The sequence below is a fragment of the Schistocerca piceifrons genome, chromosome 1 (genome assembly GCF_021461385.2).
Source record: "Schistocerca piceifrons isolate TAMUIC-IGC-003096 chromosome 1, iqSchPice1.1, whole genome shotgun sequence".
Taxonomy (NCBI): domain Eukaryota; kingdom Metazoa; phylum Arthropoda; class Insecta; order Orthoptera; family Acrididae; genus Schistocerca; species Schistocerca piceifrons.
The window spans coordinates 107,799,134-108,087,491 of NC_060138.1; the positions used below are offsets into that span (position 1 = coordinate 107,799,134).

The following is a 288,358-nucleotide window of genomic DNA, read 5'->3' on the forward strand; positions in this document are numbered from 1 at the left end:
ACTTTTCCTCCTGTGTTATTCTGCTATGTTTTTGTGTACTCTTGTGTATTTGTGTTTTTCCTGTCTTTGTGTGTGTAGCTGATGAGAGTTATGGTGTATAATTTTTCTAATACTATGTTATTTACTTTGTAAAGATGTTTAGACATTATTTATCTGTTCTTTTTTGTTGCTCATGTGTGAAGTTGATGTTTCAAAAGTTATTCTGATCTTTTATGTATGTACTTATGTCATAATTCCTCTAACGCTGATGTGTATGTTTTTTCGATTCTTTTGTAAAGCCCGTATTACTACAAATGTTATCTGTATTTTTATGTTCTTTAATGATGTATTTTGCATTTTTGTTATTGTGTTCTCATGTTATAAAATTGTAATTGACACTAGTTCATCAAATTAAGTAACTTGTAAGCATTCATTTCACTGCACATATTTCTGTTGGTGATATTATATGCACAATATGTGAAAAAAAAGAGTAATGTTAATGTATCGATGTGTGTTAATAAATCAGCAAGGGACTGGTTAACAGCATTGCTGGTTCTAAGGACAACTCCAAAAACTTTGTGAGTGCACGAGTGATGGTTTTTGGACGTGCTATATTCTCCGCAAGACTCTTCGATGGTGATTGTGCACCTGCACAGTCGCAACAGATGACTGCTAGCCATCTCTACAAGGACTACAGTGGGTCTGCATCTTTGATGGCCCACCAATACCATTATTTCTACAATGACTCCACTGGGTCTGCACCTCTGGTGGCCCACCAATACCGTAATCTCTACCAGGACTACAATGGGTCTACTCTGTGATGACCTACCTACCAGTATTCTTCAAAACTTCGACTGACTCTGCGGTGGGTTTGCTCTGTTGTGGCCCATTACCTGTCTGCATGCCAAGAGTCAGCACTGCCTTTCCGTTGGAAAGGACAACACTACTACTTCAAGACTGCATGGAAATCCACTACTTCCATGTGCATTTTCCTTTACTGCTCAGACTTTGAGAAAAACACTGCAATTTTTCTGTGATGAACGATCAGGACTGTCTTTATGGACTGTGAGAAAATTTTAGCTTTTGACCAACATTGTATCAATAAGTGTGTGCATTTGATTTCTATGTTATTGTAATTGTGAAAAAATTTTAACAAATATGTATTGGCCAGTTCCCAAAACAATTTGTAAAATTTTTTGTGGGGAGCATGGGGGCTATGTAGGTAGGCTGTTTAGGTTCTTGTATTGGTGACGCCACCACCACGTAGCGCTCTGTATGAAAATCACTGGCTGTGCTGTGTGAAGTCTGTGGCTAGTTTGCATTGTTGTCTGCCATTGTAGTGTTGGGCAGCTGGCTGTTAACAGCGCGTAGCGTTGCGCAGTTGGAGGTGAGCCGCCAGCAGTGGTGGATGTGGGGAAGTGAGATGGCGGATTTTTGAGAGCGGATGATCTGGACGTGTGTCCATCAGAAACAGTACATTCGTAAGAATGGATGTCATGCACTGATATATATATATATATATATTATGACTTTTGAACACTATTAAGGTAAATACCTTGTTTGTTCTTCATCAAAATCTTTCATTTGCCAACTATGCCTATCAGTAGTTAGTGCCTTCAGTAGTTTGAATCTTTTATTTAGCTGGCAGTAGTGGCGCTCGCTGTATTGCAGTAGTTCGAGTAACGAAGATTTTTGTGAGGTAAGTGAATTGTGAAAGGTATAGGTTAATGTTAGTCAGGGCCATTCTTTTGTAGGGATTATTGAAAGTCAGACTGCGTGGCGCTAAAAATATTGTGTGTCAGTTTAAACACAGTCATGTATAATTTTTCTAAGGGGACGTTTCAAATATATCGGAAACTGTACAGTTTTCGCCATTTTTCCACCAAGTTAACAAACTTTTCTGGATGTTTCGCCCACGAATTGTGCTTGTCATTACATGACGCTATTTGATCGTAAGCACCATTTTGTCAGCCGTTCAGCACGTCTACTCGTCTTCCTCACAAAAACATAATGACACAGCGAAGTACTAGGTCGGAACAAACCAGGAAGTAATCAGATTGGTTGTTGTTGAAGTTACTGATTCCTAGGCTTTCTGATTACTTATCAATTAACTATTCACCATAATAGCAACAAATAGTTTCTTAATAACTCGTTAGTAAATAATGTTAGTACAGAACAGAAACACCTCATTAGTAGATAGGTATATTGAAAAATGACGGAAAGAAATGGGTTGCACGCGGAAAACGAACTGGGACACCTTCCTAATACTGCCCCCACGAACACGCTGAAGTGCCACAACACTACGTGGCATGGACTCGACTAATCTCTGAAGTGGTGCTGGAGAGAACTGACACCATGTATTCTGCAGGGGGTGCAGATCTCCTCTGAACAACATATTGCAAGGCATCCCAGATATGCTCAATAGTGTTCATGTCTGGGGAGTTTGGTGGCTAGCAAAGTATTTAAAACCTGGAGCCACTCTGTAATAGTTCTGGATATGTGGGGTGTCGCATTCTCCTGCTGGAATTGCCCAAGTCCGTCGGAATGCAAAATGGACGTAAATGGATGCAGGTGATCAGACAGAATGCTTACTTACGAGTCACCTGTCAGAGTCGCATCTATACATACCAGGAGTCCCATATCACTCCAATTGCACACGCTCCACACGACTACAGAGCCTCCACCAGCTTGAACAGTCCCCTGTAGACATGCAGGGTCCATGGATTCATGAGGTTGTCTCCATTCCCGTACACGTCCATTCGCTCTATTCAATTTCAAACGGGATTCCTCCGACTGGGCAACATGTTTCCATATCATCAACAGTCCAATGTCGGTGTTGAAGGGTCCAGGCAAGGTGTGAAACTTTGTGTCCAGCAGTTATCAAAGGTACAAGAGTGGGCCTTCGGCTCCGAAAGCACATGTCGATGATGTTTCACTGAATGGTTCGCACGCTGACACTTGTTGATAATCCAGCATTTAAATCTGCAGCAGTTTGCGGAAGAGCTGCACTTCCGTCACGTTGAACGATTCTCTTTAGTCGTCATTGGTCCCGTTGTTTTAGCGATGTTGTAGACTTGATATTTTAGCGGATTCCTGGTATTCACGCTACACTAGTCAAAAGATCATATGGGGAAACCCCCACTTCAGCGCTACCTTGGAGATGCTGTATCCCATTGCTCACTGAAATCTTGAGAACCCGCCATTGTAGCAGCAGCAACCGATCTAACAACTGCGCCAGACACCAGTTGTCTTATAAAGGCGTTGCCGACCGCAGCACCGTATTCTGCCTGTTTACGTGTCTCTGTATTTGATTACGCATCCGTATACAATTTTCTTTTTGCGCTTCAGTATAGTTCTGTGACTCATTGATTGTTGCTGGAAGAATCTTCAAGGGTCCTTCTTCAAATGGAGAATGAAACACAATTATCTGAATCGTTGCGTCATTATCAGAGCTGTTTCAGTATATTAAGAGGTTCATGACATACCAGATCAATTTCCTACATGGAAGAATGAGATTGTTACACACACTTGATTATACCTGCAGTGTGGATGGTGTCTGACACGAAACGCAGTCGCTACCTGGAACTTTCCTGGTGGATGCTATGTGAGAGATAAGACCGTGCTTGAGAAAGTTAGGAACAAGTGTGCGATACGATCGGGCTGAGGCCGCAAGCGTGACGTCGGAGCAGGCGGCGGGCGAGAAGATGAGGTTATCTACGAGGCCGCTCAGGACGCCATCGACCTCGGCGGCGGACTCCGTGGCCACCTGGACTACTGGAAGCGGAACTGAGGGATTGGTTCCCTGTGAAAGCTCACACATCTTTCTCCTCGCTGTACTAAGTCTGCTCTTAACGAGTTCCATCTTTCCTCGTTCCCTCGGAACCTACTCTTTGCAGTGAATCGATTCGGGATATTCAACTCTATCGACGATATTATTTTCCCTCTTACTGATTGGTTCACTAAAATGTAGAATCAGAGGTCAAATGTGTGTGCTACTGGTTGTGACACGTCGATATTTAGGGAGGTTACAGTAAGGTAATTTAATAATATGCACTGTTTAGAAAGTTCTCGAAGATTATTGATATAATCAGTACAGATTTATTGCATTTTTGCACAGTTGTAACGTTAATCTCCAGTTGCAGTCGTGAGTGTCTTATATTAAACATTTGAAACTGATTACTTGATTTATAATTTCATCAAATATAAATATTTTAGCACTGAAATATCACCAGTACTAGACAACGAAGATGCTTGCGTTGATAAATGTTGGATATATCTGCAGCAGAAGTAAAAAAGAATGGATTCAAAGAAAAAATTTAAAAATGAAAACAGATGATAAAATAATACATGAAGCATGCAGTCTCAGTTAGGGTCCATTATATTTTACTGCCAGGAATGAAGATTAAAAACGAAAGAAACATGCTCCGAAGAGTGTGTGGTGCAATTAACAGGACTTATGGGTTAAGGTTCAAAAATTAGGCTTCGTTAGGTGATGCAGATATCAGTGTTTTCAAATGGCAGCAACAACTGGAGAATATACACAATGAAATCAGACTGTAGGTAGAAGCAGCAAACATGAGATATTCAATGACTGTGGCAGAGAAAAAGGAAGGAACTGGCCATTCTGAATATTAATAACACTGTACATGGCAATCAATTAAACCGGAAATAAAATTTTGAAAGAAGGGACAGACCGATAATACCAAAGATCTTGTTTGAGTATATGAGTTGTTTGGAATGACGACATCAGAATGTAGGGAACTCTTTGCAACATGTGTGTGTATGTGTGTGTGTGTGTGTGTGTGTGTGTGTGTGTGTGTGTGTGTATGTGCGTGCGTGCGAACCACATCTATTCCTGTAACTCCAGTCGTAACACATTTTACAGAGAATATCCCGCTGAATGTATCTACGACATTATATCTTTCAATGAGACACAGCCCAGAAGATGCATAAAAACTGAGATGGCTGGCTTCGCTGATGTATAAGACACGTTGGACAGTGAAATCATAGATGCAGCCATCTTGCACCACCATTGGGTCTGGACAAACCTGTAAGACAATTTATGGACGTAACCATCTTGGTTTAAGAAGTCTTCTTCCCTGGAGGTGTGGACAAGGACAACTTCCGCCTGCCTGGACTGTCATCCCCCACGGCACAATTAAGAATAATTGTGAATGGGGCGGGTAGAAACAGGTTTCATAAATCCTTCTTCTGTTCCTCCTTGTATTCCAACCAATAGGACAGTTGGTCCAGAGGGTTAGAGGAGGGTTCTGGAAATCATTCTGTTGTGGGAGGGGGGGGGGGGGGGGATTGAGTCGTTGCAAATGTTTCTCTTGCACCCCAGAGCGCAGTAAGGATGAATTTGGTTTGGAGGATGGACATGGGGATCACAAATGATTCTTTTGTGCTCATATCCCAAATCAACTTGGCCTTTAGTGCTGGAGGTAGATGGACACATATTCTGACATGTTGTGGAGGTGCTTAATAAATTTAAATGATCAAACCATCCTATTTCCAATTTCTGTACCATTTTTAGCTTATCCTTCTACTGCTCCCTCTATTAGCATGGACTTATGCCTTGATATCTTAAAACATGTTCTATCATCCTGTCTCTTCGTCTTGTCAACGTTTTTCTCACTCACTCACTAATTCTGTGGGGAACCTCGTCATTTATTGTCATGTCAGTCTACCTATTTTTACCATCTTTCTACAGCACCATGTCTCCGTTCCGTACAATGCTGTGTACCAATGGTACATTCTCGGATTTTTTTAAGAATTAAGGCCAATGTTTGACACTAGCATACTTCTGTAGGCCAGGGACGTCCTCTTTGCCAGCACTGTCTGCTTTTTGTGTTCTCCTTGCTTCGTCCATCAAGCCTTACTTCCTTCCAAGGGTCCCTCACTTCATATACCTCGTGATCCTCAATTTTAATGTTATGTTTATCGCTAATCTCCTTTCAACTACCTCTCATTACCTTCATTTTTCTTCGGTTTACCCTCTGCGCACAGTGTGTGCTCATTAGACCATTCAATTCACCAGATACTGTAATTCCTCCTACCTTTCACTGAGACCAGTGTAATTAGCGAATCTTGTCACCGACATTCTTTCATCTTAATTATATTCTCACACCTCAACCATTCTTCTCTTTCCTTTGTCGCTTCTTCCATCTAAGACTGAACAGCAAGGTCGAAAGACCTCGGCTCCATCTCATACCATTTCTAATCTGAGAACTTTGTCCTTGGTCTTCGAACGACTGCCGACTCGGGTGACCGAGCGGTTCTAAGCGCTTCAGTCCGGAACCGCGAGACTGCTACGGTCGCAGATTCGAATCCTGCCTCGGGCATGGATGTGTGTGATGTCCTTAGGTTGGTTAGGTTTAAGGAGTTCTAAGTTCTAGAGGACTGATGACCTCCGAAGTTAAGTCCCATAGTGCTCAGAGCCATTTGTTTGGGACGACTATATAAATGAAGTAAACGACTCGCTTAAGTATTGACAGAAGCCGCCTGAAGTTGCAAAACAGGCGTGATAGTATTTTCATGTAATTTATAGAGAGAATGAAATTATCAACAATTGATTTTATCAATTGTAAGTATTTCATAAGAAGCTCTGAATAAATACAGCATTAATTTCCGAACACATTTGTAATTTCAGAGCTTGTTGGGTTGTTTGCTTTGCAGAATATATACACATATAAATGGAGATAGTGCAAGCACTGTTCTACCTTACATTTATGCTTAATGCTACACTAGAAACAAAGCAGTGGTTCTACTGTAACTAGCAACCTACAAGACAAAGAAGAGGAGACATGTTGCTCCATATTGTGTGCTGCAGTTCAAAAGGGTTGCAAGTAAAGTGTATTTCTCTGTCATTGCTTGATAAAACAAAATTCTTAATTATAAATGAGGACCACAGAAGTGTTGATGTTCTACTGTGTTTTAGCATAAATTAATACTCAGAGCTTCCAAAAGCTTGTAATTTTGACTTATAAGGCCAAGGAGTAGTAACTGCACTGTCATTTGGATGAAGTATATGCACTTGTAAGGCCACAATACCCAAACTATAAATAGCGTGTGACTGGACTGTTGCCCTGACTGTAAGCAGAGTAAGTGATTAGGTAGGGGAGAGTGGAGGGCCCAGCGCCCTGGCTGCCTTTTCCCACTGCTATAGATCTCCAGTACTACACAGTAGCTGGCTGCCTGTATTTGGGATCATTCTCCCCTTGTCCATATATATGTTAGACTCACAGAAAAAAAAAATTACATGAGCTTTTTGCAAGAAATTTAATACAGTTAAATCTTGTACTGAGCTGCTTTTCCCCTGGAGGCCACAATTTTCGAATTATTTAAGAAAAAGCAAACAGAAGTAACTTTCAATTGTTCTCCAACCACACATTCATCCCTCACCAACCGGCATTTCCAGTATGTTGTTCATCGCACTCCTACATAACACTACAAAAATTTCCAACTACACGAGTTATTTCCGATCTTCGACTTTTTTTTACCTCTGTTGATTGAGCCACTACTCCTCCAGCACCGTTGAATATTATTTCGACAACAATATTAATTTAAACGTGCCTGTGAGAGTAATCAAAGAAAAACAACTTTTGTCAACGTTACACTAAAACTAGTTACGTTGACAATTCGATCCACACTTAACCCTTACAAGCACAGTAATTTCTTAATAAGAAGACCATGGGAAAAAGTGGTTTAATTATTTATATTATGTTGTTAAATTTCACAAAAAGTTAGGTAAAAATTTACACAAAAGTCATTGTCCAATTTGTAAGTGCTCGAATAAGCTGGTGAAAATGACTGACAAAATGTAATTTCTTTCATCAAAATTTTGAGACAGCAGATGTTTGTGCGAAATTATAACGTGTTAACTGAAAAAGTGCAAGAAACTGCAACTGATTGGATTGGGGTGTTACAGTCTCATGTTAAAATTTATACAGTTTTGAATTACATCGTATAAAAAGGATGAAATTCACACATAATTTTTAGATGACGATAGGTGAATATTTCAATAGGAATTAAATTGGAAGCGGGGTGAACAGTAGAAAAAGCATGTTAGTGGTTAAAGAGATGATGACCCGTGGTCTAGGGGTAGCGTCTTTCATTCATAATCAAAAACGTCATCGGTCCCGGGTTCGATCCCCACCACGGCCTAAATTTTGATAAATAATCAGCATTGGCGCCCGAAGACTTCCGGCATAAGAAATCAGCCTCAATCTGCCAGCGGCCTTGTCAAATAGGGCGGAGGAGCGGATAGAGGTTCAGGGCACTCTCTTGTCCTAGGGTGGGGAAATTGCCACTAAAGGCGGAAGAAACAGCAATGAGCAACGACATACGGATGCAGAAGGCAATGGAAACCACTGCATTAAAGGCACGTAACGTGTATCCACAGGACATGTGGCCTGTAATTGAAGAAGTGTCATGATGATCTCTCCATTGGCAAAAGATTCCGGAATAGTCCCCCATTCGGATCTCCGGGAGGGGACTGCCAAGGGGGAGGTTACCATGAGAAAAAGATTGAATAATCAACGAAAGGATAACGTTCTACGAGTCGGGGCGTGGAATGTCAGAACTTGGTAGGGAAACTAGAAAATCTGAAAAGGGAAATGCAAAGGCTCAACCTAGATATAGTAGGGGTCAGTGAAGTGAAGTGGAAGGAAGACAAGGATTTCTGCTCAGATGAGTATCGGATAATATCAACAGCAGCAGAAAATGGTAGGTGTAGGATTCGTTATGAATAGGAAGGTAGGACAGAGGGTGTGTTACTGTGAACAGTTCAGTGACCGGGTTGTTCTAATCAGAATCGACAGCAGACCAACACCGACAACGATAGTTCAGGTATACAGGCCGACGTCGCAAGCTGAAGATGAACAGATAGAGAAAGTGTATGAGGATATTGAAAGGGTAATGCAGTATGTAAAGGGGGACGAAAATCTAATAGTCATGGGCGACTGGAATGCAGTTGTAGGGGAAGGAGCAGAAGAAAAGGTTACAGGAGAATATGGGTTTGGGACATGGAATGAAAGAGGAGAAAGACTAATTGTGTTCTGTAACAAGTTTCAGCTAGTAATAGCGAATACCCTGTTCAAGAATCACAAGAGGAGGAGGTATACTTGGAAAAGGCCGGGAGATACGGGAAGATTTCAATTAGATTACATCATGGTCAGACAGAGATTCCGAAATCAGATACTGGATTGTAAGGCGTACCCAGGAGCAGATATAGACTCAGATCACAATATAGTAGTGATGAAGAGTAGGCTGAAGTTCAAGACATTAGTCAGGAAGAATCAATACGCAAAGAAGTGGGATACGGAAGTACTAAGGAATGACGAGATACGTTTGAAGTTCTCTAACGCTATAGATACAGCAATAAGAAATAGCGCAGTAGGCAGTACAGTTGAAGAGGAATGGACATATCTAAAAAGGGCCATCATAGAAGTTGGGAAGGAAAGCATAGGTACAAAGAAGGTAGCTGCGAAGAAACCATGGGTAACAGAAGAAATACTTCAGTTGATTGATGAGAGGAGGAAGTACAAACATGTTCCGGGAAAATCAGGAATACAGGAATACAAGTCGCTGAGGAATGAAATAAATAGGAAGTGCAGGGAAGCTAAGACGAAATGGGTGCAGGAAAAATGTGAAGACATCGAAAATGATATGATTGTCGGAAGGACAGACTCAGCATACAGGAAAGTCAAAACAACCTTTGGTGACATTAAAAGCAACGGTGGTAACATTAAGAGTGCAACGGGAATTCCACTGTTAAATGCAGAGGAGAGAGCAGATAGGTGGAAAGAATACACTGAAAGCCTCTATGAGGGTGAAGATTTGTCTGATGTGATATAAGAAGAAACAGGAGTCGATTTAGAAGAGATAGGGGATCCAGTATTAGAATCGGAATTTAAAAGAGCTTTGGAGGACTTACGGTCAAATAAGGCAGAAGGGATGGATAACATTCCATCAGAATTTCTAAAATCATTGGGGGAAGTGGCAATAAAACGACTATTCATGTTGGTGTGTAGAATATATAAGCCTGGCGATATACCATCTGACTTTCGGAAAAGCATCATCCACACAATTCCGAAGACGGCAAGAGCTGACAAGTGCGAGAATTATCGCACAATCAGCTTAACAGCTCATGCATCGAAGCTGCTTACAAGAATAATATACAGAAGAATGGAAAAGAAAATTGAGAATGAGCTAGGTGACGATCAGTTTGGCTTTAGGAAAAGTAAAGGGACGAGAGAGGAAATTCTGACGTTACGGCTAATAATGGAAGCAAGGCTGAAGAAAAATCAAGACACTTTCATAGGATTTGTCGACCTGGAAAAAGCGTTCGACAATATAAAATGGTGCAAGCTGTTCGAGATTCTGAAAAAAGTAGGGGTAAGCTTTAGGGAGAGGGGGGTCATATACAATATGTACAGCAACCAACAGGGCATAATAAGAGTGGACGATCAAGAACGAAGTGCTCGTATTAAGAAGGATGTAAGACAAGGCTGTAGCCTTTCGCCCCTACTCTTCAATCTGTACATCGAGGAAGCAATGATGGAAATAAAAGAAAGGTTCAGGAGTGGAATTAAAATACAAGGTGAAAGGATATCAATGATACGATTCGCTGATGACATTGCTATCCTGAGTGAAAGTAAAGAAGAATTAAATGATCTGCTGAACGGAATGAACAGTCTAATGAGTACACAGTATGGTTTGAGAGTAAATCGGAGAAAGACGAAGGTAATGAGAAGTAGTAGATTTGAGAACAGCGAGAAACTTAACACCAGGATTGATGGTCACGAAGTCAATGAAGTTAAGGAATTCTGCTACCTAGGCAGTATAATAAGCAATGACGGACGGAGCAAGGAGGACATCAAAAGCAGACTCGCTATGGCAAAAAAGGCATTTCTGGCCAAGAGAAGTCTACTAATATCAAATACCGGCCTTAATTTGAGGAAGAAATTTCTAAGGATGTACGTCTGGAGTACAGCATTGTACGGTAGTGAAACATGGACTGTGGGAAAACCGGAACGGAAGAGAATCGAAGCATTCGAGATGTGATGCTATAGGCGAATGTTGAAAATTAGGTGGACTGACAAGATGATGAATGAGAAGGTTCTACGCAGAATCGGAGAGGAAAGGAATATGTGGAAAACACTGATAAGGAGAAGGGACAGGATGATAGGACATCTGCTAAGACATGAGGGAATGACTTCCATGGTACTAGAGGGAGCTGTAGAGGGCAAAAACTGTAGAGGAAGACAGAGATTGGAATACGTCAAGCAAATAATTGAGGACGTAGGTTGCAAGTGCTACTCTGAGATGAAGAGGATAGCACAGGAAGGGAATTCGTGGCGGGCCGCGTCAAACCAGTTAGTAGACTGATGACCAAGAAAAAAAATTGGTTAACAACAAATGGAATCTCTTTTTTTAAGTAGGCACGGATTAAGAAAATGAATTAACGTAGGAGAAGTGGAGGATGACGTCCTAATTTTAATCAGGCTGAATCGTAGAAGGTTTACAGGAATTTTTGATTTTCATTAATATTTCAAGTTTGAAATAGTTTAATAAACTTCAGGTTTTCGTTGTTATGAGATAAATGGCTGCTTCCTACAGTTAATAAAGTCTAAGAAGTAGTGTTACTGCAAATATTTTTAAAAATGGTTGTTCCCTGTATTGCCGTAATGCGATCTCAGTTCAGGCGATTGGTAACACTATATTGTCGTAATGCGATCTCAGAAAAGGTGATTATTAACGGGAACTGATTCATTAAAATGGGTTCAATAAGCGTAGAAACAACACTTACGGAAAATGAACGAATGCTTGTCACTGCGATACATATCTGTATCATTGCCCACTGATTGAAGTATGTGGCAGTAATAGCTTATAGGCATCGGTAGTTAATTACTACTCAGACTACACACGTCTTCGACAATGGAACGCTGTCTTTGCAAATAATGGCCACATTGTCTGAACCATCTGGCTGATAGCTCCATACTTAATTGTACTGATCAGTGAGTTACAGATTTTAGTCCTCGTCCGACACTCAGCTGCCATCAATAGGGATGTGGTTATATCCTTCCTGGTCGGAAAATAGATACCTTCATTCTTAAGAATATTAGTTGTAACATTTGTGGAACGTTGGGAGTAGAAGCATTCTGGGATATCGAATTCAAGGTCATGCTTTTGGTGTGTCCAGCTGGAAAACATCAAAATCAGGCTAAGACATTCAATACTGTTTTTCCTTGTATTGTTTGAGAAATACAAAAGAGAAGACAGTACATTGTACTATTTAATTTTTTATTTTTTAAAATACACTACTGGCCGTTAAAATTGCTACACCACGAATATGACGTGCTACAGACGCGAAATTTAACCGACAGTAAGAAGATGCTGTGATATGCAAATGATTAGTTTTTCAGAGCATTCACACAAGATTGGTGCCGGTGGCGACACCTACAACGTGCCGACATGAGGAAAGTTGCCAACTGAGCAGTTGACCGGTTTGCCTGGTGAAATGATGTTGTGATGCCTCGTGTAAGGAGGAGAAATGCGTACCATTACATTTCCGACTTTGATAAAGGTCGGATTGTAGCCTATCGCGATTGCGGTTTATCGTATCGCGACATTGCTGCTCGCGTTGGTCGAGATCCAATGACTGATAGCAGAATATGGAATCGGTGGGTTCAGGAGGGTGATAGAGAACGCCGTGCAGGATCCCAACGGCCTCGTATCACTAGCAGTCGAGATGACAGGCATCTTATCCGCATGGCTGTAACGGATCGTGCAGCCACGTCTCGATCCCACGTCTCGATCCCTGAGTCGACAGATGGGGACGTTTGCAAGACAACAACCACCTGCACGAACAGTTCGACGACATTTACAGTAGCATGGACTATCAGCTCGGAGACCATGGCTGCGGTTACCCTTAACGCTGCATCACAGACAGGAACGCCTGCGATGGTGTACTCAACAACGACCCAGGATGCACGAATGGCTAAACGTCATATTTTCGGATGAATCCAGGTTCTGTTTACAGCATCATGATGGTTGCATCCGTGTTTGGCGACATCGCGGTGAACGCACATTGGAAGCATGTATTCGTCATCGCCATACTGGCGTATCATCCGGTGTGATGGTATGGGGTGCCATTGGTTACACGTCTCGGTCACCTCTTGTTCGCATTGACGGCACTTTGAACAGTGGACGTTACATTTCAGATGTGTTACGGCCCGTGGCTCTACCCTTCATTCGATCCCTGCGAAACCCTACATTTCAGCAGGATAATGCACGACCGTATGTTGCAGGTCCTGTACGAGCCTTTCTTGATACAGAAAATGTTCGACTGCTGCCCTGACCAGCTCATTCTCCAGATCTCTCACCAATTGAAAACGTCTGGTCAATGGTGGCCGAGCAACTGGCTCGTGACAATACGCCAGTCAATACTGTTGATGAACTGTGGTATCGTGTTGAAGCTGCATGGACAGCTGTACCTGTACACGCCATCCAAGCTCTGTTTGACTCCATGCCCAGGCATATCAAGGCCGTTATTACGGTCAGAGGTGGTTGTTCTCGGTACTGATTTCACAGGATCTATGCACCCAAATTGCCTGGAAATGTAATCACATGTCATTTCTAGTATAATATATTTGTCCAATGAATACCCGTTTATCATCTGCATATCTTCTTGGTGTAGCAATTTTAATGGCCAGTAGTGTATTTTGGGTGTTCAAATTTGGCTGTTGTCTCCTATCTCAGAGAAAACTGCCTTGAACGATATTGAGGGAAGAATGCCTCCCGGAGGGAGAAAAACGAGTATTTAAATTAGTGAATAAGTAATTGAATAAGTAATAAATATTTCTTTTTGTGGACCAACTTATATTCAAGTATGTTTTCTGTTATGTTTTCTTAACGCTTTCATTACGTTGCGCTGTTTTTAACTGCGAAAGGTGTATTATCCGGCTAACTTCCCTGCAAATCTACCTTTGTAGCTCTCTCTAATGTCGTCTGCAGTGGCACAGCTGACTTCATTAACATGGAGAGCGATGCGAAGAGGTAATTCAGAGATAGCACCGCGGCGGGCGTCAGAGGGGACGCGCGAGCAAAGCCGCTTTGGAAGTGCGGCAGCAGGATGTCAGCAGGTCAACCCAGTTCGCCTGATGTAATAAAGACGTCTGCTAGGGCAAGTTTCGCACACACCGCCTAGCTCAGATTCCTTGGTTAAGCAAAGCACCCTTGGTCCCTATTACTGGAAATGGAACTGAGTCCTCGGTTAGAACTAGAAATTTCGACGAGTTAAATCATCTCCAGTTTGTAAATGAAACAAAATTTCCATGTCATCGTGCGTCCTAGAGGCAACCATAAAAGAAAGGTACTTAACGTTTCACGAGAAGATGGAATTACACTGCGTGAGCAAAGGTGACGGAATCATTATTTATACTAGGTCTACAACTTTGCTTCCACCATTTTTTCTCGAAGTCGGGGTTTCCTGCGAAAAACTTACAAAAAAATTTATGATTCATGGTATTTCCCATCACTAGCCACTACATTCTCCCATCTTTCGGATAGCATACGAATACCGTGGCGGAAGAACTGGGCATCTTTTGTGGGGATCCATGAATCGATTCAATTTTGCACTTGTTCATACGATCGGAAGTGCTGGTCAGCCAGACTGTATGCCACTGATCGAAAGAGGTGGTAGTCAGAGAGAGCAACATATGGGGAATACGGCGGGAGGGATAGGACTTCTCATTTCAACGTTTCCATGTATATATTGATGGGTTTTGTGACATGGGGTCGAGCACTGACCTGCTGCAAAATTACCTTTACGTGTCTATCGCTGTATTGTGGCCGTTTGTGTTTCAGTGCTGGGCTTTCGATAATGATGTCCTGTGACTGTCTTCGTCTGTTTCAGTAGCTACGAAAACGTTCTGTCTTCCACCGCCATTCCGGTCTTCGACATCAAAGTCACCGTTCTTAAGGCGTTGGAAACATTCTTCGACTAATAGTTCCCTCACCATTGGTCTTACCCAGCATTTTAAGAGACACAGCCGTAGAATTCTTCATGTTAAAGCAGAAAATTAAAACTTCCCGCAAATGGCGAGAAATGGATACGTAAGTTGTATATCATCGAGAAAATCCTTATTATGAAATCACAAATCGACTAGTATTTTTATGGTATTAGGTTTACAGATGCCTAAGCTTATTGTATTACACGTATGACCAACCACCTAAACCCTAATTGCCGCTACTGCCGTCTATTGCAAAACGGCGGAAGCAAAGTTGTAGACTTAATACTTAAACTGACGGCGTTCCAAGTGCTGCACTGCAGGCTCTATACATCTCAGGACGCTGAAACATAGTGGGTATATTCATTAATTGCTGCACTTGCAGTGTGTGCTGTAAAAAGAAATAGTTCCACTTTCTGGCACCGGGTGAAAATATATCGCTGTAAGAAGTCAGAGCCGTCCGGGGGGCCGAGCGGTTCTAGACGCTACAGTCTAACACTGTGAATGTTAGTACGCGTGAAATTTATTTTTTACTTCCAAAGTTTCTTTGTACACAGTGTCTGAAGCAGTGTGATTGAGAACATGACGAAGAGCTTGTTTGTTTCACCTAAGCCGGCTACGGTCGCAGGTTCGAATCCTTCCTCGGGCATGGGTGCGTGTGATGTCCTTAGGTTGGTTAGGTTTAAGTAGTTCTAAGTTCTAAGGGACTGATGGCCTCAGAATTTAAGTCCCATAGTGCTCAGAGCCATTTGAACCCTTTTTAAAGCAGTCAGAATGTGGCGTTGGTGCAGGACAAGTGGAGAAGCGATGAAATATGTAATAGTGGTGGTTCTGACACTTTTATTAGGATATGGTCACAAGTTATAGCATGTTTTCAGTATGTTCTCCCCACCAAGCGTGGCTCTGAGCACTATGAGACCTAACTTCTGAGGTCATCAGTCCCCTAGAACTTAGAACTACGTAAACCTAACATCACACACAGCCATGCCCGAGGCAGGATTCGCACCTGCACCCGTAGTGGTCGCGCGGTTCCAGACTGTAGCGCCTAGAACCACTCGGCCAACCCGGCCGGCCCACTCAGCATCATGCTATATCCAATCACGGCATCTTAGATAGTTGCTCTTGGCATATCCAGTGCGATAAGAGAAATAATTCGCTGTATGGTATCCTCCGTATCAGGAAGAGTCCGAAAAGAACCCTAGTTGACACGTCCTTTCAGATATCGCCACAAAGAAATCACATGGATTTCTGCTGGGGGATATGGAAGGCCACACATCTTGCCTAGAAATGATGGGGTCGTTACCCAGCGCTTCTCGAAGCAAATCTTTCACCTGGCAATCGACGTGTGAAGTCGCCCTATTGTGCACGAAAGTGCATGGTGCATGGTGCGCGTACAGCTGCGTTCATGTAAAGTTGTATCATGTGTTGCACAAGGAGGTCCTTATAACGTGTAAATGTAACTGTAGACCTAACAGGCGTGCGAGGTGACTTCTCCAGGAAGAAGGACGGCCCGAGAATGAGGGAGCTCATGGAACCGTACCCCACGGTCACGTAAGCACAGTGCGTTGAATGTTCCTGCACATGTGGCGGAGCATATGTGCGACACGGCGTCGCGCAGAGTAAAATATTTCTCATCTGCCCTAAGTACGTTCCCTTGCCACACGTTATCCTTTACCGAGAGTTCTAGAAAGAGGACATAGTCAAGGCGTTGTATCCAGTCTTGGGGCTTCATTTGAGGCATATTCTGAATGTTGTGCTGATACCAGCGTAAAATGAGTCGCAAAATATTTTTAACTCTCAGACATTTCCTGTGACACAGCTCGAGCACTGGCTGCATACTTTGAGGCATGTGCTGCACGGTCCACTGTAGCTACAGCAACTTCATCAACAACTGCCTTGGGACTGGGTCGACTCCTTCTTCCTACTGCACCACCTGATTGACCCCTTTCTACAAATTATTTGATCATGTTCTTTAGCCCACTTACTGATATAGGGCCTCTTTGCAGCTGTTTATATCGGCGACATTCTCGCAGTGCAGTGCTGCTACTGCTGCCGTTCTAGTAAAAAAACTATACAAGCAATACACGGCCTTCCTCCTGAACAGCTGTTGCGTGTCGTGCAGAATACGTCAACCTCCTTAAATCTGCACGCCACCAGTCACATCACAAAACAAATCAACGCGTTTCGCCAGGCGACAAACAGAGGAAACATTTCACATTCTGACTGCTTACAGCCCCATTATTTTACCTACTGGAAGGAGGTGGAGCTTTTTCTTCAGCACACTACGATAGGGCACTGATTAATGAACATACCTACAGTGCTTCAGCGCCCTGCGATGTGAAGAACCCGCATTGATACGACTAAAACGCCGTCAATTTAGCTATACCCACCCGCCACATTCGTTACTGTGTCACAGGCTCGTAAAGCCTTCATACAGCTTTCAAGTTCACATTGGGCAGTGGTCATAATGTGACTAACAAGTGCATTAACGAATGTACATTATGCAACACACTTCGGTTATTTCCATGGAGAGAGTGAGAGAAATGGGATAATCAATTGATATAACCAAGTTCGTCAATGAGCAGATTGCTAAGGTCTGGACCCTCGGAACGAGCATCTCGCAAACGCCGAGACGGGGCGGCTGTTCGGGTACTGCCTCTCCAGAATATGTGAAAGCGCCTGATGGTCGGTGAAAAAAACCTGTCCTCTCGTCGGATGAATCACGTTTGTCATTATATCAGATCAATGGCCATGTCAGGATACGCCGTCATTCTGACGAACGGCTGGCGAGGTGGGGTAGTGGTTAGCAAAGATTTGGAAATTGTGGTAAGGTCTTGTGGGACCAAACTACTGCCGTCATCGGTCCCTAAGTTTACACACAACTTAATCTACCTTAAACTAACTTATGCTAAGGACGACACACACACACACACACACACACACACACACACACACACACACACAGGCCCGATGGAGAACTTGAACCTTCGACGGGGGGAGCCACGCGGACCGTGATAAGTCGTCCTAGACCACGCGGCTACCCAGGGCGACCGTGGTTACTACATTGGACTCGCAGTCGGGAGGACGACGGTTCAAACACGCGTCCGGCCAGCCTGATTTAGGTTTCCCGGAATTTCCCTGAATCGTTTCAGACAAATGCTGGAATGGTTCCATTGAAAAGACACGGCTGACTTTCTTCCTTTCCTAATACGATGGGACTGGTGACCTCGCTGTTTGGTTCCTTTCCCCCTCACCCCCAAATGAACCAACCAGCCAATCTAGCGAACAGCTGAATGAAACATGCACTGGACCACGGATGCACGCTCACTATGAGGGGACATTCACCTGGGATTTCATAAGACTTCTAGTAGTAATCGTAGGTACGATGACAGCTGTGTACTACTGCACTATTAGAGTCCATGAGCAGCACTATTTGACCACTTAATTCATATGGTTTGGTATTATCCCTTTGATCATGTACACCATCTACACTGTAGGCATACCAGGGTGTTCCATCCTTAAGAACCGTCGTAATAAAGTGGGTCCCTTTTGACGCTTTTCGAAATGCTCGGATGAGAGTTTTGCTGTGAAATTCTGCCAGCTAGTAATTTGCTGTTCAAAGGTACATAAAGCAATGTCTCGCTAAGGTATTAATCATATATATACCTCCCAGTATAAAGCATTTGAGTGATATTTGCTTCGCGAAAGTATCCAGTTATGGCTTTCATAAAAGTATCGATGTATGAGGAATCATCCTGGAAGAAAAATGTTACGTTAGATACCAGCAGTTAACTTTCGGGTACTTTATAGTCAACGCTATATTATTGTGAGTGTAGATGGTTATAACCACAGCACCCTATCTGTGTGGGGTAACAGTGTTACTGACGAGCCCTGTTAGCACAGATTTTGGGAGAGGAAACATTCATGAACTTGTTTAGTAAAAAATGTATTGCACAATTTAACAGTGATATAACCATGTAAATTTTCCCTACTGCATTACTTATAAGGATGGAGATTATGAACAACTTTGTAAAATTCAAAGGTTTCATGGTTTACACGTAAATGGCTCGCCATTCGGTTACTTACAATTGAAGTAACCCTGGGCAGTATCGAAAATTGAAAGCAGATGTATCTTTCGGTTCACAGATTAGAGAAAATTTTAAACACACCAGTTTGAAAAAAGAGCTGAAGGACAAGGGGAAAACTGCATGATTCCCCTTTAGGAACGTTTGGAATAGTTTTGCCGAAAAAAATTCAAAACAGAAAATATCTTAGAACAACTGTCAATAATTTTACGCTCTCGTATTAACAGCTGGAACACCGTACTTACTTAGAATACATTTTTCCAATCCTATTTCCTTACGTCAAATTGTAGTGACATGGATGTACAAGGAAGTGAGCGATTCCACCAATAAATTTCACCGATTCAGTAAAGGTAATGCCATGACAAGTGACCATTGCTGGTTACTAAAATATGACACTGCTACGGTATAGTAGCAGAAGTAAGACAGAAACCGTCGGTCTTCAGATAATATTTGGACTTTTTTTTTTTTTTACTTTTTTTAACTTTTCCTCTTAGATACATCCAACAAACATCGTTACTTCAAATATGAGAACTAAGAAATGAATTATTCATTTTCTCGTCTTTGTGCCAATTACGTGTACTGGATACAAGCGACATCCATCGGCAAAATTTCGGTGGTTGTTTAAGGAAATTTTCCGAGTCTTTTCATATCAGGTACCCGTGATCTCCGGGGGCGTATTACAAAGCAATTGCGTCTCGTTTGATTGCCCACCTAAGTTTATCTTTTTTATCCGTATTACAGTGAAAATATCTGCAAAACGCTATAAATGTTGACGCTAAGCACTGCGTGTCTTGTTTTTGAATAAACTTGTCACACTTATTCGATGTACTTGTTGTTGACAACACTAATGCCCGCCTTACTCTTGGCACTATTAGCTTGCTTTCATTATTACTGTGACATGTCTCGTGCCTTGTTCTTCCGACAATGTTAGTTATACACTCCTGGAAATGGAAAACAGAAGACATTGACACCGGTGTGTCAGGCCCACCATACTTGCTCCGGACACTGCGAGAGGGCTGTACAAGCAATGATCACACGCACGGCACAGCGGACACACCAGGAATCGCGGTGTTGGCCGTCGAATGGCGCTAGCTGCGCAGCATTTGTGCACCGCCGCCGTCAGTGTCAGCCAGTTTGCCGTGGCATACGGAGCTCCATCGCAGTCTTTAACGCTGGTAGCATGCCGCGACAACGTGGACGTGAACCGTATGTGCAGTTGACGGACTTTGAGCGAGGGCGTATAGTGGGCATGCGGGAGGCCGGGTGGACGTACCGCCGAATTGCTCAACACGTGGGGCGTGAGGTCTCCACAGTACATCGATGTTGCGCCAGTGGTCGGCGGAAGGTGCACGTGCCCGTCGACCTGGGACCGGACCGCAGCGACGCACGGATGCACGCCAAGACCGTAGGATCCAACGCAGTGCAGTAGGGGACCGCACCGCCACTTCCCAGCAAATTAGGGACACTGTTGCTCCTCGGGTATCGGCGAGGACCATTCGCAACCGTCTCCATGAAGCTGGGCTACGGTCCCGCACACCGTTAGGCCGTCTTCCGCTCACGCCCCAACATCGTGCAGCCCGCCTCCAGTGGTGTCGCGACAGGCGTGAATGGAGGGACGAATGGAGACGTGTCGTCTTCAGCGATGAGAGTCGCTTCTGCCTTGGTGCCAATGATGGTCGTATGCGTGTTTGGCGCCGTGCAGGTGAGCGCCACAATCAGGACTGCATACGACCGAGGCACACAGGGCCAACACCCGGCATCATGGTGTGGGGAGCGATCTCCTACACTGGCCGTACACCACTGGTGATCGTCGAGGGGACACTGAATAGTGCACGGTACATCCAAACCGTCATCGAACCCATCGTTCTACCATTCCTAGACCGGCAAGGGAACTTGCTGTTCCAACAGGACAATGCACGTCCGCATGTATCCCGTGCCACCCAACGTGCTCTAGAAGGTGTAAGTCAACTACCCTGGCCAGCAAGATCTCCGGATCTGTCCCCCATTGAGCATGTTTGGGACTGGATGAAGCGTCGTCTCACGCGGTCTGCACGTCCAGCACGAACGCTGGTCCAACTGAGGCGCCAGGTGGAAATGGCATGGCAAGCCGTTCCACAGGACTACATCCAGCATCTCTACGATCGTCTCCATGGGAGAATAGCAGCCTGCATTGCTGCGAAAGGTGGATATACACTGTACTAGTGCCGACATTGTGCATGCTCTGTTGCCTGTGTCTATGTGCCTGTGGTTCTGTCAGTGTGATCATGTGATGTATCTGACCCCAGGAATGTGTCAATAAAGTTTCCCCTTCCTGGGACAATGAATTCACGGTGTTCTTATTTCAATTTCCAGGAGTGTATATCCACAGACTCTTGAGTATCTTCCTTGCCCATATGGGTCAACCGGCATAGAGGTCTGTCCCAAAATCTCCAGGAATGATTTTGGGTAGTTCGCAAGGCTGGCTGGGAGAGAGGGGTGAGGAACCTCGGGCGGAGAAGTTGGTGAGGGACCTAAGCTTAGAAACGAGACCAATACCAGGCGCTTGCGGGCAGCTGTAGAGGCAGGGTCATACTCTGCACAGAGGAATCTAATGCAACCTTGTCGAGAAAAAAATGGACCAGTTTTTGGAGTAGCATTATGCAATCAAGTTCTGTGTGAAACTGGAGGAAAAGGGGGCGGAGAGGATGAAAAGGCTAAAGAAGGCCTATGGTGGTGTGACGATGAAACAAAACTGTCTTGAGGCGCATGGGATTCCAGGAAGGACAAGAGGAAAACTGTCAAGGGAAAACTATCAAGGGCGACGACCACTCAGGACATCACAAACTAACGATCCGGTGCAACAAGTGCGACAAGTTGTCAACAAGAACTGGCGGTTAAATGGTCGGATGATTTCAGAGGAGTGTGGAACATCCAAAAACCCATTCACCATACTTTAACTAAGGATTTGCAAATGAAGAAATTCTGTGCAGAAAATGGTGCCAAAAGTCCTGACGAGTGAGAGGAGCAGCATTTGTTGCAGTGCCAGGAATTGCTTGACCGATACGAAATGGATCCAGAATTTATGGACAGAGTGAATACAGGTGACGAGTATAATCCCGAAAATCCCGAAACAAAACTTTAGAGTAGCGAGTGGCCTGAAAAAAGCAAGATGAGCAAATAGCAAACCGAAATGGTGCAGTTCACAGTGAATTCGTGCCACAAGGACAAACAGTCAACAAGGAGGTTTTTACTGTGAAGTGAAGTGAAGTGAAGTGAAGTGAAGTGAAGTTGTAGGACAGTGTTCGACGCATCCGAAAAGAAATCGCGACAATTGGATCGTGCTCCATGACAGCGCGTCAAGCTACATCGCGCTCATCGTTTCCGGTTTGCCACCGAAAATGGGTGTGGCAATGCTGCCCCAGTCGACGTACAGTCCCAATCAGGCATCAGCGGAGTTCTTTTTGTAACCAAAGATCAAAAGGAGCCCTAAAAGGAAATCGTTATGAGAAGGTGGAAACGGTAAAAGCAGCTTCGACGACCACAATGAAAGAGATTGCCATTGACTACTTCCAGAGTGCCTCCAATGACTGGATGAAGCTTTGGCAATAGTGCATCGAAGCAGGGGGAGAATACTCATAATTTGATAATTTCTGGAATTATTGTAAACTGATATTGATTCAATAAACGATTTAAAACTAAGCATTCTGGGAAACTTTGGGACAGACCCTGTGTGCATACCCAGGCTGAGCGGTTAATCTCGCCGAGACAGTCGTGTACTGGACAAAGTGCGCACAGTACCTCCGCTCCCGTGCTGGATGTGCCACTTGGTCGTGTCGCTCCCTGTCGCGGTCAAGAAGGTACCTTCTACTTGGGCCTTTTATTTTTGGCGCGTTTCCTGCAGTCTTTGCCGGAATGTTAACTTCGAGAAGCGCCTTAAGAAAAAGGTGAGGCTGACTGTATTAACGCTCGCACACGATACCGACGGCTATGAAATCATTACTCTACGATGGTCACAGAGGAAAATTATTGCGAGATGCTTTTCCACTTTCATTCTTTGGTTTTTAAGAAGAAATATAACATGCATTGGAGGAATATTTTTTGCTTGTGGGTGGTAGATGTCGCAGGAAATGTTTCTATGTCAGTCAGCGCACTGGTCCTCTTTGGTTATTTGCAGGTAATGAAATCACTTAACAGCAATGCGACAGCCTGTGTCGTCCAAATCATCTTCACTATCTAGAGCATCCACAATGTCTCTAAAATTCAGCAAATCGTGGTATCAGAGCTGTTTTCCCTTCGCCGTTTGTTTGTGGCGTAAATGAAGTACATGCCTTTAAAAAGAATGAGCATGACAGGCGAGAAAGAATTCTTAATATTTATTGTGTGATATACAATACCACAGACTGCTATGGATGGCCCGGCCATTGTGGCCGAGCGGTTCTAGGCACATCAGTTTGGAACCGCACTGCTGCTACGGCCGCAGGTTCATATCCTGCCTCGGGGATGGATGTGTGTGATGTCCTTAGGTTAATTAGGTTTAAGTTGCTCTAAATCTAGGGGGACTGATGACCTCAGATATCAAGTCCCATAGTGCTCAGAGTCGCTTGAGCCATTTTTTGCTATGGATGGGCATTACAGACCCATGCATGAAGAATTTAAAGATTTAGCGAATGATGAAAGTGCAAACACTACAGTGATCGAGAGATGGGATTAATAGTTCTGTACATGAAGAAGCAGTTTGTGCTAAATTTACAGGTATGAGCAAGAGATGATATCGACGTTACGAAATTTTCTGAAGTTGCAACCATTATTTCACTGTCAGTAGCAAGAGTTTTTGACGGAACTGAGGGATGAGTATGGTAGCTTTGTATATTAATGCAAAGTACATTGGTTACTCAGGGGGACTCCTGGAACCGACACTGGATTTAAAATCAGTTATTATTGAATTTGTAAAGGAAAAAGGAGAACAGGTACGAAAGTTAGACCTGGAATGGACTGCAGAAATCTCATTTGAAGTGCAATCGACTGTACCCTGTACTCAGTCAGATATTGTAAGTTGAGAAACAATTTATTTATGATTTAAATGTAATTTGAAGGTGGAGAGGGGAGAGAGAAAAGGGAGGAGAAGGGACTGCTGATGTCAGCTGCATCGGTACATTAAACGCAATCAGCGGCGACGTGTGAAAATTTGTGCCGGACCGTAATTCGAACCCGGCATCTCCGAGGCAGATGCTCTAACCACTGTGCCACCGGGGCACAGTGGAAATCGCGATTGCGTGTACTATCTCGTTACGCCTCACGGACGACCCACATTCCCTCCGAGCGCCACATATCTGCAGACCCTGTCCATTTCGGCCACGTTCGCTACTCTGAGATTCCTGCAGGAGATCTGAAGAAGGTGGATCAATTACCCACGTCCGCGAATGAATTATATAAATGCGTGGTGTCTGTCCTTTACGATTTGTTGGGGATGCATTAAAAAGTACATTGTATTCTGAAAGCGATAAATACTGACAAAAAAAAGCTTTCTATTTCCTTAATCTCACTGGTGCCAAAGAAAACATGAGATCTGAAGAATCCATTGTGGCCTTGTAATAATTACAAGGATAGTCATCTATACTTTTTCAGGCACTGTCAATCTTACTTGTATTTTCGAGCTGTTTTCGAGAGCGTTTCCCGCTTCAGTTGATAGCTCCCATGTGCAATGGAACTATCTCCAGCGAAATTCCCGTTTAATGGACAATTTTTTTTACTTTAAAACTTTCCAAGATTTCTACGTTGTGATAAGATATTCTGATCAATATGTGTGTGTGAAAGGCTGTTTTCGATATTGTTGTTGTCGTCTTCAGTCCTGAGACTGGTTTGATTCAACTCTCCATGCTATCCCATCCTGAGCAAGCTTTTTCATCTCCCAGTACCTACTGCAACCTACGTCCCTCTGAATCTGCTTAGGGTATTCAACTCTTGGTCTACCTCTACCATTTTTACCTTCCACGGTGCCCTCCAATACTAAATTGGTGATACCTTGATGCCTCAAAACAAGTCCTACCAACCGATCCCGTCTTCTAGTCGTGCCACAAACTCCTCCCCAATTCTATTCAATACCTCCTCACTAGTTATGTGATCCACCAATCTAATCTTCATCATTCTTCTGTATCACCACATTTCGAAAGTTTCTATCCTCTTCTTGTCTAAACTATTTATCGTCCACGTTTCACATCCATACGTGGCTACACTCCTTACAAGTACTCTCAAAAACGACTTCCTGACACTTAAAACTATACTCGATATTAACAAATTTCTCTTCTTCACAAACGCTTTCCTTGTCATTGCCAGTCTACATTTTACATCTTCTCTACTTCGACCATCAACAGTTATTTTTCTCCCCAAATAGAAAAACTGCTTTACTACTTTAAGTGTCTCATTTCCTAATCTAATTACCCTCAGCATCACCCGACTTAATTCGCCTATATTCCATTATTCTCGTTTTGCTTTTGTTGTGTACATCTTATACCCTTCCTTCAAGACACTATCCATTCCGTTCAACTGCTCTTACAAGTCTTTTGGTGTCTCTGACAGAATTACAATGTCACCAGCGAACTTCAAAGTTTTTATTTCTTCTCCATGGATTTTAATACCTACTCTGAATTTTTCTATTGTTTCCTTTACTGCTTGTTCAATATACAGATTGAATAACATCGGGGAAAGGCTACAACCCTGTCTCACTCCCTTCCGAACCACTGCTTTCCTTTCATCTCCCTCGACTCTTATAACTGCCATCTGGTTTCTGTACAAATTGTAAATAGCCTTTCGCTCCCTGTACTTTACCCCTGCCACATTCAGAATTTGAAAGAGAGTGTTCCTGTCAACATTGTCAAAAGCTTTCTCTCAGTCTACAAATGCTAGAAACGTAGGTTTGCGTTCCCTTAATCCATTTTCTAAGATAAGTGGTAGGGTCAGTATTGTCTCACGTGTTCCAACATTTCTACAGAATCCATACTGATCTTCCCCGAGGTCGGCTTATACGAGTTTTTCCATTCGTGTGTAAAGAATTCGCGTTAGTATTTTGCAGCCGTGGATTATTAAACTGATAGTTCGGAAATTTAAACATCTGTCAATCCCTGCTTTCTTCGCGATTGGAATTATTATATTTTTCTTGAAGTCTGAGGGTATTTCACCTGTCTCATACATCTTGCTCACCAGGTGGTGGAGTTTTGTCAGGGCTGGCTCTCCCAAGGCTATCAGTAGTTTTAATGGAATGTTGCTTACTCAGAGGGCCTTGTTTCGACTCAGGTCTTTCAGTGCTCTGTCAAACTCTTCACGCAGTATCATATCTCCCATTTCATCTTCATCTACACCCTCTTCCATTTCCATAATATTGTCCTCAAGAACATCGCCTTTGTATAGACCCTCTATATACTCCTTCCACCTTTCTGCTTTCCCTTCTTTGCTCATAGCTGGGTTTCCATCTGAGCTCTTGATATTCATGCAAGTGGTTCTCTTTTCTCCAAAGGTCTTTTTAATTTTCCTGTAGGCAGTATCTATCCTACCACTAGTTTTCGATAGTGTAACTAAATAAGTCATGATTACCTAGCAACATGACAGTGATAATCTGTGAAGTTGTCCGCATCTCTTCGTATGGTGACAGTATGTACCATAAATAAATTATGAAACAATACTAAAATTCGTTTTGTTTGTGATATTGAGAAATGTGAATTTTAAAAGTGAGTTGTATTCAATGACCTGAGGGTGAAGCCCGATCAACAGGGACTTACATGCACTGAGCGAAAGTAATAGTGTGTTGAGAATGGCTAGCTTCTATCCGAAATCTAGATATGCATAATAAAAATTTAAAAGGACGACTGATTGCTGCAATCTATAATTTACGAAATAAAAGTAAGTCTTATGCCATTTAAATGCAGCACTTTCACAGTCTTCCGCCTCATCCTCCTCCTCACTTTCAGACAGCATGCCATAGCGGTGGGAGAAGTGTGTAGTCAGGCTGAGTGCTTTGGATCTCATGCTAGACCAGACACGTGTGACGAGACTTTGGCCGTCCTTGGTTACTGACCGGATTGTTTTAACACGTACAATGAAGGTACAGAATTCCGACCATTTTGTGCTTCGTAAATGTCAATTCCCTAGGATACTAGTAGTAGCTTTGTAAATAGCAATAACTACGTGGTATGGCATTGTAGTTCGGCCAGTAGCTGCTCACTGGTACCTCACGTACAGCATCTCACTACGACGCCAGTTCATGAGCGGAAGCTTCAAGTCGCAGCGGAGCGAAGGGATGATTAATGGTCTGCAATGTGTGTTGCAGTTGACAAGGGTGGAAGACGAGGGCCTATGATCCAATCCGATTTATTTCATAAACCCTGCAAATGCATTGTTATTATTGTAGTGTTTCAGCTGGATGAACTGACTGTCGGCAACGTGATTATGAGCACGTTGTCCTCTGGAATGCATTATTGTATTGTCTGATATCCATTTAAAATGTGTTTAAATGCTACATACGAGTAAGGCAACACCTTTTTTCCTAAACCAATGTCGGTTGAAAAAATGCAGAATTTGTTGTGGGACATCGTGGAATATTCTCGTTTCAGCCCCTATAGTTTCATGTAGTTCCGATAGGTAGTGGCGCCTTTAAAATGGCGTCTCAACGGAGGTGCGTTCGAAGCCGAGAACTGCGATGGAGTTTCATTTTTTTTTTTTTTTTTTTTTTTTTGCGGAAAACTATAACACTGCAGACATTCATTGCCTCTTACAAAATGTCTACAGAGACGTGAACAAAAGCACGGTGAGTTGTTCGGCGAGGCGTCTGACACCATCGGTAAAGACCTGCGCAGACTTGTCCGATCTTCCGTGTGCCGACTAGCCGGACACAGCTGTGACTCGTGCAACCTGCATTGTTGGGAAGTACAGACACTCTTACTTGAGGCGATAGTAGGATCACAACCAGATACCTCGCTGCTCGACTCGACATTTTTGTTGGTGGTGCTGACTCGTCCACCACTTGGCTTACTCAGACGTGGATGGCTGCTGGGTTCCTCGCCGCCTAACCGAAGACCATAAGGAGATCAATCCGTTTAGTATGTACTCTGCGGGAAGCAGTATGTGGATGACGGGGAGTTTATTGATGCAACAACACATTGGCTCCGACGTCGACAAATAGGGTGGCACCATATGGGTATAGAGGCTCTCCCAGTAAGGTGGTGTAAGGCCGTCGCACTGAAGGGAGATTAGACTGAAAAATAGGATTTTAAAAGGACGGGGATAAATATGGTGTATTGAAATCCTGAGTAAAACCAACCTGCTTGAAGACAAAAAAGTGTTGCGAACTTACTGAATTCGCCAATGAGGTGTATCCTTTCTCGGTGTAGCAAGCTCCTCAAATGGCGGTGTTTGAGTGAAACTACCTGCTGTACGGTTCTGCCAATCACAGGCTGTGTTCCGATACTGCTGGCGGGGTGGAGATTGTCAGACACAGCGTTCCTGATAGGCGGTTCTCAGCGCAGCGCTGCACGGCAGAACCCAGCTGTGGGCGGCCAGAAACATGGCTGCCTCATTAGAGCGCTACCCCCTCCCCTACCCCCATCCCGCCCTTCTCCACCACCAGCTGGCGCCGGTAACGGGGGTTTTAATGAGGCGGTTTTGTCTACCGCGGCGGCGCCGGTCCGGGCCGCGTACTCGGCGCCTGTCGTCTTCTCCAGCCGTGGTTCGCTGCCTCTCGTGATCACCTCCCTGCGGAAGCAGTAACAGCCACTCGGCCACGTCGAATTACTACTACCTTGTCTCAACGACATTCAGCCGTCGTTACACCACGAAAGCGTAAGATTGCATTTAATAAAAGGTACCTCAGCTTAATGATCGTTTCTAAAATTGCACTTAGAAACACGAAAATGGAAGTAGGGGCACAGAACTATTTAATTGGAAATACAGAGAGTATGTAGATGCATAGCCACAATTTATAAATATACTACTACATGTAGTTTTAGTGTACAAATCGCCACTTCCTACTATACTCATTGCACGACAATGCAGAACGTTAAAAAGACAGTAACATTGCATTTAATAAAAGGTACATCAGCTTAATGATCATTTCTAAAATTGCACTTAGAGACACGGAAATGGGAAGTATCGGCGCAGAACTACTTAATTGGAAATACAGAGAGTATGTAGTGCAGAGCGACAATTTAGAAATATATTGCTACACATAGTTTTATTGTACAAATCGCCACATCCTACTATACTAATTGCATGACAATGTAGAACGTTAAAAAGAGGGTCACAGACCATACAGAATGTTAAAAAGAGGGTCACAGATTCCTAAAGGAAGCAAAACTGGTTAAAACTGCAAGAAAAGGGGCCAATGACAGAGAGGGGGGGGGGAGGAGGGGATTTGGAGGAGGACAGCGAGAGGGGGTGGAGTGGATAGGGAGAGGGGGAGGAGGATGACATGGATAGACTATGTGTGGAAGAACAGGAGGTGGACACAGAGAGGAGGCAAAGGAGGTGTATGGAGGAGGGGTGAGGAGGTGATGTACTGAGAGAAGGAAAGAGATGGCCATAGAAAAAAGATGGGAGGGAGATACAAGAGGCCAGTGGAAGCTGTAGGGGGAGAGAGGAAACATCAAGATGAAGGAGATGAAGAAATTTGAGGAACAAATGTCTGAAGGAAGGTAGAGTATTAGGACAAAGAAAGGGGAAGGAGAAAATGAAAGACACAGTGAGGAGGAAGTGACAGACAGATATGGGTGGAAGGTGGACTAAGAGTCAGAGGGAGAATGAGGTAGACACAAAGGAGGGACAGGAGTAAGTGTGTGCAATATATGTGTTGAACAATTTGTGGGCAGGTTTGGATATATGCATGTCCAGCATATTTTCCTAAACGAGTGAATCACTTCCCACCATAGGTGGTACACACCATTATAAAAATGGAGCATCATTGTTTTGGATGTCAAAACCTCTTAGTCCCCATAGGAGTGGAGACGCCAGCAGAAAACATGCTTACTCAGTTGATGGCATGTATGCTGTCCTGGACAGTAGGTGAGTTGTATTGGGCTAGTGTAGGCCTGTTTTAACGATACACTGTGCAGGTTGGATTACAAATCATGGGCGAGGAAGTGTTATCCAGGCTTCAATAAATAGCCTGACGTGCACTACAGGTGTGTTGGAGTAGTAGCATTATCAGATTGCTTTGCATGGCAGCCTATACTTAAGGGGCAAGCCTTTGGTGTACAGGCTTCCCTGCAAAACATGCACATTGTTACAGACGTAATGGCCTGCTTTATCGATTTGCTTTGCAGAGGAAACACATATCATTGGAGGAAGATTGAGACTAGTAGAGAAAGGGTCGAACAGGGAGAGAAGGTGAGAGGGAGTGGACAGAGAGATTGGGGAGGAGGGGGACAGACAGAAAGATTGGTAGGGGAGATGGATAGGGAGAGGGGTGCAGGAGGAGATGAATGAGAGGTAGAATGCAGGAGGTTGATTGAGGAAAGGAGGAGGGAGTAAGTGGAAAGGTAGTGGGGGAGGAGAAGTTCGATAGAGAATGGGGACTGGAGGGGTAGGAGGAAATGCAAATGGACGGAGATGGGGGAGAATGACAGACGGGAAGGAGGAGATGGACAGAGAGAGAGTATGTAGGAGGAGATGTATGGAGTGAGAGGGGGAGAAGGAGATGGATAGGAAGATGGTGGAATGATCACATGAAGATGGATGAATAGTAGATAGACAGAGAAGGGAGGAGAAGACATTAACAGAGATGGAGTAAAGAGGAGATGGGTGGAGAGAGGGGAGAACTAATGAGCAGAAGAGGGCAGGGGGATGCATGGACAGGTGGAAGATATAGAGAAGAGGGCAGGTGGAAAAGGAGGAGTTGGAGGGGGAGGAAGAGGTGGACACAGAGAGGAAAAGAGGAAATGTGTTTAATATATGTCTCAAACATATGTCTCAGCAAGTACTGGTTTCCGTATCTCATCACAGGAACTTTTGTTCCAGGTTTCACCAATATTACCACCTGTGGCAATGTGTGGTGAAGCATATTTTGTATAGCAGTATCGTTTCCCCCCTGTACAGTCCCATTCAGAAATGGCGCTTGAGGAAGAGCAACTGTAGTAAAGCCACCGTATCCGCAGAGTTCCATTTCCTTTCATGGCCAAGATAAACAGCTAGATGTATGTGAGAAGAAGTAATATTTTACTTGGTCATTCTTGGAATGTGCATTTTCGGAAATTTATCAGTAAACCTCGCGAGAACGTACGACTCCTATCACTTAGAGTCTCTCGTTTGTAGTTGCCTAGCATCTCATTTCTACCAGGCAAAGGCTACAAACAAACTCCATGCGACAAAGTTATTGATGTTAATATGTACGCTCCCTCATCTGATTGCAGTTGTGTGAGATGGGGCAACACTACACTCAGAATCATCTTAATAATACTGATGTTTCCATGAATTCATATTGTTCACTAATCTATCAATAAAAATGCATATGGACAATCTATGTGACGTCCAAATACAAAAATTTCTCTTTTTTAATAATGTAATAAGGAGAGCGTCCTGTTGTCGAGTAATTTCTTTACGTTTAAGGTTATCAGCCAACAAGCAATCTTTAAATAATGGAAAATGGGCTATACAACGAATATATTAGGGAATATTAGGAAAGTACCCTTGCTAAAATATTCCAAATGTTTTCCCATTCAGTAATAGTACTGTATAGAATGAAAAAGTGTAATTTTTACCTTCAGCAAATATAGTTCCTAATTTCATTTTTTTTAATTACAGACTGGAAATAAGCCCTAAAATTTAACAATTAGTCACGTTGCCTTTATTTGCACCATGTGTTTGTTGCAGAAGTAAAGAGTGCTACATAACTGATCGTTATTTTACAGACGTTTTAGTCATAACACGAAAAATGTTTAGTCTTTGAGTATTTTGACATACATGTCACATTTTCTGTACAAGTATCATCGACGATGCATACATAAGGCACAAGTCACCACCGACAGCAATCGACGCAATAGCGTCAGAATACTTCATTCTACTTAGAATGTGATATGATGATTAACTCACAAGAAATATACTAACACCAACAGTTCTGTCATCAAAATTGAGGTGACGTATTTCCCGAAATTATCTCATAAACGGTTCTCGATTTCCCAAACATGCCTGTACACGAACTTAATAAATTGCTACTCCAGGAATATTTTGTCAGTACAAGATGAAAAATAAATAAGGAAAATCTGAATTTTGCCATGTAGTCAGGTGCCGACTAAACACTCACAAGCGTTATTGTAGCTGTGCATGGACTTCACGTTTTGGTTGGCCTGCTGGAAACCGATGAATTACAACAGTTGAGGCACAGATGTATCTAGGAGCGGTTCTGCTGGCACTTTCTTGCAGATTTCTAGGGAAGTGTAGCGCACCTGCAAAGGAGACCGCTTACAGAATACTAGTACGATCCATTCTTGAGTACTGTTTCAGTGTTTGAGATCCCCACCAGGTTGAATTAAATGAAAACATCAAAACAATTCAGAGCCGTGTTGCTAAATTTGTTACCGGTATGTTCCATCAACAATTGACTATTATCAAAATACTTAAATGGGAAACCCCTCAGGGATTTCACGAAATACCGCTGACAAAACTTTCATTTGTGTGGCCATAGTGTCCATAGTTGCTTTATCATTCTTGAGGGTATTTTTGTTCCGTCGTTGCAACTACAAAAATGCGTGATTCTTTCACCAGACGCATTTCGCTTAATTGAGGTAAAGCATGATCAGTGGTCTGTTATTAAGTTATTTATATTTTGATTTGCTTTTAGATCGAAAAACAGTTCGGTAAGAATACCTAGATTTGTGCTTCTGATTTTTCACTTACATCAGGAAATGCCGTCTGCTAGCACGTGGTTGCTCTTTCTGTGTTAGACACCGATAATTTTTCTCTAATTTTTAGATGTTCTGCAGCATTATGCGTTTCATATGTTTTTCACGACATATTTTCATGTAAACCACTGTTTTCTGTTTGTTTTTGTACTTCGAATAAGTGTTTTTGTTTGTGTTTTGTAGTGTTGCCAACATAACCTTTACACTACTTTGTCTTTGACCTACAACATTTGTTTTTTAAAATTAGATTCCTGTGTACCTGTAATTCTATCTCACTACGTTTCTGTATATGTATGTACTGTGTAAGAGTAGAGATGGAAAAGCGATGTCACAAAAAGTGACATTATCTCAAATGCAAATTCAAACCACCCACACAACCACAAACAAGCAGCAATCAAATACATGTTAAAGAGGCTAAACAGGATCCATCTGAACACTTCTAATAACCAGAAAGAGTTAGGCGTTATAACACAAATAGCATCAAAAATGGACACTAGGAAACAGTGGTAGACAAACCTAACAAAAAAAAAAAAAAAGAAATTATGAAAAAACCTAACCAAACCACACTAACTCATACAACTTGCACTACAACAAAAAATGGGATACAATGACCTAGCCGGCCGCGGTGGTCTCGCGGTTCTAGGCGTGCAGTCCGGAACCGTGCGACTGCTATAGTCGCAGGTTCGAATCCTGCCTCGGGCATGGATGTGTGTGATGTCCTTAGGTTAGTCAGGTTTAAGTAGTTCTAAGTTCTAGGGGACTGATGACCACAGCAGTTGAGTCCCATAGTGCTCAGAGCCATTTTACAATGACCTACCACAACAAATTCACTTATAAAATAGGTAGTATATTTAAAAAACAAGGCATAATCATTGCTTACTAAACAAGCAATTCCATACAAAAGTACATCCCAAAACTGAAATCAAAACCAAACAAATACCAACAATGTGGAATCTATCAGCTCAGTTGCAGAGATTGTGAGAAGGTATATATTGGAATGAATAGCAGGTCGTTCGACACAAGATATAAAGAACACATCAGAGCATTTACATACGGTACAAATCATTCAACATTTGCGGATCGTCTGAAAGTATAACACCGTAGACCAAGCAATATTGAAAATGACATGAATATCATTAAAATCAGTGAAGACAGACACCTCCTCCCTTGCCAAGAAAATCTGCGCATACAAAAGCGTTAACATAAAATAAACAGTTGTTCAATGACCAGATAAATATTGGAAACCAGACTGTATATAGGATAATTGATGAAATTGCATGAAAAAGGAAAGGTCCTTTTCCATCCTTCATCCCTTCCACTCTCCCACAGCCCCCGCCCCCCCCCCCCCCAATCACTGTCCCCACTCACGGTTTCATAGTTTCATTTCACTTCTCGCTCCTCACCTTCTCCTCAAACTATGACACCATCGCACTGCTATATAGTTACGCCCACTCATCATGGTTTCCCCCTCCCTCCCCCCCAAAAAAGTCTCTAAAAAAAATGGCTCTGAACACTATGGGACTTAACATCTATGGTGATCACTCCCCTACAACTTAGAACTACTTAAACCTAACTAACCTAAGGACATCACACAACACCCAGCCATCACGAGGCAGAGAAAATCCCTGACCCCGCCGGGAATCGAACCCGGGAACCCGGGCGTGGGAAGCGAGAACGCTACCGCACGACCACAAGATGCGGGCAAAAAAAAAAAAAAAAAAAAAAAAAAAAAAAAAAAAAAAAAAAAAAAAAGTCTCTCCATGCCTATTCCATCTCTACTCTTACACAGTACATAAATACGCAGAAACATAATTAAATGGAATTGCACAAACACATCAATCTAGTTAAAAAAAAAATGTTGTAGTCAAAGACAAATTAGGTGAAAGGTTATGTTGGCAACACTACAAAACATAAAAAACAACACATATTTGAAGTACAAAAGCGAGCAGAATACAGTGGTGTGCATAAAAGTGTGTTGTGAGAAACATAAGAAATTCACAGTGCTGTAAAACATCTAAAAATTGGACAAAAATTTTCAGTTCTCACACATAAAAGCAGAGGGCACTTCCCAATGTAAGCGAAAAATCAGAAGTACAAATCAACCTAATTCTAAAGCAAATCAAAATGTAAAAAAGTTAATTGCAAACCACTGATGATGCTTTACCTCAATCAAGCGAAACCCGACAGAACAAAAATACCCTCAAGTACCGTTGACAAAGTTTAAAGAGCAGCTATTTGTGACAGACTTCAGAATGATCCCACTGCCACCATCATATTTCGTCCTACATGAATGGGAATATTCAGGTTACCCTCCACCATGCATATTACGGTGGCTTGCAGAATGTGTACGCAGATGTAGTTCAATAGTGCATTGGTAAATCATCGGAATGTATTGGTAAACCAATCATCACTTTTAAAGGCGACATTTTTATCAATTGTGTACTAAATGTGGACACTACTAAAGTGCAGTGAAATCTAACAAGAAATCATTTGTCTGGCAGAACAAAATATAACTTGGCCAATCAAAACAATGCCATGAAAAACGTTGGTCAAAAACGCAGGAAGACAAAAAGTTGAAATATACTCATCCGGCAAGAAAATGAAAGGCTATATCGGGTGTTAGACACCAGTTTCTGCTTGGATATCGCTCAGAGTTTTGCTTGTGAGCGTAAGTGATTATAAGACAGCTACCCAGCCAGATGCAGTTAACCACTACAAGCCATGAATGCTGCAAACAGCATACAACATTAATGCCACGTGTCCATATCAACACACTAGGTTGCACGATATAAGAATGAAATACACTGAGGAGCCCGAGGTAAATGCTGTCTAGCAATGTACTGTTTCCTCAAACTCAATAGTAACTGATAGCCAGGAGAGAGACCGTAACATTATCATCAATACAATGGAGATAGCATTGCCTTTAAAAGAGTTTACCTTTCCTGAGGAGAGACGTTAGCTGTTTTGGTTTAAATATTTCAGAACCAAGTGTTAAGCAGTTCTATGAGTGGTAACTAATATCATTTTGTGGTGTCACCGCCAGACACCACACTTGCTAGGTGGTAGCCTTTAAATCGGCCGCGGTCCGTTAGTATACGTCGGACCCGCGTGTCGTCACTATCAGTGATTGCAGACCGAGCGCCGCCACACGGCAGGTCTAGAGAGACTTCCTGGCACTCGCCGCAGTTGTACAGCCGACTTTGCTAGCTATGGTTCACTGACAAATTACGCTCTCATTTGCCGAGACGATAGTTAGCATAGCCTTCAGCTACGTCATTTGCTACGACCTAGCAAAGCGCCATTACCAGTTACTATTGATGCTGTAAAACATGTACCGTCAAGAGCGATGTTCACCATTTACGGATTAAAGTTAAGCATTCCAACAGCTACGTCCTTTTTTGCTAAAGTCTAACTTCCTTGTCCTGTTCCAGACCTCACGCCAGCCTGCGTGAGCTAAAACGCGTGCCATTCGACTTCCTCTCATAGTGGGTTGGCTCTCTTGCCAATCCACAACGCATTTGATCCTAGGTCGCAGTGCAATTCAATGTGGTTTTGTTACATTCTTGAAGCTGAGAAACCAAACCCATTAATCCTATTGACTGCAATTCTCACATTTAAGCACATTACCCATTATAGCTAAAATAATTACTCTCAGATTTATAGATGTTAGTGGCAAGTATTGGCGTTTCTCGACAGAAAACAGTACGCAACAAACAAAAAATTAATCATATATTTTTATTTTTGAAGGCGTTAAAACTTTATGACTACCCAGGCTCAAAACGTGGTATTTTTCGTCATAGAGAAAATCGTATAAAACTGTTACAGAGATATTACTGGTAATAGCATGTGATCTTCCATTTTACTGTCTGCAGTTTTTCGTAAGTCGATCGTTTTCTGAAAAGGTTGCAGTGTATTTACATGGCTTTACGATAACATTGATGCACTAACTGCACACCAAATTCCCGTTGTAACATAAGGCAAAGAATCTTGACATAAATAATGAGGTTTTTCAGAAGAACAAAGTGTTTGTGCACCAAGCATATAGTAAAACCTCCACTTGTGCGCCTCCCGTCTGAGAAACAAGTAATGTGCCCCCTGTAACATTCTGCCTCATCCAACAACACTGATCGGGAAATAGCGGCAGCCACGCTACTGAATTACCGTCCAACACGTACGCTGCAGTTAACGTGGCCACACAGATGGCTGCGTTAGGATTGGTGCCGTGACTGTAAAGCGTGGACTGCTAGTGAACCTCATTGTTTTGTTTTCAGAGACGAATTTCGTCATCCACTACCCTGGGTGACCTTTGCTGATGGGTACAGTGGCGACCTGAAGTGAGGTCCTTTTCTTAAAAAACAAAAAAATGGTTGAAATGGCTCTAAGCACTACACGACTTAATATCTGAGGTCATCAGTCACCTAGATTTAGAAATACTTAATCCTAACCAACCTAGGGATGTCACACACATCCACGCCCGAGGCAGGATTCGAACCTGCGACCGTAGCAGCAGCGCGGTTCCGGGCTGAAGCGCCTAGAACGGCTAGGCCAAACCGGCCGGCCCTATTCTTCACATGTGTTTTACAGCCATATTATTCCTAGCATCATGACTTGAGGAACCATGACTTAGAGTCATGGATGATCGTGACTGAAGGGGCTCCGATGGCACGACGGGACGTCCCAAACATCCTGTGTCATCATGTGTCACTTCTCATGCAACAGTATCGTGGTGTCGTATTTCAGTTGGGCTATGCTCGTCCATACATTGCATGTGTGAGAATGAACTGTTTGCATGGCTTGATGTGCTCCAGGGCCAACAAAATCCCCAGATCAGTCCCCGATAGAAATGTTTGAAAAGAACTCGGCCGTTAACTCGGTTATGGTATCATTACCTAGGATGTCAACGTCCTGTTAGAGGAGTTTATTTGTTTATATATTTGTCTTTAGAAGGTTAGATCCTCCAGGCCCTCTCTTACATCTGACCAGGAAAAGAATGATATACTATAGAATAGCCACATATTTAGTATTAACAGATGTGGAACAAGTAAAGGACGCTAAAGAAGGCTTGTCAGCATTTGACAGAGTGAAAGTGGCTGCATTGTGGGTCTCCATTTGATTGAAATGATAGTGACAGTGGCCGCTCGGGATTAGCCGAGCGGTTTTAGACGCTGCAGTCATGGACTGTGCGGCTGGACCCGGAGGAGGCTCGAGTCCTCCCTCGGGCATGGGTGTGTGTGTTTGTTCTTAGGATAATTTAGGTTAAGTAGTGTGTAAGTGTAGGGACTGACGACCTTAGCAGTTAAGTCCTATAAGATTTCACATACATTTGAACATTTTTTTTTATATAGTGACAGTGGGTGTTAGGGAAGAACAAAGAATAAAATGACCATTCTGCCGACAAGGAACAGGGAAAAGTTGTGGGGGAAGGGAACTGACGGGAGTGAGCTGCACAGAATGTGGGAGAGGCGGCTGTTGTGACAGAAGGTGGCCATTAGGTGTCGTTTGAAGTTTGAAAGGAATTCAATTTCTCTAATATTTTGAGGAAGATTGTTCCAAGTTCGGTATCCTCAAATAGAAAATTATATGGAGAACATGACAGTGCTATGTGATGGTACAAAGAGAAATTTACTTCGTTACTCTGCTGTTTGGATAACAGAGTAAGAAGTGCAGACAAATACTGCAGTGATTGAGGAGACGATAAAGCAAAGGTAGAGTACGGTAGTGTCTACACTTATCGACACGTAGCCATGATAACTGTTCACAGAGAGGCGTGATACGGTCGGAAAAGCGTACGTCACAAGTGTATCGTAGACAACCATTCATCATCAGTTCCAAACTGCGTGAGCTATCGTACGAAAGTCCTAGGACAATTGCATCACCATAAAAATACATTTTTTATATATATCTCTAGTAAGTCAAGTGATGCACACACCTTCTCATACATTTCAGTTTTGTGTTCAGTCCAGTTCAAGTGATGGACCAGAATTGTCCCCAGCGTCTTGCAAAAGAAGAAAAAGGCTATTTCTGTACCATTTATCTGAGGAGTAATAAGTTATTTATGAGCGAGTAAAGGTTGCATGTTTTTTCAGGGTTTCAAACCTGTGCTCTGTGCACAACCTGGTAGGATAAGTAAATCAGCATTCACAGATTGCCTCAGGGCAGCATACGATGGTTTCATGACGCCCTTTCCAGTCGAATTACTGCACGCATTCAGGCAGAGAGAATTCGACTTCATACTGTCGAGTTTTTTCGTAAACTTGTCTAGATGTTGTTATCACTGAATTAGCAGCTCATAGGCTCGGAAGTATGACTTCAATTTCTCCTCCTCTTCCAGATGCTCCACAATTTTTTGTCATGCAGAGCAGACTAAAAACGTCACATTTTGGTTTTGTAAACAAAAACCGCCTTTTCTTGCTGCACTGTATTTTATTTCTCGCAGATGCGTTTCGCCTTTTCTTTTAGTTTCGGGCGTCTTCAGTGAGATCTAGAACGATACAGTTTTGTTTTGATATGTCTTATTTTTAGATTATAAAACAGTTCACGTTTCTTTTTATATGTAAGTACGTGATTACTTACGATTCTTCGCGTCTTTGGTTGGCATCTGTTTTTCCTCTCATCTGGTCACCTGCTAGAGGTTACGTTACCACTTCGTTTACGAAACACAAGCATACTTTATATTTCGAAATTTTTTCTTCACACTGTTCATCTTGTTTATCCTTATTGCTGTGGTGCCTCTGCCACTAGTTATAGATTTTTGTTGGAAAACTGTGCTTTTAAAGAAGTAAACACTGTGATATCACTATGTGTCTCAACCTGTTAGGTTTGTTTATCATCTTGTTGCCAACCTAACGAAGTACATCCTGAAAATTAACGTCTATTAATGTTTGTAATGTTTATATCAGTGTGCGTGAAAGTCACAAAAATGAGTAGACATTAGTTTTCAGCGCTGGCACCAAGTAGGTAAACAAACCAAACAGGATGAGACACATAGTGAGCTCACAGAGATTATGTCTTTAGAAACACAGTTTTCAAACAAACATCTGTAACTAGTGGCAAGAGTTATAATGCAACACAAAAATAAAGATAAACAAGATGAACAGTGTGAAGAAAAAAGTTCGGAATATAAATACGTGCTCATGTTTCATAAAAGAAGTGGTAGTGCAACAACCAGAACGTGACAAGCTGAGGTGAGTTACAATAGATTTTTGTCTATAGCGGATTTAATAGTGAAATACTGTTAATAAAGGTGGGTATGACAGAAATTATTTAATTTAACTGATATTGGCTCTGAGTGGATGAAACGCAGATGCCACGCAAAAACGCGAAAAACTATAAGTAATCGCTTACTTATATAAAAACGATAGGTGAACTGTTTTACAATCCAAAAATAGCACATATCAAATCAAAACTGTGTCGTTCTAGGAACAACTGAAAATGGCTTAAAATAAAAAAGGGTAAACGAGTCTGGAAGAAATAAAATACAGTGCAGCAGAAAAATGCGGTTTCTATCTACAAAACGAATATTTCTGTGCTAGCTGCTGAGTACGTCCACGCAAACAAACTTGTTAAAGTCAAACTTAACTGCTTAGTAGAAACTAAAAACGTTTTACGTGAACGTCTTACAAGTAGTAAGCTGTCTGGCATTTGGAACGCTAATAACGAAGCACATATTGACGGACACATTTTTAATAAATAAGACTGTCAAGATACGACCAGAGAAATAGAAGAACAAAGATAGTGAATTTATATAGTAGAAGGATAAGAAGAGAGAAACCATCAGATCATCTACCCAATGTACAAACATCAGAAAGAACGAAGGAATGGTATGTTTTAGACCATTTTGCAGCAGTGATGTGTGATTGCTTCAACAAACAGGTGCACAAAATTACCATCCAGTTTCATGTTGATTCTACTAAGAATCCTAATGACGACACATGGCGTCGTATGAAATATTCCATGTGTAGTCTTTGTCGCCGTTAATGCCATTTAAATTCAAGGAAACAAAACCGATGACATCCCTAGAAACACCAGAGAGAAGAACACGCTGTATACTTCAAAATGCGAAGCAGTTGGAATTCGCCAAAACGCTTCGCTGTGCTTCCCCTTAACGACTCCGGCGAAAATATGACCGCCTTTTTCTAAAGACATTCACGGCTGCTGTTGGCAGATTTCTTGCGACACAAAACTTGGCCGTTTCACCAGACGCCTCGCTTGCCCAGTAGGGCCGTGCTGTGAATGCCGCCGGGTGCGCTGTATAGGTCTGGGTGCAGGCCACATCAGCGCTGAGGGCTGTCAACGGAGCAGCGCCGAGCTCACGAAATGCGTTTTAAAAGCGATTAGACAAAACAGTTTACCAAAAAGAAAAAAAGAGAGTAGGCAGCTCCGGCGTTCCGCTGAAAGAGTTCACCGGAATGCATTAAAGTCGCTTTTTGGGAGCGACCACGCTCGAGTGGATGATTATAGCGGTGCCTTGCTCGCATCTCCGGCCGCTTCAACAGCCGGCAAGCCACTACGTCCTCGCCGGCTGGCGCGCGAGTATTATGCACGGCCCTGCTCGCCGGCGTTAATGTGTCAGGTTGCCGCCTCTTCCTGACAAGGTTTCGTCCGTGTACACAAGCTCGGGTCGTCTTTTTTCTGTATACACGGTGCAGGCACTTCAGCGAGACGGTTTCGTTTCGCGTTTGCTCGTCCTGTATTCTTGACGCCACACCTCGCGAATGTGTTCTTTAATCTAGAAAAATACAGTATCCACAGAACTAATGTGTGGATTTTGTCGGCATCTGTCGCTGTTATTGGGATTTAATATTCAATTAATGGCTTTGATTCTGTTCGTTGCTATGGTTCAGCAGCTGAAAAACATTTCAACAGAGGTAAAGAGTCAGTTGTCAGCCGCACAAGAAAACTTTTATTTGGTTCACTTTACGCGTTCCGGCAGTTTAACCTCTGATCTTCAGAAGTAAAATAGGTTCAGGACACTCGTACGCCAACGTTAAAGTAGGAATTGGACGATAGTGACCTACAAAGGATTGGCTAAAAGTCTCCTGATGTGGACTGGGTGACAGTTATTGAAGTGAATGAAATAAAATCGTCATAACTTTTGAATGGTTTGCGTTATGACGTTCCCTGCACGGCTAGCCGCGGGGCGTGATGGGAAATAGCTTAGCGACGAAGCCCAATTTCATTTGGATGTGCTCGTGCATAAGCAAAATTGGTGCATTTGGGGGACTGAGAATCCACATTTCACGATAAAGAGGTCTCTCCACCTTCAACGGATGACTGTGTGGTACGCAGTGTCCAATCACAGAATAATCGGTGCAATATTCCTTGATAGCATAGTGACTACCGAACGGTACGTGAAGGATTTGGAAGACGATTTGATCCCCGTTATCCCACGTGACCCTAATTTCGACAAGATGTCGTTCATGGATGCCTGACTGTCTTAGTGAATCATCGTACAGAATTCTGTCTACCAGTTTCGCCGAGAAGCTATAGAAGTTTATGCCTCTCACAGAAACAGTATCAGTGGGAGTCGGGTTCTCTGTAAAGTACAAATCTACCTCCTCTGATTCTAAGTGATGAAGCGGGTGCTATATTATTCATAATGAGGCCCAAAAGGGATGCCTTTACGATGTATTTATCTACTAAACACCATAAACCGATAATATTGATTTAATGAAAACTAACAATTTCTGTAGAGCAAGATCTTACAACAGATCTCGATCGGAAGGCATCCTATGGGCGACTGGCGACTATGGCGCGCAGCCCATACCCCGTACTTACACTCGTGACATTTCGTAAACGTTTGTACATGTTCGCTACCTTAAACATCACTCATTCATTTATTTTTTCTTACGACTTGTAGTCTTCTCTCAAAATCTGTATTGGAAAAAGAGACATTAAATATTATTAAGCAACTTTACTTGATTCTCGCCAGAGCAAGTGTACTTTTCCTACGTAGCCTACGTAGCTGCTGACGTAACGGTAGTTCCCGTGTCGATCCACAGCGCCTCACATCACCTTCCACTGGCAACACCATGTTGTTCACCGGCTCCTTCAGACAGCGTGGGAAATCTTCGTACCAACTCTTTGCGTTCTGCGGTACTTCTTTACCTCATTGAATTTTGCCGGCCGAAGTGGCCGTGCGGTTAAAGGCGCTGCAGTCTGGAACCGCAAGACCGCTACGGTCGCAGGTTCGAATCCTGCCTCGGGCATGGATGTTTGTGATGTCCTTAGGTTAGTTAGGTTTAACTAGTTCTATGCTCTAGGGGACTAATGACCTCAGCAGTTGAGTCCCATAGTGCTCAGAGCCATTTGAACCATTTTTTTGAATTTTACACGACACCTGCAGACGTCATAACTTGTAAAACTGAAAAATAAGGGTACAGAATATGCAAAATTGTTAAGGCTTTCTTGGCCACTTGTTGACAAACTGTCTATTAGCTTGTGTCTCGGGTTCTCCGGCCGACGTTCATCTGATGATTTTACTGACGTTTCGCCAGCACAAGTGGCTGGCATTTTCCAAGCTTCACCCTCCAGTTCACCACCGGCCATGGAAGGTGAAGCTTTGACAATGCCAGCGACCTGTGCTGGCAAAACGTCAGTAAAATCATCAGCTGAACGTTGGCCGCAGAACCCGAGACACAAGCCAGTAGGAAGTTTGTTATAAAATGCGGCTTGAACAGAAGGAGTACCTTACAAACTGTCAACAGATAACCATGTCCGTAAACGCCATCAAACAACGCAACAAAGGATGAAATTTCGTGTCGAGGGAGTTAACGCTCGTCGCAAGATTGCTCACTCGCCGTGAAACATATTGTCAGAGGAAGGACTGTTCAGCGATAGGGGTAGGTCCCTATGTCTTTGATACTTTGTGCCTTCACTAGATAAAAATCTTATTAGTACGCCTGGTATTTTTGTAGCTTTGCCGTTTACGACTGATGTACGATCTTTTATTCGTTTGCTTCTTTTTTTGTCTTGTTATTATTGTTAATTCAGTCTCTTCTGTGTCTGGTGTTTGCAGGGCTTTCATCTCTATTCAAGTAATAAAACACATTCACCCAAAACTTTAACAAGTTGATTACAGTCTGTCTAGCACAAATGAGATGTAAAGGTACTACATCTTCCTCTTTGGAGGAATAGAAACACAGTGAATACATGCAGCTTTTATATTACAGTTACGATATAATAAGTAATTTTTTTAGCACCTTAGAAAATAGATAGAGATAAATACATGTAACTGCTTTGTTAGTGTGATGTTTAAGACGTCTTCATATCATTGAAACGTCCCCTTTGAACAATTATACATGACTGTCCTTTAACTGACACACAATATTTTGTTAGCGCAACGCAATCTGACTTTCAAAATTCCCTACAAAAGAATGGCCCTGACTAACATTAAACTATACCTTTCACAAATCACTTACCTCACAAAAATCTTCGCTGCTCAAGCTACTGCAATACAGCGAGCGCCACTACTGCCAGCTAAATAAAAGATTCAAACTACTGAAGGCACTAACTACTGATAGGGATAGTTAGCAAATGAAAGATATTAATAGAGAACAAACAATGTATTTACCTTGATATCATCATATATAAATATAGCAGTTCATGAAAAATTACAAAACTCCGCCATCTCTCTCCCCACATCCACCACTGCTGGCGGCTCACCTCCAACTGCGCAACGCTACTCGCTGTTCACAGCCAGCTGCCTAACACTACAATGGCGAGTATTACAACAATGCAAAGCAGCCACAGACTGCACACAGCACAGCCAGTGATTTTCATACAGAGGTGGCGTTACCAATAAAAAACCTAAACAGCCTACTTACATAGCCCCCATGCTCCCCACAAAAAATTTTACAAATTAGTTTGGGCAGTGGCCAATACAGATTTGAAAAAATTTTTCATAATTACAATAACAAAGATATCAAATGCACACACTTATTGATACAATGTTGGTCAAAAGCTCAAATTTTCTCACAGTCCATAAAGACAGTCCTGATCGTTCATTACGGTAAAATAGTAGTGTTTTTCTCAAAGTCTGAGCAGTAGAAGCAAATGCACACGGAAGTAGTGGATTTCCATGCAGTCTTGAAGAAGTAGTGTTGTCCTTCCAACGGAAAGACAGTGCTGACTCTTGACATGCATACAGGTAATGGGCCATAACAGAGCAAACCCACAGCAGAGTCAGTCGAAATTTTGAAGAGTATTGGTAGGTAGGTCATCACAGAGCAGACCCACTGTAGTCCTGGTAGAAATTACGGTATTGGTGGGTCATCAAAGGAGCAGACCCACTGCAGTCCTTGTAGAAATAATGGTATTGATGGATCATCAAAGATGTAGACCCACTGTAGTCCTTGAAGAGATTGCCAGCAGCCATCTGGTGTGACTGTGCAGGTGCATAATCACCACTGAAGAGTCTTGCGGACAATATAGCAAACCCATAAACCACCACTTGTGCACTCACAAAGTTTTTGAAATTGTCCTTAGAACCAGCAATGCTGTTATCCAGTCCCTTGCTGAATCATTAACACACGTGCAAACACTATCAGTCCCTACTTCTCACATATTGTCCATATACTATGACCAACAGAAACATGTGCAGTGAAATGTAACTTAATTTGAAGAACTGGTGTCAATTACAATTTTATAACATAAGAATACAATAACAAAGGTACAAAACACATCATTAAAAACATAATAATACAGATAACATTTGTAGTAATAGGGGCTTTACAAAAGAATAAAAATAAACATATACATCAGTGTTACAGGAATTATGACATAAGTAAATACATAAAAGATCAGAATAACTTTTGAAACATCAACTTTACACATGAGCATTAAAACAAAACAGAAATTAATAATGTCTAACATCTTTACAAAGTAAATAACATATTATTAATGCAAATTATATTTGAGGATAATAGTATTCCTCATCATAGTGAATGTAGCTTAATATTAAAAGAAGAAAAAATTTCTATGAAATTACACAGAGACAGGAAGAAAACAAATACACAAGGGTACACAAACACATAGTGGGATAACACCAATAGGGACAGGGTTCGTTTTCAGTGTAACATGTGGTACTGCAGTCCAACCCAAAACTTCATTCATCTTTCCTCTTATTTCATCCTTTGTTTCCACCAGAAAAAATTCTATCTAAGCATGCTTTCTGTATTTATATGTTCACACATTTCTTACCTCAACATTTATTTCCAAGAAAATCCTACCTAAACCTGTTTTCTGTACCTTTTTTTCATATAACTTCTCAATGCATTTCTTCCAATTCATCGAAACTCATTCTCTTAGAGGCTACCCCCTCTTAAGCTAACTTAAATCTACTGAGCTCAGATGCTAAACTAAGGAACGAGGCAATGCAGCAGCATAAAGTAAGTAACACAAACAACAATGACCAAAAAAATGGAAAATTGCAAAGCAAGCTACAGTAAATCTAAATTACCAAGCAATGCAACATTACAACTAATATGAGCCAATGTGCAGCAACACGAAAAATAAATGAGTAGTAAAATTGGCTTAGCAGAGTAACACAAAGTCAAATTCAGTAACACTACGCCTGGCAAACAGCAGTAACTTATACCTAAACATGACATAGCTCAAGCTGAAAAAATATTACAGTAAAAACAACAATGCAGATAAGGGAAATGTATATTCACATCTTAATATCTATGTAAATAAAGTGGTGCACCACAACAACTGATTGTAAAAAGAAATATTACCATGTACTTGAAAAGAAAATTGTGTTACTGTTACTAGTTCCTTCTTATTGTTCTTTCCTTTCCAAGTGCTCCTTTTTTAAAGAATGTGGGTCATAAAATAATTATTTAATAGATCTGTTGACAGAAAGTGTTCACATTAGCAAATGCATTTCATTTTATGAAAGCAATGCTGCAACACAGCTGGAAACCAGATATCAAATGAAATAAGCAATTATGAAAAGCAAAGCATAAAAATATCATTCAGTAGTCATGTGACATTTCATAAGTTAGTAGAAATTCTCTCAACTCTCATAGAAAGACGCTTGTCGTAATCAGGTGTGCAGATGTAAAAATATTTCTTGTCATTTTATTAGGCATTTCAGTAAATATAAATTACGAGCTCCACAGTATGCTTTCAACAAGGAAATGTCAGTAGCACGGACAATGGCCTCCCCTTTTTTTTTTCTACCTGTGCCGCTGAAAGGCTAATGGCTTTTTTTTCGGGCAGCTGTCACCCAGGTGGGTGCCCGCGACGCATTAGGTGCAGGTGGTCACTTAACTTTCTTACGGAAATATTTACGACAGCAGTTTCCGCTACAGTGACAGTCTCACATAAAAATATTTCACAGGTCAAGAATTAGCGTTGCAAATCTGTAGAAAGAAAATCCTATAAATATAAGTGTCCAAATAAAATATTCGTCAGCATTGTGATACAGTCATGCATTTACGCACATTTCATAACTCTTAAAGTACGATTCTTGGTTTCCAACATCCTGTTTCACAAGTCAAGAGTTCCTACCCACTATTCATTACTCCTTACCTTATTACACATATACGTATCCATCGACACTCGTCAATATTTTGTCATTATAAATATGAAGCATAATCAGATAACTCATATAGCGTCAGCCTATTAATCATAAACATAACTCAGCAGCATAATACACATCGTCGTCGTAAAAATAACATCATAACACCTCAGTCAAATCTCAAAATCGTTGTAGCTTCCTCCAATAATTAAAAAAATTCTCTGCTCATGTCAAAAGTGTCATCTGCCTCAAACGTACTTTAAAAATCATGAATCCATACCAAATATATCATTCAAAGCTCTCATAGTATCACAATGATTCCGAAAAAATATCAACAGTTTACAAAGTACAGACAAAATACAGTTTCATAAGTGTGAAGTTACCCAACTGTGTATTGCGTAAATATGTGTCACTGATGTAGTAAAAAAATGTTTATCTCTTAGTTAAATGATAAGATAGCTGTGTAATTTGTGTGTTAGAGAAATATGGTACCGATGTGTAAAGTTGTATAAGCAAATACCATATTAGCTAGGGCTCTTTGTGCTTGCCAAACACATGGTACACAAAGTAAGCGTGTACCCCCCTGAGGATTATTGTAATTATACCCTCAGGTGTTACAGATTACAGCAATGGAATGAAATGTATCACGGGAAACTTTCTTTGTAATTCAAAAATCTTTAAAAATAAATGTTTTAAGTACAAAATTAATCACTCAAATACGTGTCCTGTAGCGCTAAATGTGCGTCTTGCTGGAAGATAATCTCTGTGGAAGTGTCGTAGTGATCGTCCTCCGAAAACTAAGTTCTGCAGAAGCCAATGTACTTACCTCATGATACACCAAATTTCAAGTAAACCAAAATGTTGCATTAAAATCTCACTAGCAGTACTGGTAAATGTTGTAAGTATGTGAGCCTTATAGTCGTTACGTAATCGTGCAACTAACAATCAAGAATGCACAAATAACAACACTGCATCATCTGTTCACTATAACAATGCATTCTTAATTTCTGTTTAAATAAGTTCTCTTGGTTCTTGACTGGATATTTAACTTCAAACATTGTTGCATATTAACAGATTCTAAGTCTGACAAAGCATACTAGTAATGTAAAGTGAAAAGTTATATGGCAAAGACAAAGTTAAAAAGCAGATTATCTTTCAATAAACGGTTTCACATGTGAAATGTGGTGTAAACCTTTACTCTTCCTAGTGCACAGAGTTTCAACTTCAAAGCAATTATCATGTTGTATACATCGGTAAAGAATGCTAAAATTTTTCTCCAGGCTAGCGTCTTATGTTATTTATCTCGGAGCCAGCGGGCGCACGCGGCGGCCTGATGTGCGAGTCATTGTCTGTCTCTCTGTTGGCGCGCGCCGTTATTGGGATTAGGAGACCTAACTTCTACAAATTCACTCTGACGAGAAGGCCCTGCCCTGTTTGAATCCCGCCAGTTCTGATGCAATTCAGGTCTGTCGTTACGATCACATCATCTGTCGTCATGTCGGTAGTTCCTGTAATTTCTTTCTTGTCGGTTCAGTGGAGGAGAACTTCTCCCTGAATCGTAACTGCGCGCTGGACCGTTGCTTCTAAAGTTATTCTGTCTCCCGTAATAATAATTATTTTGGTTCCCATATTGTCTGTTTCTCTGATTGTCTCTGTGATAGTCACTACCGCGGAGAGGTGATCTTTCCCTGTAATTGTTACTACTCTGCCAACGGTTGTCGTACGGGTGGTGTCTATTTTGGTCACGATTTGCGTTGTAAGAATAGACCTGTCGTGTCCAGTTATTGTTTCTGTCGTCACGGAATTGTGACGGAAGTGACCTGTAGTGATTGTTTTACTGTTTTCGCATCCCGCGACTGTCTGTGTCAATTTCCAGTTCTTGTAACAGTCCCTGAAAAGCCTCAACGTCTTCTTTGCAACGTCCTGCTAAAATAATATGTCGTAAATGTTCAGGCAATTTGAGTAAGCAAATGCGGATGAGTTCTGAGGGGCTGTATGGGTTTGAAAGATACTGATTCTTATGCAACATGTTTTCAAAATATTTGACAAGACTGGAAAATTTACATTGTTCAAAGTGTTTCATCATTATGATACCATGTTTTACTCGGTCTTGTGTGGCTTGAGACCAATATGCTGAGAGGAAGGCATGGTAAAATTCTCCTTCACTGTGGCAATCGTGAATGACCGATCGCATTCTTACAGCCGGTTCATTCTCTAAGTAGCCACACATAAATTCTAATCTGTGTTCTAACGACCAGTTGGGAGGAAAACAATGAGAGAATTGATGGAGCCATGCTTGTGGATGAATGTCGTTGCCAGAATTCTTAAATCTTTTGAATTTACGTGTAGTAATGAACAGCTTATAGTCAAAATCGTCATGTCGGCGAGTCGCATGTCGGTCATTGTTACTTCGTTTCGGCGGTTCCATCTCAAAATCCAATGCGTCTTGCCAATTTCTTTCATAATTTCCGAAGTGTCCTGTGTTATTATTTTGTGTTTGTTCCGTATTTCTATGTCCCTCTTTCCGTATTGGAGCGCGAGTGTCCTCTGAAATACGTAATTCTTGTATTACCTGCGTCAACTGATCTTGTACTTCCCGGATTTCTCTTTTGTACTGTGTATTGATTTGATTTTGATTTTGTTTGAATTTTCTTATTTGTTCATACTCTTATGTGTCAGTGAAGGCTACGGGTCTTGTGTCATTCAGATCATCATCTACCTTTGTAGATAAGTTAGTGACCTGATCCGAAAGTTCGGCTACTTTCTCCAATAGTGTACTTATTTCCTCCATGTGTCTTTCTGAACCAATTTTCAGGGTATCTACTGTGTCCTTTAAGTTTTCCTGAGTTCTTGCAAGTTGCGTAACCGAATCGGTAGATGCAACTGAGTCAATTTTAGCTTGCAAGGTCTCATGATTTTCATGAACAATAGTTTGCAGTTCTTTTATGACTGTTTCGTGATTCTGTAATACACTTTCATTACGCGAAAAAATCGGTTGGAAATGCTCACAAAATTGTGTTTTTACGTCATTACAGACCTTTTGACATTTCGATTCGATGTTATGTAACTCAGTGGTTAAATCTTCACGTGTTTGTTCAAGTGTAGTGTCTAACTTTGAAGATTTTGTTCCATTGTGTCTAACTTTTTGAGATTTTGTTCCACTGTGTCTAACTGTTGCTGTGTTTGTCTCTGGTGTTGTTCCATTGTGTCTAACTTTTCAAGCTTTTGTCCCATTTGTTGCATTAATTGTAATAACAATGCACTGGTGTCTGAAACATGTTTCTCAGTGCTTTTCGGCAGTGAAGTTGCACCGGCAACATTCACATTTTGACAAGCAGAAAATGTGTCTTGACTCATTTGAGAAAACGGTGAGAACCCAAAACCTGAGTCTACAGTATTTGCAAAATTGTGTCCTGTCATTCCCGATTCCTGAGGCGAGCTGTTGCCGATCGATCGATCGATAATGCTACCTTGTTCACTAATTGTTTCACTGCCTACGCCATTGTTTGCCGCCCGCTCAATTTCCCTATGCACAATTACCAAATTACTACTTTGAACATTAGTTAATTCATTACTCTGCGGCGCTAACACACTGCATTCGTCTTCACTGTCATTTCTCAGTTTACTTTGGAGCCTAGTATTACGTTTTTCACACGCCATTATTGTCACAATATTTCACACGACAACACAGAAAAGCACAATTTGAAGAGCAAAAATAAGAGAACACATTAACATAGCACTGAAAATAATATTTAGTTAATTGCAAGCGCAGCTGCGAAAAACTTGCTGCAAATCTACATGCATGCCACAACTGTTTTACTGTACAACAATGAAAAACTACAACTACAAAGGAAATTCTCTCTATAATTACGCGCTAGCAATAAACAAAATCTACACTAATTACACAAACTACAAGAAAAAATCAGAAGATTCCAGTGAGGTATCCTCGGCTAAGGGTCGACATATGAAACGTCCCCTTTGAACAATTATACATGACTGTCCTTTAACTGACACACAATATTTTGTTAGCGCAACGCAATCTGACTTTCAAAATTCCCTACAAAAGAATGGCCCTGACTAACATTAACCTTTCACAAATCACTTACCTCACAAAAATATTCGCTGCTCAAGCTACTGCAATACAGCGAGCACCACTACTGCCAGCTAAATAAAAGATTCAAACTACTGAAGGCACTAACTACTGATAGGGATAGTTAGCAAATGAAAGATATTAATAGAGAACAAACAACGTATTTACCTTGATATCATCATATATAAATATAGCAGTTCATGAAAAATTACAAAACTCCGCCATCTCTCTCCCCACATCCGCAACGTTACGCGCTGTTCACAGCCAGCTGCCTAACACTACAATGGCGAGTATTACAACAATGCAAAGCAGCCACAGACTGCACACAGCACAGCCAGTGATTTTCATACAGAGGTGTCGTTACCAATAAAAAACCTAAACAGCCTACTTACATCATACTGATGTAACAACTCTAGTGGCTGAACTTTCAACAGACAACTAAGAAAATACCTGTAATTTATAGAAATACTTATTAGTGCTTACAGCTAAAGTAAGACAATTTATTCTTAAGAAATGTTCTAGGCACGCTTGTTGCTTACTTAATTACTTAGTTTGAATATGAAAGGAACCACACAGAAGGACAAAGAAAATTTCAAAAGTAACTGGAAACGAAGGTATATATACACCTTCAGTTTTCATATATATATATATATATATATATATATATATATATATATATATATATATATATCCCATCTCCCCAAAACTGTTCTCTGCTGTGTATATATATATATATATCTCCCATCTCCCCAAAACCTCTGCAGTATTGGAAATGGCTATGTCAAAGCTGAGCTGGGAAGGTAAGGGAATTAGAATTAATGGAAGAAGGCTTACCAACTTGAGATTTGCTGATGATATTGCCTTACTGGCCAAAAGAATTCACTGAGCTCCAAAACTTAGTTACGAATCTTGCATTGGAACGTCAGCTGGTTGGCTTGAACATGAACCTTTCCAAAACAAAAGTAATGTCCAACAAATGGGTCCCAGCTGGAGATGTGAAAGTCAAGGACAGTCTATTAGAAGAGGTCAGTGAATATGTCTACCTTCACCAGATTATAAATATGAAGGGAGACATAAGGCCAGAAATCTATCGACGCATCAAGCTTGGCTGGCAAGCATTTGGGAAGAATTCAACAATATTCAGATCAAAAATGCCAGTAAATCTGAAGAAAACAGTATTTGATCAATGTATTCATGCTGTGATGACGTATGGCTGCGAGACATGGACACTGAACTCATTTACAGAAGGGAAACTTAGGACAGCACAGAGAGCCATGGAGAGATCAATGCTGGGCTATACAAGAAAGGATAGGAAAAGGGCAGATGAAATCCAGTCTGTGACGAAGGTTAATGCTATCTTAGAGACAGTAGGTTCCTTGAAATGGCAGTGGGCTGGCCACATCGCAAGAAAAAAAGACAACAGATGGACGAAGCTAGTACCGGAGTGGAGTCCGAGAGAGCACCAGAGGCCTAGAGGAAGACCACCAGACAGATGGGACAAAGACATCAAGAAGATCACTGGTAACACCTGGCAGAGAACTGCCCAAGCCGTCACCCTTGGAGAAGACTACTGAAAGCCTACCTGATTCCACGACTCGAACAGGCCACATGACTGAACGTTCACAGATGGCATTGTTCTACCGGCAGAAATAAATGAAGAGGGGCGAAGTTGACCTAGTGATTGAAACTAACATTGCGTTACATATCAAAGGGGTTAAATTTGAGGAAATGTAGGTAGGAAACAGTGATGGGTGGTAGAAAGCAGAACAATTATTGAAGTTGCTTCAGAGCTAGAAAAGTCACAATGGTAGGCAAGAAGAAGAAGAATTGACATCTCACAATTAGGAAACAAGTTTCCGCACGACAGAAGAGTGGTGACATAAGAAATTGGCACAGAGGTGAACTCTGACAAACACTCCGATAAGACTGTTAACTAGAAAATAAAGGTCTATATTTCACTTATAAGATAAGCCCCGTGGTGTTTTGAGACATGTATTGTATTGTTTGAGGAGAGAGTGCATTTCGTTTGCAAAGAACATTGTCGACTGGTGTTGAAAGAATCCTTAACCTTAATCATTACTTCTTTTGACACTTTACTAGTTCCATCAAGCTTGATTTACCCCCATCAACAACAACGCCGAGTTTTGTGAGACAGGCGGATAAGCAACAATCAGATAAAACCCACGTAGTACATTCGTTTCAGTTTCTTACTTACACTAGCTTTAAACATAGAAAATGTACACATGAACAACTAAAGTACGACTACGTACGGAACAAAGTTTGCACGATGCACACAGTGTTGAGATTCGGTGAACGAGTGAAGTTGAATGTTTGCTTAGTTAAATGTACATTGATTGCCTCTGTAAGCAGATTCCACCTTGCCATATCCAGTTAACGACATAGGTGGCTCTTGCACAAAAAAGAAACAAAATAATCCGTCTCTGTACCAGTTTGCCTTTAACTTCTTCACTATCTACAACTGAAATTATTGCGTTTACTCAAGTGAAATTGCATAAATTCTTCGATTTTGTCTATTCACCTTTCTCCTAAGAAAATTAAACTGCATTAAAGGCAAGTTTTTATTTACTTGAAGCATACATAAATTTAAAGAAGTCTCTTACAGCCGTTATAGCACAAAAACAAGAATTAGCATATTAATGCTGAATTAATTACCACCCCTCTTACTCCCAAAGGAAAATGTTAATGCCATTAGAAAATCATGCTCAACAAAAAAATCGAAAGCTTTTAGGGCTAAATTCGTACCGTTCACTTGCCACGCTGTGCAGATAGTGTTACTGTCCTGTCTAAGATAGTGAGGCATAAAGTGCATATAGCGTTAACATAGTTGTTTTCGTAAAACGTCAACGTTTTACACTCAAAATAAAATTGCCCTGTACTCTAAATCAGTATCGCAGAATACTGTCACAGCCTCTTCTAAGATTTTAAAGGGGGGGCGCAATCGATTTTACCTGTACCCGGCAAAAGTTCATACTGAATGAGTTTGCGCATTTTGGAGTGCTGGTATGTGAAAGAACGATGGAATAACACAGTGGTACAGCAATTAGTATTAATCTCCGAATAGAGGATGTACGTTCAAACTAAATTCAAATTAAATATTTTCTACGCGTTGCAGCCTGTCAGTGACCATTTTTCTTATAATTCGACGGTGTACTTTCCACTGATATATTGTTGGAAGCTTCTTCCCTCCATGAAAGTTTCAATAATTCTTTCGTAAATTGATTCATCGATGCCACGTTAAACCAGAGACGATATAGTATTGTATGTTATCGTAATAGCTGCCTTTCATTTCTTAAACACACCTACCGATGAGTTTCCTTCCAGAAGACAAATTGCAACAAAACTTCGTTCAAATCTTTTACCGTAATACAAACGTGTTTCTTTATCTTCGGCACGTAAGATCAGTCTATTGCCCATGAAAATATACATCTCATTGCTTTTGTAACGGAAAATACTTTCAGCTGGTATAGTAACCCTTTTGCGATGTTTAAGAATAATGCGTGTGAATTGTGTATAAAAATATTGAATAAGACCAAAAAGACCAAACTGAAAGCCAATTGTGGAAAAAAATAAAATTATTTACAAAAAATATAACGTCGGTACTGCGGTTGGGAAAGACAATAACGGTGATAAACAATATCGCAGTAGAGAATAGGGTGAAAGAAAACATTTATATCTTTGTATACCAATAGAAGTTGGAAAAGATAAGGTATTACTCGCTCTTCTGCTGTTTCAGATTCTCATGTGTCTATTGTTAGATAGAGATTGTGTGTAGCGTTGAACGCTAGCAGATGTTCTTTTTGTTCTTTCGATTAGACGATAAAAAGGCGTATATCAGGTTACTGATGGAAATATATGTGTAAAGGTGAGTCCATTGTGTTATTCCAAGAACGTGCCAGCCACTAATCGCAATGTTTTAACTGAAAAGACACAATAATTAGTATTTTTCAGCTATCAACAATTGGCCCCCATTACGTGGCAGACTTAATATTAACTTTTCTTACAGCTTTCCACAAGAGCAGAAGCGATAATATCATTTCAAAACATTGTTTTATTTAATTCTGAAGAGTTCCATGAGTTAATTTTGCGAGAGTTCAAATACTTTCAGAGATACCTTTTGTCTTAGATCTGTGGACTTTGGCCTTGACTCTTATTTAGATGAAAATCAGTTATGATAATCTCGTAGGGAGCGTGGCACTCATTTAAATTGAAAACAAACATTTATTTTGACCTCCTGTAAGATACTACGGTTCCAGCAGTCTCACCTACATAAAGAAAATAATTAATGCTAACCTCTTATCTTACGTAGTATCAAAAAGTATAAAACCAATATAGAATATTTAAAGAGAACCGTTAGACTGGTTATTAAAACGCATACTTGTGAAAGCCATCGCGGTTAAATGAGAACCGTTTGTAAGTTAACGAAAACCTTTTTTTTTAAGTCAATAACAGATAACAGCATTATTGAAAAAACTTCAGGTATTTTTCTGCGGGCAACAGGCGCCGGCTGGGAGATAATGCACTGCTGCCACTCAAGAAAGTCGTACCGCGCACACAGAACCAACCGCTTACGCCAAGTCATCATGTCTAGCAAGCAGCAAATAGGAAACATATACAAACATTTAGTAATCTTGCGTACAGTATATAACAATCAATATCACAAAATTCATTATCATCGATAAAAGTTATTTATATAACATACTTCACGTAAATCGTGAGGGCAACAAAACGCATAGTGGTATAATTTCAGAGCCTTATCACTCTAACAGATCGTAAATGGCACAGCGGTACATTACGGCAAAGCGGAGTAATAGTTCCTTTAGTGGAACGCTAAAAACCTTGTGTCTTCTATCAGACTGTAGTTCTGAAATATCGTATTTCCCATCAAAAATATTCATAATTGATATGATCGTATCCCAGGACACAGTAAGTGAGACAGTCCGTATTTACATGACGCTATCGTCAGTGAAAAAAAAAAAAATAGCGAATCCTATAAACACGACTCCTAGAAGTAGCTCAAACTCCAATTATGCGCGAGTATTCTGTCGTTACACTCGGCCAGGAAATAATTCTCACGTGTAGCGAACTGTACCGAGGTGGGACCTCCAGTGACAATTAAGCCGCGTACAAACTTGCATAACGTGTTTTCTTTACAGCTTTGACCAGCCGGATCGCTACAGGGTTCAGCATTTGAAACAGGTGTCCGTTTCTTACTTTTGAAGACTACCTCTCACGAACACTGCAGCCAGCCATGTAATACAAGCGTGTATTTTTAACTGGTTTCTAATATGCCAGCTTCTATATGATTTACTATTCTCTTACATCCTTCTCGTCCCAGACCTGCCGAGAGGGGAAATATTCAGCTCTTCAGTTTAACGTTTATAAAAATTATAATTTAAAAAGATTTAAAATGAGAAAATACACCATTGTTTTAGACTAACATTGATGATTTTCAAAATAGCCTCCACTTTTTTTCCTCCTCAGATAAAAAGCCGTTAAGAGAAGGGGAAATATCTTCAAATGAAGAACTAAGAACTATATATACAACCACGCACACACACACACACACACACACACACACACACACACACACACGCACACACACATACACTTATAAAGAGATGTGGAGGCGAATCAGGATGCTGTTTATATATAAACGGAGGCTTCCGCGGCCATTGTCACAGCCGATAAAATTTTTCTGCTTTTGTGACTGCATTCTCAATATGAAAAACTACCGACGTTTCGGTCACTGTTGCAAATGACCTTCATCATGGTGTTTTTGTTTACGAGGCTGTTGTTATGTGATGAGAGTAAGTATAGCAGTGGACATCAGGCAACATGGATGACGTAGGGAGCTGGGGTAGGCGCAGAGCCTTTATATTAACAGGTGAAACAAGGGAAGAACTAGTGGCGATCCGATGGATTTCCACCTGCAGCTCCACACTGACATCTACAGATTCGAAGTATCAATAGCTAAAATAAATTTCATAAACCAACCTGACATAAATGTGAATTTTTGTGAATAAAGCCGATTATATCGCTATATAGACTTTTATATCTTACATTTCGGCTACTTCTAGCATCAGATTAAAACTTAAAAATTATAAACCCAAGTTTGGTGTCGTTGAAACTTTTCTCTGCGAGTTATAACTTTTGATTTTATGATGGCAGGTGCTGAAACGTCGTAATACATAAAAAATGGAAATATGTTCAGGTCTACACACTGCTTTATTCACAACAAGTCGAAGCAGTTTTTCAAGAGATATCCTGTCTTTTCTTGCAGAAGTGTGTCGTCTCCAAACTCAAACTGTCCTAACACAACTTTTTCGAAACACCTAAAATAATACTTATACAAAAAAAAATTCACTTACTGTACGCAATTCCCGTCACTACAGTTCCACAGTCATGTTGCTAAACATTGGCATACCACTCTCTCCTGTTACCATGTATCGATGGCATACGTGTGACCAATGAAACTGCTTATTTATCAGCCTTGCACCTGTTAAAGACGGACAAGCTTATGAATCAACTTTTTCATTTCCTTGAAGCAGTTCGAGAAAAGTTCAGTTTTTATGTAATTCCTTCTCAACCATAGAGCCTATCCAAAATAACAAAAATTTTTATTTGTGGGACTTACACAATTGTTCTGCAGCATGTTCATGATAAAAAAAATTCGTCACAGATGTAAAATACTTTATTGATCGAAGTACTGCACGACAGAAGGCGTTATGCGCTACAAGTTTCGGGTCTTGGAACTATCATCAAGTGTATCTGAAATTAGAAATAAACAACGGATGTAAAGTGCTCCATTAGGTAATTATGAAATTAAAAAAAAAGAGATTGACATATAGAAACTGAAAAACTGATAGAATGTTTGAATAACTGCCGACCCAGCAGTAGCAGGAACTCATGTCCAACCCCTAACGACTAATAGGCGGCGCGCGGATTAGCCGAGCGGTCTTAGGTGCTGTAGTCATGGACTGTGCGGCTGGCCCCGGTGGAGGTTCGAGTCCTCCCTCGGGCATGGGTGCGTGTGTTTGTCCTTAGGATAATTTAGGTTAAGTAGTGTGTAAGCTTAGGGACTGATGACCTTAGCAGTTAAGTCCCATAACATTTCACACACATTTGAATTTGAACTAATAGGCAAACATCTACCTTTGGTGGACCGTCAAATAACATTCCAAATTATGGCTGCAAAGAAATCCAGCTTTCAGTTGCGACCTGGGTAAATTCCTCTTCTACAAAAAATACCACCGGAAATGCACGCGGTCTATAACAATAAAGACACCGTAGGACATCAGGTACTAGTCAGACGCTGTACCAAACTTAAACTAAATAACGACTTTGTGCCGCAGAAAGTGCACGTCAACTTACAACCTAATATGACGAACCACGTGAAAACGTCTACATTCGAGGCCAACGATTACCAAACATTGGTACAGGGGACCTGTGTGATCCCTGCGCCTACGGCAACGCTGCGGGCTGCGTCTGTGGTAAACATCTTGATGGAGGCGCATGACACGACGTGGAGAGGAAATGAGGTACAAGCACGTACGAATGCTGAAAAAAATGCAGAAACAATACAGGTAATAACTAAACGTAATAGCGGTCTATTACGAGAGATGTTCGCCTTATCACATAGCCCCACGGGTCTCACAGGCGCGCGGTGTTCGCCATATCTATTGTACGCTAACTTGTACGTTCTGCAGCGCATGGTCTTTATTTAGTTTGTTTTAGGACGTGACTTACACCTAATGTCCAACAGTAGCTTTACTGTTACGCAGTGTATTCATTCGCAGTGGATATTCTGGAACAAGAGGGGTCTCCGACAGGCCGCGATCGAAAGTTGTAGGTTGTTTACAGCCACAATTTGGGATGATGTTTGAAGGTCCACCTACGGTGATGTTTGCTTATTAGTTGTTAGAGCATGGAGATGACCTCCTATTACTGCTAGGGAGACTATTATTCAGTCACTTTAATTGTTTTTCGTTTTCTAACTGTCAATCGCTAATTTCTTTTAAAAATTTTTAACTGCTTAGTGGAACTGGTTACGTATGTTGTTTTACTTCATATTTCAGGTACACCTGATGAGGGTCTAAGACGCCCGAAACCGTGGTAGTGTAAGCGACTTCTGTCATGCTATACCTCAGCCAATAAAGTATTTTACAACTGTGACGTATTGTTTTACCAAGAACCTATACAAAATGGTTCAATGAAACGTTATTTCCTAGTTATAGTTCACAAAGAGACGAAATTTCAACTTACTCCTTCCTATTTCTTGCCGCGCTAAACATTCTCGTAGGGCGTAAAAAATATAGGAAACAGCTTATCGTTGTTCTACATCTACATGGCGGCTGTGAAGTGCACGATAGAAGGTATTTTCCGTCATGCCATTTATTAAGGCTTCATTCCGTTCACATACGGAGTCCAGTCACACTAATATGAAACTACCTGTCAAAAACTAGTTTTTGCAGCACTGTCGTCCAGGATGGCAATCGCTGAGGTTCCTGAAGGTACCGAAACGGGTTTGGAGCCATACTGACTCCAGTGAAGTGGCCAGTTGCTCCATGTTTCTCTGGTGAGGATCCATGGCGTGCACATCACGATCGAGATAGCCCCACAGATTCTGGACTGAATTTAAATCTGGGGAGTTTGGTGGCCAGAGGGTATAGTCATCTCACCCTGGTGCTCTTAGAACACGCACTTTCACTGTGAGCTGTGTGAAACGTTGCATTGTCCAGCTGGAAGATTCCATCATGCCGAGGGAAATGCTGATTGCATGTTGGGGTAGATATGCTAGCGAACAATGGATTCATAGTTGCGTTGGTCCATTGTGCCTTCCACAATGACGAGGTTACCCAGGGAATGCGATGAAAAGATTCTCCAGATCATACTGCTCCTTTCTCTGACGAAGACCCTGCGGACGTTGAACACGCCAAAGGCCATCTGTCTGATGGAGAATAACGCGCGATTCGTGTGTAAAGGCCACCTGTCGTACTCATTGGACGTTCACTTGCGGTATTGGCGTGCAAACTCTACTATTTGTCGCTGACGAACAACAGTCAGCATGTGTGCATAAACTAGGCGCTGGCTGCAAAGGTACATACGCAACAACGTTCAGTGAATGGTCTTTGAGGAGACCCTGTTGGTAGTTCGTCGGTATGGTCAGTTGTATAACTGCTGGACCCATACATATCTGCACAGCCGTCATTCGTCCTTGTCTATGGCCCATGGAGCATCACACTTTCTTTCGCGTCAGTTTTTGATAGCGCCATTTTGCCATGTGTGGTATACTTGAGCCATGCGCTGCTCGTGTTCATCCCATTAATTGTTTGTCATCCTCTACTAGGGTAGTGCCGCCTGATTTTCTTATTTCATTTATTGGCATCACTAACTTCCTGCCTTACTAGCCCATGAGTGGCAGCAGCAGCACGTATCGATAAACGCACTGTCGTGCCGCCTCTTTCTAGGCGCTACAGTCTGGAGCCGCGCGACCGCTACGGTCGCAAGTTCGAATCCAGCCTGTGCTCGCAGACCGCTGGCGACACACATGACCTGTCCAACGGACGGAGATTGGAGTGGGACGACCGTTGGTTGGAAGATCGGATGGTCGTTTCATCGGCCGACGTATATTTGGTCCTTTCACCGATTCTGGGGCTGTGTAGTCGGTCGGTTGGCGTGGAGCAGAAAGAAAGTCTCCGTCGTGCGTACTCTAGGTGGGGCTGCTGGCGGTGTCCACGTGCGGCTTGAGTGTGAGGTGCTTCTTGCTAGAATTACGAAGTTCGTCGCCACCGATCTTGGACATGAAAGTTGAGTCCCCACTTAACTCACTATCGAGCCTCAACTGTTTACATTTCTTCGTTTGATCCTGGTTGTCGCTTTTGTGACATTCCTGCGAGCAGCAATGTCTGTGTATTGAAGTCGGCTAAGATTCTAGCGGTCTTCCTGTGAAATTTAACTTAATATATTCCCTGTTACGGAAGTGTACCAGCGGTATCTTCTGCCTTGTGGCCGTTGACGTTCCGGTTGCCTGCCCTGGTCGTTGTAATCTTAGGCAGTGTATTTTCCTGGTCGTGTTACTATACAGCGTGGCGTGAAGTTCGACAGCTGAGGTGTTGTTGGTCGTTGTGGGTGGCAATATTCTGTGTGTCGTGTGTTGAAATCATTTGGTCGTTTTGCTGGTTGCGTGGAGCGGAACTGATTTGTTGATTGGTCGGTCGGGTGTCTGTCGGTTGGATAGTCTCCAGATTAAGAAGACATTGGACAGGCTGCCCGTCTCACCTAAACGGGCGTTAGTGTTACAATCCCAAGCTGACCCTTGGAAACTTCTGAGCGCCATTCCTTGTGTGTTATGTAGTAATTTCCCTGTTTGGATTTTAGTTATTTGGTTGATGTGTTGCTTTCAGCTGAGTTTCAATATCTCTCAAATTAATGTTCTTTTCTTGCCCTTAAGGCATGAAATTGTTATGTTTTTATATGGGGCCTTGAGCCGAACTTTACTGGAGAGGTTTTAAGAAAAGTTCTTCTGCCTTTTCGATTGAAACTCTTTCTAGGCCTTAAGCCGTTAAACATATTTTGTTGATATGCGGTCTTCAGCCGAGTATTAATATCTCTTAAGTTAATCTTGATCTCTTGCCCTTGAGTCATCAGATTGTTATGCTTTTGAATGGGGCCTTCAGCCCAGTTTGCATGAAATGTTTTAAGATAAATCCTTCTACCTTTTGACTGAATCTCCTCTTATTGCTTAGTATGCGACCTCCAGCTTAGTTTCATTAAAATTAAATTGCTAAGGCCTTCAGGCGATTCTATTGAAGATTTAGGAATACTCTTCTGCGAAACCTCCAGCAGAACCTTGTATTTCAGTTTTGCTTGAGGCTTGTGTTTTGGATTTTAATATGGCCTTCAGCCGACCTCAAGTTAATCAAAGGAATTCGATTAAAGTTTTGAGTGTTTTGCATCCTTGTTGTAATATTGTGGGTTGACAAATAAAGTTTGTATGTTGAGTGCAACTGACTGAAACTCGTTTTGGCCCCTTTCCACAACCTAATCCGCTCTGTCCTGTTAGCCCAAGCATTTCAGTACTTTAAATATGACGACATGCAATCAATTTACGAACTTAGCTGTTTTTTAGGAAATGCTTCTACGCTTCGCGAGAAAACCAACGATCACACAATATTAGACCTCAGATAAATCGTTAGTTTTCCGCATTTCGATAAGGACTACGTCATTTCCTGCGTATCCCGAGAAGCTGTATACACTCTCCTTTGATAGTGCTACTACCTGCCGTCTAAAAGTGATTTTGCACTATGACGTCGAACATATGTGGTGATCGCATTAAGCTGGCTGGACCGCATATGTTGTGCAGGAAAAGTAATTGTTAAAACACTTCTATGTGCGTGGCAATTAGTCTAATGTTGTCTTCGCGTTCCATAGGGGACGATACGTAGTGTGTTGCAATATATTCCCACACTCGACCGATGCTTGTAACTGTGCGAATAGGCTTTCACGGGATAATTTGCTTCTTCCTATCTGCACGTGTCAATTCACTTTTTACAGCATCTCTGCTGCGTTCGACGGTCAAACAATCCTGTAATCATTCCTACTGGCCTTATTTTTAAGTAATCTCCTCTGTAGATTGATGACATTTCCCTAATATTCTGCCAATGAACCGGAATCTGCCACCTGCCTTTCCTACGAAAATTTAAAGCAATTTCCCGATCTTTGCACCAATATGAAATCTTGTCTGGATTCGACTAGTTGTTAGAACGGCATTTTTTCAGAAAGTACTTCATTATGGAAAAATGCGTTATGGGCGAAAAATCACAGGTCCTCACACATTTCTCTGCACAACTCATTAAGTTGCTGCTACAACTGCAGATGTCACTCTAGCCATATTAATGTGCAGCGTCCTCATTCCCACGAAATCCTAGACCCTCTCAGATATTTCACATGGTATCCAATGCGGTGATACCTACGACAATAAGGGTGGGTTTGGTACTAAGTCAAATGATTTTCTGAAAGCTAAATGGTACTTTATCTACTTGACGGATCTCAGAGCGTCATGTGAGAAAAGTACAGGTTTAACATCATTTATGATTCCAAAATCCATGCCGGTTGGCTCGGAGGAAATCATTCTTTCCAAAATATTGCAATACATATCAATTCAGAATTAGAACAGCTAGGTCGCTTACAGGCCACAGTGTAAACTGCAGTCAGTCGTCGCTGCTTTAGCAGATCCAAGATGGCGGTAGTCAGAATATTTAAAAATTCAAGATGGTGGATGACGGATAATCGAAATGGCGGATAGTGGGAAATGTAAAAATCCAAGATGCTGAGTGGTAGGAAATTTAAAATATAAATATGGCACATGGTGTGAAATTTGAAAATTAAAGCTGGCAGATGGTAGCAAATTTAAAAATCAAACATGTCAATGGCAGGAAATTTAAAATTTGAGGATGGCACTGGGAGGAAATTTTAAAATATGCAGGAAGATGGGAAATTTTTTAGCATGCATTAAAACCGAAGCAACCAGTCAAGCACCTACAGCGCTTAAAAATGTGAGGCAGCACTGGCAGGAAATATTTTATTAGTTTCTATTATCGAAGAAATATCTACAGTTTTTCCAACATTAAAAAGGCCTACAATTCTGTCGTGTCAGTAAATATCATTTTCCTCTTTGTAATATCTCACAGAAATTGGAAATGTGGAATAAATCATAGAAAAATACTTTTTCTATAAAGTTTATTATAAATAGATTACATCGCAAAGGAAAGTTTCTAGCTATAACAAGGGATATTTAGAGTTAAAATTTTGCAGTGTTTTTACTTTCAATGCTTTACGATTTGCACACATTTAATGTTTTTGTTATAAAAAAGACTAATCCCAAAGAAAATCAGATGCACACATAGTTGACTGCACAAAATATTAGCCAAACCAAATCATGCCCATCTATGTGCGTTGTTCAGCAAATACTATTACATACATTTTAGCAACTATGAGGGATATTCAGATTTTAAATTGTATGATATTTTTAATTTCGACGTTTTTACATTTAATATTTTTACATATTTTCATCATGTGTGACAACTAGTTTGTAATATTGCACTATAGTTCTGCCTCTAGCTTCAATTATCCTCTCAAATCGAATACGATCTTTCGCCATCTTTTCCCAAGGCCCAGAACAAGACATGCAGTATGTGAATTCCATTGCAATAATTAAGTGGTTTGTTCCCAAATATTTCGAATTTGCAAAGTACCCATTTTGTAGATATTCTCCAAATGTCTTATACGGAGCTTCTCATTCTACAAGTGAGTCTTTCAATTTATTATTTTCGACAGTAGTCCGAATCTTCAAGCAACCTCCTTCACGTTCCTCTTCAGTAGATATTATTCCATTGCAATATGGATTATTGAGTACTGCTTTTAATTGCCTTACTGATTTATGGGGTAATTTGGCTAGACATAGGTAATACTTGTTGACAATTTGTTGTACAGTGTCTTTCAATCAGGAACTACACCCTCCTCACCAATGTCATATTATTCTTTTCCTTCTCCATTAATATCTACAGTTTCTAGTATCATAAATAAATTGTTGTCTTTGGCTTTAACGAGTTCGTCTACTTCATCTTTGTCTGACCACTTCTCTTTTCAGAATAGGTACTTCTTGAACGAATTTATGTTGCAGCTGAGAGATAGGTCTGATAGAAAGTTGAAGTGCATGCTTCTTGAGTCACATCTTCTTAGTGGTAGGGTAGTGGGGGCATCAGGATACTTCTGATACCAAATTAATTAAATTGATCAATTAACACACCACCACCCCAAAACCTGCCCACCCTGCTTCAAAAAAGGCCATCCCCACCCCCAGATAACTTTATTTGTTTTTCTCTTCCTGCATATGGGTCCCAGTCCCCTCCTCCCTCTCCACCCATCCACACACCATCCCACAACCCTACATATCGCATTGGCAGGTATTTCGACTTTAGGCGGCAATTTCAAATTTTGGTGAAAATTTCTTTGTCTCAGGACTGTGCTGTCGTCCTAACTCCAAACCCCCCGGAATTGTCGGCAAAATTAAAAATGGCGGTACCGTTCCTGGGACTCAAACCAATGTCCTCTAAGACAGAATGCCAAAGTGCACCACCTAACACAATTGCACCACCAGAGGAGCTTGGAATTGACGGGAAATTAAAGATGGTGGTGCCCTTTCTGGGACTTGAATCATGGTTCTACTGGATGGAAAGCACAAGTGCACCCCCTAACACATGGAAACTGTCCAGATGCAGGAGAGAAAGGTTAGTTCAGTGTACTGTGTTTGTTTTGGTCGTGAAAATGAAATAAAATCATAAAAAATGGTTCAAATGGCTCTGAGCACTATGGGACTCAACTGCTGAGGTCATTAGTCCCCAAGAACTTACAACTAGTTAAACCTAACAAACCTAAGGACATCACAAACATCCATGCCCGAGGCAGGATTCGAACCTGCGACCGTAGCGGTTTTGCGGTTCCAGACTGCAGCGCCTTTAACCGCACGGCCACTTCGGCCGGCAATAAAATCATAAATATTAGATGTAATTACGCAACTATAAGCACAGTGCTACACAAGGACGGCCTAAAATCGCAATACAGCTCAAAAGCTGATGATACCATAAACTGGTGTTAACCTGCCAGGAAAAAATTTCCCAATACCACTCAAAACTAGCGGCAGACACACTCAAATGTTACCCTTTACCTACAAACTGGCAGCAGAAAGGCAGCGGTGCACGATTCTATCTTTATGCATTTTGGCTGGAAATATGTTCAAATGAAGAGATGCTGTTGTTGGAGAGAGAGGAGTTTGAAAAGTGTATTACCTGTAAGCTCACAGCTGATGACAATACCTATAATTGTTCGGCTGGCCACTGGGGCCAAGTGGTTCTAGGCCCTTCAGTCTGGAACTGGGATGCTGCTACAGTCCCAAGTTCAAATTCTGCCTTGGGCATGGATGTGTGTGATGTCCTTAGGTCAGTTAGGTTTAAGTAGTTCTAAGTCTAGGGGACTGATGACCTCAGATATAAAGTCCCATAGTACTTAGAGCCATTTGAACATTTTGAACCATTGTTTGACATCAGAGTTCACTACAGATGTCTGCTCAAAAACCACTCTGCAGCCCAGGTAACTGAAGCCAACACATGGTACCATGCTACCACGCAACCACGGAAAAATTCATCACACTTCAAAATTGTCATGTAATAACCAGCACTCATAATGAACAGGTCATAATGCAACACATGCGCTGGGGAAAATCGTCGTCCCAAAAGACTGCAGAGGGACTGTAGTTGAACATGCATTCTCCTCGAGAGGTGTCTACGAAGTGCCGAAAATCGAGGCCTTCTTACCTCCCCTCATCCCTCCCCTCCCGCCCTCCCTCCATCCATCCACCTGTGGGGAGGAGAAACTCTTCTTCAAATGTCCAGCTACTCTGCCATGCTTTGTGCTCTACTGACCTCCTGTCTTTAATATGGTCACTAACCACCTTGAGGCGAGGCTCCTTTGGCTACACAATAACATGTATAGTCACCTAAACAATAGGAGATAAAAGGACGGGTGCCCCTAGTGAAACTTGTTTGCCTAAGATATAGCGACACAGCCCCCCACACGCTACTTCTCTGGTCAAAGGGGGGGGGGGGGGGTGGCGGGGACCACCCACCGACTGGGCACACTCCCAATGCCTCCTGTAGGCTGGTAGTTCTGCGATGGAGAACACTATATTTGATGTCAACATAACTCTTTCATGCAATCTGTTAAACATATTTCTCAGAAAGACTAGACTCCTATGAAACAACAACGAAACTCTGGAGAACACTCCAGATCACTTTTTCAAATGGCTAGTTGCTCCGAAAACCCACTTTGCTGCTTTTCAGCGGCCCCACTGCCACCCCTCCATGGTCACTGGTCTCACCAGGCCTTCTGCTATCCTCCATGGTCGCTCATGTTACGTGGCCTACACTGAGTCGACGGCCCTTCACCAACACAAAAGGGAAATTTAGCAGCACCGCCTCGCCCCTAGATGGAGCACGGAAGTGTCTTGCGACCACCCACAGTAGACTCGCCCCACGCGCCCGCCGTTGTGCGATGGAGAGCAACTGATTTTGACATACATGCGTCTCCTATAATCAAGCATCAGTTTATAAAGGAAAACACAACTGCGATGATAATAAGTGTCCTTTTTTTCTTGAACATTGGCTCACTCCATTTTATTTTAGGGTTATGAGCAAAATCGGTATAGCTTTTATGTTCAAGTGCAGGATAGAATCCGCATCTCATTAATTATCAACATCCAGCAAATTGTATCATCGCCGATTACAGGTGATAAGCAGAGATATGTTCATCCTGCATAAAATCAGGAAAAATATCTTCGACTATTTTGCTGTGAAAACTACTGATCACAGCAGAATGTCTTCGTTATTTCGATGGACAAATTACATGACCTGAGTGCATCTCTCGCATTCAGTGCCTGTAAACAAAGTGTAATGTACATGTGTATTACAAACATTTCAGACACAACAAGTAGCATTACAGAATTCAATCGTTCATGCCATTGGCTCATATGTCGGAAAATAACAATAATTTTACACTCCATAACAACAAGCTTTAATTGAAGAGGATGAAGCTGTTTTGTTCACTGTGGCAGGTCCCATATTACCATTTCGATGCTACATCGTACTAGCGTTCACGAAACAAATCGAGAGAGCGTGTCTCGCCCTGTGTAGGTGGGAGATTGCATTTTGTTAAAAGATATCACCACACCAAAAAAAAAAGGAACGCCTATCATGAAACATTCTGTGGTGTCCTAGCCATCTCTTCTAGCCACCAGGTGGCATGTCATTGTTACCAAATTGATAGGGTATTTAATTAAATTGATCATGAGTAGCACTTTTCAAGGTGAGCATTTTTTCAGCAGCCAGATTACGCTCACTAGATATTGAAGACGATGTTGTTTTCAAGGGTCCAGTACTGAGAAACAATATTTTAAGCAGACCACAGAGGGATCCTACAGCCCACAACATACACTTCATGCAACGACATCGCTATTAAAACCACTATCATAACAGCTATGTTACCATGCTATGTTACCGTCTGGCTCCGAACCACACAATAACCCTGAAAGAATGGTACTGTGTGGGGCTGCGGAGGGGTGGAGCGGACTGTTGAAGTCGTAGTAAGTTTGTGGACCACTGCGGCTGCGGCGGGGACAGAGCCTCTCCGTCGGTTCTAGGAACCCGGTAACATACAATACAATACAATCTAACCTTCCTCTCCTGCATCTGGACAGTTTCCACGTATTAGGGGGTGCACTTGGGCTTTCCATCCAGTAGAAGCAGGGTTCGAGTCCTAGAAAAGGGCACTGACATTTTTAATTTCCCGTCAGTTCCAAGCGCCTGTGGTGGTATAATTGTGTTAGGGGTGTGCACTTGAGCTTTCTCTTCAGGAGCACCTGGATTCGAGTCCTGGAAGTAGTATCACCATTTATCCCATCATTTCCCTGGTGGTGGGGGGGAGGGGGGGGGGGGGGGGGTAGGACGTCGGCAAATTGCTGAGATATAGAAATTGCCACCACAATCTGAAATCTGAAATTTCCACCAAAATTCGAAATTACCCTCAATAGATTAGGTGGGGTAGGGGCGAGGGTTTGGGGGAGGGTCGAGAGGGGGGGGGGGGGTTGGGGCTGAGCCCTCTTGCTGACTGAGACAAACACGTGACATCATCCAAGGGTGGGGATGGGGATGGGCGCGGTTAAGGGAGGGGTTGCGCGTGGTTGGGTGTGGGCAGTGGGGTTTAATTGATCAATTAATTTGCATATCAGTTTTATACCAAAAGTGTCCTGATACCCTACTCCTCCTCTGTCAGAATCTAGTGAGACATTTGCACTCATTATTAGATAGAGTAAGTTTGAGATTGAGAATATAATATATCATTAATTTCTCCATTATGTGACGGTAATAGACTATAAAAATGTTTCATTTAATATAAAAACGGAAAACTGAATAGAGACACTTTTCTGAAATTCTTATTTATTCCATAAACTAGTTTTCGAACATCTTTAGTTTCATCTTCAGACGGTGAGCAGGAGGTCACATGACAGTTTCATAGCGTAATACTGCGTAATGGTTTTGTGAGAAGAAAATGGAACATGCTTTAACGTATTGTTAAAAGATGTGCTTATCTACGAAGACGTTTAGTCGTGTATTGCCTAGTGTGTTATAATTTTCGAATACATTTTATGTGCTGTGTTGAGCCAGGATAGATTCCCATACTTGTATTACTTTCAGTGTCTCTTTTACGTTAATGTCCATTGAGTTCTATATTTGTTGCGTTACTTCCATAATCATTCTCAATTTTTCGTACATTTCACTTATTAAATAATTTCTTGCGTTTGATGATCGTTGAGAGTTCTCGACCTACTTTCCATAGATATGGTGGTTAATCGTTTTATATGCAGATTCACCCCCCCGCCCCCCCCTGAAACCATGGACATGGACCTTGGTGTTGGTGGGAGGCTTGCGTGTCTCAGCGATACAGATAGCCGTACCGTAGGTGCAACCACAACGGAGGGGTACCTGTTGAGAGGGGCAGCAGCCTTTTCAGTAGTTGCAGGGCCAACAGTCTGGATAATTGACTGATCTGGCCTTGAACACTAACCAAAACGGCCTTGCTGTTGTGGTACTGCGAACGGCTGAAAGCAAGGGGAAACTACAGCCGTAATTTTTCCCGAGGGCATGCAGCTTTACTGTATGGTTAAATGATGATGGCGTCCTCTTGGGTAAAATATTCCAGAGGTAAAATAGTCCCCCATTCGGATCTCCGGGCGGGGACTACTCAAGAGGATGTCATTACTAGGAGAAAGAGAACTGGCGTTCTACGGATCGGAGCGTGGAATGTCAGATCCCCTAATCGGGCAGGTAGGTTAGGAAATTTAAAAAGGGAAATGGATAGGTTAAAGTTAGATATAGTGGGAATTAGTGAAGTTCGGTGGCAGGAGGAACAAGACTTCTGGTCAGGTGACTACAGGGTTATAAACACAAAATCAAATAGGGATAATGCAGGAGTGGGTTTAATAATGAATAGGAAACTAGGAATGCGGGTAAGCTACTACAAACAGCATAGTGAACGCATTCTGTGGCCAAGATGTATACGAAGCCCACGCCTACGACAGTAGCACAAGTTTATATGCCGACTAGCTCTGCAGATGACGAAGAAATTGAAGAAACGTATGATGAAATAAAATAAATTATCCAGATAGTGAAGGGAGACGAAAATTTAATAGTCATGGGTGACTGGAATTCGTCAGTAGGAGAAGGGAGAGAAGGAAACGTATTAGGTGAATATGGATCGGGGCTAAGAAATAAAAGAGGAAGCCGCCTGGTAGAATTTTGCACAGAGCATAACTTAATCGTAGCTAACACTTGGTTCAAGAATCATGAAAGAAGGTTATATACATGTAAGAACCCTGGAGATACTGACCGGTTTCAGATAGATTATATAAAGGTAAGACAGAAATTTAGGAACCAGGTTTTAAAATTGTAAGACATTTCCAGGGGCAGATGAGGACTCTGACCACAATCTGTTGGTTGTGAATTGTAGATTAAAACTGAAGAAACTACTAAAAGGTGGTAATTTAAGGAGATGGGACCTGGATAAACTGACTAAACCAGAGGTTGTGCAGAGTTTCAGGGAGAGCATAAGGGAACAATTGACAAGACTGGGGGAAAGAAATACAGTAGAAGAAGAATGGGTAGCTTTGAGGGATGAAGTAGTGAAGGCAGCAGAGGATCAAGTAGGTAAAAAGACGAGGGCTAGTAGAAATCCTTGGGTAACAGAAGAAATATTGAATTTATTTGATGAAAGGAGAAAATATAAAAATGCGGTAAATGAAGCAGGCAAAAGAAATACAAACGTCTCAAAAATGAGATCGACAGGAAGTGCAAAATGGCTAAGCAGGGATGGCTAGAGGACAAATGTAAGGATGTAGTGGCTTATCTCACTAGGCGTAAGATAGATACTGCCTACAGGAAAATTAAAGAGACCTTTGGAGAAAAGAGAACCACTTGTATGAATATCAAGAGCTCAGATGGAAACCCAGTTCTAAGCAAAAAAGGGAAAGCAGAAAGGTGGAAGGATTATATAGAGGGTCTATACAAGGGTGAGGTACTTGAGGACAATATTATGGAAATGGAAGAGGATGTAGATGAAGATGAAATGGGAGATATGATACTGTGTGAAGAGTTTGACAGAGCACTGGAAGACCTGAGTCGAAACAAGGCCCCGGTTGTAGACAACATTTCATTAGAACTACTGACAGCCTTGGGAGAGCCAGTCGTGACAAAACTCTACCATCTGGTGAGCAAGATGTATGAGGCAGGCGAAATACCCTCAGACTTCAGGAAGAATATAATGATTCCAATCCCAAAGAAAGCAGGTGTTGACAGATGTGAAAATTACCGAACTATCAGTTTAGTAAGTCACGGCTGCAAAATACTAAAGCGAATTCTTTACAGACGAATGGAAATACTAGTAGAAGCCGACCTCGGGGAAGATCAGTTTGGATTCCGTAGAAATGTCGGAACACTTGAGGCAATACTGACCCTACGACTTATCTTAGAAGCTAGATTATGGAAAGGCAAAGCTACATTTCTAGCATTTGTAGACTTAGAGAAAGCTTTTGACAATGTTGACTGGAACACTCTCTTTCACATTCTGAAGGTGGCAGGGGTAAAATGCAGGGAGCGAAAAGCTATTTACAATTTGTACAGAAACCAGATGGCAGTTATAAGAGTCGAGGGACATGAAAGGGAAGCAGTGGTTGGGAAGGGAGTGAGACAGGGTTGTATGCTCTCCCCGATGTTATTGAATCTGTATATTGAGCAAGCAGTGAAGGAATCAAAAGAAAAATTCGGAGTAGGTATTAAAATCCATGGAGAAGAAATAAAAACTTTGAGGTTCGTCGATGACATTGTAATTCTGTCAGAGACAGCAAAGGTCTTGGAAGAGCAGCTGAACGGAATGGACAGTGTCTTGAAAGGAGGGTATAAGATGAACATCAACAAAAGCAAAACAAGGATAATGGAATGTAGTCGAATTAAATCGGGTGATGCTGAGGGAATTAGATTAGGAAATGAGACACTCAAAGAAGTGAAGGAGTTTTGCTATTTGGGGAGCAAAATAACTGATGATGGTCGAAGTAGAGAGGATATAAAATGTAGACTGGCAATGGCAAGGAAAGCATTTTTGAAGAAGAGAAATTTGTTAACATCGAGTATAGATTTAAGTGTCAGGAAGTCGTTTCTGAAAGTATTTGTATGGAGTGTAGTCATGTATGGAAGTGGAACACGGACGATAAATAGTTTGGACAAGAAGAGAATAGAAGCTCTCGAAATGTGGTGCTACAGAAGAATGCTGAAGATTGGATGGGTAGATCACATAACATGAGAAAGTACTGAATAGGATTGGGGAGAAGAGAAGTTTGTGGCACAACTTGACTAGAAGAAGGGATCGGTTGGTAGGACACGTTCTGAGGCATCAAGGGATCACCAGTTTGGTATTGGAGGGCAGCGTGGAGGGTAAAAACCGTAGAGGGAGACCAAGAGATGAATACACCACACAGATACAGTAGGATGTAGGTGTCAGTTGGTACTGGGAGATGAAGAAGCTTGCACAGGATAGAGTAGCATGGAGAGCTGCGTCAAACCAGTCTCAGGACTGAAGACCACAACAACAACAACAACATGCAGATTCACGCCTCCCAAGTGGCTTGTCTCTCACTCCAAATATATACACGTCGGAGCCCATATGATGTACTTCACTTCATTGTATTTGGATCTTGACAGTACTTAGTATGCTTCTTTTTTATTACAACTTTTATTTTGATTATTACGCACCAACGAAGTTTTTGATTTTTAATCAAGTTCCCGATTCTTAAGCTATTAATTACTTGACATCGTCCCTCCGATGCTAATCCAGTGTACTAACCACTACTCTACGCCGCTCGTTCATTAGACGGTAAACGACAGCGTCATTGGCGTTACAACGTACTTACTTAATTTAGAATATTTGTAAAGACAAGTAAATGTATAAGAAGAGAGTTCATCGGTTTCCCGAGAGCTCTGGCAGTGAACATGGTGATAAAGTACCTCTCATTTCCAATTAGTTTGTGTTTCATCAGTGTGATTAACGACATGTGCCATCGCGATGAAATATCGAAATTCATACAGGGGCAATTCCGGCTTGTTGTTCTTCTTAACCTTCTGCATCTTGTACAACTGGACTTGGGTCGTGGTCTTGGGATCACCAAAATCGAAATTACACGTCAGTGACTGCAACCATCCTTAACTTAAGGAGAGTCTGCTGCATGTTCTTGAAAGTTGTTGCGAATTCTGTCTCAAAGAGGCTTCAAAAATTTCTGTTAATAATCAGTGTCGTCTACAGGCTGTCAGTGTCCGACATTAGCCGGGCAACGTTAACTGTATCTAATGCTGCTGATAACCTAAATTGGATCCAGCGTCTCGAGATCCAAAGGTACAAATGCTTATGCAAGTGTTTCCTGTATATCGAATGTCCTGTAGTACTGTAATTCTTCCATCCATCCAGTAACGCTCCTGAGCCGTGCGCGGCTAGCGCTCATGCCGTTTATTGCTCGTTGTCTTGTTTTGTGGTTCTGTCGCCTAGATTTTTTTTTTTTTAATTCGATTTATTGGCGTCACTAGGTTGCTGGTTTGCTTGCCCGTCAGTGGCAGCAGCAACGCTAATAGACAAGTGCACTGTCGTACCATCTCTGGAGCGACCGCTACTATTTCCGGGTCGTCGTATGTCTGAAGGGAGTTCAGCCGGGGCGCACCAGCAGAGAAGTCGGGACACAGCAGCAGTGAGTCGGTGGCTGAGTGTCAGAGAGGTGCGGACAGCCAGTGCTTGTCAACCGCTGGCGACACACGTGAACTGTCCGACGGAAGGAGATTGGAGCGGAACGACCGTTGGTTGGTCGTTCGGTTGGTCGTCTCCTCGGGCGACATTGGGTCTTTTGACAGTTTCTGGGCCTCGTCATTTAGTCATCGTGCCAGACGTGCGTGGCCAATGTGCAAGAGTTACCTCTGCCTGCATGGGTCCGAGCCAATGTGCCCGGGTCGCCGTGTCTCCGAGTTCCGAACGGACATGGAGTTGAGTCGGGTTGGAGATGCAGTCAGCTTCGGACAGCCAAGACTCCCCCGACCGTCGCCGACACACGTAACTTGTGTGGGAACGACCTGGATTGGTCGTTCGGTCGGGCGTTTCATCGGACGACGTGTATTTGGTTGCCGACCGCTCGTGGCAACTCTCTGTTTCTCAAATTGTTTCGTCCTTGTGGTTCCACAGTGATGTTTTTTTTTTTACGAAACTGTGCATTGGTTTCAGAAATAAAGTTGTATGTGTTCTTGTATAATTAACAGTAACTGACCTTGCCCCCTTTCCACAACCTGATCCGCTCTGTCCTGCGAAACCAGATTTCAGCGTCCATCGTTGCTCTGTTGTATAGTTAACTTCACGAAGGCCGTTTACACGGTACGAAGATATCGCTACACCCCCCCGTCTGCGCTCCCATCGTAGTGCATCATGTTTCCTATATACACTCACGATATTCTAATATTCACCAAGTTGCCATTGCATTGTCTGTGACACCTGTGGAATATCTGTCGACTACCGTTGTGAATAACAAACGACTTGCAATTAGGCCTCCGTCTTCCACTTGCCTTGAGAACAGTTGTACGGTGAACAACGCTGGATCTACAAAGCACTAACTACCAGCATTTGCATAACCGGATCGAAAAGTCGACTCTCGCGGAAAATTTCAAGTTTCAAAGTTATCCAGCATATTTTCAGCTCTGAAATTTCTCCTGATGAACAAGCGAAGGGAATTATGTTTTTAAATATTGCTTCTAATTTTACAAGCAAATTTTTAACTAACATGTGAGAAAGCACTTAACGTAGTTTTAACTTTCTAAAACATGAGTTTTATTCCATGCAGTATATATTTAACGTAGCACATAGGAAAGACATGCGAGAAAAGGAACTTCCAAGCAAAAGCTTCTTTATGTTAAAGACTCCGTGTATGAAATTTCGGTGTATTTCTTCTGTAATTATCTCGTAAATTTCCTAGAAAGCAATGTTCAGTATTTTGTGTGTTGTGAACGTAATTACAGTGTGAATACTGCAGTTTACTGACTTTGGTTAAGGAGATTTATCTCCTGTACCATATGTTCTTTGTGATAAAACTGTTGCAACTATCACAGCATCTTTTGTTTGGTATTGTAGCTTCACCTTGTAATGTTCACCATTGTTTAAAATTTTGGATTTATTAATGAGTTCATTGTTGACAACATTAGTCTGCTACAATAATGCAGCGGTAAGTATTACAGCATTTATGAGCAGAACAAACCTTTTATTTTCCAGGCGCATTATCACTCATGTTTTGTAACTCTCATAAATGTACGTTCCTTGTAATTAAATTCCTATAACATGTTTTATGATTAGGAGAAAGCTTTTATTGCCATTATCATTGCAGCCGCAGTATGTTAAGAATATCTTATGGTAAAACTTCTCTGTAACTCTATTCACTTGCACTCTCAAACTCATTATCAAATTGTGGATGATCTGCTGTTATTCACTAATTTCGTATTCTGATAACAACAAAATTTCCATGCTGTTATTCCAAATAAGAACCTACCACTGCATTGTCGCTTTTCCACTTCACTTAATTTTGGGTTGCTTAATTTCTATCCTGTTGTTGGCAAATACTTTTTCCCATAATTCAGCTAAAACTTCATGAAAAGATTCCAGTAACTTAATGGGGGCACACAAAGTTCTGGCATCAGTTCAGTTTTGACTGAATCACACAATATGTCTGTATTTCTAGTGTCCTTACTATTCCTAGGTTAATACTTGTGTGAACCTTAATCAAAAAATGTTCGTTGGGTTCTTCTCTTATTTACTACATCCAGAAATGGTAGAGACAAACAGACACATGCCACTGCCTTCTGATCTTTTTTTTCTTTTTGTAATTCGCTTTACGTAAAGTCAAGGCACGCCAGCCGGAAACAAGAGGGCAGAGATGGCTGAGAAGAAGTCATCCAATTGCACGCTGACCGACCCCTCTCCAGGACGACAACACTATGGCAGCAGTCTCTATGCGAAGAAGGCATAAGCGCCACGCTGATTGGTCACAGCCCACTTCTAGAGTTGCACCAAGATTAGGCACTTCAAGACCAGCGAAATAGGAATTGTGTACTGAAGAACATTGTTTATTTTGCATGTCGCCCTTCGCTTGCTTCACATCTGTATTTCTCAAAGGTAAGTATTGTTATTTATTTTCTGTAATAAAACTCTTTAATACGATTTGCTTGAATTGTTGTCTACGATCCGAGAAAGCGGGTTTCCTAGACACCCCACCTTTGACAACTGCGCAGGATTTAACATGTAATATGGAAGTACGTGAGATATGCGAGAAGACTACTACCAAGCAGTGAAGTGATCAGCTGCTGATGATTCTTCCGGCTGTGTAGTCGTGGTCCTTGAAAGTTCTTCGTACCTGACGTTTCATCCAGCGCTACGCTGAATATTTTCAGAGATGCTAATAATTCCACTAAGTCTTGGGGACTGAAGAATGTCGGAGAGTGACATAAAGACAGTGCAAAAGGAAATAATAGAAGGTTGCATGTGATCGACACAGATAAATGGTTCAAATTGCTCTGAGCACTATGGGACTTTACAGCTGAGGTCATCAGTTCCCTAGAACTCAGAACTACTTAAACCTAACTAACCTAAGGACATCACACACATCCACACCCTAGGCAGGATTCGAACCTGCGACCGTAGCAGTCGTATGGTTCCAGACTGAAGCGCCTAGAACCGCTCAGCCAATCCGGCCAGTGACACAGATAAATCCTTGTAACATATAAAATTTAATGTGATGAATTTAATTCCCTTTCACCATGACTGAAACCACATCGAATATATTTTTCATTGCTGCTGTACTTTGCCGGCTGAAGTGGCCGTGCGGTTAAAGGTGCAGCAGTCTGGAACCGCAAGACCGCTACGGTTGCAGGTTCGAATCCTGCCTCGGGCATGGATGTTTGTGATGTCCTTAGGTTAGTTAGGTTTAACTAGTTCTAAGTTCTAGGGGACTGATGACCACAGCAGTTAAGTCCCATAGTGCTCAGAGCCATTTGCACCATTTTTTTGCTGTACTTTTATGACCGACTGCCGAATGCCCTATTGCCTGCCATTAAGGTCTGTTAGCCGTTGTGCTTTACCCTGTAGCGGCACCACCGTTTAGGATAGGGAAAGTTAGTTTTGTGCAACATTCCGAGCACAAGTTACCGGTAGGTGCGGGTCAGTTTGCAGTGAGTTATGCATACCAACAGTTGTGAAGTAGAATAGAGGCCACAGCTTTCTATCACACGTAGTCGTCCTGGTTTCTGACACACGTCGGAAGCATTCTGAGGCGAGGGCGGCAGAGTTGGACTCTGGATCGCAAGTACTTGTTGGCGCAATCTTAGCCATGCTGGTGAGAACCACGCAGCTGGCTGCCTGCGGCTGACACCAAGGGGCGCTGAGTCGGCAGGGACGCAGACCTCTTAGTCAACTGCTGGAATCCTGATGATGATGATGCAACTCCACTGCCATACAAGGCTGACTCACAGCAGTGCGTGCACGGGCCACTCAGGCAGCCATTCCACGCTAAGCCATTTCGCAAACAGTGAAGTGGTGTCCTCAGCATTGTGGGACCCAGTGACCCAGATCGAGAGCAACAGGGGCACTGTAGTTGGAAACAATAAATCACCTGGAAAGCTCGGATGCGTCTTAATATGGTGCCTTATACCTCTTCCCGCTACATTTGGGGTTGCTGTTACATTCAGTGGCAGAAGTTGCCACTACAAAACTGAGGATTAAGTCTGCCAAGACGTCATCCCCATCCCAAAGTGCTAATCTGGCGGAAAAAAATAGTACACCCTTTTAGATGTGTCCAGTTTACTCAAGATTTATTGTTGCAACAGTGCATATGGAGTGCATGAAATGATTACTTTAACATATCAATAGCACAAGTGATTCTAAGGTACCACTTGTCGATCCATGCTGCAACACTCTATACTACACGGTATAGGCTACATAGGCGGAAATGCAGACGTTGACTCTGCCATGCAGTGAATTGTATAGATGTTCTGCGATATGTTATGCCATGCCTTCTTGGCCGTTTACGTGTAAGAATTGTTGGTTGACAAGTAGCACGAGTCACTTCTCGTCCTACCACATTCCACACGTGCTTGATTGGAGGTAAGTCTGGAGATCATGCTGGCCAAGGAAGTTGCTTCACGCCGTGCAGAGCACGTTGAATTTAACGAGAAGTGCGTGCGACAGCGTTATCCTGTTGAAACATCACATTCCTTTTGCAAGAACGGCAAAATAACGGATCTAAACCATTCTGAAAGTACTAAGCGCGGGTTAGCGTCCCTTCTACAAACATCAAAGGTCTACACACAAGTGTGTCTTGAACAAACGAACTCGACGAAACATCGCTCACCAGGTGTGTGTCTTACGGGAAACGACCATCACTTGTGTGCGGACAGAATCTACTTTCATCACTGAGGAGCTTCTTCCATCTTCCAAGTGATCCCCTGGTGGCACCTGTCGCTCCCTCCAAGTCGATGCCATGGTGTGAGTGGAAGGCGGGCTAGAGGTGTGAGTGTCCCTATTCCCACTGCCAATAACCAGTTCGCTAAGGTTTCTGTTGTTTATGGCCCTACAAGCTCTCTTACTCGTTCTGTGGTACCTGTGCGATCGCCCACTGCTGCCCTTACAATACGAAAATCCTGGCGGCCGTCCAGAAAGTCGTCGACGGGTGTGAGAATGCTCACGTGACAACTGATACCAGCACCGCTGCACAAGTGATGCAGTATGTCCAACATGCATGGCAGATCTTCGAAAGGACCGTCCCACCACTCGGAAGGCCACTATTTGACCGCTTTCAAACTCTCTCAGTTGGCAGAAGGGAGCACGAGTGCGTCTCCATTTCAAGGTTGCTTGCTTGTTTCACATGTTTGCACCACACTGAGCCTTCTGGCTGTCAGATTCTACCTTTTTTTTATTTTTTTGAATCAATAGTTTTCTTGATGCGACCCGCAACGAATTCCTCTCCTGTGCCAACATACGCGCTTACAACATACGTCCTCAATTATTTGCTGGATGTATTCCAATCTCTGTCTTCCTTTACAGTTACGGCCCTGTACAGCCCTCTCTAGTACCAAGTCATTCCCTCATGTCTTAACAGATGTCCTATCATCCTGTCCCTTCCCCTTGTCAGTGTTTTCCACATATTCCTTTCCTCTCCGATTCTGCGCAGAACCACCTCATTGCTTACCCTATAAGTCCACCTTTCAACATTCGACGTGCTTGACTTTTTATTTAGTATTGCTTCCATTATCAACCACAACGTCAGGATTGGCTATCTGGTGCCCTTACCTTTCCTAAAACTAAACTGGTCGTCATCCAACACATCCTCGGTTTTCTTTTCCCTTCTTCAGTATATTATTCTTGTAAGTAAATTTGATGCATGAGGTGTTAAACTGATTGCACGATAATTCTCGCACTCGTCAGCTCTTGCAGTCTTCGGAATTATGTGAATGATGACCCCCTGTTCTGCGCTCATAGGCAGCACGCCGCGCCTGGTGCACGCGGCGCTCGGGGACCACAGCACAGCTACGACACCTGAAGATGGGCTTATAACAGTCCGAAACCGGTCGTGTGAAAATAAAGTACAACTAAGCAGTTTTTTCAGCCTCTCCTGTGTGAATTATATTTTTCCGAAAGTCAGATGGCATGACGCCAGACTCATACGTTCTACACACGTACGTGAATAGTTGTTTTGTTGCTACTACCCCCAATTATTTAGGAATTCTGTTGGAATGTTATCCATCCCTTCAGCAATGTTTGATCCTAACGCCTCCAAAGCTCTCTTCAATTCTGATTTCGATACTGGATCCCCTGTCTCTTCTAAATCACTTCCATTCCTTGTTCTGTCGCATCAGACAAATGTTCTCCCTTATAGAGGCCTTCAGTGTACTTTTTCCATGTATCCGCTCTCTAATCTGCATTTAATAGAGGAACTCCCGCTGCACTCTTGATTTTACCACCTTTGCTTTTGACTTCATCGAAGGTTGTTTGACTTTCCTGTATGCTGAGTCAGTCTTTCCGACAATTATTTCTTTTCCGGTTTCTTCACGTTTTCCACGCAGCAATTTCGCCTTGGCTTCCCTGCACTTTTGTTTCATTCCTCAGCGACTTGTATTTCTGCATTCCTGAATTTCCCTGTACATTTCTACACTTCCTTGTTTCATTTATCAACTGAAATATTTTTTCTGTTACACACGGTTTCTTCGCAGTTATTTCTTCGCAGTTACTTTCTTTGTACTTATGTTTTTGTTAACAATTCCTGATTTCCGTTTTTACAGATGTTCACTCCTCTTCAACTGTACTGCCTACTGAGCTACTCGTTATTGTTGTATCTATAGCATTAGAGAACTTCAAGCGTATGTCGTCATTCCTTAGTACTTCCGTATCCCACTTCTTTGCGTATTGATTCCTCCCGACTAATCTCTTAAAATTCAGCTTACTCTTCATCACTTGTGATCTGAGTCTATATCTGCTCCTGGATACGCCTTAAAATCCAGTATCTGGTTTCGGAATCTCTGTCTGATCACGATGTAATCTAACTGAAATTTTCCAGTGGCGCTCGGCCTTTTCCAAGTATACCTCATCCTCTCGTGTTTCTTTAACAGAATACTCGCTATCACTAACTGATAGCTATTATAGAACTCATTTAGTCTTTCTCCTCCATCATTCCTTGTCCCAAACCCTTACTCGCCTGTAATCTTTTCTTCTACTCCTTCCCCCACAATTGGAATGTAAGGTTTTGTATCTGACAGGATCGTATTGATGGATTTGATTGTTTTATTCCAGTTCCCCATGACTATTAGATTTCCATCTCCCTTTACGTACTGGATTACCTTTTGCCTGTCAAAGGGTAAACACAGACGGCGCTCTGGTAATCATGTCACTACGCTATCTGTTGGCGGACGACGACGAAGCCATTGTCAGTAAACCTGCTATCCCCCAGGCGGTATATGCCGTTACCGGCAGGTGTACTAATTTTTTTCCTACCATGTACGTGCGCCGTCGCCTGTCCTCGTTAGGAGGAGACATGTTTTTCTCTTTTAAAATTTTTTTCATATGAAGCATTTATACTTTAATTTACAAAAATATATTATATAAGAACATATCAGCCTCGATTGCGGTAATGAAACCAGTCTTCTTCAGAAGATATACGTGAATCTATAATATTTCTAAGAGGTCATGGTCTAGAAATAAAACTAAAAAAGCCGATTTGTAGACCATGCCCTCTTAGACATGTTATAGATTCAGGTATATCCTCTGAAGAAGGCTCAGTTATTTGGGCTGAAACCTAAGTAAAGGTTGCTTTCATTACCGCAGTCGAGGCTGATAGTTTCTTATATATTAGATTATCACGATTGCTGACTGAGCTGCAGTGTTGACAACACAAAAATATACTTGTTTTGGGAATCAGAAAATTATAAAAATTGTTTTCTTTTTATGAAGATAAGCAGAATATAGGATAGAGTAAAACACAGAGGTTCGTCTGCCACCTTGGCGTCTGGAGGTGAAAGCCTTAGAATATTCTGTTGAGAGCCACAGATACCCGGTAGCCTTTAAAACTTGTATTTTACTTTTTTATCCTAACTGTAATACTCCCATTATTCAGTGAACTATGTTTACATTTACTACTATCTAAATGAAATATATACATTTATGTAAAGATACACAGGATGAAATGGGTATGAGTGCAGAAATTTTTATATATGGTACCTTAATATGTACACACATCAGTGTCCTGTTTGTTTTTCCCTGCGTCACACAGTCTGTCCACAAATACGTCACAAGCTTTACGAGCTCATGTTTTCTGTATAGCCGTAACTGGACCGCGAAGTGACCGATGCCTCTGAGTACAGACTACCCGTTTTGTATCCACACGTCCGCAGTGAAAGACGTGACCTACTGCCTAGGGTAAAATAAGCGTTAACTGCTTGCTCTTGCCACATGTACGGGGACGTACTAACCATCTAAATATATGTGTCTTGAAATAGCTATAATTATTTTCCTGTAAATGAGGTAAACACTCATGTAATGTAGTTCGGTACAACATTCTCATTCGTCAATAGAAATATCTTCACTTATACTCGTTACACCCTATATGTATCTAGTTCCGACTGAATTTTCTCATACTGGAAAAATCAGAAGGAGCGATCTGTTTTACTTGGTGGAAAGCCAAGGTTTTGGGAAGCTTTTATTCTGTATATGTCTATTTACAAGTTTAAAGTGACACTTGAATGCGATAACTGGTCAATGTCCATACTGAGTTTATATCTATACATTTATTTGTTAATCAGCAAAGTCTTACACTAAACGCGTCCTCGTCTCCTGCTAGTTCATTGATATTTGTCCTTATCTGCCTTGTGTAGTTTGTCTTAGTGCCACATACTTTAGTCCACAGTATCGTCTTCTGTTCAAGTATTCAGTGTGTAGTGCTGTGGATATCGTTTCAGATAGTGCAGTTAGTGTTCCCATGAGTCTTCATTAACTGTGCTATATGTGGTGTCTTGCGTTAGTGATTTTCTGTGTGCGTCTTTTTACGCTATATTACTGAACTGCTTACAGGACAGGTCGACGTGCTATGGGATTCCTGATTCCCCACATGTGCAGTTTGAGTCACTTCTTGCTATCACGTAGCGATTGATGTAGTTTTTTTTAAAACTCTCCTGTGTATTAGGAAATATATCCTACACACAGTGTCTCTAATCACTGACGTCATAACCTTGTTGGCACGTCTCCAACGCTCAATCCGACCTCTGGGGTAATGGCGGTCACTATAACTCACAAGTCTCCATAATGAGATCACCCAGCTGTGGGGTGTTTCAGATCATGTGCCACCATCAAAAGACATTCGCCTTCCTTCAATCGCGTGTCCAACACCTTGACGGTGTCAAGGGACATGCATTCCTCTTCCTGCACTTGTGCCATTCTGCGGTGAATTTCCATTCCCCACAATCTTTCCGCCGTCGGGAAACGCACAACAACTATTTTATCTTCTTTTTAAGACCAAATTTATCTCAGCACGACCGACTGCAGTCAGCAGTGGAGTTGCAAGTGTACACCTTGTCACCTGGGAGTGCGCCCATGTCCCTGTAACGGCGATATTTGATCTTAAGCGCTGTTCTAGGTGCCACACCTTCTTACAAGCAATGGAATTACGATCTCATCAGTGGTTTACACTTCATAGCCACTGGCTCACCTTTCTGTATGCAGCTTACATTGTGAGAGAAACTGGCCTGCAAGATTTTGTATCTAATAGGATCCTATTCGTGGATTTTATTATTTTGTTGACAGTTTTCCAACTATTGGTATACTGCTCAGCCTGAAGTGTCGTATATTATTTCTCTTAACATGTGGTGATGCCAACTACACTCCTGGAAATTGAAATAAGAACACCGTGAATTCATTGTCCCAGGAAGGGGAAACTTTATTGACACATTCCTGGGGTCAGATACATCACATGATCACACTGACAGAACCACAGGCACATAGACACAGGCAACAGAGCATGCACAATGTCGGCACCAGTACAGTGTATATCCACCTTTCGCAGCAATGCAGGCTGCTATTCTCCCATGGAGACGATCGTAGAGGTGCTGGATGTAGTCCTGTGGAACGGCTTGCCATGCCATTTCCACCTGGCGCCTCAGTTGGACCAGCGTTCGTGCTGGACGTGCAGACCGCGTGAGACGACGCTTCATCCAGTCCCAAACATGCTCAATGGGGGACAGATCCGGAGATCTTGCTGGCCAGGGTAGTTGACTTACACCTTCTAGAGCACGTTGGGTGGCACGGGATACATGCGGACGTGCATTGTCCTGTTGGAACAGCAAGTTCCCTTGCCGGTCTAGGAATGGTAGAACGATGGGTTCGATGACGGTTTGGATGTACCGTGCACTATTCAGTGTCCCCTCGACGATCACCAGTGGTGTACGGCCAGTGTAGGAGATCGCTCCCCACACCATGATGCCGGGTGTTGGCCCTGTGTGCCTCGGTCGTATGCAGTCCTGATTGTGGCGCTCACCTGCACGGCGCCAAACACGCATACGACCATCATTGGCACCAAGGCAGAAGCGACTCTCATCGCTGAAGACGACACTTCTCCATTCGTCCCTCCATTCACGCCTGTCGCGACACCACTGGAGGCGGGCTGCACGATGTTGGGGCGTGAGCGGAAGACGGCCTAACGGTGTGCGGGACCGTAGCCCAGCTTCATGGAGACGGTTGCGAATGGTCCCCGCCGATACCCCAGGAGCAACAGTGTCCCTAATTTGCTGGGAAGTGGCGGTGCGGTCCCCTACGGCACTGCGTAGGATCCTACGGTCTTGGCGTGCATCCGTGCGTCGCTGCGGTCCGGTCCCAGGTCGACGGGCACGTGCACCTTCCGCCGACCACTGGCGACAACATCGATGTACTGTGGAGACCTCACGCCCCACGTGTTGAGCAATTCGGCGGTACGTCCACCCGGCCTCCCGCATGCCCATTATAAGCCCTCGCTCAAAGTCCGTCAACTGCACATACGGTTCACGTCCACGCTGTCGCGGCATGCTACCAGTGTTAAAGACTGCGATGGAGCTCCGTATGCCACGGCAAACTGGCTGACACTGACGGCGGCGGTGCACAAATGCTGCGCAGCTAGCGCCATTCGACGGCCAACACCGCGGTTCCTGGTGTGTCCGCTGTGCCGTGCGTGTGATCATTGCTTGTACAGCCCTCTCGCAGTGTCCGGAGCAAGTATGGTGGGTCTGACGCACCGGTGTCAATGTGTTCTTTTTTCCATTTCCAGGAGTGTATTTCGTGTGATCCAGGTGAGCTGTGGTCGGCTGCAGGCCGGGGTGGCCGAGCGGCTCTAGGCGCTACCGTCTGGAACCACCAGACCGCTACGGTCGCAGGTTCGAATCCTGCCTCCGGCATGGATGTGTGTGTTGTCCTTAGGTTAGTTAGGTTTAAGTAGTTCTAAGTTCTAGGGGACTGATGACCTCAGAATTTAAGTCCCACAGTGCTCAGAGCCATTTGAACCATTTTTGTGGTCGGCTCGCATTAATTCCGTTTTTCCCTTTGGGCATTTTGCTACCATCGAGTGGCGTCTAATTCCTCCCTCAGTTACTATCTGAATGAGTTGCTCATTTGCATCCATCAATGGTAGCAGCAGAGTTTATGGATACTAGTACTACTGTAAATTCTTTGGCGTGGCAGTTATATTTCCGTGTCACGGCATGTGTGGCAGTTGGTCGGTTGCGGCGGAGCAGCGAGGAAGTCTCTGTGGTGCGTAGTCAGGCCGGGGCTGCTGGTGGCGTTCACCCGCAGTCGGAGTTGTGTGGTGGCACTGGCTGCGAGAACTGCAAAGTTCGTCGCGCACCTCACCTGCATACTGGAGTTGAGGAATCAGTGAACCTGTCATGGAAGTTCAACCTTTGTGGCATCTCTTTATTGACTGCTGGTTGTTGCATCCTGGGGTGTCCCCGCAAGCAGAGACGTGATGGTGTGTTGCAGACGGCAAATTTTGCAGCCGTCTCCCTGCATGGTGTTTAACCTCTGAAACGATTATAATTTTCCAGTGAAGTGCACCAGCGGTATCTTCTGCCTTGTTTGCCATTAACGTTCCGGTTACCTGCCCTGGTCATTAGCGTAGTCTTTCGGCAGTGTGTTTTCTTCTCCGTGTTGATGCTGTCCGGCACGGCATGTAGTTCGACAGCTTGGTGTTGTTCTCGTTTTTTCTTTGAGTGTTCAACGTGCCTGTGTTAATATGTCAATTACTATTAAGACATAATCCTGCTGTGGTCCTCGTTTTCGCTGATACTTTTGGTTGTCGTGCTGTTGGTCGGGTGGAAGGGAATTGATTAGGCGGTCCGTAGGTCGTGCTGCAACCCTATTGTTTAGTGTTACGCTTGGCTGGCTGACTCATCTAAACTGTGGTTAGTGTTTCCTCCCCAGGCCGATCCTTGGAACACTTCTGACCACCACTGTTTGTTGTTTGTGATTGTCATTTTATTTCGTCGCAGGTACTGTGCCAGGCCTTCAGCTGTGAATTAATATTGTCTGTTTTATATTTAGTATATGGCCTTCATATGTCCTTCAGCTGAACTTCGTAACAACTTTAAGATTAGGCCTTCAGTCGTGTTTCATTCAAAATTCTTGTTGCTCTGTATTTAGGCTTTCAGTCAGAACGTTTCAGAATCTGTGGCTATAATATGTAATTCCTTGTCTGTATGGTTTCTATTTAATTCTTGAAATGGCCTTCAGCCGTGTTCTGTAAATGTTTATCTTAAGGTCGTCCTTAATTATTCTCAAATGGTTCAAATGGCTCTGAGCACTATGCGACTTAACTTCTGAGGTCATCAGTCGCCTAGAACTTAGAACTAATTAAACCTAACTAACCTAAGGACATCACACACATCCATGCCAGGGGCAGGATTCGAACCTGCGACCGTAGCGGTCGCTCGGCTCCAGACTGTAGCGCCTAGAACCGCATGGCCACTCTGGCCGGCCTTTAAATATTGGGCCTACAGCCGACAAGATACTTTAAGCTTTCTTAAGATGTTTTTCTGTTGTACTGTGTAAAAGCTTGTCTTTAAAGTCTCTCTTTTAGTATGTAAAGAAAAATTTTGTTTTTAATTGGGCTTTTAGCCAAAGAATTAACTTGAATTTTTCCTTAACATGGCCTTTAGCCGGAATTTGTAAATGCTTGGCTTTTAAAGGATATCCTTAGCTGATCTGAAACATTATTTTGGCCTTCAGCCGAGAAGATATTTAATTTCACTTAAGTAAGGCCTTCACCCGTTACTCTAAATCATGGCGTTTTAAAGGCAATCTTTTAAAATTATTTTGGAGAAGTTCTTTGGGCCCCAACCTGTGAACTGATCTTTGTTGTTTTAAACAGAAAACTGTGCATTGGTTTGAGGAATATAGTTGTGTGTGTTCTTGTACAACTAACAGTAATTGACCTCGGCCTCTTTCCACAACCTGATCCGCTCTGCCCTGGGAAACCAGATTTCACCAGGTGTCTTTCCTTTTTGCAACCGTTGTGGAAAAAGTCAGGTGATGGTGACTGTTTTATACGGTTCCTCCAATTGTTCTCTTGGTGTACTGCGTTGTTCCTGATCTGTGGCTGTGATACCGTCAGAGAGAACTTTATGCAGCAGATACTGTCCATCCCTCTGTTACAGAATGATCTCCGTGCCTTAGCGTTTCTAGAACTGCTGTGTTGAGGCCTTGCACCTAGTCAGCTAGCAACCAACAACATAGATGGGTAATGCATCCATAGACCTCACAGCGACAGCTCTTCACACAGCCGAAATTGGACAGTCGTACTCCCCGCAGCAACCTGTTGGTAACCCAAGCACCGCCAGAGATCACTGCCTCTAGCAGACGTATCTTTCAAAAATGGCTCTGAGAACTATGGGACTCAACTTCTGAGGTCATCAGTCACGTATTTTTCCTCCGCATCGCACGTGATCGAAAATAGTACCTGCAACGACTTGGCACCTGGTCGGTATTTGGGCTGGTGCTTGGGCTACGTTCCAGCAGTTCCCTTTGAGTGAGTATCCTGGAACAGGTGCCGATTGCGAAAGCATTCCCACAATCACGATATTATTCTGGAGCCGCGTCTACGACGTCGACGACGCCCAGGGCGATCTCTACAGCCAGGAGATGCCAGCTACGGACCTGAACCATTCTTGACCTCTATACCAATTAGACGTGGCTTCCGACTCCGTGACCAGCAATTGGACTTTCCAGTGTTTTCATTGGCAATACTCTGGACTTAAACTTTTGCGTTTACCTTCGGGAGACTGGCTATTGATCATCTTCACGCTACATTTTGTTATGCACGACTTTCTGTAGAGCGCCGTTGCCTGCAGGAGGAAAAACACATACTTCAGGTGGACAGTTATGTCACACACGGGTGAATATGATGGTTGACACACCTAGCGGCATGCTAGGCTCCGCTCGAATTTGAGTTTTACGGGAGACACTAGGTAGTGTTACTTAAAATCCGTCTTGATTGCAAATTTTTTTATTATTCATATGACCGGTTTCGGTTCTTTCAGAACCATCTTCAGATCTGTAAAAATAATTATACTAATTTACTATTTCACGAAAGCAAATTTGTTTCATCCTATCTAATCAACATCAAATGTACCAGAACGTACCTGATATTTCAGTTACAGGAGTAACCCGTCCAAATCCAGCAACTTTCACATGCTACGTCACATAAAATTGGTTGGCAGAGTGCACGTCATTTATATTAATTATAACACTATTACCGACAGGTGGCGTCTGGTACATTTGTTACATTCCATTTGCACATACTGTATTCAGTAGATCTTTTTTATATTAAAAATATTTAATTAAAATATGTAGATGTCAAAGCTAAAATCTGTACTTGTCAGGATTAAAAAACAGTAAAATTATCATTTTTATACGATCTAAAATGCATAGGGTGATTTATACGAGGGGCGTTCAGAAAGTAAGCTCCGATCGGTCGCGAAACGGAAACGACTATGAAAATCCGATAAAGCTTTGCACAGATGTGTTGGGTAGTGTCTCTAGTATAACCCCAGTTAGCATCACGTCGCTCTTCTCATTTCTGAGCTCGCAGTGAGTGCGTAAAGATGTCTAGAAAATAGTGTCTGCCGCCAAGTACGAGGGCCTGGTGAGAAATTTCGCCTGACGCTATGCAGCTAACATTACATAACTGTCGTGCTGTTTCTTCTTCAAGACAATTCTCAGCCGCATTCTGCAGGGGCAATGAAGATGCTCCTGCATCGTTTTCAAATGGAAATGTGATATTACCCACAATACAGTCCGCAATTGTCTCCCCCTGAGTTTCATCTACGGTCACATGAACCGCTGTCTTTGAAGACAACATTTTGACACAGACAACGAGGTGTAGGCCAGCGTGGAGAATTGGCGGAAAGCACTGGCGGCTGCCTTCTATGATGAGGCTATTGAAAAGTTGGTACAACGCTATGACAAAAGTCTAAGTCAGAACGGCGACTACGTAGAGAAGTAGCTGAAAGGTGTAGCTAATTGTTACAAGTAAAACATTTCTGATGTTCACTGTGGTTTCAATTTGGCAATCATATACATATGATATATACAAGCATATACATATCGCTGACTTTCAACATTAGCAACAGCTACGAATTGGCCGAGCAAATTAAAGACGTACTTATACCTCAGAATGCGTCACTAGCTTCATTGGATGTCACCAATCTGTACACAAACATTCCCGTAAAAGAAACGATTGAGATCATTAAGAACAATCCCCTCACTCATGGTAAATTGGCACTGGGGGAAGTGATTGAACTAGTGGAAATGTTGGAACAAGTCTTGTCGTTCAATTACTTTACTTTCAATGGTTAAATTTATCAACAGAAAGACGGGCTGGCAATGGGGAACAGTATAGCTGGGACGCTGGCTGACATTTTTGTAAATCACTTAGAAAACAAATTCTTTGATGAAAATCCTAATATCGCTGAGAAAATTGTATATTACAGGAGATATGTGGACGACTCCATTTTATTATACAAAGGAGATAAAAATGATATCGAAAACTTAGCACAAAAAATGAGCTCTCAACACCCGAAAATTAGATTCACCATGGAATTTGAGGAAAACAACCGTATAGATTACTTAGATTTAACACTAATAAAGAAAAATGGGAAGCATGAATTTAGCATATTCAGAAAACCTACGTGTACAGCTCTAGTTATCAATGAGCGCTCTTGTCACCCACCGCGATACAAATGGGCATATTTTACTTCGATGGTATACAGGCTACTAAGATTGCCACTAAGCCAACACGAAGTAGAAAAGGAGTTAAGTATTTTAAAACAAGTGGCCGTGGCGAACGGATATACGTGTAAGCAGGTGATGAATATTTATAGGAAGATAAAGAAGAGGCAAATGGAACAAACAGAAGGAAGTCAAGTAGCAGTTAAGAGGAACAACAAGAAAAAATATGTAGCTCTCACTTACAATGGAAGAACTGCAGACAAATTTGAAAGATGCTTTCGTAAATCCGACGTTAAAATAGGGTTCCGAACAAATAACACGTTAAAATTGATGCTCCGGCATAGAATATGTAATAGTAGGAATAAATTTCAGGATTCAGGTGTATATAAAATCAAATGTAATGACTGCTGTAAACAATATATAGGGCAGACTGGTAGGAACTTTGAAACCAGATTCAGGGAGCACACCTACTCTCAAAACAAAACAGCTTTTGGGGCGCATATGGGTGCGACAAGGCACTCAGCCACGAATATTGAAAACAACTTAGACATCCTGCATAGAGCTCATAAGGGACAGTTTCTTAACATTTTAGAAGAGATCGAAATATACACCCACAAAAATAAAGATCCGGATTTAACCCTCAACGAACAAAGCGAATTCAATCATAACGCCTATTTTAGCATTTATGACGACCTACTAAGATAACAACTGTTGCGTATGGAGATCCAGGCCGAGGGATGAGAGATGGTGCGCGGTGGAGAAGCCGGAAGACGCGTGCAACGCCTGGCGTCGTTGACGGGGCCCTCCTGTGCGGCCCTCTTGCCCGCGGCGATGGACAGCAGACGACTGAGCGGACCGCGGCACAACACCAAAATAGCGGGAACCACGGAAGCAGACCGTAGAAGAAAACAAGTTCACACCAGCACCATAGATATTTAAATCGCCCTATGCCTTTTAGATCGTATAAAAATGATAATTTTACTGTTTTTTAATCCTGACAAGTACAGATTTTAGCTTTGACATCTACATATTTTAATTAAATATTTTTAATATAAAAAAGATCTACTGAATACAGTATGTGCAAATGGAATGTAACAAATGTACCAGACGCCACCTGTCGGTAATAGTGTTATAATTAATATAAATGACGTGCACTCTGCCAACCAATTTTATGTGACGTAGCATGTGAAAGTTGCTGGATTTGGACGGGTTACTCCTGTAACTGAAATATCAGGTACGTTCTGGTACATTTGATGTTGATTAGATAGGATGAAACAGATTTGCTTTCGTGAAATAGTAAATTAGTATAATTATTTTTACAGATCTGAAGATGGTTCTGAAAGAACCGAAACCGGTCATATGAATAATAAAAAAATTTGCAATCAAGACGGATTTTAAAGTAACATTATAAAATCTCTGATTGCTGTTATTCCATAAGACATTATGTCTGTTTTTGCACTAGGTAGTGTTATGAAGTAATGTACTTTAGACGTTGTGGCTGACAGAAGTGGAGATTGAGCAATGTGTAGGCATGCATATACAATGAGAGTTGTGTTGGAAATGTCTGGGAGCAATGCTAACGGAAGGGCACTTACTCAGCATGAAGTGTTATGAACCCATCGCGTAGGCGTTGTTTGGAGATACTGCGTCCAGTATGAAGGATGCGCCAAGTTGCTGTCGGCTGTTTAACCACACTGGCTGGCGGCTTTTTATGGTTCACGAAAATGGAATACGGTGGATGCTAAAAGCCTTTTTTGATGTCACGTTGGTAGGCGTTTTGGCTGATGGAAGGCTATTCTGTGAGGTTGAGTAAAGATTGAACCCAACTTCGGCATGATAAAGGTGGGCATCCACAGGTCCATAAAAAAAAATTTCATGGCCCGTGCTTTAATTCTTTAGTGGGTTTCGCCCTGTGCCCAACAGCACTGACTTCTGTCAGTTTTATGTCGCTTTTTTATATTATCTGGCGCTGTGCTGATTTGAAAGACAGAGGTTTTATTATTATATGTTCTGTTAAAGTTGTTTTGAAGCTATCTTTTAGTAATAAAAATTTTACTAAGCTTTCTTAAGTGGTGCTGAACTTACTGGAACAGACTCGTGGTTAATTTCTTTAATATGCAATCATTGACCCACTAGCTTACAGCAGTAACTGTTCGCAATTGGTTTTACTGTTGGACGGCTACTGCTAGAGTTTCATTTCGTACAATCACATTAACTGGTATTTATCCCCCATGGTACACAAAACGAGACAGATCGCTGTTGCACAAGCAGCGAAAAAGGCATGTCAAATTTAAAAGAACGTAAAATCCCCAAGACTGGCAAAGTGTTACAGAAGTTCGAAATATAGAGGGTACCTCAACGAAAGATGCTTTTTGTACTTTCCATAGTGAAATTCTATCTCGAAATCTCGCAGAAAACCCAAAGAGATATTGATCACACATGAAGCACACCCAGTCAATACCTCCACTGCGTAGTAACAATGGTGAAGTCAGTGATGACAGTGTCACTAAAGCAGAGTTATTAAACACGGATTTCAGAAACTCTTTCACCAAAGAAGACGAAGTAAATATTCTCCAATTCCAATCAAGAACACTGCCCAAGATGAGGAAGATAGAAGTAGATATCCTCGGTGTCGCAAAGCAGCTTAAATCACTTAATAAAGGCAAGGCTTCTGGTCCAGATTGTATAATAGTCAAGTTCCTCTCAGAATATGCTGATACAATAGCTCCACAACCGCTCTCTCAAAGGAAGATTCGTACCTAAAGACTGGAAAATCGCTCAAGTCACACAAATACCCAAAAAGGGAAGTAGGAATAATTCGTTTAATTACAGGCCCAGATCACTAACGTCGATTTTCTGTAGGTTTTTGGAACATATATTGTATTAGAACATTATGAAGTACGTCGAAGAAAAAGGTTTATTGACACAAGTCAGCATGGATTCAGAAAATATCGTTCTTGCGAAACACAACTAGCTCTTTATACTCATGAAATAATGAGTGCTATCGACAGGGGATGTCAAATTGATTCCGTATTTTTAGATTTCCAGAAGGCTTTCGACACCGTTCCTCACAAGCGTCTTCTAACCAAACTGATGCCTGTGGAATATCGCCTCACTTGGAGACTAGATTCGTGTTGTCAGAAAGGTCACAGTTCGTAGTAATAGACGGAAAGTCATCGAGTAAAACAGGAGTGATACCCGGCGCTCCCCAATGAAGTGTTATAGGCCCTCTATTGTTCCTGTTCTATATTAACCTTATAAGAGACAATCTTAGTAGCCGTCTTAGGTTGTTTGCAGATGATGCAAACCGTTTGGAAAGTCATCAGATGATCAAAACGAATTGCAAAATGATTTAGATAAGATATCTGTATGGCGCGAAAAGTGGTAATTGACCCTGAATAAAGAAAAGTGTGAAGTTATTCACATGAGCACTAAAAGTAATCTACTAAATTTCGTTTATGCGATAAGGCACACAAATATGATGGCTGTAAATTCAATTAAATACTTATGGATTACAATTGCAAATACCCTAGATTGGAACGATCACATAGATAATGTTGTGGGTAGAGCAAACCAAAGACTGCGACGTCAGGTCTGTTGTACAGACACGGCTGTATGAGCAGCGGCATTGTCATGATGGAAAAACCAGTAGCCCGACTGCCACAAATTAGCACACTGCTGTGCAATATTTTCAGAACTTCCAATTAGAAAACCTGGTTAACTGTCTGACCCTGCGGAACAAACTCTGAATAAACGTCTCCGCTCACATCGAAAAAACAAATCAGAGTTGTGAAATTTAAAATTTTCCCGCCGAATGAAATGTTCGAAGTGATTTCGGGATTGCAGCTAGTCCTCGTAAAGTTCACTTCACGACATTTCAACAGTCACCTGCCGGTCATCTTCAGGTAAGCCATCGAAGACAAATCAGATTTGTCATAATATTTGATTTCACCTAACGAGCTCTCTTGGGACGAAGCGAACTTGAAGTCTTCCACTGGCTTGATTGTTGCATTGATTCACGACCATAAGTGTAGCACCAAGTACTGTCACCTGCGATAATTTGAACGAAGGTATGGATCATCTCGGGACTCTTCCTTTTAAGCACAGCGTGCTTTAGTTTAGCAGTCAGCAAACGCGGTACGAATTTGGCTGCCACCGATCTCATTTTCAAATCTTTTGTCATAACTCTCAGCACTTAACCCCCTTAGTTACTGCTGAAAGTTCCACAATTTGTTCAATGGTCCGTCGTCGATCTTTCTTGTTGATTGCACGAATGTGTTCAACATTTTCATGTGTTCGGGCTATGGAAGGACGACCAGAAAGAGGTTCGTCATCAACTGACGTTTCACCATTTTTGAAACCGGAAAACCACTCAGAGACATGTGCTTTTCCCACAGAATCGGTCTTGTTCCTCTTTTTCCGAGAAAAAAAAGCAGAGTTTAACCTACACGCTGTTCACGAAAATCAGCCATCGAAAAAACGACAATCACAAAAACAATTATCTCTATAAACTCTGTGGAAACCAGTCGTGACCTCCCTCAGCAATGCTACTCGGTTTACTGCTCTTACTGCACTCCTGGCGACAAAACTTGGTACAACAAAAGCTCTGCCCATCAAAAAATTAGTTTCAGTTTCTTGTGGGTACCCCATCTTACATTCTTCACAGAGAAAATTAAATTTATCGTAATTTGTAATATCTGATTGCTAACTGGCTTTAAAAGCAACTTGTTATTGCTGAAAAAAATAAAAGGATTTTGGTTACTGTATTCGTCAGACTTCAGTTTATACTATTCCGTTTTCTGTGGATATTTTCCCAATCTACTTAATTACACATATTTTCCCACTTCTTAGGGAAACTGTGAATAATGTTGAAAAGGTGAGAACGAGCGAACCCAGAAATTTATGACGATAGAGTCGGTGGCAGAGGCGATGCCAGTAACAGCAATTCCTCCTCCTCTACTAACATAGGACGGTGGTTGCCGCTACCACAGTACTAGAAACCTTTACAAAAAATTTCAGTCATGGTACTCAGACATAATTATCAAAGTCACAGTTAACAGGAGAAACAACCACCCATGCTGAACCACAGAGACGGTTCGTTAATTATTTAGTAAAATGATCCTTGGCTGGCTCGTGTTACGCTTTGCATTAAACCTTGGTTGCCATTCTGTGATTAGTCTCCCGCGGTATCGCGATTATGCTGTTATCCTCTCTCTCCGAGAGTCGCAGCAGCAGCGTGCATCGATATTCGCACCCTTGTACTATCTTTGGTCTCGCGCTTGTATTTTTCGGCTGTTGTTGGGCCGACTACCTGTATCGCCTTAGTGTCTGAATTCCAGGCCGACCTTTCGAAACGTCTGAGCGCCGTTTGATGTACTGCCTTTTCTTATTTGTCCATGTTGTTTGTTTATGTATGGCTTCTAACCGATCTTAAATTAAAGTTGTTTTGCCATTAAGGCGTGAGATTGTTTGGGCCTTCAGCCTCATTTTAAGAAATGATTTGAAATAAGGCCTTTAACTTTTTTATACAGATTCTTGTTTGTGGCTCTGAAATTATTGGCCTCCAGCCGATTTTAAATCAAAGTCGGTTTGCACTTAAGGCGTGAGACTGTTTGGGCATTCAGCCTAATTCAGAGAAATGTTTTGATGAGATAAAGCCTTCTGCCTTTTAAACTTCAAATTCTTGTTTATGAGTCTTAAGTGATTGGCCTTCAGCCGATTTTAAATAAAAGTTGTCTTGCCCTTAAGGCGTGAGAATTAATAGCACATTTAGCTGGGAAGTAAGTTCTAAAAATTAAATTTTGACTTGCTCTGTTTTTCATGTTTTCTTTACTCTTGTAATATTTGTCAAATGAATAAAGTAATAAAGTAGTATCTTTGAGAGAAACTGACAGCCACTCATTTTGACTCCTTTCCACAAACTAAACTATCTGTCCCGTCCTGCGGGTATAGGAGGGGATCTCATAAAAATTAAACATACAACACACGCAGAAATTGTTCTTCAGTTTTTTTTTGTTTTTTTTAATACAAAGAATTTAGTTAACAGCTCGAGGTCGTTATACTAGCCGACAGGCGACTATAGAAATGCCTCAAAAATAAGGTAGGTAGATTCAACAATTTTCACTGACTATAAAGTACAATTCGTAAATCTGAAGAATTACATCTGCATTCTCTACCCTTAGATTTTAATAACATCAGTTTGAAATAGTGACAGCCGCAAGCCCACACACATTGAGAGAATTGGACTTGGTTCAAATGGCTCTGACCACTATGGAACTTAACATCGGAGGTCAACCTAACTAATCTAAGGACATCACACACATCCATGCACGAGGCAGGATTCGAACCTGCAACCGTAGCAGTCGCGCGGTTCCAGACTGAAGAGCATAGAATCGCTCGGCCACAGTGGCCGGCTGGAACTGGACTCACGTAGTATCAGACAAAATTTCACAAATACATTTATATACATGAGAACGGGTAACTTGGATGCGGAGTCGAAATAGCCACCACAGGGCGCAAAATGAAGTGCACACTAATCGGATGCTCACCGTGATTTCTCGTAAAATCCAGCGCCCATTGACAAACGCTTGCTTAGAGAGAGCTGAGAGAAGGATCCAACAAGGATTACTCGTAGTCGGAAACCCACAGGGTATCATCCAGCAGATGTCACCGCGCCCAGTACTTGCAAAGGTCAGACCTGACTCCAATCCGGCACCACAATGGACGCAAACTGCTTGTAACTTCAGTAGCAGAGGACAAGTAGAATATTGCACGTCCTGCCAAAGCAGCCATTAACGAGCAATGTTCGCAGCTGCGACCAACACTCGGCCCCGCCAAACCCGCAGTGAGCAAAGGATCAAAGGCACCACTCTTGCCAACGGGCCGCGGCAGACGCTTGGCCGCAACAACGCGCAGCCTCACTTGCGCTTCTCGCCGTCCGTGTCACACTGGAGTCTTCTCCACGCCACCGCAGTCCTTAACTCCCTTCTACTCCGACCTGCCGTCTACCGGCGACAGTAACGCACCATGCGCTCTTGCGGCCAGAGGGATTCCAAATCCGCGGGAATTACGCCAAATTAAACGGGGGCGCACGGCGCATGTTGTGGTTAATAGACCGTCTCCCAGAGCGCTCAGAAAACCATCAGTTGTAGCAGTTGTAGCTTCATCTGCTCGGAAGAGATACTAGAGATAATAGCCGTGAACAAAACGGCCGTGTCCCATTCCACAGTGACAGTAGAGGTCGAAAACTTTACGGGGAGACTAATTCAACCCAGAGTGGAACATTCCGGTTGGATCAAGTCAGGGTTATTCAAAATGGCTCTGAGCACTATGGGACTTAACATCTGAGGTCACCAGTCCCCTAGACCTAGAACTGCTTAAACCTAACTAACCTAAGGACAGCACACACATCCACACCCGAGGCAGGATTCGAATCTGCAACCGTAGCAGCAGCGCGGATCCAGACCGAAGCACCCACAACCGCTCGGCAACAGCGGCCGGCCAGGGTTATTCCACAAAAAATATTTTCTGAGGAGCAAATGAAATAATCCAGCATTAACGCTCATTGCAAGGTCTTAACGGCGGTGGCTGCCATTGCATTCCTGCGGCATTGTATGAAGTAGTCCGGGACACTGGCGCAATGACTTGTGATCAGGAAATTTGTGCCGTATCCTGTCCTGCTCTTGCTGGTCAAATATTGGCAGTGAAACTTTTCCGCCATCAGGATACGATACTCCATGCCCAATGCCACTCCACAGGCGCGCGTTAATGACCACAGATTCGGAGATCGGATCAATTAGTTCTGTTCCTGGAGTGACAAAGTTTATTCAACTTCGCTGGAGAAAATCGCCTACTGTGGCATCATTCAGTACCGACTGGCCGACTTGTCGTCTTCTGTTAATGGCCTCATTCGGATGCAGTTTTGGAGGACATTTGGTCATCACACCGCTTTCCCATGTTATGACTTTCCCGTAAAATGAAGCTTTTACTTCTGGATCTTCGTACAGCATCACTGGGATTGAATGCGTCCCTTTCTAATTTCCCCTTCATAAAGGAACCGAGAATCGAACGCGTGCTTCCTCATAGACGTCACACATGCTGACCATGTAGCTACAGAGGCGTACTAATTTGCATAATTGGCCAAATGAAAACCCACGATGGATAAGAGAAGTAGATAAATAGAGCTATGGTGCTCAGTGAACTCTGTGAACCAGTGATACGCATCGCACCATTGGCTCCCGTTCTACTGATCAGATTCCAGTACCATGCTCTTCTCAACAGATACGATGCCGCAGCTACTGAAAGATAACTATGTGGTCAAAAGTAACCGGACACCCCCAAAAACATACGTTTTTCATATTAGGTGCATTGTGCTACCACCTACTGCCAGGTACTCCACATGAGCAGTCATTAGACATCGTGAGAGGGCAGAATGTGACGCTCCGTGGAACTCACGCTCTTCGAACGTGGTCAGGTGACTGAGTGTCACTTGTGTCATACGTCTGTACGCAAAATTTCCACACTGATGAACATACCTAGGTCCACTGCTTCCAATGTGATAGTGAAGTGGAAACGTGAAGGGACACGCACAGCACAAAAGCGTACAGGTCAGCGTCGTCTGTTGATTGACAGAGACCGCCGACAGTTGAAGTAATATGTAATAAGTAGACATCTATCCAGACCATTACACGGGAATTCGAAACTGCATTAGGATCCACTGCAAGTACTACGACAGTTAGGCGAGAGGTGAGAAAACCTTGATATCATGGTCGAGCGGCTACTCATAAGCCACACACACCACGCCGGCAAAGGCCAAACATCGCCTTGCTTGGTATAAGGAGTGTAAACATTGAACTACTGAACAAAAGAAAAACGTTGTGTGGAGTGACGAATCACGGTACACAATGTCGCGATCCGATAGCAGAGTGTGGGTATGGCAAATGCCCCGTGAACGTCAACTGCCAGCGTGTGTAGTGCCAACAGTAAAATTCGGAGACGATGGTGTTATGGCGTGGTCGTGTTTTTCCTGGAGGAGTCTTGCACCCATTGTTGTTTTTCTCGGCACCATCACAGCACAGGCCTAATGTTTTAAGCACCTTCTTGCTTCCCACCGAGGGAATGGCGATTGCATCTTTCAACACGATCGAGCGCCTCTTCACAATGCACGGCCTGGGAGTGGGGTTACACGACAATAACATCCCTGTAATGGAATGGCCAGCACCGAGTCCTGACCTGAACCCCATAGAACACCTTTGGGATGTTTTGGAAAGCCGACTTCGTGCCAGGCCTCACCGACCGACATCGATACTTCCCCTCAGTGCAGCACTCCGTGAAGAATGGGCTGCTATTCGCCACGCTTTCCAGCAACTGACTGAACGTATGCCTGCGAAAGTGGAAGCTGTCATCAAGGCTAAGTTTTGGCCAACACCATATTGAATTCCAGCCTTGCCGATGGAGGGCCACAGGAACTTGTAAGTCATTTTCATCCAAGTGTCCGGATACTTTTGATCACATAGTATATGTTCTGACGAGAATTGCCTGCTCTGAACCAAGGAAATATTGAGGAATCCTAAAAATAACAAACTAAATAAAACACGGGCCTGTGGTGCTATAACTCCAGATGAGATTCAGCGAGCTACATTGTATGTCCGGAACTGATTTATAACATGTACAATATGTCAATTTGACATTTTGAGCCCTATATCATTCACAATAATAGATAACTGACCTGAACTACGTTTGTGCTTTTATTTTTAGAGCAGGGTCTTCGGAACTTCTCCTACTGTCACGGAAGAAGTCCTCTTCGAAAGTACATTTCAGTGCCACAAAAAACTATATGCTGTTATGGTGACTATCTAACGGTCTTGCCACAGCTGTAACACCGGTTCCTGTCAGATCTCTGAAGTCAAGCGCTGTCTGTGGTGTCACCGCCAGACACCACACTTGCTAGGTGGTAGCCTTTAAATCGGCCGCGGTCCGTTAGTATACGTCGGACCCGCGTGTCGCCACTGTCAGTGATAGCAGACCGAGCGCCACCACACGGCAGGTCTAGAGAGACGTCCTGGCACTCGCTCCAGTTGTACAGCCGACTTTGCAAGGAACGGTTCACTGACAACTACGCTCTCATTTGCCGAGACGATAGTTAGCATAGCCTTCAGCTACATTTGCTACGACCTAGCAAGGTGCCGTACTCAATTGATATTGAGATTCTATTAACGCATCATCAAGAGCGATGTTCTACAAATGTGGATTAAAGTTAAGTATTCCAGAAGCTACGTACTTTTCTTTATAGCATTCATTACGTATCCTGTTTCAGACCTCACGCCAGCCTGCGTGAGTTTAAGCGCGTGCCTTTCGGCTTCCTCTCATTGTGTCTAGGCTGTCTTGTCTAGACACAACACTGTCGGGCTCTGTTAGTACTCGAACGGATTACCGTCCGGATGTGCCGAACACTGTTGGCAGGCATAGTACTGTCAGCCCTTGTGAGGCCTATTGAGGAGGTACCTGGCTACTTGATTGAGAAGTACTGAAGTTGCGGAAAATAACAAGGGCAGGGAGAGATGTGTGCTAACCACATGCCCCTCCATAGGTGCAAGCAGTGACACCGATTGGCTGAGGATCATATGACGGTCGGTCGATATCTTTTTGACTTCCGAGGCCTTTCAGGTCGGAGTTAACTAATTTAGCTAATTGTGTACACTTCTGCTGCCAGGTTCAGCTAACACAAAGGTGCTCTGGATGTGGTACCGTCTGATGTTGTGTTGGCTGATGAAACTCGCATTTCGTCCAAGGATTGCAGTGGCCTACTTCTTGATCTACTCGTCCAGTAGACCCAGAAGAAATCGATAACTGTTTAATCTACGACATCGGACGTAGCAATTTCTTCACCGGTTAATTCAGAGGCCCTTTTTCACTTAGTATACCTCCATGTTATACGTGTTGTTGTAATTTCGCTGAATGGTCCAGTGTCTAATCATGGTAAAACAAGCGGACTTAAAGGACAGACCATGTTTCTCTTCCTCATCGGAATGTGCGTAGTCGCACTCTAACGTAACGACAAAGTGCCAAATATTAGGTGTTGCTATGAATTCAAACTGGGAAATTCTTAAGAACCTAAAAAAGTTTAGTACGTTTTACGTCGTGGAACGTCAAAAAACTCATTTGAGAACACCTCAACAAACAAACAAACAAACAAACAAACGAAAAGAAAAATTCAGAGAAATTGGATTATTTATTCAAGAGACAAAGGTTCACGAATTGAACAAGCCGATAACACATTGCTACGTCTCCAGAACTTACGTTGTTGTAGTGGTCTTCAGTCCTGAGACTGGCTTGATGCAGCTCTCCATGCTAATCTATCCCGTGCAAGCTCCTTCATCTCCCAGTACCTGCTGCAACCTACATCCTTCTGAATCTGCTTAGTGTATTCATCTCTTGGTCTCCCTCTACCATTTTTACCCTCCACACTGCCCTCCAATGCTAAATTGGTGATCCCTTGATGCCTCAGGACATGTCCTACCAACCGATCCCTTCTTCTAGTCAAGTTGTACCACAAACTTCTCTTCTCCCCAATCCTATTCAATACCTCCTCATTAGCTACGTGATCTACCCACCTAATCTTCAACATTCTTCTGTAGCACCACATTTCAAAAGCTTCTATTCTCTTCTTGTCCAAACTATTTATTGTCCATGTTTCACTTCCATACATGGCTACACTCCATACAAATACTTTCAGAAACGACTTCCTGACACTTAAATCAATACTCGATGTCAACAAATTTCTCTTCTTCAGAAACGCTTTTCTTGCCATTGCTAGTCTACATTTTATATCCTCTCTACTTCGACCATCATCAGTTATTTTGCTCCCCAAATAGCAAAACTCCTTTACTACTTTAAGTGTCTCATTTCCTAATTTAATTCCCTCAGCATCACCCGACTTAATTCGACTACATTCCATTATCCTCGTTTCGCTTTTGTTGATGTTCATCTTATATCCGCCTTTCAAGACACTGTCCATTCCGTTCAACTGCTCTTCCAAGTCCTTTGCTGTCTCTGACAGAATTACAATGTCATCGGCGAACCTCAAAGTTTTAATTTCTTCTCCCTGGATTTTAATACCTACTCAAAATTTTTCTTTTGTTTCCTTTACCGCTTGTTCAATATACAGATTGAATAACAACGGGGAGAGGCTACAACCCTGTCTCACTCCCTTCTCAACCACTGCTTCCCTTTCATGCCCCTCGACTCTTATAACTGCTATCTGGTTTCTGTACAAATTGTAAATAGCCTTTCGCTCCCTGTATTTTACCCCTGCCACCTTCAGAATTTGAAAGAGAGTATTCCAGTCAACATTGTCAAAAGCTTTCTCTAAGTCTACAAATGCCAGGAACGTAGGTTTGCCTTTCCTTAATCTTCCTTCTAAGATAAGTCGTAAGGTCAGCATTGCCTCACGTGTTCAACATTTCTACGGAATCCAAACTGATTTTCCCCGACGTCGGCTTCTACCAGTTTTTCCGTTCGTCTGTAAATAATTCGCGTTAGTATTTTGCAGCTGTGACTTATTAAACTGATAGTTCGGTAATTTTCACATCTGTCAACACGTGCTTTCTTTGGGATTGGAATTATTATATTCTTCTTGCAGTCTGAGGGAATTTCGCCTGTCTCGTACATCTTGCTCACCAGATGATAGAGTTTTGTCACGACTGGCTCTCCCAAGGCCGTCAGTAGTTCTAATGGAATGTTGTCTACTCCGCGGGCCTTGTTTCGACTCAGGTCTTTCAGTGCTCTGTCGAACTCTCCAAACAGTATCGTATCTCCCATTTCATCTTCATCTACATCCTCTTCCATTTCCATAATATTGTCCTCAAGTATATCGCCCTTGTATAGATCCTCTATATACTCCTTCCACCTTTCTGCTTTCCCTTCTTTGCTTAGAACTGGGTTTCCATCTGAGCTCTTGATATTCATACAAGTGGCTCTCTTTTCTCCAAAGGTCTCTATAATTTTCCTGTAGGCTGTATCTATCTTACCCCTAGTGAGATAAGCCTCTACATCCTTACATTTGTCCTCTAGCCATGCCTGCTTAGCCATTTTGCACTTCCTACCGATCTCATTTTTGAGACGTTTGTATTCCTTTTTGCCTGCTTCATTTACTGCTTTTTTATATTTTCTTCTTTCATCAGTTGAATTCAATATTTCTTCTGTTACCCAAGGATTTCTACTAGCCCTCGGTTTTTTACCTACTTGATCCTCTGCTGCCTTCACTACTTGATCCCTCAGAGCTACCCATTCGTCTTCTACTGTATTTCTTTCCCCCATTCCTGTCAATTGTTCCCTTATGCTCTCCTTGAAACTCTGTACAACCTCTGGTTCTTTCAGTTTATCCAGGTCCCATCTCCTGAAATTCCCACCATTTTGCAGTTTCTTCAGTTTTAATCTGCAGTTCATAACCAATAGATTGTGGTCAGAGTCCACATCTGCCCCTGGAAATGTCCTACAATTTAAAACCTGGTTCCTAAATCTTTGTCTTACCATTACATAATCTATCTGATACCTTTTAGTATCTCCAGGATTCTTCCATGTATACAACCTTCTTTTATGATTCTTGAACCAAGTGTTAGCTATGATTAAGTTATGCTCTGTGCAAAATTCTACCACCCCGTTTCCTCCTTCATTTCTTAGCCCCAATCCATATTTACCTACTATGTTTCCTTCTCTTCCTTTTCCTACTGTCGAATTCCAGTCACCCATGACTATTAAATTTTCGTCTCCCTTCACTACCTGAATAATTTCTTTTATCTCATCATACATCAATTTCTTCGTCATCTGCAGACCTAGTTGGCATATAAACTTGTACTACTGTAGAAGGCATGGCTTTCGTGTCTATCTTGGCCACTATAATACGTTCACTATGCTGATTGTAGTACTTTACCCGCACTCTTATTTTTTTATTCATTATTAAACCTACTCCTGCATTACCCCTATTTGATTTTGTATTTATAACCCTGTATTCACCTGACCAGAAGTCTTGTTTCTCCTGCCACTGAACTTCACTAATTCCCACTATGTCTAACTTTAACCTATGTCTAACTTTAACCTATCCATTTCCCTTTTCAAATTTTCTAACCTACCTGCCCGATTAAGGGATCTGACATTCTACGCTCCGATCCGTAGAATGCTAGTTTTCTTTCTCCTGATTACGGCGTCCTCCTTGCAGAACTTATGGAGGCAGTTATTAAGCTTGGCACTGATTGATAGAATTGTTGGATAACCTGCTGAGGGATACTGTGCCAAATTCTGCCCAACTAGCGCGTTAGATCGTCAAAATCTCGAGATGGTTGCAGATGCTGCCCTTAGAGTTCCACACGTTCCCTACTGGGGAGAAATCCGGCTACCTTGGTGGTCAAGGTAGGCTTTCGCGAGAACGAACACAAGCGAGCTGGCATTATCTTGCTGAAACACATTCCCATCACAGCTTTCCGCAAAGGATAACAACACGAGGAGTTGAAGGATACCGAAGATGAGAATGGTTCGAATGGCTCTGAGCGCTATGGAACTTAACATCTGAGGTCATCAGTCCCATAGACTTAGAACTACTTAAACCTAAATAACCTATGGACATCACACACATCCATGCCCGAGGAAGGATTCGAACCTGCAACCATGGCAGCAGCGCAGTTCCAGACTGAAGTGCCTAGAACCGCTCGGTCACAGTGGCCGACGCAGATGAAAATCAAAGGGGTGTTGCTATGAAATGAAGTGGAACACAATCACTCTAGGCTGTCGTCCTTTAGGGAGGGCGACAATATGTTTGGTATCCCACCTCTCTCCGGGGCCGCATCCAGGTACGTCTTTCGTGCACATCTCGAAGTGGAACTCATCATTGAAGACAATTCTACTCCATTCAACGAGATTTCAGACCTAAGTGGTGTCTAGAAACTCCCTGGATATCAGTGGGATTTCATCTTGATTGTCGATCGCCACACGGAGCGATAATTAGGAGTATCATTTCATTCCACAGCAGGACACCTTCAGTTGTCATCCACCGCATCTTTACAGCACAGTAGTACGTCGATGACACTATATGCCCCGTTTCGTTGCACTTCATGGCAAATCATCGTGGGACTATATTTCAGCAAGATAATGCCCTCCCACACATGGCGACAGTGCTTGTCTTCGTGCTTGCCAAGCCCTACCCTGACCAGCAAGTTCGTCGGATAACTCCCCAAATGAGGCTATACAATCGTCTCGTCGTTTTGACAATATATTGCGCCAGTTGCTCAAAATTTGACATAATATCCCTCACGAAGACATCCAACAACTCTATCAATGCGATACTAAATAACTTGTAACATGGGTGCTTATTCTAGAATTGAGAACAGCTGTGTAAGTTGAAATGACAATTTAATGTCACAAATTTTAGCACAAAAATTACAGCTTTTACACAGTTTTCAACTCTATGACATAAGAAACAGCACAAAGTATAATGCATCTAGCCAACATTAAAAAGTTAAATAACCCTATACACAACACTATTAAATATGGACTCTGTGAAAGAACATAGATGCTAAGCACAATAATATGAAAGTGTAATTGGAAGTTTCTTTACAAATTTGCTCCCACACATTACGTTATGATGTCGGTTAATACTATGAAAATCGTCCGATTCTGGTTCAAAGTTCGGTACTATTTGGGATAAGAATCAAATCTACAGTGGATGGTAAGTTATGTGACAAATTTGAGCGCAAGATTACCCAAAGCCGTTCAAGTTTACAGTGACACAAGCTGGTGAACCAACAAAGTTTACACCTCTGCACGCAGTATTAAAGTTAAGCTGCAACGAGCTTTCTGAAGCTTTTTCTCTGTCCTTTGTGCAGATGTCCCGCTACACGCGGTCCTCCCTCCTGAATCACCTGGTCGAGGTCGCTGACCTTCCTCCTGCCACCCTTTAAGTGGTTTCCGTCGTAACCCCTGCTGTGTGCCTTTGCTACGCCTTTGTCTGGCTGGCTTTTCGAACTAAAAACGACTCTTGTTGCCTGTTCTACCTTCCGCTCAAAGACATGCATTGTATAGGAAAGGTGTGTTAATTACCATCCATTCACTGTCATGCCCTTCTGCATTACATACTGACTGGCAAATGTTCTCATAACCACCGGATTGCGTTAGGTGTCATATTGATCTTCTCGTTGCGATGTATAAAGCTCTCATGTAAGGTGCAAATCGTACCATTTATTCTGCCACCTTACAAACTGCTTGCATAAGCGCCAGAGGTGGACCAACACGTTATTGACTTACTCAATTTGTGAAACTCTTTCTCTTGAATAAGTCATCCAACTTCTCTGCAACTGTGATCACTTGCTTGTCTGCACATGTACAACATATATATAGATTTCTGTCCTATTCCGATATTCCATTGTGGTGTATCACTTTTATTGTTTTCCTTCTAACATCTAATTTCTTCACTGATGTTCCCTACGTCGATGGAACGGTAAACAACTGTAGTACTTTGACAAAAGGGACATCGCTCAGTAGAGTGTGTGTGGGGGCAGGGGAGAAGGCGGGCGTGGGGGCGGACGGCAAGCTGTTTGTGAGTACTCCGTTGTAATAAAAGAGCCGTCCGTCAGCGAGTTGGATTAATCGGGAAGTGATCTCGGGAGGAAGGCGAGCTTTATGGAGAGGGTCTGCGACTGCCTGCAGGGCGCGCAGTCCCGGTAATAAAGACGCCAGCCACGAGTTACGGCCGCCACTTCCGCGCGCGCTCAAAGTTTAATTACGGAAGACGTGTTAGTGAGGGACGGCTGCGCGGCCTCTCTATGCCCGGCAGAGACCAACTATGCAGCGACCACGGCGTCCGCATCACTCTTACGTCTCAGGGATTAGCGGGTGGGCTGCACTCGCTTCATAGAGTTGGAACCGCTCGCCACACTGGGACCTGGCCCGAATACCTACTACCGGATCCGCCGTCTCTGTTCCAGGGTTCCTCGATTCGTCTGTGGCGAGTCTACGGTGAAGGCATCATTCTGCTTTCTCCCTCCCCTCCCCCCCCCCCCCCTACCTGTTTTGCCTTACAGCGCTTGCAGTGTTTCGTTTCAATACCTACGTAGAAGATCAATAAATTTCTCGGTAAGGCATGCAAGACAGTTAATGCTAGACTCCGTGAGGATAGCGGAAGAGTTGGCGGGAGGGGGCGGGGGGGGGGGGGCGGGGCGGGGCGGGGCGGGGGGGGGGGGGGGGAAACACGGAGTGAACTCCAAGATATCTTTGTAAAGGCTAGAGCTGCTCAGGTTACAATCTTATAAAACGTATAGATTACATTATGTCTTGCAGCAGGGGAGGTCAAGAACGTTACTTACGTAGTTTCATGGTTCTCTGACTGGTAGCACCCGAAATTGTCGATTGTCGATGTAGACATGATCATCTGAGAAAGCTTCGATCTCCACGTTTAAATTCAGTCATTTAACTACTTAAGGAATTATTATAAACAAGAACTATACGGAAAGTAAGAGCCAATAGGTTGTTAAATGGAAACCACTGCGAAAATCAAAAATGTTTTATTTGCCACGGTTTGCTACTCTTTCCAGCTATCTCTATGACCCGGAAGAACGATCGGGATTAATTTTACGTAAACACGTGAAAAGGTGGCCCGACTTGATACGTCATTTGTCATTCCTAAACAAATACCTTTATTTAATAACAATTGAATCACGAATCAACAGATACTTACCAAGATTTTTGCGAAAAACATACAAATAGTTAAGTTTTTTTATTTTATTTGATAATGTATAAGGTCATTTGCATTATGTATAAAATTACAAATAGTACTCAAAATGTCAACTGTGCAACAGAACGGTGGTCTGACTACAAACAGTTAATTAATTAATTAAACCTGCGGCGGCACTCTGTCCCCGAAACTAGATCACAACTGTGCGCTAATACAACAGGACGTTAAAGTACGTTCAACAAACATTAAATAAAAAGAACGTTCAAATGCATACATTTTCACTGTTTTTTTCTGTTTCATACAGACAAGATACAATCCAAGCTGCCTAAAGGCTACCCACATGAAAAAGAAAAGCTACAGCAGTACTTAACTGCTTGGCCACATGCCTGTTCCACATAAATCACGTTAAGTACTTAAATGAACTAACGGGCTCCTAAAACACAATGAAAACGATAATGACGATTAAACCGTTAATATTTTTTTAAGAAATCAAGAAACTCAGTGTTGAGTTTGCCCAAAGACTTTTATCACGCCAACAGGGGCGTTACAATAACAAAAATACTGACTCAATTACTTCCTAACCCGGCGGCAGCCCCATCATGGCCCGACAGCAAAAGACTGACAACAATCTACTCTGTTTGAGAATGGAACGGAAGATCCGCAGCATTGCTTGTGACCTGCCTACACTTAGGCCTCCTGCGATGACAGAGAACCCCCCCGGAGCAGGAGGAAAACTCGCCCCTGCCCGCACCAGCAGAACAGCAACGCGTCAACCGCTGCCCACACAAGGCTGTCAACATAGACCAAACAATAAACAGCAAACAATTTTGATAGAAATTAACATACACAGTAATACTTAACCGGGCAGTTAAAGATCATTTTCAAGGAAAACAACTATTGAAACATCGGCATAGGTGCGCGCCCCTCATTAATATTGAAAGTCAACCTTTCCAGCAATAACAAAAACAATGTACAAAGTCTTTTAAAAAATAATTACGTAATGATTCAAACAAAAAATGGTTCAAATGGCTCTGAGCACTATGGGACTCAACTGCTGAGGTCATTAGTCCCCTAGAACTTAGAACTAGTTAAACCTAACTAACCTAAGGACATCACAAACATCCATGCCCGAATGATTCAAAAAAAATGGTTCAAATGGCTCTGAGCACTATGGGACTCAACATCTTAGGTCATAAGTCCCCTAGAACTTAGAACTACTTAAAGCTAACTAACCTAAGGACATCACACACACCCATGCCCGAGGCAGGATTCGAACCTGCGACCGTAGCAGTCCCGCGGTTCCGGACTGCAGCGCCAGAACCGCTAGACCACCGCGGCCGGCGAATGATTCAAACAAATTAAAAAAGTCAATGTATATCACTACTGGAACCTCTTAGGCATTAATAGACACTGTAATTTGGATACGCACCAAATGGCAGATGGCCATTTAAAATGTACGCTATTAACTAAAGGGCTCCTCAGCACGGAATAAGTACAAATACGCACACACACATGACCCGACAAGGGCGTATCTTTAGGCTCAGGGTACACCAGTATAGTAATTCAACCCAGGAAGGGCCATAAGCTCTGCAATAATCAAAAATTACATTCAGTGATATCACATACTCTTTGATAACAAACAATGATTTGAAATATCAGATTAAAAATTGCAAAATACTAGCTTGGCGCTTACAGAAACCCCCAAATTGATGCACAAACTCAAATGGGTTCACTGAAAGGCGTAAGGCAACTGGATTCCTGGCCAGCTTACATAGGGGAAGAATTAACAACCTTTAAGTGCAATACTTACTGAATAGTCTTCATTAATAATTTCAAATAAATGCCAAGGAGGGCCACAGCTTCACGAGTCTGAATCAGAGGCTCAGACGGTTTTCCGAACGTGTAGGCTGCAGACTCCTCAACTTGCGCTGTAGGATGGTTGGGTTTCCGGTCCCACTGAACAGGCCGGCCGGGCTGGCCGTGCGGTTCTAGGCGTTACAGTCTGGAGCCGAGCGACCGCTACAGTCGCAGGTTCGAATCCTGCCTCGGGCATGGATGTGTGTGATGTCCTTAGGTTAGTTAGGTTTAATTAGTTCTAAGTTCTACGCGACTCATGACCTCCGAAGTTAAGTCGCATAGTGCTCAGAGCCATTTGAACCACTGAATAGGTCAGGAGTTCACTACACGCAGGAGGCGGTCACGGGTGTATCAGGCGCTGTTTAGTGTAGACTGGGCGGTTTTTAGGTTAGAGGATCTCGGGAAAACACGAACAGGGCTTCAGTCTCAAAGGGTGCAGGCCGAACATAGGAAGCACTTAGATACAAGAACCATTGGTAAACTGTAGTAGCTGTGTTGGGACAGTGCCAGAACACCAAGTACTAATAGAAAGCACTGCTGGTGAAATCGTTATAAGCACTGAAAACTGGCTAAGGCCAGAGATAAGTTCAACCGAAATCTAACAGTCTTCCGAAAGGATAAGCTAAACACAGTTGACTGTGGTGTATTTGTTGCTGTCAGAGGTAGTTTATCTTGTCGCGAAATTGAAGCAGACAGTTTCTGTGAGTTAGTATAAGCAACCGGAATAAAGTAATAATTGGATCCTTTTACCGACTTCCCCATTCAGATGATACAATTGGTGAAAGACAACTTGAGTCTAATATCAAACACGTACCCGACTCATAGAATTATGGTTGGTGGTGACTTAAATTACCCTCGATATGTTGCCTAAAATACATGATTCAATCCGGAGGTACACATAAAATATCATCTGAAATTGTGCTAAATGCATTCTCTGAAAATTATTTCGAGCAGGTAGTTCATGAGCCGAACCGGATAGTAAACGTTTGTGAAAACACACTTCATCTCTTGGCAACAAATAATCCTGAGCTAACAACAAGCATCAAAACGTATACAGGGATAAGTGAACACAGGATTGTCGTAACCCCCAAATCCTCCAAAAGTAAACTAATATTACACCTATTCAAAGAAGGAGATAAAAATTCACTTGACCTCTTCCTGAGACATAATCTCCACTCCTTCAAAATTACCAATGTAAATGTGGACCAGGTGTGGCTTGAATTCAAAGAAATAGTATCGGCAGCAATTGAGAGACTTATACCAAATAAATTAGCAAACGACGGAGCTCATCCTCCTTGGTATACGAAACGGGTCAGAAAACTGTTGCAGAAACAACGAAAAAAATATGCCAAATTTAATCTGACGCAAAATCTCCGAGATTGGCGATCTCCTACAGAGCTCGATATTTAGCGAAGTCTTCAATACGAGACGCTTATAGTAGCTTCGTTGTAGAAACGCAATGATTCCACAACGAAACTTTGTCTCGAAACGTGGCAGAAAATCCAAAGACATTCTGGTCTCACGTATAGTATGCTACCGGCAAGAAACAATCAATGCCTTCTCTACGCGGTAGCAATGGAGATACTATCGAAGACAGTGCTGAAAAAGCAGAGTAACTATGCACAGCCTTCCGCAATTCCTTCACCAAAGAACATGAAGTAAACATTTCAGAACTCGAATCAAGAACAGCTGCCAACATGTTTAAAGTAGAAGTAAACATCCTTGGAGTAGTGAAGCAACTTAAATCACTTAATAAAAGCAAGTCTTCCGGTCCAGTTAGGTTCCTTTCAGAGTATTTTGATAGAATGGCTCCATACTTAACAATCATGCAATCTACAACCGTTCGCTCGAAGGAAGGTCCGTACCCAAAGATCGGAAAGTTGCTCAGGTCACGCCAATATTCAAGAAATGTAGTAGGAGTAATCCACTAAATTACAGGCCCATATCATTAACATCTATATGCAGCAGGATTTTGGAACATATATTGTGTTCGAGCATTATGAATTACCTCGAAGAGAACGGTCTGTGGACCCACAGAAACACGGATTTAGAAAACTTCGTTCCACGAAGTGTTGAGTGCTATTGACCAGGGAATTAAATTTGATTTCGTATTTCTAGACTTCCAGAAGGCTTTTTACACTGTACCACACAAGCGGATTGTAGTGAAATTGCATGCTTGTGGAATATCATCTCAGTTATGTTGCTCGATTCGTGATTTCGTGTCAGAGAGGTCACAGTTCGTAGTAACTGACGAAAAGTCCTCGAGTAAAACAGACGTGATTTCTGCCGTTCCTCAAGGTAGTGTTATAGGGCCTTTGCAGTTCCCTATCTATATAAACGTTTTAGGAGACAATCTGATCAGCCGTCTTAGGTTGTTTGCAGATGACGCTGTCGTTTGTGATTTGGTAAAGTCATCAGAAGATTGTAACAGATTGCAAAACGATGTCTGTATGGTGCAAATATTGGCGATTGACCCTAACAAGGGAACCTCCCCATCGCACCCCCCTTAGATTTAGTTATAAGTTGACACAGTGGATAGGCCTTGAAAAACTGAACACAGATCAATCGAGAAAACAGGAAGATGTTGTGTGGAAGTATGAAAAAAATAAGCAAAATATACAAACTGAGTAGTCCATGTGCAATATAAGCAACATCAAGGACGCTGTGAACTCAGGAGCGCCGTGGTCCCGTGGTTAGCGTGAGCAACTACGAAACGAGAGGTCCTTGGTTCAACTCTTCCCTCGAGTGAAAAGTTTACGTTATTTATTTTCGCAAAGCTACGATCTGTCCGCTCGTTCATTGACGTCTTTGTTCACTATAATATGTTTAGTGTCTGTTTTTTGCGACCGCGTCGCTAAAATTCGGAAAATACTCAGTGACCTTGTTATTGAAGTCGCGAGCTATATTTGCTGGATTCATATTGGCGACGGAATACATCTATTTAATGAACTCACGTCCAAAGTAGCGAACAGTGAACTTCCAGCCAGGGAGCCTCACTAGCAGGGATACTCTCTCTTCCGTCCGCTGTAGTTGACTGACGTCGTGTGTTTCGATGTTTTTTTAGGTGTACCGTCTCCATACAACGGCGCAGTTACCTCGCGTCGGACGGACAGATAATAATTGTCTGAAAATAAAAAATTGAACTTTTCACTCGGGGGAAGACTTGAACTAAGAACCTTTCCTTCCATAGCTGCTCACGGTAACCATGGGACCACGGCGCTCCTAAGCCTACACGATCCTTGATGTTGTCTATCTTGCACATGGACTACTCAGTTTGTATATTTTGCTTATTTTTTCATAGTTCCACACAACTTCTTCCTGTTTTCTCGATTGATCGGTGTTCAGTTTTTCAAGGCCTATCCACTGTGCCAACTTATAACTAAATCTGAGGGGGGTGCGATGGGGAGGTTCCCTTGTAAGCAACGAAGCGTGTGAGGCCATCCATATGAGTGCTAAAACAATCCAGTAAACATTGGTTACACGATAAATCACTCACATCTAGAGGACATAAATTCAATTAAATACCTAGGAATTACATTTACGAACAACTTGAATTGGAAGGAACTCATAGAAAATGTTGTGGGAAAGGTTAAGGAAAGACTGCGTTTTATTGGCAGGACACTTAGAAAATGTATCAGATCTACACACAGATCTAAAAACGTTTTGCATCATCCTGGTTCCCAGATCTCCTGAAGACAGACGTCGACTGTGGATACTGTATCACAGACACAGTCCATTTGATTGTTGAGAGATCCGAACCCGCCCAAATACGAGGTGCATTCAAGTTCTAAGGCCTCCGATTTTTTTTCTAATTAACTACTCACCCGAAATCGATGAAACTGGCGCTAATTCTCGACGTAATCCCCTGAAGACGTACACATTTTTCACAACGCTGACGCCATGATTCCATGGCAGCGGCGAAAGCTTCTTTAGGGGTCTGTTTTGACCATTGGAAAATCGCTGAGGCAATAGCAGCACGGCTGGTGAATGTGCGGCCACGGAGAGTGTCTTTCATTGTTGGAAAAAGCCAAATGTCACTAGGAGCCAGGTCAGGTGAGTAGGGAGCATGAGGAATCACTTCAAAGTAGTTATCACGAAGAAACTGTTGCGTAACGTTAGCTCGATGTGCGGATGTGTTGTCTTGGTGAAACAGCACACGCGCAGCCCTTCCCGGACGTTTTTGTTGCAGTGCAGGAAGGAATTTGTTCTTCGAAACATTTTCGTAGGATGCACCTGTTACCGTAGTGCCCTTTGGAACGCAATGGGTAAGGATTACGCCCTCGCTATCCCAGAACTTAGACACCATCATTTTTTCAGCACTGACGGTTACCCGAAATTTTTTTGGTGGCGGTGAATCTGTGTTCTTCCATTGAGCTGACTGGCGCTTTGTTTCTGGATTGAAAAATGGCATCCACGTCTCATTCATTGTCACAACCGACGAAAAGAAAGTCCCATTCATGCTGTCGTTGCGCGTCAACATTGCTGGGCAGCATGCCACACGGGCAGCCATGTGGTCGTCCGTCAGCATTCGTGGCACCCACCTGGATGACACTTTTCGCATTTTCAGGTCGTCATGCAGGATTTTGTGCACAGAACCCACAGAAATGCCAACTCTGGAGGTGATCTGTTCAACAGTCATTCGATGATCTCCCAAAACAATTCTCTCCACTTTCTCGATCATGTCGTCAGACCGGTTTGTGCGAGCCCGAGGTTGTTTCGGTTTGTTGTCACACGATGTTCTGCCTTCATTAAACTGTCGCACCCACGAACGCACTTTCGACACATCCATAACTCCATCACCACATGTCTCCTTCAACTGTCGATGAATTTCAATTGGTTTCACACCACGCAAATTCAGAAAACGAATGATTGCACGCTGTTCAAGTAAGGAAAACGTCGCCATTTTAAGTATTTAAAACAGTTCTCATTCTCGCCGCTGGCGGTAAAATTCCATCTGCCGTATGGTGCTGCCATCTCTGGGACGTATTGACAATGAACGCGGCCTCATTTTAAAACAATGCGCATGTTTCTATCTCTTTCCAGTCCGGAGAAAAAAAAATCGGAGGCCTTAGAACTTGAATGCACCTCGTATGTAAACAAACATCATGAGCAGAGCCTACTAGACGGAGGAGGTCCGATAGCAGAGCAGTTCCAGTTATTCCACCAGGAAGGAGGTACATGACTTGTGTTGTCTGTAGTTCAACATTGCACAGACGACAGTACCGCGGTTTGATCGCATCCGCATTGTTAATTTGTGCCAGGAAGGTCTGTCGACAAGTGAAGTGTCCTGGTGTCTCTGAGTGAACCAAAGCGATGTTGTTCAGACATGGAGGAGATACAGAGAGAGAGGAACTGTCTATGAGATGCATCGCTCAGGCGGCCCAAGGGCTATTACTACTGCAGTGGATGACAGCTACCTCCGGATTATGGCTCGGAGGAACCCTGACTTCAACGCCACCATGTTGAATAATGCTTTCCGTGCAGCCACAGGACGTCGTGTTACGAGTGAAACTGTGCGCAAAAGGTTGCATGATGTGTAACTTCACTACCGACGTCCATGGTGAGGTCCACCTTTCCCACCCCGACACCATGCAGTGCGGCACATATGGGCCCAACAACATGCCGAATGGACAGGTCAGCATTGACGTCACGTTCTCTTCGTCGATGAGCGTCGCACATGCCTTCAACCAGACAGTCGTGGTAGACATGTTTGGAGGCGACCAGGACAGGCTGAACGCCTTAGACACACTGTTCAGCGAGTGCAGCAAGGTGGAGGTTCCCTGGTGTTTCGGGTAGGCATGTGGGTCCGACGTACGCCGCTGGTGGTCATGGAAGGTGCCGTAATGGGTATACGATACGCGAATGCCATCCTCCGACTGATAGTGCAATCATACCGGCAACATATTGGCGAGGGTTTAGTCTTCTGGGACGACAATTCGCTCCCCCATCGTGCACATCTTCTGATTCAGGATAACGACATCGCTAAACTTGAGTGGCCAGCATGTTCTCCTGACATGAGCCCTGTCGAACGTGCCTGGGATAGACTGAAAAGGGTTGTTTATGGACGACGTGACCCACGAACCACTCTGAGGCATCTACGCCGTATCGCCATTGAGGAGTGTGATAATCTGGACCAACAGTGTTTTGATGAACTTGTAGATAGCATACCACGACGAGTACCGGACATGCACCAATACAAGCGGATATGCTAGTGGGTATTAGAAGTACCGGTGTTTACAGCAGTCTGGACTACCAGCCCTGGAGTTCTTGCCGTATGGTGGTACATAACGCAATGTGTGGTTACCATGAGCAATAAAAAACGTGGAAATGATGTTTACGTTGCTCTCTATTCCAATTTTCTGTCAGGTTCCGGAGCTATAGGAACGGAGGTGGCCGGCCGAAGTGGCCGCGCGGTTCTGGCGCTGCAGTCTGGAACCGCGAGACCGCCTCGGTCGCAAGTTCGAATCCTGCCTCGGGCATGGATGTGTGTGATGTCCTTAGGTTAGTTAGGTTTAACTAGTTCTACGTTCTAGGGGACTAATGACCTCAGCAGTTGCGTCCCATAGTGCTCAGAGCCATCTGAACCATTTTCTGAACGGAGGTGATCCAAAACTTTTTTTGATGTGTGTAGTAAAGAGAGTGCCTAAACTACGCTTGTCCGTCCTGTTTTAGAATACTGCTGCGCTCTGTGGAATCCTTACCAGACAGTATTGTCGGGGTACATCGAGAAATTTAAAAGAAGGCTCTGTGCACTATGGGGCTTAACATCTGAGGTCATCAGTCCCCTAGTTGGAACTACTTAAATCTAACTAACCTAAGGACATCACATACATCCATGCCCGAAGCAGGATTCGAACCTGCGACTGTAGCAGTCACGCGGTTCCGGACTGAAGCATCTAGAACCGCTCGGCCACCGCAACCCGCCGTTCAAAGAAGGGCAGCACATTTTGTACTATCGCAAAATAGGGGAGAGAGTGTTGCTGAAATGATACAGGATATGGGGTGGACGTCATTAAAAGAAAGGCGTTATTCGTTACGGTAGAATCTTGTCACGAAATTTCAGTATCCAACTTTCTCCTCCGAATGCGAAAATATTTTCTTGACGCCGACCTACATAGGAAGAAACGATCGTCGTAATAAAATAAGGGAAATCATAGCTCGCACGGGAAGATATAGTTGATCGTTTCTTCCGCGTGCTGTACGAGTTTGGAATAATAGAGAATTATTGCCAAGATGGTTCGATGAGCCCTCTGTCAGGCACTTTAATGTGATTTGCAGAGTATCCACGCATATGTAGATGAAGATAACTGCAGGTAGTCACCGGATAATACTCCCCTCCTGTTTGTAGCTGCTAAGTGGTTGTTCAATACATGTCGACGTATTTAGCACACCAGTATTGATTGATGCACTTCGTAACTAGGTTCCATGCCATGAGAGCTACTTCTTATCCGGTAAAGTCACCGGTAGCAACGGTCAACGCCGCAGCAAAACGTGGGACCCCGGAGACCAACGGTCAACGGTTTCAGCTCGCTGAAATCGCCAGGACTGAGTACTTAGGCACACCCGTCGAGGTCCGCCTCCCACACACCTCTCACTACAAACAACTCAGAGCGAACACATGACAAGCAAAGACAATACGACAAGAGCCAGGATCGATGGAACGCTTGCACAAGCGGCGCCTGTAGGACCCTACAAGCTCCTTGACTGGGACCGCCACCGCTCAGTCTCTTTACTGTCGCCACTCCCACTTTGTGGTAGTGTTATGCCTACTTCCCAGTACCATCGAGACAGAAGACAGCCGCCTGTGCTTTCCGTCACATTTGTGCGCAGATCTGCAGTTCCTTGTCTGTGCCACAACGTTCTCTTCATAGCCAGCAGTTAATGTGAGCATCTACATCTACATCTACATTTTTACTCCGCAAGCCACCCAACGGTGTGTGGCGGAGGGCACTTCACGTGCCACTCTTATTACCTCCCTTTCCTGTTCCAGTCGCGTATGGTTCGCCGGAAGAACGATTGCCGGAAAGTGTCTGTGCGAGCTCGAATCTCTCTAATTTTACATTCGTGATCTCCTCGGAATGTATAAGTAGGGGGAAGCAATATATTCGACACCTCATCCAGAAACGCACCCTCTCGAAACCTGGACAGCAAGCTACACCGCGATGCAGAGCGCCTCTCTTGCAGAGTCTGCCACTTGAGTTTGCTAAACATCTCCGTAACGCTATCACGCTTACCAAATAACCCTGTGACGAAACGCGCCGCTCTTCTTTGGATCTTCTCTATCTCCGCTGTCAACCCGATCTGGTACGGATCCCACACTGATGAGCAATACTCTAGCATAGGCCGAACGAGCGTTTTGTAAGCCACCTCCTTTGTTGATGGACTACATTTTCTAAGGACTCTCCCAATGTATCTCAACCTGGCACCCGCTTTACCTACAATTAATTTTATATGATCATTCCACTTCAAATCGTTCCGTACTCATACTCACAGGTATTTTAAAGAAGTAACTGCTACCAGTGTTTGTTCCGCTATCATATAATCATACAATAAAGGATCCTTCTTTCTATGTATTCGCAATCCATTAAATTTGTCTATGTTAAGGGTCAGTTGCCACTCCCTGCACCAAGTGCCTATAGATCTTTCCGCATTTCGCTGCAATTTTCTAATGCTGCAACTTCTCTGTATCCCACAGCATCATCCGCGAAAAGCCGCACGGATCTTCCGACACTATCTACTAGGTCATTTATATATATCGTGAAAAGCAATGGTCCCATAACACACCCCTGTGGCCCGCCAGAGGTTACTTTAACGTCTGTAGACGTCACTCCATTGAGAACAACGTGCTGTGTTCTGTTTGCAAAAATATCTGCAATCCAGCCACACAGATGGTCTGGGATTCCGTAGGCTCTTACTTTGTTTATCAGGCGACAGTGCGGAACTGTAGCCGGAATGAGTGGCCGTGCGGTTCTAGGGGCTACAGTCTGGAACCGCGAGACCGCTGCGGTCGCAGGTTCGAATCCTGTGTCGGGCATGGATGTGTCTGGTGTCCTTAAGTTAGTTAGGTTTAAGTAGTTCTAAGTTCTAGGGGACTGATGACCTCAGAAGTTAAGTCCCATATTGCTCAGAGCCATTTGAACGATTTTTTTTTTTTTTTTTTTGCCGAACTGTATCGAACGCCTTCAGGAAGTCAAGGAAAATGGCATCTACCTGGATGCCTGTATCTAATATTTTCGGGGTATCATGAACAAATAAAGCAATTTCGGTCTCACACTATCGCTGTTTCCGGAATCTATGTTGATTCCTACAGAGTAGGTTCTGGGTTTCCAGAAAAGACATGATACGCGAGCAAAAAACATGTTCTAAAATTCCCACGACAGATCGATATCAGAGATATAGGTCTATAGTTTTGCGCATCTGCTCGACGACCCTTCTCGAAAACTGGAACTACCTGTACTCTTTTCCAATCACTTGAAACCTTCCGTTCCTCTAGAGACCTGCGGTACACGGCTGTTAGAAGGGGGGCAAGTTCTTTCGCGTACTCTGTGTAGAATCGAACTGGTATCCCGTCAGGTCCAGTGGACTTTCCTCTGTTGAGTGATTCCAGTTGCTTTTCTATTCCTTGGACACTTATTATGGTGCCAGCCATTTTTTCGTTCGTGCGAGGATTTAGAGAAGGAACTGCAGTGCGGTCTTCCTCTGTGAAACAGCTTTGGAAAATGGTATTTAGTATTTCACCTTTACGCATGTCATCCTCTGTTTCAATGCCATTATCATCCCAGAGTGTCCGGATATGCTGTTTCGATCCACTTACTCATTTAACTTCAGATCAGAACTTCCTAGGATTTTCTGTCAAGTCGGTACATAGAATTTTACTTTCGAATTTACTGAACGCTTCACGCATAGCCCTCCTTACGCTAACTTTGACATCGTTTAGCTTCTATTTGTCTGAGAGGTTGTGGCTGCGTTTAAATTTGCAGTGAAGCTCTCTTTGCTTTCGCAGTAGTTTCCTAATTTTGTTGTTGAACCACGGTGGGTTTTTCCCGTGTCTCACAGTTTTACCCGGCACGTACCTGCCTAAAACGAATTTTACGATTGCCTTGAACTTTTTCCATAAACATTCAACTTCGTCAGTGTCGGAACAGAAATTTTCGTTTTGATCTGTTAGGTAGTCTGAAATCTGCCTCCTATTGCTCTTGCTAAACAGATAAACCTTCCTCCCTTTTTCTGTATGTTCCTATTTACTTCCATATTCACGCAGGGGCCCAAGACCGGACTCCCTGTTGGGTGACCTAACGCTTTCCGTCGACGATGCTGCATGAGCGTCCTGATTGCCCCAGCAATGTGCGACCGAGAATTGTCACGAAGAAGGAAATGCATGACAGGTACATTATGTCCGGTTGCACGAAATCAGGTGAAACCGCGCATCTGGGACCCTTCCTACTTTTCCAGGCATCATTTCTTGCTTACTGTGCTCAGAACTGAAAAGAGCGATGTAGCGCGATCGATAGGGAGACATATACTGCCCAACACATCTGTGCAATACTTCACCAGATTTTAGCTCTGATTTCAATTTCGCGACCTATGGGACCTTACTTTCCGGACAGCCTTCGTAGCTCGTCTTTTACTAAGCTAACAAGCGTAATACATTGTGGGTTAAGGAACAGAAAATACTGGGGCGCCTATTTCAAAACATTATATTATGGGCCGTACCAAGTATAACTATTGACCTTTGTCACATCATAAAATTTTCTTGTTTATGCTATATTCGTGAAAAATACTTGCGAGCAGTAACTAGTAATTGCCAAATGAGGATTCGAACTGTTATCTCGAAGAAACATGTTATCCGGCCTTAGATCTGGGAGTCTTATATTGAACCTTTACTGTGGTCTTCCCGTTCGTTGCATTAATGCCACCTGATATCATGACGGATGTTTCATTATGTCTACCGAGGGTAATAAGAAACATTCTTACTGGACATAAAGAACAATGAAAAGAGCCTCTTACAATTTAGTTTTCTCCTCAAAATGAAAAGTTATGAAGCTAATTATTTTCAATTGGTTCAAATGGCTCTGAGCACTATGGGACTTAACATCTGTCGTCAGTCCCCCAGAACTTCGAACTACTTAGACCTAACTAGCCTAAGGACATCACACACATCCATGCCAGAGGCAGGATTCGAACCTTAGCATCCGTGTGGTTCCGGATTGAAGCGGCTACAGCCACTCGGCCACAGCGGGCAGCTTGACTTCGAGGAATACACGCTATCGTGACATGGAGGAAATTACAACTATGCATTGTACAAGTGTGGAGGAGGAAGAGGATGAGAAGTTTGAACATAACCATAGAAAGTACGTTAATATTATAAATAGTAGAACATTAATCCATTCAGGAAATATCTAAAATCACAATGAAATTAAAATGAAGAATACGAGTCAAGACCCTGTAGAGACTGTAGAGCAAAAAGAGATCATAACTTTCAAATGAAAGAGCAATTTAAAAATGATCGTCGTTGGCTGGCAACAGCCTGACTGGCTTTATCTCGCAAACTGATGCAAATGTAAGTTGTTGTTGTTGTGGTCCTCAGCGCGAAGACTGCTTTTATGCGTCTCCTTACGTTAGTCTTTCATATGTAAACCTCTTCTTTGAGTCAAGTTGTGGCACAATTTTTCTTCCTTGATAGATTCGATTCAGTACTTCTTCATTAATAATTTGCCCTACCTAGCTAATCTTCAGTATTCACATGTGCACCACATTTCAAGATCTTGTATTCCGCTCTTGCCTGTGCTGCCCATTGTTTATTTTTCACTTCACTATAAAGTTACAGTCCAAGCAAATCATTGTGAAAGGATTTCCTAGAACTTAAGTTACATTGTTAAATATTTGCCGTTTTCAGAATCGCTTGTCTCACTGATGGCAGTCGCGTCATACCCTCTGTGCTTCGTCAATTGTTAGTTATTTTGGTGCTGAAATGGGAAAACTTAGTAGTTTTAGTGTCTTATTTCCAGACACAATTCCCTCATCATCACCTGATTTAATTCGACTACATTCTATTACACTCTTCCGCTCAGCTGACCTTCCACGTCTTTCGCCGACAAATATACAGAGTCATCAGCAACTGTTAAATTTTTCTTTTCTTCTCTTCGAACAATAATTTCCTTACAAACATCTCTCTGGTTCCTTTGCTCCATACTTGATGTACAGACCGAATACCTTCGTCGTTTCATTTCCTTCTTATCCGTTGACCCCATTTCATGGCAGTCGACTCTGAGAACTGCATTTGGGGTTCACGCCCTGCACTTTGTTCCTTCTGCCGTCAGAATTTTAGGTAATCTGTGCACGTCACTATTTCGCGACGTGATTTTGAGAGAGCACATCTCCTCTTATATATCCCTTTTTTTAATCGATTTTACTGCAATTTTTTTCTGTGATACTTGCCAAACATGCCTGTCATTTCCCGAAAACTATATGATTTTAATAATAATAATAATAATAATAATAATAATAATACAGTAATAATAGTTCCTAGTAGTGTTTATGGAATCCTATGCACTCTAACATCACATTTTGTTTGCGAGTGAAGATAGTCAAATTGTGTGTTACGGAAAATCTAAGTCCTTCTCTATTGTTCAGCAACCGTCGAAAGCCACGTACCCCTAATTTAGAGCTAGCAAGAAGCCCGAGTGCTCTGCTGTTTCTGTAACGGCCTTCAAGACTGCATTTCTTTGTAGCAGCCACAAAATATAGATAGCGTGGTGTAAGGTGGTTGGTTGGTAGATTCGGGGGAGGCGAACAACCAGCGAGATCTTCGGTCCCATTAGGGAAGGATGGAGAAGGAAGTCGACCGTGCCCTTTCAAGGAAACCATTCCCACATTCGCCTGAGGCGATTTAGGGAAATGACGGAAAACTTAAACCAGGATGGCCGGATGAGGGTCTGAACCGTTGTCCTCCGGAATACGAGTCCAGTGTGCTAGCCACTTCTCCACCTCTCTCAGTGTGGTGTAGGAGTGCAAGCTTTCAAACAGAAGTCTCCAATAGCCGATATGTTACTCCGCGGAGATTCTCCGTACAAGCAATTGCCAGTACCGCTGTGTTGCCAGCGTAGCATTCACTGAAGTAAATAAGTCATGTGTTGGAAACAATTAGCAGAACACAGTTTTGCAAGTGCAAAGGATCAAAGGATGTTGCTTTTTTGGAACTACGATTGGGTAATAACTTATCTGACTAGTGTGAGGATATTCAGGTTATGTTGTCGCTTCATTGGTTGCTCGTGCTTAATTTATCATGGGTTAGAGAAAGGCATATATCTAGCACGACTTTATTGATTCGGGTCAGTTAGTTTCATTGTCGAGACATGATTAAACAATCTACTCACTTAGTTTGGACTCAGACCTAGAGATTCACCACTCGTTTACCGTTTCATTAACTAATTTCATGGCAGAGTCATGTTTCTTATAAGAAGTGATTTGTCTCAAGATAATTGTAATTGGTAAGGAATGACATTCATATTACAGTTTTGAATGTTAGTCTCTTTTCTTTCATTCAGTAAGTTCAGTTTTTTCTACGGTCTCCCACGATATCTTTTCCTTTTTTTTTTTTAATTGTGTGTCGCTCCATTGCACCGATTGAAAGACAGTCACTCGAAGTAAAGCGTGTTGCTCTTAGCACAGCCGTTTTTCCTCTCCTTGCAATTGGCAAAGTTTTTCTTTAGCTGATTTGATGCCGCTCTGTATTTTGATGTTCACAACTTTCGGACAGTACCGAGTTCCCATTTCCACAATGGAAGTCAAGAAAATTTGCTAGGGCCAGTTTAACATTACAATCAGATCACAGTAAGATCGTTTACAGTTAAACATCGAACTTCAAAGTTATCTTCAGGATCAGTTTATGTTAAAGCTTACATCAGATTTCATTTCTTTGGTTCAAATGGCTCTAAGCTCTATAAGACTTAACATCTGAGGTCATCAGTTCCCTAGACTTAGAACTACTTAAACCTAACTAAGATAAGAACATTACACACATCCACGCCCGAGACAGGATTCGAACCTGCGACCGTAGCAGTAGCACTGCTAGAACCGCTCGGTCACAGCAGCCGCCTCATTTCTTTGCCAGGCAGTCTTATTCTAACAGTGCGGTGTTACACATCCGCATGTGCATCATTTAATGTTTGGAATTTTATGTAGTCATTTTGCTTATTTATAATTACCCCGCATTTTAATGAAAGCAATTTGGACGTGTATTCTTTGAAAATTCGTATTGTATGTAGAATTTTGGTTCTGTCAGTTTTGTGTGCTGGAAGAGTAAGACAGGCACTGTGACGTCACGCAAAGTAGCACTGTTCAGTGCATCTCACAATACAGAATTTCATGTTGTTGTTGTTGTGGTCTTCAGTCCTGAGACTGTGCAGGCCTCTTCATCTCCCAGTACATAATGCAACCTACATCCTTCTGAATCTGCTTAGTGTATTCATTTCTAGGTCTACGATTTTTACCCTCCACGCTGCCCTCCAATGCTAAATTTGTGATCCCTTGATGTCTCAGAACATGTCCTACTAACCGGTCCCTTCTTTTTGCCAAGTTGTGCCACAAACTCCTCTTCTCCCCAATTCTATTCAATACTTCATCATTAGTTATGTGATCTACCCATCTAATCTTCAGCATTCTTCTGTAGCACCACATTTCGAAAGATGTTGGAACACGTGAGGCAATACTGACCCTACGGCTCATTTTAGAAGCTAGATTAAGAAAAGGCAAAACCTACGTTTCTAGCATTTGTAGACTTAGAGAAAGCTTTCGACAATGTTGAATGGAATACTCTCTTTCAAATTATAAAGGTGGCAGGGGTAAAATACAGGGAGCGAAAGGCTATTTACAATTTGTACAGAAACCAGATGGCAGTTATAATAGTCGAGGGACATGAAAGGGAAGCAGTGGTTGGGAAGGGAGTGAGACAGGGTTGTAGCCTATCCCCGATGTTATTCAATTTGTATATTGAGCAAGCAGTAAAGGAAACAACGGAAAAGTTCGGAGTAGGTATTAAAATGCATGGAGAAGAAATAAAAACTTTGAGGATCGCTGTTGACATTGTAATTCTGTCAGAGACAGCAAAGGATGTGGAAGAGCAGTTGATCGGAATGGACAGTGTCTTGAAAGGAGGATATAAGATGAACATCAACAAAAGCAAAACGAGGATAATGGAATGTAGTCGAATTAAGTCGGGTGATGCTGAGGGAATTAGATTAGCAAATGAGACACTTAAAGTAGTAGATCAGTTTTGCTATTTGGGGAGCAAGATAACTGATGATGGTCGAAGTATAGAAGATATAAAATGTAGACTGGCAATGGCAAGGAAAGCGTTTCTGTAGAAGAGAAATTTGTTAACATCGGGTATAGATTTATGTGTCAGGAAGTCATTTCTTAAAGCAATTGTATGGAGTGTAGCCATGTATGGAAGTGAAACATAGACGATAAATAGTTCGGACAAGAAGACAGTTTTACGTATACTAATTACTTTTGATAAAAGTTAATTACAATAGTTACACAGTTTCATATGATTTTGGTGACTCTTTTTATCAGATAATTTACGTGAGCACATCACTTGCGCTGTTCAGGTTGACATTGCAACACCGACAAACACGAAAGTTTAAGAGTAGAAAACCAGTCAACAGCACGCAACAACATAATAGAACCAAACAGTTACAGCGGTTGTGGACGATGGCGTTTTGCTGTTACCGCGCTTCCTTATTTTAGGCTGCAGCCAGCAGCAGGTGTTTGTTGAGCGGTCGCTGCTGCCTCGAGAGGCGGAGAGCTCCCGGAGAGCGGTGAAGAGGCGGTGTCTCGGCGTGTACCTGAGGGCCGGCCATTTCCTCTACACGGCTGCGCCATTACAGCTCTCTGCCCCCTCGGTTTACCCGCGCCCCAGGCTGCCCGCGCGATCTCTCGCCCTTCCTTCAGAGGTCGATCGATGGCCCCCAGTCACCTCCGGCATACAGAGCAGATTCCAATAACGCCATTACTTGCAGGTTTCAACGTCATGTGCATAACAGCCTCTTACTGGATCCATATAAATACACTACGTCCAAAACGTAGGGGAAAAAAAACTGACGCAGAAGTCTATAACACTACTGTATGCTACTGCTATACATAACCCTAAAGTTGGAGGCAGGTCGAGAAATAATCTTGTTAAAGTAATTATGGTATAAAGCAACATAGCAGTGTTACCCTCTGAGAGGAATTTTGTTATGTTGAGCGTGTTGTACCTAACGTAGGTGGCTTAGCGGAAGTGAAAGTTAGAATTACGTAAATATTCGAACAGTACAAACAACATTTTACCTATCTACACTGTTCAAAGAACAAGGAAAACGGTCGCCATCGTAATTAGGCAAGAGAATGATTAATATTCTTGTTTAAGACAGTAAGTATGAGTAACTTTAACGCACCAAACACAACCTATATTTTGCCACACGCGAGTGCAATGAACTCTGACACCTGCATATGTTTACGGTAAGATTAGAAGCTGACAGAGCGGAACAAACTATTTGCAAAAATATAACAGATAACGAAACACACTATTACTTTCAGGGCTTATTCAAACTGAATGGTCTTTATAACATTACTAATAATATTCATTGTAGACTCATAAATTGGACATAGGTTAAGTATTATTTTTTCAAGCACTTTCCTAAATGACCTAGAATTATAAATGTTGTTCGCTGCAAAATTATGAGCTGGTCACAGGTTAAGTCTCTCTCAGTTAAATACTTTACAATTTAAAGTGAAAGTTAATTGGAATTCACTAACAGGTTACTTCTCACTGTCTTTTGAATGAAAAAGTAATTGTTTTCATAAATAGTGGTAAAGGATAACCTGGGGATCTTATTACACTATTAATATGCGCTTTCAATGCCCGAAAGAAACAAGTGTTTATCAAGCAAATATAACTTTCCACAACTGCAATTCACAACTTTTGCTGCAGTGAGACACAATGTTGACAAATTTACAAGAAACTGACTCACCTTTTAAAATTTACTACAGGCAGCACAATGATCATTAACTAAGCTAAACTTTATAAGCCTCAGTTTTAAGAACTTTTAATTTTTAAAAGAAACAGCAATGTGTCTTTATTACCACACTCTTCTACTTGCAAGTAAATGATCAAATAGGTGACTTTAATACTCCAAAAAAAAAAAAAAAGAAAAGAAATAGCTTTAAATTGAACTGTTTCCATCACTGCGAGGCTTTCATTTTTTCCACAAACTGGGACACTCGGTAATCATAGTTCAAATGGAGAGGAACCTGAGAGGTGTTGTCATAGGGAAAAAATCAAGGTAGGTACATGAATTCAGTTATAAGTTACCATATATTTGAGCACACTAACACATCCAATAAGCTGATCCTTCACTGTACGTTATCATAGTATTCCGTTACAGTGATTGCGCAATGTGATGGCAACTGCATGTTAGTAGGTGGATTTGCAGGCAGAATTGCTGGACTCCGTCCCTTCTTGGTGGCGATGATGGATGCCAATTCCAGAATCGTTCCAGCTATTTATCCATCCATCCGAGGCATTGGAAAGTGGCAGAAAAAGCCTCCCTCGGAACCAGCACAATATGGAACTTTTACATGGGCAATGCACAGTTTCGTAGCTCGTCCCCGACTGACTCTTGGTTCCACCTTTTCTACCTAGGCCAACCACAATTTGCGCGCGCGCTACTCAGTTCCGTTCCCGAGGGGAACCACACTACCTCCTTACGTACCACATAATTAAGAATCCTAAATGAAGGTCAGCAGTTTACGTAACAGCAAACAAACATTTTAAAAGAAACAGAACATTTGAACATATTGACATTTCTACAAAAAATTATTCACACAAAAATTACAATTATATACAGTAAGTTTTGTTCCCTTCAAATGAGAAAAAGAATTTAAATGACAGATATACTACATTACATAGAATCAAACCATGACATCAGAGTTTTAACAAATAAAGGAGTATACAATTTTATGTTATCGATTCAAACAAACACATTTACAGAAGCTCAGCGATGTAAAATTAAATAAAACAAATCAATAGAGTACTAGAGCTATGGTGTTACAAGTTGAAGGAGTTATTACCAAGCATTGAATCACAAACCTGCAAGGTGCTCTATAACGACGCTGCAGTGTGATTGTGTCATTTGTAGATATCAGACAGCTTCAAAATCGAGAGCAGGAAGACCGTTTGTTCTTCGGTAAAGACAGAAGACAACGGTGATAGCCAATACCAACCGACTGATGTGACGTTACGCCTGCACAACATGAGAAGCGCACAAGTATCTCTCGGAATACGTCCTTGACAAATAATATAAAAGGGCTCCTCCTCCCCTCTACGACAAAGTACCTGCATACAGGGTGACTCAAAAAGTGACTGTCCACACTTCGTGGGTGTAATGTATGATTCAAAATACGAGTAAAATGTTATATAAGGTTTGTCTCAAATCGTTTTATGTCAGAGTTGTACAATATTGTGGGGTTCACAAGTGGCGCACAAACTACACAAAATTAATTCTTCTCAAAAGCAACGAAACGAAGCCACCCGAAACCCAACACAACTACGCACTTTACATTTACACCAGAACATGTTCAAAATGATGTCCACAAAGACGAAGACAGTGAAGAGCTCGACATCTCGGAATGTTGCAAACTCCACTAATCTCTTTCTGCACAGTTGTACAGCCATGTTCAAGAGAGGTCTATAGTTCAATTCTTTTATCTTGTCGGTTCGTGCATGCCCCCCCAGACACGGGAAATTGTTGCGTTGCCAGTTGAACGCGCCAAGAGAAGCAGCGCCATAGTATAGTTCGCAAACTTACGTTTAGGGGAGAGCACGCAGTTTATGAAATAAAGTCACCTCGGCCGCATTAACCCATTCGTTGCTACAAAGACGTGCTCCGCGCCGTGCGCGATTTTGTCATCACTGCACTGCTCGCCTGTGCAGACACATGGTGTTTCGACTGCTTTGACAAATTTTATCATTCGATTTCACAAAAACTATTTGGCCCAAAGATTTGATTTTTACCCATCTTCTTGACTGATACCTTCCCCCCATAAATGACTTAATTTTGTTTCGATGTTCAACGCAGTTATTACGCAGCATTAAATGTAATAAACCATTGCACGAAATTTTGAAGAGTCAGCAGAGGTCCATAACGTATACTTTCCTTATGGTCGATTTTAGTTGCCACTAAAAATTTCAGAAAATTACATTCAAACGACTAAAATTCATGAAGTAAGACACTTCGATATTGTTTTTAAATAAAGAAAATATTACGCACCGAACTTAGAACCTTTCGCTTAGCAGCCAAACACGTTAACTATTACACTAACGTAACTTGTCTTTCAATATACCTCCCAGAGGACTTTAAAATATCACGCAAAATACCAACAAACGCTGTTGTATGACTATGAATTACTCACGTTTCGTCGTAGTACAATAGGAAATAAACAATTACCGCTGTTCTTTATTGCGAAGAAGCGGTTAGTGAGAATGATACAATCACCTTTCCTTGCTCTCGCCTGAATTAGGAGGCTTTTTGCTTGTTTGGTTTAATTAATTAATAGAATATGAAGCAATTGATATAAAGAATGCTTTTTCCAAACTTTCTATTAAAGAAAGTCTGCTATGAAGACATTGCTTTTGTTCAGTTACTTTATTTATGACTGAACGTTTCTAAAACTGAAGGCACTCGTCCGTGCTCTGCACTACAGTCGAGCTCTGGCAACGGCGTTTTCTGTTCGTTGGCTGACTGTGTTTTGTGACGTCAGGTGAGCAGAACGAACCTAAACTCGGCCGCTGTCGTAAATGACGCGCACTTCAGTAGTATCAAACTTGGGCCTTAATCTGAGGAAGAAGTTCCTGAGAATGTACGTTTGGAGCGCGGGATTTTATGGTTGTGAAATATGGACTATGGGAAAACCAGAAAAGAAAAGAATTGTAGCATTTGAGATGGTAATAAGACTAAAGACAGCCGACCAGTTGCAATGGATAAAGTAATCTTTACCTAGGTTTCGACAGATTTAAACCTGTCTTCTTCAGAAGGCGGCAGTATTACATTAATATGGAATGATGTATCATTGTCGTTTTTACAAATATCTGCATAGATCCATTAGTCCAAAATAAAATATAGCCCTGGAAATAGGGTTTGTCATGTAAATAAAAATTAGTACATGGATGTAGCAGAGCTCATAAGCGACTTATGAGCTACGTCCAAAGGTTTAAATAAACCTACAGTGGCACATCGGAATCTACTCGTAAACTCCCAGGAGTGGTTAAATGCACAGAATGTTTGAATCGTTACTCCCCTGGACACAAGTAGTCATTGTGTCTTATGTATTCAATCCTGATGAAGTATCTGTGTTTCACAGTCAATGGGAACGCCCAAGGATTACAGTAAACCTGCAGTGGTGCATCGGAATCCACTACTAGACTCCCTGGAGTGGTTCAAAGCACAGACTGTTTGAGGCATTAAACCCACTGGACACAAGACAGCATTGTGGCATTTGAATTCAATCCGGATGCAAATCCTGTGTTTCATCGTTAGTTCGAAGGTCCACGGGTTACAGTAAACCTGCCGTGGTGCATCGCAATCTAACACTGCACTCCCAGGAAAAGTTCCAAGCACAGAGAGTTGAATCGTTACTCTCCTGGTCACAAGTCGTCATTTAGCCTTGCGTATTCAATGCCGATGCAATATCTGTGTTTAATAGTCAATCTGAGGGTCCAAGGGTTACAGTAAACCTTCAGTTGTGCTTCGGATTCCAATACTACACTCCAAGGATAGGATCCAAGAACAGAATGTTTGAATCGTTACTCCCCTGGACGCAAGTCGTCATTGTGCCTTTTGTATTCAATCCCGATGCAGGAACTGAGTTTCATTATCATTGTGAAGGTCCAAGGGTTACAATAAGCTTGTTGTTGTGCATCGGAATCTAATACTGGACACCCAGGAAAGCTTCCAATCACAGAGTATTTTAACGGCTATTCAACTGGACACAAATCGTCATTAGGCCTTTTGTATTCAATCCCGATGCAATATCTGTGTTTGATCGTCAATGGAACGTCCAAGGGTTACAGTAAACCTGCAGTGGCGTTTCGCATTCTAATACTAGACTACCAGGATAGGTTCCAAGCACAGATTATTTGAATCTTTATTCCTCCGGACACAAGTCGTGTTTGTGCCTTTCGTATTCAATCCCGATCCAATATAGGTGTTTCATCACCAACGGATTGGTCCAAGGGTTACAGTTAACCTGCGGCGGTGCTTCAGATTCTTATACTAGACTCCCAGGATAGTTTCCAAGCACAGAAAGTTTGAATCGATTTTATCCTTGACACAAGTCGTCATTGCGAATTTTGCATTCAATCCCGATGCAATATCTGTATAATACAGTCGATGTGAAAGTCCAACGATTACTGTATATCTGCTGTGGTGATCGGAATCCAGTTCTGGACGCCCAGGAAAGTTTATAATCACAGAATGTTTGAATTGTTACTCCACTAGACACAAGTCGTCATTTAGCCTTTTTATTCAATCCCGATGCAGTATCTGTGTTTAATAGTCAATGTGAAGTTCAAGGGTTACAGTAAATCTGCCATGGTGCTTCGGAATCCAATATTGGACTCCCAGGAAAAGTTCACAGCACAGAATGTTTGAATCGTTATTCCCCTGGACTCAAGTCGTCATTGTGCCTTTTGTATTCAATCCTGATGAAGTATCTGTGTTTCACTGTCAATGGGAACGTCCAAGGGTTACAGTAAACCTGCAGTGGTGCATCGGAATCCACTACTAGGTGCCCAGGAGTGGTTCAAAACACAGACTGTTTGAGGCGTTAAACCCACTGGACACAAGACGGCATTGTGGCATTTGTATTCAATCCGGATGCACTTCCTGTGTTTCATCGTCAGTTCGAAGGTCCACAGGTTACAGTAAACCTGCTGTGGTGCATCGCAATCTAATAATGCACTCCCAGGAAAGGTTCCAAACACAGAGAGTTGAATCGTTACTCCCCTGGTCAAAAGTCGTCATTTTGCCTTGTGTATTCAATCCCAATGCAATATCTGTGTATCATCGTCAATGTGAGGGTCCAAGGTTTACAGTAAACCTGCAGTTGTTCTTCGGATTCTAATACCACACTCCAAGGATAGGATCCAAGAACAGAATGTTTGAATCGTTACTCCCCTGGACACAAGTCGTCATTGTGCCTTTTGTATTCAATCTCTGTGCAATATCTGTTTTTCATCGTCAGTGTGAAGGTCCAGGATTACAGTAAACTCGAGGTTGTGAATCGCGATCTAATACTGGACTCCTTTGAAAGGTTTCAAGCAGAGAATGTTTGAATCGTTACTCCCCTAGACACAAGTTGTCACTGTGCCTTTTGTATTCAATCCCGATGCAGTATTTGTGTTTGATCGACAATGGAAGGTCCAAGGGTTACAGTAAACCTGCAGTGGCGTTTCGGATTCTAATACTAGACTCCCAGGATAGGTTCCAAGCAAACAAAATTTGAATCCTTATTCTCCTGGACACAAGTCGTCATTGTGGCTTTCGTATTCATCCCGATCCAATATAGGTGTTCATCATCAACGGGGTGGTCCAAGGGTTACAGTTAACCTGCAGCTGTGCTTCGGATACTTATACTAGACACCCAGGATAGGTTCCAAGCACAGAAAGTTTGAAAAGATTTTCCCCTGGACACAAGTCGTCATTGCGCCTTTTGCATTCAATCATGATGCAATATCTGTGTTATATCGTCAATGTGAAAGTCCAACGATTACTGTATATCTGCTATGGTGCATCGGAATCTAATATTGGACTCCCAGGAAAACATCCCAGCACAGAATGTTTGAATCGTTATTCCCCTGGACACAAGTCGGTATTGTGCCTTTTGTATTCAATCACGACACAATATCTGAGTTTCATCGTCAATGGGAACGTCCAAGGGTTACTGTAAACCTGGTGTGGTGTATCGCAATCTACTACTAGACGCCCAGGAGTAGTTCAAAGGACAGACTGTGTGAGGCATTACTCCCCCTGGACAGAAGTCGGCATTGTGGCTTTTGTATTATATCCACATGCAACTCCTGTGTTTCATCGTCAGTTGGAAGGTCCACGGCTTACAGTAAACCAGCCGTGGTGCATGGGGATCTAGTACTGGACACTTTTGAAAGGTTTCAGGCACAGAATGTTTGAATCGTTTCTCCCCTAGACACAAGTTGTAACTCTGGCTATTGTATTCAATCCCGATGCAATATCTATGTTCAATCGTGAATGGGAAGGTCCAGGTGTTACAGTAAACCCGCAGTGGTGCATCGGAATCTTCTACTGGCTCCCAGGAGTGGTTCAGAGCACAGACTGTTTGAATTCTTACTCCCCCGGGACAAAAGTCGGCATTTCTGCTTTTGTATTCATTCCGGATGCAATTTCTGTGTTTCATCGTCAGTGTGAGGGTCCAAAGGATACAGTAAACGTGCAGCGATGCTTCGGATCCTTATGCTAGACTCTCAGGATAGGTTCAAGGTACAGAATGTTTGAAACGTGACTCCCCTGGACACAAGTCATCATTGTGCCTTTTGTATTCAATCCCGATGCAATATCTGTGTTTCATCATCAATGTGAAGTTCCAGGGGTTACAATAAGCTTGTCGTTGTGAATAGGAATCTAATGCTGGACAACCAGGAAAGGTTCCAAGCACAGAGTTTTATAATGGTTACTTAACTGGACACAAGTCGCCATTGGGCCTTTTGTATTCAATACCGATGCAATATCTGTGTTTCATCGTCAATTAAAGGTCCAAAGGATACAATAAACCGGGAGTGGTGCATCGGAATCTACTACTTGACTCCCAGGAGTGGTTGAAATCACAGACTGTTAGGGGCATTACTCCCCCTGGATGGAAGTCGGCGTTGAGGCATTTCTATTTAATACGGATGAAATTCCTGTGTTTCATCGTCAGTGGGAAAGTCCAAAAATTACAGTAATCCTGCAGTGGTGCTTCGGTTTCTAATACTGAATCCCAGGTAAGGTTCCAAGCACAGACTGTTTGAATTGTTATTCCCCTGAACTTAAGTCATCATTGTGCCTTTTGTATTCAATAACTATGCAATATCTGCGTTTCATCGTCAATGGGAAGGACCAAGGGTTACAGTAAATCTACAGTGGTGCATCGGAATCCACTACAAGACTCCCAGGTGTTGTTCAAAGCACATTCTCTTCGAGGCGTTACTCACCCTGGACAGAAATCATCATTGTGGCTTTTGTATTCAATCCCGATGAAATTCCTGTGTTTCATCGTCAGTGTGAAAGTCCAAGGGTTACAGCAGACATGCAGTGGTGCTTCAGATTCTATTACTAGACTCCCAGGATAGGTTCTAAGCACACAATGTTTTAATCGTTACTCCCCAGGACACAAGTCGTCATTGTGCCTTTTGTATTCAATACCGATGCAATATCTGTGTTTGATCGTCAATGGAAGTTCCAAGGGTTATAGTAAACTTGCAGTGGCGTTTCGGATTCTAATATTAGACTCCCAGGATAGGTTCCTAGCACAGAATGTGTTGAATCGTTACTCCCCTGGACACAAGATGTCATTGCGCATTTTGCATTCAATCCATATGCAATATCTGTGTTTCATCGTCAATGTCAAGCTCCAAGGAATTGCAGATAACCTGCTGTGTTGCATGGGAATCTAATACTGGACCCCCAGGAAAGTTTCCACGCACAGAACGTTTGAATTGTTACTCCCCAGGACACAAGTCGTCATTGTGCTTTTTGTATTCAATCCTGATGCAACATCTGTGTTTCATCATCAATGTGAAGGTCCAGGGGTTACAATAAGCTTGTCGTTGTGCATCGGAATCTAATACTGGACACCAGGATAGGTTCCAAGCAAAGATTATTTGAATGGTTACTCAACTGGACACAAGTCGTCATTGGGACTTTTGTATTTAATCCCGATGCAATATCTGTGTTTCATCGTCAATTTGAGGTCCAAAGGTTACAACAAACCTGCAGTGGTGCATCGGAATCTACTACTAGACTCCCAGGAGTGGTAGAAATCACAGACTGTGAGAGGTATTACTCCCCCTGGACGGAGGTCAGCGTTGTGGCTTTTGTATTCAAACCGGATGCAATTCCTGTGTTTCATCATCAGTGGTAATGTCCAAAGGTTACAGTAAACCTGCAGTGGTGCTTCGGTTTCTAATACTGAATCCCAGGAAAGATTCGAAGCGCAGAATGTTTGAATCGCTACTCCCCTGGACACAAGTCGTCATTGCGCATTTTAGATTTAATCCCGATCTAATATAGGTGTTTCATCGTCAACGGGGTGGTGAAGGGTTACAGTTAACCTGCAGTGGTGCATCGGAATCCACTACTAGACTCCCACAGGTGCTTCTAGTGACAGACTGTTTGAGGCGTTACACCCCCTGGACGAAAGTCAACATTGTTGCTTTTGTATTCAATCCGGATGCAATTCCTATGTTTCGTCGTCAGTGTGAGAGTCCAAGGATTACTGTAAACCTGCTGTGGTGCATCGGAATCTTATTCTGGACACCCACGGATGTTTCTAATCACAGAATGTTTGAATCGTTACTCCACTAGACACAAGTCGTCATTGAGACTTTTTATTCATTCCCGATGCAGTATCTGTGTTTAATCGTGAATGTGAAGTTCAAGGGTTACAGTAAACCTGCCGTGGTGCATCAGGATCTAATACTGGACTCCTTTGAAATGTTCCAAGCACAGAATGTTTGAATCGTTACTCCCAAAGGCACAAGTTGTTACTGTGCCTACTGTATTCAATCCCGATGCAATAGCTGTGTTCTATCGTTAATGGGAAGGTGCATCGGAATCTTCTACTGGCTCCCAGGAGTGGTTCAAAGCACAGACTGTTTGAATGGTTACTCCCCTTGGACAGATGTCGCCATTGCTGCTTTTGTATTCAATACGGATGCAACTTCTCTGTTTCATCGTCAATGGGAAGGTCCAAGGGATACAGTAAACATCTAGTGGTGCTTCGGATACTTATACTAGACTCAAAGGATGGGTTCCAAGTACAGAATTTTTGAAACGTTACTCCCCTGGACGCAAGCCGGCATTGTGCTTTTTGTAGTCAATCCCGATGCAATATCTGTGTTTCATCATCAATGTGAAGGTCCAGGGGTTACAATAAGCTTGCCGTTGTGCATCGGAATCTAATACTGGACACCCAGGAAATTTTCCAAGCACAGATTATTTGAATGATTACTCAACTGGCCACAAGTCGTCATTGGGCCTTTAGTATTCAATCCCGATGCAATATCTGTGTTTCATCGTCCATTAGAGGTCCAAAGGTTACAAGAAACCTGTAGTGGTGCGTCGGAATCTACTACTAGACTCACAGGAGTGGTTCAAAGCACAGCATCTTCGATGGGTTACTCGCCCTGGACAGTAATCGGCATTGCGGCTTTTGTATTCAATCTGGATGCATTTCCTGTCTTTCATCGTCAGTGTGGAAACCCAGGGTTACAATAAACATGCAGTGGTGCTTAAAATTCAAATACTAGACTCCCAGGATAGGTTCAGAGCACAGATTGTTTGAATCGTTACTCACCTGGACACAAGTCGTCATTGTGCATTTTGTATTCAATCCCGATCCAATATCTGCGTTTCATCGTCAACGTAAATTTCTAAGAGTTACAGTAAATCTGCCGTGATGCATCGGAATCTAATACTTCACTCCCAGAAATGGTTACAAGCACAGAAAGTATGAATCGATACTCCCCTGGACACAAGTCGTCATTTTGGCTTTTGTATTCAATCCGGATGCAAATCCTGTGTTTCATCGTCAGTGTGAAAGTCCAAGGGTTACAGTAAATATGCATTGGTGCTTCAGATTATAAACTAGACTCCCAGGATAGGTTAAAAGCACAGATTGTTTGAATTGTTACTCACCTGGACACAAGTCATCATTGTCCCTTTTGTAATCAATCCCGATGCAAATTAATTGTTTCATCACCAATGGGAAGGTCAAAGGGAAACAGTAAACCTGCTGTGGGGCATTGGAATCTATTACTAGACTCCCAGGAGTGGTTCAAAGCACAGAATATTAGAATCGTTACTCCCCAGGATACAAGTCGTCATGCTACCTTTTGTATTCAATCCCGATGCAATAACTGTGTTTCACCGTCAATGGGAAGATCCAAGGTTTACAGTAAGCCTGCCGTCGTGCATCGGAAATTAATACTGGACTCCCAGGGGAATAACGATTATGTGCTTGGAACCTAACCTGGGAGTCTAGTATTAGAATCCGAAGCACCACTGCAGGTTTACAGTAGCCCTTGGACCTTCACATTGACGATCATACACAGATATTGTATCGAAATTGAATACAAAAGGCACAATGACGACTTCCGTCCAGGGTAGTAACGATTCAAACATTCTGTGCTTGGAATCTTTCCTGGGAGTCAAGTATTAGAATCCATAGCACCACTGCATGTTTACTGTAACCCTTGGACCTGCACACTGACGATGAAACTCAGGAATTGCATCCGGATTGAATACAAAAGCCACAATGCCGACTTCTGCCCAGGGGGAGGAATGCATCAAATAGTCCGTGCTTTGAAGACCTCCTGGGAGTCTAGTAGTGGATTCCGATGCATCACTGCGGGTTTACGGTAGCCCTTGGACCTTCCCATTGACGTTGAAACACTGATATTGCATCGGGATTGAATACGAAAGGCTGAATGACGAATTGTGTCCAGGGGGAGTAACGATTCAAACATCCTGTGGTTTGAACCTTTCCTGGGAGTCCAGTGTTAGATTCCGATGCACCACGGCAGGTTCACTGTAACTCTTGGACATTCTCATTGACGATGATACACAGATATTGCATCGGGATTGAATAAAAACGCACTATGAGGACTTGTGTCCAAATGAATAACGATTCAAACATTAAGTTCTTGGATCCTATCCTTGTAGTGTAGTATTAGAATCCGAAGCGCCACTGCATGTTTACTGTAACGCTTGGACTATCACACTGACGATGAAACACAGGAATTGGATCCGGATTGAATTCAAACGCAACAATGCCGTCGCCTGTCCAGGGGAAGTAACGCCTCAAACAGTCTGTGCTTTGAACCACTCCTGAGCATCCAGTAGTAGATTCTGATGCACCACTGCAGGTTTACTGTAATCCTTGGACCTTCCCATTGACGATGAGACACAGATATTGCATCGGGATTGAATACAAAATGTAGAATGACAACTTGTGTCCAGCAGATTAACGACTGAAACAATCTGTGTTTTGAACAACTCCTGGGGGTCTAGTAATAGAATCCGATGCCCCACAGCAGGTTTACGGTAATCCTTTTACTTTCCCATTGATGATGAAACACAAAATTCCATCTAGATTTATTACAAAAGGCACAATGACGACTTGTGTGCAGGGGAGTAAGGATTCAAACAGTCTGTGTTTGGAACCTTTCCTGGGAGGCCAGTATTGGATTCCGATGCACCACGGCAGGCTTACTGTAACCCTTGGACCTTTACACTGACGACGAAACACAGGAATTGCATCCGGATTGAATACAAAAGCCACAATGCTGACTTCTGTCCAGGGGGAGTAATGCCTAAAACATCCTGGGAGTCTAGTAGTGGATTCCGATGCACCACTGCAGGTTTACGGTAAACCTTCGACCTTCCCATTGACGGTGAAACACAAATATTGCATCGGGTGTTTGGATACAAAGGGCTCAATAACGACTTGTGTTCAGGGGAGTAACAATCCAAACATTCTGTGCTTGGAAACTTTCCTGGGAGTCCAGTATTAATTTCAGATGCAGCACTGCCGGCTTACGGTAACCCTTGAACCTTCCCATAGTCGATGTGACACAGATATTGCATCGTTATTCAATACAGAAAGCACAATTACGACATGCATCCAGGAGAGTAATTATTCAAACTGTCTGTGCTTGCAACCTTTCCTGGGAGTCCAGTACTAGATTCCGATGCTCCACGGCAGGTTTACAGTAACCCTTGGACCATCGCATTGACGATGGAACACAGAAATTCCATAGGGATTGATAACAAAAGCATAATGCTGACTTCTGTCCAGGGGAAGAAATGCTGCAAACACTCTGTTTTGGAAAAGGCCATATAATAAGAGTAGTAGATTCAGATTCAACACCACAGGTTTACCGTAACCCTTGGGCCTTCACATCGACGATGAAACGCAGATGTTGCATCGGGATTAATTAAAAACGCACAATGACGACTTGTGTCCAAAGGAATAACGATTCAAACATTCATTTCTTATATCCTTGGAGTGTAGTATTACAATCCGAAGCACCACTGCATGATTACTGTAACCTTTGGACCTTCTAATTGGCAATGAAACACAGAATTTACAGCGGGACTGAATACAAAAGGCACAATGACGAATTGTGCCCTGGAGAGTAACGATTCAAAGATTCTGTGCTTGGAACCTATCCTGGGAGTCCAGTAATTTGAATCCGAAGCACCACTGCACGTTTACTGTAACCTTTGGACCTTCACACTGACGACGAAACACTGGAATGGCATCCGGATTGAATACAAAACCCAGAATGCCGACTTCTGTCCAGGGGGATTAACGCCTCAAACGGTCTGTGCTTGGAACCTTTCCTGGGAGTCCAAAATTAGATTCTGATGCACCACTGCAAGTTTACTGTAACCCTTGGACCTTCCCATCGACGATGCAAAACACGAATTACATCACCACTGAATACAAAATACACAATGACTTCTTGTGTCCAGGGGAGTCCCAATTCAAACATTCTGTGCTTGGAACCAATCCTAGGAATCTAGTACTGGAATCCTAAGCACCACTGCAGATTTACTGTAACCCTTGGACCTTCAAACTGACGATGAAACACTGGAATTGCATCCGCACTGAATACAAAAGCCACAGTGACAACTTGTGTCAATAAGAGTAACTACTGAAACAATCTGTGCTTGGAACATTTCCTGGGAGTCCAGTATCAGATTACGACGCACCACGGCAGGTTTACCTTAACCCTTGGACATTCATACTTACGATGAAACACAGATATTGCATCCTGAATGAGTTCAAAAGGCACAATGACGACTTGTGTCCAGGGGAGTAACTATTCAAACATTCTGTGCTTGGTAACTATCCTGGGAGGCTACAATTAGAATCTCTAGCACCGCTGCAGGTTTACTGTAACCCTTGGACCTTCACACTGACGATGCAATTCAGGAATTGCATCCGGATTGAACACAAAAGCCACAATGCTGACTTCTGTAAAGGGGGAGTAACGCCTCAAATAGTCAATGGTTTGAACCACTCCTGGGAGTCCAGTAGTAGATACTGATGCACCACTGCCGGTTTACTGAAATCATTGGACCTTCCCATTGGCGATGAATCACAGATATGGCATTGGGGTTGAATACAAAAGGCACAATGACGACTTGTGTCCAGGGGAATAACGATTCAAACATTCAGTGCTTGGAAACTTATCCTGGGAGTCTAGTATTTGAATCCGAAGCACCACTGCAGGTTTACTGTAGCCATTGGAGCTTCGCATTGACGATCATACACAGATATTGAAACGAAATTGAATACAAAAGGCACAATGACGACTTCTGTCCAGGGGAGTAACGATTCAAAAATTCTGTTCTTGGAATCTTTCCCCGGAGTCCAGTACTAGATTCCAATGCACCATGGCAGGTTTACTGTAACCCTTGGACCATCGCATTGACGATAGAACACAGAAATTACATAGGGATTGATAACAAAAGCATAATGCTGACTTCTGTCCAGGGGAAGAAATGCTGCAAACACTCTGTTTTGGAAAAGGCCATATAATAAGAGTAGTAGATTCAGATTCGACATTGTGGCTTTTGAATTCAATTCGGATGCAATTCCTTGTATTCATCGTCAGTGTGCAGGTTCAAGGGTTACAGTAATCATGCAGTGGTGCTTCGGATTGTAACACTACACTCCAAGGATATAAGAAATGAATGTTTGAATCGTTATTCCTTTGGACACAAGTCGTCATTGTGCGTTTTTAATTAATCCCGATGCAACATCTGCGTTTCATCGTCGATGTGAAGGCCCAAAGTTTACAGTAGACCTGTGGTGTTGAATCTGAATCTACAAGCTGCAGGTGTGCGTCGGTATCTACTACAGGACTCCCAGGAGTGGTTCGAATCACAGACTGTTTGAGGCGTTAATCCCCCTGGACAAAAGTCGGCATTCTGGCTTTTGTATTTAATCCGGATGCCATTCCAGTGTTTCGTCTTCAGAGTGAAGGACCAAGGATTACAGTAAACCGGCCGCGGTGTATCAGAATGTAATAATTTACTCCCAGGATAGGTTCCAAGCACAGAATGTTTGAATCGTTACTCCCCCGGACGCAAGACGTCGTTGTTCATTTTGTATTCAATCCCAATGCAATATCTGTGTTTCATCATCAATGTGAATGTAAAAGGGTTACAGTAAACTTGCCGTGGTGCATCGGAATCTAATACTGTATTCCCAGGAAAGGTTCCATGCACAGAATGTTTGATTAGTTACTCATTTTGACACAAGTCGTCATTGTGGCTTTTGTATTCAATCCGGATGTAATTCCAGTGTTTCATCGTCAGTTTGAAGGTCCAAGGGTTACAGAAAATCTGCAGTGGTGCTAAGGATTCTATTTCTACACTCTCAGGATAGGTTCCTAGCACAGAATGTTTGAATTGGTACTGCCCTGGACACAAGAAGTCATTGTGTTTTTTGTATTCAATGGTGATGCAATTCCTGTTTTCCATCGTCAATGGGATGCTCCAAGGGTTACAGTAAACTTGCAGTGGTGCATCAGAATCTAATTCTGGACTCCCAATGAAGGTTACAACCATAGAATGTTAGAGTCGAGCATAGAATGTTAGTATCGTTACTCCCCTGGACACATGTCTTCATTGAGCCTTTTGTATTCAATCCCGATGCAAACTCTGTGTTTCATCGTCAATGGGAAGGTCCAAGGGTTACAGTAAACCTGCATTGGGCATCGTATTCTGCTACTAGGCTCCCATGAATGGTTCAAAGCACAGATTGTTTGAGGCCATACTCGCGGTGGACAGAAGTCGGCCTTGTGGCTTTTGTATTCAATCCGGATGCAATTTCAGTGCTTCATCGTCAGTGTGAAGGTCCAAGGATTACAGTAAACCTGCCGCGGTGCATCGGAATCTAATACTGGACTAACAGGATGGTTCCCAGCACTGAATCTTTGATCCGTTACTCTCCTGGACACTGGTCGCCATTGTGCTTTTTGTATTCAATCCAGATGCAATACCTGTGTATCATCGTCAATGTGAAGCTCCAAGGTTTACAGTAATCCTGCAGTGGTGCAGTGGAATCCAATACTGGTCTCCCAGTAAAGGTTCCAACACAGACTGTTTGAAGCGTTACTTCTCATGGACAGAAGCTGGCAATGTGCCTTTTGTATTCAATCCCGGTTCAGCTTCTGTGATTCATGTGACTTTGCAAGGGTTACAGCAAACCTACCGTGATGCCTCCGAGGAAATGTGCAAAGCACAGACTGTTTGAGGTGTTACTCCCCCAGAACAGGAATCGGCATTGTGCCTTTTGTATTCAATTCCGATGTAATGTCTGTGATTCATCGTCAATGTGATTGTAAGAGGGGTTACAGTAAATCTGCATTGGTGCACAGAATGTACTACTTAGCTCCCAGGGGAACTTCCAAGGACGGATTGTTTGAAGCGTTTCTCCCCCTGGATAGATGTCGGCATTGTGCATTTTGTATTCAATCCCGAAGCAATATCTGTGTTTCATTGTCAATTGGAAGGTCCAAGGTTTACGGTAAACCTGCAGTCGTACATTGGAATCTACTACTGAGTCCCAGGAAAGGTTCTAAGCACAAAATGTTTGAAGCGTTACTACCCCTGGACAGAAGTCGGCATTGTCCCGTTTATATTCAATCCTGATGCAATTTCTGTGGTTAATCGTTAGTGTGAAGCTCCAAGGGTTATAATAAACCTCCTGTGGTGCAATGGAATCTTATACTGGTCTCCCAGGAAAGCTTCCAACACAGACTGTTGAAGCGTTAATCCCCATAGACAGAGGTCAGCATTGTGCCTTTTGGATTCAATCCCAATTAAATTTCTGTGTTTCATCGTCAATGTGAGTTTGCAAGGGTTACAGTAAACCTACCGCAGTACATCGGAATCTACTACCGGACTCCAAATAACGTTTCCATCACAGTAGGTTTGAGGCGTTAGTCCCCCTAAACAGAAGTTGACATTGTGACTTTTGTATTCAATCCCGATGCAATCACTGTGCTTCATCGTCAATGTGAAGGTCTAAGGTTTACAGTAAACCTGCTGTGGTGCATTGGAATCTACTACTGGACTCCAAGAAAGTGTCCAGCACAGACTGTTTGAGGCGTTACTCTCCCTGGACAGAAGTCGGCAGTGTGCTTTTTGTATTCAATCCCGACTTAATTTCTGTCTTTCATCGTCAATGTGAAACTCCAACGGTTCCAGTAAAACTGCAGTGGTTTACCGAATCTACTACTGGACTATGAGGAAATGTTCAAAGCACGGACTGTTAAAGCTTTACTCCACCTGGACAGAAGTCCATATTGTGCCTTTTGTATTCAATTCTGATCAATATCCGTGTTTCATCGTCAATGTGATGGTCCAAGGGTTACAGTAAGCGCTGCTTTCGTGCATCAGAATCCAACACTGGTCTCCCAGGATTGTTTCCAACACAGACTGTTTGAAGCGTAACTCCCCTGCACTTAAGTCAGCATTGTGCCTTGTGTACTCAATCCTGATGCAATTTCTGTGTTTCATCGTCAATGTGAAGATTCACTGGTTACAGTAAATCTGCAGTGGTGCATCCGAATCTACTACTGGACTTCCAGGAAAGGTTACAAGCACAGACTGTTTAAGCGTTACTCACCCTGAACATACGTCGGTATTGTGCCTTTTTTTATTCAATCTCGATGCAGTTTCTGTGTTTCATCGTCAATGTGAAGTCCCAAAGTTTACTGTGAACCTGCAGTTGTGCATCGGAATCTACTACTGGTCTCATATTAAGGTTACCAACACAGAGTAATTGAAGCGTTACACCCTCTGGACAAATTTCGGCATTGTGCCTTTTGTATTCAATCCCACTGTAATTTCTGTCTTTCATCGTCAACGTGAAAGTCCAAGGGTTACAGTACACCGGCGGTGGTGCATCTGAAACTACTATAGGTCTCCCAGGAAAAGTCCAAATCGCAGTCTGTGGAAAGGCTTTAATTCCCCTGGACAGATGTCGGCATTGTGACTTTTGTATTCAACCCCGATGCAATTTGTATGTTTCATCGTCGTCTGAAGGTCCAAGGGCTACAGTAAACCTGCTGTGGCGCATTGGAAACTAATACTGGTTTCCCAGGAAATGTTCTAACACAGACTGTTTGTAGCGTTACTCCTCCTGGACTGTTGTTGGCATTCTGCCTTTTGTATTCAACCCCGTTGCAATTTCTGTGTTTCGTCGATAATGTGAAGGTCCAAGGGTCACAGAAAACCTGCATTGGTGCATCGGAATCTACTACTTGCCTCCCAGGAAAGGTTCAAATCACACTTTGTTTGAAGCATTACTCCCTCTGGACAGAAATCAGTATTGTGCCTTTTGTATTCAATTTTTATGCAATTCTGTGTTTCATCGTCAATGTGAAGGTACAAGGATTACAATAAACCTGCAGTGTTGCACTGGAATCTACTACGGGGCTCCCAGGAAAGGTTACATGAACAGACTGTTTCAATCGTTGCTTCCCTTAGACAGATGTCGGCATTGTGCCTTCTATTATCAATCGCCATTAAATGTCTGTAATTCATCATCACTGCGAAGGTGCAAGGGTTACAGTAAACGCAATGGTGCATTGGAATTTACGGCGGGACTCCCAGTAACTGTTCAAAACACAGATAGTTTGAAGCATTAGTCCCACTGGACAGATGTTGGCCATGTGCCTTTTGTATTCAATTCCGATGCAATTACTGTGGTTCATCGTCAATGTGAAGCTCCAAGGGTTACAGTAAACATGCTGTGGTGCATCGGAATTCACCACTGGATTCCTAGGAACGGTTCCAAGCACAGAATGTTTGAAGCGTTATTCCTTTGGACAGAAGTCGGCATTGTGCCATTTGTATTCAATGGCGATGGAATTTCTGTGGTTCATCGTCAATGTGAAAGTCCAAGGATTGCAATAAACCTGCAGTGGCGCATCATAATCTACTGGTGGACTCCCAGGATATGTTGCAAACGCAGACTGTCTGATGCGTTACTCCCTCTGGACAGAAGTAAACATAGTGCCTTTTCTGTTCGATTCAGAGGCAATTTCTGTGTTTTATCGTCAATGTAAAGGTCTAAGGGTTACGGTAATCATGCTTTGGTGCATCGGTATCTACCATGGATTCGAAGGAATGGTCCCAAGCACAGAATGTTTAAAGCGTTACTCCCCTGGACAGAAGTCGGCATTGTGCCTTTTGTATTCAATCCTGATGCAATATCTGTGTTTCATCGTCAATGTGACGGTAAAAGGGTTACAGAAACCTCTAGTGGTGCAAAGTACTTTACTCACAGGAAAGGCCAAAACACTGACCTTACGAAGCGTTACCCCAATGGATAGAAGTCGGCACTGTGAAAGTTTTATTCAATGTCGATGCAATTTTGTGTTTTGTCGTCAATGGGCGGGTCGAAAGGTTACAGTAAACCTGTGGGGGTGCATCTAAATCTGCTACTGGACTCCAAGGATATGTTCATAGCGCGGACGGTATGCGGCGTTACTCCCCCTGGACAGAAGTCGGCGTTGTGACCATTGTATTCAACTCCGATGCTATTTCTTGTGTTTCATCGTCAATGTGTAGGTCTAAGTGTTACAGAATACCTGCCGTGGTGCATCGGAATCTGCTACTGGACTCTCAGGAAAAGTTCATAGCGCAGACTGTTTGCGGCGTTTCTCCCCTTGAGAGAAGTGATCATTGTGATTTTGTATTCAATCCCGATGCAATTTCTCTGTTTCATCGTCAGTGTAAAGGTCGAAGTGGTACAGTAAACCTGCAGTGGTGCATTGTAATTTACTAGTGGACACCCAAGGATGTTTCCAAAGCAGATTGTTTGAAGTGTTACTGCTCCTGGACAGAAGTCAGCAGTGTGGCTTTTGTGATCAATCCCGATGCAATTTCTGTGTTTCATCCTCAATGTGAAGGTCCAAGTGTTACAGTACTGCTGCAGTGGTGCATCGGAATCTACTTCTGGACTCCCAAGAAAAATTCAAAGCACACACTCTTCCAAGCGTTACTTCCCCTGGTCAGAAGTCGGCGTTGCGACTTTAGTACTCAATCCCAATGCAATTTCGGTGTTTAATCGTCAGTGTGATTGTTTAAGGGTTGCAGTAAACCTGCCGTGGTGCATCGGAATCTAATACTGGAGTCCCAGGAAAGGTTCAAAAGCACAGACTGTTTGAGGCGTTACTCCACCTGAACAGAAGTTGGCATTGCGCCTTTTGTATTCAATACTGATGCAAACTCTGTGTTTCATCGTCAATGTGAAGGTCCACGTGCTACAGTAAAGGTGCCGTGTTGCATCGGAATCTAGTACTGGTCTCTCAGGAAACGTATCGACACAGACTGTTTGAAGCGTTACTCCTCCTAGTCATATGTCGGCAGTGTGCCTTTTGTGATCAATCCCGATGGAATTTCTGTGTTACATTGTCAATGTGAATGTCCAAGTGTTACAGTAAACCGGCAGTGTTGGCTCGTAATCTACTACTGGTTTCCCAGGAAAGGTTCAAAGCACAGACTCTTTCAGCCGTTACTGCACCTGGACAGAAGTCTGCATTGTGACTTTTATATTCATCCCCGATGCTATTTCCTGTGTTTCATCGTCAATGGGAAGGTCTAAGGGTTACAGAATACTTGCCGTGGTGCATTGGAATTTAATACTGGACTCCGACGGACGGGTTTGAAGCACAGAATGTTTGAAGCGTTACTGCCCTGGACAGAAGTCGGCATTGTGCATTTTGTACTCAATCCCGGTACAATATCTGTGTTTCATCGCCAATTTGAAGGTCCAAGGGTTATAGTAAACGTGCCGTGGTGCATCGGAATCTAATGCTGATCTCCCAGGAAAGGTTCCAACACAGATTGCTCGAAGTGTTACTCCTCCAGGATAGAAGTCGGCAGTGTGCCCTTTGTGTTCAATCCCGATGCAATTTCTGTTTCATCGTCAATGTGAAGATCCAAGGGTTACAGTAAACCAGCAGTGGTGCATCGGAATCTACTACTGGACTCCCAGGAAAGTTTCTAACATAGACTGTTTGAGGCGCTACTCCCCCTGGACAGAAGTCGGCATTGTGCCTTGTTTGTTCACTCCCGATGCAATTTCTGTGCTTCATCGTCAATGTGAAGAAGCAAAGTCGGTATTATTTACAGACTAATTTTATAATGAGTATCATAAATCCCATTAGAAAGAAACCAACCGAAGAGATGGGAAGTGATATTTCACAAAGACTTATTAAGTGGTCGTCTGAAAATGGTCTCTCTCTGTATCCTGAAAAATACAATACATTTATTTTTGCACAACAAACAGTCATACCAACAAGTTATGTATCACATGAGCGGGAGCCACTACATCTACACCTACGTGGATACTCTGACAATTACATTTAAGTGCCTGGCAGAGGGTACATCGAACCATCTTCACAATTCTCTGTTATTCCAACCTCTTATAGCGCGTCGGTACGAGCTCTGATTTCCCTTATTTTATCATGGTGACCGTTTGTCCCTGTGTAGGTCGGTGTCAACAAAATATTTTCGCATTCGGAGGATGGTGATTCAATGTTTGTGAGAAGATTCCGCCACAACGAAAAACACCTTTGTTGTAATGATTTGCATCCCAAATCTCGTATCATTTCAGTGACACTCTCTCCCATATTTCGCGATAAAACAAAACGTGCTGCCCTTCTTTGAATTTTTTCGATGTACTCAGTCAGTCTTATCTGGTAAGGATCCCACACCGCTCAGCAGTATGTTAAAGCAGGATGGACAAACGTAGTGTAGGCTGCCTCCTTAGTAGATCTGTCGCATTTTCTAAGTGTCCTACCAATGAAACGCAGTCTTTCCTTAGCCTTCCCCACAAATTTTACTACGTGTTCCCGCCAATTTAAGTTGTTCGTAATTGTAATTCTTAGGTATTTAGCCGAATTTATGGCATTCAGATTTGACTGATTTATCGTGTAACCGAAGTTTAACGAATTCCTTTTAGCGCTCATGTGGATGACCGCACACTTTTCGTTATTTAGGTTCAACCGCTAATGTTCTCACCGTTCAGAGATCTTTTCTAAACCGGTTTACAATTTGTTTCGATATTCTGATGGCTATATTAGTCGATAAACGACGGCGTCATTTGTAAACAACCGAAGACGTCTGCTCAGATTGTCTCCCAATCGTTTATGTAGATAAGGAACAGCAAAGGGCCTATAACGCTACCTTGGGGAGCGCCAGAAATCACTTCTGTTTTACTCGATGACTTTCCGTCAATAACTACGAACTGGACCTCTCTGACAGGAAATCCCAAATCGAGTCACATAACTGAGACGATATTCTATAAGCTCGCAATTTCACTACGAGTCGCTTGTGTGGTACAGTGTCAAAAGCCTTCCGGAAAGCCAGAAATACGGTATCGATCTTGTCAATAGCACTCAACACTTCATGTGAATAAAGAGCTACTTGAGTTTCACAGGAACGATGTTTCCTAAACCCATGTGGACTGTGTGTCAATAGACCGTTTCCTTAGAGGTAATTCATAATGTTTGAACACAATATATGTTCCATAATCCTGCTGCATGTCGATGTTAACGATATGGGCCTGTAATATAGTGGATTACTCATACTACCTTTCTTGAGTACTGGTGTGACTTGTACAACTTTCCAGTCTTTGGGTACGGATTTTTCGTCGAGCGAACGGTTGTATATGATTGTTGAGTATAGATCTAATGCAGCAGCATACTCTGAACGGAAATTAATAGGTATACAGTCTGGACCAGAAGACTTGCTTGTAGTAATTGATTTAAGTGGCTTCACTACTCCGAGATTATTTACTTCTACGTTACTCATGTTGGCAGCTGTTCTTTATTCTAATTCTGGAATATTTACTTCGTATACTTTTGTGAAGGCATTTCGGAAGGCTGTGTTTAGTAACTCTGCTTTGGCAGCACTGTCTTCGATTGTATCTCCATTGCTATCGCGCAGAGAAGTCATTGATTGTTTCTTACCGCTAACATACTTCACATACGATCAGAATCTCTTTGGACTTTCTACCAGGTTTCGCGACAAAGTTCCGTTGTAAAAACTGTTATAAGCATCTCGCAATGAAGTCCGCTCTAAATTTCCAGCTTCTGTGAAAGGCCGCCAATCTTGAGAGTTTTGAGTCTGTTTAAATTTTGCTGTTTGCTTTGTTGTATCTGCAACAGTGTTTCGACCCGTTTTGTGTACCAAGGACGGTCAGCTCCTTCGTTTGTTAATATATTTTGTATAAATCTCTGAACTGCTGCCGATACTATTTCTCTAGATTCAAGCCTCATCTGGTCTACACTTATATTATTAATTTGGAAGGAATGGAGATTATCTCTCAGGAAGGCGTCAAGTGCATTTTTATCTCCTTATTTGAATAGGTATATTTTTCGTTTATTGTTGGAAGATTTGGGGGCTACAATATTCAATCTAGCTACGACAAACCTGTGTTCACTAATCCCTGTATCCGTTTTGATTCTCGTTACGAACTCAGGATTATTTGTTGCTAAGAGGTCAAGTGTGTTTTCACAACGATTTACTATTCGCGTGGGCTCATGAACTAACTGCTGAAAATAATATTCAGAGAATGCGTTTAGCACAATTTCGGATGATGTTTTATGTGTACCTCAGGAATTTTTTATCGAGGGTAAATTCAAGTCACCACCGACTATAATCGTTTGAGTCGGGTACGTGTTTGAAATTAAACTCAAGATTTCTTTGAACCTTTCAGCAACTGTATCATGTGAATTGGGAGGTCGGTAAAAGGAACCAATTATTATTTTATTCCGGTTACCAACAATGACATCTGCCCATACTAATTCACAGGAACCATCTACTTCAATTTCGCGACAAAATAAATTACTTCTAAAAGCAACGAACACGTCACAGTCAACCGTGTTTAGCCTATCCTTTCGGAGCACAGTTAGCTTCTTCGCAAAAATTTCGGCTGAGCTTATCTCCGGCTTTAGCCCGCTTTCAGTGCTTTCTGTTAGCGCTTGGAGCTCTGATACTTTCCCAATGTTCCGAATATTTGTGTTCATATACTGATGACCTGGAAGAAGCATATTACTGGGTTTCTCAAACAATTAAGTTCAGCTATTTCATCTCTTCGAATAATGGCTAATCGCAGAAACAAACATATCAACGTCCTGACACTTTTTACATATTTCCAGTGGTATCGTACGGAATGATATTTTGGGTAACCCATCACTTAGAAAGAAAGTACAGATTGTGAAAACGCGAGCAATATGAATAATATGTGGTTTTCAACGAAGACGTCATGTAGGTACCTCCTGAAGGAGCTCTGGATTTTAAGTGGGCATCAAAATACATATATTCGCTACTGAAATTGGTCATAAATAATCCATCACAATTTTGGGAGAACAGTGATGTCCATACCCATAATACTAGAGAGAAAAATAATATTTATTAGAGGTTGTAATGCTGTGAGTGGCTAAGAAAGGTGCCCAATACGTAGCAACGAAAATTTTCCATCATTTGCCCAATGACACAAAATCTCTGACAGGTAATGAACCAAGTTTAAATTTGATTTAAAATCATGTATCCCGGACTACTCTTTTCATTCCATCAGCGAATTTATGCTTAAAAACTGGTAGCCAGCAAAAAAAGAGTTATTAGCCAACAGTGGGGTATACAAAATCACCTGTTCTGATTGTGACAAATTTTACATTGGTCAGTCAGGCAGAGACATATCAACTAGGCTGGCTGAACGTGAACGCAGCTGGAGGTTGCAGAATTCAGACTCTGCATTTGCTGAGCATGTACTGAGTGAGAGTCACAACTACCAGCCAGTGTCCCATGTACTTCACTTAGCAAACAAAGGCCATAAGCTCAACCTGCTGGAAGGCCTGGAAATTAACAAACATCTTTCTCACAGTCCAGATCTCATCCTAAATGACCAGACACAACTCAACACTTCCCCTCTCCTAAACTTCATATAATCATCTTTGTTGTTCATTACTTCCCACACTCTCTCTTCCTACATATTCCCATTTTCCTGTAGTCATTAAGTTGTTTTATTTGTTGCAGTTGTCTTTGTATTCCACATATGCTGTAGTTTCAATAGTTTAACTTGCACTTGTATTACTGTCCATGTTTAACTCCCCTTGTAGTTGTCTCATCAAATACTGTTCATATTTTACTTTGCTCATTTATTTAATGTAAACTGGTATACAGCCACTGCTTTGATTATAATGTTAATGTTAAAATGCAGTACCATCACACTCTCAAACTGTAGGTTCCCTCAAACACCCTAATTTTCCTGCATTTACTAATTTCTGTTTATCTTATTGATATTGCTTAAGTTCCTCGTTTATTCTGTATTTACATTGACAACTGTCTCTTCTTTTTTAATTGGTTGTGTATCACTCTCCATGTTTCATACCTCTTGATGCAGCCTTTTATCTTATTTTATTAGTTTTGTTTATTAATAGAAACTGTTATGTAGGCATGATACTCCTACTTTCTGCTAAAGGTTTTCCTGTCAACTCCATTGTTATTTACGTACTGTTCAGTTTTTACTATTTCACTGCAAAGACGTTACTCACTGTATGTTTCTACTTCACTCTAGATGTGTTACTTCTCTTCCAATGTTGTCTGCTAACATTTAACTTCTTTGGTGATAATACTCAGTAAATGTCTGAAGATGGCCTTGTAAGCCGAAAACCGGTTAGCAATAAAAATAATATTGTAGAACAAAAGCAAACTGGTGCTTTTCATCTATTAATATAATGTTGTTCTACCAAGAACCGACGGAAGATTCTGTTAATATGGAAAAAAGAGTAGTTGCATAATGAGATTAAATAATGTGTTCCTTAATGTTAACATTAATCATGAATATATATTCTGTAAACTGACTCGTTCGACGTTATTTCGATAAAAGAAAAGTTAAAGAAATCTATGGAACATGTAACTAACTAAATAAGTAAAATAAGCAGGTCTCAGATGGTGCCAAATATGCTCAGTACGATTTACGCAACAGATAACGCAGATCATTTTATGCGGTTTATTTTCGCGTCCTGGGAGAAGAATTTCGTGCATTATCGTCTTGGATGCGTCATATTATCTAAGCCGTGGCGGGACTGGCAACAGGGATATCTTTGGCTTAGGCACTATCGATTCCCTCTGGTAGAAGTTTGTCTCTGGAGCCTGGGCCGGCTCAGGATACACGGGCAGTACCTCGTGGAAGAGGGGGGAACAACGATGGGCACGGCACGCGAAACTGCGCGTGTTAGGTTAGGTTGGCGAGACGACAGCGAGCACGGTGTACCTGAGTACGGGCGGCAGTCAGCGCTTGATCGTACTGGGGTCAGTAACAGCGGGCCGGCGCTGTGGCTTCTTGGCAACCTCGTGAAGCTATGCATGTGCTCGCTTCCGTGAAGGAACATGCTGTGACTATCGGACCAAGCAACGTCTGGCGTCTTTGCCATATCGATCCAGCAGCTGGCATCAAGTTAAGTAATTCAAGTCCTACTAACGATTAGTGAAATATAATGATGATTGCTCTGGAGGCAGCAGAGCGTTGCAAGGACTGTGATGTGATATTCATGCCTCTTATTAAGTGTGTGCTTCGCTCCTTAATGGTATTGTTCTTACTTCGGCTGGCAAGTGTCTAAAACATTGATACGTGTACGCTGTCTTACCGAACGATCTATTTTCCGTGTCAAAAGATTGCCGCGTGGTACCTTAAAGGCCCATATAAGGTGCTCCACGTGATGCTTGGGTTTTAATGAGCCAGTTCCGTTTGCATCATTCGTGTACGTGGTACTGCTTAAAGGAATGAAATCAGTTTTATTATTGTCAATTTTATCGAAGTAGTTTTCTATATGAGTATTAAGGTGAAGGAAGGGTTGTTTGGTTCCCTGTTGTCGCTTCTGATTTATGTGTCAGAGATGGGAAGCAGTGGGCCACCGAAGTGCAGAGCCTCCCCTTTTAAATTACTAGCGGGCTTACGGGCGGTGGACTTCATCTGAGCTCGCGTGTGCTGTTTGGTTCCGATTTCGGTGTTCTGAATGGGGTGGAAGTACAAACGGAGTCCACGTTCGTGGCCAAGTCGCGGCCTCACAATTTAGGGTCTCATTTATCGTACATGCTGCAGTTTTCTAAGACTTGTGGTGGCTCTGCAAGGTTGCCCGGGGTAAATGTTTTAAATATTTGTCTTAAGAAGTTTGAGGGATTTCTAGAAGAATGTGTCTTAATTGAAACCGTTTTCTGAAATTGCGGTGCAATTCAGCCTTAGTGGAGTATGTCACTTTTGATGGGGAAATAACTGGGTTATTATTGATCAAACTGTTTATAACCAAGTTGTTTGGTAATATCTCGCCAGGGAGGGGCGGTTTTCAGTCTGTGTGGAAATAATAATTGATTTCCTGGTTATTTGATGTAAAGTATATTTTAAACGATTTACTTGGCCCGAGTGGTGTTTTTTTTTTTTTTTAATTTTTGCAAAGAGATTAATTCGCTTGTGGTTTCATGTAACAAACAGTTTGTAAAATTGGCCTGAGTGGCGGGTTTAAATGTTTTCAAAGAGACTAACTCGTTTGTGGATTTATATAACAACTAAAGACCGCACAGACGCTGCACCAAACCAACTTTAAAATAAATGACCGATGGAAAGAGGAATGGGAGATCAGAACAGCTGTAAACTGCCACAGTATGCCTTGCATCTTTAGTAAATCAACAGGATTTGATTGCCCTCGCAAAGTTTGGTCAACTCTTAATCGCATCAGAACCAACTGTGGCAGATGCACAAACTCCTTACACAGATGGGGTAAACTTCCTTCGGCCGCTTGCGACTGTGCCGCTGAGAGACAGACGGTCAAACACATCGTGCAGGAATGCCGACTAAGGGCATATGAGGGAGACCCACAGGATTTCCTAATGGCGACCCAAGAGGCAGTCGGCTATATATTATCTAAGTTGGAAGTTTGTTTGTGATTGCTCTTCTGTGAGTGTAAATTTACAATTGGTGGTGTCCTTATATACATACTGTTACTTATTGTTCTGTTTATACATATGTGATTTTTTTTTAATCGTGTTCTTTCTGTAATTTTTACTGTGATGTTATGAGCCATACGCTAAATAAATAAATAAATATATCAAGGATTTTGTAAAGTTTGCCTGAATGGCCTTTCTTAAAGAAATTATTATCTGATTTATAATTGTAATTCTCTTAATGATTTATCTATGATGAACGTGTTGGCAGTTATAAGAGTCGAGGGGCATGAAAGGGTAGCAGTGGTTGGGGAGGGAGTGAGACAGGGTTGTAGCCTGTCCCCGATGTTATTCAATCTGTATATTGAGCAAGCAGTAATGGAAACAAAAGAAAAGTTCGGAGTAGATTTTAAAATCCATAGAGAAGAAATAAAAACTTTGAGGTTCACCGATGACATTGTGATTCCATCAGAGACAGCAAAGGACTTCGAAGAGCAGTTGAATGGAATGGACAGTATATTGAAAGGAGGATATAAGATGAACATCAACAAAAGCAAAACGAGGATAATGGAATGTGGTCGAATTAAGTCGGGTGATGTTGAGGGCATTAGATTAGGAAATGAGACACTTAAAGTAGTAAAGGAGTTTTGCTACTTGGGGAGCAAAATAACTGATGATGGTCGAAGTAGAGAAGATATAAAATGTAGACTGGCAATGGTAAGGAAAGCGTTTCTGAAGAAGAGAAATTTGTTAAGATCGAGTACAGATTTAAGTGTCAGGAAGTCGTTTATGAAAGTATTTGTATGGAGTGTAGCCATGTATGGAAGTGAAACATGGACGATAAATAGTTTGGACAAGAAGAGAATAGGAGCTTTCGAAATGTGGTGCTACAGAAGAATGCTGAAGATTAGATGGGTAGATCACATGACTAATGATGAAGTACTGAACAGGATTGGGGAAAAGAGGAGTATGCGGCACAATTTGACAAAAAGAGGGGACCGTTTAGTAGGATATGTTCTGAGGCATCAAGGGATCACAAATTTAGCATTGGAGGGCAGCGTGGAGGGTAAAAGTCGTAGAGGGCGACCAAGAGATGAATACACTAAGCAGATTCAGAAGGATGTGGGTTGCAGTAAGTACTGGGAGATGAAGAAGCTTGCACAGGATAGGGTAGCATGGAGAGCTGCATCAAACTAGTCTCAGGACTGAAGACCACAACAACAACATGATGAAAACAAATATGTTGAGATGAAATGGTCACTGTAGGGGTCAAGTCCTTCCACTCCCTTTATATTAAAGGTTAAGGAATTTGCAGTTCAAAAAAGAATTAACGTTCCATCAGCTACATGTTAACTGTAAAACTGAAAATTTCGTTAGAGGATTTCCAACACCCCGAGTCCTCGAAGCACACAGAAATATGTAACATCCGAATTCGGCAACTGATCTCAAAATGAATCTTCACTCAGCAATGGAGTGTCTTAATGTCCACTAACAGTTATAACTGTATGCCGGACCGGGACTATTGTGTGAAAATTTTGTTTCTCGCGGGCTCCACCAACTGAGATGTCCAACCACGACTGACATATCCAGACTACAGCTAAGCCGTCTCACCAATTTCTTTTGTCCAGGAATACGTGTCCCGCAGTATGTGCAGGAGAGCGTGTGCAAAATTTAGTATGGGCCGCAGTAAAGCTGTGAGGGTGGGTCGTCTGCAGTGTTTGAATATCTTAGCGTTTTGAGCACTTGATCATATTAGGCACAGTTCCCACATTCGTGTCTCCTACCGGTTCTGAAGTTTTAATCTGCCGTATCGGTTCGTTTGATAATCATCTTGTCCAGTCTTCTGCAAATATCTTTTTTTCTGCACACACTCAACGTTTTCTGTAATCGGTTTTGTATAAGATAGATGTCCATCTTCTGCTTATCCCCTATTCTTCTCCATCCAGCATGAGATAACTATTCCTGTTTTCCACAAGTTAGGCCTCCTTATGGTGCTTTCCGTAGGCATCTGTCCTCACCCGCGCGTTTTAGTATTTCTTCGTATCGTTCTTTTCTGTTTACTTAAACTTTAACACTCTTCTATAGCACCATATTTAAATTGATTTTAGTTTCTCCTTTTGATTTTCAAAGTCCTACGAATACTTCAATGCAACTTTAAGAAACTTCTTCCTAAATTCCACATTAGTGTCTTGCATCAGCATAGCTCCCATATCGAAGAGTGCTTTTCTTCACCACTGCTAATTTACAGTGAGATGACAGGTTTCGAGGGATAGCAATATACACATATACAGTATTGCGTAGACGTCGATATGCAGCACTACGCCGGGCGAAAGGAGGTCCGAATGACTTGTTGACGTCAGTGTGATTCTGGTATCTTCTCTAGTGCCGTTCTTTGTACAGGCCCCAAACAAGACTGGTTCAAATGGCTGTGAGCACTATGGGACTTAACTTCTGAGGCCATCAGTCCTTTAGAACTACTTAAACCTAACCAACCTAAGGACATCACACACATCCATGCCCGATGCAGGATTCGAACCTGCGACCGTAGTGGTCGCGCAGCTCCAGACTGTAGCGCCTAGAACCGTTCGGCCACTCCCAAACAAGACTGTCCCAACTCAGGATGCCCTGTGAGAATGCGTAATTACCTTTTACTTCACACTTTTCTACGATCGCCATCAGGTCTCAAGCACATCCGGTACTTGCCATTTGTCGATGTCTAATATGAAGATTTTTTAAGTAACAGAGCCGAGTACGTTTTTGTTGATGGTGAGTGTACATCAGTAACAAAGTAGGCCTCAGGGAAGTTTGATAGGACCACAGTTGTTCTCTATATACGTAAACAGTCCGACGGGTACGTTAACCAGCAGTCCGTGACTCTTTGCTGATAATGCTGTGACTGTAAAAGGGAGTAGGGTGGCTTGCAAAAAATTTCTATTTCTTGTAATGAATGACTGTTTCCTCTAAATGGGGGAAAAACGTAAGTTAACGAAGGTGAGTAGGAAAACTGTGTTAGTGATGTGGGTTTATTGACCGCACCATAGCAGCTAAGTGATCAGACGAACTTGTACGTCAATTATACAAGCACACAACAGCCGCCATTTGCCCATTCATGCTTTAAACCCGCAAATGAGACCTCATTCCAGCTAGATCAAGGTCGTTCGCGAACTAACGGGTCCAAAGGAACGGTTCACCAAGATGAACGGGACGAGCGAGGAACGAATTCCAAGGAATGGTCTCTCATAGTTCACTTTGGTCTCGGATTTCTATTCATAGTTCCCGGGAACGGGAAACGGTCGGTCTCGTTCCCGCAACGGCACGTCGGGCAGTCTCGTTCCAGCCTCGATCCAGTTCCCACCTATCTCTGTCTCGGTCTCCCTCGGCCAGACTCGTCCTTCTTCGCGTAGCCACTCGCCGCAGTTCCACTGCCGACTACTCATGGTTAGTTCAGTGTCGAGTTGTTGTTCGCTTCATTCGCTGAGCACGCCCATTCTAGATCAGTTTCAAACCTTTTGTGAACTCTGAATTTCCGGTTCTTTTCGTATTCTATCCAGCGTCCATGACCGGTAATTAAAATTTACTTTATAACTACGTAAATTACATAAAAATTACGTAGTATGTAATACATACATTTATTTCACGTAACAAAACGGCATCTCAGCTTATTTCTCTATTTAGATGAATAGCAGAAGAAATACTTGTAAAAAAGGCAAGATTTTTTTTGTTATTACACATGCAAAGGAAGCCGACACGACAAACACGAGTGGCCATTTACCGTCTTTTTTTTATCCAAGGTAAAAGGGCATGTTTATTGTTATGGGAGGCAGACCGACTTACAACCGGATGAAGCCCGCGCTCCATAATCGCGTGTTCGGTGTCACATTTTGTAAAGAGAACACGATAACTTCTACAATATTATTTCAAAGGTACAGGGTGGCACACGAAAAATCGGCCCCGAGTACTAGACTGCTCATTGTCAGTCTGGAACCGCGCGACCGCTACGGTCGCAGGTTCGAATCCTGCCTCGGGCATGGATGTGTGTGATGTCCTTAGGTTAGTTATGTTTAAGTAGTTCTAAGTTCTAGGGGACTGATAACCACAGCAGTTAAGTCCCATAGCGCTCAGAGCCATTTTTTTGCTCACTGTCGCCCACCAGTCATCATCTATTGTTTCGAAGTTGTTGTTTGCATTAGCTTGTTTGTTATTTCTTCACTGCCTACTTATTATATGTTTATCTATTCTGCTCGTAGCGGTCAACAAATCGTGCGTAATTGGCGAGCAATATGTACTCGGGGCCGATTTTTCATGCGCCACCTTATTATTACTTCACTGCGTCAGTCACATAGCGGCTAAACGAGAGGTTTTGCAGAATCACGAAAATTAGAAGTGTGTGAGAATTCTGTTATGGGAGGCAAGTGGCCCCTGTCGGCGCCTACCATCTTCAATTACCTATGCTACTAATTTTTCATAAGAATCATATAACAAGCAGAAATGAACGGTGAACCAGTAAAAATGAACGGTTCCCATAATTCCAGCAAACGTCAAGTGTTACCAAGCACTGACATGCATTAAGGCACTCCAATTACAGCTTGTATTCCAGTATGCCACACCTTTTAGAGCTGTACCTTAAGCCCCATAAACCTGAGATTACTGCAATGTAGCTATTGTTTTCTTACGTTAATTGTAGTGATTGAACGATATTAAAAGTTCTTTGAGTTTTGTAATCGGTAAGTGAATTCAACTAGCTGTGTTCTAAAACTAAATATGTAGTGAAAATAAAGCTTGCAATGTTCATTAATCCTTAAATTTACTCATACAATCATTTTACTTATTAATTCCAAACAGCAGTTGGTTCATAATTAATAAAGGCAGTTTAAATTATTTAACTCCAAATATGACACTTTAACGTCGTCGTCACTAATGCAACTTGCTCATCCAGCCATTTTACTTATTAATAAATTCAAAAAGTTGTTGTTTCATAATTTATAACGGTAGTTTACATTCGATAACTTCAAATGTGATTCCTTAACATATCCATCACCACATTAATTGTTACATGACCAGAGCATAAAGGAAATAACTCTTTCATAATTGGGGTTCAAAGTGGCACTAACTAAATGCATCTCTGTAAATATGGCGTCTACGTCTACATCTACATCCATACTCCGCAAGCCATCTGACGGTGTGTGGCGGAAGGTACCTTGAGTACCTCTATCGGTTCTCCCTTCTATTCCAGTCTCGTACTGTCCGTGGAAAGAAAGATTGTCGGTATGCCTCCGTGTGGACTCTAATATCTCTGATTTTATCCTCATGGTCTCTTCGCGAGATATACGTAGGAGGGAGCAATATACTGCTTGACTCCTCGGTGAAGGTATGTTCTCGAAACTTCAACAAAAGCCCGTACCGAGCCACTGCAAAGTCATCCACTGGAGTTTATCTGTCATATCCGTAACGCTTTCGCGATTACTAAATGATCCTGTAACGAAGCGCGCCGCTCTCCGTTCGATCCTCTCTATCTCTTCTATCAACCCTATCTGGTACGGATCCCACACTGGTGAGAAATATTCAAGCAATGGGCGAACAAGTGTACTGTAACTTACTTCGTTTGTTTTCGGATTGCATTTCCTTAGGATTCCTCCAATGAATCTGTCTGGCATCTGCTTTACCGACGATTAATTTGATATGGTCAATCCATTTTAAATCACTCCTAATGCCTACTCCCAGATAACTTATGGAATTAGCTGCTTCCACTTGCTGTCCTGCTATATTGTAGCTAAATGATATAGGATCTTTCTTTCTATGTATTCGCAGCACATTACGCTTGTCTACATTGAGATTAAGTTGCAATTCCCTGTGCCATGCGTCAATTCGTTGCAGAGCCTCCTGCATTTCAGTACAGTTTGCCATTGTTACTACCTCTCGTACTACAATCATCTGCAAGAAGCCTCAGTGAACTTCCGATGTTATTCACAAAGTCATGTATATTTATTGTGAATAGCAACGGTCCTGCAACACTCCCCTGCGGCACACCTGAAATCACTCTTACTTCGGAAGACTTCTCTCCATTGAGAATGAGATGCTACGTTCTGTTATATAGGAACTCGTCAATTCAATCACACAACTGGTTTGATAGTCCATATGCTCTTACTTTGTTCATTAAAAGACTAAGGGGAACTGTATCAAACGCCTTGCGGAAGTCAAGAAACACGGCATCTAACTGGGAACCCGTGTCTGTGACCCTCTGAGTCTCGTGGACGAATAACGCGAGCTGGGTTTCACACGATCGTCTTTTTCGAAACCCATGCTGATTCCTACAGATTTCTAGTCATTGTGCTCGAACATAATACGACCAAAATTCTACAACTGATTGACGTTAGAGATGAAGGTCTAAAGTTCCGATGTGTTCGACGCCCCTTCTTGAAAACGGGGCTTAACAAATAACGTAATATAAAGTGCTTAAAGTTTTCCTTCTTCCTTCTGTAAAAAAAAAGGAGATTTCCAGTTACTTGCTCATCAATATTGGCATTCTAATTGCACCCACACAACCTCCATAGACAAAAGACCAAAACGATGGCAATAATTTCGTTCACTTTTAAACATCTGCTTTCTGAACAACGCCCAAACCTAAGGTTGGAAAGCTCTATGTATTTTTTATAAGTATGAAAGACCTGTTAATTTTTGTAAAAAGGACAATAATTACTGTATATAAAATTCGTTATATAATCATTGCAGTACTATTATATAGCTGAAGATGAGCTCTAGAAAGGTCCAGTACAAAAATTTCTGAAGAATTCAAATTCTCAGAGAAGTGGCTAACATATCACTGTAGTGTCAACCCTCTGGAGAACTTTCTTGAGTCTTTGTAGACCACATGCTTCCAACACCTCACTCTTTTCTACTCAGGCAACTACTCTTCTCTGCTGGAGTCACCTTAAAGAGGAGGTATAACTGTTCATAACCGTCTCGAAGTTGTAACCAACAAAATGTTTGAGCAAGAGGGGAAGTACCTGCGTAACAACATATGTTGACTGTTATTAATGATGCTATAAGTGAGAGAAAATCGCAGAGACTAGCGTAATTACGGAAAACGAGGCAGTTTTCCGGAAAAGCAGCGCTGAACTCCCTGTCCGACAGCTTCGAATCATGTTTCTCGGGTTTTCCAAAATGTTGAAGTGGTTCCTATCTAATTACAACGGCCTATTTTGTGCCCCATCGTCGTCCAGTACAAATTTCCGTTTGTTCTCTGATAATTATTTAAGTCTATATGCCTAAAACTTAAACTGTCTGACTCAAGTTCTTCCATTTTTCTCACATTCATGTGTCTATATCGGCGATTTCAACGGCCACCATACTAACTGGATACATTAAGGTAATGATGAAAATATTGCGAACCTTGACATTTGGTCTGAACATGACATCCTTATTCTACACTCCTGGAAATGGAAAAAAGAACACATTGACACCGGTGTGTCAGACCCACCATACTTCCTCCGGACACTGCGAGAGGGCTGTACAAGCAATGATCACACGCACGGCACAGCGGACACACCAGGAACCGTGGTGTTGGCCGTCGAATGGTGCTAGCTGCGCAGCATTTGTGCACCGCCGCCGTCAGTGTCAGCCAGTTTGCCGTGGCATACGGAGCTCCATCGCAGTTTTAACACTGGTAGCATGCCGCGACAGCGTGGACGTGAACCGTATGTGCAGTTGACGGACTTTGAGCGAGGGCGTATAGTGGGCATGCGGGAGGCCGGGTGGACGTACCGCCGAATTGCTCAACACGTGGGGCGTGAGGTCTCCACAGTACATCGATGTTGTCGCCAGTGGTCGGCGGAAGGTGCACGTGCCCGTCGACCTGGGACCGGACCGCAGCGACGCACGGATGCACGCCAAGACCGTAGGATCCTACGCAGTGCCGTAGGGGACCGCACCGCCACTTCCCAGCAAATTAGGGACACTGTTGCTCCTGGGGTATCGGCGAGGACCATTCGCAACCGTCTCCATGAAGCTGGGCTACGGTCCCGCACACCGTTAGGCCGTCTTCCGCTCACGCCCCAACATCGTGCAGCCCGCCTCCAGTGGTGTCGCGACAGGCGTGAATGGAGGGACGAATGGAGACGTGTCGTCTTCAGCGATGAGAGTCGCTTCTGCCTTGGTGCCAATGATGGTCGTATGCGTGTTTGGCGCCGTGCAGGTGAGCGCCACAATCAGGACTGCATACACCCGAGGCACACAGGGCCAACACCCGGCATCATGGTGTGGGGAGCGATCTCCTACACTGGCCGTACACCACTGGTGACCGTCGAGGGGACACTGAATAGTGCACGGTACATCCAAACCGTCATCGAACCCATCGTTCTACCATTCCTAGACCGGCAAGGGAACTTGCTGTTCCAACAGGACAATGCACGTCCGCATGTATCCCGTGCCACCCAACGTGCTCTAGAAGGTGTAAGTCAGCTACCCTGGCCAGCAAGATCTCCGGATCTGTCCCCCATTGAGCATGTTTGGGACTGGATGAAGCGTCGTCTCACGCGGTCTGCACGTCCAGCACGAACGCTGGTCCATCTGAGGCGCCAGGTGGAAATGGCATGGCAAGCCGTTCCACAGGACTACATCCAGCATCTCTACGATCGTCTCCATGGGAGAATAGCAGCCTGCATTGCTGCGAAAGGTGGATATACACTGTACTAGTGCCGACATTGTGCATGCTCTGTTGCCTGTGTCTATGTGCCTGTGGTTCTGTCAGTGTGATCATGTGATTTATCTGACCCCAGGAATGTGTCAATAAAGTTTCCCCTTCCTGGGACAATGAATTCACGGTGTTCTTATTTCAATTTCCAGGAGTGTAGAATTTGTTTCTTAAAGTACGAGAAGAAATTTAAATATGCAGCTTGGAAGAAGGAATTCAACCCTTTAACACAGGCTTTCCAGTATCAACCTCTAACTGCAGTAAAGGCTACTTTGAGGTTTTCCAAATAGCCAGCGTCAGCAAGTAATTTTTGCTATAGAATCCAGCAGCAAGGAATTAGAGCAATACCTATATGAAACTTCAGGAATGCTGAAGTAAAATCTTTATAGAACTTGATAAAGTTGTAACTAACCTGTTACTACGGGTTATTACGTTATTATTGGGAATGGAAATACTTATTGCTTATGAAATTAACGTGAGAAGATTAGGGTCGCCACCGACCCTAACCATACAGCTAATCAAATGTTTGCTCGAGCCGGAAAATAAATTAATTTGATCACAGACCAAAAACTCACAAAAATGCATACGTTGTGATGTCGCTCATAGGGGATACGATGTAATTAATAGTATTCCCCGCGCACTGTTCACGACAATCAAACATTTAAAATAAAATAGCACATGCAAGAACACTGTGCAGAAGATCAGCTCCCAGCAACACACCTGAAAATAAGACTTAATCTAAGGCATTTGTCTTAAAATAAAGGGAAGCCTGAGTGGCTTAGGTGCAAAAACGTAACCTCGGAACACAAGAGAAAATTGTGGATAAAATCATTTATTCCTAAGACATTAAAGAAAAGCATCGATACATTCACCGTTATAATCTACTCCTAAAATCATTGGTGTGAATCATTCATACCACTGCTGTTGCCTGATAGCAATAACTCGTAAAGCGGTACACGTTTCGCAGTACACCCGCGTGCCCACGTGGTTTGTGGAGACGCACTTCGTAGGTATCGTGTCCAAGTTGCAACAATATCACATCACACAATCACGAGCGGTTAAAGTTCTCTAAAACAAGCATGAGACCGGACAGTCAGTGATGACGGTAGCCCAACAAAACTTTAATGTTCAACCACGTGGTCGGCTCCCCACGGACGAAAGATACACTAAGCAAGGAAAATTTACGAGAAGGCAAAGCTATTATTATGTAGAAAAATGAAAGCTTATACAGGCACAGCTGAAGGCAAACAGACATTCATACAGAAGCGAGTGCTCACTTCTTATCGACACCTTTGTGTGGCGCTCTTCCGGTGGATCCAAGTCTGCTATAGATTTTTACTAAGTGAAACATCTGCCAGAGTTTTGCATTCCTTGCTGCGACAAGGCAAAGCAATCTTTTAGAGTTGAAAAGCGAGACCAAAAACTAACAGCTCTCCCCTCGTCAAGTAACAACGCGACACGCGGTCAGTCTAACTCACCCTTCTTCGACTGGAGCACAGCTGTGGACGCTTCCCGTACCGGCGGCCAACTGCCTCCCGCTTCTTCTCCAGCCTCTTCCACGCTCCGCGTGGCCCGGAAAACCCACAGATGTCATTCCCGCCACCAACCGACCGCAGGTGGATTTCTCACCAGTAGCGCAAACCTCTTTGCCTACTTGACCACTACGAAAGTTGGCTATTCTGTATAACTGCTGCTGAATCTGTACGACTATCGCAGACTTTCTGCAGCAGACTACGCCACCGTCTAGCAACGTGACACACAACTACATTCATTCAATCACACCACTATGACAGTAAAGAGAAAAGAGAAAAAAAGGAAAAAAAAGAGAAATGGTAATGAAAATGGGCTACCGGACTAATGAAAGGTGGCTACAGGACCCTTTCAAAGTGATCGGATGGATTGCCCCATTTAGTGAAAACTATGACAGATCCGTTGGATCAGTTGTATCAACGATGAAAAATGTTGTTGCCTAGAGGACACCAGAAATAACATATTTCAGGTAGGAGTGAAGTCGTAGAACTTTAAGTTCTTTTTAACCACCAAGGGCTGTGAAACTGCTAAAATATTATTATAGTGCTCGCAAAGGATCCTGGGAATTTCAAGAGGTAAAACGGTAAGACATGGGTTCCTAAGAGAACTGATGAGAAGTCAACCCCTGACCACAAAGATTTTGAAGTAAGACAAAAAAAATTGCAAACAGAATAATTATCCTCTTCAGAGCACCCTCATGCGTGATACATACAAGAATTGTTAACTAAGAGCTTCGCAGCCTTCTACAGAAGGGACACAACAGAGTTTTGCAGAGGCTTCACCTTAGCTGAGATCAATGCAACACTCAAAGAAATGAAAGAAGGCGCAGCTCAAAGACTGGATAGAATACAACCAAATTTCCTCATTAGTTGTGGAAACTTGACACACAAATGGCTGGCGATGTTTCTCATCAGTATCATGCTATTGAGTAACCTACCAAAGCCCTTGCAAGAACGAAAACCATAGCTATACTAAAGGCTGGTAAACCAGCGAATTCAGCTTTTAGCAATCGTACAGTCGCCTTTCTGAGGTGCTTTTACAAGCTTTTAGAACGACTCATACTTAACAGAATCGGTCCAAAGATCCATGAAGTTCTCCCAACGAGCAAGCAGGATACAGACCTAATAGCAGCTGCACAGCCCAACACAGAACCTAGTTTGGAGCAAGGATTTAGAAGGACAGTCGCCTTTGACACAGCTGCCTATGGTTCTTCGGCAGTCGATGAAGCCCACAGAAGAAAATTACTAATGGTCTTTTCCAGGGTTTAGTTTTTTTCTTTTCGACTTACTCGTATGTCTCGTCTCCCTGCAACAGCGTCGACAAGATTCATCCATACGAAAGATGTGGTCTTGGCAAATCAGCAGTGAACTGGTGAAGCGATTCTCTCTACAAATCTAAATACTATTTACGAGTACTTCAAAATGTGGAGGTTTACACTAATTACAACGAAGACTGAAGTCCAGAATGGGTTTTCACTCTGCAGCGGAGTGTGCGCTGGTATGAAACTTCCTGGCAGATTAAAACTGTGTGCCGGACCGAGACTCGAACTCGGGAAATTTACCTTTCGCGGGCAAGTGCTCTACCATCTGAGCTACCCAAGCAGGACTCACGCCCCGTCCTCACAGCTTCACTTCTGCCAGTACCTCGTCTCCTACCTTCCAAACTTTACAGAAGCTCTCCTGCGAACCCTGCAGAACTAGCACTCCTGAAAGAAAGGATGTTGCGGAGACATGGCTTAGCCACAGCCTGGGGGATGGTTCCAGAATGAGATGTTCACTCTGCAGCGGTGTGTGCCCTGATATGAAACTTCCTGGCAGATTAAAACTGTGCGCCGGACCGAGACTCGAACTCGGGATCTTTGCCTTTCGCGGGCAAGTGGTCTACCAACTGAGCTACCCAAGCAGGACTCACGCCCCGTCCTCACAGCTTCACTTCTGCCAGTACCTCGTCTCCTACCTTCCAAACTTTACAGAAGCTCTTCTGCGAACCCTGCAGAACTAGCACTCCTGAATGAAAGGATATTGTGGAGACATGGCTTAGCCACAGCCTGGGGGATGTTTCCAGAATGAGATTTTTACTCTGCAGCGGAGTGTGCGCTGATATGAGTCGTGCTTGGGTAGCTCAGTTGGTAGAGCACTTGCCTGCGAAAGGCAATGGTCCCGAGATCGAGTCTCGGTCCGGTACATAGTTTTAATCTGCCAGGAAGTTTCGAAGACTGAAGTCAGTTACTTTCATCTCAAAAACAGAATGTCCAGTGAAAAGCTAAATGTCACCCTTAATGGCCAAGTACTCGACTACCAAGACTTCCTAAAGTATTTATGTGTAATTCTTGGTAGAACCTCTTGCTACAAGAAATACATAGAAAACACAGCAGCAGAGCACAGGTCACGCAATTTCGCCCAGAAGCCGAGCGCTAGCTCATGGGGCTCAAGTGCTATTGCACTACATTGTCCTACCTTGGGACTCACCTATTCTTCCCCCGAATATTGCACTCCACTATTGCTTAATGGCTCACCTATGAGGAAAGTCTATACTCAGTTACGTGTAGTGATGTGGCAAAAGCAGGATGCATCTCTTCTCTGGTTATCATATCTAAGCAGCATTCCGCCACCACCTCTGCAAGGCCAGAATACTCTTATCGAGGAATGTAAAAGATTAATTAAATTTTCCAGCTCCAAGTCCACTCTAATGTGACTGAGTCGATTAAAATCCAAGCAGTCATCCATCACATTGGCAGAACAGCCGCAATTAATGGCTTTCAACATAAACTCTGAGGAAACATGGAATAGCATTATCCATAAGATGTTACAAGGCAATCGGCAAGGAATTACCGCGACGTGCTTTAGAAGACAATTAAGAGCATTCTCATACGTCAAACCAATGGGGAGAGGCTTTGTCTCCTCAGTGTGGCCGTGGCTCTGAATATCATATCATCAGACACATTGTAACAACGTGTAGCAGATGAGCTTGCCCTGCAGACCTAGATTTCTTGGAAGCCTTTGAGTGCACTGAAAATTTAGATATTTGTTTGCAGATTTAGTCTTTAGTTATAGTTATTTAGTAAAATGAGATAATTCATTTATGTTAGTTGCTCTTCAGTTTGTAATGCCAGAGACTAAATGAAATGAATAAACTTCATCTAAATGGTTTTCAATGTGACAAACGAAGCTCACTCACTTATGGTGACAAAATTTGAATTACAAAAACAAATCAACGAGTAAATAGCTTTTAATTCTCACACGTTTCTCTTGGCGCGACATCCATAACGGTTATTCATCGTCAATGATAAAATCGTCTGCAGCTGTAAAAATTATTTATTGCTAAAAAGGAAAGCACACCCCGGCTTCAGGATGTGTCCCATATTCAGGTGCATATTAAAATGTGAGTTCAAAAGGATGCATAACTCGGGTTATCTTAACTTACAGCCAGTTCCAGAAGAAAGAGTATGTCACTATCTTAATGAAATAAAAGACATTATTATACATACATGTGTACATGAAAATAGATGTTATTACTAATTGCACAGTTACCTAATAGTTAATCCTATCGCCGCTATTATTAATTTTAGCTTGGAACCTTTTTGCAATGCTTTTCAAGAGATTTTTTGCATATTTTCTCGGTGACGATCTCCATATCGTCCTGATTTTAAATGACAGCTGATCCAAAGTACCGGGTGATCAAAAAGTCAGTATAAATTTGAAAACTGAATAAATCACGATATAATGTAGATAGAGAAGTACCAATTGACACACATGCTTGGAATGACATGGGGTATTATTAGAACCCAAAAAATACAAATGTTCAAAAAATGTCCGACAGATGGCGCTTCATCTGATCAGAATAGCAATAATTAGCATAACAAAGTAAGACAAAGCGAAGATGTTCTTTACAGGAAATGCTCAATATGTCCACCATCATTCCTCAACGATAGTTGTTGTCGAGGAATAATGCTGTGAACAGCTCCGGAATATTGGTGAGGCATTGGCGTCGGATGTTGTCTTTCAGAATCCCTAGAGATATCGGTCGATCACGATACACTTGCGACTTCAGGTAACCCCATAGCAAATAATCGCACGGTATGAGGTCTGGGGACCTGGGAGGCCAAGCATGACGAAAGTGGCGGCTGAGCACACGATCATCACCAAACGACGCGCGTGAGATCTTTCACGCGTCTAGCAATACTTTTCTTTTTTTTTTGTTCTAATAAAACCCCATGTCATTCCAAGCGTGTGTGTTAATTTTTACCTCTCTATCTACATTATTCCGTGGTTTATTGAGTTTTCCAATTTATACTGACTTTCTGGTCACCTGGTATATATAAACTTTCCTTTAAGCTTTATCATAATATACGGCCAAAAATTTCGATCAGATTTGCATCCGGAGGCATTGTACGTCAGTCCATCATGGACACTCAGTAGTCTTGTTTCTACGCTATGGAGACAGCTGCGATGTTTCAGATCATTATCGTCTTGAAGCACCCAGTTTGCCTAGCTTCTTGACGGACCCCAGGAGGAAGTTTTGATAAATATTGCACATTTTTTCATCATTCAAATTGGATATAAATAAGTACAAATAGCCAAAACCAAAAAAATCCCATACACGCACTATTACCGGGAGATTGACAGTCCGTTGAAGCAACTACTCACGCTTCGTACAAGGGATTGAAAGAGGAGAGCAGGCCCAGGAACGGGATTTACAAGGAAAACTGTCTTGTAGGGCTTCAGATATTTTGTACTCATTTTAAAATACAACCGACAAACCAAAACATTAAACTCTCACACTGTTGATCTATACACTACACAAAAGCGCACTGATTACAGATTCGTGACCACTACCAGAGATGTCGTTGCGAACATTACCTTTAAAATTATGCGTACACTTTCTTCTGCAACTGACCGAAAGTTAAAATAGCCTGAGTTATGCATCATTTTAATATACACCTGAAGATGGGACACATATTCTGAAACCCACCTATGCTTTCCCTCTTTTTAGAAGTAAACAATTTTTACAACTATAATAGATTTTATCTCTGATGCTTTTTTTTTACAGTTACATTTGGCGTTAAGCCACAAGTCGCTGGCAAAACTTCTGCAGGTGTTTTTGCAAGAAGGGTTTCGTATGCAGACGCCGCGAAGAAGCTTTAAATATCAGGGGTTTGTCGTCGCTGCCCTGTGAATGGCGGAAAAGTAAAGATACAGGCTGCTTCTCCGTGAGAGTAATCCGCACCGCACAAAGGTAAACGGTTTTTCTCAAAGCAGACGTTTTTGTATCACCAGTGAAAGAGAGACTGCAAGTGTTGCAAGCGGAATGCAAACATGCTCCAGCTTGCCGTGTGTCGGGTCGGGCGCGATCGAGATTAAAGGAAAACACGAGAGGAGCCGGCATTAAAAGCGGCGCACCTCGCCGCGGTGCGTCGTTGGGTCTGCGGTGCGGTCCGGGGCAGGGGGGCTACAACCGTGTGGCTGAAGAGAGCCCCGGGTGTCGGCGTGGGCGCCGGTGACGTCACAGAACACTTGCGGTCGCACGAAACTGTTCACTCTTGGGTTCAGAGAAACTGTGGGAACCTGCACACATCGTTATATATTTCCCTGCGAAACATGCACTTCCACTCTGCTGCAATCATTATCGGCATGATACTAATATGTTGTAATCTACATCTACACCTACCCCAGACGCCATTGTACGGTACGTGGCGGAGAGTAGCCTCTACAATTACTAGTCATTTCCATTCCTATCAAGGGTAAAACGACTCGTATGCCTTCGTATGAGCAGTAATTTCTAGTGTCTTATCTTTGTGGTCCTTACGCGCGATGCACACTGTCCTCCATAACTTTGGAAACAGCATGCTGCATATTGCGGTGGAGCAAGATGGAAGTGAGCTATGAGACTTATTGGTTAGAATACGGAATAGCAAGCTCTAATAACTGTTAATAATGACGCCTACAGTATTGTACACTTAATTATTGTACACATACGGACATATTGGAACATACTAGTATTGCTCCGTTTTATGTAAACAGACGTTACTGAGCTGTGGTAAAAATTGCTGTTTTGAAGACCGCGCCGCGGCGCTGTAGTGTGAAGCAGTCGCCCTCCGTTTCTGGTGGTGGTACCGCTGTGGCAGTCACAGCTTTGGTGTCTCCCTCTGGTGGGAAAAAGTGGAGAGGTTGCCTGTTCACGTGCATTTAAGGGGAGCGATGAGCTCGCCAGTCGGTCAGTCTGGATCAGTCTGGGTCAGTCCCTCGTCCCCAACTTGCTAGTCTGTCTCTCGTCCGAATTTGTGATGCAATTAGTGTCTATCTGTCGTCCGGAGTGCTAGTATGTCTTTTGTTCGGATCAATCTTTAAAGCCGCCAAAATGAGACTCATCCTACTCCGCCAGTAAGAGAACTCAGCGTGTGGTCGCCCGGTCGGGGCTTAGTTCCTGCATCTGAGTCTGCGCGTTAGGCCGCCAGTCTGCTCGAGTTTGCTCAGGCAGTGGTCATTGGCGGTTGGATCGATCGGTTGGTCGGTCGCGCAGTGAGACATAAGATGACTTGCCCGTATTGAGCGTCGGCGCATGTTTCCGTTAGAGCGTGCAAGAATTTATCAGGACATAGAGGGTGCTCCACTGAACAATTTGCAATAGGGAACCTGGGGTTGGAGAAGCCACTTTAAGGAGATGATACGATTAAAATCACATTACTGTGTACTTTCCTATTTACATTAGTTACAGTTAACTCCAAATACCTCGATCACCATAATGAAAGTACCATTTGTATTGTGTCTTACAAACTGTGCTTGAACTGACAGCCATCAATCTGAATGCAAGCATGACATCGGCGAACAAGGTTCTGACACACCGTGACAAATAGCCCTGATGTGTTTCGAATCACATCACAAGCAGTCACAATTTAGGCCACTAATTCCATCTCCGTATCCTCTGTGGTTCCATATACAAGGGACGTTTGATATCTCCATAGGAAATAATCTAGAGGATTCTGTTCAAGTGACCTTGCAGGCTATGGAATAGGATCTCCCCTTCCAGTCCAGCGATCAGGAAATATAGCAATGAGATGGTTATGGACATCCGCAATGAAGTGAGGCGGTACGCCATCATGTTGTATCCATGCCCTCTCACGAACAGCCCATGGAACGTTCTCCTACAATTCAGACAGAATTTTCACGAATCTCAAGTACAGGTGGCCATTCAGACAGCCAGGTAGACGATATGGCTCAATGAGACAGGCGCCTACAATGGGGCCCAGGTATTCACATCAGAAACGTGCTTTGTGTTGTGACTGTACTACAGCATGAGGTTTTTTCTCATCCCAACCATGGCTATACCTGCTGTTCAAAATACCATCACGATCAAATGTGGCCTTGTCAGTAAGGAGCACGATTTGGAGGAAATCTGGTCGATCAATCCATTGTTGGAGCAACCACCGACGCAATGCCACCCTTGGTCCAAAGTCAGTCACAAACATTGCATGGACTCGTTGTGGTTGACATGGGTGTAATTGTTGTTCGTGGAGTAATAGCCACACGCTAGTATGTGCAGCACCCATTTCTCGTACAATACGACGTTCCGGCACCTCCTCTACAAAATCGGGTATGCGAGTTGTCCTCATGTTGTCAGGGTTCTCGTTATCTTCTTTCCAATGAACCAGTCTTCCACAATTGTCTATTGAGAGAAATAAACACTCGTCGTGATGGATTGTTCGGAAAAAGTTGCTTGTGCAGCCTTTCAGCAGCGAGAGCACTGCAACACACTTCCCTATGCACAATGTGCGTGTTGGTGAGTTCTGCAAAACTGTACCAGTACTGCTCCATCGTATTGTACTGCACGTCTCTGAATACCGCTGCGTAATGAGTGCGTCTGTCGTTGATCCGTATCACGTTTTGCCATGGGACAAAGTAAATACATCAGTTCCACCTTATGGACAAGTTAAGTAAACAACGTCTGCATATTGACTTCCTAGTAATCAGGCCCGTTCTCCTTTTTCCCTACAGGAATTAAAGAATGTACATGTAAATAAACAGCACAGTACGTGTAAAGTTGTACCCATGTTAGTTGTAAATAAGCTGGAAAACATTAATGCTAGGCCAAGCTTTAGACATCTTTACTTCCATATCTTCTTAAGCTGGCCTCTCCGACATCAGGTTCCCTAACTCAAATTGTTCAGTGGAGCATTCTCTATGTGCTATTACATTTTCGCACGCTCTTACGGAAACACTGTGTAGACTAAGAACGAGCATGCAGACAAACGCATTCGACTAACCCCTCTTTCTGGGTGATATACACTTGACCCACCTATGATCGCCAAGGGCGCTCACGCATTGGATTCGTGCGTCACCAACGAAAGTGCTGCTTGAATCTTCCGTTGGGAAGTAAAGGCCATTGATGAATCACTCGGTCAAACTGTATAAACCAGAGGAAGCTCAAACAGTGACGTGCCTATATAAAGCAAGGGTGATTGCTGGAAACGAAAAGTAACATTACAGTCAGCTGAAATTCAGTTCTTGCCAGAAGTTAAAAGTTGTTCATTGCATAATCTCTTTAAGAATGAGAATATCTGAAATGCGTTGCATAGACTGCCACAAAATGTAGTGTCAGACATTAAAACCACCACTGTACGAAAACAGGTACCAGCCTAAACAGAGTGTCATTAGAGTCAGCTTAATACCCGTGGAGGGGGGAACTGAAAAACACTTGAGATCAAGAATCAAAGTTGAAAATAAATATTTCATGTGACACGATTGGTTGAATCAGGTATCCCTATAAAGCAATTGTTTGCACCAGTCAGCTGCTTGCGTGTAGTAACAAACACCTGGTTGCCGCTTCAACGTTTATGGCGGTAACTTGAAAAATAGCGCACAATCGTATGTGTCTACCTTGGAGCTTTACCTTTGTTTACAGTTCGTGACCGTTATTCGAAGATTATTTGTTACACAAAGCTGCAAGGCAGTATTTATTGTATGGTTTTTGTAATAGACTTCATCCAAAACTGAAGAAATTTATCACTTCGTATATAAACTTGTAACTGCCCGGGTCGTTCAAACCATTGTTGGCCATGATATTTTGCAGATTAGAATGTGAGGCGATGTTTTTACAGAATATTGGAGAACACTCTTTATTAAGTATGAATCAGTTTGCAGTGAAAAGCACAGGAATACAGGTTTAGTAGCTAGTACACCAGTACCACAATATAAAAAAAGTGCTAAAAGGGGGGCGGATGAATTTGAACCTAGAATTCAGTATCGTAATCGCACGAGTCTGTCACTCGCCAAATTGAACACCTACTTTGAGCTTAAGGTTCTACTGTGAGTGTAAGTTGCTATGATAATACATAAATCAAAATATACTGATTTACGTTCAGTAGCTACTTACTTAAAATATCCAGTTTTGGTTCCTCTGTCGTCTGCATAACTTTGCCCTGTAGATGTCGCATTTATGGTGTGGTGTCATGAAATGCGTCGCAGTTTTTATCGCCGCTCTTTGATCAGTCTGGCTGTCACCGTTGCCTTTTCTAATTCTCAGAGTTCAGAAATGCGCAGTTATTACTCCTGTATAGCTGACGAACGTCGATTACAGAGGTGTTGGTCAACATCCGAAAGTTGGGTGCAACATTACAGGCGCATGGTAGTAATCGATTTCCATAAAACTGTTACCCACACTACTGTTATGACGTTACCTGTTATTCTCTTGTGTTATAGCGACGTTTCGCCAGTTAGCCTAAAGTGTTTCTGTTTATCATTTTTTTTCTCACCAGTCTCCTGGTTGGTTGAAAGTGATCTTTAACTCCTCTCCTGTACCACCTTGTATGGAGCAAGAATTTAGGTGGAGTGATAAGCGTGTAGGCCACGAAATCTTTTAACAAAACGGAACAGTCTTTTTATTGATTCTTGAGAAAATTTAACATAACCAACAAAAGTGAATCAATGAACTAAGAGGGCAACATCTCATTACAAAATTTAGCAGCCCATAACAGGAAGAATACTTGATATTTAATTTTACAGTGGTTCAGATACGACCAACAGTGAACGGATTCTCAGACTGGCCCCTTGGACACTTAAAGCACAACTAAAACAGAGAGAAGATACATCGTAAAATATGCAAACATAAAATCATAAGGATAGCCAGAACCGATAGTAAAATTCTAACGATTCCTTTTAACAACTGAGCAATAAAGCTTTAAATAATGAAAGTCTAGGTCTAGATATTAAAAAATTATTTAAAACAAGGAACCTCAAAGAAAGTTAAGCAACAAGTAAAATTTGAGACTTCTGATCTTAACTGAAGGTAATGAATTCTTGAAGAATATTTAAGTAACACTGACTTATTGGAAAAGTTCAGCGTCATGAATTTAACTAAGGTAATCTTTACAGCAAACTCAATAACTCTGTAGCTGCTCCACAGCAGACAAGTGATTTATTGCAAGCAGCTAACGTACATGTGATAGAGGACAACAGTTCGCAATGAGGTAAAGAAGAAATTTGATTCTGTAACTTACAGTTAGTGGTAAAATTAGTGTTCAACAAGTCAGAAGCTAAGCAGAGAGAAATGTCCATGAGAAATTGATAATTAAAATCAAAAGAAAATATACAAAGGGCATTCAAGGTGAATCCTCAGGACAATAATGTGACATACGCAAACAGCTCGTTTTGAACGGAACAGTTTTGCATCGAACACATGCGCTGCTCACCTTTTGCAAACAGCAGCCTGACGAACGATGCGACGAGCACTTTGTGTCAACAGTTTCCGCAAACGAACCCCTCCGCAACCATACAGCATAGTGTAGCAAGTCACATTTTATTTGAGAATCACCAAGTATGTTCGACGTTAAAGAAAAAAAAGAAAAAAAAAAAAAAAACTCAGCTTTACCAAGACAGCTTCTTGTCACGTAATTCACAAGGGATGCCAGGCATGAAGATACACAGGCAATCTATAGCTGGGTGAGAGTGGGGTTTGCCTACTCGGACATCAGTGATACCATGGCTGCGCTACACACCTTACGGACTCTGCGCGCAACCTCAAATACACTACTGGCCACTAAAATTGCTACACCACGAAGATGCTACAGACGCGAAATTTAACCGACAGAAAGAAGATGCTGTGATACGAAAATGATTAGCGTTTCAGAGCATTCACACAAGGCTGGCGCCGGTGGCGACACCTACAACGTGCTGACATGAGGAAAGTTTCCAACCGATTTCTCATACACAAACAACAGTTGACCGGTGTAGCCTGGGGAAACGTTGTTGTGATGCCTCGTGTAAGGAGGAGAAATGCGTACCATCATGTTTCCGACTTTGATAAAGGTCGGATTGTAGCCTATAGCGATCGCGGTTTATCGTATCGCGACATTGCTGCTCGCGTTGGTTGAAAACCAATGACTGTGAGCAGAATATGGGATCGGTGGGTTCAGGAGGGTAATATGCAACGCCGTGCTGGATCCCAACGGCCTCTTACAACTATTAGTCGAGATGACAGGCATCTTATCCGCATGGTTGTAACGGATCCTGCAGCAACGTCTCGATCCCTGAGTGAACAGATGGGGACGTTTGCAAGACAACAACCATCTGCACGAACAGTTCGACGACGTTTGCAGCAGCATGGACTATCAGCTCGGAGACCATGGATGTAGTTACCCTTGACGCTGCATCGCAGACAGGAGCGCTTGCGATGGTGTACTCAACGACGAACCTGGGTGCACGAATGGCAAAACGTCATATTTTCGGATGACTCCAGGTTCTGTTTACAGCATCATGATGGTCGCATCCGTGTTTGGTGACATCGCGGTGAACGCACATTGGAAGCGTGTATTCGTTATTGCCATATTGGCGTATCACCCGGCGTGATGGTATGGAGTGCCATTGGTTACATGTCTCGGTCACCTCTTGTTCGCATTGACGGCACTTTGAACAGTGGACGTTACATTTCAGATGTATTACGACCCGTGTCTCTACCCTTCATTCGATCCCTGCGAAACCCTGCATTTCAGCAGGGTAATGCACGACCGCATGTTGCAGGTCCTGTACGGGCCTTTCTGGATACAGAAAAAGTTCAACTGCTGCCATGGCCAGCACATTCTCCAGATCTCTCACCAATTGAAAATGTCTGGTCAATGGTGGCCGAGCAACTGGCTCGTCACAATACACCAGTCACTACTCTTGATGAACTGTGATATCGTGTTGAAGCTGCATGGGCAGCTGTACCTGTGCACGCCATCCAAGCTCTGTTTAACTCAATGGCCAGGCGTATCAAGGTCGTTATTACGGCCAGATGTGGTTGTTCTGGGTACTGATTTCTCAGGATCTATGCACCCAAAGTGCCTGAAAATGTAATCACATGTCAGTTCTAGTATAATATATTTGTCCAATGAATACCCTTTTATTATCTTCATTTCTTCTTGGTGTAGCAATTTTAATGGCCACTAGTGTATAAACATTGACTGATGCCGACATCCAGGAGGGTGAGCTCTCTTTGCTTCCCGGGACGATTCGTGAGCATCTCAGCTTATCGCTAGAAGAAACCTACCCAAAAGGCGCGGTGTCGCCACGAGATGGGCCGCTGACAACTTGAGGCGCATTAAAGCACACGTAGAATCTAATCGATCTCTCGCACTCGAAATGGCTGGTTCAAACGGCTCTGAGCGCTATGGGACTTAACTTCTGAGGTCATCAGTCCCCTAGAACTTAGAACTACTTAAACCTAACTAGCCTAAGGACATCACACACACCCATGCCCGAGGCAGGATTCGAACCGGCGACCGTAGCGCCCGCGCGGTTCCAGACTGTAGCGCCTAGAACCGCTCGGCCTCCCTGGCGACCACTCGAAATGAGCCAGTATCAAATTTTCTCACCAATCACTTCATCTCAGATTAGTACTTGTTCGATGTACTCTAACCTCTGACTCCCCCTATAGTTTTTACCAACTGCAGCACCGTCTAGTACCTTATCGTTCTATCACATGTCCTAACATCCTGTTCCTTCTTCCTGTCGATCTTTTGCACATGTTCCTTTCCTCACCGATAAAGCGGAGAAGCTCCTGATTTCATATAGTGTAAGACAAGGACTGGAACGCATTTAAATAATCACTGTTTATGTAGGGTTCAAATGCCTCTGTGTGATGAGATATTGGCAGAAGAGAGGAACTAGAGATGCGTTGCTGCAAAGCAATCAGAAGACTAATGGCATTACCAGCCGCATCAACATTAAATGCCTAGAATGGCCAGGAGATGTACTGAAAACTAATGTCAGATTAACTAAGAAGACGTTCAACGCAGTGCCTGATGGAACCAGGAGGGTTAAGAGGCGAAATCTAAGGTGGAAGAGAGTCTCAAATGTGAAAATTTGGAATTTCAAAATGATAATGGAAACAGGAAGTTCTGTGACCACGATGCCCTTATACAAAAATTGGGTGTCCAGATTTTAATGGATAGTTCCTTTCCACGGACTGCCATCATCTGACCAAAAACTGAAGGAGTTATTACTACATATTATGCTACGTAGTACATGATCGTATCGAATATAAGCACCGCATTGAATTTCTAATACAGAGTTCGAGTTTGGTACAGAACATGAAAGCCTGGACTGATCCTTTACAGTAGGACGGCGCTCACAAAGGAGTGTTGTGCCACTGATTGGATGGTGGCGATGATGATGAATTACATTCACTTTAAAAACTGTGATTTCTGCAATTAAACCCCCAGGCCTGCCATGATATAACTGTGCTGTAATGTCTCTCGCTATATGATAATCGACGTTCAGCAGTAAATTCGTTCGCATGAGATTTTAACTACAGAAGACACCGTCGGGGGACAGATGTAGATCTGAGTTCTTCATAATAAAACCTCAGTTTGAAGGCACCTGTGTCTTACTTGGGCCCCTGTTCACAAGAGCACCTCCACATGGTCACCTATGGTTAGTGGAGAATTTAGCTCTGGCTAGCATTCACTACATATCCTGAAAACAACAAATTCGTCATTACAATGACATCTCAGAAGGTAGATCAGCATGCCTGCTTACAAGGAGGGTGAACACCACGAAAAAACCCACCTAAACTGAAACGCGTAGGGAAAAGGCTGACTGACTTTGCAATAATAAAAGTTGTTTGTCTCAGCTCACGAAGTTTGTAATACCCTGCCCCTCCCCGACGTAGAATGTCATTTTATTTATTTTTGTGATTCATCAGTCTTCGACTGGTTTGATGCGGCCCGCCACGAAATCGTCTCTTGTACTAACATCTTCTTCTGAGAATAGCACCTGAAGCAACATACTCAATTATTTGTTGTATATATTCCACTCCCTTTCTTCCTCCACAGTTTTTATCCTCTAGAACGCCCTTTACAATCAAATGGTTCAAATGGCTCTGAGCACTATGGGACTTAACATCTGAGGTCATCAGTTCCCTAGAACTTAGAACTACTTAAACCTAACTAACCTAAGGACATCACACACAACCATGCCCGAGGCAGGTTTCGAACCTGCGACCGTAGCAGTCGCGCGGTTCCGGATTACAGTGCCTAGAACCGCATGGCCACCACGGCCGGCCCTTTACAATCATGAAAGTTATTCTCTGATGTCTTAACGAATTTCCCGTCATCCTGTCACTTCATTTTGTCAGTGCTTTCTTTATATCGTTTTCTTCGCCGAAGCTGAGAAAATCCTCATAATGCCTTAGCTTCTCAGTCTACCTAATTTTCAACATTATTCTGTAGCGCCACATGCCGAATGCTTCAATTCTCATTTCTTAACAGTCCATGATTCACTACTATGCAATGATATGCTGCAAACGTACATTCCCAGAATTTTGTTCCTCAAATGCCTACATTTGATACTCATAGATTTCTTTTGCCTAGGAATGCTATCATTTCCCCGACAAGGTATATTTTGCTTCCAAGGTGGTAGAATTCCTTAGCTTCGTCTACTTTGTGATCATTTTCATTTCTCCTACTCTTCATTACTTTCGTCTTTCTTCGGCTTACTCTTAATCCATAATCTGTAGTCATTGGATAGTTTACTGAATTCAACAGATGTTGTAGCGTTTCTTCAGCTTCGCTGAGGATAGCAATGTTATAAGCGAATCTTGTCACTGATATTCTTTGATCCTGAATTTTAATCCCGCTCTTGATCCTTTCTTTCATTTCCGTCAATGCTTCTTTGGTGTATGGAGTGAACAGTATGGGCAAAAGACTCCATCCCATTTTTATTTCAAACACTTAGTTCCTGGTCTTCCAATCGTATTATTCCTTCTTCTTTCTTAGACATGTCGTACAATATATTGCTCGTCTCTTCCCTTACATTACCCTATCTTTTTCAAAATTTCAATCGTCTTACACCATTTTACATTGTCGAACGCTTTGTCGAGGTTGACAGTTACTACTGACGTGTCTTGGTTTTCCTTCAGTCTTCCTCCCATTATAAAGCGCTATATCAGGACTGCCACCAAATTGGATGTATGATATTTTTCCGAAATTATAATGGTATGTCGGCAGTCTCAGACACTGAACAGCCAAAGAAATGTACACCTGCCTAATATCGGATAGAGCCCCCGTGAGCACGCGGAAGTGCCGCAACAGTAGCGTCAAGGACTCGACGAATGTCTGAAGTAGTGCTGGAGGGAATTGACACCATGTATCCTGCAGTGTTGTCCATAAATCCGTAAGAGTACGAGCGGGTGGAGATCACTTCTGAACAACACGTCGCAAGGCATCTGTCTGAGGGGTCTGATGGCCAGCTGATGTGTTTAAACTCAGGGGAGTGTTTCTGGAGCCACTGTGTAGCAATTCTGGACCTGTGGGGCGTCTCATTGCCCTGCTGGAATTGCCCAAGTCCGTCGGAATGAACAATGAACATGAATGTATGCAGGTGGTCGGACATGATGCTTATGTACGTGCACCTGTCAGAGTCGTATCTTGACGTATCAGGGATCCCATATCACTCCAACTGCACACGCACCTCACCGTTACAGAGCCTCCTGCTGACATGCAGATTTCATGGATTAGTGAGGTTGTCCCCATATCCATACACGTCCATCCACTCGATACAATTTGAAACGAGACTCTTTGGACCAGACTACATGTTACCAGTAATCAACAGCCCATTGTCGGTGTTGACGTGCCCAGGCGATATGTAAGACTTTGAGACGTGCAGTCGTCAGGAGTAAACGAGTGGGTCTTCGGCTCCGAAAGCCCAGATCGATGATGTTTCGCTGAGGGCCCATCACTGAAATTTGCAGCAATTTGGGAAGGGTTGCACTTCTATCGCGTTGAACTATTCTCCTCTGTCATCGTTGGCCCCATTCTTGCAGAATCTTTTTCTGGCCCCAGCGATGTCGGAGATTTGATGTTTTACCGGATTTCTGATATTCACCGTACACTCGGGAAATGGATGTACGGGAAAATTCCCACTTCATTGCGGAGATGCCGTGTCGCATCACTCGTGCGGTGACTATAACACTACGTTCAAACTCATTTAAATCTTGATAACCTGCTATTGTAGCAGCAGTAACCAATCTAACAGCTCCAGACACTAGTTGTTATATAGGCGTTGGCGACCGCAGAGCCGTAGTCTGCCTGTTTTCATATTTCTGTATCTGAATAAACATGACTAAACCAATTTCTTTGGCGCTTCAGTGTAGATTATACACACAAACTTGGATAATCGTTTGGTTGCCGATTCCCACAAATGACTTTGTAAATTCCGATAGAATGTTATGTTTCCTTTATGTCTTATTTACTCTCAAGTAGTCCAAAGCTGTGGCAAAACATGAAGAAGGGGTCAAGAGGAAACCATAAAAATCTAGTAACAGCTGAGGGTAGGATACGCTTAGTAACTAGCACAAGAATGGTCAACATAATTCATTTCGATTTCCAAACAGGATATCTAAAAGTTTGTATGTAACTTACGACTGTTATTGTACATCGTGGTCGGGAACACTTAACGTTTGCTATCTGAGTGGTATAGGTGGCCAGTGTTTGTCAAGTTTGCTACGGGGGAACTTACTGCAGCCAAAGAAGCAAGCTCTTCTCCGAGAGAGGTCGGGGAAGATGATTTAATGGAGTGGTAATATTTCCCGCTCTGGAGTTGGGATTGGGGTCGCCTGTGCAGCGGGCCGACACAAAACAACCGGCACGGGCGTGGGAGGCGCATTACAGAGGAAGTGGCACCAGACAGCAGCGGAGCTGTGACGTGGGCGGAAGGCGGCTAATGGGCTCCCAGTGGGCACGCCGGAGCGACAGCGGGGCCGGGCCGGGCCGCGCCGGAAGGATAATTGTGTTTACATCCGTAACGAGGTTTTGATCCTGACCATCAATCACTGCGACAGAGCTCTTCGGACGTGCCTGCGGCTCGTGTAGCGCGCCTGATGGACAGCGAAGTAGCTCTCCATACTCTACCAGAGCGACGTGTACCACCGCCCCGAAAAAATTCGAAGCACAGGTGGCAGCGAGGCTATGTCCGACGCAGAACAGATTTTCTATTTCTGAGAGATTAAACAAAGGTTACGATCGAGTCAGGTAATCCAAATGTCTTGCTCTTAGTGGTAGTTTGTGTTAGGGATATAAGTATAGCTATTTCTATTGATGACTGTGGACATCCATATCTACTTCATTTGCTGACCTATCATTATAGCTATTACGAGCAGCATGTTTTTAGTTTGATTAGTACTGAGAAGTACACGTGGCTCAAACAAGCCGTCAGTGTTTGTTTTCTCCTTGAGTGTCAGGTTCAGGTACTGAAGTGTGGACACATGGATGTCAAATGGGCAGTCTATACTGACAAGTGAAGTCCACTTACGACTGTGCAGAAGACATCAGATAGTAAACATGTGGTGTGTTTACACGAACAGTGTTAAATGGAGAGAAAAGAAGACAAGTATCACAATGAAGTTGGTACATATTAAGGTACCAGTTATCACAATATTTGTACCTATACCTGTAACATCCTGTCTATGGACAGTCGTGATGTTACCTCCGATGTCGATCAGGGGAGTTGAACCACACTGCATTAGATGCCCAGAGTGACGCTGCAAATATCAGGGTACCATATGAGATTATTAGGAGCATTTTTTGAATACGACATAAACGTGTAGCCGGCCGAGATGGCCGAGCGGTTCTAGGTGCTACAGTCTAGAACCGCGCGACAGCTACAGTCGCAGGTTCGAATCCTGCGTGGGCATGGATGTCATGTCGTTAGGTTAGTTGGATTTAAGTTCTAGGCGACTGATGTCCTCAGAAGTTAAGTCCCATAGACTCAGAGCCATAAACATGTAAACACTACTCACTCTCGCTGAAACCACTCTTTTCTCTTTCTCTTTTTTTACTGCCCTCTTCTTTTCAAAAAATGTTCAAATGTGTGTGAAATCTTATGGGACTTAACTGCTAAGGTCATCAGTCCCTGAACTTACACACTACTTGACCTAAATCATCCTAAGGACAAACACACACACCCATGCCCGAAAGAGGACTCGAACCTCCGCCGGGACCAGCCGCACAGTCCATGAATGCAGCGCCTTACACCGCTCGGCTAATCCCGCGCGACACTCTTTTTTTCAGTTTTGGCGTTTCGTAACTATTTCTCTTCTTCGCCTAACCTAATGTTTGTTTCTTCAACTTCTTTCTCCAAATATACGCTGACAGAAATGGAAAATGCCATCCCATGAGGCGCTATGTCAATACTTATCAACTTACGTGAAGATGATCATCACGTTATGGATATTATATGATTAAACTTTCATTACATTCAGAACAGATGTCCAGCACCAACATCAATACGAGGTGTGACCCCCATGGCTACGAATACCGTCTTCATTGTCGGATTCAGGCAAACAGCGTCCAAAATTCATCTTGAGGAATTTCTTCTTCCCAGGCCTGTGAGATCTCAATGGACGCCCCAGAAAACAACTTAACGGCCGGGAGGAAGGTAGAGCCTGAGCTTACGGAAAACCATTTGTTGCTTCACAATAGTTGGTAATCCTTTATTTAACAAGATATAAATAAAACATCAATGGCGTAAGAATCAATAGTAACTATTTGAGACTGATTTCAAGACCATAAAGACTAAACTTACAGCAAAGTAGCTGTGACGGAACAGGAAGTTTAAGGCAAGTTAATCCATGTTACATAAGGCGGTCTAAGTACCCCTTTGAACAGTTGCATTTTTTATTTAGAGGACAAATTTAGCATTCGTAATAATGCAACTGGAGAGCCCTTTGAGCATTCGCAAAATTTCAACCACGCAAATGTCAATTCTCTAAAATTATAGAAATAGCATCACCATGACAATTTGAGAACCAATCGATAGATAGCAAACTTCAACAAGGAAGGTGGATCAGGGGTTAATGTGGGGCAGAAGACCAAACTGCGAAGTCATCGGTGTCAAGGATTGGGAAGGAAGTCGGCCGTGCCCTTTCAAAGAAACCATCCCGGTATTTGCCCGAAGTGATGGGCGGACGTGAGATTGAACCGTTGTCCTCCCGAATGCGAGTCCAGTGTGATAACCACTGCGCCACCTCGCTCGGTCGAAGGTGGATTAAAGTTCCATTCCATTCAGCACTTATCAGCACGAGATGCGACCCCTATGAGTACGAATACTCTCTTCAATGTCGTATTCAGACAAACAGTGTCCAAATCTCATTTTCAGGAATTTCTTGCCAGGCATGTGAAATATCAAAATTAACAAGTTCAGAGTTCAGGATTACGATTAAAATAATTTTAGAGACATTCTGGCGCTAGTAATTTAGTACTTCACCAATCTGGAGAGTGTCTTTGCCATAAGCAGTTTTTCAAACAGGAAAGTCAACAATATTTTATAATGTATACGCCCAGGACTACGATAAAAGATTTGGAGTGCCCCTCAGGCACTAACATCTTTGAAACAGTAAGGTAACAACGATTATAAAATTTACAGCTTCAGCAATCCAAAACCAAAAGACTGAAATATATTCAAAGCAAAGCAAATTTTAAGGCAGCAATAACAAAACAAATTTGAGTAGCGGGCTCTTTGATTTAAACTGAAAATTAAGAACTTAACTTATAGAGACATGCCGTAGCAAGCGAGATGGTCGCGCCACTGAGGCAGTGGCTGCCGCAAGACAGGTGGCGGAAAACCACTCAGCACACACGTACACAGCCGACGTGGACCGCCCACGCCCGGTGAATAGGCTGGTGGTGAAAAAGCACGCCGGGGCCAACGGCTCCACCGCTACGAACAACTCGCGAAGCCGAGGGCAAACAGACTGGTATATAACTCATGCAGCACGAGCATAAAAAATAAGTCATTTCTCAAGGTCCAACGCAAAAATGCAAAATGCAAACACCACCCCAGACACAGATCACAGTCTGAGTGTTGCAATAATTGCATAACTAAATAAAAGGTGATTGAACTGTTAATCGTTTAACAGTAATCACAAAATATAACAATTAATCTCATTAAGGGGCTCCGGAAAGGCTCAAAATCATGAAAAGTTCAATTTTTACTTTTTTGCGTTTTCTGAATCTGCAGACTATTACCTTTTAATAGATATATAATCTATTCAATTCCGAAGACTACAACCATTTTTAAATTTTTTTTGAAATGTGTTCTACATGGGCGTGACCCACTGTGGCGCTGTTAAACTGCTGTCAAATGGTGTTATTATTAACGTCCGTGTTCATCAGGTACATTTTAGTCTGCCTCATGCAAAAATGGAGGTGATAAAACCTATTTTCAGAGACTTAGCAGCACCTGAACTGTTGAAAAAGTGTACTCACAGAAAAACTCAAAACCCCAATGATAGTGTAAATAGTGTTATATGGTCGAGAATCCCCAAGACTGTATTTGTTGGATTAGAAACACTTCACTTTGGTGTGTATGATGCTGTTGCGACTTTCAATGATGGCAACATTGTAAGGTGCAAGGTATTTAGAAATATGGGAATGAAGATAGGTTCTAACATGGTACGAGCGATGCTTGCTTTAGACAAGGAACGCCTTCGGGCTGCAGACAGGGCTGTAAAGAGTCTAGAAATACAAGCAAGAGTAAACAGGAGGAGGAACAAGAGGAAGCTGGAGGAGGAGTTTGCAGAGGATAAAGATAATCCATCCTATGGACCTGGAATGCACTAAAAAGTTAATCCAATCTTTGTCGCTCGATTCCCAAAACTTTTATTTTCTCATACTATTTACATGTTTTCTAAGGATCTTCCAAACATATTTGTTTCAAACTTTCAGTAAATGTTGCACAGTACCTTCTGCATAATTTAACACAGCCTTTTTCCAAAAAACTGTATATTTTTGAATATATAAATAAAAAATTGCAAAAAAATGTTGTGAATTTTCATTACAATTGAAAAAAAATCATCTTTAATAACTGAACTAAAATTTTGTAAAATCCCTGAGTTAAGTTGTAGCCCATATTCCAATAAATAATCTGTAAAAAGTTCAACTTCCTAACTCAAATACTTTGTGAGGAAAGATGTAATTTATAAGCGTTATTTTAACATTGCAAGTATAGGGCGTTCCGGAGCCCCTTAAGCAGTTTACTGTTAACAAGACCTTCAAGAAACAAATTCACTTAAGCAAACGTAGCAAGTAGCAAGAAATGCTTGAGAGCTAATACCTAAGCACAAGATCACATAGTAATAAAATATACAACAGTGAACAATAAAGTCATTTTCAAATAACTTCCGGGAATTCAGCCAGGTAACACTTTCAGCGACCGCCGATATTTCGGCGGGAGAACACCCCGCCATTTTCAAGGCAAACTGCAACGGACAGGCGACGTACATGCAAATTTAATACCTCGGTTCTCGGACCCAAGCAGGAAAGATAACACACACACACTGAACACTAGTGCCACCAAAGATGGCCAAAGTCAGAGCTATCGATACTGAGACTATGAATTCGCAGGTGAGGTAGCATTGAGTCTGTCCCTCTGTTTCTTGACAAGGGAGAGAGCCGGATTCCAAACAGAGTTTAAACAGAAACCTCCATCCCTGTTAACAAGGTTGCTCGCTAATTTAATCTCAACTGCCTCCCGAATCACACTGTCCCAATAGCTGGACGTGCATGCCAATATCTCGGTGTTATTATATAACATGGAGTGACCAGTATCCAAGCAATGTTCGGCAATAGCAGATCTATTTGGCTGCTGTAATCGTGTGTGCCGTTTATGCTCAGTACATCTGTCCTCCACGGTCCTGATAGTTTGACCAATATATGCCATGCCGCAGCTACAAGGGACACGATATACACCCGCCTTACGCAGTCCAAGATCATCCTTAACGGAACTCAAAAGTGCTCTAATTTTAGGTGGAGGTCGGAAAACACATTTCACATCGTATTTCCGTAAAATACGACCGATCTTATTGGACGTGTTTCCTACGTAAGGCAAGAAGGCAGTAGACTTAGGTGTTGACTCAGAATTATCATCAATCACCTGATGTACAGTTGGTCGATAGCGCAACGCACGTTCAATCTGTCTATCACTGTAACCATTTTGACGAAATGTAACTTCAAGATGGGACAGCTCAGCTGGCAAAGTCTCAGCGTCAGAAACGATATGTGCCCTGTGTACCAAGGTACGAAGTACCCCTTCACGCTGAGCCGAATGGTGACAACTATTAGCTTGTAAGTACAAGTCGGTGTGAGTACGTTTCCTGTAGACTGCATGTCCCAATGATCCATCATCCTTCCTTCTAACCAACACGTCGAGAAAGGGAAGGCAACCATCCTTTTCCACCTCCATCGTAAAACGAATGTTCGGGTGGATCGAGTTCAGATGTTCTAGAAAGACATTCAAATTCTCCCTACCGTGAGGCCAAACAACGAAGGTGTCGTCAACGTATCTAACGGCGCCTTTAAAACCCGCCTGTTTCTATAGATACGTTGACGATACCTTCGTTGTTTGGCCTCACGGTAGGGAGAGTTTGAATGTCTTTCTAGAACATCTGAACTCGATCCACCCGAACATTCGTTTTACGATGGAGGTGGAAAAGGATGGTTGCCTTCCCTTTCTCGACGTGTTGGTTAGGAGGAAGGATGATGGATCATTGGGACATGCAGTCTACAGGAAACGTACTCACACCGACTTGTACTTACAAGCTAATAGTTGTCACCATTCGGCTCAGCGTGAAGGGGTACTTCGTACCTTGGTACACAGGGCACATATCGTTTCTGACGCTGAGACTTTGCCAGCTGAGCTGTCCCATCTTGAAGTTACATTTCGTCAAAATGGTTACAGTGATAGACAGATTGAACGTGCGTTGCGCTATCGACCAACTGTACATCAGGTGATTGATGATAATTCTGAGTCAACACCTAAGTCTACTGCCTTCTTGCCTTACGTAGGAAACACGTCCAATAAGATCGGTCGTATTTTACGGAAATACGATGTGAAATGTGTTTTCCGACCTCCACCTAAAATTAGAGCACTTTTGAGTTCCGTTAAGGATGATCTTGGACTGCGTAAGGCGGGTGTATATCGTGTCCCTTGTAGCTGCGGCATGGCATATATTGGTCAAACTATCAGGACCGTGGAGGACAGATGTACTGAGCATAAACGGCACACACGATTACAGCAGCCAAATAGATCTGCTATTGCCGAACATTGCTTGGATACTGGTCACTCCATGTTATATAATAACACCGAGATATTGGCATGCACGTCCAGCTATTGGGACAGTGTGATTCGGGAGGCAGTTGAGATTAAATTAGCGAGCAACCTTGTTAACAGGGATGGAGGTTTCTGTTTAAACTCTGTTTGGAATCCGGCTCTCTCCCTTGTCAAGAAACAGAGGGACAGACTCAATGCTACCTCACCTGCGAATTCATAGTCTCAGTATCGATAGCTCTGACTTTGGCCATCTTTGGTGGCACTAGTGTTCAGTGTGTGTGTGTTATCTTTCCTGCTTGGGTCCGAGAACCGAGGTATTAAATTTGCATGTACGTCGCCTGTCCGTTGCAGTTTGCCTTGAAAATGGCGGGGTGTTCTCCCGCCGAAATATCGGCGGTCGCTGAAAGTGTTACCTGGCTGAATTCCCGGAAGTTATTTGAAAGTTGTATACGCCAGGAGAAACTCAGGTCTCACAATAAAGTCATTCCTTTAAAAGAAGTGCTGAATCTCACCAAAACCTTCCAACATGAGAATAGAAAACGAGCCAACATTCGATGGACGGCTGGCGTTTGCTTATCGCGTCTGTGCCCCATGTTACAATTCATGCTCATGTGGAAACTTGCCACTTTAAGCGTCAAGTTCGATATTCGACCTTAATAGTCTCTAATAGATGTGATACCCTGGAACATATTACAACCATATTAACTTCATACCCAAGCAATTATGACAGAGTTCACCAAAATCTTGAACAAACTGCAATAAAAAGGAATACACATTTTAAATACAGTCAAATATATCATCAATAGAGAGAGTTCACACAGAGGGGATGGGGAGGGGATGGGGGGGGGAGGGGAGTTTAGTAGCTTGTGTACGTAGAACAGAGAGGAAAAAGAGTCAAACGGATGAAGTCCAGCATCGGGGCACACGTTCCGAAATCCATAGACAGAAGTACCTTACCCAAAAATAGGGTAGGTTATGCAGTTACCAGAGAAAATCAACGTGACTAAAATAACCCACAACAGCAGACGGTCACTCTCTAAGCCGGAATCGGGCTCACCAGCTTAGAGCCCGGCACTCCACACCAACACGGCTCTGTACAAGTAGCTGCCCACTTGGACGAGCAACCGCCGATCAGATCCCATAATGGCACTCTGACTGCTCGTCACACTTTCGTGTGTCTCACTGCCCACCGTCCGTCAACAAGCTGCCTCCAACTTCCTCTAACCAAAGAGCCAACTGCAAGAAGACCTAAGCGCCACCCAGTAACGTGACATCAAAACGAATTGCGCCAGTAAACAAATATGTAACAAGTTGGAAAAACAGCCGACATGGCTCAGCCTAAAACACATTCAGTAACAGTCCTGCTGGTACCCTGGTCATGAAGGGCGTCACAACAGGGTTTGCCAGTCACGTCACATGCCAGTGAGCAATTAGCATTCCTCCAACATCAATCAAATCAGACCCGTTGTTATATTCAATAGCTTCCCTCGTCATGATTCCAGGAATTATTGTGGAACTCCAGACTCGCTACTTCTTGTCACTAGACGGTCTGTGGAAATCGTCGCATCGAGCTGACGCCCACAACCAGAAGCGAGGCTTATCGCTGAACATCACAGAATGCAGCTCAGTGTTCCGGATGACTGGCTCTACATCATGCTAGACTGTGCTGCTTGTAGAGTGGCAGCTCTAGACCTCAGTCCACAGTCCACTGATCTGTTCCGAATGGTTCGTGATGATACTCTCCGTGTACGCTCTGCACGGATTCCAGCTTTTGTCTTGCGTCCATTCGCCAGAGCCAGAATCCTATAATCTTCTCTTGGTGGAGTATCGGTACGTCTGGAAAGCCATTTGCCTACACTTCTTGCCATTCTGATGTCCAGAGTCCACCTCGTCAGCACACTTTCTGCATTCCCTGCAGTACATCCGAATGTCTGCGTGATCTGTCCGTGATGCTGATGACTCAGTCTCTCCCAGAGTTCAAAAGACCGCCGATAATCTGCAGATGCGCAATTGCAAGTCCTTTAGGTAAGCTGTGTTACGACCTAAACCTAAAATGATCCAGGATTAGATAGACCCTATAGATAAGATAAACCCTATAGCTGTCTTGTACGTACACCATTTTTCCTCTGTGGTGTCACCGCAAGGCACCACACTTGCTAGGTTGTAGGCTTCAAATCGTCCGCGGTCCGTCAGTACACACAGGATCCGTGAGACACCACTGTCGACGCTAGCAGACCGAGGGCCGCCACTCGGTCGATCTGACGAGACAAGCTAGAGCACTGGCCAGTTCTACAGCCGACTGTAATAGGAATGGTTCACTTGTTATAGCTTCACAGATCTCATTTGCAGAGACGCTAGTTAGCATAACCTTCAGCTAAATCAGTAGCTACGACCTAGGCAGGCGTCATATGCAGTTTATGCATTAACAAGTAATCTACACTCCTGGAAATGGAAAAAAGAACACATTGACACCGGTGTGTCAGACCCACCATACTTGCCCCGGACACTGCGAGAGGGCTGTACAAACAATGATCACACGCACGGCATAGCGGACACACCAGGAACCTCGGTGTTGGCCGTCGAATGGCGCTAGCTGCGCAGCATTTGTGCACCGCCGCCGTCAGTGTCAGCCAGTTTGCCGTGGCATACGGAGCTCCATCGCAGTCTTTAACACTGGTAGCATGCCGCGACAGCGTGGACGTGAACCGTATGTGCAGTTGACGGACTTTGAGCGAGGGCGTATAGTGGGCATGCGGGAGGCCGGGTGGACGTACCGCCGCGACGCACGGATGCACGCCAAGACCGTAGGATCCTACGCAGTGCCGTAGGGGACCGCACCGCCACTTCCCAGCAAATTAGGGACACTGTTGCTCCTGGGGTATCGGCGAGGACCATTCGCAACCGTCTCCATGAAGCTGGGCTACGGTCCCGCACACCGTTAGGCCGTCTTCCGCTCACGCCCCAACATCGTGCAGCCCGCCTCCAGTGGTGTCGCGACAGGCGTGAATGGAGGGACGAATGGAGACGTGTCGTCTTCAGCGATGAGAGTCGCTTCTGCCTTGGTGCTAATGATGGTCGTATGCGTGTTTGGCGCCGTGCAGGTGAGCGCCACAATCAGGACTGCATACGACCGAGGCACACAGGGCCAACACCCGGCATCATGGTGTGGGGAGCGATCTCCTACACTGGCCGTACACCACTGGTGATCGTCGAGGGGACACTGAATAGTGCACGGTACATCCAAACCGTCATCGAACCCATCGTTCTACCATTCCTAGACCGGCAAGGGAACTTGCTGTTCCAACAGGACAATGCACGTCCGCATGTATCCCGTGCCACCCAACCTGCTCTAGAAGGTGTAAGTCAACTACCCTGGCCAGCAAGATCTCCGGATCTGTCCCCCATTGAGCATGTTTGGGACTGGATGAAGCGTCGTCTCATGCGGTCTGCACGTCCAGCACGAACGCTGGTCCAACTGAGGCGCCAGGTGGAAATGGCATGGCAAGCCGTTCCACAGGACTACATCCAGCATCTCTACGATCGTCTCCATGGGAGAATAGCAGCCTGCATTGCTGCGAAAGGTGGATATACAATGTACTAGTGCCGACATTGTGCATGCTCTGTTGCCTGTGTCTATGTGGCTGTGGTTCTGTCAGTGTGATCATGTGATGTATCTGACCCCAGGAATGTGTCAACAAAGTTTCCCCTTCCTGGGACAATGAATTCACGGTGTTCTTATTTCAATTTCCAGGAGTGTATAAGTGTGAAGCAATCAGAATTGTAATGAAGTATCCTGAGTTCAGTCTATATTGCACGTGTAAATATTACTGTACAAAGTCAAGACAGACGCTCACCACTGATGCTGAATTAGAGCTAAGTATTTAATTGTATTCCTGTCTACTAATTTTCTAATCATCTAAGATGTTCCAGAACCATGCCGTCTAGTATAGTTCATTGATCCTCACGTCAGCTTTTGGAATCAACGCGTGCAATGGCCACACCTCGTGATCAGACTAAGAGTCAAACTGCGTGACTCAGCCGGATCACCCTTTTTTTTCATGAGGCACATAGTTCCGCCTCGTTCATAACACTCTGTATGAAGGGATTTCTCTGTACTGAAAATACTGAAAGTAATCTCGCTTAGGGATGACGTTTCAGTAGAGTCGATTTTGTAGCGTTCTGTCAAGGTGTTTATGATGTAAGACTTTTTGTTTCCGTCACCGTGCTTGTTACTTCTTCACTGACTTTTTTCGAAACATTGTCATCGGGTTTTCTTTCTATTCAGAAGCTCATGCTTACTTCACTGGAAAGCCACGTTTGCATTGTTTCCTAGGATTGTCTTCTACGGTATACAATTTCCGTAACATTGCAGGAGTAGGCCTACACTATACAGGGCGGTCAAATGAAAAAACTACAAAGAACGAAACTAGTCTAGCTTGAAGGGGGAAACCAGATGGCGCTATGGTTGGTCCGCTAGATGGCACTGCCATAGGTCAAACGGATATCAACTGCGTTTTTATTGCATATTCGTGTAGTACGTAAAGATATATGAATGTTTTAGTTGGACCACTTTTATCGCTTTGTGACAGATGGTGCTGTAATAGTCACAAACATATGGCTCACAATTTTAGACGAACAGTTGGTAACAGGTAAATTTTTTAAATTAAAATACAGAACGTAGCTACGTTTGAACATTTGATTTCGGTTGTTCGAATGAGATAGAGGTACCTTTGTGAACTTATCATTTCTGAGAACCCATGCTGTTACTGCGTGATTACCTGTAAATACAACATTAATGCAATAAATGCTCAAAATGATGTCCGTCAACCGCAATGCATTTGGCAATACGTGTAACGACATTCCTCTCAACAGCGAGTAATTCGCCTTCCGTAATGTTCGCACATGCAGTGACAATGCGCTGACGCATGTTGTCAGGCGTTGTCGGTGGATCACGATAGCAAATATCCCTCAACTTTCCCCACAGAAAGAGATGCGGGGACGTCAGATCCGGTGAACGTGCGTGCCATGGTAAGGTGCTTCGACGACCAATCCACCTGTCATGAAATATGCTATTCAATACCGCTTGAACCGCACGCGAACTATGTGCCGGACATCCATCATGTTGAAAGTACATCGCCATTCTGTCATGCAGTCAAACATCTTGAAGTAACATCGGTAGAACATTACGTAGGAAATCAGCATACATTGCACAATTTAGATTGCCATCAATAAAATGGGGGCCTGTTATCCTTCCTCCCATTATGCCGCACCATACATTAACCCACCAAGGTCGCTAATGTTGCACTTGTCGCAGCCATCGTGGATTTTCTGTTGCCAAGTAGGATATATTATGCCGGTTTAAGTTACCGCTGTTGGCGAATGACGCTTCGTCGCTAAATAGAACGCGTGCAAAAAATCTGTCATCGTCCCGTAATTTCTCTTGTGCCCAGCGGCAGAACTGTACACGGCATTCGGAGTCGTCGCCATGCAATTCCTGGTGCACAGACATATGGTACTGGTGCAATCGATGTTGATGTAGCATTCTAAACACCGACTTTTTTGAGATACCCGATTCTCGCGCAATTTGTCTGCTACTGATGTACGGATTAGCCGCGACAGCAGCTAAAACACCTACTTGGGCATCATCATTTGTTGCAGGTCGTGGTTGACATTTCACATGTGGCTGAACACTTCCTGTTTCCGTAAATAACGTAACGATCCGGCGAACGGTCTAGACACTTGGATGATGTCGTCCAGGGTACCGAGCAGCATACATAGCACACGCCCGCTGAGCATTTTGATCACAATAGCCATACATCAACACGATATCGACCTTTTCAGCAATTGGTAAACGGTCCGTTTTAACACGGGAAATGTATCACGAAGCAAATACCGTCTGCACTGGCGTAATGTTACGTGATACCACGTACTTATACGTTTGTGACTATTACAGCGCCATCTCTCACAAAGCGAAAAATGTGATCCAACTAAAACATTCATATTTATTTACGTACTACACGGATATGTAATAAAAATTGGGGTTCCTATTTTAAAAAACGTTGTTGATATCCGTTTGACCTATGGCAGTGCCATCTAGCCGGCCAACCGTATGCCCATCTGGTTTCCCCCTTCCAGCTAGACGAGTTTCGTACTTTGTAGTTTTTTCGTTTGATGCTTATTTCGTGAGATATTTGGCCCGGTCATTATAAATGGACCACCCTGTACATGAATATCTGCACACACTGTTATGTTTCCATTTTAAAAATTTCTATTTCCTCATACAGCATACTTGTTCCTTACTTGTAAGCTTTCATTGCATTCACTTTTTCCTGTTGCATATTTTTGTGCTGCTTGCTGCATCTGTATTCTCCTGTAAGTAGGGTGCGTCAATAACAAAACTAGGTAGCATTTTCATATTTCTTTCGGAGTTAATGCCAGGCAATCTTACCATCCTTGATTTCTTCACAATCATTTGCTTTTTACTGAGTTCTATCTTTTGAGAACTGCTAGAAATTTAGGAAGACCAAAACACACCAGAAGTCGCACCAAACACGATACCACACCACACCATGAGCAATACTCATACAACACATCACTCAACTAACATCGAAGTTTCCTAGTTGTTCTTGGTGTTTTGGATTATTAGCTGAAATGGGAATGGTGATGGTTTTGAATCTCTGGCAGCAATGGGAGTGGTGTACGTGTCTGAAACTGATCTTCAAATTGTGATGACAGTATGTGTTGGGACTACTGATTAAGATAAACAACACATGAACAAAATATGCAATTCGTTATTCGTTGTTTTGACTATAAAACTGATGGGAAAAGCCAATGATCTTCTGTATATACGTTGGCTGTCGGCATTTAGAAATCCTATTGGGACGGCCGATGTTTAGTAGGTACTGTAATATACATTTAGATGTGAAAGTTCCGTGACATGACGGAACATTCAACTTGCCGTGGTTGGCTAGGTAACCGGACAGTATACAGACTGACGCCTCCGGCCGCTTTCCACTGCCAGCGTACGCTACACGTCGAAGCATGTGAGTCATGTAACGGAAACGTGACGCTTCCCGTCGTGCTGAGGCAGCTTGCTGGAGACTGGGGGACTCTTGGCTACATATTACGGACACTAGATGGCAACGGACTACGCTGGACAAGACAGTTCAGTTTTCGTTTTGATATGTCTTGTAAAAGTATGGTACTGACCCCCCCCCCCCCCCACCCACCCTGCCGACAGAAAAAAAAACTACTACACTTGAAAAGACGACGTGGATTTTGATCCGATAACGTCATATGCTAGAGATAAGGAATGGTAGTGTAATGAGTAATGAAGTGATTTTTTGCAGATGATAATGAATGCTGATGAATAATGATGAAGAATAAGGTACTATGAATAATGAAGTTTTTCTTTACAGGTGATGATACTAATGGAGTTATGATAATATAAGTAATCAAGTGATGGATAATGAAGTTTTTTCTTTGCAGATGAGGATAATATTGAACTTATGTATTTATGCTATGTAGTTATTTAAGTATTTGTTGCAGTTTGTTTTGACAGTATGTTTTATATCGTATGGTATGATGACTGAAGGTTTTGAAAAGGACAGCTATGGAACACATTTTTTAAGCACATTTCACTACCTGTTAATTCGAAGTACACTACTTTTCAGCACAGTATGCGTTTCTTATTTCAGCTTAATAATCCATTTTGTATTTTTTCCAGGAGAAGCCTTTCATGATACTTACTAAACTTGTTACTTATTAAACCTATACTATTACTTGAATTTTTTTTTACCCAGTTGTGTCACAACCTTGCTACAGCTGACTCATGACGAATGACGTTACACATTTTTCATTAACAGGAACAACCTAGAAGCAATTTTTTTTTCTCTTCTTGCTTTCCCTTATAATTACCCAAAGCAATGCATTGCTAACAAAAAAAAAATGTATTACCAGTCCCAAATAATGATACCAGTTTAAGAGAGTTCTGAGTAATGCTGATCAGCTATGAATAATATGTCACCTGAAACATGACTACTGATTATTACTATATTGAAATGACAAATGATTAATTAATTATGCTTTGTAACTGGAAAATGAATACTATTAACTCATAATGCTTTGTAACTAGGAAAAAAATGCTACTGCTTATGCTTTGTAATTAGAAACTGAATGCTAATCATTATGCTTTGTAACTGGGAAAAGAATGCGATTATTTAATGATGCTTTGTAATTAGAGAATGAGTGCAAATATTCTATGCTAAACAATTAATGAACATTTCTCTGTAATGCTACATACATGGTACAGAAATGTTCAATACCTGGGCTATGAATGCCGCAAACTACGAATGTAATTCTCAATGAAGACTAGTATGTGACTTAATGTCCTTCACTTTCTGACCTAACTACCCTGAATTACTGCAATGTCCATTTGTCCTGTACATCCTCTTGATCATGGAGCACTATATTTGGTTTTTGCACTAATTCTACGTTGGTGTGCCTTGTAAGAGCGTGGTGTTGACACGACATGCTGTCCACCGCCGTGAGCGATGGAGACGTTATTATGGTCCCACTGTTTGGTGTACCTGATGTACTGCCAAAATGATAACATGGAAGATTACTACGACATTTCAGTGTCTTGGCTACGCTGATAAATACTTCTGGGAAAAGAACTGCAAATTGTCTCACTTGGTGTTGTATTTCTGTGGAAAGATATGGACTTTCAGTGCAGCTGCGTGCAACCTAAGTGCTAGAACCATGACGCAATCCGTCCTATTCCTTCCCTAATTCTTGTAAAATGAAAAAGTCACATACAGTACGTGTGCGCTTCCTTTCATTTGTTAATAAGATCAGTTATCCTGAAATTACTAAAGACTTCTATAGTGCATGTGCACTTTATTATACTCCTTGATTTGTCTGTTTGTTGTAGAAAAATACTAGAGAGTACTACAGTGCGTGTGCACTTTTGTCATTTGTCAATATGATTTGTACTCATTAGGTTTATTTGTCGTAAAAATATTAGAGAGTTTTTCAGTGCATGTGCACTTTATGCCATTTGTACTCATTATGTATATATTTTATGGTTTTCTGATATGTTCTGTACTACAGTGCGTGTGCACTTTTGCCATTTATTAATACATTTTTTGATTTGATGATATGTTCTAAACTACAGTACATGTGCACTTATGTCATGTGTTAATATGTTTTCTACTGAACTTCAGTGCCTGTGCACTTTTCTCATTTTTCAATATGATCTGTACTCATTCTGTATACATTTTGTGATTTCCTGATATGTTCAATACTTCAATGCGTATGCACTTATGGTATTTGTTACTCGTTGTATATACATTTCCTCATTTGCTGATATGTTCTGAACTGCAGTCCATGTGCACTCATGTCACTAATCAACAAGATTTTTTTGCCATTCTGTTTATTTGTTCTGAAAATGCTAAAGAGTTTTTCAGTGCGTGTGCACTTTTGTTATCTATCAAATAATTTGTATATACATTTTTCTGATTTACTAATATGTTTTTTACTCACATTTTGTCATTGTCTGATATGTTATGTACTCGGTGCATGAGCATCACGTTTAATTCATGTTCTGTATATTCTGTGATTGTAAAAATTAATTAGTTAAGAAAATTTGTTGCTCATGGCAAGTCCAAATTACTCACCATCGCTGCCAAATTTTTGCCCCCCCCCCCCCCCCCCCCCCCAGTGGAGGGTTATGAAACACGTATGCAGCGATGACGAGAGTAGTAGCGCGTGCGAGATGATTCAGTTGCATGTAGGGAGTCGGCAGTTGTTGTTGTACGTAGCAGTCTGTCGGTAGTAGTAGTCTTGTACAGTTGTGTGAAGAGTCGCGAGTGGGACGCTGTCCGCGGGCGTCGACGTGGGTCTATGGTCAAGATGCTGAATGAGGTATATTGTTAAACAAGGTAATGAAGCTGCATTGCGCACATCAGATAATGTAATGTATATTTATTATAATTAATTTTCAAGAAATGCCCCAATAATAATTTTGTTTTCAGAGCATTTTTAACAAAAGAGCTATTTAATTGAAAAAATATTTCCCTTGCATTCCTTAAAGAAAAGTTTCAGTTAAATTCAAAGAATATCTGCTATGCATTTCCCCCAAGCTATGGCGAAGAATAAGAGCAGAATTTAGACATGCAGTTTTACTGAGGTAAGAATTCGGATTATTGCACAGGGCCAAAAGATCGACATTTCGGTCTAATTGAGTTTTCATTGTCACTGAAATTTCATTATCATTGAATTATCTTTCATTTTGTGCGGAACTGACTTTGCAACATTTTGTATGTCTTTCATTATTTTTGTGGGGAGCTCACATTTGGGTCAGATTGCGATTCTCACATTTAATTGTCATTGTCAGTAGAATTCATTGTGGGGAGGTTACACTTGGCTCCCATTTATTTTATTTTTTTTTATTTAAATATTTCTGTGGGGACGATATTGCTTCGTGGCTCCATTTTTATTTAACTTTGCTATACTTAATTTTCGGTGGGGAGGTTACAGTGTGTGTGGGTTTTAGGTTATTTTCAACTTATGTGAATACTGACTCTTTCATCTAGGCTTCAGTACGAGCGTGGTTGCTGCATTTTCATTTTCCCGTCCTTTCAACTCGAGTTATGCGGGATGTTGCTGTAGTGATGTCACAGCAGCACGTTAACGTTGAGAATGGCAAATTTTTGCTTCAGATTTTCGAATCAGTAGTATTAGTGTGGTTTCCCCTTGAACAGAGCTGTCACTGGTACATTGTGGCGCAACTCCCGGGCGACATGGTTTCTAGCTAGGGTACCGCAGACCTGTCTGGTGGTTGATTTCTTGATCTGTTGTTCTTGTTGTGGCCTTCAGTCCTGAGACTGGTTTGATGCAGCTCTCCATGCTACTCTATCCTGTGCAAGCTTTTTCATCTCCCAGTACCTACTGCAACCTACATCCTTCTGAATCTGCGTAGTGTATTCATCTCTTGGTCTCCCTCTACGATTTTTACCCTCCACGCTGCCCTCCAATACTAAATTGGTGATCCCTTGATGCCTCAGAACATGTCCTACCAACCGATCCCTTCTTCTGGTCAAGTTGTGCCACAAACTTCTCTTCTCCCCAATCCTATTCAATACTTCCTCATTAGTTATGTGATCTACCCATCTAATCTTCAGCATTCTTCTGTAGCACCACATTTCGAAAGCTTCTATTCCCTTCTTGTCCAAACTATTTATCGTCCATGTTTCGCTTCCATACATGGCTACACTCCATACGAATACTTTCAGATACGACTTACTGAAACTTAAATCAATACTGGATGTTAATAAACTTCTCATCTTCAGAAATGCTTTCCTTGCCATTGCCAACCTACATTTTATATCCTCTCTACTTGATCTATCTGGTGATAATGACCTTTGCGACCTCTGAACAGGGAGTTTTCCTCAGCAATGTATTTGTTTAAATAAAGACGCAAGTGTTCCTACTACACAGCGTACAGTTTGGACTCAGGCGAATAAGTCGGGGTGGTAGCTGCTGGGGTATGTCCAGAAAGCCATGTCGCTGCCAGTGTTAGTCTAAATAAAGACGTAAGCGGTCAGATGCAAACTGAAGAGTTAGGAGAAGCAGTGATCATACGCCCTTGAGTGAATACTACCTTCCGAATGCATGTCACGTAGGTCATCAGACAGGCGTCGACTTGCAACCTTTTGAGGTTGTAGTGCCAGTATTCCAGAACTTGGATTATAATGTCTTAGTGCCTGTCCCAATATCTCAAGTCTGGACCCAGTGCGCCAAAACTCTGCACTGTTGTAAATAGCCTGACAGGATTGAGCTGGATTGGAACGTCATAGTGCCACTCCCAGTAGTCCAAGTCTTGCATTCTGATTACCTGGAGCTGCGCCAGCGTGGCCTGTCCCCATCGTCGATAGTCATTTTGTATTCCAGGTCTACCATCTTAGATACTAAGGCTGGACCAATATTCCAAGTCTCGGATCGTGGTCGTAGAGGCAGGGCCAGTATTGCAAGTCAGCCAGATTGACAACGCCATCCTGCGCTCCCCGCCTATTTATTCAATAAACCTGCTTGCATAGATAAAAGCCTAGCGCAACTCGACTATTTTTTTAAATTTCCCTGCAAAATTTGAATATCCCGCCATTTTGTACATAGCGCAATTTACATTTGTCAGGTGGGGAGGGGGAGGTGGGGGATTCAAGTTACTCATAAACGAACACTTTCGGCCAGAACACCTACGATGAATCTCCTACCGACAGTCCAATTACTCGTGGTTGCTATACTTGAGTCCGGAGATGATTCTGTGATTCTGAGAATGACTTGGAGCCATTCATTGTATATTTCAGTATTTTCGTTGACCAAGTGTTGCCCTTTCTCCTACGTCACCATGACGAATACACTGTGTACACTCAGGTCTTTCACAGTGACTGTCATGTCCAGAGGACTACACTCATGCGTTCCTTCGTTGAAGAACACTCAGGCACAATACCGCACTCCAGTGGGACTGTGGCAGAATACTTTTGAAGAAACGTTTTTTTTTGGTAAAAGAAGATCCTGTTGGCTCTGATAGGTAAGAGCTTTACACAAGCGGAAGACTTTTTCGAATAAGCGAAAGTGATGTACTTATTAGTCACCAGCACCCGAAATGGATACGCACTACAAAAGTATGAAGAAGAAGAACAAGAAAATAACTGGGGCTATTAGGAACAATAGGTGAACGGTAGCAGTATCCATAACTGGAATTAGGTTGCTTTACCGGATCTAGTCATCAGTGAGTGGCAACTTTATTCGCACGAAGTAATGGCCGCTATCGACAGGGGATCTCAAGTTGATTCCGTATTTCTAGATTTCAGGAAAGCTTTTGACACCGTTCCTCACAAGCGACTTCTAATCAAGCTGCGGGTCTATGGGGTATCGTCTCAGTTGTGCGACTGGTTTCGTGATTTCCTGTCAGGAAGGTCGCAGTTCGCAGTAATAGACGGCAAATCATCGAGTAAAACTGAAGTGATATAAGGTGTTCCCCAGGGAAGCGACCTGGGACCTCTGCTGTTGGCCGGCCGGAGTGGCCGAGCGGTTAAAGGCGCTACAGTCTGGAACTGCACGACCGCTACGGTCGCAGGTTCGGATCCTGCCTCGGGCATGGATGTGTGTGATGTCCTTAGGTTAGTTAGATTTAAGTAGTTCTAAGTTCTAGGGGACTTATGACCACAGCAGTTGAGTCCCATAGTGCTCAGAGCCATTTGAACCATTTTTGAACCTCTGCTGTTCCTGATCTATATAAATGACCTGGGTGACAATCTGAGCAGTTCTCTTAGGCTGTTCGCAGTTGATGCTGTAATTTACCGTCTAGTAAGGTCATCCGAAGACCAGTATCAGTTGCAAAGCGATTTCGAAAAGATTGCTGTATGGTGTGGCAGGTGGCAGTTGATGCTAAATAACGAAAAGTGTGAGGTGATCCACATGAGTTCCAAAAGAAATCCGTTGGAATTCGATTACTCGATAAATAGTACAATTCTCAAGGATGTCAATTCAACTAAGTACCCGGGTGTTAAAATTACGAACGACTTCAGTTGGAAAGACCACACAGATAATATTGTGGGGAAGGCGAGCCAAAGGTTGCGTTTCATTGGCAGGACACTTAGAAGATGCAACAAGTCTACTAAAGAGACAGCTTACACTACGCTCGTTCGTCATCTGTTAGAATATTGCTGCGCGGTGTGGGATACTCACCAGGTGGGATTGATGGAGGACATCGAAAGGGTGCAAAAAAGGGCAGCTAGTTTTGTATTATCACGTAATAGGGGAGAGAGTGTGGCAGATATGATACGCGAGTTGGGATGGAAATCATTAAAGCAAACACGTTTTTCGTCGCGGCGTGATCTATTTACGAAGTTTCAGTCACCAACTTTCTCATCCGAATGCGAAAATATTTTGTTGAGCCAAACCTACATAGGTAGGAATGATCATCAACATAAAATAAGAGAAATCAGAGCTCGAACAGAAAGGTTTAGAGGTTCGTTTTTCCCGCGCGCTGTTCGGGAGTGGAATGGTAGAGAGATAGTATGATTGTGGTTCGATGAACCCTCTGCCAAGCACTTAAATGTGAATTGTAGAGTAGATTTGTAGATGTAGATGTAGATGAAGTACCTGACGAAACCTGTGGACTCTCTGACACACCGAACTCGGCCATTATCAGAGCTACACATGGTGAGGTCCCCAGGAGGTGACAAACATTTTGTTCGTTGAGCTTAAAAATGTGAGTGCTCGGTTCCCTCAGGCTATTCTAATAAATGTATAGATATTAAAAATACTACTCGAACCATCAAGACGCAGCCGCAATCCATATTGCCCACATGCATTTAACATTTACTAGTTTTCTCCTAAGCAGTGGCATAGAATTACTGTGGTCGTTTCATTTCAGTCTTCCTTCGTCCTACAGGGCAACATAAAAGCACTTTGAGGATAACTCGTAAGGAGCCAACGGAGATCTGAAAGAGTGATTTCGAGAAGAGGTGAGTAACAACCCATTGGAGACGTTCCGCAACGTTATGACCTGTTCTGCTACGCCAGAATGGTCTGTTATGGATTGAGTTTTCTAGGTACGAGTGACTACCAGCTTCATATGGACCAATATTTTTCTACTGCACAAACGTCGCAAAAGGAAGTCTTGCATTCTTCTCTAGACTAGTATGCCTAAAGAGTGGATAAATTATTTCTCTTTGAATCCAAACAGGTACCTTTCCTACCTCGGGAAAAGCTCTTACCGATGGAGTTTTCCAGATACGGCTGGCGGCCAGCCTCATATGGGCCAGTAACTCTTTCCTACTCTACAGATGTCACAGAAAGAGTCCCACATTCTGCTGCAGACCAGTACATCTGAAGTGTGGCTAAACTATTTCTCTTGGCTTCGCTTCCAACCTCTGCTGCGCGCAGATAACCGAGGACGGCACATCGCGAATATTATTTTCTCCCACAGTCAACTACTTTCATACCTTTTTCACCACTGAAACTTACATTTTCTTAGAAAGATTCGGTTTTCATTTGACAGACACCTGTACCACTGACAGAAAAGTTGTTTTTTTCTTCCCAGTCAGATTTTACTCCGCCGTATACAACAATGCTTGTCACCAAATGGGGTGTTGTGGAGGGTTCATAGTACACCAGTTTGATTTTGGTCATGAGTAAAGAATATTACACATTCATAGAATCTTTGTTTACTGAGGGTACGGCGACACTTCCAGAGGAGTTTCTGTTTCTTTATGAAGTCAACATAAGTAAACACCTTACATATTTCAGAATTCTTCGAGAACTGATCAAAAAATATTGTCGTAAGTTTCTGTGCGCTGTCCTACTACCATTTCTAGAAAGTGAAACCAAATGTCCTTTTTTGGCAAAATGCATAAAGCAAAAAACACACACACACACTCGATAATCACCAAAACACCCCAACTACGTCACCTAAATACATCAGTCATTTTCCATTGTTTACGCTTTCCGTGGATTCTTTGGCTCAAATGGCTCTGAGCACTACGGGACTTAACATCTTAGGTCATCAGTCCCCTAGAACGTAGAACTACTTAAACCTAACTAACCTAAGGACATCACACACATCCATTCCCGAGGCAGGATTCGAACCTGCGACCGTAGCAGTCGCGCGGTTCCGGACTGCGCGCTTAGAACCGCTAGACCACGGCGACCGGCGTGGATTCTTTGTTAGCACTGAAATAAGATATGATACAGTAAACAGCAAACCTGTAATAACAAACAGAAATAACAGTAGAGTTGTGAATTGAAGTGTTTATTAATCAAAAACGTTTGAGTGCAAATTTGGTTACAGGAGAGCCAGTAGGCACCAATAAAATAAAGAACACGTGAAATTAAGCGATTAATTTTCATCTTTTACTTGTCCATAGTGTGAATATTAACGTATCCTAACTGTGCTACTATGGTAGATTACACATCTCAAAAGAAGTATTTGTAGTCCCTGTAATTAAGCATTATCAGAGCAATTAAGTGGAATATGGATCTGTCATAAAATAGAATAGTATAGATTCAATTAAAATAGGCGGGTAATAGCTATTCATTTCTGCAAATAGACTATACTGAAGTAGCAGTTGAGGAAGAATGAAGGTAAATATTAACACTGTTCAGAATCCATCACGTACTCTATAATACCTAATGACCTTCTCTCTACTGAGGGAACGCGCCTACTTTCCACCTGCACAACCTGCCTCCCAGTCTAATATCAGTTTTTACTTCAACTACATTGGATTTTTATCCAATGAATTTCAGACTAGAGTGGCTGCATGTTATAGTTACCTTAGATGTGTCTGTCACTACGATTTCTGTTCGAAGTTGCGTTCAGATTCCAAGCGACACTTCCCTGTCAGTTGAACTTCTTGAAATCAACGTTAACTTTACTAGTAGTATTTTTATCATAACTGTTGTCATCTGATGTATCCACTACACAATGTGCCGATATGTTAGATTATTGTACAACGGTGTTTTACTATTGGTAAGGCATAGCTAATAATACAAAAATAATTACAATTCAAGTTCTAGACAGTCCGTGTTAATCGACGTTTGTGTGAATGTAATGAGAATGTGGATTTAAACGACGGCAACCTTAAAACTGGTCTAGACGTGATGGTTGCGTGGGGCAGAGGAGGTCCCGCTGTGTACGGCGCCGTACTGCGCTCCCGGAGCGCTTCTGCTTGATTTACGCCGTCGTAAAGAGAGGCGGGGGCCATCCGGCCGGCGGGAAGAGCTGCCACTCTACCGCCCCAGACTGCGTACGATGGCCGCCACGGCCGTCTGGAGGCCTTCCTGGAACGCCGCTCGTGATGTGGGATCCGTCCCCAGAGAGCCAGCAGCAGACTGGATCACGGAAGCCCCACTTTCTTCCAGCCACTCCATGACAGTTTATCGTTAAAGTAAGAATATTAACCTTATACGTAATGAAATGTCCACCCATTTAACTGAGTGGACAACGTGGCTGACTGCTATGTGGGAGACTCGTGTTTGATTCCTGGTACTGCCAGGGAACTGCTGGTGAGGCCAATTGAAGAGCTACTGGATCGATCAGTAGCGACTGCATGGTTAAGAAACCCAACAACGACCGGTAAAGCGGTGTTTTGACCACATGTCCCTTCATACAGCATCCAGTTATACAGAGAATGCAGGGGACGACCCATCGGTTGGTTGGGTCCAATTGGACCATCTACGTACAGAAACTGGAAATGTACCTTTACCTTACCTAACGAAACGCAATAATTGCTACCTGTGGGGTCAAGGATGTCCATGGCGATATGCCATTGGAGGTTGATAGAGGCCATTGCAACATTGGGAGTGATGTTGCATTTGTGATGGGTGTGCTGGGGAAGGTGAACAAGGTCACCTTGGATCGTGAAGAGAAACTGATGCCACCTCTGAAGGGCGGCCGGGGAGCGGCTATGGATGTTAATGTCAGGGCCAATCATGTAGGTGGAGAAGGTGTGGTCAATGTGGAAGATGAAGTCCTAGGAGATAGGAGCTGTGGGGCAGACATGGATGGTGGCGCAGGTGACGGTGAGGGAGGGGAAGAAGGTACTGAAGATAATGTGTTCAGTGGGATCATTGAGCAGGGTTTGTGGCTGGATGGATATGTGCTTAAGATGGCTGATGGTGACTCCACGCTGCACTCGGGCACCAGGGGCATCAGTTTGGTGGAGCATATGGAGGAGGTGCAAATAGTAAGATGGGGCTGGAGAAAGGTTTGGTTCAAGAGGAAGGGGTCGACCCGGAGGTGGGAGAGGGTGTTCATGAGTATGTATTTGTTGGTGTGGAAGGAGCAGATGTTCTGGAAGACAATGTGACAATTGTGCCATGCCATGATGGGAACAGAGGGGGAGGGTGAAGAGAGGGGAGGGCAGAGGTATAAACTAGAGAAGAGTGAAGGTGAAGTGGGCTTTGTTGTGGGAGTAAGTGGCAAAGGTGTTGAGGTGAAAGATAGAGTGGGCAGCGAGGGAGACGTGTTGGAGGATGTGTGGACATTGGAAAGGGTGAACATTTTGGAAGACTATGGTGAAGAAATGGATGATGCCTTCAGCCACAGGGAGTGGACAAATTGTTGGGGTGGACAGAGGGATCGATGTGACAGACAGGTACACAAAGCTCAGGGGGTGGTGAGATGGTGACTATAGCAGGTCTTACATCAAGGAGGAATGGCGAGGTTGGGGCAGTTTTTGAGAAAATGGGAGGCCTTGCAATGGGGAAAGGTGAAGGGGATTTTGCATTTGGGGGTCAGGCGAGCATTATACATGAGGCTGCACTGGCAGTGGTAGGATTGGGGAGGGGATTTGAACAGGCTGGTGGCAGTGGAGAATCAGGGCACCCTGGGTGAGAAGGTGATCGATGGGTGCAGTAGACACCAAAGAGATAAGTGGGACAGAAGGTATTGTGGATATGGCAGGCAGAGCAGGTTTCAAGGTAGCGCTGTGAGTTCAACTCAGTCAGCACCTCATCCTCCATGATCTTGGGGCTGAGCTTGGTGATCATGGTGGTGTAGGTTGGGGGGTGATGGGGAGGCTGGAGCTGGTGGGAGAAGAAGAACGTTGGAAGGGTGTCAAGGACATCTAGGGGTCAAACATGATGCATGGGAATTTAAGGACATCTGTATGAAAGGCTGGGGAGAGGGTTTTTAGGAGGACTGAGTCCTTGTGGGGAATCAATTGGGTGATGTATCTCCATTGTAAGGGTATGGGTGTCAAGAAACTTGGGGCTGGAGTGGACAGGACAAAGTTGTGGAGGGTGGGGGCTGGGATATAGGTAACATGAGGAGGGGTCATATCCATGGAGACAGTGGCAGGAGTGGGAGGGGCCCTGACTTTTTGTTGGAAATGGCAGAGCCACTTATCTTTTTGGAGTCCACCTCCTCCATCGACCACCTCCTATCCCACTGCCACTCTGTTGAATCCAAATCCCCTTCCCAACCGTACTGTTGCCAGCACTGCTTAATGTATAATGATCACCTGAGCCATAAGTGGCTAAGCACTGGGAAGTTGCTAAGAACCAAAGATTATGTAACAACTGATGATATAGAATGTGGTATCTAGTGGCACAATAGTTACTAATAAATAAATGGAACACACCGTACACAAAAGCCTAGGGCAATCTTCTCGCCCTTCCTCTTTTTACCGGAGCAGAGTTGGCATTGATGTGCTTCTGGGGTTTATTGGATATGGTAGGCCAGGAGGAGGGGAGAGGACCGAGGAAGAGAGGAAGGTGGTGGCAGCAGATCCTGTAGGTGTGGTGGAGGATCTGGGAGGTGCAGTCATGGCAACAGTAGCCCAGCGAGATGTAATGTCGGCTGGGGAGGCAGATGGTGAAGTAACAGGTGGGGTGAGAGGGGGGACGTCGACCACATAAGGGGTTGCAGCAGAGGTGGTGACAGAGATGTAAGTGAGGGCGGGGGGAGGAGTGGGAGCAGTTGTGGGTGTTGAGGCTGGAGGAAGAGTGTAGGTGTAGGGTAAACAGCAGGGGAGGAAATGGGGGAATGGGAGAGTCGGGGGGAGGGGTGAGGTGTGATGGGGGAGGCCAGGGGCGGAACTCCAGTAAGTGATAGTGGAAGTGGGGGAGGGGAGGTGTAGGTGACAGGGGAGGTGGGAAGACTAAAGACCGATGGACGGTGATGGACAGTGAGACAGCAACGATGAATGGTGGCAGATGGCAGCAGACAGACAGGACACAATAGTCTGAGCCCAGAAAAGGGCAGTCAGACTCTGTTCGCGAACGCAGTATAGGCCATGATTCAGATGCCTCTAACTTGGGCATCCCTGTGCGTGTACCTCATAAGACGATTTATTAGCAATGTACAGGATCATGTACACAATTCAACTGTTCTTTTTTTAAAAGGCTTTCAACGGAAATTGCCGCACTTGTTAGCCGCCTGGTCTCAGGCGCCTTGCCACGGTTCGCACGGCTCCTCTTCGTCGGAGATTCAAGTCCTCCTTCGGGCATGGGTGTGTGTGTTGTCCTTAGCGTAAGTTAGTTTAAGTTGGACTACGTAGTGCGTAAGCCTAAGGACCGATGACCTCAGTAGTTTGGTCCTATAGGAACTTACCACAAATTTCCAAATTTATTTCTAACCATAATTCTGTAAGTGATATACTGAATCGCTCCATAACTAAGCAGTTTTGTCCCATGGAATGTGACAATAAATAAACTCTTGATATTGTTGTCATGCCTATAGTCACATCACTCAATTCTAAATTCATTTATCTTTTATTATTTCGGTAAGTCGGTAGTCCTCATGCCGAGAAGGAATTTGTTGTAGAGGATTATAATACTGCTAACTGCAACCATATCGGAGAAAGGTTTCTCTGGAAAGTGAGTGAATGGTAAAATATCAGATCGCCGGGGGCATACAATCGGAATAAGACTGATAAAATACCATATTGCCGGTGGGATATAGCCGGAATAGGACCACGCTGATGTTTACTGTAAATGACGAACATTTTTAAAATTTTGATTGCTGTTTGGTATACATACCTTCGCAACAACGTTTCCTTCTGGAGACTGGGAAGAAATGCATTTAAAGTCGTACAGAGCACCTGATACAGACATGCTCCATGCGGGAGAATCATACATGTTGTTTTGGTCTTCAGTCCAGAGACTGATTTGATGTAGCTCTCCTTGCTACTCTATCCTGTGCAAGCTCCTTCATCTCCCAGTACCAACTGCAACCTACATCCTTCAGAATCTGTTGAGTGTATTCATCTCTTGGTCTCCCTCTACGATTTTTACCCTCAGCGCTGCCCTTCAATACTAAATTGCTGACCCCTTGATGCCTCAGAATATGCCCTACCAATCGATTCCTTCTTCTAGTCACGTTGTGCCACAACTTTCTCTTTTCCCCAATTCTATTCAATACCTCCTCATTAGTTTTGTGATCTACCCATCTAATCTTCAGCATTCTTCTGAAGCACCACATTTCGAAAGTTTCTATTATCTTCTTGTCTAAACTGTTTATCGTCCACGTTTCACGTCCATACTTGGTTACACTCCATACAAATACTTTCAGGAACGACTTTCTGACACTTAAATCTATACTAAATGTTAACAAATTTCTCTTCTTCAGAAAGGCTTTCCTTGCCGTTTCTAATCTACATTTTATATCCTCTCTACTTGACCATCATCAGTTATTTTGCTCCCCATATAGCAAAACTCACTTACTACTTTAAGTGTCACATTTCCTAGTCTAATTTTCTCTACATCACCCGATTTAATTCGACTACATTTCATTATCTATTATCCTCCATACATGCTACAATGTAATAAAAACTCGATTACTATTCTATAAGTTGCTGTTTTTCGTGAAGCGAGAATACTCAATGCTAGTGCAAAATTTTGCTTCAGGTTGCTTAGCTTTTAGAACATAATGATTTGTTCATCATTGTACGATTCAAATAAAACGAATGTGGCTTTTAAATCACCATCGGATGTAGAGTTTCAACAACAAAGTGGGAAGCTTCCGACATTTCTTCTGTCATGAACACTGCAGAAGAATCTGACCTAGTAGATAGCGTCGGAAGTGACCTAGTAGATAGTGTCGGAAGTGACCTAGTATTCAGTGTCGGAAGATCCATGCGGCTTTTCGCGGATGATGCTGTAGTATATAGAGAAGTTGCAGCATTAGAAAATTGGAGCGAAATGAAGGAAGATCTGCAGCGTATAGGCACTTGGTGCAGGAAGTGGCAACTGACCCTTAACATAGACAAATGTAATGTATTACGAATACATAGGAAGAAGGATCCTTTATTGTATGATTATATGATAGCGGAACAAACACTGGTAGCAATTACTTCTGTAAAATATCTGGGAGTATGCGTGTGGAACGATTTGAGCTGGAATTATCATATAAAATTAATTGTTGGTAAGGCGGGTGCCAGGTTGAGATTCATTGGGAGAGTCCTTAGAAAATGTAGTCCATCAACAAAGGAGGTGGCTTACAAAACACTCGTTCGACCTATACTTGAGTATTGCTTATCAGTGTGGGATCCGTACCAGATCGGTTTGACGGAGGAGATAGAGAAGATCCAAAGAAGAGCGGCGCGTTTCGTCATAGGGTTATTTGGTAACCGTGATAGCGTTACGGAGATGTTTAGCAAACTCAAGTGGCAGACTCTGCAAGAGAGGCGCTCTGCATCGCGGTGTAGCTTGCTGTCCAGGTTTCGAGAGGGTGCGTTTCTGGATGAGGTATCGAATATATTACTTCCCCTTACTTATACCTCCAGAGGAGATCACGAATGTAAAATTAGAGAGATTCGAGCTCGCATGGAGGCTTTCCGGCAGTCGTTCTTCCCGCGAACCATACGCGACTGGAACAGGAAAGGGAGGTAATGACAGTGGCACGTAAAGTGCCCTCCGCCACACACCGTTGGGTGGCTTGCGGAGTACAAATGTAGATGTAGATGAAAGCACATCCTCATGATTGACATTAGGTATTGTTTACCTCTGGTTCGATCCGTAAACAATGATTTCCTGGGAAATAGGGGAGGAGCAGGTGGTATATTGTAGAACCCCTGGCCTCTAAGCCGATTTTTATCTCCATTTTCTTCTTTCCATGCGTTATATGTGGTTTGACGCACTGTAATGGAGAATAGCAACTTGAACACTAAACGATTTGAACGTGCTGACGATACGAACACTCATTAAACTATGTGTTACTGCCTGCAACGTCCTCGTATTCAGAAGTTACTGAAACTCACTGTTCACGAAGCAATCGTAACAAAATTCTGAAAGGAGATTCATTTAGCTTGTAAATTGTGGCCTGAGGACTATGTCCGACCCTCCAGCTCAGTGGTCAGGCTGTCTGGCTTCTATACGAAGGTTCAAATGGTTCAAATGGCTCTAAGCACTGTGGGACTTAACATCTGAGGTCATCAGTCCCGTAGAACTTAGAACTACTTGAATCTAACTAACCTAAGGACATCACACACATCCATACCCGAGGCTATACGAAGGACCTGGGATCCTAAAACTACAGCTGATTTTTTCGTGGTCGGCGAGCCATGTCGATTGACTAGTGAGCAGTAGAAGTTCCAAGGTAAAAATCCGACAACAGCCGAGGAGTGGTGTGGTGAGCTTATGTGCCTTGTGATGTTACAAAATAGAAGTGATGTTACTATTCAATGGAAAGTTGGAAATTGAGATTTAACTAACTGTTTTATAAATCACAATTGGCGTAAGAATCATGGATTGACCATTGTCATAAAATATTGCCTATGAGATGAGAATAGTTTTTACTTGCGGTTTCGCGTGGCTTGAGGCAGTCACAACTAGCGTGCTATTGATTAAGAAGTTGCGTTATCGTCTTTCTAATTACTTCATGATCGTAGATACGGTCATACCCGGTTGTGAAGTTATTGTTATGACAAAAAAAAAAAAATTCCTAAGGGACCAGAAAGTTCTTAAGGGCGCAAAAACAACTGTAACATCACACAAAAGAGAAATTCAATATTAAAGCTGATGCAAGAAGACGATAAAACAGTTTTCTTTTTATCAATGTAACACGCACATTGGACTGCTGATCTTGGAGTCTGTAATATTAGCAAAATGCATAATTAAAATGAAAATAATACTGAGGAGATAATAGAAATGAGCACTGCTAAATGATTCAGTATTCCCAGAACAAATATTTATTGTAACTAAAACATATATCGTACCTTAAGCTTAATACTACAATGACGGTAGATTTTTATGTCCATATCATGTCCATTGAGCGCTCTTTTATATAGCCATTGTCCTCTGGAGTCGCTCGTGCTTCGTCACGGTAAGTTACAACAGTTCTTCTTCCTACACTTCACTCAAAACTTAGACGGAACACGTTTTTATTTATTTAGTAAAAATTATTAGATCAGACCGCCACAAATCTGCGTCCGTCTTACTCGAGAAAAACAGTAAAAGTCTTTTTAGCGCTCAAGGCTTCATTTGTTCTCCAGCAAACAAAATAGTGAAGGATCGCATATCCATCCGTACTTTTCTGTTTATATTGCCGCCCAAAGACGACGAATTACATTATGTAGAAAATTACACCGTCGCCATGCGACGCCTCATTATACATTAATCATTATTTACAAACAAGTATTTGCCTTCTGGCTGAAAGTATTAACTACTCGTATTTGCTGTTTTAATGAAGTCAAAAATAGCGAATATCACAGCCTGCATATCGCACCCGTTGAAGGCACTGGTATAGGATGACACGGTGGTCAGTCAGTTCGGGTTGGTCCACCATGGCTGGAATGCGGAGCAGAGCTACCCACTGTAGCAGGCTGTGTTAGGTCTACTAATACGACGTTTAATTGGTTATATATGTAGTCTGCCCAATATACCCCGCTACCTGATGTTAACATGTTACTAAACTACCAATGCGTGCTTCGTAATAATACGCTAATTTGTTAGTGTACTATAACAATGTTAGTATTACGATGTAAGCTAAACTGTCAGCAGAATGAAATGGGCTTTGATCTTTTAAATGTGTTTATTATATCGTCATAAGTCTGAAACATTTACTATCTAATGAAGTACCTATTGAAATCTAATGGTTACATCACAAACTGCGTCAGAAACACTTCCTTACGTTCCGGAACATGGCAGACAAATTGTTGAATAAACGAATCGAAATGCCTTTACCTCAGGACTCCAAAAAGATGCTTCAGTTGGTTAACCACCCAGCACAATTTCTCTACCTGGTCTTCGCTGGCGTTTTTTCAATAAACATTTTAAAACTTAATAAATTCGAGGATATTGTCTTAAAATAGTGGTCATATGCGAAAATCATATGTGAAAATCATATTTTCATCTGTTGTCATGTAATTTCATTGAATACAAGCTGAAGAAAGAAAAGCCGACGTTAGTAGCATTTGTAGATTAGAGAAAGCTTTTGACAATGTCGACTGGAATATATTCTTAAGGCGGTAGGGATAAAATACTGCGAGCGAAGGGTTATCTACAAATTGTACAGAAAGTAGACTTCACTTACAAGAGACCAAAGACATGAATGGAATACAGCAGCTACGAGAGAGAGAGACAATCTTGTTGTGTTTCCCAACGTTATTCTCTCTGAATAGGAAAAAAGAGGCAATTTTGAAACAGAATTAAATTTCAAGAAGAATAAATAATACCTTTAAGGTTTGGCGATGATACTGGAGTACTGTTAGACTATAAATTATTTGTAGTATCAGTGGAATGAAATGGGTAGCACAATAAAAATAAACAAGAGTAAAGGAATGAAGACACACAAAATCACGCGATGCAGATTATCTAGGAGTAGGAAATGGGACACTGAAATAAGTTGATGAGATTTGATGTTTCTCAGCAAAAAATAAATGACGATTAGAGAAGTTAGCTCGGACTTGAAGAAAATACTAACTCGATCTGTTGACAGTTTTCATCATTTCTAAGATCGCCTCATGCTTTTCGACATTCCGTCATTTTCAAAGGCAGTGTTACATCAACCACAGACAATTCTCCAACAGGTACAGTGTAATCTCGCCAACATAAGAACATTCTCAACTGCCATTACATTAATGTGATGTGCTTTATGGAGAGACAATCGCAGGTAAATTATGAAAACGATTTTTTTCTCTGTTGGCGCGGTGTACAATGTATTGGCTGCGTCAGTTTCAGATTCTATTCCTTTCACACTAACACGAGACAGCTCTTATAACTGAATCTCAGATCCCAGGGATAGCTTCTGTTCCGTTACAGGTACTTTTGAAGGTGGAGTTGCGTGTACACGTTGTTCTTTCTTTAGCTGTTTGATGTACAACACTTTCATTTCGAAAGAAATTAGTGTATTTGTACTAATCTCTTCCCTTGTTACTTTCAGTAATTTGAAAAGGTTCTATAAGTTGCCATAAAGATGTAGTTGGGACCCGTGTCACTATAAACATGGCTAGAAAGAATATTTCGAAACGCTACGGTTTACGCGCAGAAAATAGCGAAAACAAACTTCACGCACCTATTGGGATCCCGCAGGAATTTGCATGCTTTTGGAAGTAACACAGCTCGTTAATTAGAGCAATAACCAGACTGTTAGTGCGAACAAAACGGTACCTGGAACATTACTGCAGCTATGCAGTTAGGATATAGAAACCGATACGAGAAGCAGAACGAAAAAACTACAGTCCGCAGTGCAGTGTCGCAAACTTTACTTCAACCGTAAAGGTAAACGGCAGCAACTAGTAGGCACACACATTAACACACAGTCAAACTGCCATAGCCCAAGCAGTATCATCTAATTTCAGATCGCAGTTGCGTTTCAGAGCCCACTTCAGCCTAGTTACACAAGTCAGTTAAGTAAGAACTAGGGATGCAGCTGGAAAAATAAAAACACGTCAGCCGCTGTTGAAGTACTTTAGCCAAATTGCAGCACAGAAATAAAGTATCTATATTTTACTTTTATTAGATAAGCTGTCTCACGTTAGTGTGAAGGAAGTGGAATCTGAAAGTGAGGGCATGAATACTTTGTACTGTGCCAACAGGGAAAATATGCTTTTCCGTAATATACCTTTCATACCCTTATCATAAAGCTCAAAACAGGCACAATTTTCAAAGTACGTGTGTAGGTGGGCGGTTGACGGCGGTAAGTCAGAACGGATTTTCCAACAAATCGTACTTTAATACACTCAGTCTTCGAACAAAATTACGCACATAAAAAAAGTCTGCGTCACCTCGGTTCCGAGAGTTCCGGGAAGTGTACAGAAAATTAGAATAGAGATCAACATAAACATCATTTCCGCCCTTTTTATTGCTCATGAAAAAGACACATTGCATGTAGTACCACCATACATCGAGACCTTCAGAGGTGATGGTCCAGATTGCTGTAAACACTGGACCTCTAATACCCAATAGCATGTCCTATTTCATTGGTGCATGCCTGTATTCGTCGTGGCATACTATCCCCAAGTTCATGAAGGCACTGTTGGTCCAGATGGTGATACGGCGTGGATCCCTCAGAGTGGTTGGTGAGTTACGTCGTCCATAAACAGCCCTTTCCAATCTGTCCCAGCCATTTCTATAGGATTCATGTCTGGAGAACTCGCTGGCCACTCAGATCGAGGGATGTCGTTATCCTGAAGGAAGTCATTCACAAGATGTGCACGATGGGGGCACGAACTGTCGTCCATTAAGACGAATGCCTCGCCAATATGCTGCCAATATGGTTGCACTATCGGTCGGAGGATGACAGTCACGTATTATGCAGCCGCTACTGCGCCTTCCGTGACCACCAGCGGCGTACGTCTGCCCCAAATAATGCCACCCCAAAACAGCAGGAAACTTCCACCTTGCTGTACTCGCTGTACAGTGTGTCTAAGGCGTTCAGCCTGACCAGATTTCCGTTAGGTTCGTCTCTGACGATTGTCTGGTTGAAGCCATCTGCGACACTCATCGGCGAAGACAACGAGATACCAGTCCTGAGCGGTCCATTCGGTATGTTGTTGGGCCCATATGTGCCTCGCTGCATGGTGTCGTGGTTGCAAAGATGGACCTCGCCATGGACGTCGGGAGAGAATTTGCGCATCATGCAGCCTATTGCGCACAGTTTGAGCAGTAACACGACGTCCTGTGGCTGCACGAAAAGCATTATTCAACACGGTGGCGTTGCTGTCAGGGTTCCTCCGAGGCATAATCCGTAGGTAGCGGTCATCCTCTGCAGTAATAATAGGCTTTGGGCGTCCTGAGCGAGGCATGTCATAGACAGTTCCTGTCTCTCTGTATCTCCTCCATGTCCGAACATCGCTTCACTCCTAGACACCTGGACACTTCCCTTGTTGAGAGCCATTCCTGGCACAAAGTAACAATGCGGACGCGATCGAACCGCGATATCGACCTTCTAGACATGGTTGAAGTCCAGACAACACGACCCGCCGGCTGGTGTGGCCGAGCGATTCTAGGCGCTTCTGTCTCGAACCGCGCATCCGCTACGGTCGTAGGTTCGAATCCTGCCTCGGGTATGGATGTGTGTGATCTTCTTATGTTAGTTATGTTTAAGTAGTTCTAAGTTCTAGGGGAGTGATGACCTCCGATGTTAAGTCCCATAGTGCTCAGAACCATGTGAACCGTTTGAACAACACGAGCCGTGTACCTCCTTCCGGGTGGAATGACTCGAACTAATCGTCTGTCGGACCCCCTCCGTCTAATAGGCGCTGCTCATTTATGGTTGTTTACATGTTTCGTCGGGTTTAGTGACATCTCTGAACAGTCAAAGGGACTGTCTCTGTGATACGACATCCACAGTCAGCGTCTATCTTCAGGAGATCTAGCAACCAGGGGGATGCGATACTTTTTTATGTGTGTACTTGCGAGATAATTAAGCCGTTGTTTTTATCTTTCAAAAAGGTGTCAAGGTAATCATTTTTGCATCCTGTAAATCACTAAACTGGATCTTTCCTTTCTGTGTTATAATGGCAACACTTTTCCCACTCTACGCTCTACGCTGAATGTTTTTCGTTTCTAACATGGTGTATCATAGTACAGAATTACCTCACAAGCTATTCGAGTTTTATAAAATAAAATAAAATAATCATAATATCAGCAAATTATTGTTAAAAACTTTGTTTCTTGTCAGTATCATACAGCTACTGCACCCACATTGCGCATAGTTATTTCCGATTTAAGAAGCACAGTCCTAGTACTTCTAGTACTGTTACGCAGTCTGTAGTGTAATTCTTTGTCTGCTCATTTTTTTTTGTGGTTACAGTTTTCCACGTGTACATTAAGCCTTCTGTGTCATATAGATACGAAAGCATATAAACCATTTAAGAGGTAGCGAGAAATTATTCGGATGGTTATATTTGTGGAAAATGGGGAAAGCTAAATAATCCAATCTGTTGTAACAGAAGTCGAGGGCTGGAACGTAGGTTCAGATTAAAAGAAATCATGCCTGCACCTTACTGTCTTTGTTGTGGAGACATCTGCATTCAGCAATAGAGCAGTGGTTTGAATGTTATACGAGTACCTACGTAGCTTAAGACTTCTCCGAACGGGTATCTCCAAGCGAACCGGAGAACAAGATCGACAAGACGCGCGAGTAATGAGCGATTCCTTTCAGATCAACACAACGTAACCTACATCAGCCAATCAGCAGACCGTTATTCTCGTAATTACTTTTTCATAATCTGGTTAAGTATCAAACGCATTTCTAGATGTAGTGATGAGAAAACTGTTTTCCTTACCAAGTTGGTATCTACGAATATTTAATTTACTACAATGGAAATTAAATGATGATATAATGAGTTTTTGGGCTATATTATGACCACTAAAGTTGCATATTCGATCAGCTAGCGTTCTCTCCTTTCTCCCTTATGAAGCTCATAAGGGCGACGTCTTTCTAATCTGCTACTGTTTCACCTGGGCAGCGGACCTAGGTAGTTGTTTGACGTATATCCTCAATCCTGCTCCTTCCTCGTGATCGAACGATATCTCTGCCAACTGATACCATATTCATATATATTTAAGTCTCACCTGCCATTTGACAATCTTATTCTTATTATAATGATCAGGGGCACTATGAATATAGTGCGGGACAATAAGTTGGGAATGTGAGTCTCTCGGGAGGCGTGACAGAGATAAGTCTCTGCAGTCGCACTGTGCTCTGTGTCCTCGGTGGCTCAGATGGATCGAGTGTCTGCCATATAAGCAGGAGATCCCGGTTTCGAGTCCCGGTCACTCTGCAGCGGAGTGTGCGCTGATATGGGACTTCCTGACAGATTAAAACTGCGTGCCGGACCGAGACTCGAAGTCGGGACCTTTGCCTTTCGTGGGCAACCACTGAGCTACCCAAGCACGACTCACGACCCGTCCACACAGCTTCAATTCTGGCAATACCAGGTCTCCTACCTTCCAAACCTGAAGCAGAATTGAAGCTGTGAGGACGGGTCGTGAGTCGTGCTTGGGTAGCTCTTGCCCGCCAAAGGCAAATGTCCCAAGTTCGAGTCTCGGTCCGGCACACGGTTTTAATCTGCCAGGAAGTTTCATATCAGCGCACGGTCCGCTTCAGAGTGAAAATTTCATTCTGGAAGTCTTCAGCAAATGAGATTTAATGATACAGGATACACACTATTTGTACAAAAGTATTCCTTCTCCCCCATGTAATGCAAAATTAACCATAAGATGTGGTGGAACTGCCATTATAAAAGGAGACATGTCGTATTGTGCTGTCGGTGGAGAAGCAAAAATGCAGAATTACTCGGTCAAGATAGATCGGTGACTTGGAACGTGGATTAGTCTTAGATGTCACCTAACAAAACCATCCGGTACATCAACCATCCTGAAGTTGCCCAAGCCAGTTGTTGGTGATATGATTGTGAACTCGAAATGCGAAGAAGTAACGACAGGTAAACCTCAAGTACTGACGGACCGGGACCGTCCAGCATTGCAGAGAAGGGTCGTAAGGAATCACATGAAACAGGCGTAAACAGTCACTCGTCAGCTACAAAGTGTAACCAGCTGTCCAGCTAACGCAACCGCTATGAGTAACAGTAAAAAAATATACAATAGTCGAGCAACTCCTCATTAGGCACTCATTTCTGTAGTCATTGGTAAGTGACATTTGAGATGGTGTTAAGTGCGGCACCATTAGACAGTGGACGACTGGAAACGAGTAATTTGGAGTGATGAAATACCCTATGCCATGAGGCAGTCCCATGGAAGGATTTGCGTTTGTCGAATGCCTGGAGAACGTTACGTGTCATCGTTTGTAGTGCCAGTAGTGAAGTACGTAGGTGGTTTTGGCATAAGCGAATGTTTTCCGTGGTTAGGGTGCGGTTCCCTTACAGTGCGTAATAAAACGCAAAATGTGGAAGCATATGAACACATATTACAGCACTCTGTGCTGCGTACGGTAGAGGAGCAGTGCATAGAAAATGGCTGTATCAGCGTGACAACACACACTGTTATATCATCTGTGAGACATTAGTTTGTGGAAACAACGTCATTGAAATGAACTGGCCTGTAGGTAGTCCCGACCTAAAGCCAATGGAATACCTTTGAGATGAGAGTGTCGAATTAACTCATCACCAAGGGCCACCCCCCTTTCTGGCTTCGACTCTTGGGGGAGAACGGGCTATCATTCCACCATAGTCATTCAGATACTTCACTGAAAGTATCTCCAGCAGAGGCTAACGGTGGATACGTCCCATATTAATGATTAGGTGTTTGGATACTTACATCATCAGATACTGTAGACACTTTGCTGGGAAAGGAGTTTCTGAAAGTGCACGTCTGGAGAACACTACCGTGTGAAAGTGAAACTTGGGCCATCGGATATCATGAGAAGGCGTAACTGGTTGCAGTTTAAGTGCGTTAGTATTTAAGAATGTTAGATGGTACAAGAACAGTTTATTTACTAGACGCTGCAAGGTATACTAACAAGATCAGCCAAAGACTAGAACACTCAAAACGGACTGCAAAGGGAGTTAAGAGCCGCAGTTGTGTGGAGATGAAAATATCAGTACAGAATGCAGGAGGTTAGCATCAGTCGAAAGTTTAGGGTGAAGAAGTCTTCATCTCTAAGGTCGCTTTTCATTAAGCGTGGCCGTAATAGGCCTACTCAAGATGATATACCACTGCCTTCGTTCGACCTTGAACTGACTTACGTAGCAAGCTATTGGCGGATTTAAGTTTACTGTAGATATTGCGAACTGATATTATACAAGAAACTTCCTGGAAGATTAAAGCTGTGTGCCGGACCGAGATTCGAACTCGGGACCTTTGCCTTTCGCGAGCAGGTGCTCTACCATCAGAGCTACCCAAGCACGACTCACGTCCCGTCCTCACAGCGTTGCTTCTGCCAGTATCTCGTCTCCTTCCAAACGTCAGATGTTAGAGCACCTGCCCGCGAAGGGCAAAGGTCCCGAGTTCGAGTCTCGGTCCGGCACACAGTTTTAATCTGCCAGAAATTTTCATATCAGCGCACACTCCGCTGCAAAGTGAAAATCTCATTCTGACATTATACACGATTACAATTTGTTGCCAGAGTTAATATGGGGAAAACATGCTTCTATCCACTAGATGTTGAACGATGGATCCTTGAATTTACCCTTTGCTCTGAATCACTTTTTTTCAACTGTTATAATGCTGTAATTATTTGTAGCCTAAACCAGCTTTACGGTTTTTACCTACAGAGCGGACGGCGCACAGTAATTACCGAAAGATTTCTCGCCTTCGTGAGCTGCGAATATTTGTTTTCAGTACCGTGGCACAGTTTCCTTCTGTTGATACAATCGAACGCTCCGCCAAACAGGAAAGCGTTGTACATGACTGTTACTGCGAATGTCGGTGTTCTCCATAACACACACTGGTGGAGTTTCCATGCTATATCACAAATGGTGGAATAAATTTAAGAGTTAATTCCTCACTAATATTCAACCTACTAAAAGTTTCCGTCTCCGAACGTTATGAAGCACCTCTAAGAAAACGTCCTGTTGACACAATGGAACATACCAGAACGGGTTCACAAAATACGTTTTCTGCGAAACACAGCTGGCTCTTTACGGCTCTTTATTCACAGGAAGTAATGACCGCTATCGGCAGGTCATGTAAAGTTGATTCCATCTTTCTAAACATCCAGAAGGTTTCTGACACCTTCTTCCTAATCAGCTTCTATTGATACTGCTTGCCCATGGAGGACCGTCTCAGTTGCGCAACTACGTTCGTGGGTTCCTATCGGGATCACCGATCGTGGTAACTGACGAGAAGTCATGATGTGAAACAGAAGTTATATATAGGTTCCCCAAAAATGTTATAGGCCCTGAGTTGTTCCTAAACTATACAAACGGTTTAGAAGACAATTTGAGGAATGTTCTTAGACTGTTTTATGACGCTCTCGTTTACCGTCCAGCTAAGTCCCAGATGTTCAAAATGAATGCGAAAAGTGGTAGTCCAGGAACAATTAACAGTGTGATGTTCTCTACATGACTAGAAAAAATTCCGGTTACACGCTTAATCACACAAATTTGTTCGTCGCTTCACCTAATTTTATTGGGGAGAATTAGTTTTATTGACATATCAGAAGACCCAACAGACATAGTATCGTAAAGAGAATGCCTACACTCCAGTTGTCCGTCCTCTTCTGGGATACAGCATGGGATCCTTACCAGACAGGAGTGACGGAGAACATCGAAAAGGTTCAAAGAAGGGCTGCTCGTTTGGCACTATAGCGACACAGGATGAGACATTCTCGGTTGTAGTCGATTTTAATGTCAATCATTCACAATAAGGAGTTTCCCTTCGCAAAGAGATCTTTTCACGAAACTTCAATCACCAATTTATTTATTTTTTATTTTTATTATTTTTATCATCGCATTAAAACAAAAGAAATAAGAATTCTGACGAAAAGATTCAGGCGCTCATTTTTCTCACGCGCTATTCGAGAGCGGAACTGTCGAGAAATAGCATAAAAGTGGTTCTATAAACCTTCTGCCAAGCCCTTATGTGTGACTTTCACTGTTACCACGAAGATGTAGGTGCTCACTTAGGAATTCGCACACTGATTGACAAGGGAAATGCCTCAGACACGCCCAACCGATAATATTTCCCATGTCGCTCATGTAAAACCTAAAATGAATGTCAGATATTATGGCTCGAAAACCCCCGGTTTTTGTAAAGAAATACGCCGCTAAAGTTCATGACGCTCAGTCGACTCAAAATTCACATGCATCATCATGTGTGGGATCCACAAACACATATTTTCCTTGAAATCGTGGAGAGAAACTTTTACGCCTCATGGTTATATAGGCATATGTAACGCTGTTACACGAAAAGTGCCGCTGGCGTAGCGATCAGTGAATCCGGCTACGGAGCGGAGAGCAAGTGTTCGTTAACGGAGGGATTTTCTTTTTCATTTGTGTATTCTTCTCTTCCGAAACTTGTGTGAGAAGGATGGTTGATAAGGTAAGTAAATCAATACGGAATAATAACAAGGCATACAAATAAATTTCTCAAACAACTTGTATTAGTAGAGATTCAAAAATTTAATCATGGTCGATTTCCAGTGATTTTCTCTCTCACAATGTTATATATCCTGATCTTTCTTCGAGCAGCTACGGGTATTATAAAAACATTCGAAGCTAATTTACTGGCTTCACCAAGAACGTCCAATGAATGAAACCTTTGCGAAACTACGTCGTTCCTTTTGAAGATTTGGTCGAAAACGACTTCGCTTACATATCAACATATTTCTTTTCAAGAATTAATTTTGATGCATACCACAAATACAGTAACACTCACAAAAAGTAGATCATGAATTGTACCCTCTGTCGTTACTGCATCAGCGCGATTTTTCAATTCGCGCTGAGTCTTCAGAAGAAGACTGTAATTTTGAAGGCTCGAAATAATATTTTTAACATAGCGATAAAAATAAGTGTCACATTATTGGCACACAGGTGTGCAGTTTGGCGGTATTACTTCCGCCACGCACATCGATTGATCCTCGTCACCTTTAAACGTGCTATCACACATGACAGTATAAGTTTGTCCACTCAAGGAATCCACTATCAGACAAATATGGTTGTCGGTAAGGGATGGTTTTAAAATATTCTAGAGATGTGTAAATTGGCCATTCACCCGGATTTCGAACAAATAACACAAAAATCTTTTTAAGGAATCGATTAAACGGCTGAACTATCTTATACCCCGAGTAACATATTATTCAGTAGTGTAAATTGGCCATTCACCCGGATTTCGAACAAATAACACAAAAATCTTTTTAAGGAATCGATTAAACGGCTGAACTATCTTATACCCCGAGTAACATATTATTCAGTAGTTCTTATAAGCTGAGGAAACCATTAGGTAACAATTTTCAGACACTGTGATGGAATATTGCACCGTCTACGAATGCGTCATTTTATGTATACTGCCAATTGTGACAAGGGGTTCGTTTTTCTTGCTTATGCTATAACGTACGTCGAATGCTGGACTTCGCAGCAGTCTTATTCGGAATTGTTTCCATACAATGATGTTTAAAATTTCAATTCTTTCTTTTATCCAAGCCGGCCGCTGTTGGCGTGCGGTTCTAGGCGTTTCAGTTCTGAACCGCGCTGCTGCTACGGTCACAGGTTAGAATCCTGCCTCGGGCATGGATGTGTGTGATGTCCTTAGGTTAGTTAGATTTACGTCTAGGGGACTGATGACCTCAGATGTTAAGTCCCATAGTGCTTAGAGCCATTTGAACCATTTTTATCCAAGTCAGGCGAGAAATTTATTTACCTGCCTTTTTGTTACTCCTTACCTTATTAACCCTCTTTTCCTACCTTTGCGGAAAAAAATACGATTTAGAAAACTGCAGAAAGCATCAAGTACGTCAACAGGGGTCCTCTGCTCCGCAGCCATATACGCTCATCGCTACATCAGCGGCCATTTAGTTGGAGAGCATTCACCTAATGGATATAAATAATCAATCACCTTGCATTTTAGCCGCAAATATTTCAGGCATGGAAGGCACTATACACAATGCCGTTTTCACAGAACTTAATTACATGCAAGGATGTGAATATACAGCTAATACATAGATTTTGAGACTTTGACGAAAGCGTAGTCTCTTACAACAATTAAAGATTTTTAAATGAGACAATGAACATTGGAGGTTGAGCCGTGCTCGCTCCGAACTATGCGTTTCCTTGAACTTGGCTCTCTATCTGCGTTTGTTTCCAGCCATTGTTGCGGTTATGCCACGCTTCTTCCTCCTTCTACGTGTGGCAGCAGCGATGTGTATCGATATTTGCACCGCGTACAATTTTTGGTCTTGTGCATATAGTTTCCGGCTAGGGTGTGTGCCGGCAATCGGTCGGTTGGTGCGGACCAGGGAGGATATCTCCGTGCGGTGCAGTCGGCTGGGTCCGCTGGTGGTCCCTACGCGGTGTCGGAGCGTGCGTGGAGCTGTCCGATCGGTACGAGCTTCGTGGCTCACCGACCCAGGAAGTCAAAGCTGAGTCGTGTGTTAAATACCCAAGCAACGTCTGTTCATGTTGTGTCGTTCGTTACGGTGGTTCACTGTTGGGGTGCTTTTCCTGTGAGCAACACTGAGTGTTTGTAGTGGTGAAATCGAGACACCGTGCAGTGGAATTAACTGTATTGGTTCACTACAATTCAAGTGCATCAGCGAAATTTTCTGCCTTGTGGCCGTTAGTATTCTGGTTATGTGCCCTGGCCACTAACATAATTTCAGGCAGTGTCCTTTCCTCACCTGTTGTCGTTGTCCAACACGGTGTGTAGTTTTGACAGCTTAATACATATTTCAGTGCGGACAATCACGTCCATAACAGTTTGGTCCTTGAGTTCATTTACCGATTGGTGGCTAGCAAGTCGTTTGTTCGGTCTGTCCGTGACTGTCTCTTGGTTGGGTTGCCGACGGATCAAGTGTAGTTGAGCCCACCACCTGTCTCTTCTAAGTTAATGTTAATGTTTCGAGGGCAGTCCCCTCTCTCCTGGAGGCCTCTGAATGCCGTTGTTTATACTATCCTTTTCATGGGTGTTTAAAGGTCTGTTGGTACTCTATTATAGCCAATGCTATAGAAGAACAATCTTGTGTTTTATTTAAATCAAGGGCCTTCACCCCGTATAAGTAAGTTTGAATTCTGGCAAGTGGATATTTTGCTGAAATTTACTGTTCTTGTGCGCTGTCAACCACTTAAAACTTAAAGGTTTAAGATATTTTGAAATTTTGGAAAACCGATTGTGGGCCTTCAGCCGCTTAAACCCTTATTCTTAAAATTTTCCCTTAAGCGAAAACATTACATTCTTCTGCCTCAAATGATTATGGTAATATATTTCAAAATTTTCAAATTCAATTGTGGGCTTTAGCCGTTTGTATTGCACCTTCATTATGTTTGTTCTATCTCTTTTGCCTTGAGGGTTTCAGCTTAGCTCTGATGTATATTATTTGAAATTTTAATTGCGTGTCTTCAGTCACTTGACATTTATCTTGTTGGATTTTAAGATTTCTTGTTTGGAGGCCTTCAGCCGTGAAACAATTGAATTTTGAAACTCGTAGTTGTAAAAGTTCGGCTATGTGCCGTTTTGGTTACAATGTGTTATTAAATTACAATAAATTATATTTTTGAAGTGAAACTGACCGCCACCTTATTTGGCCCTTTCCACAATCCTAATCACCTGTTCTGCCCAGCGGGTTTAGCGGGCCTTTCAGAGGTAAAATCCTAAAAGTAGTGAAAGTGGAATGACAGTGGTGTTTTTTGTTTGAAGGAAGTGAAAGTAAATTATAACTTGTCGTATTGTGTATGCTGTAAACACAGACAGCTGTTTCTTCCATTCCGTTGCTTAAATGTTAGGCGACGATGTTATGTTTGTTCATATTGCCTTGTGTGTAAACTGCGATTGCATTGCGATGATCCTATCACTTAATGTCTGACAGCCGATGTAGTAGGACGAGCTCGGAAGATGGTATTTCCCAGAAAAAGGGGACATGATTTATCGTGAATGTAAGAAACACGCAGTTCGCTGGTGTCGCGTGTACCCCGAAAGTTATCACGATACACGCCAACCTTTTCAGCCCCTTCAAACAATTACAGATGACATGAAACAGCGTTTTACTGCTGCCTGCGCTCAATTTCCGCTGAAATGCTACAGCGTTTGCAGCAATCGTTGTATGGCAAACAGCGAGCTTACACTGACTCTGGCTGTGGTCATTTTGATCACAGGCGTTGAGCGTACATTGGTTCTTTATATGTTTCAGACCCCACAGAGGTACTACATTCACCTTTGTTCGCCTTTCGTTTGTCATAGGCAATGTGCCATTTAACAACACGACCGCCCCTGAGACTAATTAACATTTGCCTAGGGCTCATATACGCAACCACATGAAATTTACATTCCTACGTGTTATTACAATGAACGAACAACTGTTTGTGTTTACAACATTCAATCTAGAATACCTCGTAAAATATTTGCACTAGAATTCTCCAACAAACATCGTTGGCGACCTAATTTAGTCTACTTTGATTGTGCTACTGTCAACTGGCATTATTCCATTGAAATATTTGTACCTTTCTCAAACAAAAACAAGATCGAAACTCATAAGCGTCTGAATAAAGGCTTTATAGGCGTGCACCTGCCTACCATTCCAATCTGTGAAATCCGCATATTAATGGTACATTCCATTGGCGAAATATTTGAGGTGCAAGTCATAGATATTCCACCTTGTGTATGCGCCAGTCGTAACAATTTCACTCCTCGATTTCTAGGAAAGTATTCGTTTGGGGACCCCACATATGGCAATGAGAAGCGCTCACCTTTCAGTTATCTATCGATCCAATGAATTCTGAGGGGGTGGTTTTTCTTACGACCGGGACGTAGTTGGCCAAAATATGTTAGAGTATTCCATTTTAGGTAGTACACAAGTGGCCTGCTAAACATAAACCTTATCGGTTGGCTGTGTATGAGGCCGCCATTCTGAGGAACCATCCCACGCCGTAGGCTTTCACGGCCGGTGTTGTCTTCAGTTGAAACTTCCGGGATGAGAGGCCGTGGTCGATGTATAAAATTTCCACCTAACGTTTTTCGAGATGGGAAACACGAAATTAAATTTAGTGGGACAAGCGTTCTAGTACGAACATCCTATTATCGTGCGCGCATGTATAGAGAATCAATAGAGATTCACAAACACCAAAAAAATTTTAATAGAAAAGAGGAAGTTTTAAAGTTAGACAAAATATGGATGTCGACGTTGCGCCAGCAGAATGATAATCGATTTCTCTTAATCGAGAATGATGACGCCTTCCAAAGATAGGCATCAGGTGACGAATGGTGGTGCCCTCTATGCGCTCTATGGATGCGAGAGTACCAGGAGCCTAAGTGGCAGTAGCCGGACGACCTCAGAAGATGTCTCCCGCAGATGGAGATGAAACGTTAGGTGGAAATTTTATACATCGAGCACGGCCTCTGAGCCCGGAAGTTTCAACTGAAGACATCCCACACTGTTAACAAACTTTTGTCGTGTTTTGGCTCTATGTAGCGGCCCCAACGTTTGTCACAAACGTAAATACCGTGTTTAATGTACAAAGACGCAAATATAATATGTCTAGTACACTTAAAGGTGCGGTGTACTATCCTTCCGTGAAAGCGGCTGCGATTCCGAGCTCCTTTCCGGACGTCGTTCGCAGTTGCGCGCTGCGTGCGCTGATTGCCGGCTTCCATTACGTAGGCAGCGCTCCGAAGGCAACTGTGCTGCGGCAATAACCCGTATTGCTCTACCCGGCAAATTTTGAAATATCTGTTTATATTCAATTTGAGCGGCGCAACGCGCGTTTTCATTTGTCGCCGCCGATGGCGCAGTTGTCCATTACGTATAGAGTGCGCCTTTCAAATTATTTGGCCACATGTGCGCCGCTTTTATTTATGCACCCAAATTACGTAAGTCCCGCGCTCACACCCACGCGTAGGCAGCCTACGTGACCGTTCACTGTGTGCGTTCGTACTGCACGTGCCAAACTCCGGTGTCGTTTAGAGTGGCATTATTATGCCGGACATGTTAACACCGGCTGTCCATCTCTTCCTATTGCAGCTGTCAAGCAATCGGTGACGGCTTTGGTGCGCAGGAGAAAGGGGAAAAGCGTAACATGTACACATACAGTATTGTTGAACACTCAGAGTCCTTCCATTGTGAAACATGAAAATACATGTCACCGATATAAATTTAACATTCCATTACTGTAAAATAACGCCCCCACTAACCTGCATCCCGTGCGCTCGTAAATCAAAGTTGAATGTCGATATAAAAGCTTTTAGAGGTTGCTATTCATTCCGTTAAACCCTGTCTTACGAAGGCGAAGATATATCTGGGTTACAAAAAGAAAATGTAGTTATTGAGCAGTTATCTGAATCTACGAGTTAACTCTGCACGTTAAAAGTGCAAAATTGATCCACTAGTCTCATGAAACGTACACGCCTCTCGCGTTACACGGAAAATTACGGACCTATTCTTGAACAGAAACATTTTTCCGAGGCTTCATTGTTCTGCAATAGACAATGCCTCCAACAACGTTAGATGCATCCTCACCCTTTACTGAGCCATATCTGAGTCCTTTGTCGGTTTGCCACCAAATTCTCCGACTACGTTGCTCCAGCCGTCAGATCTGAATTGAATGAATAGAAAACAGATTTCCTTCAAACATCTTTTACCATCATTGTTGCAGCAGCTCAGACTGTAATTTCGTCACGAAAGTTTTCGTAACAACTATAGCAAACATCACTCAAAATTCACCTCCCGTGGCAGCTATTTTTTATAAAAATTGTTTTCGTGTCTCTTACTATACTCCTACAGTGGATACACCGGTTCCCTTCAGATCACCGAAGTTAAGCGGTGTCGGGCGTGGCCGGCAGTTGGATGGGTAACCATCCGGGCCGCCATGAGCCGTTGCCATTTTTCGGGGTGCACTCAGCCTCGTGATGCCAACTGAGGAGCTACTCGACCGAACAGTGTCGGCTTCGGTTAAATAAAACCATCATAGCGACATGGAGAGCGGTGTGCTGACCACGCGCCCCTCCTATCCGCATCCTCAGCTGAGGACTACACGGCGGTCGGATGGTCCCGATGGGCCACTTGTGACCTGAACATGGAGTGCTACTATACTCCGCCTCCCTGTAAACTTCAACATTAAGCTTTATTCACTTGATGTGTAACCCAACACAAAATTCAACTAAAACTGCTATTTTGATTACGCTGAATGGGACTATGGTTAGCGTTACTGAACAATTCAGATTTCTAGGTGTTCAGATAGACAGTAAACTGTCATGGGAAGCCCTTGTTTACAATCGCGATTCAAACACTAAAATCAGTCTACTACACTTATTTTCGTTAGATTCTGACATGCAGCACTGTACACTTTCCTTCTATTTTTTTTTTTTTTTTAAAAAAAAAAAGGTCTCGCACCATAAAGGAATTGTGTGAATGAGGGAATGAAAATCAATACATGTGACATACATGCAGAGACAAACAAATGGTTACAATTTCAGTAAAAGTGGATGACTTATTCAAGGGAAAGAGCTTCACAAACAAGTCAATAGCGCGTTGGTCCACGTCTGTCCCTTACACAGGCAGTTATTCGTCTTGGCGCTGATTGACGAAGTTGTTGGATATCCTCCTCAGGGAAATTTTGCCAAATTCTGTCTCATCGACGCATTAGATCGTCAAAATCCCGAATTGGTTTGCAAGCCATGCCGACAATATTCTAAATGTTCTGAATTGGTGAGAGATCCGGCCATTTGCTGCCAAGATAGAGTCCGGCAGGCTTGAAGACACCTCTTCTACCGGTGTGTGAGTTGGCGTTGTCATGCTGAAATGTAAACCCAGGACGGCTTGCCATGAGGGATAACAAATCGAGGCGTAGAATATCGTCGACGTACCACGGTGTTATAAGTGTGCCGAGGATGGGAACGAAACGGGTCCTGCTAGGAAACGATATGGCACCCAAGACCATCACTCCTAGTTTTCGAGCCATACGGATGGCTGTCCGGGGCGTCTCCAGAAAAGTCTTAGGCCTGAAATGTCACCCACAAAAGTTGAATGCTCTTTAGTGATCAGACGCGCATCGAACTGAGCCCCAATCACCAGCGAAGACGTATCGAAAGACGCCCCAGACAGTGGTGGGATACCAATCTAACACAGGCCAATTGAACAGAACTTGGCACGGCACCAGGAGGACATCAGATAACTTTATCAGTCAGTGCCAAGCCGATTAACTGCTTGCATAAGGGCAAGAGATAACAATGTCGTGTGATTAGGGTCTCCCGTCGGGTAGACCGTTCCCCGGGTGCAAGTCTTTCCATTTGACGCCACTTCGGCAACTTGCGCGTCGATGGGGATGAAAATGATGATGATTAGGACAACACAACACCCAGCCGGGAATCGAACCCGGGCCCTTAGGATTGACATTCTGTCACGCTGACCACTCAGTTACCGGGGGCGGACAGGGCAAGAGATGGATCAACGTGTTATTGATGTGCTTACTTTATGAAGCTCATTTCTCCTGAACAAATCACCCAGTCTTGTCGACCCTGCTCAGGAGACTTTAAATTCTGACACTGGCTTCTCAGTACTTATTGTCTTTAATGTCGTTTGTTGTTAGCAGTAGGAGTTTGTTTCCAATAATTAATAGCTTTCATTCAGTTAATATTACGGAGAAATTCTATCCGGATTTGGATCGTACTTCCTTGACTCTTTGTCCATAAAGGTCTGTTGTATTCCGCTGCGCCCATTTTCAATAGGTTACCACAGGAATTAAAAAAAAAAAATCCGAGCAGTAGACCTCACACATACACGTCTAGACTGAAGGACTTCCTCATGGATTACACCCTCCACTCTATTGAGGACTTCCTCGAAAGATATGTGGTTCGTGTGTTACATTGTTGAATATGATAACATATACTCGGCACTTGTCATCTGCATCGGACTAGTCTACATTTTATTTTACTTGTGTTACTTTCATATAGGGACTCTTTTCATGACGGCGGAGAAAAATAACATATAGATTTCAAAGTCTCCAAGTGCTGAAAAAGAATGTCGTTTTTGCTTCACTGAACCCCATTATCCTCCCGCTACTGATTTTCTCCGGTTACCTCAAATTCAATACGAGCGATGAATGGGAGAGCCCAGTATTCCTCTGCCACTTGGGTTTCTTTACTAAGTGGGTAGTTTACGTCATTACTTTCGGCAAACTGATGTGCTAAATGTCGCCATTGTTTAAGTATAAGGTCACAGAACATAGGATGCAGACTGATACAGTGCTCCCCCAATTTAGTTTACTTTGCCTCTTGATGCACCCATTAGTCTGCTTTAAGTTTTTTTACTTAATGCGCATTCATTACTTGCAAGTCTTTATCTGTATTTGTAATAGACGATCCATTTTATGTTATCTTCTTAGCGTGCTTTAATGTTTTGGAACACAGTCGCTTGCTGTCCTTAATTCTCACTTAGTTTCTAAACAAGAAGTTTGTCTTATTCGTACTGAATCAATCAATTTGAGATAGTGAACTATAACTTAAAGTCACTTAAATATGTTACATAAAGCATGTTCAGAATTAAAACCGAAGAACATTCTGGGGAAAAGGTAAGCACGCAGACAATTGCCCCAGCTACTTCGTGTGATATCTGCCCCGTGCGCAACTTTGCCACCGCCTACCGTACTGTTTGCAGTGGTTTATCGTAATCAATATATTTGTCTATTTATGTGCAATACGCACTACTTTAATTTGCTTTCTGGGTCAGCTGTCAGTCTCTGCAACAATTAACGATGCTCTGCAGCTTTTTCCTCATTTCGTTACGGTCTTCTGGCGTTGTAACTTTTCTATGGATAGCAACATCACGAACAAAAAACATACGGAACTTACGACGTTATATACTAGTTCATTAATATAAACTGTAAACAGGAACAGTCCTACAACACTCTTGACCCACTCCAGAAATTACAGTCTGTCGATTTAGACCCGTTAAGAACGACATGTGGAGATCTATCTACAAGCAAGTCCTGAATCCAGTCATAAATCGAGTATGATAGTCGATAAGATTGTATTTTACCCTCTAAACGACAGGGTGGAACTGAATCGAGTGACTTCTGAAAGGCACACCACACACGACGGCAACCTAGGTGCTGTAGTCTACGGCGCTCTAAATTTCATGGACGCACAGAGTGAGCTCGGATTCATGAGATCTCTATACGCGGAATCGATGATGATTTCTGTAATTTAAATATTCTCTGCCCAAAAAGGCCTACAGCTATTATCAGCATTAGGTAGGAGAACTCAGAACGCAAAACGGTATGTGTGAATATTTTCGGCACGCATATTGCACATCCTCTTGTGGTATTGTCATTTCCATACAGCATTGTGGGTAGTCCCGGAAGAGGCCAAGAGCGAGAAATAGTAGGAACACTAAGTCATCATAAACAATGCTTGGAAAGGAAGGAAATACTTAAAAACAGGTTACTTGAATGACACGTTTGAAGTTGTATGTCGAAGTTCGATAATTAAATTCTCAAAAACAGTTTAATTCTCTTCTTCTTCCTCCTTTTTCCTATACTGAAGACGTTTTTCTTTCAGTATGTCCCAATATACTTTGATTTGTCGCACCATCATTTCCTTGGACAGCCTGTATTCCTTTTACCAGCCGGTTATTTGCTTCTACCAGTCTTTCGTTCGTCCATCACGTCTATGTGTTCGTTACATTCACGCTTTCTCCAACGTGCCCACTATAGTATTACGTTTCATATGTCGAGAAACAGATTTATAGTTCTCATTATCAAAGTGAATAAAAATAAATAGGTAAGCAAAGATTTCTTTGCAACTGTGAAGTAGCTTACACGATCTTTCATTTATTTGTAGCAAGAAAACTCCATTCCTCTTCATTTGTGACTTCATGCCTAACTCAATCTCTTGTCTGATCCTGTCCTGTGAAGATGCTTAAGTATCTTGTTTATTTATGAATGAACAAAAATAACTGAAAACTGTGTTTCATTTAGTAGAACTTTTGAAATTACCTTGTTTCATGTCATTAATTAATCAGAAGTGTATTTTGATATTGTGCAGGAGGTCGTCTTCAAAGGAACTGCAGCTATATTGTACAATGAGAAAACGAATTGAGATAAATGTTGGCTCTATCGTTAATCATTCTCGCAGTAGAGAAAGAACCTATCTTCGTCAGAACCGAAGTCCAAGTACATTAACCTTACATTTTTACGGTGTAAAATATCCTTGATATTTCCCGGTCAGAAAGCACTCAATGACGACGGAAGTCTTCCGCAATTAATTGGCCGGTACGCCGATGAAATATAGATAAAGGGCGTCGGAGTATGTTAATTAAAATATCTGACGTTCAACTAATTCAATTTTCCTTGCAGAATCCACTATAAAACTGAAACAACTTGACATAATCCAGTCGCTCTCGCAGTGTGCTCTCTTGACACGGCTGAATATCGGCGCAAATGTTTTGAACTACTTGCGTTTTTAAATATCGATCAGCTGGATAAGTTTTCCTTCCTAAAATTTTTGAAGGGGCATATTTATTGTATGTAATTACTGTGTCTTCATGTTTCGTGTACATCACTCAACAACGAGTAGAGTAGTTCCTTGAATGGAAGAACAATTATTAAAAAACAACAATAATTGCCAAGATAATCAACAATTACCATAAATAATAGATAAAAATTAGAAATTCGAGAAATTTCAACGCAAAAATAATTACAGGTAACAGCATTGTTGTCTATCCCCTTGTGTTTAGATGTAATTAACTTTCGAGTATCCAGCAGAAAATTCATGGACCACACAAAGAATTTCCATTGTGAGTCGTAAATTATAAAATTTTGTCTTTGTAGACTGCATTATATTTAACTGTTGAACGTAAGATAACCGCTTTAGTTGATGGGAAGCGAAGATGGAAAAGCGAATTTCCCTTGTTTTTTTTTAAACGTACGAACTCCATCTTGTAGACGCGATTGCTTTTAATTTACATACTAAAGCATAATCATGGTCGATAAATAGCAGATATGTGACAGTCTATAGAGTAAAAATAATAAATATTTCTGTGCGTCAGGGTTAAGTTTGGGAAAGTACAAAAATACCATCTGCAAATAATACCGAAGACAAATTTCATGTCGATGATAGCAATAATCTCAAAGCAGCTGCTAGTATATCTTAGATCGTCGAACGCTCTAATCAGGTGACTGAATTAATTTACAAACTTATGGCTGTAATAGCCACTAATTTCAAATTACTAGCACAACAACGAAATGCTGAAATTGCCGCAAAATTTCAAGTTTTTACACAAAAAAAAAAAACGGTAGCGCAAGAAAAGAAATGCTAATGTTGACACTAATTACATACTGTTAATACAAGGACGACCTGCTCAGATAAATAATAATAATAATTTTAAAAATATTTTCACCAAAATGTCTGGATTAAAAGAGACTTACAAGAATATCGTGGAAGCAATCAAGCAATTATCGTTTGAACTTCAGTCACTTAAGTTGCCTCAGACGGAAACTGAACATACCTTTCAGTAATTAAACACAGAACTAAATTATCTGAAGGTAAATTATCTGACTGTTACAGGAACGATGTAACACTCAAAAAATTAAATTTTCGGACACTTTCATTAAATGGATTAACCGTAGAGTCGTAGAGATTATAGAAAAATTATATGCCAAATTAACAGTCTCAGCACAAATGGCTAGCGCAAAGGTAGTGCCTGAACAGGGAATTACTGAAGACGCATTTAATAGCGACCATAGTCAAATAAAAACTGTTTTAATCAAAGACCCGACAGGGCGGCGTGCTGAAATAATCATGCAAATGAATGATATGTGTAAGGAACTGACGACAGACGACAACCGTATACATTGTTGTTGTTGTGGTCTTCAGTCCTGAGACTGGTTTGATGCAGCTCTCCATGCTACTCTATCCTGTGCAAGCTTCTTCATCTCCCAGTACATACTGCAACCTACATCCTTCTGAATCTGCTTAGTGTATTCATCTCTTGGTCTCCCTCTACGAATTTTACCCTCCGTGCTGCCCTCCAATGCTAGATTTGTGATCCCTTGATACCTCAAAACATGTCCTACCAACCGATCCCTTCTTCTAGTCAAGTTGTGCCACAAACTTCTCTTCTCCCCAATCCTATTCAATACCTCCTCATTAGTTACGTGATCTACCCACCTTATCTTCAGCATTCTTCTGTAGCACCACATTTCGAAAGCTTCTATTCTCTTCTTGTCCAAACTAGTTATCTTCCATGTTTCACTTCCATACATGGCTACACTCCATACAAATACTTTCAGAAACGACTTCCTGACACTTAAATCTATACTCGATGTTAACAAATTTCTCTTCTTCAGAAACGATTTCCTTGCCATTGCCAGTCTACATTTTATATCCTCTCTACTTCGAACATCATCAGTTATTTTACTCCCTAAATAGCAAAACTCCTTTACTACTTTAAGTGTCTCATTTCCTAATCTAATTCCCTCAGCATCACCCGATTTAATTTGACTACATTCCATTATCCTCGTTTTGTTTTTGTAGATGTTCATCTTACATCCTCAAGACACTGTCCATTCCGTTCAACTGCTCTTCCAAGTAAATTGCTGTCTCTGACAGAATTACAATGTCATCGGCGAACCTCAAAGTTTTTACTTCTTCTCCATGAATTTTAATACCCACTCCGAATTTCTCTTTTGTTTCCTTTACTACTTGCTCAATATACACATTGAATAACATCGGGGAGAGGCTACAACCCTGTCTCACTCCTTTCCCAACCACTGCTTCCCTTTCATGCCCCTCCACTCTTATAACTGCCATCTGATTTCTGTACAAATTGCAAATAGCCTTTCGCTCCCTGTATTTTACCCCTGCCACCTTCAGAATTTGAAAGAGAGTATTCCAGTTAACATTGTCAAAAGCTTTCTCTAAGTCTACAAATGATAGAAACGTAGGTTTGCCTTTTCTTAATCTTTCTTCTAAGTCGTAAGGTTAGTATTGCCTCACATGTTCCAACATTTCTACGGAATCCAAACTGATCTTCCCTGAGGTCCGCTTCTAGCAGTTTTTCCATTTGTCTGTAAAGAATTCGCGTTAGTGTTTTGCAGCTGTGACTTATTAAACTGATAGTTCGGTAATTTTCACATCTGTCAACATCTGCTTTCTTTGGGATTGGAATTATTATATTCTTCTTGAAGTCTGAGGGTATTTCGCCTGTCTCATACATCTTGCTCACCAGATGGTAGAGTTTTGTCATGACTGGCTCTCCCAAGGCCATCAGTAGATCTAATGGAAAGCTGTCTACTCCCGGGGCCTTGTTTCGACTCAGGTCTTTCAGTGCTCTGTCAAACTCTTCACGCAGTATCTTATCTCCCATTTCGTCTTCATCTACATCCTCTTCCATTTCCATAATATTGTCCTCAAATACATCGCCCTTGCATAAACCCTCTATATACTCCTTTCACCTTTCTGCCTTCCCTTCTTTGCTTAGAACTGGGTTGCCATCTGAGCTCTTGATATTCATACAAGTGGTTCTCTTCTCTCCAAAGGTCTTTTTAATTTTCCTGTAGGCAGTATCTATCTTACCCCCAGTGAGACAAGCCTCTACACCCTTACATTTGTCCTCTAGCCATCCCTGCTTAGCCATTTTGCACTTCCTGTCGATCTCATTTTTGCCTGCTTCATTTACTGCATTTTTATATTTTTTCCTTTCATCAATTAAATTCAATATTTCTTCTGTTACCCAAGGATTTCTATTAGCCCTCGCCTTTTTACCTACTTGATCGTCTGCTGCCTTCACTACTACTTCTCTCAGAGCTACCCATTCTTCTTCTACTGTATTTCTTTCCCCCATTCCTGTCAATTGTTCCCTTATGCTCTACCTGAAACTCTCTACAACCTCTGGTTCTTTCAGTTTATCCAGGTCCCATCTCCTTAGATTCCCACCTTTTTGCAGTTTCTTCAGTTTCAATCTGCAGTTGTGGTTAGAATCCACATCTACCCCTGGAAATGTCTTACAATTTAAAACCTGGTTCCTAAATCTCTGTCTTACCATTATATAATCTATCTGATACCTTTTAGTATCTCCAGGATTCTTCCAGGTATACAACCTTCTTTTATGATTCTTGAACCAAGTGTTAGCTATGATTAAATTATGCTCTGTGCAAAATTCTACAAGGCGGCTTCCTCTTTCATTTCTTCCCCCCAATCCATATTCACCTACTATGTTTCCTGCTCTCCCTTTTCCTACTGACGAATTCCAGTCACCCATGACTATTTAATTTTCGTCTCCCTTCACTACCTGAATAATTTCTTTTATCTCGTCATACATTTCATCAATTTCTTCATCATCTGCAGAGCTAGTTGGCATATAAACTTGTACTACTGTAGTAGGCGTGGGATTTGTGTCTATCTTGGCCACAATAATGCGTTCATTATCTGTTTGTAGTAGCTAACCCGCACTCCTATTTTTTTATTCATTATTAAACCTACCCCTGCATTACCCCTATTTCATTTTGTATTTATAACCCTGTAATCACCTGACCAAAAGTCTTGTTCCTCCTGCCCACTATATCTAACTTTAACCTATCCATTTCCCTTTTTAAATTTTCTAACCTACCTGCCCGATTAAGGGATCTGACATTCCACGCTCCGATCCGTAGAACGCCAGTTTTCTTTCTCCTGATAACGACGTCCTCTTGAGTAGTCCCCGCCCGTATACATAGGACATCAAATTTAGAACAGATGACATGTATGAGTCACAAATCCATACTACGGAATGGGTAACTACAACTTACAACATTTTAGTCCATTTCTCGAACATTCTGCTTGTGCTATGCGGATGGCGCCAACGTTATCTTCGTTCTAATGGAGTAAAGCCAGGTAGAGCGTAGAAAATTTTGGTCTTCTGGCCAGATAAGAAACACACACGGCCGGTTGTTTTCATAAAGCCTCTTAATGGCATTTAGCCAAAGACCTGGACATATCAACAAAAAATCCATTTTACCTCAGCCTAAATTCAGGAACAATACGAACATAAGAACAAATGGAACAAATATTTCTGTCGAAATAGTGGTCATCTCCTCTTCCGGAGTGTCTCAGCAAGAATGTCTTTCATCCTGAATAGTCCAGTAGCAAGCAAGGTAGCTTGCAGAAGTATTTACAAAGATATAGAGACAAAACACTATATTAGGACTAACTGATTTCGCACTGGGGTGTCTTGAAAATAATTAAAGTGAAATATTCAAGAGAAATTGGTTCAGGTCGAAATTGGAAAATTCGTTATCTGTATTAGACTTCACAAATCTTATAGAGGAAGATGCTACGGGGAATGCTGACAACGATGGTATGCAGCCTCCGCATTCCAGGGTCCAGGGGGCATGGCAACTATCATTACTTGAATGGTGAATATTTCAACAATTGCGCAGCCACGCCGACCACTTTTGTAAAGCAAACAAGCCAATGTAACACTCAGATTTCCTTGCATTTCACAAAGAGGCGAAGAAATAATAATAATAATAATAATGATAATAATAATAATAATAATAATAATAATAGATTTAATCTAGCGTACAATACGAATCGCAATGGTCACCATCAGAGCAACTGGCAAGGTAAATTTGCAAATGTGGCATTTTACTGCCACCAAACATAAATCACAGAATTTCAAAAATTGGGCAAAACTCGAACTTTGGACTACTTCATGGTTGGCAACAACAACCTGATGCAAGTTGTGGGTTGGGACGTGGGGACTAATATAGATGGTTAATATATTAAGAAATAATGGTCGTATTGATATAATTCATAGTCTTTGCTCCAACATGGAGTTGTGCCACGATCAGAGCGGAGACATTGTTCAGACAGCTGTGAATGCGATAGTAGTTGGAGTACCTACTACCGCTATAATTGACGACAGTGCAATGGTTAATGAGTTAGCAAGCAGTTTTTTTAAGAGGAAAAGTGAGACGATGGGAGTATCCTTCTTAACGGTACCTAATCATGTGACCTCTGGCTCTACTGATGCCAAATCACGATGTGTGACCGAGCGAGGTGGTGCAGTGGTTAGCACACTGGACTCGCATTCGGGAGGACGACGGTTCAATCCCGTCTCCGGCCATCCTGATTTAGGTTTTCCGTGATTTCCCTAAATCGTTTCAGGCAAATACCGGGATGGTTCCTTTGAAAGGGCACGGCCGATTTCCTTCCCAATCCTTCCCTAACCCGAGCTTGCGCTCCGTCTCTAATGACCTCGTTGTCGACCGGACGTTAAACACTAACCACCACCACCGCCACGATGTGTGAAGATGCAAGTTCACATCAAGATCGAATTTGGAAGTGGAACCAACACTTCCAAGTTACTCATTGCACAGAACTTGCATGTAAACAGCGTATTCGGAAGGATTTATTGTGAGCGAGCAACACAACAATCGACCTCTAAATGCAAAATGTTATTTGACGATGAACGGAGAATGTATCTACATCTACATCTACATCCACACTCCGCAAGACACCTGAAGGGGTGTGGCGGAGGGTACTTTGAATATCTCTACCGGTTCTCCCCTCTGTTCCAGTCTCGTATTGTTCGTGGAAAGAAAGATTGTCGGTATGCCTATGTGTGGTCCCTAATCTCTCTGATTTTATCCTCATGGTCTCTTCGCGAGATAAACGTAGGAGAGAGAAATACACTGCTTGACTCATCGGTGAAGGTATGTTCTCGAAACTTCAACAAAAGCCCGTACCGAGCTACTGAGCGTCTCTCTTGCAGTCTTCCAATGGAGATTATCTATCATCTCCGTAACGCTTTCGCGATTACTAAATGTTCCTGTAACGAAGCGCGCTGTTCTCCGATGGATCTTCTCTATCTGTTCCATCAACCCTATCTGGTACGGATCCCACACCGGTGAGCAGTATTCAAGCATTGGGCGAACAAGTGTACCATAACCTACTTCCTTCGTTTTCGGACTGCATTTCCTTAGGATTCTTCCAATGAACCTCAGTCTGGCATCGGCTTTACCGACGATTAATTTCATATGGTCATTCCATTTTAAATCACTCCTAATGCCTACTCCCAGGTAATTTATGGAATTGACTGCTTCCAGTTGCCGACCTGCTATATTGTAGCTAAATGATAAAGGATCTTTCTTTCTATGTATTCGCAGCACATTACACTTGTCTACATTGAGACTTAATTGTCATTTTCTGCACCATGCGTCAATTCGTTGCAGATCCTCCAGCATTTCAATACAATTTTCCATTGTTACAACCACTCGATATAATACAGCATCATCCGCAAAAAGCCTCAGTGAAATTCCGATCCACGGTCATTTATATATATTGTGAATAGCAACGGTCCTACGACACTCCCCTGCAGCAGTCGGGCGCTAATGACCATAGCAGTTTTGCGGCCCAAAACAAAACAAAAAAAACAAAAACAAAAAAAAACTCCCCTGCAGCACACCTGAAATCACTCTTACTTCGGAAGACTTCTCTCCAATGAGAATGACATGCCCGTATCTAGGAACTCTTCAATCTAACGAGCCGGCCGGTGTGGCCGTGCGGTTAAAGGCGCTTCAGTCTGGAACCGCGTGACCGCTACGGTCGCAGGTTCGAATCCTGCCTCGGGCATGGATGTGTGTGATGTCCTTAGGTTAGTTAGGTTTAATTAGTTCTAAGTTCTAGGCGACTGATGACCTCAGAAGTTAAGTCGCATAGTGCTCAGAGCCATTTCAATATAATCACACAATTGGTCCATATGCTCTTACTTTGTTCATTAAACGATTGTGGGAAACGTATCAAACGCCTTGCGGAAGTCAAGAAAGATGGCATCTACCTGGGAACCCGTGTCTATGTGCCTCTGAGTCTCGTGGACAAATAGCGTGAGCTGGGTTTCACACGATCGTCTTTTTCGAAACATATGCTGATTCCTACAGAGTAGATTTCTAGTCTCCAGAAAAGTCATTACACTCGAACATAATACGTGTTCCAGATTTCTTCAACTGATCGACGTTAGAGATATAGATCAACAGTTCTGCACATCTGTTCGACGTCCCTTCTCTAAAACGGGGATGACCTGTGCCTTTTTCCAATCTTTTGGAACGCTACGCTCTTTTAGAACGCTACGCTCTCCTAGAGCGTATTGTTTTAGAGTTTTTAAAAACTGAGGCCCGGCACGATAAAATTTGCGAAAGGGAGTAGGTTAAGTTTTTAGGAGCTAAGGTTCTTAATACTGATCATATCGAGTATCAATCCTCACAATTAATTCGTCACACCAACCTGCCGATGTAGAAAATTACTCTCGTATCATTTACTAGAAAACTTTTGAATCCAAGTGTTTACATGATGCGTAATGTCTCGAAATAACCAATTTACTATCAAAACTTGCACAAGTTGTAAATGATAAGCCAGGAATTATTAAAGTATATCAGTATCAAATCAAAGTAGTCCTTCAGAATACACAAACATAAAAAAAAGTGCGTCATCTCGGTTCCGAGAGTTTCGGAACCTTTACGGAAAACTGGAATAGAGATCATTTCTCGCCTCTTATTGCTCATGAAAGCCACACGTTGCATGTTCTACCACCATACAGCTAGACCTTCGGATGTGGTGGTCCAGATTGCTGTACACACCGGTACCTCTAATACCCAGTAGCACGTCCTTTTGCACTGATGCATGCCTGCATTCGTCGTGGTATGTTATCCCCTAGTACATCAAGGCACTGTTTGGCCAGATAATACCACTCCTCAACGGCGATTCGGCGTGGATCACTCAGAGTGGTTGGTGCGTCACGTCGTCCACAGACAACCCTTTTCAATGTATCCCAGGCATGTTCGATAGGGTTCATGTCTGGAGAACAAGCTGGCCACTCTAATCGAGCGATGTCGTATTCCTGAAGGAAGACAATCACAAGATGTGCACGATGGAGGCGCGAATACCTCACCAATGTGCTGCGTATATGGTTGCACTATTGGTCGAAGAGTGGCATTCACGTATAGTACAGCCATTATGGCACCTTCCATGACCACCAGCGGCGTACGTAGGCCCAACATAATGACACCCCAAAACAGAAGGGAACCTCCACCTTGCTGTACTCGCTGGACAGTGTGTCTAAGGCGTTCAGCCTGACCAGGTTGCCTCCGAACACGTCTCCGACGATTGTCTGGTTGAGAGCATATGCGACACTCCTCGAAGAATAGAACGTGATGCCAATCCCGAGCGGTCCATTCGGCATGTTGTTGGACCCAAATGTACTGCGCTGCATGGCATTGTGGTTGCAAAGGTGAACCTCGCGAGGGAAGTCGGGAGTAAAGTTGGGCATCTTGCAGCCTATTGCGCACACTTTGAGCCGTAACACGGCGTCCTGTGGCTGCACGAAAAGCATTATTCAACTTGGTGGCGTTGCTGTCAGTGTTCATCCGAGTCATAATCCGTAGATAGACGTCATACACTGCAGTATTAGCCCTTGGGCGGACTAAGCGAGGCATGTCATCGACAGTTCTTGTCTCTCTGCATCTCCTCCACGTCCGTAAAATATCGCTTTGATTCACTCCGAGACGCCTGAAGATTTCCCTTATTGAGAGCCCTTCCTGGCACAAAGTAACAATGCTTGCGCGATCGAACCGCTGTAATTACCGTCTAACCTTGGTTGAACTACAGACAAGACGAGCCATGTACCTCTTTCCTGTAGTAATGACTAGAACTGTTCGGCTGTCGGTCTCCCTCCGTCTAATAGGCGCTGCTAATGAATGGTTGTTTATATCTTGGGCGAGTTTGGTGACATATCTTAGTGACATCTCTGAACAGTCAAAGGGACTGTGCCTGTAATACAATATCCGCAGTCAACGTCTATCTTCAGGAGTTCTGGGAACCTGGGTGATGCAAAACCTTTTTCCGTATGTACTGATTTTATAAATGAATGTATTTGATTTGTTAGGCGTTAGGAATTGCTGTGGCTGATTTTCCACAGTATGAGTTCGTTTTCCACAAAATAGTCTGCATAGCTACTACACTGAGGTGATTAGTGTTCCGTAATAGGTCTCCTAGGTTCGTTCCTTCCGAAGCACGCTATTCTGCAACTGACTTGCAGAGGTCCTATATGCCTATCTTACAGTGGTTACAAACAGGAGCAAAGATAGCCACTCCACAATGTTCAACTGTAAGTTGATCACTGTTGCACTCTCGCAACTTTCAGACGAGCTGGAGAGCGATTTTCACAGAGAGTGACATATCTTTCATTAGATATGCTACTTTTTTGTAAGTGTGAGCGACTGAGTTAATTTGTTATTCATTTTCGGACTGCGTTAACAAATTGTTCATTGGGTCACGAATTAGTTTATAACAAGGTATAGTTTCATGAAATCAGTATTTAGATATACTACTTGCGTTGGTAGTCCAATCTTCGAGAACAGTAACCCACTTGATATAAGCTTTCTTAGCAAGTAGTCGCATCATTTAATCTTGAGTGAAAAATCATAAATAGACGTATAAGTAACATTAGATGTGGCCAAGAGAATGTGTCGGTCCCTTTTCTCTTAATGTTTGTGAGTAGTTCGTGGTATCCTTGCTTTCCAGGTTTTCCATTTTGTATCGCGTCCGCGGATAACCTGTAGCATAGCGCCGGGAATAAGTTTTCAGATCCCATCCTGGCTGAAGAGGCCGGTAGGTCATGTGGCGTTGCCAGAGGACGGTGGTGTGAGACGCAGTGTCCAGACATGAAAACGCCGGCTACGTCGTGAGGTACGCAGGAAAAGCACCGGTATTCTGGCGCGAAGTAAGTAATATCGCTCAACAAATATTTTACGAGCAATTATTTTCCATTACAGGTATTGGAAGAAGCCTACAGGTCATAAGTACTTTCTTACTATGGTATTACAGTGCCAGAAATCGATTAATCTTAATAAATAAATGAATAATGTTGAAGCCAAAGAAAATATACGAACTGCTACGAAATATCACGAGTGCTAAGCACGAAGTACAGGCTGCGCGCCATAGTCGCCAGTAGCCGATAGCATGCCTTCCAAGCTAGTTCTGTTGTACGATCATGCTCTTAGTAAATTGTTAGCTTTCAGTTAATCATTATTAATAGTGTCAAAGTTATCAGTTAAAGTAATTGGTAAAGAAATACATCACAATAGCATTATTCCGAATAATATGGCTTCCGTTTCAACGCTTAGAATGAAAAGAAGCAGAATTGCACTTCACAGAGAACCCGACGGTGCTGATGCTGCTTCTGCGAGGGACATAAACTTCCAGAGCTTCTTGGCAAAACAAGTAGGAAGAATCCTACACGGCCGCTCACTGAGATAGTCGAAGGACGGATTATCTTCAAATGGTTCAAATAGCTCTGAGCACAATGGGACTTAACATCTGAGGTCATCAGTACCCTAGAACTTAGAACTACTTAAACCTAAGTACAACATCCATTCCCGAGGCAAAATTCGAACCTGCGACCGTAGCAGCAGCGCGGTTCCAGGATGAAGAGCCTAGAACCGCTCGGCCACACCGGCCAACCGGATTGTCTTAATTTCAGAAAATCTCGGATGGAAAAGCACAACTTCTCTTACTGAACGCCTCTCGTACCATCTCTTACGGAATTACTGGCTAAACTGTGACATTTCTGGTGGTTTAGTATAAGTGGGACTTCTTGCAGTGGGGAGGGCATATAGAGGATATTTCCGTGTTTGGTTCGTGGAACCGTTGATAACAACTATGTTTCCAGAATGAGATTTTCTGTCTGTAGCGGAGTGTGCGCTGATATGAAACTTCCTGGCAGATTAAAACTGTGTGCCGGACCGAGACTCGAACTCGGGACCTTTGCCTTTCGCGGGCAAGTGCTCTACCAACTTTTTTATCTTTTAATCTCATTTTGTTCGCTATTGTTCGTTTCATCTGCTCAGGGCGGACGTCTTAAGACATCCATTTAAGTTCGTTGTCGATCGATTAACTCAGTTTTTTTTATTACAGAGGGCGACTGACCGTCTGACCGAACACGCTGAGCTACCGTGCCGGCACCAACTGAGCTACCCAAGCACGACTCACGCCCCGTCCTCACAACTTTACTTCTGCCAGTACCTCGTCTCCTACCTTCCAAACTTAACAGGAGCTCTCCTGCGAACCTTGCAGAACTAGCACTCCTGGAAGGTAGGAGACGAGGTACTGGCAGAAGTAAAGCTGTCAGGACGGGGCATGAGTCGTGCTTGGGTAGCTCAGTTGGTAGAGCACTTGCCCGCGAAAGGCAAAGGTCCCGAATTCGAGACTCGGTCCGGCACACAGTTTTAATCTGCCAGGAAGTTTAACAACTATGTTGCATGCCAGTTTGAGGTATTTATAGCATATGCGGAGATATTAAGTATGGGTGAAGAGGAAGTTTGCTGATTTTGTGAGGAATTCTAGTTGGGGAATGTAATCGGACTAGGTAAGCGCCGGCCGGAGTGGCCGTGCGGTCTGGGCGCTACAGTCTGGAGCCGAGCGACCGCTACGATCGCAGGTTCGAATCCTGCCTCGGGCATGGATGTGTGTGATGTTCTTAGGTTAGTTAGGTTTAATTAGTTCTAAGTTCTAGGCGAGTGTTGACCTCAGAAGTTGCGTCGCCTAGTGCTCAGAGCCATTTGAACTAGGTAAGCGAGGTGGAATAATTATGTGATGTTTAGGGATTTGGAGTGACGGGTAGAAAATGGAAGGAGAAATTGGGTATGCGATAATGACATAGGAGAGGGTGAACCTATTTAAGGCTCTGTAGATACGAAAAATTGTGCAGAGGTGCCATCCTCAGTGTCACTGGTTATTAATTTTAATCAATTGTCAGATTTATGTCGAATCATTGGTAGGTAATTTTTCGTTGTTAATTTCGTATTGACAGTTATCGTTCTGAAAGTGAAAGTATTTAAAAAAAGCGTCTACGAACGTGTGAACTTTCGAGAGCGCGCCTGTGAAGTAGGAAATGTAGAGGAGAAGAGAAAAACGTCAGCGGAGAGAGCAGAAGAGCCGCGCGGCAAATCTGTACAGCGCAGTGGAGAGGGAGGGACTGTAATGGACGCCCTCGCGACGGCGCTTACCGGCAAGTTGTGCGGAATATACGGCCTGCTGCTGGCGGTCCAGACAGCCAGCCAGCCAGCCAGCCAGGCACCCGCAACAGGTGCGCGGGGGCCGCAGCCGCGGGCACCGCCGACCACAAGCAGCGGCCGGGGAAGTTCGGCGTCAGCAAGGGCCCACGTACCGAGCCGCTGCAGGCTGCATTTGTTTATCCGGACACCTTCAGCAGTCGTCACTGTTACAAACTGAATATTCCTCTTACCAGTTACACTCCTAACTAAGAGGAAAAACATGTATTTATATTCTGCAAGCATTCGAATAGTGACATCTACATCTTCATCTACATACATACTCCGCAATCCACCATGCGGTGCGTGGCGGGGGGTACCTCGTACCACAACAACCATCTTATCTCCCTGTTCCACTCCCAAACAGAACGAGGGAAAAATGACTGCCTATATGCCTCTGTACGAGCCCTAGCCGGCCGCGGTGGTCTCGCGGTTCTAGGCGCGCAGTCCGGAACCGTGCGACTGCTACGGTCGCAGGTTCGAATCCTGCCTCGGGCATGGATGTGTGTGATGTCCTTAGGTTAGTTAGGTTTAAGTAGTTCTAAGTTCTAGGGGACTGATGACCACAGCAGTTGAGTCCCATAGTGCTCAGAGCCATTTTGTACGAGCCCTAATCTCTCTTATCTTATCTTTGTGGTCTTTTCGCGAAATATAAGTTGGCGGCAGTAAAATTGTACCGCAGTCAGCCTCAAATTCTGGTTGCCTAAATTTCCTCAGTAGCGATTCACGAAAAGAATGCCTCCTTTCCTCTAGAGACTCCCACCCGAGTTCCTGAAGCATTTCCGTAACACTCGCGTGTTGATCAAACCTGCCAGTAACAAATCTAGCAGCCCGCCTCTGAATTGCTTCTACGTCCTCCCACAATCCGACCTGATAGGGATCCAAAACGCTCGAGCAGTACCCAAGAATAGGTCGTATTAATTTTTTACAAGCGGTCTCCTTTACAGATGAACCACATCTTCCCAAAATTCTACCAATGAACCGAAGACGACTATCCGCCTTCCCCACAACTGCCATTACATGCTCGTCCCACTTCATATCGCTCTGCAATGTTACGCCCAAATATTTAATCGACGTGGTTGTGTCAAGCGCTACACTACTAATGGAGTAATGAAAAATTACGGGATTCTTTTTCATACTCATCTGCATTAATTTACATCTATCTATATTTAGAGTTAGCTGCCATTCTTTACACCAATCACAAATCCTGTCCAAGTCATCTTGTATCCTCCTACAGTCACTCAACGACGACACCGTCCCGTATACCATAGCATCATCAGCAAACAGCCGCACATTGCTATCCACCCTATCCAAAAGATCATTTATGTAGATAGAAAACAGTGGACCTACCACACTCCCCTGGGCCACTCCAGCTGATACCCTCACCTCCGACGAACACTCACCATCGAGGACAACGTACTGGGTTCTATTACTTAAGAAGTCTTCGAGCCACTCACATATTTGGGAACCAATCCCATATGCTCGTACCTTAGTTGGGAGTCTGCAGTGGGGCCCTGAGTCAAACGCTTTCCGGAAGTCTAGGAATACTGCATGCGTCTGATACCCTCAATCCATGGTTCGCAAGATATCATGTGAAAAAAGGGTGAGTTGCTTTCTAAAGCCGTGCTGATGCATGGACAGAAACTGTCTCAAGGAAATTCATTATATTCGGAATACGTTCGAGAATCCTGCAACAAACCGATGTTAAGGATATTGGTCTCTACATCGTGAAAACGTACGCTATTCTTTTCGCCAATGGAGATAAAGAAAATCGACCATCTAACTATATGGCTACGCTCACTTGTCAGTCTCTTTATTTTTATTTTTTGAGGGTGTGGGGGTGCCATCAGTCTTCTGACTGGTTTGATGCGGCCCGCCACGAATTCCTCTCCTGTGCCAAGCTCTTCATCTCAGAGCACCACTTGCAACCTGCGTCCTCAATCATTTGCTGAAATTCCAATCTCTCTCTTCCTATACAGTTTTTGCCCTCTACAGCTTCTTCTATTACCATGGAAGTCATTTCTCGATGTCTTAAGGGATGTCCTTTCATCCTGTCCCATCTCCTTATCAGTGTTTTCCACATATTCCCTTTCTATATTAAAAATGAAGAAATTCCTCCAGCTGTATTTAAGCGGTCGATTTTATTTTGGCAACTAGTTTCAACTAGAAGTTGACGTCAACCAGTATATGAGCGTGAAGATGAGGTTGTTGAAACTACCTGCCAAAATAAAATCGACACCTTAAATACAGCTGGAGGAATCTCTTCCTTTTAAATACAAAATTATAGCAGCGGACGTCCCACTATCCTCCATTTCAACTATGGATGTACGAAGATATTCCTTTTCTCTCCGATTCTAAGCAGAACCACCTCATTCCTTATCTTACAAGTCAATCTAATTTTCAATATTCGTCTGTAGCACCACATTTCAAATGCTTCGATTCTCTTCTGTTCCGGTCTTCCCACAGTCCATGTTTCGCTACCATACAATACTGTCCTCCAGCCGGCCGGGGTGGCCGAGCGGTTCTAGGCGCTACAGTCTGGAGCCGCGCGACCGCTACGGTCTCAGGTTCGGGCATGGATGTGTGTAATGTCCTTAGGTTAGTTAGGTTTAAGTAATTCTAAGTTCTAGGAGACTGATGACCTCAGAAGTTAAGTCCCATAGTGCTCAGAGCCATTTGAACCATTTTGAACTGTGCTCCAGACGTACGTTCTCATAAATATCTTCCTCAAATTGAGGTCTATGTTTGATACTAGTATACCTCGCCAGGAATTCCCTTTTTGCCGGTACTAGTCTGTTTTTGATGTCCTTCTTGCTCCGTCCGTCATTGGTTATTCACCGCCAACGTAGCAGAATTCCTTAACTTCATCTACTTCGTGACCATCAATACCCATGTTAAATTTCTCGCTGTTCTCATTTCTGCTGCGTCTCATTACTTTCGTCTCTCTTCGATTTATTTGCAATCCTTATTCTGCATTCATTACATTGTTCATTCCGTTCAGCATCTCATGTAACTCTTCTCCACTTTCACTCAGGATAGCAATGTCATCAGCGAATTGTATCACCGATATCCTTTCACCCTGAATTTTAATTCCACTCGTGAACCTTTCTTTTATTTTCATCATTGCTTGTTCGATGCGCAGACATAATAGTAGGCGGGAAAGACTACATTCCTGTCTTACATCCTATTTAATCCGAGTGCTTCGTTCTTGGTCGTCCTCTTATTATTCTCTTGGCTTTTGTACATGTATGTATCCCGTCTCTCACTATAGCTCACCCCTATTTTTCTCAGAATTTCGAACATCTTGCACCATTTTACACTGTCGAACGCTTTTTCCAAGACAACAGATCCTAAGAACGTGTCTTGATTTTTCTTTAGTCTTGTTCCCATTATCAACCGCAACGTCAGAATTGCCTCTCGGTGCTTTTGTCTTTTCTAAACGCAAACTGATCGTCATAAATCACACATATTATACAAGTGAAGGTACATATCTATGTATGTTTATACAGTTTGGTGAAATTACGTGTTCGAAAGTGTTTGTCGAATTTGCTTTAATCGTATGTCGTAAATGAAACTTCTTGTGATATTATTGTACAGTAGCTCCTAAAACTCTATAGCTCACTCCCTGGTGTCTCAATTCACATTTCAGACGGGAAGCACAAAAATTGAAACAGCGCTACTGCTGCTCCAATTCTTCCTCAAAAAGTTAGTGTTTAGTACGCAATCTGTGGACGAAACATCACTCGGCCCATTTCTATTGAGGAACCTATCACAGAAGACAAATACAGGCAAGTTTTGGAACATAAAATTTTACCACCTACATGAGGCCACCGAATGCCCAGGAACTGCTGGTTCATGCGGGATCGCCGCCCTGGACTCCTTAGCATTTATTGGACACAGTGAGGAATGGCGTCCGTTTATCCGCAATCTCAACCCGAGTTATTCTTTCTTATGAGATTATTTAAAGGAATGAGTTTTCAAAGATGCTTCTGCAACACCCCAGGATCTTAGTATTGCAATTTCCAGGGAGATTCGTGCAGTCGAAAGTAAGTTTCTTCAGAAAGTCAACTAGAAATTCAGTTCAAGGCTCTACACACTCTTTGCTGCAAAAGGAAACTACTTATCAAAGCTTCAATATTAAATTTCAGGTAGTCTGCTATAGCATAAATATGATTGCAGCAATATATCATACCTTTTTACGTCGTAATAGATAAAAACATTGTAACACCTATTCTGCGCAACCTGTATGTATGCACGAATGTATGTATGTTTCATATCTACACCAAAAAAACTTTGTACACATGACCCTTACTGTCTGGAAATCAACACCGTTTGGAGTAAAAACCACCAACGTATCAAAGCGGTGATGGTGGGAGTGAAAAGGCAGTGTAGCCATCGACGTGCAAATTCCCGTACTTTAGTTATCCAATATTTCAGACTGAGATCACTTAGAGACTTACAACAACCGTTATACATAAAGATTTTACGAAATATTTTTCTCGCTAACAACCCCGACAAAATGATGAAAGGAAAAAAGTATATCCCATACTACATTTTCACTGTTAATGCATTAAACGTGTCGCATGAAGCACGGCGTTTTAATTCATTTCTTATTTACTACAAAATGTATTTGTGACAGATACTGCATGCGGTCTTCACGTATATCACTGAATGCACCAGCAAAATTATATCGTTGTACGACACAGAGCCCAGGAGATCTGACGTCAAATACCGAGATGCGTGTAAAACTGAGTCATCATGTATGACGTTGTACTTTGTTATATCTTTACTACTAACTCGATTTACAACACATTTCGCAGACAATACCCACATATTCTGCTGAATGTATCCAGAAGAACATATCATTATACGACACATAGTTCAAGAAATATGACGTCATTCGTGAAAAAATGGCGCATTACGCATGACGTTTATAACTTCTCTATTGCTAATTATATATATATATATATATATATATATATATATATATATATATATATATATATATATATAGTTCAGATACCATTGGATACACATTATGTCACAGTGTGGCATGTAGTTCATCAGATACAAGATCAAAAACACTGAGCTGCGAAAAAAGAAACTGCGGGGCGAAATTCACTAGAGTGAAATAGGTGTACAAATATGAATGAAATACGTTAAATATATGTGAAATATATTTCACATGTGCGTAGGCGGGAGAAGCTATGAGTAAAAAGCTCGTTCTAAGCCCCTGGACCGATTTCAACAAAATCTGGTATATACATTACTTATTATCTGGAAAGAAATAAATACATTGAGAGCACGAACCACCAGCGTCCTATAGCGCAGAAGTCCGCTCCGGTAGCTGAGTGGTCAGCGTGACAGACTGTCAATCCTAAGGGCCCGGGTTCGATTCCCAGCTGGGTCGGAGATTTTCTCCGCTCAGGGACTGGGTGTTGTGTTGTCCTAATCATCATCATTTCATCTCCATTGACGCGCAGGTCGCCGAAGTGGCGTCAAATCGAAAGACCTGCACCAGGCGAACGGTCTACCCGACGGGAGGCCCTAGCCACACGACATTTCCGTTTCCATAGCGCAGAACGTGAAGAGGGAATGGTAGACTGCAGGTAGATACACATGGGGAAGGGAGGAGGAGATGGCCAGAGGGGGAACAGGAAATGGACACGGGGGAGCGGAAGAGGAGGAGATGGGCAGAGAGAGGGAAGGAGGAGAATGAACTGGGAAGAAGGAGATAGACCGAGAGAGCGGGAGAGGGGGGCAGGAGGAGAGAGGTAGGTATGGAAAGGAGGAGATAGAGAGTGGGACGAGGAGAAGTACAGGCAGTGGCACAGGAAGGAGGCTGACAGAGGAAGTGAAGATCGACAGAGGTTGAAGAGGAGATGGGCTAAAAGAAGACTGAAATAAAAAAAAATACCTAAGCAACGTCAGGTATGTAGCTAGTATAGGGATATAAGCACATCGGACGGAAAATTATTCCGAAGTGACATCACACTGCTACCGTGTAACACCGCCTCTAGGCGAGACATGATATCAGTTCAACGAGACAGATGCATCACAAGTTTCTTCAGATATTCCATATCTCAGCCACAAATTCAAGATGACATGCCGCAGAAAGACCAAGCTATGTCCAAATAGCCCAGACCATTCCTATGGAGTTACGGTCGAGTAATTTATCGGCAAGTTCGTCAAACCACGAACGTGCGCCTGTAACATTATGAACAGGTGTATTGTCATTTTGGAAAATGGGAGCGTCCAGAGTACACACATCACAACGATGTAGAGGGAAGAGTAACACTTATTCACCAAAATTGTGGAAATATACACCCTGGTCCACGTCAACGGTAAAATGGGTCGAAGCCATCATGCGAAAAACACCCCTAAAGGACTGTCTCTGATCAGAATTATACACTGTACGGTCTACGGGTCAAGAGCCTCGGGCGTTCGCTGCTAGTATTATCCGCCATTTTCCTGTTCCAGTCACGAATGGTGAAGGACGACGGTTCAATCCCGCGTCCGGCCATCCAGATTTAGGTTTTCCGTGATTTCCCTAAATCGCTCTAGGCAAATGCCGGGATGATTCCTTTGAAAGGGCACGGCCGACTACCTTCCCCGTCCTTCCCTAATCCGATGAGACCGATGACCTCGCTGTTTGGTCTCTTCCCCCAAACAACCAACCAACCCAACGAATGGTGAATGGGAAGAATGATTCTTGATGAGCCACAATACCAGTTCGAATCCTCTACATTCTTAGTCTTCTTGCGAAACATCTATTGAAAGTAGCAACATGTTGAAATATGATCACTGAATCTTCGACATAACCATTTTTTCATTCCAATGATTTTCATTTATGCTGCATGAGCATAACCGTTGCACGTACATACACTATACCTACGCCTTACAAGCATCGTACCACCTCTCCGAATGCTCATGGACACCTACTTAGAATAGATCACTCCACCATTTTGTATGCGGACCTCTTTAGAGAAGCATTGCAGTTTTCTCGAATATTTCCTACTCCACTTTACACGTACTTCAACTGTTTCAGTATTACGACTAAACATTTAAATTATGTAGCTGCCATCAAAGATTTATCATTAATCATTAGTGGGAAATTACCTCGTGTCTTATTTATGACAACCTTCTTCCATTCATCCATATTTAAAGGGACCTCACAGTTCGCTACGTTAATACAGACACACAGCCGGCCGGTGTGGCCGAGCGGTTTTAGGCGCTTCAGTCGGGAATCGAGCGACCGCTCGGGCATGGATGTGTGTGATGTCCTTAGGTTAGTTAGGTTTAAGTAGTTCTAAGTTCAAGGGACTGATGACCTCAGATGTTAAGTCCCATAGTGCTCAGAGCCATTTGAACCATTTGAACAGACACACACAAACACATACATACACACACACACGCACGCATGCACCTACGCACGCACGCATGCACGCATGCACGCAGTCAAACGCGTGCACACGCATACACACGAATATTACATTATCTCTACATTTTAGAACCACAACCGTGCCTTCACTACTAGACCACCCAACATTCCTTACCACCTCCAAGTTTTCCTACTACAGATTTCTGGAAACAGAAAACTGTAAATACTAAGCGATTAATCCACAAGACAGGTCGACTTGTACTGGATATTAGAGGAACAATGTACAGAAAGTCAGACGAAGACGTTCTGCTGTTGTTAATGATAGAGAACAAAAATTAATTTCGATTTCTGAGGTAGTTAATTAGTTACACGTTCCATAGATTATTATCATTTGAACTAGTCATTTATAGAACTGATGTGGAACGAGTCACTTTACTGGAGATGTACGCGTGATTAGTGTTTACATTAGTGGACACTGAATTTTTTAGTCTGTCACGCGATCACACTTGAAAATTAGATATCTTTACAGATAACCGACTTTTAAAGAACAGTTCGTCCATGGAATAGAAACTGATGAGGTGAAATGATTTTACGTTGTATTTAAAACTTTCTTTCCTATCTGTCACACATTTTAGGGTAATGGGCAAATTATCACAAATGTTTGTTTCATCAGATTGAACTCCTTTTTGAGGCACAGCGTTAATAATATATAATAAAAGCAACTTCCTCCTTCGCTAATGTCCTTATGAACATAACTATTCATTGTGATGTGGAGAAAATAGTGTAAGAGAAGCAGATAGTTAGAAGAACGTACTCTAAAATGAAATGATGCTCTTTCTCACTTATTAAGTTTTTTTTTCCTTTTGGATGGGCTACGGAGACCACTACCTATTATTGATGGATTCACTGAAATTGAGTGAGATGAGTAGGAAATTTCTCTAGAAAAAAAGTCAGGCTATGACCAAGTAGTTCTCCCACCACATAAGGTATTTTAAAAAAAAGTAGCGAATTCCTACAGGAAACAGTATTGGCCAAAAATAGGAGAAAGGCTCCTATAACAATATGTGCGAAAACAAATAACTGGTGATGTAGGGGCCGTTTTGTTTGGGACCTGCAGTGTGTCGTGTGGAGACGGAAAACTATTCACAAGATTAAATTACCACAGTACGCATATGTGGACATGTGGACAGACCTACATCCTCGAGGGATAATGTGGGGGGGGGGGGGGGGGGGGGTGAGGTACCAGGATCTCATAGGGCCATACACTTTACCAAGCAGATTAACTGGTGCTGTGTTTCAGCAATATTTGCGCGATAAATTACCAGCGGTATAGCAGAACGTAATCGTTGCAGAAAGACGACGTCTGTTGTTTTGTGCATGACGGGGCAGCGCAACGATCATTGGCGATGAAGTCCGTTAGCATGGCCTCCAGTTCACTGGACCTGAATCCGTTGGATTTCTGGCTATGGGGACATTTAAGGGCACTGTCCTCCATATGCAAGGGAAGGAATGAGGAGGCTCTGCGCAGAATCGGGAAGAAAAGGAGTGTGTGGAAAACACTGACCACTAGAAGGGACACGATGATAGGACATAAAAAAGAGGCCGTTTGGAGATGTCACACGAGCGTGTGACAAAGGCGTCTGACGAAATCTAGGTGTATTTGTAGGAGTACGTGATTCAGTACAAAGACTGGCGGGAGGTTGTGTCAGAATGCGTGGTAATCTTATGCAGCACTACCTGTTGTGTCCACTTTTACGTTTCTGTGTAAGAGACAGATGGGAACGCGAGGACAGGTTGGCCATTTCAACAGGTATTGGTTTCCGCGCATATCATTGGAGGAAACTCTCTTCTAGTTTTGAACAGTACTACCTCCTGTGGGAATATGTGACACTGTTTTTTAAACATCCTTCATATTTTCCCTCAGGCATGATAGACCAATGTTTTTCACAACATACGTACTTCGGAGATCGAGAGCGATATTGTCACATGCTCAAAAAGAACTATTGTGTTTCCAGAAGAAAATCGGTTTACACGTCTAGACCTCGTTCTTTTTATTGCTATAACCCTGTTCGGTTGAACTATACCGTCTACAGTATTAAAGCATGAAGCGTTTGATAACCATCATTGGCATCAAATAGTTTGTGAAGACAGCGTAATTCGTGAGAACAAGGTCATAGCATAAAAAAAGATCTAGACTGTTTAAAGTATCTTATAAAACATGGAATCTCCTATATGGATCGAGACTAGTGCCAGCACGTTGAAGAGATGAAAGGTTAACTTGAGTGTCGAACAACCATCGGCTACTCCCGTAATTGTTAATGCGAAGTGCTCTTCTGATGATGATTCTCCACAATTCTCCAGAAAGCTGCAGAGAAACGTGATCTGCTTTTCAAAGCATGAAAGTTTCTAACAGATTAAAACTGTAGGCTGAAGTAGGCACTTGAAACCAGGACCGCTACCTTGGCGTTAACAGTGTTCTACATATTATACTTTTAACTGATGTTAAGTAGAACGCAATAGACTGTTTAACGTCGGCGATATGGGTCGATACAGCCCCGTGGCAATGGTCTTGTGACGGTTTCCACCATACAGAATACCTTATAACGGCGTCTTCTTTTCAATTCTAAGCCTACAGGGAGTGACGGACCGTAAAGGACGGCTTCACGGATATCGCAGAAGGAAGCCGCTCCCTGGGGCACTGACCGCTGCTCCCCGACGGATCTCTAAGAATACTTCTCCTACAGCTGCATTTGTGGGACGGAAATACTCCTACTGATGCCGGAAACGAGCTTACGCTTAAAGAGCGATAAGCGACTGAAACGAATCTGAGCTGTAGCGTGGTAAACACTTCTTTTGTATTATTTGGATAACCGTATTACTGTTCAGAAAGATGAAGTAGCGAAAATATGCAACAATTTGTGGGACGTCAGAATACAAGTAGCGCAACTCAAATTTTGCCCTAATGTTGGATCTAAGCAGATTGTAATCGATGAGGTATAGACTTTGCTGTTTAAATTCACTTTTGCATAAATTTACTTTTGCTTATGACTTACAAACTACTTATTGTAGAAATCTAAAAGCCGTAAATTCAACAAAATACCTAGGTATTACAAATGCGAACAACTTAAATTTGAAGGAACACATAGAAAATGTTGTGGGGAAGGCTAAACAAAGACTGCGTTTTTTGGCAGGACACATAGAAAGTGTAACAGACATACTAACGAGACTGCCTACACTACGCTTGTCCGTCCTCTTTTAGAATACTGCTAAACGGTGTAGGATCCTTACCAGATAGGACTGACGGAGTACATCGAAAAAGTTCAAAGAAGGGCAGCACGTTACGTATTATCGCGAAATATGGGAGAGACTGTCACTGAAATGATACAGGATTTGGGCTGGACATCATTAAAAGAAAGGCATTTTCCGTTGCGCCGGAATCTTCTCACGAAATTCCAATCACCAACTTTCTCCTCGTCATGGGAAAATATTTTGTTGACAGCGTCCTACACAGGGAGGAACGATCACCACGAGAAGATAAGGGAAATCAGAGCTCGTACGGAAAGATATAGGTGTTCGTTCATTCCGCGAGCTATACGAGATTGGCATATTAGAGAATTGTGAAGGTGGTTCAATGAACCCTCTGCCATCGGTTGTAAATATAGATATATTTACCAGCAGCTCTTGGTTATTGGAATATTACTCTCCGGAGTTTATTATTTGTTCTTCTACCATTCCATCATTACCCACATATGATTAGAGACGCACGTATTAGAAAAGCAGGACTGAAGTTTTTGTAATAATTAGGTCCATTACTATGAGTCTCTCTGACAAAGTGGAAACAATTTGCTGAACTCAGTGTAAAGGGAACCTCTAAACCAGGTTAAGCATGAGTTCCTGAAGGCCTTAACCTTTGCAGGTAAAATAAATTCACTATTAAGTTACCTGTGTAATTAAACTAGTAACTTTACATGTAAAACTTTGAACATAGCTGCTAAGGTTCAGTGAGCGTGTCAGAATTATATTGTAACAAATAAGCCCTCGGTCACAAATATTAAGTCAAAACTGACCTGGTTTCGACGCTACTATGAGCGTCGTCTTGAGAATTAGACTAACTGTACTAAAAGATTAGGTATATAGTACAGTAATAAAATTAAAGTTTGTACTGACTCGAAAAGATGCAGTACTTACAAGACACATATTTAAAAAGATCTAAGCGGGAAAGGCGACGTCATGAACACTTGTGAGATGGTGAGCTGCTAAGGGCTGCTCGTACTGTCTTGCTGCAACCCTTATTCACAGTACGAGCTGCTCGCCATCTCACAAGTGTTCATGACGTCGCTTTTCCGGCTTAGATCTTTCTTAATATGTTACTTGTAAGTACTGCATCTTTTCGAGTCAGTACAAACTTTAATTTTATTAATATACTATATACCTAATCTTTTAGTACAGTTAGTCTAATTCTGAAGACGACGCTCATAGTAGCGTCGAAACCAGGTCAATTTTGACTTAATATTTGTGTCCGAGGGCTTATTTGTTACAGTATAACTTTACATGTATTCACTATGCCACTTTTGGATCTTAAAGTACTGATTGCTATTACTAGTGATATTTAGTATAGAATATTGTTGTATTAGTGAAAACTACAAAGCACTAAATGTGATTGGTTACAGCAGTTTGTCTTTTCAATTGATATTCACAATGTTAACTTCAAGATAATTCATAATGTTCGAACACAATATATGTTCCATAATCCTAGTGCAATTCGACGTTAATGTTATGGGAGTGTAATTAAGTGGATTACTCCAACTACCTTTCTTGCATATTAATGTGACATGTGCAACTTTCCAGTCTTTGGGTGCGGATCATTCATCGAGCGAACAGTTGTATGTGACTTAAGTATGGAGCTAATGCATCAGCATACTCTGAAAGTAACCTAATTGGTATACAGACTGGACCAGAAGACTTGCTTTTATTAAGTGATTTAAGCTGCTTCACTACTCCAAGGATATTTACCACCACATTGCTCGTGTTGGCAGCTGTTCTCGATTCGGATTCTGGAATATTTACTTTCTCTTCTTTTGTGAAGGCATTTTGGAAGGCTGGATTTAGTAAATCTGCTTTGGCAACACTGTCTCGATAGTATTTCCATTGCTATCGTGCAGAGAAGGCATTGATTGTTTTTTTCCGCTAAAATACTTCACATACGACCAGAATGTCTTTGCATTTTCTGCCAGGTTTCGAGACAAACTTTCGTCGTGGAAACTGTTGTAAGCAAGAGAGATTTCATGGCACTCTCACTTCTAATCTGGAGTTATGTCGCTTCATGTTATTAGGGAATGTGATCTTTATTTCGATTTGATTTCGTACATGATGATTATATAGTGGGTACTAGATAATGCTCTTGCTTGTGTGCTCTAGGGAAGGAATAACGGTAAGCTTTACCTGCATTCAAATGAATAGGGTGCTGATTTAAACAATTGCAGTAAGAGAGCATGGCGATGGTGGGCCGAGGGAAGCGCAATTTTTTCTGTGGAACCTGGGTGGAAACATTTTCGGACGGCCGAGTTTGCGGTCTCATTGTGCAGGCACGTTGGTTGATGCCAGTCGGGAGGCAGCCACGTCCAGGTACACTGACTAGCGCCGAGAAGTCGCCGTTGCAATGGCCGGCGCATTGTAGAACGGCAATAAAGCAGAGAATGAGCCTTGTTAGGCAAGAATCCGACAAAACGACGTGAGCGTTCTGCGAATTTCTGTGGGACAGGTCACTGGCGGTCAGATGTCCAGACTCTGTTACAAAACATATATGTGACAGCCCGAGGCTTTTAGCGAGTTTATGGCCATTCTTTGTAAACTTTGAAATGGACGCAACAGAGGAGATAACAAGCTATTTACGGAGGGGTGTAGTTCCATCCTGGTCATGTTGTTAGCAAAAGACACGGTGTAAACGCGCGGGATAGAAACCGTGAAGCTGAATCTCTTTCTTCTTTTCTCCCAATTAACTCTAAAGTCTCTGATTGGTCAAATCGGTGTATGCAGAGCAAGGGGCACTCTCCGAGCTTTCAATGCCGCGCTCCAGCTTGTGATTGGCTTGTGCTAAAGTGGGGGAAGTCTAAGATGTAAATGGGCTTTTGCTACCACGCTGAGGAGTAAAGCGGACAGAAAGAGAAGAGCTCTCTTGTGCTGGCGCTTCGCTAGTACAGAATTTCAAGTCTCTACCTAAACAGTGAGACTCTGTGTCCTTTGCTAGTGTACCACTTAGAGCCTGTGCCAGTCTCCTTCTGGACCATCAGAGGTACTGCTTCTAGCATCACGCACACAACGAGTGATGTGTGGGTGTACTTATTTGTCTTGAGTCGGCCGTCTAAACATTTGATATATTCCGTCACGCATAGTCGTGGCACGGAGTCAAATTGGTTTGGCAAACCAGCAAACGGGTCCACCTGCACATTGGAATCCACCGGGGTTTCAGAGGCTCGTAGGAAAGTACCTGCGTTCCGAATTAACTGAATGCGAGACCGCGTTCTTGCATTTTTCGGGCGCGCGCCATTACTAACAGACTGCAGCCGTCCATGACTTCAGTCGCCGAACGCATCGTGGTGTGCCGCCCTGACCAGCAGGAGGGAAAGGTATTCGCTGCTACAGCGTAGGGCTCCAATATATGCTTCTCAGCACCCTATTCTTTCGAACCATATTTTTCTTCTTGGCATGGTAGAATATAGATGCTTGATGGTGGCGCAGATTTTGTGCCATAACTAGGATTCACGTGTATGGAGTCACATAAAGCGATCAGTGCTCCGATTAGTGTCGTGTGTCGATTCCCAACTGATCATTTACTCCAACACAACCCCCATGTTAGTAAAAACGTTTGTCAGATAAAAATGTTTCAGTGACGTTTCTTTAGTCATTTTTGTCGTCTTGTGATGTTGGGGATGAATAAATCTATTGTCATTTAGATCACAACTTCTCCCTGAGTTCTGATTAACAGTACCTTCCCATTATATTATTAAAGTCTAGATTTGAAATGTCAATAGAAGGCTTTCAGGCATCTCGCATTGAAGTCCGCGCTAAATTTCGAGCTTCTGTAAAGGATCGCCAATCTTGCGGATTTTGAGTCTGTTTGAATTTGGCATGTTTGCTTCGTTGTTTCTTTAACTGTCTTCTGACCCGTTTTGTGTACCAAGGAGAATCAGCTCCGTCGTTTTTTAATTTATTTGGTACAAATCTAAAAATTGCTGTTGATACTATTTCTCTGAATTCAAGCCATGTCTGGTATACACTTATGATCATTACTTTGGAAGGAGTGGAAATTGTCTCCCAGGAAGCCGTCAAATGAGTTTTTATCTGCTTTTTGAATAGGTATATTTTTGTTTACTTTTGGAGGATTTGGAGGTTACAATATTCAGTCTCCCTACGACAACCCTGTGTTCACTAATCCCAGTATCCGTTTTGATGCTCGTTATTAACTCAGGATAATTTGTTGCTAAGAGGTCAAGTGTGTTTTAACAACTGTTTACTATTCTCGTGGGCCCATGACATAACTGTTCAAAATAATTTTCAGAGAATGCGTTTAGCACAATTTTGGACGATGTTTTTTATGCGTACCTCTGGAATTAAATATGTATTTTCGCCAACATATCGAGGGTAGATTAAGGTCACCACCAACTATAATTGTATGAGCCGAGTACGTGTTTGAAATCAAACTCAAGTTTTCTTTGAATCTTTCAGCAACTGTATCATCTGAATTTGGAGGTCGGTAAAAGGATCCAGTTATTATTTTATTGCGGTTGCTAACAATGACATCTCCCCATACTAACTCACAGGAACTATGTACTTCAATTTCGCGACAAGTTAAAGTACTTGTAACAGCAACAAACACGCCACTGCCAACCGTGTTTAGCATATCCTTTCGAAACACCGTTAGGTTCTTAGCAAAAATTTCGGCTGAGCGTATCTCCGGCTTTAGCCAGCATTCAGTGCCTATTACGATTTGAGCATCAGTGCTTGCTATTAGAGCTTGGAGCTCTGGTATTTTCCCAACACAGCTACGACAATTTACAACTGTTATACCGATGTGTTCGGCCTGCACCCTTTGTGGCTGAATCCCTTCTTGTATTTTTCCGAGACACTCTAACCTAAAAAGCCGCCCAGTCCACGCCAGACAGCCCCTGCTGCCCGTGCAGCCACCTCTTGCATATAGTGGACACCTGATCTATACAGCGGAACCCGAAACCCAACCACCATTTGGTGCAAGTCGAGGAATCTGCAGCCTATACGGTTGCAGAACCGTCTGAGCCTCTGATTCAGACCCTCCACTCGGCTCTGTGCCAGAGGTCTTCAGTCGGTCCTGTTGACTATGCTGCAAATGGTCAGCTCTGCTTTCATCTTGCAAGCAAGACTGGCTGCCTATACCACTTCTGTTTGCCACTCGAAACCAGAGAGAATCTCTTCTGATCGAAAGTGACACACACATTGGTACCGACGTGGGCAACCACCTGCAGATGTCTGCACCCTGTGCTCTTCATGACATCCGGGAGAACCCGTTCCATATCTGGAATGACTCCACGCGGTATGTACACGGAGCGCACATCCGTTTTCTTTCCCTGCTTGGCAGCCATGTCCCTAAGGGGCCCTATAACGCGCCTAACGTCGGAGCTCCCAACTATCAATAATCCCACCCTCTGTGATTGTCCGGATCTGGCAGGCTGAGAGGTTTCCTCAGGACGCGACAGCACCTGGCTCAACGACAGCGTCAGCCACAGACAGCGTCTGGAACCTGTTTGTCGGTCAAACCGGGGAGGCCTTACGTGCGGCCGCCTGGGAAGCCTTTCGCCGCCTGCTACGCCCAGGGGCGACCTCCAACTCAACCACAGGTGTGACGTCAACATGAGTACGAGCAGTAACTGGGCTGTCCACCGGTGAGGACCGATTGGACGACTCGGCCTTGCTGGACGTTCGTTAGAAGCCCGCGGCTGGACCACAACAGTGGTGCCCATCCACTGCAGCCTCAGGCTGTGCAACAGAAGCCATCACAGCATGAAGCTGAGAGCGAAGTGTCACCAACTCGGCTCGTATCCGCACACAACAATCGCAGTCCCTATCCATACAAAAGGCCGTGGAAAACTAAACTATGCGGACAAACGGACTATCGGCAGGTGCTGCGCAACTCTACTGTAGACCCTGACGAAAACGCAGGAGCTGTGTCTGATAAATCAGATTAACGCGCTGAGATTCAGAAACCTAACTATCGATGCACTAAGGTGAAACTAAATAATTCGCCCCTGATTAGGAACTTGTAATATGTCACAATATCGATTTACTTTCCGTCGCAAACGAAAACTCGAGAACTGTGGGTGTTAGAAATTTAAAATAAACACACAGGAACACGAGAAACTAAACTATTAAAGCAGACAGATGATATTATAAAATTCACTCCTCGTTAGGAACTCGTAAATGTCACAAAATGGGTTACTTCGCTGTTGCAGCTTGTGTCGCGGCCAGCTACTGCTGCCTTTCAGTGTTATTTGTAATAGCTTTAATGATAAAGTACTTGTGTTGTGTAGAGTTCCCACAATCGATGAAGTGGAACCCGACTGTAGTACTAGACAAGATTAACAGTCGTAATACATGTTACTAAAGAGTGTATGATGTACTACTGATAGCATTGATGCAGACTGGCTTTTACGTTGGCGCTACATTTGCCGCATCAGCTCTTCTGAATTACGTTAAGATACGGTACCAGACGATGATTTGTAGATCGAAGTCAGTTGCAAATAAATCATTATTTGTCAGCACATCATCGCGGTCGACAGGCGACGTTTTTTGAAACACTTGCGAGTTCTCGGGCACCACCGGCACGGAGGTTTATTAGCCTGAAAAAAGAGACAAACCTAGAATGAAGCTTCAGGTTTAGACAATGAAAGAAATTTATGGCAAAAGAAGACTAAAGAAGGGGATATGACTGGGGAATGTTGTAGGGGTGCGGCATATGGGATAGAATTGTTATTGTTGTTGTTGATGCGGTCTTCAGTCCAGAGACTGGTTTGATGCAGCTCTCCATGCTACTCTTCCCTGTGCAAGCTTCTTCATCTCCAAGTACATACTGCGAGCCATATCCCTCTGAATCTGCTTAGTGTATTCATATCTTGGTCTCCCCCTACGATTTTTACCCTGCACGCTGCCCTCCAATACTAAATTGGTGATCCCTTGATGTCTCAGAACATGATTTACCAACTGAACCCTTCTTCTAGTCAAATTGTGCCACAAATTCCTCTTCACCCCAATTCAGTTCAGAACCATCTCATTAGTTATGTGATCTAACCATCTAATCTTCAGCATTCTTTTGTAGCACCACATTTCGAAATCTTCTATTCTCTTCTTGTCTCAGCTTTTTATTGTCCATGTTTCACTTCCATACGAGGCTACACTCCACACAAATACTTTCAGGAAATACTTCCTGACACTTAAATCTATATTAGATGTTAACAAATTTCTCTTCTTCAGAAACGATTTCCTTGCCACTGCCAGTCTACATTTTATATCCTCTATGCTTCTACCAGTAACATCAGTTATTTTGTTCCCCAAACAGCAAAAGTGATCTCCTACTTTAAGCGTCTCATTTTCTAAACTAATTCCCTCAGCCTCATTTGATATAATTCGACTACATTCCATTATCCTCGTTTTGCTATTGTTGTTCATATTACATTCTCCTTTCAAGACACAGTCCGTTCCGTTCATCTGCTCTTCCAGGTCCTTTGCTGTCTCTGACGGAATTACTATGTCATCGGCATTCCTCAAAGTTTTTATTTCTTTTCCATGGACTCCAGGTTTGTTTGATTCCATTACTGCTTTGTTAATACATAGATTGAATAACATCGGGGGTAGGCTACAACCCTGCCTCATTCCCCTCCGTAGCATTGCTTGCCATTCATGCCCTTAGACTCCTATAACTGTCGTCTGGTTTCTGTAAAAATTGTAAACAGCCTTTCGCTCCCTGTATTTGGCCACTGCCACTTTCATAACTTGAAAGAGAGTATTCCAGTCAACATTGTCAAAAGCTTCCTCTAAGTCTACAAATGTTAGAAACGTAGGTTTACCTTTCCTTAATGTACCTTCTAAGATAAGTCGTAGGGTCAGTATCGCCGCACGTGTTCCAACATTTCTAAGGAATCCCAAATGATCTTCCCTGAGGCCGGCTTCTATCAGTTTTTCCATTTAACTCTAAAGAATTCGCCTTAGTATTTTGCCGCCGTGACTTATTAAATTGATAGTTCGGTAGTTTTCATACCTGTCAACACCTGCTTTCTTTGGGTTTTGAATTATCATACGCTTCTTGAAGTATAATGGTATTTCGTCTGTCTCACAGATCTTGCTCACCAGATGGTAGAGTTTTGTAATGGATGGCTCTGCCAAGGCTATTGGGATTTTGCCTGCTCTCGGAGCCATGTTTCGACTTAGGTCTTTCAGTGTTCTGTCAAACTCTTCATGCAGTATCATATCTGCCATTTCATTTTCATCTACGTCTTCTTCCATCTTCATAATATTGCCCTCAAGCTCATCGTCCTTGTTTAGATCTTCTAATACCGTTTCCACCTTTCTGCCTTCCCTTCTTTGCTTAGCATTGGTTTTCGATCAGAACTCTTGATATTCTTACAAACGGTTCTTTTTCCTCCAAAGGCCTCTTTAGTTTTTCTGTAGGCAGCATCTATCTTACCACTAGTGATATATGCCTTTACTTCTTTACGTTTGACCTCTAGCCATCTGTGTAGCCATTTTTCACTACCCATCGATCTCAATTACTGATTGGGTATGACGCTACGTCCGTTCTAGTCTCATTTCCTATGATGCCTTGTTGGTAATACCTCTTTGTGGCAGTGTACTATTACACAGCGTCACCGGTTCGGATACGGTCCAACTGTCTCGTTGGGCAAGTGAGAGGAGACTCAAAGCAACGACTAAACAACAAGCGAGCATAGCATTTTGAAGGAGTGGTGGTGGAAATTTACTTTCCATGCCACTCTCCGATGGTGGAAGTAAAGAGGAAGGGTGCAGTAATGAAGGAGGAGAGTGGCTGGACAAGAACAGGCCGCTGCTACGAATCGGACAGAAAGTCGTAGTCGTTTTGTGGTAATACCTGCATGGAAAGTTTTATTTACCTTGTTATCGGAACATTCCATCTGTAGGAGAGAAAAGCGGAACGGATTTCTACTGCAGGAATCATGATGGTGCCGGCCGGTGTGGCCAAGCGGTTCTAGGCGCTTCAGTCTGGAACCGCGCGACCGCTACGGTCGCAGGTTCGAATCCTGCCTCGGGCATGGATGTGTGTGATGTCCTTAGGTTAGTTAGGTTTAAGTAGTTCTAAGTTCTAGGGGACTGATGACATCTGATGTTAAGTCCCACAGTGCTCAGAGCCATTTGAACCATTTGAATCGTGATGTTCGAGAGAGCCCAAGTGGACTATACTTAGGACAAAAGAAACACATTTGCTGTTTTAATGGTTGATTCGCCAGATTGTCCTTATTCACTGAAGGACAGACACCAGGAGACTATATTACAGTGTATGTTTTTGATGGTTTCGGCTACAGCGCTCTCCTGAGAAACCTGGTGGAGCGAATGCGAAGGCACAGCTCCTGCCCCGGCACAATGGCGCCGAACTGTGCTCGAGGCGCGGCGCGGCCCGCACAGTGGCTAGTCCTGACAAAGCGGCGCCGGATTCCCGGCTGCAGGGCCGTTTGTTCCGCTAACACCCACTCCCTCCCCCTCTAACGCCTGTAAACGGCGCCGCGTCCCCAGGGGCGCAACAGGGCTCCGCTGCCACGGTAAGGCGACACCGCTCACCTGCTCGTCGGTGTAGCTAATCACGTTTCAAACTCCGTACCGTGCTAGTCTCCTCCCACTGCCACTGCACTGATACATATTTAAACTGTAACACCGTGAACTCGACTTGCAACAAATCGTCATGAACTATACTGATTAACGACTGGTTTTTCAGTAAAAGCACAAAAATCAGGAACTAGTGACTCCATCTTCTGACTACGATGGGGAAAAGAGTTAAATGGTCACTTCTTTGGAACCCTGATGTTTTCCCCCATTGCGACGCAGAATTGTAACAATTGTCTCAAAGCCTACAACCGTTTCTGTAATATACGATACTGTAGTAGCTGTGTTGTTAAGAAGAACGATGCCATGTTCTTTCGGATAAGTATGTAACCCGTGTCGTTTGCCGCTGTTCCTGTTTTTCCCTTGGTTTACTCATGTTTGGAGTTTCCGCGCTTTCCTAGAGGGCGTTGCGGAGCCTCCGCGAGCGCGCAGCTAGCGCGCCCGATGGGAGGAGGCACCGTGTGCCGTGCCCAGGGCGGACAAGGCAGTTGGGACGAGTGTTTGGCACTGGACGACCGCTCTGCAGCGGGACGCTCGGTCCCTCTATGCTAAGTCTGGATGGGCCCAAAAACCCGGGGCGTGAAGATACAACAGACCATAAATCTGTGGACAACGTTTCGTTTCCGTTCTTAGGCTGGGGAAGCTACAGGGTGTTTCAAAAATGACCGGTATATTTGAAACGGCAATAAAAACTAAACGAGCAGCGATAGAAATACACCGTTTGTTGCAATATGCTTGGGACAACAGTACATTTTCAGGCGGACAAACTTTCGAAATTACAGTAGTTACAATTTTCAACAACAGATGGCGCTGCAAGTGATGTGAAAGATATAGAAGACAACGCAGTCTGTGGGTGCGCCATTCTGTACGTCGTCTTTCTGCTGTAAGCGTGTCCTGTTCACAACGTGCAAGTGTGCTGTAGACAACATGGTTTATTCCTTAGAACAGAGGATTTTTCTGGTGTTGGAATTCCACCACCTAGAACACAGTGCTGTTGCAACAAGACGAAGTTTTCAACTGAGGTGTAATGTAACCAAAGGACCGAAAAGCGATACAATAAAGGATCTGTTTGAAAAATTTCAACGGACTGGGAACGTGACGGATGAACGTGCTGGAAAGGTAGGGCGACTGCGTACGGCAACCACAGAGGGCAACGCGCAGCTAGTGCAGCAGGTGATCCAACAGCGGCCTCGGGTTTCCGTTCGCCGTGTTGCAGCTGCGGTCCAAATGACGTCAACGTCCACGTATCGTCTCATGCGCCAGAGTTTACACCTCTATCCATACAAAATTCAAACGTGGCAACCCCTCAGCGCCGCTACCATTGCTGCACGAGAGACATTCGCTAACGATATAGTGCACAGGATTGATGACGGCGATATGCATGTGGGCAGCATTTGGTTTACTGACGAAGCTTATTTTTACCTGGACGGCTTCGTCAATAAACAGAACTGGCTCATATGGGGAACCGAAAAGCACCATGTTGCAGTCCCATCGTCCCTGCATCCTCAAAAAGTACTCGTCTGGGCCGCCATTTCTTCCAAAGGAATCATTGGCCCATTTTTCAGATCCGAAACGATTACTGCATCACGCTATCTTGACATTTTTCGTGAATTTGTGGCGGTACAAACTGCCTTAGACGACACTGCGAACACCTCGTGGTTTATGCAAGATGGTGCCCGGCCACATCGCACGGCCGACGTCTTTAATTTCCTGAATGAATATTTCGATGATCGTGTGATTGCTTTGGGCTATCTGAAACATACAGGAGGCAGCGTGGATTGGCCTCCCTATTCGCCAGACATGAACCCCTGTGACTTCTTTCTGTTGGGACACTTGAAAGACCAGGTGTACCGCCAGAATCCAGAAACAATTGAACAGCTGAAGCAGTACATCTCATCTGCATGTGAAGCCATTGCGCCAGACGCGTTGTCAAAGGTTTCGGGTAATTTCATTCAGAGACTACGCCATATTATTGCTACGCATGGTGGATATGTGGAAAATATCGTACTATAGAGTTTCCCAGACCGCAGCGCCATCTGTTGTTGAAAATTGTAACTACTGTAATTTCGAAAGTTTGTCTGCCTGAAAATGTACTGTGGTCCCAAGCATATTGCAACAAACGGTGTATTTCTATCGCTGCTCGTTTAGTTTTTATTGCCGTTGCAAATATACCGGTCATTTTTGAAACACCCTGTATAAAGTCCGTCTGCTGCTGCTAATAACCTCCAGAAGGTGGTGGCGTCACTGAAAGTAAGAGTTTTCACCTAGTTAGGGCAACGGTCGTCGTCTGGCGGGCCCAATCCCCCGGTGTTGTGGGACCTATTAATAACTGTGTGGCGCTGCAGTCATGGACTGTGCGGCTGGTCCCTCCCTCGGGCATGGGTGTGTGTGTTTGTTCTTAGGATAACTTAGGTTAAGTAGTGTGTAGGCTTAGGGACTGATGACCTTTAAATAAAAAATTGGCTTTGGACCTTCTGCAAGCAGTTGTTTTCCCATGGACGGCGTAGGTCACTGTTTGGATAGGCACGTTGTAAAATGTTTAAATAACCTTGCACTGTTTGGTGGAGAGATCTGTAGACAATTAATTTTATGGATTTCTGAAATGCCGGATTATGTTAATGTTGTAAGTAGGCTGTTGTGGGTCTACTCTGTGATGACCTACCTACCAATATTCTTCAAAACTTCGAATGACTCTGCTGTGGGTTTGCTCTGTTGTGGCCCATTACCTGTCTGCATGTCGAGAGTCAGCACTGTCTTTCCGTTGGAAGGACAACACTACTTCTTCAAGACTGCATGGAAATCCACTACTTCCGTGTGCATTTTCTTTTACTACTCAGACTTTGAGAAAAACACTGCAGTTTTACTGTGATGAATGATCAGGACTGTCTTTATGGACTGTGAGAAAATTTTAGCTTTTGACCAACATTGTATCGACAAGTGTGTGCATTTGATATCTTTGTTATTGTAATTATGAATAATTTTATCAAATCATTATTGGCTACTGCCCAAAACAATTTGTAAAATTTTTTGTGGGGAGCATGGGGGCTATGTAAATAGGCTCCTTATGTTTTCGTATTGGCAACGTTACGTAGCGCTCTGTATGAAAATCACTTGCTGTGCTGTGTGAAGTCTGTGGCTAGTTTGCATTGTTGTCTGCCATTGTAGTGTTGGGCAGCAGGATGTGAACAGCGCGTAGCGTTGTTGGGCGCTGATGACCACGCTGTTTAGCGCCCGAAAACCTCAACCCACACACACACACACACACACGTAGCGTTGCGCAGTTGGAGGTGAGCCGCCAGCAGTGGTGGATGTGGGGAGAGAAATGGTGGAGATTTGAAATTTGTAAGACTGGATGTCATGAACTGCTATATATATATTATGACGTTTGAACACTTTTAAGGTAAATACATTGCTTGTTCTCTATCAAAATCTTTCATTTGCTAACTATGCCTATCAGTAGTTAGTGCCTTCCGTAGTTTGAATCTTTTATTTAGCTGGCAGTAGTGGCGCTCGCTGTATTGCAGTAGCTTAAGTAACGAAGATTTTTGTGAGGTAAGTGATTTGTGAAAGGTATAGGTTAATGTTAGTCAGGGCCATTCTTTTGTAGGGATTTCTGAACGTCAGATTGCGGAGCGCTAAATAAATATTGTGTGTCAGCTTAAGCACAGTCATGTACGACTGTTCAAAGGGGACGTTTCAATGTTGGCTAATATCTGTTGTGTTTTAGTTCGTAGGCATATTTAACTTTAGTCACTGTTAATGTGAACACATTCTTGTGTTAAGGAGTTTGGTCCCCGTGGCGTTTAAGTGCTCTATTTAGTTACATTTAAGGTAGTGCTATAGTTTCCATTTGGTAATCCTCCTAGCCGTGACTGATGTCGGTTGCCCTGTCTGTCTGAAATGTTGGGTCTGTTGGGTGGAGACCTTTGTTGACTTGCTCTCCTCAGTCCCGAATTCCCGTATTGATACTATGGCGGTAGTTCTGCCACAATCTCATTTGCAGACGTTATCAATTCCTTTGAGCACAAACAAAACTACCTTTGCATGTGTAATTTTCGTTCGCAGGCCAGCAAGCTTTGGGTAGTAGTTACAAATCGCCAACTGGTCTTCATCCAACTTACTGGCTCTTGTTACACGAGCTCCCTTTCCAGTTCGGGTAAATGTTTCCTCCTCCTGGTGGAGCTATCCTCTTACCCGAGCCACGCTATGGTAAGAGTTGCCCGAGCGTCTATTGTCGGTCAGTGTACCAGGAGAATGAAGTAAGAGATTAATTATCTACTCCGCCGTTATGCCCAAGAAAAGCGAATTAGAGCAGTTCTGCATAACCTAAGGATTGTACACTATTAAGATCTAGGTTTGGAGAAATTGTTGTTAGGTAAAATTTAGCCTTCTGTACCGGTAGTCCGACGTATTCAACCATCCAACAATGTTACAGAACTGAAAGACGGTTTTGATGCATTTGCTGTGATGTGACGTAATTATTTGCTATTGATGTTAACTGATTTAGATGAATTTTCGATAGGTGGTTATAATTCTTAATGACTGACTGACTGACTGATCGTCCTTAACGGTGTAACACTTCGTGCACATCTGATTGTCCCATATGTCACCTACCGACTTCATTCAGAGACTGAAAAGGTGATCCTTGCTCTAGTTCTAAGGGACTTTATTGACCGTTGATTCTTATCGTTTATGGTCTTAAATATATGCTTGTTCAAAGGAGTGATCATAGATTCCTATTTTTTATTAAGTAATTCTTAAGTAGATCGTTGGGACTTTATTAACCATTGATCGTTATAGTTTACGGTCTTAAATATGTATTTGTTCAAAGGAGTAATCATAGATACCTATTGTTTATTAAGTAATTCTTAAGTTATACACTAAATATTATGAGTGCAAATATTCTCTCATTGTTACACTTGCGTGTTCTCTGCTTTGCACTGAAGGGTGTGACAATAAATGCTAAATCTAAAGTGAAGCGTTGTAGCGAATTACTCCTTTCCTTATCATTACCTTTAAAGATAACTGACTGTTTGTGGCTTGTTATTGAAATTGTTTGGGAGAATAGTTTATTGATTGACCCTATAGAAAGAGTGTATCAGTATGCATGTCCAAAGGAACAGGCACTGTGGCGGCTGCTGTGTTATGAAATACATGAATGTATTCTCAGTTGCGAACACGAACAACCATCAGCTGTGTAAGGAAATGACAACAATGAAAATTTGTGCTGGACTGGGATTCGAACCTCGATTTCCCGTTTTACGCTAGCGGTCGCCTTAAAACAGCTTTGGCTGTCCGCGAATGACCCACGTCCATACTCAAACTTCAAACTTCCATATGTCGTCGTTCCTGCGTCGCAAGCTAGACTCGTACACTCATTATGTACTTCCCGTTCAGGGGAGGTAATTTCAATTAAACGTCGCTATTCTGTACTGGCTGATAAATGTTATTGCAGTGTTTATGTTGTTAACTGAGCAAATAAGTAACGCGTTGGTCCACCTCTGGCCCATATGCAAGCCTTTATTCGTATTGGCGTTGAATGACAGAGTTATTTGATGTGCCCCTGAGGAATATCGTGTCTAATTCGGTCCAGCTGGTGCCTTAGATAATCAAAATCTCAAGGTGGTTCGGAGACCCTGCCCACAAATCCCCGAAAGTTCTCAGCTGGGGAGAGATCCGGTAACTTTGCTGGCCAAGGAAGGGTTCGCCAAGCACGAAGATAAGCAGTAGAAACTCTCGCAGTGTGCGGACGGGCATTATCTTGTTTAACTGTTATCTCAGTATGGCTAGCCGTCAAGGGCAACAAAATGGGACGTAGAGTATCTTACATTATATACTGCGAACTGTGGATGAAGAGCAACAGGGAGGTGCCATGGTTTTAGATTTACAGAAGGCGTTTGACACGGTGCCCTACTGCCGACAGTTAAGGAAGGTAAGAGCACATGAAATAAATTTATGGATATGTGAGTTGCTTGCCGGCCGAAGTGGCCGTGCGGTTAAAGGCGCTGCAGTCTGGAACCGCAAGACCGCTACGGTCGCAGGTTCGAATCCTGCCTCGGGCATGGATGTTTGTGCTGTCCTTAGGTTAGTTAGGTTTAACTAGTTCTAAGTTCTATGGGACTAATGACCTCAGCAGTTGAGTCCCATAGTGCTCAGAGCCATTTGAACCATTTTGTGAGTTGCTTGAAGACTCCTTAATAAGAAACCAGTATATTGTCCTCGACCGCGAGTGTTGGTCTAAGGGGTATTGTCAGGAGTGTCCTAGGGAAATGTGATAGGACCGCTGTATTTCTCTGTACACATGAATGACTTGGCGAACAGGGTGAGCAGCAATATGCGGTTGTTTGCTGATTATGACCTGCTGTACGGTAAGATGTCCAAGTTGAGTGACTGTAGGAGGATACAAGATATTTCTAGTTGGAGTGAAGAATTTCAGCCACCTCTGTGGGAAAAGTGTAAATTAATGAGGATGAGTAAGAACAACACACGCGGGCTTGAGTGGCCGGTCGGTTCTCGGCGCTACAGTCTGGAACCGCGCGACCGCTGCGGTCGCAGGCTCGAATCCTGCCTCGGGCATGGATGTGTGTGATGTCCTTATGTTAGTTAGGTTTAAGTAGTTCTAAGTTCTAGGGGACTGATGACCTCAGAAGTGAAGTCCCATAGTGCTCAGAGCCATTTGAACCAAGCTATTTGAAGAACATACCTGTAACCAGTATAAATTGAGGACGGGAGTATTGAGTTGTCAGTTGAGAAACAATAACAACGGAATGGATTGTTCAAGAGAGCTCAGATAGTTCCACCTTGCTTTTGCCATTGGCTGGACGTTACGTGAGTAACAAACCGATGAGCAACATTTCGGCCCTTCTAAAGCCGATTGTTGGTGACGTGATTTTCAAGTGGAGAAGCAAAGGAACAACCACAGCAAATACAGATGAGGCAGACTTTATGTACAGACGGACTGGAACCGTCGAACACTGCAAAGAGTAGCTGCAAAAAAACACATGAAATCTTCTGAAGGAATCACGCGTGAGTCGCAAAGCGCTCCTATCACTCCAGCTAGCATAATGGCTGTGTCTAAAGAGTTAAAAAAGGATGGTATACAACGGTCGAGTAGCATCCCATAAGCCACAAATTTCTGTAGTCATAAGTCATATACCTCTCCTCAGGTGGTATAAAAGGCGAGGCCACTGCACAGTGTATGACTAGAAACGAGAGACACGGAGTGACGAATCATACCGTACCCTGTGGCTGTTAGCTGCCACCAAGTGCCAGCAGAGATATGCAGCGTAGGTCCTGTTATGGTATGGTTTTTCTGTATTTTTCGCGATGGTGTTGTGGACCCCTTAATGCGGGGAAGAAAACGCTAAATGTGGGAGGATACACACACATTTTATAGTATTATGTAATGTGTACAATACAAGGGAGGTTCGGAGACTATGTTGTAACAGCATGACAATGGAGCTTGTATTAAAGAAGCGTCTGCCAGTCAATGGTTTGTGAACATTCCTGAAATGGAGGAGACTTGCCAGTGTCCCAACCAGAATCAAATGGATTGTCTTTGGGATGTGTTAGAGCGTCGTGATCGCTCCAGTCTCAAGGGTCCAGCATCATTCTTCTGGTTCCGGCTCTTGACGAAGAATGCATTGCCGTTGCATGGAGGCTTAATTAAATAGAATGCAAATAATTTTTATTTTTCGTAGCCGTATGTTCGGTTACGCTGTCTCGTAAACGGTTGGCCCTGACAGATTTTAGTACGCAATCTGACTGCATAGAATAACAACAAAGAATGAAAGAAAATTTCCGTTAACACAATTAATTAATTAAGTCCCCAGCAACTATAAAACCTACGAAACCAAAACACAAATGTAATTGTTCTGTGTGTGGAAGTGTGATTCAACGTACACATCTGGCACGGTTCTTCTTCAATAAGACAAGAAATTTTAAATACCATTTATACTGAAGTAATTAAAAAAAGTAGAAATACTATAATTGCGTAAGGAAACCAGAATTACACTCTAATACAAGAACACAAGCCAGATGCTTTGTTGACTGAACCTGTAATGACGCATTATTTATGACATTGAAATAATAAAAAGAAAAGGGAATTTTTTTTACCTTCATATATATTGACGAAAAGCACTCTGATCATTACAATATCTCCATTCGAACAACATCTGCTGTCTAGCCCATGAAAACTGCATAAAACATGGAACAAGCACTCCCTACTGCAACATCTCAACACCGACTCACTACTACCACATCTCGATAAGCACTGACTACTGCTACATCTCGACAAGCATTGCCAGTGGAGGCGGCCGAATAAAACTCTTTGGTGCAATCTCTGGCGCTGTGGCTCAGTGTAGCCACCTTTCACCGTTCCTTCACAGAGATTCAGACACCTCACTAAAAGTGTCTCTAACATACCTAAGTAGTCATTAAGGCGAAATGTGTACACACTCCCGTTAATAGTTGTCCATACACTTTTTGTCAGACAATGTACGACGACTGCACGCTTCCTATCAGTGTGGTAACACTACAGTCAACGTTTCGACGACAGGGCCTTCCAGAATAGTGGAGCCCTATTCGTCTACCTGTTGGAGGCAGAAATAAAAGGGATGGGATTGCGAAGAGTGTCTGCTGACAAGAAACTGATTGAGCGCATTTGGTATTGGTTCAAAGTTGCACTATGTCGAAGCACGAACCCTTTGCACATACTGGATGAGTTAGAGAGGATTGCTGTACAAGAATGTTATAGGATGGAGCGGCAAATCATCGACCTCCGAGAGCAGAGAATGAAAAGGAGGATCCACATGTCTTACGGTGCGCGATGCGGAGTAACACGGTATTGTATGTTATCCAGCTGCAGATTTTGTGTGCACGTGAAGTCGTGTACATTGATTTCATATGGCTTAGTCTTTCACTCGATGCTCTCGTTGAAGTCACACCGTTCAGTTTTCCAGGTATGTATCTGGCGCCAAACATTTTTAGAATAGTTTCCCACTGATATGTTGTTAGCGGGTCTTAAGACTGCGGCGAGTGGAAGGACCCTGTCTATAGAGGATTCTCAACAACGAACTTTATGTAACAGACATTGAAACATTTAACACCGACAGTACCACATAGACAATGATATTACAACTTACTAACTGCTCAAATAATAAATAAAGTCAAAAATTCAGAAAAAACTTGCCAAGCAACAAGTGCATCGTTTAAGCAACCGGCAGTGATTTCCTTCGATGAGAGATTTTTCTTAAATACGGAACTTATGCTTTAGTTTGTGACAGAATAGTTGCACATAAAGGATTCTTTTTTTTTAAAAAAAAAAAAGAAAAAAGAAAATGAGTTTATGTTTTACGAAGAGACTTAACCGGTATTCTACATTTTCGATGTAAATACTTTAGACAAAATTATTTGTCAGAGGACTAACAACCGTTGAGGCTCCAGAAGGGGTTGAAATTCTCTGAACAGTTTAAAAAACCATGCACATGATTTATAAGCTACAGTTTTAAAATCAAAAAAATCTTAGAGGTAGAGCAATGCATCAATTACAGTACTGATCAATCTTGGCAGCCTTCTGCAGTCGTAGACCCGCTTTTTTGTACTAGTCACTCGGAAACGCGTGAGGAGTAGCCCAGCCGACTTAGAAATCAACAAGTTCTTTCTATAAAACACCAGACAGATTATTGGAACATGACCCGTTTGACGCCAACTGTGAAGCCAGCCAACCTTTTGCACGCAAGATGTTGAATCAGATATAAACGTAAAGTCTTGCAAACAGCCAAAAATCCCGAAGTTCTTAAGGCAAGTTACGGTACATTTAAGCACGCAAGACATTTTCATTGTAACTTTAACCGTCAAATGATTTGAGTAGGAAGCTCACTGAAATACTCTAGCGGTGCGCAAAGCAGTAAAAGCACAGTTCATTATAGGGTTCAGACAAAGTTGTACCTTTAGAATTACAGTTAAAATGGCATTGCATAATTTGAGCTACTTGCGCACACAGTTGAGCAGAGGTAACTAGTACGTAATCAAGTACTGCAACCTTTACCAGTAATCTGGTGGGCTCACAATAAACACGCTGCTATTCAATGCAACATACTTCATACTACATAACAGGGTTTACAACGGTCGCGCTTGTAGAACTTGCCGGGAATTGCGCTTTACATAAACAGATATTACTCCGGAAAAATTTCCCGGGCGTAAGCTCTATACAGTTTCAACAATTTGCACAGCTTTCATGAGTTAGACAAAGTAAATTACGCAACAAAAAAATGGTTCAAATCCCTCTGAGCACTATGGCACTTAACATCTGAGGTCATCAGTCCCCTGGAACTTAGAACTACTTAAACCTAACTAACCTAAGGACATCACACACATCCATGCCCGAGGCAGGATTCGAACCTGCGAGCGTAGAAGCAGCGCGGTTCCAGACTGAAGCGCCTAGAACCGCTCTGCTATCATGGCCGGAATTACGCAACAGACACAGGCAGTACTTGTAAGCACAACGGCACCTACAGGGCGAGGAACTCTCACACACTAACGTGACAACACTGCTCATCAGAAAGTCGTAATGGCCAACCCAACAGTAACCTGTACAAGAAAGATCCTGGATGGGAAAACAGCTTACCCACAAGAATTAACACAGCTGAAGGTGGCAGCAGCAGGCAGAAGCCTCGGCACGTTGATTATTTTTCTTCGTTGTTATTTCAACAGCTTACACAAAAGGTGGGCCGTCAGCGGCAACAATACGCCGCTCTTCGGCCACAGATAGAACAAATAGACACAAGGAAGACACAAAAAAGCAAAGCACAATGATGGACAAAAAACAGCGGACACTTGAGTAAAAAACATGGAGCCGTTCACATGTGGAGCATAATAAAAAATAAAAAGATCTTCAGCGCTTGTACACGCGCGAATGTTCACTTGACGTGTGTGAGTCTGTGGACCTGCCAAAAGGGGAAAAGGTGGGGGAGAAGGGAGAGGGGCGGATGTAGATGCAGAGGCAGAGGAGATGGGAGGGGGAGGAAAGAAGGGACGGGGGTAGGGGAAGCCCAGGTGAGAGGAAGGAGGGAGAAGGGGTAGAAGAGAGAGAGGGTGCCCCCGGAAATCAAACAGGGGGTGGAAGGGAGGATCAAAGTTAATAGCAGGGGTCGATGGAGGGGATGAGGGCATCATCAGGGAGGGGGAGTTGGTAGAAGCCACCTTGGGCGAGGGTATGGAGCGTGGAGAGATGGAGAGCAGGTGGGACGTGGGAATACAGGCACGGCAGTGGACAGGAGTGGGAGAGGATGCTAATGACAAGCGGGTGAGGGGGATGAAGTTTACGGGAGGTGTAGAGGATCTGTATCCGTTCGAAGAAAAGGAGGAGGTGCGGGAATGGAATAAGGTTATATAGGATCCGTGTGGTGGAGGGGGGAGGGGAGACGGATGCTATAGGCGAGGCAGAGTGCATGGCGTTCTAGGATTTGATTTGTAAAAGGTAGGAGGGGCAGAGACCCTTGCAGGGTGGGCGTAGCAGACGATAGGGCGGATGAGGGATTGTTTATAGGTGTGGAGGATGGTGGAGGGGTCCAGATCCCACGTACGGCCAGAAAGGAGCTTGAGGAGGCGGAGGCGGGAGCATGCCTTGGCTTGGATTGTTCGGAGGTGAGGGGTACAGGAGAGGCGACGGTGAAGGGTGACGCCAAGGTACTTGAGAGTGGGGGTGAGGGTGATAGGAGGGCCACAAATGGCGATATAGAAGTCGAGGAGACGGAAGGAAGGGGTGGTTTTGCCTACAATGATCGCCTGGCACGTTGATAGGATGCAGTTGTATTCGGGCCTCTGCACGGCTATACCGTCCTCGAGAGCCCTAGTTCCACTATTAGCGTGAAGTCTCCCGCCACGTTGTCCATTCATGAGCGTTGCTTCTGTTGTGACGTAACAAGACTGTTACGCCACACGGTAGTAGCCAAAAGAAAGGCACGCTAGACTAATGCTGTAGCCGATAGTGCACGCACGGCAATAAGCATACGGGCGTGAAGTCTGGAACATAAAAACTTATGAATGAATAAGAAGAAAAGTATGTAGATGCTTTTTACTTAACTTTTATTTATTCCTTGGAATACATCTCTCTTGAATACTCGTAAGCTATAGGCACTGATACAAATGGCTCCTTGCTAGTTCGTAGCCATTAACTTCTGATGACTATTCTGTCTCTCGGCTAATGAGAGAGAAAGGCTTCGTACAACTGGGCGATAGCTAGGTTCGCGTACAACTGGGCGGTAGCTTGGTTCTCGTACAACTGGGGTCGAGTCCACTCTCGTATCACGAGACCTGCCTTGGTGGTGGCGCTAGGTCTGCGATCACAGTGGCGACACGCGGGTCCGACATGTACTACATGGACCGCGGCCGATTTAAACTACCACCTAGCAAGTGTGGTGTCTGGCGGTGACACCACATTCCTCCCCCGCAAATCGGCGAACGGTCGTGGAATAAGGCTTCCGCCCGCCGTGGGGAGGACCACATGTTGACGTATGCGATGAGGTGGGGAGCCTAACAACAGGCGAGGCTGTGCCACCCGCACCCGGCCATCCGGTCCGAGGGGAGCTAGGAAACGCCTGCAAAACTAGTCCAGGGTGCACGTCAACATGCGGTGTATGCGCCCGTAAAGAGACAGGAGGTCCTAAAGGGTCGATGTCCATGGCGTCGGGGTAGCCGACGCGCGATGACGTCATGTGGTCCGGAGCGGGCGGGCGTTCCATGGCGGAGGACAGCTGGTCACGGGAAGCGATCGGCGGCGCGTGACCCTGGGAGGCGCCTGGCGGCGGCAACGAAGCGTCGAATGCGGTCGGCGGCGGCGGCTGCTGCTGCTGCTGCTGCTGCTGCGGCGGCGGCGGCGCGTCGCCATGGGGCAAAATGGAAGGCATCGTCGGTAACACCTGGGGATGAGGCGAGCCAGTAGATGGGTCCCCAGGGCGCTGACCGGACGGCACCGTCGCTGAAAGCAGACGGGGAGCGGCAGAACCCGAGCGACGACAGAGGCGCAGCTGATTGAGATGCCGACGCACCTCACCAGAGGCCCCCAAAACCAAATACCTCGCGCGGCCGAGGCAGCGAAGAATGCGCCCTGCGAGCCAACGCCGTGAACCTCGATAGTTGCGATAAAATACAACGTCGCCTGGAGCAAAAGCAGGAGTCTGCCGCTGCGCAGGAACCTGATGCGGCGGATGCAGCAAAGACATCAAGGTGCGATGAGGACGACCGTGGAGCAACTCAGCCGGCGAGCGACCATCTCGGGGCTGAGAGCGAGACGAAGACAAAAAGAGCAACAATGCGTCCTCCCGAGAATGCGACTCTTTCAATTTCAACATCTGTGACTTGAAAGTCCGGACCAATCGTTCAGCGGCACCGTTGGACTGAGGCGAAAACGGCGCGGATGTCAGATGTTGAATACCATTGGCCTGGCAGAAAGACTGGAATTCTGCGGACATGAATTGTGGGCCATTGTCGGAAACAATAGTCTGCGGAAGACCTTCAATGCAAAAGATAGCAGACAACGCTTGGATGGTGGCGGAGGACGTCGTGGAAGACATCCGGACAACAAACGGAAAATTACTGAAGGCGTCGACCAGAACCAACCATCGAGCATTCCAGAATGGACCAGCAAAATCAATGTGCAAGCGTTGCCAAGGGGAAGTGGCTTTTGGCCACGCAAAGACTTTCCGCGGCGGTGCGGACTGTTGTTCGGCACACGCCGGGCACGAAGAACACATAGTCGTAATCGCAGCATCGATTCCGAACCAAGTACAGTGCTGACGAGCAAGTTGTTTCGTGCGCACGATACCCCAATGTCCTTTATGAAGAAGCCGTAAAACAGAGGACTGTAACGAACGTGGGACCACGACTCTGGACTGATCATTATCAGAACGCAACAACAAAACACCACGTCGAACAAAAAGTCTCTCCTTGTGAGCAAAAAATCTGCGAACCAACGGATCCTCGATCCGAGACTTTGACAAAGGCCATTGCGTAGCAACAAAACGTAAAACAGTAGCAAGGACAGGGTCAGCAGCTGTGGCTGTAGCTACACGACGAAAATCAATCGGAAACGATTCGACCACTTCATCGGTTTCCGAATCAATGAACATGCAAGCAAGTTCGGAAGAATCGAATGCTTTATCCTCAGCAACAGGCAAACGGGACAACGCATCGGCGTTTCCGTGCTTAGCAGTGGACCGATACAAGATATCGTAGCGGTACTGCGAGAGGAAAATAGACCAGCGAATGAATTTCTGCGCTGTACGTGGAGGTACAGGCTTGGTCGGATGAAAAAGCGATGTCAAAGGTTTGTGGTCTGTGATGATGGTAAAGTGACGACCATACAAGAAATCATGGAACTTAGTAACACCAAACACGAGAGCCAAAGCTTCTTTCTCTATCTGTGAATAATTTCTTTGCGCAGACGAGAGCAATTTGGACGCAAAGGCAATAGGGCGATCATGTGAGCCAACTTTGTGCGCAAGCACAGCACCGATCCCGAAATCCGATGCATCTACCATCAACAAAAGGGGTTTCTGGGGATCGAATGGCGTAAGGCAAGTATTAGAAAGCAACGCCGATTTCAACTGGCGAAAGGCGCGTTCACATTCCGTCGTCCAGACGAACGGAACACCTTTACGGCGTAAGCGATGAAGCGGAGCTGAAATGGAAGAGGCATTGCGCACATATTTATGGTAATAATTAATTTTACCCAACACACTCTGTAGCTGTTTCAGATTTTTAGGGGACGGCAAGTCTTGTATGGCACGGAGGTGCTCTGGACTCGGATGTATGCCTTGGGCATTAATGACATGTCCCAGGTATGGTAAGTCACGAGCAAAAAACACACATTTGTCCTTCCTCAAGCGAAGACCATTCTGCCGCAAGACCTGAAATAATGTTCGTAAATTCGCAAGATGATCGTCTTCTGTCTGTCCGGAGATCACTATATCGTCCAGATAGTTTGCTGCAGTAGGGACCGACGCACAAACAGTTTGTAAATATTGCTGAAACAAGGCAGGGGCGGATGCACACCCGAAAGGCAGTCTTTTGAAGCGGTACAATCCAAGATGCGTGTTAACCACCAATACGCGCTGGGATTCGTCGTCCACCGGTATTTGCAAGTACGCATCGGCTAGGTCCAACTTTGAAAAATATTTTCCCGGGCACAGTTTAGCAAAAAGATCTTCCGGGCGGGGCAAAGGAAAAGTAGCAGTCACTAGCTGTGGATTCACTGTGGCCTTGAAGTCCACGCAAAGTCTCAATTTTCCGGAAGGTTTTGGCAAAATTACTAAGGGTGAGGCCCAGAGAGAAGCTTGCACACTTCAATTACACCCTGTGATTCGAGATCGTGTAACGTTCTTGCGACCTCATCACGCAATGCGTGGGGAACATTGCGCGCCCTGAAAAATTTCGGTTGCGCGTTTACCTGCAGTTCTAAATGTGCTTCATAGTTTTTAGCGCAACCTAAGCCCGGTGCAAAAATGTCTGCAAATTCGTCACACAGCCGAGAAACACAGTCTGTAGGCACAGTCTGATTCACAGATAGGACCTGATTTACAATAGACATGTTAAACAACTTAAATAAATCTAGACCAAATAAGTTCACTGCAGAAGAAGAACGAAGAACGTAAAATGACACAAGTTTTGTTTGTCCCTTGAATGTTGCAAGAAGGCTGCACTGTCCTAACACAGGAATTTTCTGTCCGGAATATGTAGTTAGCTTAACATTTGCGGCACGCAATGGAGGTGCGCCCAGTTGTTTGTATGTGTCGTGATTGAGCAATGAAACTGCAGCTCCGGTATCGAGCTGGAATGGTATCACTATGCCTTCAAAGTCTAAGTCCACAAAAAGTTTATTATCCTGCTGACGACAAGAGCGACTGTTTGGTGCAATTGGAACAGACACTGGTACAGAATCACTTGCTAATTGACGTGATTTCCGGCGACGTCGACGCACAGTTTTTGTGGGACGATCACAGTCACTGTTAGAGAAAGTGTCACTGGACGAAGCGGAATTAACGACATGAATGTCCATAGGCGAAGGTCCACGAGCCTGAGTGTCCTTGTTTCGATTCCGGCGCGAAGCAAAGGGCCTGGAATGAGTGTGATTGTCTGATCTGAGCTTTTTCTGGCAAACACTTTGAACATGTCCTTTCTTATTGCAGAAAAAGCAAATAGCTTGGCGTGACGGGCAATGTTCACGCGAATGTCTAGTAGCACACCGCGGGCATGATTTCACTACATTTGTGGGCTGGCGCGGCACACCTGGCTTAGCACGCGGCGGTCGCTGTGTCGCCGTTCGCGAGGCCCGGTTACCGGGTCGCACAGCGCGTCCAGCGGGCCGGTTAATGTTACACACGGCTGGCGAAGTTTCAAAAGATTCCTGAGCACAGTCCAGTGTGTCCTGTCTATCCAATATGTCTATCACTTGTTGAAGGGAGGGATTAACTAGTTTCAAAATTTGCTCCCGTATGCGAACATCAGAAACGTTCTGTGCAATTGCATCACGCACCATTGTATCTGAATAAGAAAGACCACAGTCACATTCAAAGGCACAGTCCCTAGTAAGTCCTTGCAATGTTGCTACCCACTCCCTATTAGTTTGACCGGCCGTACGTTTTGTACGAAAAAACGTATACCGTTTTGCAACCACATTAACTGTTTCTTTGAAATAGGCATCTAATGCAGACAAAATTTCCTCGTATGACAAAGTTGCTACGTCGCGGCGGGGAAACAATTTCACTATCACACGGTATGTGGACACACCGACACAAGAAAGCAAAAACGGCTGCCGCTCATTACCTTGAATTCTGTAGGCAGCCATGTGAAAGGCGAACTGACGAGACCACTCTTGCCAGGTCTCATCGGCTGCCACGTATGGTCGAAAGGGAGGTGCAACAGCGTTCAGTGGCAGCGGTAGCGAAGAAGCGGCGGCGGCCGCATCGGTGTGCAGCGCACGTTGACCCTGGACGAGCTGTCCAAGGGCATCCAGTAACGCCTGCGTCTGCTGATTCTGCAAGCGATAAAATTCGGACAGTACATCTGGAGATTGTGGCGAAGCCATGACACAATTAAATGTAAGCAATCAGAAATAAATGTAAGCAGAAAAAGGTCCTTTTCCCTCGTCGCCAATCTGTTGTGACGTAACAAGACTGTTACGCCACACGGTAGTAGCCAAAAGAAAGGCACGCTAGACTAATGCTGTAGCCGATAGTGCACGCACGGCAATAAGCATACGGGCGTGAAGTCTGGAACATAAAAACTTATGAATGAATAAGAAGAAAAGTATGTAGATGCTTTTTACTTAACTTTTATTTATTCCTTGGAATACATCTCTCTTGAATACTCGTAAGCTATAGGCACTGATACAAATGGCTCCTTGCTAGTTCGTAGCCATTAACTTCTGATGACTATTCTGTCTCTCGGCTAATGAGAGAGAAAGGCTTCGTACAACTGGGCGATAGCTAGGTTCGCGTACAACTGGGCGGTAGCTTGGTTCTCGTACAACTGGGGTCGAGTCCACTCTCGTATCACGAGACCTGCCTTGGTGGTGGCGCTAGGTCTGCGATCACAGTGGCGACACGCGGGTCCGACATGTACTACATGGACCGCGGCCGATTTAAACTACCACCTAGCAAGTGTGGTGTCTGGCGGTGACACCACAGCTTCCGTACTCGGTCGAATCAAACTCCGGGCTCACACGGCCTACCACCGACTACGGCACGACCACTATTGCAATGACGGCGACTGACAGGGTGACTGCCCTCTCTCGGTAACCAGCGTAACTTCCACCGAGTAACGCGGATGTTCTGACTCTACTTCGAATCGTTCCACGCGCGCCTAAATACGCGACCGCGCCCAGTGGCACTGCGGCAGAGCCCGGGCACGACAAAGAGCCGACACACTAATCGTTCCAGACATAAGTTACGGCTCACCAGTATAATGACTGGGTCTATAAAATACTCGGAATACAATCTGACTGCTACAATGGTGCATCCTGTAGTGTCAAAGTGGTGACCCTTAGGTCGCGTCTCGGATACAAGCCTTATCATACTCGATTTGACGAATAACCGACTGTAGTGTCACTACTTCATAAACAGTGACAGAGCGACGTCAGTACTTGCAACGGGGGCCCCGTTGAACCAAGGTGATTCCGCAGTTTCTTGCCGCTGGTAGGATAAGGAAAAATTTTTCTTCCGGAAAAATTTTGAATTAAGTCGTTGGCGTGCTGCATTGTATTTTCTACTACTCACATAAGAATATTTACAATTTCGATGGTCCTATTTTGGTTCCTAGAAGACAGTATAGAGTTTCCCTTGCCTCTCACTCTTCCTTCATTCGCGACTCCCTTTCTCGTTACCAGGCTTTTTTTATTTTTTCTTGTGGATGGCGATGGGGCAAGAAATGCTATAACATTTAGATACTTGAGTTAGTAACTGAAATAACAGACACTGTTGTAAAAATTGAAACGAGTGTCATCTGCGCCATTAAATATGACTTACATTGTGCACTATTAGATCCAAGTCAGAACAGATTGCTAGTATGCCCTTAGAAGCGAAACAAATGACGCCACCTTCAATTCGGAGGTGACAAATGAAGCAAGCACGAGCAGCTGAAACGTATGTGTGCTCAAAGTGAGCATCTTTGGCAGAAAAATTTCATGTAGGCTGTATAGTTATTCGTGAAATTAAAAACAAAATGACTGCTGTCATGGTCGGACGCGGAGCACATTACAAACATGACATTTTCTGCCGGCCGCTGTGACCTAGCAGTTCTAGGCGCTTCAGTCCGGAACCGCGCTGCTGCGACGGTCGCAGGTTCGAATCCTTCTTCGGGCAGACTCGTTTTGACTTGGCACATAAGTCATGTTATTCAACGACATTTCTCCGGTTTTAAGTACTGAATGTAGCAAGTCAGCTTGATTACCTAGAGAGAGTCTCGTATTTTTCATTGGAAACAAAGATGGTTATTCCACGGTTATGTAACTTCTAATACCCTCTGCCATTTTGTACGTACTTTGTCAATAGACGTAACTTTATTTTCGCCATAATCCAGAGTTGCCGACACGGAGAATAGCACAATCTATTTCCTCATAGCCTTGGTTTTTGGACAAGCGTGTGTATAGATGCCGTGTGATTGCCGCCAAATCATAGAGTGAGGCGAAGTGACGTGTTGAGGACAAACCGTCAGAGTATTAGTTGTCTCATGGACAAAGGACAGTCACAATATTATTTCGTTGGTGGTCAAATGACTAATAGACGACAGTGTCTGCTACATTATCTAATATTGGGTATGTTATGATACATGAGTTCACTACATTACTTTTTTTAATAGTGTTACCTCCCTACGCTGTCACTGTAGATTTCTAATTCTGCAGAAGCATAAAAATGACAATGCCTTCGTGAGAAACCTCGATGTTGGTGGGAGTGTGCTGTGATTCATTGTTGTGAAACCATCACAACTGCAGCATAGGATCTTACATTAGAATATGGTACGTCAAAACCGTCGTCGTTAACATACCTATAATTCGCGCACATGTATGAATATGTTATTGAAAATTTAAGGGGCGTCAAATGAAAGTGAGTCCGATAGAAAAAAATAACTAAATCTTTTGTTACTTCAAAAGTATATGCTGTAACTGTTTATACATTTATGCAATTGTGAGACAAGACGGTCAGTGCCTTCATGGAAAAGTGTTTGTGACATTTTACGGAACGTTCATTGTGCTCAGTATGCATCTCTTCTTCCGAAGAATACACACAGGCTCTCCCACGGGCTTCCAAAGGTTGTTTCGAGCAGGCTGCAGAAGTTTAGTTGGAAACCTGTTACACGTACTCCTTACGTTCCCGATCTCTTCCCATACGACAGCAGTATATTTGGAGCACCGAAGAAAGACATTTGTGGTCGTCTATTTGCTTCAAAGTGGTGCACGCTTGGGTACAACCATGGTTCAAAAGGCAAACATTTTTCCATGAAGGCAGTGATAACATTCTGCCGGGGTGGAATAAATGTATTAACAACTATCGTTGTCTGTGTCAGACGTTGACTTCATAGCGACCTGTTCATGTCAGCGATTACTTTTGAAATAATAAACGGTTTACTTCCCTTTTTCGTCATTCGTCTCGTGTTATTTGACTTCCCATTATCATGACGTCAAATATCTAGGAATCGTACCACATTCATTAGGACCAAAATCCAAAGAAAACCTTTCGTCACCAGAAAAGAACTGAACCCTGCCACAAAGTTAATGCTTTACATGACTAACGTACAGCTAAAAATCTCATACGGTGCGACATCGTGAAGAACAACCTGTGCGTCCAACATTAAAACTTCACAGCGTCTACACAAGCAATACCGAAGATGGTGCTTAGTAACCCACAAACTGGCCCGTAGTACAGACGTCCACGAAGAACTAGGAGAAAATTATGTTGCCCAAGAGATCAGAGAATACGCAAAAAAACTTTTCAACAAAACACGTGAGCAGAAGAAAACGCAGAAAGAGGCATGCCACAGTGCTAGTACAAATACAAACTGCCAAGAGCAGTTATTGCAGACGTAGAGAAGACTCAGTGATAAGACTCGCTGACGACACTGCCAACCTCAGTGAAAGCGAAGAAGAGCTATAGAATCTGTCGAGTGGAATGAACTGTCGAACGAGTACAATATATGAACTGAGAGTAAATCGAAGAAAGACGAAAGTATTGAGAAGTAATAGAAATGAGAACAGTGAGAAACTTATTACTAGAATTGGTGATCCCAAAGTAAACGGAATTATGTCTACGCAAGAAAACATCCCATGACGCATGGAGAAAGGAGGACTTAAAAAGCAGACTAGCACTAGCAAACACGGCGTTTCTGGCCAGGAGAATTCTACTACTATCAATTTGAAGTAGGAATTTCTGAGAACGTACGTTTTGAGCACAGCATTGTATGGCAGTGGAACGTGGACTGTGGGAAAATCGGAATATAATAGAATCGCAGTATTTGAGATGTGAATGTTGCAAATTAGATCGACTGAAGAGGAATGAAGAAGTTTTACTCAGAATCGGCGTGCAGAGGAATGTATGGAAAACACTGACAAGAAGAAAGGAGAAGACGACAGGTCATGTGTTAAGGCATTAGGGGATGACTTGAATGATAGTACAGGCAGCTGTAAAGAGAAAAAACTGTTGAGGAAGGCAGAGATTGAAATTTATCCAGCAAATAATTGGGCACGTATCTGTAAGTCCATCTTTATACGGATGGCTGCGGGATTTCGGTTGTTCAGTACAATCACCTCCAGCTATATAATTTTACAGCTTTTATTTTGTTTTATTTGAACAACCAGTTTCCGTGCTACATTACGCAATCATTAGGCTGACAAGTCATCAAGTAATGGTTGAAGGAGTCACTGTGTTAAAAAGAGATTTACGGAAACCAGTCAGTGAGTGCTGGCCCCTGTGTTAACTGGACGAGAAGTGGGCTTCTACTTATACGTTGGTCAGGGGGCCTGAAGACGGTGCAATGTAGCGCTGAAACTACTTACTAAGATAAACTAACAACAGTAGATTTATGCGGCTCGGAGTATTTTGATTCATCATTTTAACTGAGGCCGTGGGTTGCAATTACTACTCTGAGGCGAAACGGTTGCCACAGGAGAGGATTACTCTGCGGGGCACATCAAACGAGTCAGAAGATTGACGAATAAGGAGAAAAAGAGGAGATTACGGAATGAAATACATTAACAACTCATGAGCAACACCGTTCACGGGTTAGGCCTTAGGCCTGTTCCGAATGGTCACTGCTGCCTGCAAGTGTGGCATGTGATAATCATGTTGCCAGTCTCTTCTGCTGCTATTGCCAGTAGATGAATCGTGATGGTACTGTTGCTTCTTTGTTTAAGCAGCTCATCACTTGGCCTCACGAGAGATTACGTAAGAAATCTGAGGAAGTAGAGCGAACCGAATGCAGGTTGTCTGAACTAGGCGAAGTTGCTGGTGGGGACACGCACGTCCGTCGTATTTCGCTGTAGGTACCTGAAATGCAGTGACCTGCGTCTTTCGGATGATGATGACCCCTCTGCACAGTAGAAGCGCTGGTCATGAATTGGTCAGCTTAGGATCTGGATGAATTGCTGTAACGGGGTACAATGAAGTGAAGTTCAAAATGGTTCAAATGGCTCTGACCACTATGGGACTTAACTTCCGAGGTCATCAGTCCCCTAGAACTTAGAACTACTTAAACCTAAC

The 288,358-nt window shown here is 43.0% G+C and overlaps 1 non-coding gene across 1 annotated transcript; it reads left to right on the forward strand.

The window, feature by feature from the left end:
* Positions 1–238,799: 238,799 nt before the first annotated feature.
* Positions 238,800–238,872, forward strand: Trnaa-cgc. The gene has a single exon. It is a non-coding gene; the product is annotated as a tRNA-Ala (tRNA).
* The last annotated feature ends 49,486 nt before the right edge of the window (positions 238,873–288,358 follow it).